This window comes from Aquila chrysaetos (assembly GCF_900496995.4).
Source record: "Aquila chrysaetos chrysaetos chromosome W unlocalized genomic scaffold, bAquChr1.4 W_unloc_2, whole genome shotgun sequence".
Lineage (NCBI taxonomy): Eukaryota > Metazoa > Chordata > Aves > Accipitriformes > Accipitridae > Aquila > Aquila chrysaetos.
Genome location: NW_024470322.1, coordinates 569296 through 857653, shown reverse-complemented (window position 1 = coordinate 857653; position 288358 = coordinate 569296). Strand labels below are relative to the sequence as shown.

Sequence of the window (288358 nt, the reverse complement as noted above, 5' to 3'; positions counted from 1 at the left end):
GGGGTTTTAACCGTTTGCTTTGCACAAGTTTCACATTCATGGATAACCTGCGCGATAGTGTTCATGGTCAAGTCCACCTCTCGATCACGAGCCTATCTATATGTTGCATCTCTTCTTTGATGGCCTGAGGTATTATGGGCCCAGTGAGCCATAAATAGCTCACTCTTATTTTATCAGTCCAGGTCTACTTGAGCCACTTCAGTCTTGGTAGTTTGATCCACCTGTTGGTTATTTTGATGTTCTTCAGTGGCTCGACTCTTGGGTACGTGAGCATCTACATGACGTACTTTTACAACCAGATTCTCTAGCCAGGACACAATATCTTGCCACAGTGCAGCAGCCCAAATTGGTTTACCTCTGCGCTGCCAGTTGCTCTGCTTCCATTGCTGTAGCCACCCCCACAGGGCATTTGTCACCATCCATGAGTCAGTATAGAGATAGGGCACTGGCTAATTTTCTCTTTCAGCAATGTCTAACGCTAGCTGGATGGTTTTCACTTCTGTAAACTGACTCGATTCACTTTCTCCTTCAGTAGTTTCTGCGACTTGTCGTATAGGATTCCATACAGCAGCCTTCCACCTCCGATGCTTTCCCACAATGTGACAGGATCCGTCAGTGAACAGGGCATATTGCGCCTCATTTTCTGGCCATTTATTATACAGTGGGGCTTCTTCAGCACGTGTCACCTCCTCCTCTGGCGACATTTTAAAATCTTTGTCTTCTGGCCAGTCCATGATCACTTCTAAAATTCCTGGGCGACTGGGGTTTCCTATGCGAGCCCGTTGTGTGATCAGTGTGACCCACTTACTCCATGTGGTATCAGTCATGTGATGTGTAGAGGAGACCCTCCCTTTGAACATTCAGCCCAGCACTGGTAGTCAGGGTGTTAAGAGGAGTTGTGTTTCAGTACTAACTACTTCCAAGGTAGCTCGAACTCTTTCATATGTTGTCCATATCTCTTTTTCAGTTGGAGTATAGCGAGCCTCGGATCCTTGATATTCTCGACTCAAAAACCCCAGGGGTTGGCCTCGGGTTTCTCTAGGTGTTTTCTGTCATTCATTCTTAGTTAGGTTTACTTCAGATTCCAATACAGTTAACTCTTGGGATCCCCCTGTCACACCAGAAATACAAATGGGTTCTGCCCCTTTATAACTTGATGGCATTAGGGTACACTGTGCACCGGTATCTACTAGAGCCTTATACTCTTGTGGGTCTAACGTGTCAGGCCATCGAATCCACACAGTCCAATAGACCCGGTTATCCCTTTCCTCCACCTGGCTGGAGGCAGGGTCTCTCTAATTCTAGTGAGAGTATCCAGTATTCCCTTCTCGTAAAATTGGCTCAGAAGTCCCTTCAAGAGGATCAGAAATAAGATCAGCCCTTCTACTCTGTTTGGAAACTGGAGCGGCATTTTTCCTGGTAGAATCCCCTTTTGTGGTGGTTTTTCCTCGCAGCTCACGTACCCGTGCATTTAGGACCGAGGTAGGTTTTCCATCCCATTTCCTCATGTCCTCTCCATGATCACATAGGTAAAACCACAGGGCACCTCGCGGTGTGTACCTTCTATATTGTCTCTCTTGGGCAGAGGAGCGTTCACTCTTCATAGCTGAGATATTGGTCCTTACAAGTGGGGAATAGGACATATTCTTTTTGAATTGTTGGAAATCCTCAGACAGCTTCTCCACAGTCGAAATGCAGGCTTGTAGGGAGGAGGAGAGATTTTCTTCGTATTGACGGAGTTGGTGAGTCACTTCATCCACCATCGGTGTCTCTTCATCTTTTTAGGTCATTATCGCCAGTGAGTTGGCATAGGACGATGGTGTGTTCCGTGCAAACTTCCGCCACATGGATCGTGTACATTGGACTTCATCTGGATCTTTGGGTAATTGTGGGTTGTTCGGGTCATAATGAATTGTCTCTAGCACAGCTAATTCCCTCAGATCTTGGATACCTTTTTCCATGGTGGTCCACTTGCCTGGTTGACATATAACATCTTCCTTAAAGGGGTACCTTTCCTTCACACTTGACAGGAGTCACCTCCAGAGGCTGATGGTTTGTGTTCCTTTTTCAATTGTCTTGTCAATGCCACCTTCCCTGGCAAGCGATCCCAGCTGCTTGGCTTCCCTACCTTCTAATTCCAAGCTATTAGTCCCATTGTCCCAGCATCAGAGGAGTCAGGTGATAATATGCTCACCTATACAGCGGCTGAAATCCTTTCGCATATCTCGCAGCTCACTCAAGGATAGGGACGGGGTTATTACCTCTGGTTCTGCCTCTTCTTCTTCCTGTTCCTGTGATAACCCTGGCTCATCTTCGTCCTTCGCTAAGCGAACTGATTTTTTTGTATATTTCTTCTTCTGTATGGGGGCAACTGATACTGGTGCAGGTTGATCCACTGGTTCAGTTGCAGTACCACTCGCCAAGTTTTGGATAACCGTAGTGTCTGTCACTGAGGTTTGGGTAGCCACAGTGCTCGTTGCCAGGGCTGGAGGGGTCGCAGTGCCTGTCACCAAGGCCTGGGTGGCTGCAATGATCGTTGCCAGGGCTGGAGGGCCCGCGGCGCCTGTTGCCAAGGTTTGGGTGACCGCAGTGCTCATCGTTTTATTGTTAGGTCTAGAGACCTTCTCTTCCCCTTGAGGGTGCTGAGTGGTGTCAAACAGGGCTCGATAGGCATGGGCCAGGCCCCAGCACGTTGCAGTGATTTGTATCTCTCTGGAGCTGCCGGGGCAACAGCATACCTTTTCCAAATATTTTACTAGTTCTTCTGGATTCTGCACTTGTTCAGGGGTGAATTTCCAAAACATTGGAGGTGCCCACTTTTCTAGGTACTTGCCCATACTACCCCACACACCCTGCCACTCATAATTATCCAGCCTCGGGGCAGACCTCTGGGTGATCTTCTTAAACAGTTGTTTAACCTTAAACAAGAGCTGAACCACATTCAGAAGCATGCTAATTCCTAGCAGTAGGGCTAGGACCGTGCTGGTCTCAACATCCGAAGAGTATTCAAATTTTTCAAAATTCTCAAAACACCATTGTAACTGGACTGAAGGAGAAAGGAGAGGGGAAGAAAGGTATCCCACTCATAGACTGGTTTTCCAAGGAGGAAAGGTAAATGGTATAATTATTAATAGTTTCCCACAGATGGCTCCCGCAGTATAAAGGTGACAATGCTGAGTGCAAGTACTGGATTAATCCCACAGCCGACGACTTTATCATACCATAATTCAGTGTTATACAATACATCAAAGTGAAAACCTTAATCCACCTCCCACGGACGATAAGCAGCAGAAAAGGGACTACATACAGCAAGTGAGGTGATACATAACAGAACTTTAAAAACCAGAGCAACATCTCTAAGAATGCATAAATCAACATAATGACCAGCGACTATTAGACCAATATAATGAATGCTTGTAACAAATTTGTTTTAACAAGCTCTGGTCAGGTTTGTCGTTATCTCAACCCTTCATGCCCCACATTGGGTGCCAAAATGGACTGTCGTGCATTAACCCCAGCCAGCAACTAAGCACCACGCAGCTGCTCACTCACTTCCCCCCCACCCAGTGGGATGGGGGAGAAAATCGGGAAAAGAAGTAAAACCCGTGGGTTGAGATAAGAACGGTTTAATAGAACAGAAAAGAAGAAACTAATAATGATAATGGTAACACTAATAAAATGACAACAGTAATAATAAAAGGATTGGAATGTACAAATGATGCACAGTGCAATTGCTCACCACCCGCTGATCGACACTCAGTTAGTCCCTGAGCGGTGATTTCCCCCGCCCCCCCCCCCCCCAGTTTATATACTAGATGTGATGTCACATGGTATGGAATACCCCATTGGCCACTTTGGGTCAGGTGCCCTGGCTGTGTCCCCTCCCAACTTCTTGTGCCCCTCCAGCCTTCTTGCTGGCTGGGCATCAGAAGCTGAAAGATCCTTGACTTTAGACTAAACATTACTTAGCAACAACTGAAAACATCAGTGTTATCAACATTCTTCACATACTGAACTCAAGACATAGCACCGTACCAGCTACTAGGAAGACAGTTAACTCTATCCCAGCTGAAACTAGGACAATGCTACAGCCCGATATTTCCACACGTTCCCCTCCCTTTTTGAAGAGGCATTTGTAAACCACACATTCTGCAGATGGGGTTCATATGGGGGTGCTTTCTCAATACTAGAGGGAGTGGGTTCCTCACTTGAGGTCTTAGGGTTTTCCTGTATCTGGTAAATGTGAGAATAGTGTTCTAGCTGAGCATACCATTTTTCTAACTGTTTCCCGTTGGGCATCCCCCAGGGGAGGAGGCATATCTGCCGATACTGGTCAGAGAACTTTAAAAGGCCCCCTTAAAAGAATTGATTAATTCTGCACAATTTTTTCTGCTTCTTGAAGAGCAAGGCTTACTATGAAGAGCCCCTTTTCCCAGGTGGAGTACCGCTTTTCTGCGTCCTTAAAGCTTCGTGAATGGAACCCTATGGGGTGAGGGGGACCCTCCGGCCCGCTCTGCCACATATGTATGGATGCTCCATGTGTAGCAAATCCCCACTCAATTTGGAGTGAATCCTTTGGGTGGATAGGGCCTAGGGCCTGATATGCCCCTGCTTCAAAGATCAGTAACTTCAAGGCTTCCTCATGAGTAGGAGTCCAGTCCCAGATAGCCCTTTTCCAGGTTAGATCGTATAGCGGGCAGGCTATAATAGAAAAGTCTGGGACATGCTTTCTCCAGAACACCAGCAGGCCTAAAGCATGCTGTAACTCCTTTTTATTCTGGCGGAATTTTTACTTGTTCCAGGGTAGTTAAGACCTCAGATGGGATACATATCATCCCTCCTTTCCACCATATTCCTAGGAATTTTACTTCATGAGAAGGGAGTTGTATTTTTTCAATTGGAATTTGGAGACCCAAGTCTTCTAAATAGGTGATAATTGCAGTCTGAGTCTTCTCTACAGCTGTGGCATCTGACCCACAGATCAATACAACATCTATATACTGATATATCTTAACTTCTTCTGGAGTAATTTCAGTTAAAGCCTGGGCTAGGGCATGATGTACCAAAGTAGGTGAGTGCCGGTACCCTTGCGGTAGCCGGGTAAAGGTGTACTGGATCCCTTCCCATGTGAAGGCAAATCTGTTCTGATCATTCTCCTGCAAGGACACCATAAAGAACATGTCCTTCACATCAATAGTAGCTAAAATTGGATGGGCCTGTTCTTGTATGGTGGAGATTAGCTCAGCTATATTTGGCTCTGCCGCTGTTAAAGGGCCAGTGCTAGCATTTAGGTGCCTGTAATCTATGGTTAGTCACCACTTTCGATTTGGCTTCTGTACTGGCCACACAGGGGAATTGTATGGGGAGTGGGTCTGGATGATCACCCCTTGTTCTTGAAACTCTTTTATCACTGGGGTGATACCCTCCTTTGCTCCCGGGGTAGAGGATAAGGTTTCACATTTACAATTTTAGATGGGGGAAGCAGCGGCGCAATTTGCAGAAGCTTAATCAGAACAACCAGGGAGCCAAATTTCCACTCTCTCCCTTTAGAATCTATCCAGGCTTTCCCCTTTAATAGGTCTAACCCCAGGATATTGGTGGGAAGGACACCTATTATTATTGTGGTTACAGTGGGAGTGGTGTCCCCGGGCAACCAGCATTGCACTCGGGCTGTGGGTTGAGGTTTGGAATTTCTGAAAACATCAGTAACCCAAATACGCTTTTTGTCGGGTGCTATTCTGCTTCGGCTTGCTGTGTCACTGTTTAATGCTGACATCTGAGCCCCTGTGTCTACGAGAAAGGTAACTGGGGTTTTAAAGGGACCCAGGGGAAAAGTTACTAAAAGGTCCCCCTGGTGGTTTTGTGTGAGCTTTCTAATGTAAACCCACCGGCCATCCCTCAGCTCACTTACTGGGGGCAACAGAAGGGGTTTCCCGATTCTGGAGGATTACGGGCTTCCTCCAGCAGTGCTATAGGGGCAGCAATTTTTTGAGGCATTGGGATTGGGGGACTTTTTTCTGGAGATTTTTGCTTGTGGGTTTCCACATTTTACTAACAATTGTAAATTTGGAAGGGGCAAGCTATCCATTAGTTCTCAAGAGACTCCTTTATTTAACCCTTCCTTCCATAGCTGATTTCTCAATTCCCCGCCCCCCTCACTTTTACTCGGTAGATAGGACATCCTACCCTCTACTTCAGCTCTACGGACTCCCGTGGAGGCTTTCACATCCTTAACAATAAAGCCTACCCATCGGCCATAATTTATTAGCTCCTGAGCAATTTGTCCCCATGTAAGAGCGGCCCCTCTGCCAGGTCCGGCTGCCAAAATTGCTCTTAGCCGGTCCTGAATTTGTATCACATACACCTTTAAGGAGTCGGGAAGCCCTCTAATGAGGGGAGTCATTCTATCAGGGTTAGCAATTAATAAGATGGGAGAGGGTTGACGCACAACAAGATGTCTATCATGCATAAGTTGGAGACAAGCTACCTTTTGTATGCTCTCTGCAAGCTGACTCAGCCTGGAGGTAGGAATAGCGACCGGGTCTCCTCTTTCGATGGGGGTCTAATCCCCCGCCCAATATGCTGCTCACTGAGTCAAGGACCAGGGCTCCCGCCAGTCATCCACAGTCAGGAATACCCCCAGACCCCAATATCCCTGAGCTTCTTCCTCCGATAATTTTATTCTGTCTCCCCCAGTCAAAGAAACTCTCCAAACATATTCGGTTTTGGTTTCTCTAACTTGCCTGCTGTATTTTTCTTGCAATTTTGCTAACTCGGTCGCATTGTAGGGTATCTGTTTGACAATAATGTTTGGCTGATCATTTTCCCCCATCTCCCCCCCACTCAACCTCCGTTTTAATGAGAGATTGCATCTTCAGATTAGACATGGATTTAGCCTTAGCCTCTTCCATTTCTTTCCAGGGGTAATCGGGATCACTTTCTTGGCTGATAATATCAGCTTCTCTCGCAAAGCTAGAGAAACCTGATTCGCTATTTAAATCGTTTTCATACTCCGCTAGTTGCACCTTCAAGTCTCTTTCCCTAATATAAGCTTCCTGCAGGCTGTCTCAAAGGTTTTCCATAACCCTCTTTCCTTCTTTTACTGTTTCCTCAGCCTGTTGCTGTTTAGCACGTTCTACCTCTAATTCTACCTGCAGTTTTTTAACTAACTCTTGCAGGGATTCATTCGCTTCATGTTCTGTTTGCTTAATGGTATGTTTGTCCCTCTGGGCAGCTATTAGTGCAGCACCCAGAATACCACAATCACCTTGCCTTTACAGCCTTAAGATGGTTTTCTTTTGCCAAACTTTTTATTCGTCCTGCTATGACTGTCGGAGATTGCCAATTTTTCTCCGCCCAACTGTGTCCTGGTGGAGTGGGTGTTGTGGTTTAATCCCAGCCAGCAACTAAGCACCACGCAGCTGCTCACTCACTTCCCCCCCACCCAGTGGGATGGGGGAGAAAATCAGGGAAAAAAAAGTAAAACTCATGGGTTGAGATAAGAACAGTTTAATAGAACAGAAAAGAAGAAACTAATAATGATAATGATAACACTAATAAAATGACAACAGTAATAATAAAAGGATTGGAATATACAAGTGATGCACAATGCAATTGCTCACCACCCACCGACCGGCACCCAGTTAGTCCCTGAGAGGTGATCCCCCCCCCCCCCCCCCCCCCAGTTTATATACTAGATGGGATGTCACATGGTATGGAATACCCTGTTGGCCAGTTTGGGTCAGGTGCCCTGGCTGTGTCCTGTGCCAACTTCTTGTGCCCCTCCAGCCTTCTTGCTGGCTGGGCATCAGAAGCTGAAAAATCCTTGACATTAGACTAAACACTACTTAGCAACAACTGAAAACATCAGTGTTATCAACATTCTTCTCATACCAAACTCAAAAACATAGCACTGTACCAGCTACTAGGAAGACAATTAACTCTATCCCAGATGAAACCAGGACAAGTGGGGACATGATTTATATTCTTTTAACAAATCCAACAGCAGGGAGCAGTAAAGATCAGGCTTATCCCGGGCCGCCATGATCTTCTGCCAGAGAATTTGGCTTCAACCGAATGTCAGTTCTCCTTTCCTCAGCACTCTGGCTGGTATCTCTTTTTTTTTTTTTTTTTTTTTTCTTATTACAAACCCTCCTTGCTGCTTCAAACTATCCTGTCCGTGATGCCAATTGTATTGGGTCCAGCTGAGATGGAGTTAATTCTCCCCATAGCAGCCCTCATAGTGCTGTGCTCTGCATTGGTAGCTAGAAAGGTGTTGATAACACATCAGTGTTTTAGCTACTGCTGAGAAGTGCTTGCACGGCATCAAGGCTGTCTCTCCAACATTTTTGCCCCCCTCAACAGCAGGCTGGGGCTGGGCAAGATCTTGGGAGGGGACATAACCAGGACAGCTGACCTAAACTAACCAAACAGATATTCCATACCAGATGACGTCAGCTCAGCTATAAAAGCTAAGTAAAGGGAGACGGACGGGGGGCATTTTTGTCTTCTGGAGCAACCACTATGCATACTGAAGCCCTGCTTCCCAGGAAGTGGCTAGACATCGCCTGCTGATGGGAAGTAGAGAATAACATCATTTGTTTTTCTTTGCTTTCACGCATGACCTTTGCTTTCACTTTATTAAACTGTCCTTATCTGGACCCACAAGCCTTTTGTTATATTTTCTCCCCCCTGTCCAGCTGAGGAGGGGGAGTGATACAGCAGCTTTGGTGGGCACCTGGCACCCAGCCAGGGTCATAGAATCATAGAATCATAGAATCATTTAGGTTGGAAAAGACCTTCAAGATCATCGAGTCCAACCATTAGCCAAGCCCACTAAACCATGTCCTTAAGTACCCTGTCCACTCGCTTTTTGAATATCTCCAGGGATGGTGACTCAACCACTTCCCTGGTTACCCATTCCAATGTTTGACAACCCTCTCAGTAAAGAAATTTTTCCTAATACCTAACCTAAATCTCCCTTGCCTCAACTTGAGGCCATTTCCTCTTGTCCTATCTCCAGCCACCTGGCAGAAGAGACCAACATTCACCTCACTACAACCCCCTTTCAGGTAGTTGTAGAGAGTGATAAGGTCTCCCCTCAGCCTCCTCTTTTCTAGACTAAACAGCCCCAGTTCCCTCAGCCGCTTCTCATGAGACTTGCACTCCAGGCCCCTCACCAACTTAGTTGCCCTTCTCTGAACACACTCCAGCAACTCAATGTCCTTCCTGGAGTGAGGGGCCCAAAACTGAACACAGTACTCGAGGTGCAGCCTCACCAGTGCTGAGTACAGGGGAACAACCACCTCCCTGTTCCTGCTGGCCACACTATTTCTGATACAGGCTAGGATGCGATTGGCCTTCTTGGCCACCTGGGCACACTGCTGGCTCATGTTCAGCTGTCTGTCAACCAGCACACCCAGGTCTTTCTCTGCTGGGCAGCTTTCCAGCCACTCTTCCCCAAGCCTGTAGCGCTGCATGGGGTTGCCGTGACCGAAGTGCAGGACCCGGCACTTGGCCTTGTTGAACTTCATACGATTGGCCTCAGCCCATCGATCCAGCCTGTCCAGATCTCTTTGTAGAGCCTCCCTACCCTCAAGCAGATCGACCCTTCCCCCCACCTTGGTGTCATCTGCAAACTTGCTGAGGGTGCACTCAATCCCCTCATCCAAATCATCGATAAAGATATTAAACAGAACAGGGCCCAACACCGAGCCCTGGGGAACACCACTTGTGACCCGCCGCCAACTGGATTTCACCCCATTCACCACAACCCTCTGGGCTCGGCCATCCAGCCAGTTTTTCACCCAGTGAAGAGTGCACTTATCCAGGCCACAAGACGCCAGTTTCTCAGGGAGTATGCCATGAGAGACAGTGTCAAAGGCCTTGCTGAAGTCCAGGAAAATAACATCCACAGCCTTTCCCTCATCCACTAGGCGGGTCAACCCACAACTGGCAATCTTAGATGTTAGCAACACCAGGGGAGCTTGGTATGCTGATTCTGAGAAACAACACAGAGGGTGGAGTGGAGTGGAGACATCATGGCCAGGCTTTGTGATATCACTGCAGGGATGGGGAACTGGAACTACTGGAACAAGAATGGAAGGTCCCTGCATTGAATCCACTGAAGCAAGGAGGTGAAATAATGGTGGTTCTGTCAACGCTATTGTCTTACTTCTGATGTATATCATAAGTGCCCAGTTCTGGAGTAGTGACACATTAAATCATGTCCTCTGGGTGAACTTTGCTCATTATAATCTCATTATAATACCAAAACACACCTCCATCCCAAAAACTACCTGGCTCCGAGGTGTGACCACCCCTCACTGAGCATGCGCTCTGAATTTTCTCTAGCATATACCTTTTAAAAGCAAAGTGAGGGAACTTTATACCAATCATAGTAAAGGTATGTATGACGAGTCACTCAAGCTCCACCTAAAAAATAAGAAAATATAAAAGGGCTTAAGAGAGGAGGAATGTTAGGGAAGACACCATCATAGACAAGTGGGGAGGACATCGCTGACTTCTGGGATCAGTCGACGGGCTGAACCTCTCTTCCCCCCCTATAGGGATGCCTATTGGGTGAGATTCAAACACTCAGCTGTACCGAGTGCTTTCCCGGGAAACTTAGAAATCTTCAGAGCTCTTTTCTTCCATAATTTAATGTGCTTGTAGTTGACTGTATTATTATTTGCACGTGCTTTGCAGACAGTGTATTTATCACCAGCAATTCAAAAGAACCTGTACTGTTGCTTTAATAAACTGCACTGCTCATTAATCTAGTCGTGATAGTTCATTAACACAACCAAACTCCCTAAGTCTGGTAATTCTCCTGTGTTGAACGTGGCTAAGCCGAGAGAGCAGTACGCTATTAAGTGCATCCGTCATCGTGATAGTTCAGCATATTGAACGCGACCGGACTTATTGCATTGAATTGGACATCACTCAGAAATTAAACCTAGCCGCCCCCAGCCCCTCTGACATCTGAGGATAAGCTGGAATGCAAGGGGATTTATTTTCTGCCAAACTTCTTTACCCTTTAATGCAACAGTACTTGTTCCATACATCTGTGCATAGATATATTATCTATCTTGTTTGTATGTTGCTCTCCCTTTCTCCTTCCTTTTTCATAACCCCTACACCTCATCCCTTTAAGACATAAAACCGTTGACCAAGTCTGGGTCTAGGAGTGGATCTAGCTGCCCCTAGGCCCTTCTCTGAGGAGGAGTCTAGAAAGCAAGGGGGTCTGCTCTGAACCTCGTGACTCAACAGGAGGGATCTTATTCCCTGAACTGATGTATACGGTTACCACGGGTTACACGGTTTACTGAGGTAGTTCCATGCCAATTCCTGTTGTGAGACACCACGCCACCTACTGTTAACGCCTTCCAAGTTCAGTTTGCTTCTGCCATGAATAAAATGTTTAACTGATCATTTGGTGTTTTTTCACCTTAATTTAGCCGGAGGGAATTACAAATTCAGCATGACCCCTCCCTGGTCTGTCTAGCCTGGGTCGTGACAGTAGGTCGCTTACAGGTCAGTATTGCTGAAACTGAGCATTAAACATGCTTGGCTCACCCCTAAAATAATGAAATTTTTATATATAATAAGTAATTTGGAGTTTGGGGGGGAGGAGGTTTGAAACTTTGAAATTCACATGTTCAATGCTTTCTCTATGGCCAAAAAAAATTTAGCATTTTATTTCATAAGTGTTTAAGTGCATAAGCTCCAATTCATACATAATGACATGATTCTAGAATTTGGTGCTTTAAGGAAAACACAAACAAATATGGATCTTGATAATATTATGTCAGTGGCACCATAATTGTTTCTCTCTTTAGATGGGATTTTAACTGTGCCTTTTCACTGTTCTGAAAATGAAATTCTGTCTCTGAATAAAAATATTATCTGAGTCAGGCTCCTGAAGGACAGTAGAAAAAGTGTTGAGATGTGGGAGCACTGTAATGTAGCACTAGCAATGTGCACTTGAGAGATCGTCCCTGTTTGGAACCTTTTTCCAAAATTCCCCTGATATGAAATAGCTGCATTTACATTTATAGGAGATAAAGCTTAATAAATGACACTTATGGCACCCAGAAGAAATTTTACCTAATGGCTTTAACAGTCTGTAAGTGGAAGTTTTAACTTCCACTTTGTGAATGTGGAAGTGCATGTTTCAAGATAATTTTGCTTTTTTTTAAGGAAGAAGCAAGGGAGTTATTCCTTTTTTGTATTCTTAATCACCATTAGAAATAAAAGCAGTGTGTAAAGTTCTTTAAAAACATATTTGTGGTTCAGGAGCAAAAGTATCACTGACTCTTAGAGTATGAAATCAGTTCAGTCTTTTCTAATTCATTTCTGTTAGCTTGTGTCTAGTCATAAAACCATTACATTCTGTGCTTTGGAACAGAAAACCATTTCTTTCTATGATTGTAGAAATATTTGAAAAACTCCTCTTGAGCTATATGCCTGTTGCATCTAAGAGCCTTTTTAATTAAATGGCCTCTACATATTGCTTGTATTTCATATCTTTATATAAACTACTGAATATTACCACCCAATGTAGTAAACATCTGGAAGTGAAAATGAGACATCTGTGCTGGACATTTTAGCATTGTTGGCTTGAAAAACAAGAAATAGGAATGGTTTATTTATCATTTCATAAAGACTGTTTTCAAAGGATTAAATTCTATTCTCTTAAGTGTGATATTTGTGCAGCTATTCAACAAATAAGTATGGACTATAATATATGATAAATATTACATGTGGGCCAAAAGCTGAAGTCTCTGGGAGAAATGCTCATTCAATACAAGTCCCAAGAGTGGAATGCAGGATTTGTGTCTGCCATTGGTATAAGTGCTCATTTCTCCATGATGTATATTTTCAAGGAATACTTTTGCAGATATAGTGTGAAATGTAGCACACTTCTCCCTCCCTTACCTCTCCCCTCCAAACACATACTGAGACCATGAACACAGGCAGCTGTATATGTTTGATCTACACAAGTGAGTAGTCCCAGCAGGATGAAGCGACTCATACAGTGCAGAGACTGCTCCTGCTTTGCTCCAGTCAATGGGGGTCGGTTAGTGGCTTCAGAGGCAGCAGTGACAAATCCAGAGGCCATATTTTAACCTTTTGGCTTGTAATTTTGTTCAATATTAGACTGTGATGTTGCTGTCACTTCAGATTTTGTATTGTGTTATAGCAATAAAACATTAATAAGAACAATAAAAACACATCCAGCTCTCACATAGCGTATTTGATCAGTGGGTCTGCAAGGACTTTGCAAAAGGATTCAGCATTAGCCCTGTTTTACAGACAGAGGAGCTGAGGTGCAAAGAGGTGAAATGCCCAGCCTGAGCCACTGAGAGGAAAATCACTTCAGGACTAGTGCTGACCAAGTGGAGTGACAAACACTGTGTATGTCTTGTTACCGAAAAAGCTGGTCAAAGAAACTCTCTAAGACTCGATTTTGGAGTTTTAGAAAGCAGGCATTCTTTATTGCAGCGCTGGGTGCATGGGGGATCGCTCCACCTATCGTGCACACTGTTACCTACAGCAAGCAAAATTTCTATTATTCCAGTCATACATATTCATATTATCATTTACATAGTGTCCACCCTTTGGTCACACGCAGCGTGGGTCATCTCTTTCTCCTAGTGCCGTGGTTTCAGCCCAGCCGGTAACAAAGGACCACGCAGCCGCTCACTCACTCCTCCCGCCCCCCTCCGGTGGGATAGGGAGGAGACGGAGGAGAGAAAAGAAAAAACCTGGAACCTCGAGGGTTGAGATAAGGGCAGTTTACTGGGACAACACAAAAAAAAAAAAGAGAAGTTACAACAACAATGGTACTAATGAAAGAATATACAAAAACAGTGATGCACAGTGCAACTGCTCACCACCCAGGACCCGACGCTCCGCCACTTCCCCCACCGAAAGTCGAGAGCGCTCTCCCCAGCCTGCTCCCCATTTATACACTGAGCATGATGTCACATGGTATGGAATAGCTCCTTGGCTAGTTCAGGTCATCTGCCCCGGCTATGCGCCCCCCACACCTCCCAGGTTCCTGTAAAAATTAACTCTATCCCAGCTGAACCCAGGACATTATCCACCCCTTATTCTATACCATCTACATCATGCCCAGATCCTACATTTTCCAATCAACCACTACCACTTTCCTTGTCTTTTATATATATATATGTATATGGACACCCCCCCCACACACACACACACATACAAATAGTATTCCCTTAGTCGATGGGTTATCCCTCCAATGTGTCCATCAATTTTATTTAGTCCATGACTTTGGGGCTCCATCTGTTGTAACACTTCTTCAGGATAAGAGAGATGGTGTGAGGTGTTGGGTTGTTGCATGCTGCCTCTGGAACTTGTGGCTGGTACATTTGGTGCAACCCACGCCCTTGGCCTGCAGGTCGAAGATGTTGATCTTGAGGAAATTGCTGGGCGCCAGTTCAAGTTCTATCACTGTTGTACTTGGCTCAGTTTCAAAGCCCATCCTTCAGTCATTTGGGTAATTCTTACAGTAATACCCTTGATATGGCATATAGCCACTATAGATACAATGACATACATTGGCAGGTTATTTAGCAGTTAAATATCATATAGCCCAATTCACTGGCTATTCTCTCCCAAAATCAAATCTCCCTGAGGTACACATCGAACTTCCCCATCCTTCTGCATCACCCACCAGGTGTACCCAGGTCCCTGAGCAAAAACCACCCCTTGGATGGGTTTGTCTCTGCGTGAGGGAGGACTAACCCAGACTGTCTTTCCTAACATACTCCTCATGTGCACTACAGGGACTTTATCTCCTTCTGCAGTATGTGGAAGTCTTGGTTGGGCGGGGCCCGCCCGATTGGTGGATCCTCTAGTATTAACTAACCAGGTGGCTTTTGTTAAATGTGTATCCCAATGTTTGAAGGTCCCACCCCCCATTGTTTTCAATGTAGTCTTTAACAGTCCATTGTATCACTCAATTTTCCCAGAGGCTGGTGCATGATAGGGGATATGATACACCCACTCAATGCCATGCTCTTTGGCCCAGGTGTCTATGAGGTTGTTGCGGAAATGAGTCCCGTTGTCTGACTCGATTCTTTCTGGGGTGCCGTATCGCCATAAAACTTTCTCTTCAAGGCCCAGGATAGTGTTCTGGGCAGTGGCGTGGGACACAGGATATGTTTGCAGCCATCCGGTGGTTGCTTCCACCATTGTAAGCACATGGCACTTGCCTTGGCAGGTTCGTGGGAGTGTGATATAGTCAATCTGCCAGGCCTCCCCATGTTTATATTTCAGCCATCGCCCTCCATACCACAGGGGTTTTAGCCCCTTGGCCTGCTTAATTGCAGCACATGTTTCACATTCATGGATAACCTGTGCGATAGTGTCCATGGTCAAGTCCACCCCTCGATCGCAAGCCCATCTATATGTTGCATCTCTTCCCTGATGGCCCGAGGTATCATGGGCCCACTGAGCCATAAATAGCTCACCCTTATGTTGCCAGTCCAGGTCCACCTGAGACACTTCAATCTTGGCGGCCTGATCTGCCTGCTGGTTGTTTTGATGTTCTTCAGTGGCCCGACTCTTGAGTACATGAGCATCTACGTGACGCACTTTTACCACTAGCTTCTCTATCCGAACAGCAATATCTTGCCACAGTGCGGCAGCCCAAATGGGTTTACCTCTGCGCTGCCAATTGCTCTTCTTCCATTGCTGTAGCCACCCCCATAGGGCATTTGCCACCATCCATGAGTCAGTATAGAGATAGAGCACTGGCCACTTCTCTCTTTCAGCAATGTCTAACGCTAGCTGGATGGCTTTCACCTCTGCAAACTGACTCGATTCACCTTCTCCTACAGCAGTTTCTGCGACTAGTCGTGTAGGACTCCATACAGCAGCCTTCCACCTCCGATGCTTTCCCACAATGCAACAGGACCCATCAGTGAACAGGGCATATTGCCTCATTTTCTGGCAGCTTATTATACAGTTGGGCTTCTTCAGCCCATGTTACCTCCTCCTCTGGCGACATTCCAAAATCTTTGCCTTCTGGCCAGTCCATGATCACTTCCACAATTCCTGGGTGACTGGGGTTTCCTATGCGAGCCCATTGTGTGATCAGTGTGACCCACTTAGTCCATGTGGCATCAGTTGCATGATGTGTAGAGGAGACTTCCCCTTTGAACATCCAGCCCAGCACTGGCAGTCGGGGTGCTAAGAGGAGCTGTGTTTCAGTACCAACCACTTCTGAGGCAGCTCACACTCCTTCATATGCTGCCAATATCTCTTTTTCAGTTGGAGTATAGCGAGCCTCGGATCCTCTGTATCCCCGACTCCAAAACCCCAGGGGTCGGCCTCGGGTCTCCCCGGGTGCTTTCTGCCAGAGGCTCCAGGTAGGGCCATTCTCCCCAGCTGCAGTATAGAGCACATTTTTAACATCTTGTCCTGCCTGGACTGGCCCAAGGGCTACTGCATGAACAATCTCCCGCTTAATTTGTTCAAAAGCTTGTCGTTGCTCAGGCCCCCATTTAAAATCATTCTTCTTCCGGGTAACTTGGTAGAGAGGGCTTACAATTTGACTGTAATTTGGAATGTGCATTCTCCAAAAACCCACAACACCTAAGAAAGCCTGTGTTTCCTTTTTATTAGTCGGTGGAGACATAGCTGCTATTTTGTTGATCACATCCATTGGGATCTGACGATGCCCGTCTTGCCATTTTACTCCTAAGAACTGGATCTCCTGTGCAGGTCCCTTGACCTTACTTTCTTTTATGGCAAAACCAGCCTTCAAAAGGATTTGGATTATTTTCTTCCCTTTCTCAAAAACTTCTTCTGCTGTGTTGCCCCATACGATGATGTCATCAATGTATTGCAGGTGCTCTGGAGCTTCACCTTTTTCCAGTGCAGCCTGGATCAGTCCATGGCAAATAGTGGGGCTGTGTTTCCACCCCTGGGGCATTCAATTCCAGGTGTACTGGACGCCCCTCCAAATGAAAACAAACTGTGGCCTGCACTCCGCTGCCAAAGGAATGGAGAAAAACGCATTAGCAATGTCAATTGTGGCATACCACTTAGCTGCCTTTGATTCCAGTTCATATTGAAGCTCTAACATATCTGGCACAGCAGCGCTCAGCGGTGGTGTGACTTCATTCAGCCCACGATAATCTACTGTTAGTCTCCATTCCCCATTAGATTTCCGCACGGGCCATATGGGACTGTTAAAGGGTGAGTGAGTCTTGCTGATCACTCCTTGGCTCTCCAATTGGCAAATCAGCTTATGGATGGGGATCAGGGAGTCTCGGTTGGTGCGATATTGCCACCGGTGCACCATTGTGGTAGCAATTGGCACCTGTTGTTCTTCAACCTTCAGCAACCCCACAACCGAAGGGTCTTGAGAGAGACCAGGCAGGGTAGACAGCTGTTCAATCTCCTCCGTCTCCAATGCAGCTATACCAAAAGCCCAACGGTACCCTTCTGGGTCCTTGAAATACCCCCTCCTGAGATAATCTATACCAAGGATGCATGGAGCCTCTGGTGTGGGAGAATTTGTGGGAGAAATTGTGGGAGGACGAAGGAAACTGCACAAGGCACAACTGTTGATGTAAGTTTGCTAACTGCACAAAGGCACAATTATGAGCTTGCTGAAGAATGCACAAAAAGTAGAACAAGGTCGGGCGTACGTGACTGATAACAGGAGGGCGATGTGACTGAAGACAGAGTGCAAGACAGCATGCAGGTGGAGGAAACTATTGGCGTGATTAGAGGACTTTATCCAATTAGACTATTGTTTAAGCGCGTGAACGGCACATGTTAACCAATCAACAAATGGCTTATGCGTGAGTAGATACTAGAAACATATATAACCGAGTGTTGTGCAGTTAATAAACGGAGAAATCGTTTGATCCACAGTATCTGTGTTGGTCCGTTTTCTCCCCAGGGCGAGTCCCTGGCGATGTGTCGCTTTCCCTAGATTGTCGCAGCGGAGAAAGTGCGACAAGTGGTGACCCCGACACGGACGCGGAGTGTGCGAGTGTTTTGCCTGGCCAGGCGATTGGAAGAGAGCCCTTGGGGTGATCCTGCCGGTGACGATGGCATCCATCGGAACAATTATTAAGGTATTAAAGGTGGTAGGCAGGGATGTGGACTGTGGAGTGCATACGGCTCCAGTCACGAGTCTCATCCAGTGGATGATACAACGGGCCTTCATAGTAAAGCCGGGAGAGATATTTGACGCATCGCGGCTGCGGGCTGCGCGCGAGGAGTTGGTGGAGGAGTGTTTGAGTGGAAAGAAAGCAGCTGCGGATAAGCTCGCAGCTCTTGGTTCAGTGTTGACCGTATTGAGGAAGGGGAGAGAGGCAAAGGCGGTTTGGATGGCGGCTACAGCGGTGTTGCGCGGAGAGGCGAGTAGAGGTGCTTGATTTGTTAGAAGTACAGGCTGACAAAGAGAGTAAAGGTGTTACCGGAGTCGGACGTGAGGAGATGTTGGGAAAACAAGTAGAGAGACTGGAAAGAGCGGAGGATGCTCCAGATGCCTTGGCGTTTCCAGTCTCTCGCGGGCAACCAGAGGATTCTTTTTTTGGGTATCCACCCCTTCCCCCGCCAGGATTGTTTTCACATGAGGCAGAGGAGCCCTCTAAGTATGTCCCGCCAGCAAGTAGTACGACCATGGGTCCTAGTGCACCTCCGCTGTCTATGAGGGAGGTAGATTCGGATGAAAAAGGACGTTGCATTAGAAAGAAATTGCAAGCAGAAGCAGTTCCATTGCCGGACTCGGATGAGGAGAGTCCACCGAATGCAAAACAGAATCAGATCACTGAGGTAACAGAGGTTTTGACGAAATTTAAAAATTTAGTGGCGACTATTGAACAGACAGTACAGCATGCTCAAAGCGTTGTAGATCGTGCGGCACAACCTCCGGTGTTTATGGATTGGAAGTTCATAGCAAAAAATTGTGTTCTAGAGGGTGTGGATTTCAAACCTTCAGATGAAGGGGGAGTATTAGCGTGTCCATTGTTAATCACTCAAGATGGACCTAGATGGCAACCATTAGATTACAAATTAGTAAAGGAATGGCAGACGAGCTGTAGAGATGATGGATTGAATGGCCCAAGGACGCAAGCTCTGTTAGATGTGATTTATGCTCAGCCGTTACCGCCCTTTGATTCGAGACAGCTGGCGCGTGCAGCACTTACGGCACCTTTGATGTGCCTCTGGGAGCAGGTGTTTAAAGAGGAAGCAGAAGCGGTTGTTTTGGACGCTCTTACTCCAGGACACGATTTAGTAGGGGTCTCTATGGCACAGTTAACGGGGACCGGAGATCATGCATCCCCTCAAAATCAGGCCGGTTTGCGAGGTCGGGTGATAACAGCTTCTTCAAAGTGTGCTAGAAATGCATTTATGAAGGTCAGTAAGTTTGAAAAGAAAAGAGTCCCATATACAGAGGTTATTCAGAGACTTAATGAACCATATCAGGATTTCTTAGAGTGCTTGCAAAAGGCGGTGGAGGTAGCAGACATACCGGACGAGGTTAAGCCAGTTCTTGCGAAAGAATTATCTCGTACACAAGCAAATGACCAGACAAGGCAATTGCCAGCAAAAGCTTCAGTAGCAGATATGATTAAACGGGTGTTAGAAGCAGAAGCTCAAACCGCAGCGGCACCTGTGGTTGCAGCAGTTACAGCTGTACTTCGCAATCGCACAAATAACAACCCGAGGAAAAACATCTGTTTTGGTTGTGGGGGAGGCGGTCACGTTAGAAGCCAGTGTCCTCCAGTGTCTAGAGCCAATCTGGGCAGGACGCCAAATTCAGACCAACAAAGGAGTTGTTTCCGCTGTGGGAAGTTAGGGCATCTTGCAAAGCAATGTCGCATGACACGGGCTGGGGAACATCAGGGAAACTACAGGGGCGGTCCCAGCATGGGGCGGGCAGGGCTGCCGGAGAACAATCCGTCCTGTCAAGCATATCCCGTAGAATGCCGAGAATCACCGACGATTGGACAGCAAAAGGACGAGCTCCTGCCCTGGAAGATCACAACCGACGGCCTTTAAGAACAACCACAGGGGTTTGGGTGGGCCAACCCACAACGATAACTTTGAAGGGAGGAGGATCAGGAGAGAATGTGGGTGGCATTCTAGTGGGCAATGGGGCTCATAAATGGGGGGTTGATATTATTCCGGGAATGTACAATGAAACAAATGACACGATACAAGCCACTATAGTTCCCCTCACTGAAATACCAATGTATATTCCAGAAGATACTTTTATGGCTCATTTAGTATTGGATATGTCAACATGTCCTATGATTGGATGTCTTTTACAACCAGTGGGCGAACAATGGGGACAGAGCATTCAAATTCGAGCCCTTTTAGACTCTGGGGCTGATGTCACTGTGATTCCCCAAGAAATTTGGCCCAAAATATGGCCCTTGGAAGAGATTAGTGTCTCCGTGACTGGGGTTGGTGGCAGTCAAGGTACCCGAAAAAGTATTTTACCCATCCAAATTCAAATATTGGGAGATAGAGATCATCACCCGTCAACTGTGATCAGACCATTTGTGTTAAAAGGGCTTCCTTTACCTCTGTTGGGACGAGATGCTATGCAAGGTCTATCGCTTCGCATAGTTTCTGATCCACAATTGAACACTGATCCCCATTTTTCGTAGGGGCCGCTGGCCAATTCCCGCCAGCCATAGCCATGAATTGGAAGACCCGACAGCCGGTGTGGGTTGACCAGTGGCCCCTTCCTCAGGAAAAATTGTCTCAAGTACAGATATTAGTACAACAAGAAGTAGAAAAAGGACATTTAGTCCCAACCACCAGTCCATGGAATTGCCCTGTGTTTGTCATCCAAAAGAAGTCAGGTGCCTGGCGCCTTTTGCATGATCTTAGGGCAGTCAATGCTGTTCTTGAAGACATGGGACCATTGCAACCAGGCCTGCCCTGGCCGTCCATGTTACCCCAAGACTGGCCAGTTGCTGTAATTGACATAAAAGATTGTTTCTTTTCTATTCCACTCCATCCAGAGGATCGACCCAGATTTGCGATGACGATCCCGACGATCAACAATCAAGAACCAGTACAGCGCTATCATTGGACGGTGTTACCACAGGGGATGAAAAATTCCCCAACTCTGTGTCAGTGGTTTGTTTCTCGCACGTTGCGTCACTTTCGAGATACACATCAAAATTGGGTTCTCTATCATTATATGGATGATATTTTGCTATGGGGGGAGGGAGACATTAACACAACCTTAAAACACTTGGTTCAAACTCTTAAGGAGCATGGTCTAGAAGTAGCACCTGAAAAAGTACAAACAACTGTTCCAGTGAAATATTTGGGAACACTCATTCAGAAACGAGCAGTCCAGCCTCAAAAACTACAAATTGAACACCAAGTGTCAACCTTACACGACCTACAGGTGTTGGTTGGTAACCTACAGTGGTTAAGACAATTCATTCCCATAACACACAAGGAGTTACAACCCTTGTTAGCAGATTTAGCAGGAACCCCAGATGCCGCGGCTCCTCGCACATTGACAGACACACAAAAGGCTGTGTTACAACAGATAACTACTAAACTAGCTCACAAGAGTCTCAGCCGTTATACCCCAGAAATCCCATTAGAATTCCATATAACTATGCAACGAGAAGGAGCAAACGGACTAATATATCAATTCATTGATTCACGGGTATGTCCTTTGTTATGGCTGTATACCAGTTATCCCAAACAAGCTGCACCACAATTTTTAGTAGCATTGGCAGATGCAATCTCTCGAGGACGACGACGAACGCAGCAGTTATCAGGAAGAGATCCTAAATTTATTTCAACATCTGTTAGTCCCCGTAATTCTGAACAGTTACTAATGTTTGATATGTGTTTACAAGCAGATTTTATGGGGCAAATTATCCCGGCTAGGGGTGACCCTCTCATTAAGAGTCTATTATCATCAACCTTCAAACCACAAACACCCATTTCAGAGAAACCCCTCCAAGGCCTCACTGTGTTTACAGATGCCTCTGGAACGACTCAACAGGCAGCTATAGCCTGGTTTTTGGACAATCAATGGCATACCAGAGCTTGGAAAAGCCAAGGTTCTGTACAAATTTTAGAATTACATGCTGTGTTAACTGCTTTAACGACTTGGCCTACCATCCCTCTAAATATTGTAACAGATAGCGAATATGTGTATAACTTAACACAACGATGTAAACAAAGTTTACCGGGGGGGACTGAACCTGCTCAAGAGCTGTTATCAATATTAGAGAAAAGACAAGAACTTGTATTTTTTGCACATATTAACAGTCACACACAAATACCGGGCACTGTAACGGGGGGAAATGCTCATGCAGACAAAGCAGCAGGAACCCTCATTCAGACAGTAGGTATCCCCATTTTACAACAAGCCAAACTTTCTCATGAATTTTTTCATCAAGGAGCAAGAGCTCTAGCAAAACAATTCCGACTACCCCTGTCTGATGCTCGAGCAGTGGTCGCTTCTTGTCCACGCTGTCGTCAAACTAACTCTTGGACATGGGGAATTAACCCCCGCGGTCTACTACTGAATCGAATTTGGCAAACAGACATCACAGTCTATGAACCTTTCAAACCCCGGAAGTATTTACACGTTACTATAGATACTTGCAGCGGCTATATTTGCCCTACTGCCGAAACTAAAAGTAACGCCACAGCCACCATACGACATCTTTGTCACGCCATCAGTGTCTTAGGGATTCCCCAAGAGATAAAAACAGATAATGGCCCCAATTATGTTAGTTCTCGAGTTCGCGAATTTCTGAATAAGTGGGGCATCTCACATATAACTGGAATACCCTACGATTCTACAGGACAAGCAATTGTTGAACGAGCCCATCAAACCCTAAAGACACAGTTAGACCGTCTTAGGGAGGGGGAGAAGGTACCTGTAAGCTATCAAAATGAACTGTTAGCCAAGGCCTGCCTGGTAATAAATCATATGCCACGAGGCAACTCAGATCCATCTCAGCATCACACCGCGGCACAGCGACATTTTTCTACCGCATTGCTATCTGACCGTACACTGGGAGCACCAGTTCGGTATCGAGATCCAATCACGATGGAATGGCAAGGGCCGGTACCCATTTTACAATGGGGGCGAGAATATGCCTGTGTCCAAACAGACTCAGGACCCAGATGGGTACCGGCCAAATGGATCCGACCAGATGTACAAGGAACCAATAAGGATTAACAGCCTACAAAGTGATACCCCCAAAACTGCGAGGAAGACTCTGTTCCAAAGGACAATTGAAAGCCTGGGCACCTACAGAAGCACAATTAATCAACGTGACACGTCGAGAAAAAGGAACTGTACAGGTAACGAAATTGGACAGCTCTTGTGACCCCAACGTCCGTTTACCCACTGATTTTTTATACTTGACACTCTCATCAGTTACTCCAAGTAGGACCTTGGATAAACAGAATGAATATTCAAGCTTTAGCCTGTTTGGTTTTAAAACAAGGAAACGCCACTGCTCGAGCCATCGACGCATTAACAGCGCTTCAGGAAACGACAACAAATCAATTACAAGCACTACTTCCACCCATAGATTTTCTACTGGCTCAATTTGAGGTACGATGCAAACAAAACAACACCCTTTTTCCAGAATTTTGTTGTTTAGGCTTTACAAACAACACCGAGACACTGAAAACCATCAGACAACAAGCCGAGATCATTCGACAACTCCAAGATGCTGTAAAAAGTGATAGGGATTTCAGGTATTCCTGAGGATTGGTTTGGCTGGTTGAAAAAATGGGGTTTCTCCATCATTGGAAGTCTGTGTATTTTGGCTGTTGCCTGTATGATCATTCCTTGTGCTTTGGCGCTTTTGAACAGTATGTTAGATAGAATAGTTAAACAAACTATGCACACTTATGTATTATACTCACCTATTGCGAGCAAGACTGTTTAGATGAGCTTAGGGAGGGGGAATTGTGGGAGAATTTGTGGGAGAAATTGTGGGAGGACGAAGGCAACTGCACAAGGCACAACTGTTGTTGTAAGTTTACTAACTGCACAAAGGCACAATTATTATGAGCTTGCTGAAGAATGCACAAAAAGTAGAACAAGGTGTGGCAGTACATCCCGCCCCCCCCCCACATCCTGCCAGCAGGAAACGAAACCTCTCCAGGAAGGGAGAAGGGGAAGGAAACCCTGGAGGCTGCAGGTTGAAATTTGAACTGGCCAATTGAGATGCGCCAGGTACACGGAGGTGACCCTCCTGGCCAATAGAATTAAATGACCACAGGTCAGATTCGACAGGGGTATAAACGGGGTCCCGCCGGAGGACACATTGGCAGTCCTCCCCGGAGCAGCGGGCCTGCAGTCGGGGACTCCCCCTCAGGCCGGGGCACCGCCCGAGGTAACTCCTCGAGGGAGAGAGCCCTCAGCTTTTAGATGAGTGATACGCACATTTTGAGCCGTCACTTTAAATCTTGGGGATTCTTAAGTCGGCCGTGTAGTATTAATTCTTTTTACATCATTGAGCCTGTGATTTTATAAAATGTTACCGGACTTCTAACTAACTTTTGCTGAAGAATAAATCTGAGCTTTAACACTTGTTGGATTTGGTTAGTTGTGCATCCGTAACACAAGGTCGGGCGTACATGACTGATAACAGGAGGGCGATGTGACTGAAGACAGAGTGCAAGACAGCATGCAGGCGGAGGAAACTATTGGCGTGATTAGAAGACTTTATCCAATTAGACTATTGTTTAAGCGCGTGAACGGCACATGTTAACCAATCAACAAATGGCTTATGCGTGAGTAGATACTAGAAACATATATAACCGAGTGTTGCGCAGTTAATAAACAGAGAAATCGTTTGATCCACAGTATCTGTGTTGGTCCGTTTTCTCCCCAGGGAGAGTCCCTGGCGATGTGTCATTTTCCCTAGATTGTCGCAGCGGAGAAAATGCGACAATAGTAAGAACAAAGGCTGGCACAGAAGGAACGGTGGGCTGGGAGGGTTTTATTGCACTCAACTGTTTTCCTTTAGAATCACAGAATCATTTACGTTGGAAAAGACCTTTAAGATCATTGAGTCTAACCATTAGGGTCAGTGCTGAGCTAATAATGGCATATAAAACATTAGCTTGATAACTGCCTACAACTGAGGAGAGTGTTACTGCAGTGTAAGACGACGCTAATGCCACAAGAGTGGTTAAGAACAAAGTCAGTAATTTAAAGGCAAAAAAAAAAGCATGCAGTTCAAAGGTGTGTTGTTCACATTATTTAAATATAAATATTTTCACTAGTAATTTGAAAATTTCCATACTCTTCATTACGGTATGTTAATAACTGTATTTGTCAAAGTAAGAGATCTGTATGCAGTTCCAGGGCTATGATCTTATTGGGATCACGGAGATTTGGTGGGACAGCTCGCATGACTGGAGTGTTGCAATGGAGGGATACAGGCTCTTTAGGAAAGACAGAGGGGGAAGACGAGGAGATGCAGTTGCCCTTTATATGAGATTGTAGCTGGAGAGCATGGAGCTCTGACTGGGGATGTATGATGAGCCAACTAAGAGATTCTGGGTAAGGATGAAAGAGCAGACCAATATGGGTGACATTGTAGGAGGTGTCTGCTATAGGCTGCCTGACCAGGAAGAACAACTGGATGAGGCCCTCTACAGACAGATAGGAGCAGCCTCACATTCACAGGCTCTTGTCCTCATGGGGAACTTCAAACACCCTGACATCTGCTGGAGAGTCAACACAGAAGGGCATAAGCAATCTGGGAGGTTCCTGGACTGCATCAATGACAACTTCCTGATCCAAGTGATAGAGGAGCTGACAAGGAGAGGGGCTCTGCTGGACCTCATACTCACCAACAAGGAGAGGCTCATTAGGGATATGAAGTTGTCGTGGTTTAACCCCAGTCAGCAACTAAGCACCACGCAGCCGCTCACTCACTTCCCCCCCACCCAGTGGGATGGGGGAGAGAATCAGGAAAAGAAGTAAAACTCGTGGGTTGAGATAAGAATGGTTTAATAGAAGAGAAAAGAAGAAACTAATAATGATAATGATAACACTAATAAAATTACAATAGTAATAATAAAAGGATTAGAATATATAAATGATGCACAATGCAATTGCTCACCACCCGCCAATCGACGCCCAGTTAGTCCCTGAGCGGCAATCCCCCCGCCCCCACTCCCCCCAGTTTATACACTAGATGTGACGTCACATGGTATGGAATACCCTGTTGGCCACTTTGGGTCAGCTGCCCTGGCTCTGTCCCCTCCCAACTTCTTGTGCCCCTCCAGCTTTCTCGCTGGCTGGGCATGAGAAGCTGAAAAATCCTTGACTTTAGACTAAACATTACTTAGCAACAACTGAAAACATCAGTGTTATCAACATTCTTCTCATACCTAACTCAAAAACATAGCACTGTACCAGCTACTAGGAAGACCATTGACTCTATCCCAGATGAAACCAGGACAGAAGTTTAAAGGCAGCCTTGGCTGCAGTGACCATGAGATGGTGGAGTTCAGGATCCTGAGGGGAAGGCAAAAAGTAAGCTTGCAACCTTGGACTTCAGGAGAGATTTTGGCCTCTTCAAAGATCTGCTTGGAAGTGTCCCATGGGAAAAAGCCCTGGAGGGAAGGGGGGCCAAGAATGCTGACTGATATTCAATGATCACCTCCTCCAAGCTCGAGTGGTCCATCCCAACGAGTAGGAAGTCAGGCAAAAATGCCAGGAGGCCTGCATGGATGAACAAGGAGCTCCTGGTAAAACTCAAACACAGAAAGGAAGCATACAGAGGGTGGAAGCAAGGACAGGTAACCTGGGAGGAATATAGAGGTGTTGTCTGAGCGTGCAGGGATGAGGTTAGGAAAGCTAAATCCCAAATGGAATTTAATCTGGCCAGGGATGTCAATGGCAACAAGAATGGCTTCTATAAGTACATAGACAACAAATGGAAGACTAGGGAAAATGTGGGACCATTGCTGAATGAGACAGGGGACCTGGTGACACAGGACATGGAAAAGGCTGAGGTACTGAATGCCACCTTTGCCTCAGTCTTTACTAGCATGACTGACCTTCAGGAATCCCAGGCCCCAGAGACCAGGGGGAAGGACTGGAGCAAGGAAGATGTATTCTTGGTGGAAGAGGATCAGGTCAGAGAATACTTAAGCAAACTGGACATAGATAAGTCCATGGGCCCTGAAGGGATGCACCCACAAGTGCTGAGGGAGCCAGCCAATGTCATTGCAAGACCAGTCTCCATAAACTTTGAACAATCAGGGCAATTTGGAGAGGTGCCTGAGAACTGGAGGAAAGAAAGTGTCCCTCCTATCTTCAAGAATGGCAAGAGGGAGGACCCAGGGAACTGCAGGCCGATCAGCCTCACCTCAGTCCCCGGGAAGGTGATGGAACAGCTAAACCTGGGAACCATTTCCAGGTACATAAAGGTGAATAAAGTCATCACGAATATTCAGCATGGATCAACCAAGAGGAAGTCATGCTTGACCAACGTGAAAACATTCTATGATGAAATGACTGGCCTGGTAGACAAGGGGAGAGCAGTGGATATTGTCTACCCTGACTTCAGTAAAGCTTTCTTCTCCCCTAAGACCCTCATGGAGAAGCTGTTGTTGTATAGGCTAGATGAGCAGACAGTGAGGTGTACTGAAAACTGGCTGAACAGCTTGGCCCAGAGGGTGGTGATCAGAGGCATGGAGTCTAGTTGGAAGCCAGTAACTAGCGGTGTACCCAAGGGGTCAATCCTAGGTTCAGTTCTGTTCAACATCTTCATTAATGATCTGGAGGATGGGGCAGAGTATCCCCTCAGCAACTTTGAAGATTACACAAAACTGGGAGGAGTGGCTGATATGCCAGAGGGTTGTGCTGCCATCTAGAGGGACCTTGACAGGCTGCACAAATGGGCTGACAGGAACCTCATGAAGTTAAACAAGAAGTGCAAAGTCCTGTCCCTGGGGAGGAACAACCCCATGCACCAGTATACAGAATCATAGAATCATAGAAACATTTAGGATGGAAAAGACCTTTAAGATTGTCGTGGTCGAGACGGACAAACGACAAGTACGCATTCTTATAGTACAAGCAAAGAAGGGATTTTTTTTATTACTTACAAGCCAGCAAATTTATACCTATTATATTTGTTTCCTTGTACATATGTCTGTCCCTTATTGGTCAGAAAGTTGTCAGAAGTTGTTTTTCTCACCCCTCATTGGGTGGCTTTTTTCAGGTTCCTTATCACAACTGCAAACAGTCAACATACTCCTTAAACTTAGTTTCCCAGGCATGCTTCTCATCCTTTCTTGTTCTCTCACGGGAACACTGCAATCTTGTCAAGGTCAATATCCTCCCCAGGCCCCTCGGTCCAGCCAAGGTCCTCCACATAAGATCATCGAGTCCAACCATAAATGTAACACTACCAAGTACTACCAAGTCCACCACTAAACCATGTCCCTAAGCATCACGTCTACACATCTTTTTGAATACCTCCAGGGATGGTGACTCAACCACTTCCCTGGGCAGCCTGTTCCAATGCTTGACAACCCTTTCGGTGAAGACATTTTTCCTAATATCCAGTCTAAACCTCACCTGGCGCAACTTGAGGCCATTTCCTCTCATCCTATCAATTGTTACTTGGGAAAAGAGACCGACACCCACCTCGCTACAACCTCCTTTCAGGTAGTTGCAGAGAGCGATAAGGTCTCCCCTCAGCCTCCTTTTCACCAGACTAAACAAATCCAGTTCCCTTAGCCACTCCTCATAAGACTTGTTCTCTACACCCTTCACCAGCTTCGCTGCTATTCTCTGGACGTGCACCAGCACCTCAATGTCTTTCTTGTAGTGAGGGGCCCAAAATGGAACACAGTATTCGAGGTGCGGCCTCACCACTGCCGAGTACCGGGGGATGATCACTTCCCTAGTCCTGCTGACCACACTATTTCTGATACAGGCCAGGATGCCGTTGGCCTTGGCCACCTGGGCACACTGCTGGCTCATATTCAGCCAGCTGTCAACCAACACCAGATCCTTTTCTGCCAGGCAGCTTTCCAGCCACTCTTCCCCAAGCCTGTAGCATTGCATGGGGTTGTTGTGACCCAAGTGCAGGAACCAGCACATAGCCTTGTTGAATCTCATACGATTGGCCTCGGCCCATCGATGCAGCCTGTCCAGATCCCTCTGTAGAGCCTTCCTACCCTCAAGCAGATCAACACTCCCGCCCAACTTGGTGTCATCGGCAAACTTACTGAGGGTGCACTCTATCCCCTCATCCAGGTAATTGATAAAGATATTAAGCAGAACTGTCCCCAATACTGAGCCCTGGGTAACACCACTTGTGACTGGCCACCAACTGGACTTAACTCCATTCACCACAGCTCTTTGGGCCCAGCCATCCAGCCAGTTTTTATCCAGCGAACAGTAGACCCGTCCAAGCCATGAGCAGCCAGTTTCTCCAGGAGAATGCTGTGGGAAACGGTGTCAAAGGCTTTACTAAAGTCCAGGTAAACAATATCCACAGCCTTTCCCTCATCCACTAAGCGGGTCATCTTGTCATAGAAGGAAATCTGGTTAGTCAAGCAACACCTATTTTCACAAACCCATGCTGGCTGGGCCTGATCCCCTGCTTGTCCTGTACATGCCATGTGATGGCACTCAAGATGAGCTGCTCCATAACCTTCCCCGGCACTGAGGTCAGGCTGACAGGCCTGTAGTTCCCGAGATCCCCCTTTGGGCCCTTCTCGTAGATGGGCATCATCACATTTGCTAACCTCCAGTCATCTGGGACCTCCCCGGTTAGCCAGGACTGCTGATAAATGATGGAAAGTGGCTTGGTGGGCACTTCCGCCAGCTCCCTCAGCATCCTTGGGTGGATCCCATATGGTCCCATGCACTTCTGTGTATCTAAGAAGTGGTGTAGCAGGTTGCTAACCATTTCCTCTTGGATTATTGGGGCTTCATTCTGCTCCCTGTCCCTGTCTTCCAGCTCAGGGGGCTGGGTACCCCAAGAACAATTTGTCTTTAATATTAAAGACTGAGGCAAAGAAGGCATTAAGTACCTCAGCCTTTTCCTCATCCTTTGTCACTATGTTTCCCCTCTCATCCAATAAAGGATGGAGATTCTCCTTTGCCTTCCTTTTGTTGCTAATGTATTTTTATAAACATTTTTTATTGTCTTTTACAGCAGTAGCCAGATTAAGTTGGGCTAGTTGGGCTTTGGCCCTTCTAATTTTCTCCCTGCATAACCTCACAACATCTTTGAAGGCTTCCTGAGTTGCCTGCCCCTTCTTCCAAAGGTCATAAACTCTCTTTTTTTTCCTGAGTTCCAGCCAAAGCTCTCTGTTCAGCCAGGCCGTTCTTCCCCGCTGGCTTGTCTTTCAGCAGGTATGCTGGGGGCCGCCCAGCTGGAAGGCAGCTTGGCAGAAAGGGACCTAAGGGTCTGTATTGGCCTTGTGTGGAAAGGTTTTGGTAGCAGGGGGTTTACAGGGGTGGCTTCTGTGAGAAGCTGCTGGAAGCTTCCCCTGTGTCCGACAGAGCCAATACCAGCCGGCTCTAAGACAGACCCGCCACCGGCCAAGGCCGAGCCAATCAGCAATAGTGGTAGCGCCTCTGTGATAACATTTTTAAGAAGGAAAAAAGTTGCGGGACAGACAGAAACGGCAGCCGGAGAGAAGAGTGAGAACATGTATGAGAAACAACCCTGCAGACACCAAGGTCAGTGAAGAAGGAGGGGGAGGAGATGCTCCAGGCGCCAGAGCAGAGATTCCCCTGCAGCCCATGGTGAAGACCATGGTGAGGCAGGCTGTCCCCCTGCAGCCCATGGAGGTCCACGGTGGAGCAGATATCCACCTGCAGTCCGTGGAGGACCCCACGCTGCAGCAGGTGGGTGCCCAAAGGAGGCTGTGACACTGTGGGAAGACCACGCTGGAGCAGGTTCCTGGCAGGACCTGCGGATCTGTGGAGAGAGGAGCCCACAGAGCAGGTTTTCTGGCAGGACTTGTGACCCCATGGGGGACCCACGCTGGAGCAGTGTGCTCCTGAAGGACTGCACGCCATGGAAGGGACCCATGCTGGAGCAGTTTGTGAAGAACTGCAGCCTGTGGGAAGGACCCACGTTGGAGAAGTTCATGGAGGACTGTCTCCTGTGGGAGGGACCCCACGCTGGAGCAGGGGAAGAGTGTGATGAGTCCTGCCCCTGAGGAGGATGAAGCGGCAGAGACAACGTGTGATGAACTGACTGTAACCCCCATTCCCCATCCACCTGCACCGCTGGGGGGGTAGGTAGAGAATCCGGGAGTGAAGTTGTGCCCGGGAAGAAGGGAGGGGTGGGGAGAAGGTGTTTTGAGATTTGGTTTTATTTCTCATTACCCTACTCTGGTTGATTTGTAATAAATTGAGTTAATTTTCCCCAAGCTGAATCTGTTTTGCCCGTGACGGTAATTGGTGAGTGATGTCTCCCTGTCCTTATCTCGACCCACAAGCCTTTTGTTATATTTTCTCTCCCCTGTCCGGCTGAGGAGGGGGAGTGATAGAACGGCTTTGGTGGGCAGCTGACATCTAGCCAGGGTCAACCCACCACAGGGTCCTGGTGGACACCAATTTGAACATGAGCCAGCAACATGCCTTTGCAGCAAAGGTAGCTAATGTTATCCTGGGCTGCATTAAGAGGAGTGTTACCAGCACGTTGAGGGAGGTGATCCTTCCCCTCTACTCAGCACTGGTGAGGCCACACCTGGAATGCCATGTCCAGTTCTGGGCTCCCCAGTACAAGAGAGACATGGACATACTAGGGAGTGTCCAACAAATGGCTATGAAGGGACTGGAGCATTTCTCCTATAAGGAAAGGCTGAGAAAGCTGGGACTGTTTAGCCTAGAGAAGAGAAGGCTCTGGGGAGCATCTCATCAATGTATATAAACACCTGAAGGGAGAAGAGAAGGTGCAAAGAGGATGGAGCCAGGCTCTTTTCAGTGGTGCCCAGTGACAGGACAAGAAGCAATGGGCACTGTAAGGGTGACTGAACACTGAAACAGGTTGCCCAGAGAGGTGGTGGAGTCTCCATCCTTGGAGATATTCAAAAGCCATCTGGACATGGTCCTGGGCAATTGGCTGTAGGTGGCCCTGCTTGAGCGGGGGGGGGGGGGGGGTGTCTAGATGAACTCCAGAGGTCCTTTCCATCCTCAGCCATTCTGTGATTTTATGGTTCTATGATTCTATGTGTATTTGTTAGAACAGCCCAGCTTAAAATCTACTACCTGTCAATGCTATGGTGGCAAAACTGTTTTATTTAACTGAAAGCTCCCTGTTTCATGGTTTTATATCTAACTTTTATCTCTTCAGCATGAATGTAGTATTGGTATAGAATTATATTTAAGCCTTATCTCCTAGATTATACACTTATGTGGAGGAAATTATCTTGTGGCTCTTCCAGATGTTTGTAGTGATAATCTCCCCCCTCCCCCCTTTTTAAAATTTTAAAATAAATAATCTCTAACCTAACTTAAAGAAAAAAAAAAAAGTGTAGACTGGAAAAGTTTGAGGTGAAGAAACTGCAAATCTCTGCCTGTCTTTGGATACTTTAGGGCACATGGACACACTAGCACAACCTACCTAGTGGTTTATTGAGGCATTTGACAGGTTGCTGAAAATGGTATCTGCCCTTAAAAGCAGAAACTTCTGTGCTCTTATTTTAAGGCATGAAGGATTTCACATGAGCCTAACATATTAAAGTACATTTTATGTTATGTTTCCCAGGTCACCTCTTTTGGCAAACTGTCTAAAAAAAATCACCAGAACTGGTTAGAAATTTATTGTTTACTAGCACTTGCACAGATATAATAGTTTCTTTTTCTTTTTTCTCTCTTCCCAAATGTCGTGGTTTAACCCCAGCCAGCAACTAAGCACCACACAGCTGCTCACTCACTTCCCCCCCACCCAGTGGGATGGGGGAGAGAATCAGGAAAAGAAGTAAAACTTGTGGGTTGAGATAAGAACGGTTTAATAGAACAGAAAAGAAGAAACTAATAATGATAATGGTAACACTAATAAAATTACAATAGTAGTAATAATAAAAGGATTGGAATATACAAGTGATTGGCACAATGCAATTGCTCACCACCCACCGACCGACACCCAGTTATTCCCCGAGCAGCGATCCCCCTGCCCCAACTCCCCCCAGTTTATATACCAGATGTGACATCACATGGTATGGAATACCCTGTTGGCCAGTTTGGGTCAGCTGCCCTGGCTCTGTCCCCTCCCAACTTCTTGTGCCCCTCCAGCCTTCTTGCTGGCTGGGCATGAGAAGCTGAAAAATCCTTGACTTTAGACTAAACATTACTTAGCAACAACTGAAAACATCAGTGTTATCAACATTCTTCTCATACCTAACTCAAAAACATAGCACCGTACCAGCTACTAGGAAGACCATTGACTCTATCCCAGCTGAAACCAGGACAGTATCCACCCCTTATTCTAAACCACTGACGTCATGCTCAGTTCCCATACCTTTAGTTACATCCTGGTCAATCATCATCACCTTTTCCGTCCCTTTGAGACATATAAACAATGATATATAGAGATATGTATATATGTATACACACACAGAGATATCATTCCTTTAGTTTATGGATCATGTTCATAAAATGTTCGTTGAGTTCATTTAGTTCCCGACTCTGGGCTCCATCTGTCATACCAGTCTTTCTGGGCAGGAGGGATGGTGCAAAGTCCTCTCAGTCGGTAGAGTAGAATTGGGCTTCAGTGTGGTGTGACGAGTAGGTGACATTTGACGCAGCAGGAGGATGGTGTGCACCATTGGATTGTTGTATGTTGGAGTCAGTTCTGGTTCCATCACTACTGCGCTTTGCTCAGTTTTATCACAGTTCTTTCTTGCTTGATCTAAGTGATTCTTACTGTAGTACTATGGATATAGCATATAAAAATTAGAGTAATGATAGCATACAGTAGCAGGGTTATATAGCAACTAATATCATACAGGTTAATTCTGGCTATTCTCACCTAAAATCAAATCCCCTTGAGGCACACATCGGACTTCCCCATCTTTTCGCATCACCCACCAAGTGCACCCAGGCCCTTGAGCAAAAGCAATCCCACAAATGGGTTTGCCTTTGCCTGAGGCAGGAGTAACCTAGACTGTCTTCCCCAACATATTTTTTATGTGCACTATAGGGACTTTATCCTCTTCTACAGTATGTAAAAATTTTGACTGGGTAGGGTCACTCTGATTGGCAGATCTTCTGGTGTTGACTAACTAGGTGGCTTTTGCTAAATGTGTATCCCAATGTTTGAAAGTTCCACCCCCCCATTGTTTTCAATGTAGTCTTTAACAGTCCATTGTATCGCTCAATTTTCCCAGAGGCTGGTGCATGACAGGGGATGTGATACACCCAGTCAATGCGGTGTTCCTTGGCCCAGGTTTCTATGAGGTTGTTTTGGTCTGATTCAATTCTTTCTTGGGTGCCGTGCCACCACAGAACTCACTTTTCAAGGCCTGGGATGTGTTTTTGGGTGGTGGTATGGGTTACAGGGTATGTTTCCAACCTTCTGGTGGTCATCTCCACCATGGTAAGCATGTGACACATAGCTTGATGGGTTTGTGGCAGTGTGATATAATCAGTCTACCAGGCCTCCCCAGATTGATATTGCAGCCACCAGCCTCTATACCAGAGAGCTTTTATCTGCTTGGCTTACTTGATTATGGTGCATATTTCACATTCATGGATAATCTGTGCAATGGCTTCAGTAGTAAGGGCCAACCCTCAATCATGAGCCCATCTGTATGTTGCATCTCTTATGCAGGGCAGAAGCAATCCAGGAGGTTCTTGGAGAACTTTGATGACAACTTCCTAACCCAAGTGACAGAGGACCCAATGAGGAGAGGGGCTCTGTTGAACCTCCCACTCACAAACAAGGAGGGACTCATTGGTATATAGTCAAAGGTAACCTTGACTTCAGTGACCATGAGATGTTGGAGTTGAGGATCCTGAGAGGAGGGAGCAGGGTAAAAAGCAGGCTCACAACCCTGGACTTCAGGAGAGCAGACTTTGGCATCTTCAGGGATCTGCTTCGAAAAGTCCCATAGGATAAGGCCCTGGAGTGAAGGGGGGGCCCAAGAAAGCTGGTTAATACTAAAGGATCACCTCCTCCAAGCTCAAGAGAGGTCCATCCCAATGAGCAATAAGTAAGGCAAAAATGCCAGGAGGCCCACATGGATGAACAAGGAGCTCCTGGCAATACTCAAACACAACCAGCTGGAGGGTTAGACCAGATAACCACTAGAGGTCCCTTCCAATCTCAACCATTCTGTGACTCTGTGATTTTGTGATCTCTCCTTAGATGTCTTGATGTTACATGGGCCCACCTATGGATATCTCATCCTTATTGTTCCCAGTCCAGGTCTACCTGCTCATTGTTTCCATGTTCTTTGGTGCCATGGTGCTTAAGCATGTGAGCATCTACATGATGCCTCGTACACTGCTAGCATCTCTTTTTTAGTCATGGTATAGCAGGCCTCAGACCCTTTGATACCCCCAGCTTCAAAATGCTAGAGGTCAACCTTGGGTCTCTCCTGGCACTTTCTGCCACAGTCTTCAGGTGAGGCCATGCTACCTGGCTGTGGTGTAGAGCACATTTCTTGCATCTGGTCCTGTCTAGACTGGACCAAGGGCTACCGCACAAATTATTTCCTGTTTGATCTGTTCAAAGGCTTGTGACTGCTCAGAGCCCCACTCAACATAGTTCTTCTTTCAGGTCACTTGATAGAGAGAACTCACAAGCTGTAACCCGAAATATGCATGCTCTAGAAACCCACAAGGCCTAGGAAAGCTTGGGATTCTTTTCTGTTAGCTGGTGGGGACATGGCTGTTATCTTATTGATCACATCCATTGGGATGTGACAAAGCCCATCTTGCTATTTTATTCCCAAGAACTGTATCTCTCGTCCAGGTCCTTTGACTTTGTTTTGTTTTATAGCAAAACCAGCTTTCAGAAGGGTTTGGATTATTCTTTTCCATTTCTCAAATACTTTCTCTGCCATGTTGCCCCACACGATGCTGTCAATATATTGCAGATGTGCAGGGGATTCACCCTGTTCCAGTGCAGTCTGTATCAGTCTATGACAAATCATAAGGCTGTGCTTCCATCCCTGGGGCAATCAGTTCCTGGTTTACTGGATAATCCTCCACATGAGAGCAAGCTGTGGCCTGCACACTGCTGCCAAAGGGACAGAGAAAAATGCAATGGCAATATCAGTTGTGGCATAACAGTCAGCTTCTTTTGACTCCAGTTCATCTTGGAGTGCTAGCATGTTCGATACTGGAGTACTCAGCAGTGGTACTGAGGGTACACTCTGCTCCATCCTCTAGATCATTAATGATGTTAAACAGGATTGGACCCAGTATTGACCCTGGTTTACACCGAGGGGTGACTCCTACAGGCCCACTGGTACCCTTTTCAATCCCTGAAGTGCCTTCTTTTGAGATAGCCGTTGTCAAGGATACACGCGAAATCCGGACTGGTCACAATAGGATGCTTTTGTGACTTGCTCCCTGTTAGATTCACCTCATCTTCCAACACAGACAACTGTTCTGTAACTCCAAAAATCCAGATGTGTTTTTCCCCCTAATATACATATGGCATTAGGGTACAGTGTGCACAGTTGTGTGGAATGATTGCTGGAGGTGACTTCTTATTGATATGTCCCCCTCTTAAGGGAAGGTAAACCTCCAGAGTGGAATGCGATGGATATACATGAAATCTGTTCCATAATAATTCCCTAAGCAACATAACCTGCAACCTTAGATGTTAGCAACACCAGGGCAGCTTGGTATGCTGAGGCTAAGAGAAACAACATGGAGGGTGGAGCGGAGTGGAGACATCGCGGCCAGGCTCTATGATATCACTGCAGGGATAGGGAACTGAAACTACTGGAACAATAATGGAAGGTCCCTGCATTGAATCCACTGAAGCAAGGAGGTGAAACAAGGGGGTTCTGTCAATGCTATTGCCTTACTTCTGATGTATATCAGAAGTGCCCAGTTCTGGAGTAGTGACACGCTAAATAATGGTCTCTGGGTGAACTTTGCTCATTATAATCTCATTATAATACCAAAACACATCTCCATCCCAAAAGCTACCCACCTTCAGTGGGTACCACCCCTCAGTGAGCATGCACTCTGAATTTTCTCTAGTATATACCTTTAAAAGCAAAGCGAGGAGATTTTATACCAATCATAGTAAAGGTATGTATGACTAGAGTCACTCAAGCTCCACCTAAAAAAAAAGAAAATATAAAAGGGCTTAAGAGAGGAGGAATATTAGGGAAGACACCATCATAGACAAGTGGGGAGGACATCGCTGACTTCTGGGATCAGTCGACGGGCTGAACTTCTCTTCCCCCCCATAGGGACACCTATTGGGTAAGATTCGAACCCTCGGTTATACCGAGTGCTTCCCAGGAAACTTAGAAATCTCTATAGAGTTTTTCCATAACTTAGTGTGCTTGTAGTCGACCATATTATTATTTGCATGTGCTTTGCAGACAGTGTATTTATCACCAGCACTCCAAAAGAATCTGTACTTCTGTTGCTTTAATAAACTGTACTATTCATTAAAATCTAGCCATGATAGTTCATCGAACGCGACCAAACTCCTTAAGTCTGGCCATGATAGTTCATTGAACACGACTAAATTGAAAGTACAGTACACTATTAGTGCATCTGTAATCATGGTAGTTCAATATATTGAACATGACTGGACTTATAGTGCTGAATTGGACATCACTCAGAATCTAAGCCTAGTCGCCCCCAGCCCCTCTGATATCTGAGGACAAGCTGGAATGCAAGGGGGTTTATTTTCTGCCAAACTTCTTTACGCTTTAATGCAACAAGTTGTCCAGTAAAGCCTTATATTTCCTTGGGTCTGATGTGCCAGGCCATCAAATCCATACAGTTCAGTAAACCCAGTTTTGCCTTTTGTCTGCCTGGCCAGAGGCAGGACACCCTATTCTTGATCATAGCATTCATTACCTGCTTCCTGTAAAGAGAAACCTGAAGTCTCTCCAACATGGTACCAGGAGTGGAATTTAAAAATAAAAGAACATATGTCCATGGATCAGTATCAGAAGGAGGAGAGGAATTCTAAGCCTTATACTGTGTCTAGTGAAATGCTTCAAGGCAACTGGAGCAGTAATCTTCATGGAAGACCCTTTTTGGACACAGTTTTTCCTGCAATTCATGTACATAGGATTCCAGTTCTAAGGTAGGTGCACCATCCCAGTAGTTGTGAAGATAAAACCAAAAGGTGGCACGTGGATTACGCTAACAGTTCCCTTCCTTTTGAGCAGGAAAAGGCCAAGTCCAAAGGGAACTCCAGATAGACTAGAGGCTGGCCTGCAGGAGCAAGCAGTGAATGAAATTCTTCGCATTCTCTTCCAGTTAAAAGAATTGGAAAGACGGTATGTCCACAGGTGAGATGCAGGCATGCAGGGTAAGTGGGGATAAGAAAGGAAGATATTCTTGGAAAAGCTGGAGGTGGAAGACAGTTTATCTACATGTGGTGCTGTCGTAGTTTAACCCCAGCCAGCAACTAAGCACCAGATAGCTGCTCGCTCACTCCCCCCCTCAACGGGATGGGGGGAAGAGAATTGGAAGGGTAAAAGTGAGAAAACTCATGGGTTGAGATAAGAACAGTTTAATAATTGAAATAAAATAGTAAGAAGAAGAAGAAGAAGAAAAAGAAGAAGTTGTAATGAAAAGGAAAATAACAGAAAGAAATAAAACCCAAGAAAGACAAGTGATGCAAATGAAAACAATTGCTCACCACCAACCAACCAATGCCCAGCCAGTCTTCAAGCTGCAGCCCCCCCGCCAGCCTCCCCCCCTAGTTTTATTGCTGAGCATGATGGTATGGAATATACCTTTGGTCTGTTGGGGTCAGCTGTCCCAGCTGTGTCCCCTCCCAACTTCTTGTGCACCCCCAGCTTACTCGCTGGTGGGGTGGTATGAGGAGTAGAAAAGGCCTTGACTCTGTGTAAGCACTGCTCAGCAATAACTAAAACATCCCTGTGTTATCAACACTGTTTCCAGCACAAATCCAAAACATAGCCCCATAATAGCTACTATGAAGAAAATTAACTCTATCCCAGCCAAAACCAGCACATTCTCCACCCCTTATTCCATGCCATTTACGTCATGCTCAGGTCTCACACTATCCAATACATCCTCATTAACCACCACCCCCACTTGCCATCCTTTGATATAATAGACAGATATCATTCCCTTAGTCTATGGACCACCCCTGTGAAACATCTGTAAAATGTCCACAAAATGTCCATTGAGTTCATTTAGTCCATGACTTTGGGCTCCATCTGCTATGGTGGTCACTCAGGACAGGAGAGGTGGTGTCTTTCATGGAGTTATTGGGCACCAAAGCCAACTCCGGTCAGATTACTGCTGCACTCACACTGCTTCTTGAAAGGCTTGTCCTCCACTGGTTCAGGTGGTTCCTGCTATAGTAATTCCTAGAACATGCAACTCAAATAATGGGTTACAATTTAAAGGTATATCCATTACAATCTCCACCCCTGGTCCCTTTGGGCCAGGTTATAGGGTTTAACATTGCAATTAACTCCTCCCCTTGCTCCTAGCCTGGCTACCAACAAGGAGTTCTTCCTATAGGAATTCCCATAACATGCAACTCAAATCATGGATTATTTTCACCCAGGATTAAATCACCTTGAGGTACACACTGCAGTCCCCCATCCTTCTGCATTACCCACCAAGTGCACCCAGGTCCTTGAGCAAAAACAATCCCACAAATAGGTTTAAGCTTTTCTAAGAAAGGAATAACCCAAACTATTTTTCCCAAGAAGTTCCTTATATGTACCATGGGGACTTTATCTCCTTCCATGGTGTGCAGGGGTTTTGATTGGGCAGGGCCAGGTCGACTAGCAGTTCCTCTAGTGTTAACTAGCCAAGTGGCTTCTGCTAAATGTGTATCCCAATGTTTGAAGGTTCCACCCCCCATTGCTCTCAGTATATTTTTTAACAGTCCAACTTTCCCAGAGGCTGGTGCATGATAGGGGATTTGATACACCCACTCAATGCCATGCTCTTTCGCCCAGGTGTCTATGAGGTTATTTTGGAAATGAGTCCCGCTGTCTGATTCAATTCTTTCAGGGGTGCCGTGTCATCATAAGACTTGCTTTTCAAGGCCCAGGATAGTGTTCCAGGCGGTGGCATGGGGCATGGGATATGTTTCCAGCCATCCGGTGGTTGCTTCCACCATTGCAAGCACATGGCGCTTGCCTTGGAGAGTTCGTGGTGGTGTGATATAATCAATCTGCCAGGCTTCCCCATACTGAGACTTCAGCCATCGTCCTCTATACCAAAAAGGCTTTAGCTGCTTAGCTGCTTTGATTATAGCACATGTTTAACATTCATGGATAACCCGTGTGTCATGGTTTAAGCCCAGCCAGTAACAAAGCACCATGAAGCCGCTCGCTCACTCCTCCCCCCGGCCCTGGCCACAGTGGGATGAGGAGAAAATATAAAGGCAGGCTCGTGGGTCGAGACAAGGACAGGGAGGGATCACTCACCAATTATGGTCACGGGCAAAAGACAGGCTCAACTTGGGGAAGAAACAAAATCAATTTAATTTACTACAAATCAAAACAAAACAAGGATAATGAGAAGTAAAACCAAACCTTAGAACACCTTCCCCCCACCCCTCCTTCCTTCCTGGGCTCAACTCCACTCCCGGTTCTCTCTACCTCCTCCCCCCGGCGGCGCAGGGGAACAGGGAATGGGGGTTGGGGTCAGCTCGCCTCACATTGTCTCTGCCGCTCCTTCCTCCTCAGGGGGAGGACTCCTCACTCTTCCCCTGCTCCACCGTGGGGTCCTTCCCACAGGAGACAGTCCTTCACAAACTTCTCTGGCATGGGTCCTTTCCGTGGGTTGCAGATCTTCAGGCACAGGCTGCTCCAGTGCAGGCTTTCCCATGGAGTCATGGCCATCTTCAGGGGCATCCACCTGCTCCAGCATGGGGTCCTCCATGGGCTGCAGGTGGGCATCTGCTCCACTGTTCACCTCCATGGGCTGCAGGGGGACAGCCTGCCGTCTCACCATGGGCTGCAGGGGCATCACCCCCTCCGGCGCACCTCCTACTCCTCCTTCTTCACTGACCTTGGTATCTGCATAGGTGTTTCTCTCACATTCCAATCTCCTCCCCTGCTGCAGGTTCCCCTTCTTAAATATGTTATCACAGAGGTGCTACCACTGTCGCTGACTGGGTCGGCCTTGGCCAGAGGCGGGTCCGACTTGGAGCCAGGGAAGCTTCTAACAGCTTCTCACAGGAGCCACCCCTGCAGCCCCTCCCCCACTACCAAAACCCCGCCAGAAAAACCCCAAACACTGTGCAATGGCATCAGTAGTCAAGTCCACCCCTCGATCACAAGCCCATTTGTATCTTGCATCCCTTCCTAAATGTCCTGATGTGTCATGGTCCCATCAAGCTATAAATAATTCACCCTTATGTTGCCAGTCCAGATCCACCTGAGACACTTCAATTCTAGCAGCCTGGTCCACCTGCTCATTGTTTCAATGTTCTTCAGTGGCACGACTCTTGGGTATGTGAGCATCTATGTGACATACTTTTACAACCAGGTTCTCTACCTGGCAATATATCTTGCCATAATTCAGCAGCCCAAATGGGTTTACCTCTGCGTTGCCAGTTGCTCTGCTTCCATTGCTGTAACCACCCCCACAGGGCATTTGCCACCATCCATGAGTCAGTATAGAGATAGAGCACTGGCCACTTTTCGCTTTCAGCAATGTCTAATGCTAGCTGGATGGCTTTCACCTCTGCAAACTGACTCAATTCACCTTCTCCTTCAGCAGTTTCTGTGACTTGTTGTGTAGGACTCCATACAGCAGCTTTCCACCTGTCCTAGTTTCAGCTGGGATAGAGTTAACTGTCTTCCTAGTAGCTGGTACGGTGCTATGTTTTGAGTTCAGTATGTGAAGAATGTTGATAACACACTGATGTTTTCAGTTGTTGCTAAGTAGTGTTTAGTCTAATGTCAAGGATTTTTCAGCTTCTCATGCCCAGCCAGCGAGAAAGCTGGAGGGGCACAAGAAGTTGGCACAGGACACAGCCAGGGCACCTGACCCAAAGTGGCCAACAGGGTATTCCATACCATGTGACGTCCCATCTAGTATAGGAACTGGGAAGTGGGGGCGGGGAATCGCCGCTGGGGGACTAGCTGGGTGTCGGTCGGTGGGTGGTGAGCAATTGCACTGTGCATCATTTGTACATTCCAATCCTTTCATTATTGCTGTTGTCATTTTATTAGTGTTATCATTATCATTATTAGTTTCTTCTTTTCTGTTCTATTAAACTGTTCTTATCTCAACCCGTGGGTTTTGCTTCTTTTTTTCCCCGATTTTCTCCCCATCCCACTGGGTGGGGGGGGGAGTGAGTGAGCGGCTGCGTGGTGCTTAGTTGCTGGCTGGGGTTAAACCACGACACCACCTTTGATGTTTTCCCACAATGTGACAGGATCCATCTGTAAACAGGGCATATTGCTTTTCATTTTCTGGTAATTTATTATACAGAGGGGCCTTTTCAGCACATCACCTCCTCTGGCAACAGTCTGAAGTTTCAGCCTTCTGGCCAGTCCTTGATCAATTCTAAAATTCCTGGGCAACTGGGGTTTCCCATTTGAGCCTGTTGCGTTATCAGTGTGACCCACTTACTCCATGTGGCATCAGTTGCATGATGCGTAGAGGGGACCCTCCTTTTGAACATCCAAACCAGCACAGGCAATCGAAGTGCCAAAAGGAGCTGTGCTTCTTCGGTACCAACTACTTCTGAAGCAGCTCAAATTCCTTCATATGCTGCTAATATTTCTTTTTCAGCTAGAGTTTAACGGGCTTCAGATCCCCTATATCCCCTGCTCCAAAACCCTGGAGGTTGGCCTCAAGTTTCTCCAGGCGCTTTCTGCCAGAGGCTCCAGGTGGGGCCGTTATCCCTAGCTGAGGTGTAAAGCACGTTTTTCACATCTTGTCCTGTCCTGACTGGCCCAAGGGCTACAGCACAAACTACCTCCCGTTTAATTTGTTCAAAGGCTTGCTGCTGCTCAGGGCCCTGTTCAAAGTCACTCTTCTTCCAGGTCACTCGACAGAGAGACCTTATGATCAGATTATAACCTGGAATATGCATTCTTGAAAAAGCCATGACACCTAAGAAAGCCTGTGTTTCTTTTTATTAGTTGGTGGAGACATAGCTGTTATTTTATTGATCACATCCATTGGGATATGACAACACCCATCTTGCCATTTTATTCCTAAAAACTGGATTTCCTGTGCAGGTCCTTTGACTTTACTTTGTTTTATGGCAAAACCAGCTTTCAAAAGAATCTGGATTATTCTTCTCCCCTTCTCAAATGCTTCTTCTGCTGTGTTGGCCCACAGAATGATGTCATCAATGTATTACAGGTGTTTGGGAGCTTCACCTTGTTCCAGTGCAGTCTGGATTAGTCCATGGCAAATGGTAGGGCTGTGTTTCCACCCCTGGGGCAGTCAATTCCAGGTGTACTGGATGCCCCTCCAAGTGAAAGCAAACTGTGGCCTGCACTCCACTGCCCAAGGGATTGAGAAAAATGTATTAGCGATATCAATTGTGGCATACCATTTGTCTGCCTTTGACTCCAGTTCGTATTGCAGTTCTAGCCGTCCGGCACAGCAGCACTCAGCAGCGGTGTGACTTCATTCAGGACTCGATAGTCCACTGTTAGCCTCCACTCTCTGTTAGATTTTTGCACTGGCCATATGGGACTTTTAAAAGGTGAGTGAGTCTTACTGATCACTCATTGACTCTCCAGTCACCAGATCAACTTATGGATGGGAACCAGGGAGTCTCAATTGGTGCAATATTGCTGCTGGTGCACTGTCATGGCACCTGTTATTCTTTAACCCAGTGCAACCCCACCACAGAGATCCTCTGAGAGACCAGGCAAGCTAGACAGCTGTTTAATCTTCTCCAACTCAAGGCAGCTATACCAGAAGCCCACTGGTACCCTTTTGGGTCTTTGAAGTACCCTCTCCTTAGATAGTCTATGCCAAGGATACATGGAGCCTCCGGACCAGTCACAATAGGGTGCTTTTGCCACTCATTCCCAGTTAGGCTTACATCGGCCTCCAACACAGACAGTTCTAGGGATCCTCCCGTCACTCCAGAAATACAGATGGATTCTGCCCCTTTGTGCAGCCATTGTGCAGCAGGATAGATATGACTTAGTCGCCATCACAGAAACATGGTGGGATGACTCCCATGACTGGAGTGCTGCAATGGATGGCTATAAGCTATTCAGAAGGGATAGGCAAGGAAGGAGAGGTGGTGGGGTGGCTGTCTATGTTAGGGAGTGTTTCGATTGTACAGAGCTCCACGATTGTGATAATAAGGTCGAGTGCTTATGGTTAAAGATGAGGGGGAAGGCCAACAAGGCAGATATCATGCTGGGAGTCTGTTATAGACCACCCAACCAGGCTGAAGAGGCAGATGAAACATTCTACAAGCGGCTGGCAGTAGTCTCACAATCGTGTGCCCTTGTTCTCATGGGGGACTTCAACTTTCTGGGTGTCTGCTGGAAATACAACACGGCAGAGAGCAAACAGCCTAGGAGGTTCCTGGGGTGTGTGGAAGTTAACTTCCTGACACAGCTGGTAGGTGAGCCTACCAGGGGAGGAGCCTCACTAGACCTACTGTTTACAAACAGGGAAGGACTGGTGGGAGATGTGGTGGTCGGAGGCAGTCTTGGGCTTAGCGACCATGAAATGATAGAATTCTCAATTTTTGGTGAGGCAAGGAAGGGGGTCAGCAAAACCACCACTATGGACTTCCGGAGGGCAAACTTTGGCCTTTTCAGGACATTGGTCGAGAGAGTCCCTTGGGAGACAGTCCTGAAGGGCAAAGGGGTCCAGGAAGGCTGGACATTCTTCAAGAAGGAAGTCTTAAAGGCTCAGGACAAGGCTATTCCCATGCTCGCAAGACGAACCACCAAGGAAGACGACTGGCCTGGCTGAACAGGGAGCTTTTGCTAGGACTCCAGAAAAAAAAGAGAGGTTATGACCTTTGGAAGAAGGGGCAGGCAACTCGGGAAGAGTACAGGGATCTTGTTAGGTCATGCAGAGAGGAAATTAGAAAGGCAAAAGCTCAGCTAGAACTCAATCTGGCTGCTATTGTAAGGGACAACAAAAAATGTTTTTACAAATATGTTAACAATAAAAAAAGAGCCAAGGAGAATGTCTATCCTTTAATGGATACAGAAGGGAATATTGCCACCAGAGATGAGGAAAAGGCTGAGGTACTTAATGCCTTCTTTGCCTCAGTCTTTAATAGTGAGACCAGTTATCCTCAGGGTACTCAGCCCCCTGAGCTGAAAGGCAGGGATGGAGAGCAGAATATACCCTCCATAATCCAGGAGGAAATAGTGACCTACTACGCCATCTGGACATTCACAAATCTATGGGACCCGATGGGATCCATCCAAGAGTACTGAGGGAGCTGGCGGAGGTGCTTGCCAAGCCACTCTCCATCACTGTGACGGTCTGACAAATTATAGTCAATGTCTCAAACATTCATTAAAGAACTTTGGTGGAGAAAACGGCCTCTGTAAAAACGCTGGAGTTTTGTGAACAGGACAATGTGGCTGGAGGAGAGGGCCCCACGGAGGGTGGGACTGCACTTCTCCAAAGCCGCAATTCCTTATCTTAAGTGACCAGGAGAAGGAGCACAGCATATGCGCCTGGAGGAGGAAGCCCCATGGAGGATGGGACTGTGCTTCTATCTTAAGTGGTCATGCCAGCAGGAAAAGAGAGGCAACTCCGCAATGAACCCCCCCCGCAAAGCTCACCGACCCATCCCAGAGAACCCCGGGAATGGGAACTGCGCATGTTGAGACCATCGACTAACACACTATAAAAGAAGGGAGAACGAGTTCTCAGCACGCGCCCTCTGGAACTGGATCTCTACGCTGGCTGGACCAACGCTGGACCCAGGACTGGTGAAACCCTTTTCTTCTCTCTTTCTTTCTTTCTCTCTTTCTCTCTCTCCCTCTTTTCCTTCTCTCTTTTCCACAGTCCCTACACCTCATCCTTTTAAACATAAACCATTGACCAAGTCTGAGACTAGGAGTGGATCTAGCGGCCCCTGGGCTCCTCTTTGAGAAGGAGTCCAGAAAGCAAGGGGGTCTGCTCTGAACCTCGTGACTCAACGGGAGGGCTCTCCTTCTGATACATTTCATGTTCCTTTTTCCATTTCTTTTTCTACACCTCCCTTCTCTTCTCAAACAGTGGCTTAACGACATGTTGCAAGGTTCATATTGATAAGTTCACTTGTACTTGGGCAAGGTTAGCTAGGTTGAATAAATGTTGATTGTTGTTTGAACTCCCCTGGTGTCATTTCACCTTAATTCTGACAAAGGAAATCCACGAACCTGAGTCGCTCCAACTTTGGGACGCGACAATCACTTATCAGCAGTCCTGGTCAACAGGGGAGGTCCCAGATGACTGGAGGCTTACCAATGTGATGCCCATTTACAAGAAGGGTCGGAGGGAGGATCCAGGGAACTACAGGCCTGTCAGCCTGACCTCAGTACCAGGGAAGATTATGGAATGGTTCATCTTGAGTGCGCTCACATGGCATGTGCAGGACAACCAGGGGGTCAGGCCCAGCCAGCATGGGTTCATGAAAGGCAGGTCCTGCTTGACCAACCTGATCTCCTTCTATGACAAGGTGACCCGCCTAGTGGATGAGGAGAAGGCTGTGGATGTTGTTTACCTGGACTTCAGTAAGGCCGTTGACACTGTCTCTCATGGCATACTCCTTGAGAAGGTGGTGGCCCATAGCTTAGACAGGTGTACTCTTTGCTGGGTAAAAAACTGGCTGGATGGCTGATTGTGGTGAATGGAGTTAAATCCAGTTGGTGGCGGGTCACAAGTGGTGTTCCCCAGGGCTCAGTATTGGGGCCAGTTCTGTTTAATATCTTTATCAATGATCTGGACAAGGGGATTGAGTGCACCCTCAGTAAGTCTGCCAACGATACCAAGTTGGGAGGGAGGGTTGATCTGCTCGAGGGTAGGAAGGCTCTACAGAGAGATCTGGACAGGCTGGATCAATGGGCCGAGGCCAATTGTATGAAGTTCAACAAGGCCAAGTGCCGGGTCCTGCACTCGGGTCACAACAATCCCATGCAGCGCCACAGGCTTGGGGAAGAGTGGCTGGAAAGCTGCCTGGCAGAAAAAGACTTTGGGGTGCTGGTTGACAGCCGGCTGAATATGAGCCAGCAGTGTGCCCAGGTAGCCAAGAAGGCCAATAGCATCCTGGCCTGTATCAGAAATAGTGTGGCCAGCAGGAGCAGGGAAGTGATTGTTCCCCTGTATTCGGCACTGGTGAGGCCGCACCTTGAGTACTGTGTTTTGGGCCCCTCACTACAGGAAAGACATTGAGGTGCTGGAGCGTGTCCAGAGAAGGGCAACCAAGTTGGTGAGGGGCCTGGAGCACAAGTCTCATGAGGAGTGGCTAAGGGAACTGGGAGGCTGAGGGAACTTTAGTCTGGCGAAAAGGAGGCTGAGGGGAGACATCGCTCTCTACAACTACCTGAAAGGAGGTTGTAGTGAGGTGGGTGCTGGTCTCTTCTGTCAGGTGGCTGGTGATAGGACGAGAGGAAATGGCCTCAAGTTGCGGCAGGGGAGGTTTAGATTGGATATTAGGAAAAATTTTTTTACTGAAAGGGTTGTCAGGTATTGGAACAGGCTGCCCAGAGAAGTGGTTGAGTCACCATCCCTGGAGGTATTCAAAAAGTGCATAGACAAGGCACTTCAGGACATGGTTTAGTGGGCATGGTTGACTGTTGGACTCGATGATCTTGAAGGTCTTTTCCAACCTAAATGATTCTATGATTCTATAATCTGATGGTATTAAGGTACACTATGCACCAGTGTCCACCAGAGCTTTATACTCCCGTGGGGATGATGTTCCAGGCTATTGAATCCACACAGTCCAGTAAACCCGGTTGTCCCTTTCCTCCACCTGGCCGAAGGCAGGGCCCCTCTATTCCTGGTCGGAGTCTTCATTACTTGATTTTTGTAACTGCAAACCAGAAGTCCTTTCATCAGGGTCAAAAGTATGATTAGCCCTTCTACTCTGCCCAACAGACATTGGAGCAGTGATTTTCCTGGATGGATGTTTTTTGGCTGTTGTTTTTCCTTGCAGTTCCTGTACCTGAGCTTCTAGTCTCCAGGTAGGTTCACCATCCCACTTCCTCATGTCCTCCCCCTGGTCACGCAGGAAGAATCACAGGCTTGCACGTGGTGTGCACCACCGGTACCCTTTCCCTTGAACAGAAAAAGGCTGACTCTTAATAGCCAAGGCCTTGTTTGGAGCGTGTGAGAAAGACCTACCCTTCTTGGCTTGCTCAGATATATTTTGGGTCAGTCTGTCCACAGCCAAGACACATGCCCACATGGAAGAAGTGAGATTATCTTCGTATTCTCAGAGTTGTCTGGCCAGTCCATCTATAGTTGGTGCCTCCATGTCTGTCCAGATCATTATCACTAGGGTATTGGCATATGACATCAGTGCATTTCGTACAAACTTTCGCCACATGAACCAGATTTCATCCAGGTGTCTGGATGCCTGGTCGTTATCCAGGTTGTTATAGATCACCTCCACCACAGCTAATTCCCTCAGATACTGGATACCTCCCTCAATGTTGGTCCATTTGCTTCGGGAATTTGCAAGTTCTTCCTTGAGGGGATACCTGTCCTTCACACTTGACAGGAGTTGCCGCCAAAGACTGAGGACTCCTGCCTTTTTTCCAATCCCTTTGTCAATGGCCTTATCCTTAGCAAGGGATCCTAGCTGCCGGGCTTCCTTACCCTCTAATTCCTGACTACTGGCCCCAATATCCCAGCATTGGAGTAACCAGCTGAGACTTAGCTCACCTGGTTGACAGCTAAAATCTTTTCGCATATCTTGCAGCTCACTTAGGGATAAGGTTCAGGTGGTTTCTGTCTGATTTATGATTTCAGTCTCTTCCTCCTCCTGGTCGTGCGACTGCTCTGCTGCAGAACAGGCTGCCTCTTCCAATTCTTTCTCCTGCTCCCTCTTAGGAGAAGCTTCTTCATCCCTTACTAAATGAGCTGACTTCCGCTTCCATTGTTTCTTTTTAGTTATAGGGGCAACTGATATAGTGTCTGGATATCGTGGTTTAACCCCAGCCAGCAACTAAGCACCACGCAGCCACTCTATCATTCCCCCTCCTCAGCTGGACAGGGGAGACAAAATATAACAAAAGGCTCATGGGTCAAGATAAGGACAGGGAGAGATCACTCAACCAATTACCGTCACGGGCAAAACAGACTCAACTTGGGGAAAATTAACTTAATTTATTGCCAATCATTTGCCAATCATTGCCAATTTATTGGCCAGGGCCCAGCACAGTGTGGTAAGTTGTACCTCTTTGGAACAGCCACGGCATTATTTTTTTTCAAACATTCTATCACGTAATCAGGATCCTGTAGTTGTTCGGGAGTGAAGTTCCAAGCCACTGAAGGTGAGAATTTCTCTAGATACCTACTCATATTCTCCCACATGCCGTGCCACCCATGACCATACTTTTGCGGAACCTGGGTCATATTCCTAAATTGTTTGTTAGCCTTAGACAAAATCGAAGCAATAATCCTAACAAATACCAATAGAAGTATTTTAACTACCCAAGGATGTTAAAGATACTGAGAAGTTATTGTAACGAGGGAGAAAACATCACAGAAGAAGGTAGCGAAGGTGCCATTCTGCATTTTCTCCACAAAAAACCTCTCAGAGGAAGAAGTATAATTGTTAATTGTCTCCATGTGATGGTACCCAAAGTACAGTAATGGCTTCAGTACAGAGCCCAAATACCAGATTAAGCTCAAGGTCAGTGTTTTAATAACAAATAACCCAGGCAAAACAGCACTAATCACTACAGAGCACAGCAAACTGAAAAAGCCAACACCCATCTTTAACAGTGTCCTGGTTTCAGCCCAGCCGGTATCAAAGCACCACGCAGCCGCTCCCTCACTCCTCCCCGCCCCTCTCCGGTGGGATGGGGAGGAGAATCAGAAAGCAGAAAAGAAAAAAAACCAGGAACCTCATGGGTTGAGATAAGGACAATTTACTGGGACAACACAAAAAAAGAAGTTACAGCAACAACAACGGTACTAATAAAAGAATATACAAAACGAGTGATGCACAGTGCAACTGCTCACCACCCGGAACCTGACGCTCCGCCACTTCCCCCACCGAAAGCCGAAGAGCTCCCCCCCAGCCCGCTCCTCATTTATATACTGAGCATGATGTCACATAGTATGGACTAGCTCCTTGGCTAGTTCAGGTCAGCTGTCCCATCTGTGCCCCCTCCCAGGTTCCTGTGAAAATTAACTCTATCCCAGCTGAACCCAGGACAAACAGGTACAGCAAAAAAAAGAGCTTGGTGCAGATCAGATAAACTAATATCAAGAACAGATGAATCAATGTCGTGACCTGCAACTGTTAACAGATATAAAACCCTTCTAAAATGCAGGGAAAGTACTACCTTGTGACCTTATTTAATGCCAAAGCCAATGTAAGGCAGGTATGTGGAGCATAGGGTTGAAGCAGACCTGTGCCCTTGCATGATGAAAACATGTGAGATGCAAAAAACTGAAAGGATACACAAAACGAGCTTATTTTCCTGCAAGTTGGTTTTGTTCCCTGTTCTGCCACACTCAGCTCTCTCCTAGTCCCTAACAATTAAACTGAAGGGTACGCACTTCACTTCAGTGTTGCTTCTTTATTAAGGTATTCAGATGCTTATGCAGTGCAATCTTCTTGGTGGCGTGGCCACAGGCAATGGGCAACCTGGAAAAATGTATTAAAGTAAAATCAGTGCTACCCATGATTCTCTGTTGAATTTGATCCCTCATCTGTCTGAGGGGAGTATGAAGCTCTGCAGCTCTTAGGGGTCATAATGCAGTACCTTTGAGAACAAAGGTGACCTAAGGAAGAGGCGGAGCCTTACAAAATGAAGTTATTTGTGTATGACCAAATCCCTGAGATTTTTGTATGCCAGCTCTGGCTGTCCAAGCATTGGGAGGACCAGGTATAAAGGATTTCAGATTGCAGCCACTCTACCCAAGGAGACACCACAGGCTTTCACCCACAGAGCAAGTCTGACATACAAAATCTGTGGGATCCTTGTGAGTTGTTGAAGTTAAAAAAAATCCCTTAGTGTGGAAGAGCAGTTCTGAGTACACAGCCAGCAGTGCTTATAGATGTAAATAAGGGCAGATTGATTAGGAAAAACATTATCGCTAGGAATGTAGCACCCAGGTATCAGCTATGAGACAAACTGGGGGCAGCCACAGCTCTGACCACCCAAGTGGAGACTTTTACACTGACATTTCTTCCTTAAGGAAAAAAGCAAAAAACAAAACCAAGGTGTGGTGAGCTGACCCACCCCCTTGCCATGTACACTGAATAAAAAAGGCCAATTAAATCCCTGCAGTAATTCATTTCTTGCGTATGCTAAAAAAAAAATAATCCCTCCAGACCACAGGGAGAAAGGGGAGATTAAGATAGCACTTGTTAAATTGAGTCTTCAGATTGAGTTTTGGAACCAAGAGCAAGAATTTCAGTGCACTGGTCTATTTTGTCAGCCTAGCAGGCAGGAGGCAGGCAGGGCATGTCTGAAGGCTCATAGCACTTGAAGACACAGTCTTCTACAGTTTTGGAGGCTGAGCCAAAATACCTGTCCACCAGTCCCTTCATTCCCCATCTCTCAGCCCTGCCACCCCATCAGACCTGGTCAGGTTGAATGGGAACAGGAACAATGGCACATTGGTTCCTAATGAGAAGCACAGTTATTTTCCCAAGCTGAAATTTGAATAGGAGGTGGTTGACTGCACCTTAGGTGTTTTCCAACTGAAACCAGCCTCTGGCTCCCTTTAGGTTTCTTTCTCTCATGTTTGTTTATGTACATGTGCGTGCTGCTCCCAGCAGTTTTCCTGGAGACAGCTCAATAAGGAGCACAAGGCCTGGCCTTCAAAGATGCAGATTTCCCTTGCAATCAAAAGACTACAGGGAAGTATGGGAAAAAGTGGGGGGAAGTAGGGAGAGAAAAGGAAAGAGGATCCCCCACTGGTGACAGTGACCCTGGAAAAACCCTGTCAATGGGTGCCAGTATGTAATTTCACAAAAAGACTCTCTCTGCACTGGTGGTGAGGTGCATAGGCCGCTCCTACCACTGGGGCTTTGTGGCTCGCAGCCCTGCCGGGGGAGCCCGCTGCCGGTGCACCTCTGCAAAACAGCCCCCCAGCCCCCACACCCCCCCCCCCCCCCCCCCCCCCGAGAGAGAGGATGGCGCTGGCAATGCCCCGGGGCTCGGGGGCTTTGTACACGGCCGCAGCCTCGGGCGTTTGACGGATTGGATGGAAAGGTGCCCGGTGCCCGCGGGCTTGGCGGTCCCGGCGTGGTACGGGACACAGTACCGGGAGAGACCTCCGAGCACGTCCCACGGCCGCCCCGGCAGCTCCGGCAATGCTGCCCGCAGCGCAGAAAGAGAAGAGGCAGCACCCCTCCGCGCCGCCCGGCGAGGTTGTTCCAGGCCCTTGCTCGCACGTTGAGTCTGATCCCATCTCGTCCCGTTCCCCCCTCCCTCGACTTTTTTTTTTTTTTTTAATGAACACACACCGGGCGCGCCTTAAAGCCGCACTCCTTCGCTGCCGCGCAGCAATTCCCCTTCTCGGAGGCAGCTTCCAAAGAACCTCCTCGGGCCAGGCGCGGAGCCGCGGAGGGCGAGATTTTCTCTGTCCTCCGCGCGAGTGCGCTGGGATGTCTGCCCGGGCCGGAGCAGGGCGCGACGGGGCGCGGAGTGGAGCGTCCTCTGTGCTGTCCCCGCTTCCCACGGCTCCTCCGCAGTGAGCCGCGCTGGGGGCCAGTGCGCGCAGATCCGAGGCTGGACGAGAATGCGCGCAGTTGTAACGGCAGCAATAAATGGCTGATTCACAATGAACAGAGATGGGGAGGAACAGTGCCAAAAAAGTAAACAATCATGTATAGTTTAAGAAGTGTTTAGCGTGGCCAGGCAGGCTGCGTTTCATTAATTTTTACACTAAAACATATTAAAATTGGCTATCCTCCGGTTTCAGTTTTAAAGAATGAGCCCTAAGTTGAAACAGGCTAGCTACTGTGAGGTTTTAAATCCCTCAAGTTGTTGCAAATATTTTGATAAAGAAATTAAAATTTGATTATATAAAAGAGTTTGGTTTGATTAAGAAGTAGAAAATTGTAAAGCATAGGTATGGGAGTGTTAAGTTTGAAATGTAGTCATAGGAACTTAGGAACTTTAGAAAATGTACTACGTGTAACCATACGAATTCAAGTATTGTCTAAAATCAGTTAACCACAGAAACTTTGACAAAGATTTGTTGATTTGTAGTGTTTTGTTTTAAGAAACTAAGGAAACCGTTATGGACACCAGTTTGCTGCTTGGAAACCCCTTACCCTTCCCACCTCCCTCTAATTATCGAGGATTCTAATCAGTAGAGTTAAATGAGATTAACCAACGATTGTTTTAACACAAGAATATTAATAAGATGGTGTGACTGAAGGACCAATTATTAGAAAGGTTAAATTTAAGAATAGACATAGTATGCATTTTTATGTAAACTAATATAGATGATGGTGAGAATCATACTGCACAGAATCACCTAAGAGAGGTCAAGAAGCGGACAAGCGAGGAAGACTATGGAAGACCACCAGAGGGCTTCTGAAGACCACCAGAGACCTTCACTGCGCCTGCGTGAAGAGACATTTACATATGCTAATGATTTATCGGAAAGTTAATGATTATGTATAACATTTTCCAGAAATTTAGTGAATATGTATAACAGGTGTGTATTTAACCTGCACAGTTAGACTAGACAGGTGCACACGATAGGTGGAGCGATCCCCTGTGTGCCCAGCGCTGCAATAAAGGAGTGCCTGCTTCTTAACTTCTCATTGCTGTTAAGGAGTTTTATTCCGGATTTCGGTAACAAAGTCATAAGCTTCCACTGTGTTTTTCTAAGTGGACAGGTTGTTTATATTGCAAGGAACTAAGTCACCTCTTTAGTTAAAAAATAAAGTCAGAGTGAGAAAAATCTGGCACTTCCTACCGCAGTATTCACGACCCTGTCATTATTTCTGCAAGCCTGGAAATTCAGCTTGGACCTCCCAGTATTTGTTGCAGCTTGAGGCCAAGGTATCCCTAAATGGATTTTCTTTTAAGGGCTTTAGAAATTGTTTAATGCTGCTTTCCTCCCGTTTCCCCCCTCTTTTTTAAAAGAAAAAAAAAATCTATATATGGATCGCGAGAAAGTTCTGGGCATGTATTTGTCTAAAAGCATCCCGAACGAAAAAAAGTCTTGAAAAGAAAATGAAGAAAGGAGGGGAGACATTCCTTAATGGAAGTATTGCATGCAAAGAAGGATGGATCTCTTTAAGGCTCCCCCTGAAGCTGGCGATGCACACACAAGGGTTGCTTGCCTGGGTGGTCTCTCTACTTTGATGAGCTGTTGCTAAGCAGCTAAAAATAGTCGCGTTTGCTGAGTAATTTCTACCCTCCTCCAGACAATCCGCCTGGTAGAAACCTAAGCCATCTGACAGCCCCAGGGGTGGGCTTTCAGCTCTTTTTTTCCTCCCTTTCTCTCTCTCCCTTCCGCTTCCACCCCTCCTCTTTATCCAAATGGAGAGAGTCCTTTTTTTTCTTCTTCACCTCATCTTTTGAGCTGAGGGGCTCCAGCTCAGTCCTGCCGCACACACGCCGGGGAAGAGCGGCAGGCAGCCGCCCGCCCGTCGCCGCGGGGCAGAGCGCGGAGCCTCGCCGGCCCCGCGGCTCGCGGGTAGCACCCCGGAGCTGAGGCAGTATGGTGCAGCGCGGCGAGACAGCGCAGCAGCTGCCGCAGCCCGTCGTGCCGCTGCTGTGCCGCCGCCACTGAGCGCCGCCGCGGACAGCGGCTTCCCGGAGGCAGCGGCGGCAGGAGGAAGCGTTTTCAACGGGAGCGGAGGAAAGCGCGGCGGCAACCGGGACGGGGGGGGGGCAGGAGTCGCGCCTGCCCACCCACCCTCCCTGGGTGTGGGGAGCAGCCGCCAGCACCTCGGGGACCGCACGCGATGTGGCAATGGGAGGCGCGGGGTGCGACTCGGCAGGAGCGGCCGCGGCGGCAGCCACCGCCCAACGCTCCGCGTGAAGCGGCCACGCAGCGGCGGCAGCAGCAGCAGCAGCAGCAGCAGCCCGCGGTCTGCAGCGCCGCCGGCCCCCCGCGGGCCCTTCCGCGCTCCGCGGGCCACTACCGGGCTTCGGGCCCCGCAGCAGCGGCGGCAGCAGTAGAACCAAAGGCAACTCCCTCACCCCGCCGGCAGCGGCGGCAACATGGCCTCAGCCGTTAACGAGTTGGAGCCGGAGGCGAGCAGCGGTGCGGGGGGCGGTGGCGGCCACCCCGCCCGGGCGGCGAGGAGCGATAGCGGGAGGCGGCGAAGGACCGGAGGGAACAAGCGCGCCGCGGCGCCCGACCGGGAGTATCTGCAGCGACCAAGCTATTACGATGCGGCTTTCGCCTTGGAGCAGATCTCAAAGGTGCATTCAATCTCTCAGACTTTTTTCAGAGATATAGATACGTGCTAGCACTCTTATTATGGGGGAGGGGTTTTCTCGTGGGGGGTGGAAGGAGGACATGGAAATGAAACAGCCACCAATAAAATGCTGGGAAAAAGAGAGGGACGTCTGTGACTTTAGTGCGGGAGAGAGCGCTCTCCTTCCCTTCCTTCTTGCATATGCTTTCCCTGGTGCGTGTTTGTGCTGCGGAGCGCTCCTCTAGTTAAATTTCCTGGAGGCAGTTTCACCTCCCTCCCGACCTCCCCCGGGTAGTTTGTGGCCCGCTCTCGCTTTTCCTCCGCTTCCTTTGCTTCTCTCTATTCCTTTGTAGCACTCTGCAACTTCATTAACACCGGTCTCTAACCGGAAAAGGGGAGAAAATGAGCGGCTGCTTTCTTGGCAAAAAGTTGTGCTTTTGCGAAGTTCTCCACCGAGTGCCGAAAACGCGACTACCCTCAGAGAGGGGTTCTCATAGCAGAGAAAGTTTGTAACGTTTAACCCAGTGTTCGGAGGAAAAGTGAAACTTGTAAATAAATTACTACCTTAAATCTTCTGAGCCGGTCGTACTGAATCCCCCCGGTTCACTGGCTTTATTGTTAGCGTGGAAACGCCGGAGGTGCAGGAACGCGCTGGAAGCCCGACTCGGGGAGGGGAAGGGGAACGGTCCCAACTGCTAACGTCTGCGAACCAAAGAATGTTCAAAATAAACAACCTCGAGAGACAATGCCTTTCTGCAAAGAGCATTTCATTTCATGGAGCAGATTTCTAGACTTTGTAAAAAGGGGAAAGGCAAAAAAAATCCATGTGGCTGCCCTCTTCCGTTCACAAATATTGTCGTAATTTACAGATGGTTGCTCTGCTTCCTAATTAAGATCGCACAGTGTCTCCAAACTCTATGAAATTAATTTCTTATGATCTTACAGCACTGCTCACCACGTGGATCATGCATTTACTACAAAGTTGTGCTAAGGGCTGGGAATGGGAGAAATGGCAACAAATTCCTACAAAGTAGTTTTCCTTCACCATCAATATCCCCACCACTCCCTGCCATCAGCCCTTTAGAGGTCTAATGAGAACAGGAAAGGGGCCTTTTTTTTTCTTGACATGCCTGTTGAGATTCATTGACATAGGTTATTTCTCCCCTAGAGCCATGAATCTTGCCAGCATGAATGAGTGTGTTGCAACCTGAACTGGTAGGGGTGACTTGAGTGCAAGACAGTATGGGCAGCTTAGGCAGGGAGCAGGCACACATACACAGTCTTGTTTATACGGATTTCAAGCAGTGATGGAATCCCAAACCTGTGTGGTGGTTTAGCAATAGAATGGTTACCAGCAGGTATGCATCTTGGCCTACAGGAATATTTAATGGTGGTTGCAAGCTGCTCAGCTGAGCCATGGGGTGAAGGCCCTTCACGAAGGACAGCATTACTGTCCTTACTCCAAGGGACACTGTGAGGATATGAGCATTTATGTATAAATAACTGTTCTGCTTCTGTTAGTGCTTGGAGGGGGGCTTTCCCCATATGCCCTCTTGGAATAAGTGTGCCTTGCCTTTGTCAGTGTCTGCCCCAGCCTTTTAACTACTAACCTTTCCTTGCCTTGTAGGGGAAAGCTACTGGAAGAAAAGCACCACTGTGGCTGAGAGCAAAGTTTCAGAGACTGTTATTTAAACTGGGCTGTTACATTCAAAAAAACTGTGGAAAGTTTTTGGTTGTTGGCCTTCTCATATTTGTGGCTTTTGCTGTAGGATTAAGGGCAGCAAATCTTGAAACCAACGTGGAGGAGCTGTGGGTGGAAGGTAAGTCCAAGATCCCCTTTTTTCTGATGCCATCCCTCCCCACATTGCCCCTTCCACCTCAGAAGCTGGATAAAAAGAGCTTGAGACTCTGAGTGTGTGCATGCACGTGTGTGTGTCTATACATATGTATATAATAGACCTTCTTCAGGCTGAGGAGGGCCTGCTGACTGTTTGGGGGCTGGGCTGGCAGCCAGGGGAACCCTACAAAGTGCTGGCTGTGCCCAGCGCTGTGGTGTTTTGCAGGGCTCTGTGAGGCTGGTGAACACGAGAGAGTGTGTATAGGTTGGGAAGGGGTGGGCAGCAGGGCACGTGGCTCCAGGCGGCGCGTACCACTTCACCACCCATGGAGGGCTGCAGGACAGTGGGCTGTGCACTCTGGGTGAGTGCCTGGCCTTGTTGCGCCCAGCCATATTGCTTGTCCACACTCCAACCCCTTTCTCCAGACAGGAGGGCTGCTGGCAGCGGTGTCTTTCTGGCCCCACTGCCAGAGACGGGAGGCTGCACTGCAAGGAGGCCTCCCCTTCACCATTTTGGGAGTGCATGTGCTCGTGGCAGGCCATGAGGAGCATGGCCTAGAGGGGTGTGTGCCTGTGTGTGGTCCTGGGTTTTTTTGACAGCTTTCAACTGTGGGGGAAAAACATTTGTTTCAAGGTTAAAAAAAAAAAAAAAAAAAGACTGCTGAAGTGAAGCCTGGCCTGGCCAGCCCAGAGGCTGTGGCTGGGCAGCTGGGTATGGGGTGGCCGTGGGCACTGCCCTAGACCAGAGGGGAATATGTCCTCCAAAACCAGCCAAAACACTCACCCATGTTGCCTTTGTGTTGGTAAGCACCAGCGTAGGAAGGTTGCTTTGGTAAAGGAGAAAAAATTGTATTGGGAGGCTAGGGGTTTGTGTGCTTCCTTTAGAAATAGCCCCACCCCAGCATGCAGGCAGGGGAATGTGGAGTGGCTGCTTCCCTTGAGGGCCTGGACGCAGTCAGCATCACAGCCCTCCTGCCCAGGGGCCTACTCAGGGTTGCTCTAGTCTGAGGCATCTACTCCAGGTTGTAATTTTTTCTTTTCAGGGAGAAAATATTATTTACTTAGCATCAGATTCCCCCTTTAGCTGTGTTGATGTAAAACCAGACTGACTTTGTTGACAGTGGTAGTTACTCTGGATTTATGTCAAAGTAGCTTACAGCAGAATTTGGCTTATAAAAGTTAATACAGAAAACTGCATAAGTAATCATTAGTAAATACCTCTGTGTGTGTGTTGAGAATTTAGTGCTAAGTGCAAACAAAGTTACCAGCTATCGTAAAGATGGTCTGTCTTGCCTGGCTAGCTCAGCCTGTAGCACATAGGACTCTTAATCTCAGGGTTGTGGGTTCAAGCCCCATGTTGGGTGCCAAAAAGGACTGGTGGGTTGACCCTGACTGGAGGCCAGGTGCTCACCAAAGCCACTCTATCACTCCCCCTCCTCAACTGGACAGGGGAGAGAAAATATAACAAAAGGCTCATTTAATAAAGCAAAAGCAAAGATCACGTGCGAAAGCAAAGGAAAACAAAAGATTTTATTCTCTACTTCCCATCAGCAGGCGATGTCTGGCCACTTCCTGGGAAGCAGGGCTTCAGTACTCATAGCGGTTGCTCCAGAAGACAGATGTAAATAACGAATTCCCCCATTTCCTCCTCCCTTTACTTAGCTTTTATTGCTGAGCTGACTTCATATGGTATGGAATATCCCTTTCGTCAGTTTGGGTCAGCTGCCCTGGCTATGTCCCCTCCCGAGATCTTGCCCACTCCCAGCCTGCCAGTGAGGGGGTGGGAAATGTTGGAGAGACAGCCTTGATGCTGTGCCAGCACTGCTCAGCAGTAGCCAAAACACTGGTGTGTTATCAACACCTTTCTAGCTACCAATACAGAGCACAGTGCTATGAGGGCTGCTATGGGGAGAATTAACTCCATCTCAGCCAGACCCAATACACATGTGGATGAGTTATAGCATATAGGACCAGATTTTATCTTTGCAGATGACAGCCATATTGGTGTCAGGATGAAGTTCATGGATCATTTAGTGAGTATTGTTCTTTCTATTTTGAAAAATAATGTGCTACTAATTGAACTTTTTTGGTACATGTAGTTGAGGAGCCCAAAATACAATTAAATCAGCCCCCACAGCCCAGAAAAATAGAGCAGGCACTGCAGGATCCCACCCATAGGCAGAGATGTACATTCAGAATCTGTTCTGGTCATTAGGTGCTGTGCACCTTAATTACTAATGCAAACAGTTGTGAACATTTTTTTTTCCTTGACATTTTTTTCTTAATTCCTTGTGAGATTGTTGTGGCAAAGTTTCTTTTGTCAATTTTTGCTATTACTTTTTTGTCTCTGCCTTTTTATACGTGTTTGTTAAATAATGTTTGATTACAGTCCCATCTAGCACTCGTCCCTGAGGTTTATTATCCTGATATTACTGGGGTTCACTTACTAGGAAGGGTAGTCCCATCTTATGCCACCTGCTTCTCCGGACAGTTTAATAAAAGAAACTGCTTGCTGACAACACCTGTGTGACTGGCCCAGCAGTAAAAATGCAGTTCTCAAGGAAAAATCACAGAATCACAGAATGGTTAAGGTTGGAAGGGATCTCTGCAGGTCATATGGTCCAACCACCCCTGCTCAAGCAGGGCCACCTAGAGCTGGTTGCCCATGACCATGTCCAGATGACTTTTGAATATCTCCAAGAAGGGAGATTCCACAAACTCTCTGGGCAACCTGTTCCAGTGCTCAGTCACCCTCACAGTGAAAACAGGTTTTCTTTATGTTCAGACAGAACCTCCTGTGTTTCCGTTTGTGCCCATTGCCTCTTCTCCTGTCACTGGGCACCACTGAAGAGAGCCTGGCTCTGTCGTCTTTGCACCCTCTCTTCAGGTATTTATATACATTGATGAGATCCCCTCCTGAGCCTTCTCTTCTCCAGGCTAAACAGTCCCATCTCTCTCGGTCTTTCCTCATATGTGAGATGCTCCAGTCAGTCCCTTAATCATCTTCATGGCCCTTTGCTGAACTCTCTCCAGTATGTCCATGTCTCTTGTACTGGGGAGCCCAGAACTGGACACAGTACTCCAGGTGTGGCCTCACCAGTGCTGAATAAAGAGGAAGGGTTGCCTCCATTGACCTGCAATTGGAACCTGCTGTGTACAACACAGGGCAATCCATGATCTCCTACAGAGGTCACCCCTGCAGCACACCCCACCACCCCCCTCACCAAACCCCTGCCAATTATTTTGATGCAGCTATTACATTCTAAATCACTGATAGGTCTCTGTCAAGTTCCATCTTGACAGATATCCACATCACTGCTCAGGGTTGATGCTCATTGCTGAAAAGCTCATGCATCAAAAGAATAACTTAAGTATTTAAAATTCCTCTTTCATCTTTAAGAGTTTTAACTCAGTGAAACTCTAGTTTAGTCTAGAACAGTGCGACTGTTTTTCAGTCACTGAGAAGGTAAAGGGTGAAACCTGAACTCATTGAAAGCAGTGGCAGAACTTGGAATTACTTTAGTGTAGCCAGGCTTTCACCCAGCATTTGTACAAAACTGTACCAGACTAATACATGACAAGTGCCCCCACTCTGCCTATTATGGGAAGGGCAAGAGGAGGATCTTGTTCTGTAGGACTGGCACCCCCCCCAAGTTGTAAGAACACGGTTCCTTTTGCCTTTCAAACTTCAGAGGAGTTGAATTTACTCGAGGCTCCAGAAAATTAATCTTCATTATTATTTCCAAACTTATCACGCTGTGGCTAATGTCTGTGCCACAATGTGCACTATAAATCCGTGTTTGGAAGGGTCTGTTTCCTTTTCTGTTGGAACAGAACATGTATGCTTAGACAGGGCACTGCCTTGGTTGCACCATTCCTTTCTTCCTCTCTCCTGAGCTTTGAGTGAATGCCTGCACCCTGGGGATTTTGCTGGTTATGAACAGATTGAGATGGGCATTTTTGTAGTACCAGAGAGCTTGGAGATTTTGGTGCATAAATCCAGGAGTGAAACAGAACAGTTGAAAGCCACATTACTTTCTTGTTCCCTATGCCACTGCTGTTGAGCAGGAACAGAGGGAATGTAGGTAAGCAGTAGGGCTGGCTCAGCAGTAGGGCAGGCTGCTGCTGGAGTTGTGGCACCATGTGGAGATATTGATGAGTGGTTTGAGGCCTGCTAGTTCCTATTACTTGTTAAGTGGACTCTTTTGTAGAGAATAGGCCTTCCTTTCTCATTATTCCTCAGCAAACACTGGGTTCAGACAAGAGTGAACTCTAAAAGCCATGGACACTCAAACTTGCTTTTAACAGAGAATGCATTAAGGAAAACTCCTCATCCGGACTCCATCTATTTTCATGATTTATTTTTTCTGTGGGAAGGGATGGTCCAACAACTGTTACTAAATAGTATTTGTGGTGGCTCCTCAGAAAGGTAGTAATATGCAGAGTGTATGCACGTGTCCTGGTTTCGGCTGGGATAGAGTTAATTTTCTTTCTAGTAGCTGGTACAGTGCTATGTTTTTGAGTTTCGTATGCGAAGAATGTTGATAACTGATGTTTTCAGTTGTTGCCAAGTAATGTTTAGTCTAAAGTCAAGGATCTTTCAGCTTCTCATGCCCAGCCAGCAAGAAGGCTGGAGGGGCACAAGAAGTTGGGAGGGGACACAGCCAGGACAGCTGACCCAAAGTGGTCAATGGGGTATTCCATACCATGTGACATCATGCCTAGTATATTAACTGGGGGGCGGATCACCACTCGGGACCTAACTGGGCATCGGTCAGCGAGTGGTGAGCAATTGCATTGTTCATCACTTGTTTTGTATATTCCAATTCTTTTATTATTATTGTCATTTTATCATTGTTGTTATTATCATTATTAGTTTATTCTTTTCTGTTCTATTAAACTGTTCTTATCTCAACCCACGAGTTTTACTTTTTTTTTCCCCCGATTCTCTCCCCCATCCCACTGGGTGGGGGGAAGTGAGTGAGCAGCTGTGTGGTGCTTAGTTGCTGGCTGGGGTTAAACCACAACAGCATGTAACAGTTTTTGACCGCTCAACAAATTTAAAGGATATTACATGCAAGTGAATGTTTCAGTTATGTATAACTGTTAGGAGGCTCCAAAATATGACAGCTTCCAGGTGTATAAACTGACTGATTGCTTTGTTTAGATTATGCTCCACAGCAGATGCTTAAATTAGTGCTGGCTGGACAAAGCTATGGGAGATTTGTCTGGTTTCCACAATGCCATGTTTATATTTCATTTGGATTTCTCCTTCAAAGATGACCTCCCTATGACCTGTTGGAATTGTGTCACTGGGATGCTAATTTTACCGTGTCTGTGACTGCTTTCCTTTTGGTGTCTAATGGAATATGTTCTCATCTTGATACTCATGGATTTTTATGCATGACTCTCGTTAACATAACAGTGAATTATGCACTTCAACCTATGAGCAGTCAGGTAAAACTGTGCTTGCAAAGTTTTCTGCCCCACAGCTAGCTATTTAAGAATATTCTGATTGGTTAAAATACTATTTTGGTTATAGACCTTGCAGTACTGTTCTTTGTCAGGCTTTTTCCCCTGTGTATAGAATTAAGTTCAGTCTTCCAGCCTTTGCACAGTGTTTTTTCTCTCCAAAGATGATGATGTGGCTATACATGGTCCTAGCTGTTCTTTTTGGAGTTCAGTAGGAGCTAAAGTGCAGAATTTTACTGAGCAGTTCATTATTCTTTGTCTACCCCATGTGTCTACCCTACAGTTGTATATATTTTCTTAATCTTCCTTATTTATCTTCAGTATGCCTTTGCTTCTCTTCATTTCTCTAATCACTCCAGTTTTGTACTATGTAGGAAGTCTTTCCCTATTTGTGATTGTTAGTAACTATCTGGGAAAACTTGAAGAAGCCAGTAAAACTCCTTAATGGCTAAGTGACAGTTCTACAGTAAGGAGTGTAGTCTCCTGTCAGAGTTTAGAAAGATATAGATACACAACATCCGCTATTACTGGTAGAAACTATGAGTTTCTACTGTTGATGCTTTACTGAGGGAGCAGATTTCTGAGATGGTGCCTCACAAGAGAAAACTCAGTGCTATGGAGTATGATTTGGAGTCTCCATCCTTGGAGATATTAAAAACCTGACTGGACACAGTCCTGGACAACCCACTCTAGCTGATCCTGCTTGAGCAGGGGCGTTGGACTAGATGATCTCACGAGGTCCCTTCCAACCTAAATGATTCTGTGATTTCTGTGTACTGAAAATGCATAGTATCTTATAATAGCCACTTTATTTCTCTGCCCATGAATCAAGAGGGAGAACAGGAAAATGTTTGGCTCCTGTTTTGCATGATCTGTGCTATTTATTTTTCTATTTACAGTATGCTAAATATGAACAATGAATGCCAGATGTTCATCCTTGTTGTTCATCCAGTGATGTTGGCTTGTAATTTGACCCATTGTGTATTGTAGGGTCTTACTAGGAATAGGTGGAATGGAATTACAAGGAATAACTTTGAATTCAGAATTTAAAAAAAAAAATTCTTATTCTTCTTAGCTGTATAAACTTATTTTTTTTCTTTAACAGGAAGGTTTAATAACCATAAATACAATTTACTTGCCTTTTTTTTTCCTGTTATTTTTATTCAGCATCACCTCAGTTGCTGTAAACATCCTGAATTTGCAAAAATAGCAGTTTTCTGAGGTAAAAAGCCCTTTATAGAAACTGCTGACCATATATATATTTTCATGTATGGGAAGATTTTAATTTTGTTGTTTAGAATTAATGTCTTGGCTTTAACTTCTGCATGGTTTAGTGGGCATGGATGATGGTTGGACTCGATGATCTTGAAGGTCTTTTCCAACCTAAATGATTCTATGATTTTATGAGAGGAAATGGCCTCAAGTTGCGCCAGGGGAGGTTTAGATTGGATATTAGGAAAAATTTCTTTACTGAAAGGGTTGTCAGGCATTGGAACAGGCTGCCCAGGGAAGTGGTTGAGTCACCATCCCTGGAGGTATTAAAAAAGCACGTAGACAAGGCACTTCAGAACATGGTTTAGTGGGCATGGTTGATGGTTGGACTCGATCTTAAAAGTCTTTTCCAACCTAAACGATTCTATGATTCTATGATTGTGTATTTTGAAAACTTAGTTGTTGCAGTCCTTGAGCAAAATATGAAGTAAGGGAATGAGGAAAAACATAACCTGACTCCTTGTATGAAGATGCTGTTCCTTTAGAGAATTGTACAGAACTTCATTCCAGCTTCAAATATGCAAGTCTTTGTTGTATATTTGAAACATCTGTATATTGCTCATGCGCAAGAAAAAGCTGATATTTTAAGGCACATGTGCATTGTTGTGCACCCATATACCTGAAGCTGGAACTGAGCCCTTGAACTATAATATGGTCTTCATTTATTAACAATAAGATAGATTAAAAGAAACAGCCTTCTCTTGTTTGCTAGTCCAATGCATTTCTACTTTTCAGTCAGTAACTGAAAGCTAAGTGCAACAAAGTAGAAATGAGCACTGTTAAGTCAACTTGTATGATTCCACTCACCCCCCAGAATCATTACTTACGGGCTTCTGGCCTCTAGCTCAGGAATCCTGCCCAAAAGTGCCAGATGTCAAGTATTGCAATGTAGTGTTCTGTGCCATGAGATCAAGGTGGTCCATCTATTTAAAAAAAAAAAAGGGGAAAATCCACACACTGAAATAGGCACAGTAGCTGTAGTGTTATTTGTGTGTTTGGCTGCACAGCCAGTATTTTGGAGCTGAAAGAGTGAAAATAAATTAGTGCTTTGAACTGGCAGATAATAATAACTGAAACAGATGCTAGAAATCAAGATATGGCTTGGCTGAGTCTGCTTAATTTAGTGAAACAGGGTTATAATATGTAAATTATTAGAGAAAAGTAAAGACCTTGGATGTGTGCAGAGTGGAAAGGGGTTATAGGAAGTTATTTGTATGTGATAAATTATATTTAAATAGCTACAGGAATGTAATCCCAATGCAGATCTGAGTGTAGTCTCCTTAGTGAGATAGCCAGAATAAAATAAGCTTTAGGAACTCATTTAACCTCTCCCTTCCTGCTGACACTAAACTATCATAATATAAAAAACCCACCCATTGCAACTTTACATTTTTCTTTGTAAGTTACCTTTTCTATAATGGCAAAAAGAGTACAGTTATTTAAAAGAGATATTTTCCTGTACTAGTTTTCCTGGAGGGTGTTTCTTGTGCGTTTCTCTTGTTTGATTGTCCACTTGGGCCTGACTGTGATTTCATTTACATTGGTCTTATTCTACTGACTTCTTGAGGGGAAGTTATTCCTCATACTCAGAAAAGAAGCCCTTGCTATTTAGAAACTGATGCTGTTTAAATGGTAAATAATAGAAAATATGATATTCTAGTGCAAGTTATTAAGACCATGAATAAAAATAAAATTAAAATGTGTTTATTATGGCTTTCAACTGTAGATAAAAGCTAGCAACTCGAGAGAATTGTGATCAGGCCTAAATATCTAGCTAGCTAGCTCTTTCTAGAGATTTGGGGAAATAGGATGACCTTTTTTATTCCTTTTTTTTTTTTTAAATAAGCTACAGTTTCACATAGCTGGCAAAAGAAATCTTTCCCCCTTTTTGTTTCCCATACCAATTGATTTATCATTTTGCTTGCAAGCAGACTTAGAATGTTAGGGCAGGAACACACTCATTTTTTTTCTCGGAACCTTTTTGTTGAGGACAGAAACCAGTTGACTTGAATAAATTTTTCTGTGGTCTGAATGAAGCCAGCAGCGTGGAAAAATCTTGCCATTCAGATCCATCTGAATGTACATTTCAGCCACACAGTAAGCTGTATTGGTAGGCAGTGGACTGCTAAACACAACCATTTTTCGCAGCAGAGCGTTAGACAGGTGATTAGCATAATTAGCACAGAGTAGGCTATACATATGGTAATGTTAAGCGTGTAAATGCTAGCTCCAGTGTAAAATTTATGTCAGGGGTCGACAGAGCTGTGTGAAAGTATTGTGTTACAGCTGCAGGTCAAAGCCTCCATTGCTTTACCTCCTTTTCTCATGTTGGTGAATGTGTTAAACCGAAGAGAAAGACAGGCAGAAATATAACAGATAAGGCTTTTCACAGAACTGGACTGTTCAATCAAGAGGGACTGCTCTTAAAAAAAAAAAAAAAGAAAAGAAAAAAAGCCCCAAAACTACACACACATGCAAAACAAAAGTTCCCCTCTTTCACTATAGATTTTGTTTTGCATCATGCAGGCTACAAATGTGTTGCTGTCTTTGCATGATGCCCTTATGATGGGGGGAGGGGTATCTTTGGGGAGAAAGGTAAGAGTTTGGTAATTGTGCTTTAAGGAACAAAAACAAACAAAAAATTGAATTCTGCTTCTCCTTTCTGCATTCCAACCCACAACTTATTTTTTTGTCTCTGTTACTTATTGCACTTAGGGTCTAAGAATTAAATAGCCTTGAAGGTAACAGCATTATATGTAATAAAATCTCAAAAGTGCAACAATCTTCAAGTTGCATGACTGGTTTTAGAATAAGTGCTAAAAGTTCCTCTGTGGTTTTGTGTGTGGGTTGCTACACTTATTCCCCAGGTTCCTCCTAAACCACTAAATTTTTTATAAATTTAAAATTACTAATAAAGATTTCTTGTTTTAAAGTAATACAGCTTTGAAGTGTACACATCTTTTTAAACAGCTGATGGGGAAATCTGTAAATTTCTTTGTTGCCATAAACTGTTCATTCATATATTTCACATTTGCAACTTTTTTCTTTTGTATTGTTTTGTAGTCGGCTATAAGGAGTGGTGGTGTTGACAGAATATAGTTCCCACCACACTGACCTTGTGATGAAACTTCTTCACAGCCACAGGGAGTCCTTCTGAATCAACCCCTAATCCAGCTAATCCTGATCGCAACAAAATCATGAAAGTGGTTCCTGGTGATGTGTGTTTCCCTGCACAGATGTGGAGAGAAGGAAGCGTTAGAAATAAATCAATCCAGAGTGATGTTCTTCACAGGCTGGGGGAGCCTGTGTGTGAAGCTGGGGGCTTCCATTGTGTTCTGCCCCATGCGGCTTCAAGTGGAAAGACAATGAAAGGAGGGCTCACTGTATAATGGTGAAAATAGTGCTCAGTGCTGAGAGGTGATGTCAACTGCACAGAAAATGAGAGAAGGGAGCTGGGGTTAATGTTATGCAACAAGCTGAATGCACTGATAGAGACCATATATTGCAAGCACTGACACTGTCTTTATGTGGTTTTTAGGAAGTCTTAACTAATTGTACAGAAATCGGTTTAATAAAATCTCTGGTATTTTATGTATACTTGCTACAGCAGGGGCATTTTTCCTCCTATTTCTAGAGATTCTAATAATTTTGGGTTTAAAGGGAGAATAGATAATTTTTGCAATGTGGTAGGATTGGTAGTGAAGTAAAATTATCTGAATGATCAGGCTAGCCAAAAGCAGAAAGTAAAGATTGTTTTGTGGGGTTTGTTCATTCATTCATTTGTTTAACTTTCTTTTCCAGTTCTTTGTGTTTTAGAACTTAGACATATGGTCACACTCTCAGTATATCTGACAGGAATCTCTAATTACATTCATACACAAAGTCAAATGTGCTCTTTACTGCTTGGTGTGAATAGCAATCAAACTAAGAGAAATGGGCCTCTTGACAGATGCAGCACTGTCTTGGGAGCTGGTGGCCAGTAAGAAATATTGAGATGGGGGAGCGTGACAGGCAGCAGGTTCAGTGCTGGGGGGAGCAGTGACCTGACTGCGTCCAACAGTGAGAGCAGTTTTGCTTCAGTGCAAAGCCATTCAGAAGGAAGCTGCTTAGGCAACAACGGATGGTACAGCAAGCAGCTAGTAGGGAATACTTGGAAGAAACTGCACCCTGTTTCATAACATGTTCATTCCTTTCATTTTTCTATATGTTAGTTTTGCTGTCTCCTAAAAGCATCATTTTGGAAATGGTATCCCCTAAAAGGTTCTGGATAAAGAATTTGTCTTGACTGTTTTCTGTTCCGTTAAAAATTGGTATTCAGATTTTGTGCTACTCCATATACAGATTAAATTTGTGCCATCCCAGGAGTACAGATGAAAAGGCTTAAAAATGCTGCTTTCAATCACACAGGAAAACAATTACATATTTGAGGAAAGGGCACTGAGAGGTTAAATGAAAAGTTGGATCTCAGGGAAAACTGACATCTATGGAACAACACAACAGATTGTTTTTAATGTATTACTTAGCAGAAGCTCTTAGTCAAGTTAAAGTAAGTTAAAACAATTATATTCAGATGTTTTAAAATCATTGGGTTTAGACCTTGAAACCCATTACATACTCTGCTCAGCAGAACTCCTGGAAACTTTAGAGCACAGAAGCTGGTGAAAGGTCTAGAGAACAAATCTTATGAGAAGAGGCTGAGGGAACTGGGGTTGTTTAGCCTGGAGAAAAGGAGGCTGAGGGGAGACCTTATAGCTCTCTACAACTACCTGAAAGGGGGTTGTAGTGAGGTGGGTGTCGGTCTCTTCTCCGAAGTAACAAGTGATAGGACAAGAAGAAATGGCCTCAAGTAGTGCCAGGGGAGGTTTAGATTAGATATTAGGAAAAATGTCTTCACCGAAAGGGTTGTCAAGCATTGGAACAGGCTGCCCAGGGAAGTGATTGAGTCACCACCCCTGGAGGTATTTAAAAGACATGTAGATGTGGTGCTTAGGGACATGGTTTAGTGGTGGACTTGGCAGTGTTATTTTGCAGTTATTATTTTCATTATTAGTTTTTTCCTTTCTGTTCTATTAAACTGTTCTTATCTCAACCCAAGAGTTTTACCTTTTTTTTCCTGATTCTCTCCCCCGTCCCACTGGGTGGGGGGGAAGTGAGCGAGCAGCTGCATGGTGCTTAGTTGCTGGCTGGGGTTAAACCACAACAGCAGCCCAGAAAGCCAATCATATCCTGGTCTGCATCAAAAGAAGCGTGGCCAGTGGGTTGAGTGAGGTGATTCTTCCCCTCTACTCTGCTCTCGTGACACCCCCACCTGGAGTACTGCATCCAGCTCTGGGGCCCCCAGTACAAGAAAGACATGGACCTGTTAGAGCGGGTCCAGAGGAGGACGATGAAAATGGTCAGAGGGCTGGAACGCCTCTCCTCTGAAGAAAGGCTGAGAGAGTTGGGGTTGTTCAGCCTGGAAAAGAGAAGGCTCCAGGGAGACCTTATTGTGGCCTTTCAATATATAAAGGGGGCTTATAAGAAAGATGGAAAGAGACTTTTTACCAGAGCCTGTAGCGATAAGACAAGGGGCAGTGGTTTTAAACTGAGAGTAGGTTTGGATTGGACATAAGGAAGAAATGCTTTATGATGAGGGTGGTGAGACACTGGAACAGGTTGCCCAGAGAAGTAGTAGATGTGGATGCCCCGTCATTGGAAGTGATGATGGTCAAGGTCAGGTTGGAATGGGCTTTGAGCAACCTGATCTAGTGAAAGATATCCCTGCCCCTGCAGGGGGGTTGGAACTAGATGATCTTTAAAGGTCCCTTCCGACCCAAACCATTCTATGATTCTATGATTGGTGTGCAAATGTATACTAGAGGCGAACAGTTTTGGTTTTCTGAGTGCTTCTCACTTAAGATGCATGAAAGCATTTTATTGTGTGGTGACTGGGTGTCATGATTTAACCCTTGTAGGCAGCTGTGCTGGTTTTGGCTGGGATAGAGTTAATTTTCTTCATAGTAGATAGTATGGGGCTATGTTATGGATTTGTGATGAAAACAGTGTTTATAATACAAAGATGTTTTTGTTATTGCTGAGCAGTGCTTACACAGAGTCAAGGCCTTTTCTGCTTCTCACACCACCCCACCAGCAAGCAGGCTGGGGGTGGGCAAGAAGATGGGAGGGGACACAGCCAGGACAGCTGACCCCAACTGACCAAAGGGATATTCCATACCACATGACGTCATGCTCAGCATATAAAGCTGGGGGAAGAAGAAGGAAGGGGGGACTTTTGGAGTTACGGTGTTTTGTCTTCCCAAGTAACCCTTACACTTTATGGAGCCCTGCTCTCCTGGAGGTGGCTGAACACCTGCCTGCCAATGGGAAGTGGTGAATGAATTCCTTGTTTTGCTTTGCTTGCATGCGTGGCTTTTGCGTTACTTATTAAACTGTCTTTATTTCAACCCATGAGTTTTCTCACTTTTACCCTTCTGATTGTCTCCCCCATCCCACTGTGAGGGAGGTGAGTGAGCAGCTGTGTGGTGCTTGGTTGCTGGCTGGGGTTAAACCACACCAGCAGCTAAGCACCACACAGCTGCTCGCTCACTCCTCCCAAGCAGGATGGGGTGGAGAATCGGAAGGGTAAAAGTGAGAAAACTCGTGTCTTGAGATAAAGACAGTTTAATAATTTAAAAAAAAGAAGAAAAAAACCCCCAACAACAGAGAGGGGAAAAAACCCCCAAAACCAAGAAAAACAAGTGATGCAAATGAAAACAATTGCTCACCACCAACCGACCGATGCCCAGCCAGTCCCCAAACAGCAGCAGCCCTGGCCAACCTCCACCCCCCCCAGTTTTATTGCTGATCATGATGGCACATGGTATGGAATATCCCTTTGGTCAGTTGGGGTCAGCTGTCCTGGCTGTGTCCCATCCCAACTTCTTGTGCACCCCCAGCCTACTCGCTGTGGGGTGGTGCGAGAAGCAGAAAAGGCATTAATGCTGTATAAGCACTGCTCAGCAATAACTAAAACATCCCTGTTTTATCAACACTGTTTTGGTCAAAAATCCAAAATATAGCCCTATACAATCTACTATGAAGAAATTTAACTCTATCCTGACCAAAACCAGTACATTCTCCACCCCTTATTACATGTTATTTACATTATGCTCAGGTCCTGCACTATCCAATACATCCTCATTAATCAACTCCCCCCTTCCTATCCTTTGATATATACACAGATATCGTTCCCTTAGTCTTTGGACCACTCCTGTAAAATGTCCGTAAAATTTTCATAAATGTCTGTTGAGTTTGTTTAGTCTACGACTTTGGGCTCCATCTGTTATGGCGGTCACTCAGGACAGGAGAGGTGGTGTGTTGCGTGGAGTTATTGGGCACCAAAGCCAACTCAGATCGGGTCACTGCTGCACTTGCACTGCTTCTTGTGAGGCTTGTCCTAACCAAAACCAGTATACTGGGACACTGGGACTGTGACTCAAGTGCTTGGTAACAGGATATAGAGCTTTCACCTTAAGTTCATGGGTTCAGGTCTACCTCAAGTTAAGGATGACTAAAACTTCTTACTGCCTGACAGCTGTTCATTGCTCTTGGGGAAGAAGATGTCATTGTCCTCAGATAGATCTTAGCAACATGGTGTCCATATTGACATCATTACCACTCTCTGCAGGTTCCTGAGAAGGATGAAGTACTTTAACCAGCTTCCATTTAAGTCAGTGAGGAAGTTCAGGAGGAGCAGCAATGTGCTTAATGGTACAGGAGACCAACTTGCTCAAGTCGCATCTCCTGTGTTCTGGCAAAGAACTAAGAGAGGAGCCTGTGGTTATCCAGGGAGGGGGATGACACACACATGAATGACACATGGACACACAAGACTTCCCTCTTCTCTGGAAAAGCCACTCAGGGGCTTTTAACAGGAACTAACATTCAGCAAAAAAGATATCTTGTCCAACCTCCCTCCTCAAGCAGGGTCACCTAGAGCCGGTTGCTCAGGACTATGTCTAGACAGCTTTTGACTATCTCCAAGGATGGAGATTCCACAACCACTCTGGGCAACCTGTTCCAGTGCTCAGTCACCCTCGTGACTCAAACATTGTCATAGTCTTCTCCCAGGCTGGTGATTTAGATGTAAAGAAAGGGGAGAGAGAGAAAAGGGGAGAGAGAGAGAGAAACACTTAGTGGACAGAAGATGGAGAGAAGAGAGGGAAGAGATGGCATGGGTAATCATACAGTGAACAATTGTAAGGCCAAGCATTAAGAACAAAAATCCACATAACAACATGAGTCCAATGCTAACAAACAATTTTCCCCACCCCGTGAGTCCCAAGGACGTTAGGAGGGAGGTCAGCAACGATCCTCCGTTAAGTCAGTCTCTTGGTTGCATCGCTTGGAAAAGTTCTCCAGTCTTGTCTGTAACTTCTCTCATCTTCTTTCACGCTTCTTCTGAGGAGGTAGTTGCATTGTGTGTGGTGAGACAGCATTCTCTGTTGGTGAGATTTAACATCCCATATACCCCATGTTCTTTTTAACAACAACATCACAAGATTCAAGGTTTCCTCCTTAGGGAAGGAGATAAATCTTTAAATCATCAGAGGAAGGGGGTTTTTTTTGAGCCATGAAAGATCCCCCGGAAGCATTCCAGGAGCAATTTGGTCACAAGATTGGTGATATATAGATTAATGAGGCCAAATTGAATTCCGTTGTACAAACACCTGGATTGGTGTCATTCCAGAGGTACATAAAACCTTGAATCAAATTCCAAGCTAAATCTGGAGAATCTTTTCCCTGTCCTCCAGTGGAAAGGATCAGGATGAGGGAAAAGGCTCCCCAAAGCATCTTTCCCTATAATAACAGACAAAAATTACAAGTAACAATAAACTGATAACACAAATAACAATTAATGTAGTTAGGACTAACACAGGTCCCTTGCCGTCTTTCTCTGTTTCTCTTTGTTTCTACAAAGTGCAAATATAAAACATACATAGATTAAAACGAGGGTATTATCCATTGCATGTGGATTCGGTGGTCTTTTCCATGTGCATCAGTTGCTATCCACGCATACAAGTTCAAAGGGGTTTTAAGGGTCAGAGGCACCTCTCCCACTGTTGGGATGTCCACCAGAACAGGTTGTCCTGGGTAGTATAAGGGTTTTACCGGGTCTTTTGTTTCCCTTTCCCCCAGGAGTAGGGAGGGGGGTTTGGGGCAAAATGTGGTGAACTTGGGACATCCATTTACTCCCCAGCGACTGTTCACCTTCGCTATGGCATCAGGGAGCCATGCAGGCTATCCGGAATCATGGGGCCTAAGGACACGCTTTAGCAGCCCGTTTGTCCTCTCCACTATCCCATTAGCTTGGGGATAGTAGGGGGTGTGAAATACCCACTGTCGTGGTTTAACCCCAGCCAGCAACTAAGCACCACACAGTCGCTCACTCACTCCCCCCCCACCCAGTGGGATGGGGGAGAAAATCAGGAAAAGAAGTAAAACTTGTGGGTTGAGATAAGAACGGTTTAATAGAACAGAAAAGGAGAAACTAATAATGATAATGATAACACTAATAAAATTACAACAGTAATGATAAAAGGATTGGAATGTACAAATGATGCGCAGTGCTATTGCTCACCACCCGCCGACCAACACCCAGCTAGTCCCCGAGCGGCGATCCCCCGCCCCCACTCCCCCCAGTTCCTATACTAGATGGGACGTCACATGGTATGGAATACCCCATTGGCCAGTTTGGGTCAGCTGCCCTGGCTGTGTCCCCTCCCAACTTCTTGTGCCCCTGCAGCTTTCTCGCTGGCTGGGCATGAGAAGCTGAAAAATCCTTGACATTAGTCTAAACATTACTTAGCAACAACTGAAAACATCAGTGTTATCAACATTCTTCGCATACTGAACTCAAAACAGCACTGTACCAGCTACTAGGAAGACAATTAACTCTGTCCCAGCTGAAACCAGAACACCCACTGTATTCCTTCGCCCTTTACCCATTCCTGCACCACCCCAGCAGTAAAGTGGCTACCATTGTCTCATTGGATCGACTGGGGTTTAGGCAGTTAACTGAACCATAGCTTTAAATCCTTTCACCATATTGTCCCTAGTCGCTCTTGCAACCGCTGCCGCTTGGGTAAGTCTCGACACCACTTCCACCCTGACAAGAACATATTGCTTCCTGTCCAACTTCTTGAAGGGTCCTATATAATCAATTTGCCAAGTCTCCCAGACTCCCTTCCCATCTCGTAGGTGGAGAGGGGGTTCTTGTAAGGGATGTTTTTCTAACCGTGTACAGCACTGACTATAAGCAGAAATGATCGTATTAGGCAGAAATGATCGTATTACACAGTTCCCGGGTAACAGGCCAACCTCTGCCACCAGCTTCTTTGAAAAGATCTTTAACCCCTGAATGACCACGCTTCACATGTAACCACTCTAACAGGTGTCCCCAATTTTCTTCTTTGGCTCCTGCCACCATCATAGCTAAGTGAGTTAGCGAGTCAACCCGATTATTCCAGATGTGTGCTGGGTGATTCCCCCCTTGGTGTGTGGCTACCCATCCTACCAAGAAAGTTCCCTGTTTGGCGATACTCAAAATCTCCTATTTTTCTCTTTGCCACATGGGTACCTGGTTAACCTCCCACTGATTCTCTTCCCAGAAGGGGAGCCACTCAGTGCACCCTTTAAACATCGCATATGAATCCATATAAATGAGTACTGGTTCTCTGTTTTCAGCTTCTCTTTTTACCACACTCCAAAACGCTATCAGTTCCCCTACCTGGGCACTTCCCTTACCTACTGTCACGATTTGGTCCCCTGAGTTAACATGCAGGGCTACCGCTCGCTACTTCCAGATCTTTCCCTCTCTTTTGGAAGATGCGTCAGTGAACCACACTTTTTTTTTTTTTTAGATGAGACTTGAATGGAGGGGCAGGTTTTATATATGAGGGAGGAAGTTCTTGAGTTAATTGGGTGTCAGGCAGTTCTAGTATTTGGAGTGTTTTAGGCACTCCATCTTCTATTTGGCATGTGTGACAATAATGATCTAGCTATGCTTGCCATTTCCTTACGGTTTCTCGTTGTGCAACTCCTACAGGGGGTGGGGTTCCCGCCAATATTGGTTTTAAAACCTTAAAGGGCCCTCTCAAGATAATTGGTTGTTGCCGTATGATCTTTTCCGCCTCTTGCAAAGCTAGGTTGACCACAAAGAGGCCCTTTTCCCAAAGTGAGTATTGTTTCTCTGCATCTTTAAAGCTACATGAATAGAATCTGATAGGCCGAGTCGGGCCTTTGGGTCCATGCTGCCACATATGTATTGATAACCCCTGGATTGCAAAACCCCATTCAATGCAGAGTGGGTCTGTTGGATGAATTGGCCTCAAGGCCTGGTACACCCCAGCTTCAAAAATTAGCAGTTTTAAGGCTTCTTCATGGACTAGGGTCCAATCCCAAGAGACCCTTTTGCATGTTAGATCGTACAGGGGTCGGGCTATGATAGAGAAGTCGGGGATGTGTTTCTTCCAAAACACCAGCAGGCCTAAGGCATGTTGGAGTTCTTTATTTGCAGGCATTTTCACTAGTTCAAGGGTGGTCAAGGTTTCGGGGGGAATGCACACTGTCCCACCCCTCCACCAGATACCCAAGAACTTCACTTTGGAAGATGGGAGTTGTATTTTTGTTTGGAATTTGGAGTCCTAATTTTTCTAGGTGAGCAATTATCTCTGGGTCTGTCCCACTACCTTGGTATCAGGGCTGCCAATTAGTACATCATCAATACACTGGTGTATCTTAACCCCTTCTGCGGGAGTGATTTTGGTGAGCTCTTGAGCCAATGCATAATGAACAATTGTCGGTGAGTGCTGATATCCCTGGGGGAGACGTGTAAAAATGAATTGCATCCCTTCCCAAGTAAAAGCAAAGCGGTCCCTATCCGCTTCCTGCAAAGGGACCATAAAGAACATATCTTTTACATTGATGGTGGCTAGGATCTGGTGGGCTTGTTCTTGTATTGTTGCAATCAGCTCGGCCATGTTAGGCACTGCAGCTGTTAAGGGACCTGTATTAGCATTCAAGCACCGATAGTCGATTGTTAACTGCCATTTTCCGTTTGGTTTGCAGACTGGCCACACCAGAGAATTGTAAGGTGAGTGGGTTGGGACAATTACTCCCTGTTCCCGTAGCTCAGTTATTACAGGGGTAATTCCGTCTCTCGCCCCTAATGGCAAGGCATTAGGTTTCACACTGACTATTTTTGAAGGTGGAAGTGCAGGCGCCAACTGCAAAAGCCTCACCGAAACCACAGGGAGTCCAAACTTCCATTCCCTCCCCTTGGAGTCTATCCACGCTCTCCCTTTCAATAAGTTGAGCCCCAAAATGTTTGTTGGTAGCGGTCCCAATATCATTATAGTTTCTGTCGCAGTCTCATCTCCTGGCAACCAGCACTTGACCCAGGCAGTTGCCTGGGGCTGAGAGTTTCCAAAAACATCTGTTATCCAAATTTGTTTCTTGTCAGCAACTATGCCATTATGGTTGGCAACATCCGTTTGGAATGCTGACACCTGAGCACCCATATCTACCAGAAGTGTGACTGGGGTCTTAAAGGGGTCTAGGGGAAAGGTAATTAACAGGTCCCCTTTATTGCTTTCTGTGAGCCTTCTCAAATGGACCCACTGGCTGTCTCCCAGCTCACTTGTTGGGGATGGTGGAAGGGGGTTTCCCAATGGGGGGACGTCTTAATCAATTCAGCCTCCCGAGGAGCAGACAGGGCCACGTCCCTGGGTTCCCGGGATGGGGGAGAAAGGTCCCCTTTGATTTTGTCCCAGCCTTTCACCAGACCTTCCAGGTTGGGAGTGGGCAGCCCGTCCATCACCTCCCTGGGGATTCCCTTTGAGATACCCTCCATCCACAGTGGATATCTTTTATTGTCAACAGGCCGTGTTGGCTTCGTTGGGGGGGGTGGTCAAGAATTGTACGAGGGCTTAGGTTTTTTTTCCCCATTCCCTTCCACCCTCCTAAGGTCCGCTTTGGATTTTGTTTCTCCCTGACCAGTGAATCCCATCCATCTCCCATAATTAATCAATTCCTGTGCTACTTCTCTCCATGTCATCTCTGGGGGGCCTCCCCTTCTTCAGGGTCGGGGTGCTCTTAAGCGATCTTGTAATTGCACCGCATACAATTTCAAGGCATCAGGCAGTCCCCTTATAAGAGGATGCAACCTTTCAGAGTCTGTCACGTATTGCATGGGGAAGGACTGTTGCAGAACCAGGAATCAATCATGCATCAGCTGGAGACGCGCAGCCTTTTGTACACTCTCCAAAAGGTGATCTGCCGTAGGTGTTTTAATCGAGAAGGGGTTTCCCCTCTCCATAGGGTCCAATCCACCTGCCCAATATGCTACTCTTTGGGTCAGGGACCATGGCTCTCTATTGTCATTTGTAGTTAGGAAAACTCCCAGACCCCAATATCCTCTTGCCTTGTCCTCGCTTAGGAGGATACGGTCACCCCCAGCAAGGGATACTCTCCACACATACTCAGTTTCTGTTTCTCGGGGTCCCCAGGAATATTTTTCCTGAATTTTAGCCAAATCGGTGGGGGAATAGGGGACGATGCGGGTGGTAACTTGTTGGGCTCCTCCTTGACCACCATCCACAGTCTCAGTCTTAATCAAAGGCCGCATTGTGGCTTCCCCCGTCCCAAGAGGAAATATTTCCCTTATCTGTCCTAGGTTTTTCAAAAGAGTATGGTTTTGATTCTTTTTTCCCCATCAGAGTCTGCACCCACATTTTCTACAGTGATCTGGGAGCAAGTTTCATCTAATTGCTCCCTTAATACTCTTTCCTGCTCCAAAGCCTCCATCAGAGTGGTATGTAGTCTCTGGTTAGTCACTTGCTCGGTGGTGAGTTGATCAGAGACACTTCTTGTCTCATTTTCCAAATGTTCCTGCAAAGCTTTCACTAAATCTTGAAGGGATTTTATCATCTTCCCTTCTGCTTGCTGGTCCACATTTGCCCCATTGTGCTGCCACCAGAGTGGCTCCTAAACCCACACAAACCAATGTTATACCAAGGGGAAAGAGCTGGACACTGCAGACCTCTAATCTCTCCAGGAGAGACATAGAGTCTATGGTCGGATCTCCCGGGGGGGCATAATGGGCACACAATTATAGGTATCAGATCCCTTTATTAGTTCTCTGAGGACTATCTGCCTTGTGTATGACTCCTCTCAGTGAGGCGCCACAGCAGAGACCTGATTGCAATGATTGCTTTAGCAACACCGAGGGAATCCTGCCGACTACACCAACAGTGTCACGACCCGGACTGGACAGACCAGGGAGTCTGGACAGACCAGGGAGTTGTGTTGAATTCAGAATTCCCTCGGGTTAAATTAAGGTGAAACAACACCAAATGATCAGTTAAACATTTTATTCATGACAGAAGTAGTCAGAACATGGGAGGTGTAACAGTAGGTGGAGTGGTCTCTCACAACAGGAATTAGCATGAAACTACCTCAGTAAACTGTGTAACCTGTGGTAACCATATACATCAATTCAGGGAACAAGGGGATCCCTCCTGTTGAGTCATGAGGTTCAGAGTGGGCCCCCTTGCTTTCTGGACTCCTTCTCAGAGAGGAGCCTAGGGGTGGCTAGATCCACTCCTAGTCCCAGACTTGGTTTTATGTCTTAAAGGGATGAGGTGTAAGGATTATGGAAAAGGAAAGAGAACAAGACAGAGAAAAAGGAAAACAGAAAGATTTCACCGGTCCTGGGTCCAGTGTTGGTCTAAAGGTCCAGTTCCGAATGGCTTGCGCACCTGGGGCTTCAGCTTGTGTCCTTTTATTATCCTTGCCCCTCCTTCAGGCAGGCACTCAAACTCATTAGGCTAATTAGGTGTCCTGCGGTTTGTGCTTTCAGAACCTTCAGGAAATGGGTTGGTGCGCTTGGGGGTCGTCTGGGGAGTAACTCCTCCTTCCCTCCTTCCCTGTAGACGTGACCATTGTTTGATCTTTGGCCATGCATGATGAGCTGCCCCGCTCAACATATCAGAACAGCATATCAGAACACCAAGCACGCCCTCCCCATCCTGTTGCTGATGTCCTGTGCTGATCGGCTTCATTTCACCTGTGGTTCCTTGTTATGCAGATTTCGTCATTATGCAGAAGTTGCCCCACCACAATGTTTGAGACATTAACTCTTTCAGTCCCTCACACCCTCACAGTGGAAAAGTGTATCCTTATGTCCAGATGGAAACTGTTGCCGAAATCCGGAATAAAACTCCTTAACAGCAATGAGAAGTTAAGAAGCAGGCACTCCTTTATTGCAGCGCTGGGCACACAGGGGATCGCTCCACCTATCGTGTGCACCTGTCTAGTCTAACTGTGCAGGTTAAATACACACCTGTTATACATATTCACTAAATTTCTGGAAAATGTTATACATAATCATTAACTTTCCGATAAATCATTAGCATATGTAAATGTCTCTTCACGCAGGCGCAGTGAAGGTCTCTGGTGGTCTTCAGAAGCCCTCTGGTGGTCTTCCATAGTCTTCCTCGCTTGTCCGCTTCTTGACCTCTCTTAGGTGATTCTGTGCAGTATGATTCTCACCATCATCTATATTAGTTTACATAAAAATGCATACTATATCTATTCTTAAATTTAACCTTTCTAATAATTGGTCCTTCAGTCACACCATCTTATTAATATTCTTGTGTTAAAACAATCGTTGGTTAATCTCATTTAACTCTACTGATTAGAATCCTCGATAATTAGAGGGAGGTGGGAAGGGTAAGGGGTTTCCAAGCAGCAAACTGGTGTCCATAACGGTTTCCTTAGTTTCTTAAAACAAAACACTACAAATCAACAAATCTTTGTCAAAGTTTCTGTGGTTAACTGATTTTAGACAATACTTGAATTCGTATGGTTACACGTAGTACATTTTCTAAAGTTCCTAAGTTCCTATGACTACATTTCAAACTTAACACTTCCATACCTATGCTTCACAATTTTCTGCTTCTTAATCAAACCAAACTCTTTTATGTGATTAAATTTTTATTTCTTTATCAGAATATTTGCAACAAAACTCCTATGTATGGAACCCCCTGTGTTTCCTTTTGTGCCCATTGCCTCTTCTCCTGTCACTAGGTACCACTGAAAAGAGCCTGGCTCCGTCTTCTTTGCACCCTCTCTTCAGGTATTCATATACATTGATGAGATCCCCCCTGAGCCTTCTCTTCTCCAGGCTAAACAGTCCCAGCTCTCTCAGCCTTTCCTCATATATGAAGTGCTCTAGTCCCTTAATCATCTTTGCAGCCCTGCGCTGGATTCTCTCCGAGTAGCTCTATATCTCTCTTGTACTGGGGGGCCCAGAACTGTACATGGCATTCCAGGTGTGGCCTCACCAGTGCTGAGTAGAGGGGAAGGATCACCTCCCTCAACCTGCTGGCAATACTTTGCCTAATGTAGCCCAGGATACCATTAGCCGCCTTTGCTGCAAGGACACATTCCTGGCTCATGTTCAACTTGGTGTCCACCAGGACCCCCAGGTCCTTTTCTGCCAAGCTCCTTTCCAGCTGGGTGGCCCCCAGCATATATTGGTGCATGGGGTTGTTCCTCTCCAGGTGCAGGACTTGGCACTTCCCCTTTGTCGAACTGCATGAGGCTCCTGCCTGCCCATTTCTCCAGCCTGTTGAAGTCCCTCTGGATGGCAACACAAGTCTCTGGCCTATCAGCCACTCCTTCCAGTTTTGTGTCATCAGCAAACTTGCTGAGGGTACGCTCTGCCCCATCATCCAGATCATTAATGAAGATGTTGAACAGGACTGGACCCAGTATTGTGAGAGACTGAAAGAGTTAATGTCTCAAACATTGTGGTGGGGCAAGTTCTGCTTAAGGACGAACTCTGCATGACAACGAACTCTGCCTAGCAAGGAACCACAGGTGAAAAGAAGCCCATCAGCACCCATCAACAACAGGAGGGGGAGGGCATGCCAGAGGGTGCACAGCTCCCTGTTCTGTTGTGCTCTTCTGATATGCTGAGCAGGGAAATTCACCATGCCGTTTTGATATGATGTTACATGCTGAGCAGGACAGCTCACCATGCATGGTGAAAGATCACGTCTGCAGGGAAGGGGAAGTTACTCCCCAAACAACCCCCAAGCCCAAAGGCTCACAAACTGATCATGACACCTAATTAGCCTAATGAATTCGAGTGCCTGCCAGAAGGAGGGGCAAGGATGATAAAAAGACACAAGCTGAAGTCCCAGGTGCACAAGCCCATGGGAACTGGACCCCTGGCTGAGTGGACCCCTCGGCTGACTGAACCACCGCTGGACCCAGGACCGGTGATATCTTTCTCTCTTCCTTTTTCTCCTCCCATCTTGTTCTCTCTTTCTTTTTCCTTTTCCACAATCCCTACACCTCATCCCTTGAGACATAAACTGTTGACCAAGTCTGGGACTAAAGAGTGGATCCAGCTGCCCCTAGGCTCTTCTCTGAGAAGGAGACTAGAAAGCAAGGGGGTCTGCTCTGAACCTCGTGACTCAACAGGAGGGATCCCCTTATTCCCTGAATTGATGTATATGTGGTTACCACGGGTTACATGGGTCACTGAGGTTTTTCCATGCCAATTCCTGTTGTGAAAAATCACACCACCTGCTGTTATGCCTCCCATGTTCAGTTTGCTTCTGTCATGAATAAAATGTTTAACTGATCGTTTGGTTTCGTTTCACCTTAATTTAGCCCGAGGGAATTCGGAACTCAACTCGACTCCCTGGTCTGTCCGGTCCGGATCGTGACAAGTATATTGACCCCTGGGGTACACTGCTAGTTACTGGCCTCCAACTAGACTTTGTGGCACTGATCACCACCCTCTGGGCCCGGCCATTTGGCCATTTTCCAACCCACCTTAATGTCTGCTCATCCAGCCCATACTTCATCAGCTTCTCTATGACAATCTTATGGGAGACAGTGTCGAAGGCCTTTCTCAAGTCAAGGTAGACAATATCTCCACTTGTCTACCAAGCCAGTCATTTCATTGTAGAAGGTTATCAGGGTGGTCAAGCATGACTTCCACTTTGTGAATCCATGCTGACTACTCCTGATAACTTTCTTGTATGTCTAGTTTGCTTAAGTATTCTCTGACCTGATTCTCTTCCACCACGGGTAAGTATTCCTTGCCCCACACTTTTCCCCTGGTATCTGGGATTCTTGAAGGCTTGTCTTGCTAGTAAACACTGAAGCAAAGGAGGCATTTGTTACCTCAGCCTTTTTCATGTCCTGTGTCACCTGGTCCCCTGCCTCATTCAGCAGCAGGCCCACAATTTCCCTACTCTTCTTTTTGTTATCTGTGTACTTATAGAAGCCCTTCTTGTTGTCTTTGACATCCCTCAGCAGATTCAGTTCCAGGTAGTCTTTGAATTTCCTAACTTCATCTCTGGATGCTTGGACAGTGTTCTGTGTTCCTCCCAAGTTACCTGTCCCTGCTTCCACCCTTTGTATGCTTTCTTTTTGTTTGAGTGTTGCCAGGAGTTCCTTGTCTATCCATGCAGGCCTCCTGGCATTTTTGCCTGATTTCCTCTTTGTTGAGATGGACTGCTCTTGAGCTTGGAGGAGGTGATCCTTCATTATTAACCAGCTTTCTTAGGTCCCTCTCCCCTTCAGGGTCTTATCCCATGGGACTCTACCAAGTAGATCCCTGAACAGGCCAAAGTCTGCTCTCCTGATGTCCAAGGTTGTGATCTTGCTTTTTGCTCTTCTCCCTCCCCTCAGGATCCTAAACTCCACCATCTCATGGTTGCTGCAGCCAAGGCTGCCTTCAACCTTCATATCCCTAATGAGCCTCTCCTTATTGGTGAGTATGAGGTCCAGCAGAGCCCCCTCTCCTTGTCAGCTCCTCTGTCACTTGGATCAGGAAGTTGTTGTCGATGCAGTCCAGGAACCTCCTGGTTTGCTTATGCCCTTCTGTGTTGTCCCTCCAGCAGATGTCAGGGTGGTTGAAGTCCCCCATGAGGACCAGGGTCTGTGAATGTGAGGCTGCTTCTGGCTGTGTGTATGTATCTCAAGATCATAGCCCTGCAACTGCACACAGATTTCTAACTCCTCGTGTTCCCCATGTGTCACGACCCGGGCTGGACAGACCAGAGAGGGATTGTGGTGAGTTTGGAATTCCCTCGGGCTAAATTAAGGTGAAACGACACTGTATTGGGTTTGTGTGGCAAGGTTTTTGGTAGCAGGGGGGGTTACAGGGGTGGCTTCTGTGAAAAGCTGCTGGAAGTTTCCCCTGTGTCCAACAGAGCCAATACCAACCGGCTCTAAGACGGACCCGCCACCGGCCAAGGCCGAGCCAATCAGCGATAGTGGTACCGCCTCTGTGATAACATTTTTAAGAAGGAAAAAAAGTTGCGGGACAGACAAAAACGGCAGCCGGAGAGAAGAGTGAGAACATGTAAGAGAAACAACCCTGCAGACACCAAGGTCAGTGAAGAAGGAGGGGGAGGAGGTGCTCCACGTGCCAGAGCAGAGATTCCCCTGCAGCCCATGGTGAAGACCATGGTGAGGCAGGCTGTCCCCCTGCAGCCCATGGAGGTCCACGGTGGAGCAGATATCCACCTGCAGTCCGTGGAGGACCCCACGCCAGAGCAGGTGGGTGCCCGAAGGAGGCTGTGACCCCATGGGAAGCCCGTGCTGGAGCAGGCTCCTGGCAGGACCTGCGGATCTGTGGAGAGAGGAGCCCGTGGAGCAGGTTTTCTGGCAGGACTTGTGACCCTGTGGGGGACCCACGCTGGAGCAGTGTGCTCCTGAAGGACTGCACGCCATGGAAGGGACCCATGCTGGAGCAGTTTGTGAAGAACTGCAGCCCGTGGGAAGGACCCACGTTGGAGAAGTTCGTGGAGAACTGTCTCCCGTGGGTGGGACCCCACGCTGGATCAGGGGAAGAGTGTGATGAGTCCTCCCCCTGAGGAGGATGAAGCGGCAGAAAATAACGTGTGATGAACTGACCGTAAACCCCATTCCCCATCCCCCTGCACCGCTGGGGTGGGGTAGGTAGAGAATCCGGGAGTGAAGTTGTGCCCGGGAAGAAGGGAGGGGTGGAGGGAAGGTGTTTTGAGATTTGGTTTTATTTCTCATTACCCTACTCTGGTTGATTGGCAATAAATTGAGTTAATTTTCCCCAAGTGGAGTCTGTTTTGCCCGTGATGGTAATTGGTGAGTGATCTCTCCCTGTCCTTATCTCGACCCATGAGCCCTTTGTTATATTTTCTCTCCCCTGTCCAGCTGAGGAGGGGGAGTGATAGAATGGCTTTGGTGGGCACCTGGCATTCAGCGTCTTTTATAGCCCGGTTCCTGCCTTTTCTCATGTCAATCACACTCCTCTTGGTCTTCTGCACACCGCCCGTAAGTACTTATGTAACTCTCAATCTTGTGTGCAGGCGCCATTGGGGGGTGGTGGTTGCGAAGGGTTCCTCCAGCGGTCTTGAGCCCTTTCCTCAAATAAACTTTATATGACCTTTGGCCATATATGGTGAGCTGCCCTGCTCAGCATATCAGAACACGGAACACGGAACTGTGCACCCTCCAGCATGCCCTCCCTGCCCTGTTGCTAACTGGCTTCTCAGCTGCTCTGCACTGTTCGTTGTTATGCAGAACTTGCCCCACCACAATGTTTGAGACATTAACTCTTTCAGTCTCTCACACCATGCTGCATGAATTGGTGTATATGTACTTCAGAGAGGCACCCCTCTCTGAAGCAATCATTTGTTTTGATAATAAACAATTGGTCACTTTCAGCAGATAGGAATTCTGCCCTTTGTCTTGCATGGTTTGATCTGTTGGTTCAAGTCTTAGTTAAATTCAAAAGTGAAGTGTGAGTGGAATGGGAGAGAGTATAGTAGTGTGAGTAGATGTTTATGGTTGACTCCAAAGTCCTCATCCAATTGGGTCTTTATTGCCTTGGGCAGCATTTAAACAAAAGAAAGAGAAAGCGACATTTTGTGTTCTGAAGTACTTGCAATATGAAGGACTGCAAAAGCAAGCTTTTGTTCCAAGACATATAGATTAGAATATATGTGCTCCCCTATCCCTACTGCTTTGTCCCTGTAAGACAAAGCAAAATTTATTAGCATATCATAGAGTACTGGCTGGTGGAGAAAAACAGCAGTGGACATGAACATCAGCCTCATGAATGAAATTGGAATTTTATAAATCATAGAATCATAGAATATCCTGAGTTGGAAGGGACCCATGAGGATCATTGTATCCGACTCCTAACTCCACCCAGGGCAACCTAAATGTTAAACCGTATATCTAAGAGCATTGTCCAAACGCTTGTTTGAGGAGATTGAAGTAGACGGACACCTGTAATCTTGAGAGCAGACAACAGACGACACTTTATTGCTAAAACACACACATACTTATAGTCACATATTCTGCAAAGTCACTGTACATGCGCACAAGCATAAAATATGATTGGTTATATCAACACTGTACACGCGCATAAACATAGGACATAATTGGTTATACCAATTAAAACATGCGAAACTTGTCTCAGTCTAATTGGTCAAGATAAACTGCCGAATTGAGGTTCTTTGTGCCAAGTTCCCTTTATCGTGGAATGCGCACCTGTGTTCTTCTAATTGGCATCTTTCTTTTTTTGTCATCTTGTTTATTCTGTTCAAGGTCTTCTAAAGGCGTCTGGAATGCTCTTGCGACCGATGTTAGCTAAATATGTGTCCACACTTGTTGAACACCAGCAGGCTTGGGGCCATGACCACTTCCCTGGGGAGCTTGTTCCAGTGCTTGACCACCCTCTCAGTGAAGAACTTTTTCCTAATATCCAATCTGAACTTCCCCGATGCAGCTTTAAGCCATTCCCTTGCATCCTATCACTGGACACTAGAGAGAAGAGATCAGCACCTCCCTCTCCGCTCCCCCTCATGAGGAAGTTGTAGACAGCAATGAGCTCACCCCTCAGTCTCCTCTTCTCTAAGCTGAACAAACCTATCCTCAGCTGCTCCTCATAAGTCATGCCCTCTAGTCCTTTCACCATCTTTGTTGCCCTCCTTTGGACACATTCTAATATTTTTATATCCTTATATTGTGGAGCCCAAAACTGCACACAGTACTCGAGGTGAAGCCACACCAGTGCTGAACATAGTGGGACAATCACTTCTTTCAACACAGCAGCAGTACAACAAATCTGATATATGGGTTTGTGAAGTAACTTTCAATCTAGAATGATCATTTGATATGGAGTATGCTATTTGATTTGAATTTGCATTTAGTTGTGATTAACGTGCATATACTCAAACACTTGAGGCAAAGTCTAAGTGGTTTTAGGGTTTAATTATTGATATAAATTAACAGTAGCTTTTTTGTTACCACGCATATGCAGTCTTATTTATTGTATATCCTGTCACTGTAATAAGAGGGATGTTAATAAGTTATAAGGGGAATCTTGGTATGGAATTTATACTTTGCTTTTTATTTTTTGTTACTGTGAGCTGATCATTGTTACATGATGTGAAGGAGGTAGTGCCACATATGACAGGCTGAGAAAATGGTTGGAGTGTGTTGTAGAAATACTTATTTCTTCAAAGAATTCTTGAACTAAAAATTAAGTGATGCTTTGTGCCAGAATGACTATAATTGTTGAGGGATTCTGACAGCTTTATCCATGCTGGGGCCTAGCTTCTTGCCTGATGGTCCCATTAGCCCCAGGGGGGTTACAGGTAGAGTGAGGGTCCAACTGATTGAAAAAGTATGTCCTAGGCTCGTTCAGACTTGAGAATGTCATCTCTCACACTGCCGACTGGTTACAGATCAGTCTTCCATTACGTGGTCTAAGAGAGAGATTTACATGTATAGTTTCTGTTCCCACTGTTGCAGAACTGAACTTTGACAGAAATTCAGATCACCAGTGCCAAGGTGACTAGAACTGAAGAAAATGTAACAAATTAGACCAGGTCTGTAGCTTGGACCTAGCAGAGTAATAAAGTTAATAAATTGTAAGGGATGGAAACAATATATTGGTGGTGTTCTCCTCCTCATCTGGATGCGGTCTTGATTCAGCTAATGGGCTGAATTAATTGAACCCTCTCCCACATGTATTTTCTAGAGAGACTATAGGGGAGGTTATGTAAAGTATATATACTCTAGCTGAATGCTTTTTTGTAAGTGGGAAGATAATTTTCCATTATGTAATTTTCTCTGGCAAGGCAAGTTGAATATGGCTCCCTCTAGAGCCTGTCTCCTTTGCAGTCTCTCTCTGCCTTTTTCTTTTTTTTAAATCCATGTTTTGATATGGAGCACACCTGCTCAGCTCATGTGGGTTTAGAAACGGATGTTGTGTATGAATTATCCCCTGCATCACACCATGTTATGCAGGTACTGGACCACTAGGGCAAATTGTTTGTAGATGGTCCTTTCTGCTACACTCTGTTGCACTCAGGACTGCACCTCTTCATGTGAATTTAATATTTTTTCACTTTATATAAGGCTGAAAGAAGTACTCATGCTCACTTACTCTTTCCCTCTTCCCCTTTTTTAACTGAAGAGAAACATCCCCCTTCTGCCTTTGCCAAATTATTTAGAAGAGTGTAAATTGAAGCCATTTATCTTGAAATGTGCTACTGGAGCAGACTGTTTATACAAGTGAAAGAAATTGTAACATGAGAGTATTTGGTCTGGTCTGCAAGGAAAAGGTTTTGGTTTTTTTATATATACGGAATATTGGTTCTAATACAGAAAAAAACATGTTGTTTAAGAGGCTCCAATTTGCACATCAGTGTTTTTGTGCAGTAGGGGCAATGGCATTTTTTTAATGGGGAATATGTTTTTTGTTACACTGTTACTAAAATAAATTTGATACTAGATTAAGAGCTACGCTGTAATCAATTTGAGGTAGAATATTCCATGCACATGGTAAAGATTTTCTGACCAGAGAGTGCTCATCATGTGAATCCAGAATAAGCTGTTATTAGCTAAAACAAAGCTATTAATATTTATCCATCAGTTGGTGGACGAGTGAGTCGGGAATTAAATTACACACGGCAGAAGATTGGAGAAGAGGCTATGTTTAACCCCCAGCTCATGATTCAGACTCCACAGGAAGATGGTGCTAATGTACTAACAATAGAAGCATTCAGACAGCACCTTGACTCTGCACTTCAGGCCAGCAGAGTAGATGTTTATATGTACAACAGGTAAGGAGAAAAGCAAAAGTTTTCTTGATCATCTGTAACAGCTAGAAAGTGGACAGATGTTTCCTTGCATATATTTTTAATGGATAGCACTTCAGAACCTTTCCCTTAGAACTGTGTTTTGATTTGAATGTCACTAATTACTGATGCTTGAAATTGTGGCATGATAGCAGTGACTAGTTGACTTAACAAATAAAATGGTATAAGAGGTGTTGGATGAGATTCTGAAAATGTACCCTTATGAGCAGTGCTAACAGTGTCCAGCATTTTTCTTGGTAAAGGAATGATAACTGTGCTCTTAAAAATAGGACTTTATTGATGGGATTCCTAACAATGAAAAGCCTTCCAGTAATTTGGGTTTAAAGGGGAAAATGCAAATGGAAGAGAAATGGCAGTGGGTGGAATTACTGGGCTATTTAATAACATAGACGCAATCATAGTAGAGTTGGCCTTCAGAGTGTCTGTGTATACATACTGAGGGTTGGGAGTTGTCCGAAAAGCAGGAGTTAAGAGTTGTCCAACAATAAAAATACTAAAGGTGCACCTTAACAAGGCACCAGCTTTGGGCTAGTGAGATCTCTCCATGACAAGTGGTTCCTCCAGGGTTACTACTTACATGATTTCAGCACATCTAACTGATGCCTAAATGAACTAATACCTAGACTCCAATTATCTTTTACCCAGCTCCTGCCTTGTCTAAGGTGCTATAAGCCACTACAGTGGAAATTGTAATACAGCTGAACAAGGAAAACAGAAATTCTAATGGTTTCTTTTCTCCTACATGCACGAGTCAGAGCTAGTCTGAGCCTGAAGCTGACTTCTCTCTTGTGTCACTGAGTGCTATCTTAAGTCACAAGTGGTCTCATTTATATAAAGCCACATTTCTGTCCCTTTTAGTTGTGTCAACTAGCCTATTAATCCAAAAGTAGCTCCATTATTTTTAATTTACAGAGACTGTTTAGCATAAATGAAATAAATATTTTTAGTTTTGTCTTTCTCAGTGATTCACTACTTGAGGCCACCATGTCTATGTGAGTTGCAATTTTAATGTATGTTACATTTTAAAAATAAATTTTCAGTAATTGTGAAAGAAAAAAATACTCGTTCTTTATATTTATTACAGACAATGGAAATTGGAACACTTATGTTATAAATCAGGAGAACTCATCACAGAAGCAGGTTACATGGACCAGGTAGGTATAACAGGCATTTGGTTATAACCATTTTATAGTCTCATGATTCAGCTTGTGTTGTTTAGATTATATTGTAGTCTAACTGTGTTTTTTTTCCCCTTTCTGACTTTGACAGATCATAGAATATCTTTATCCTTGTTTAATTATCACTCCTTTGGACTGCTTCTGGGAGGGAGCAAAGCTACAGTCAGGAACTGCCTATCTATTGTAAGCATGCTGGTTTTATAACTTTCCAGTCTGTCTGATTTTAATAGCAAAATGATGCATGATTTTGAGTTGCATCCCATTGCTTATTCAGATTCTGGTTTAACAAAAAAAAAAAATAATTGTAATCTCTTTGCAGAAAATGCACATGGATTTTTTATTTAATTGAACAAAGATTTTTCTGTTTCTAAAAGATTATTTGTATGCATCAATTTAAGTCCTGTGTCATTACTTTTCTTGTTCTGCTAGCATGCAAAAGGAAATATAAATTCTGAATTCAAGCTTTTTTGGAAATAAACTTTTTTTTTTTTTTTATCCCCCCCAAACTACAAAAACATTGGCTGGGAATTAATTTTATTTCTAAGAAAATGTAGGTGTCTTGGGTAAAAACTCAAGTCTTCCTAAAGAATAAAACTAAAATCCTTTGCTTATGAGATCATTAAAGAAACCAAATATATCCTTTATGGGTGGTTTCTCATAATTTGCAAGTGTGATATTATATGCCCTGGATCATTCAAAGAGTTAATTGTTAATCTGTGCAGACATTTTCTGTTAATTATGCAAGAGTTAGCATTTGAGTTAGTTATTGTTTCTGTCCTGGTTTGCATATGTCTCTGAAAGCAATTTGCAATGGCTATCTCCTAATGTTTAGTGTACAGTTTTAGGTGGGGAAATAAGGGGGGTTGCATTTTCTGGTTGGGAGATTGCAAATAAAGAATTAAGCCTGGTTAAGCAGATACAGTGTGGTTTGAATCACAAAATAAGGCAGCTAAAAGCCTTTGTAGTTTGTCAACATCACAAATTCAAAAGTGAGGGGTGGGAGACGTGACAGTGATAGCGATGACAGCCATGGTAGCAGGAAAGCTTGATGGTTGATAGTCAAGCAGCCAGGGCATTTGCAGGAGCACAGAATTGTTACAGATAAATAAAGGTCAGCTATATTGATTGATTACATTTGCAAGATGATTATTAGACTAGCAAGAAGTAATCTAATACTATGTGAAAGGATTTCTTTCCTCAGCCTTCCCTTCTTTCCCTCTCCCCTCCCTCCAAATTCTTTGAAGCAGCAGTTGGTTGCTTTTTTGTTATTTAGGTGCTTGATGGTTTGTTTTACTTGGTTTGTAAATGAAAGTATTTTTAACATGTGAATATTCCCTTTCATACAGTAAATTGGTATGTAAGTACTGACTATTTTTGTTAAAACCACCACAGGGCTACAAGAAAAGTATACATAAACAAATATAATTAAAACATGCATTTCATTTTATGAAACAACCTTACCAGAAAGGGTTGTAGCTTGTAACAGAAAACAACTTCATCATTTGTGCAAATACAAATTTAAAAATTATGTTTCAGTACTTATTTTGTCTTTTTTTGTAATTTTTCCCTGATTTCTTTTACAGAGGGAAACCTCCTTTGCAGTGGATCAACTTTGACCCCTTAGAATTCTTAGAAGAGTTAAAGAAAATAAACTACCAAGTGGAGAGCTGGGAAGAAATGCTGAATAAAGCAGAGGTTGGTCATGGTTATATGGATCGACCTTGTCTGAATCCTGCTGATCCTGATTGCCCAATCACAGCTCCCAACAAAAATTCCACCGAAGTAAGTTTGCTTGTCTTTGTATAGATCTTTTCAAGGGAGGCTCTGTATGTGTGGTGAGAGAAAAGGGTACCATTCCCTTCCAAGTAATATATATTTTATGTTCTTCAGTGATTTCATTATTTGGTTCCTATTATATACCATTAGCCCAGAGTCACTAACTTTCCCTCAGCCTGTGATGCAATATTAATCACACATATTTAGAGTGAGATTACAGTTCTCAGCTACTGTCTGGGTGTGGCAATGTGGTGGCACACCATTTCAGCAGGCAACATGCCTCAGGCAGATGCAGTCACTCCTGGAATACGCAGTCACTCCTGGAATACGGCTGCCTTTCTACACTGACACCGTGCAGCAAGGTCTTCCTTCAAGTAGGGCCAGTTTTGTTGACCCAACTTTATATATCCCTTTCTCAGTCACACTAGGCTTTGGAGAAGTTGCTGTTTGGTGAACAAGTATCGGGCTAGTTTGTCTACTCCATTTGTTGAACACATTTCTCTTTGTAGACTTCCTAGATGATCTTCAATATCTGTTATTTCAGTATACTAGGTGTTGATTTAGGATATGAGTTTGTCTGAAGTTGTGCAACTGATGAATTGCTTCTTTAAAACTTTTTTCTAGCCTCTTGATGTGGCTCTTGTTTTGAGCGGTGGATGCTATGGACTGTCAAGAAAATACATGCATTGGCAGGAGGAATTGATTATAGGTGGTACAGTCAAGAATAGTTCTGGTAAACTTGTCAGGTAAGCAAACAAATGTTTACAGAAAATTTTAAAATTTTTCTTTGTTAGGGTTTGGGTTTTTTTTTGGCAGGGGGCCAGACCATGCAAAATCAACTGCCTTTCAGAATCTGTGAGTGATGCGTATTATGAACCCTGGTCTAGGAGGACATCCCTGATGAGGACAGAATTTAAGAGTGATTAGACAGTTGTTTAAATTTAAGGAGGTATCATTGCTGCCTGCTTCTAATCTAAAAATGACAGTGTACATTGCTCAGAAATATTTTTTTTCCTGGCAACTTTGTTGTTTAGAGTGTATGTATAAAGCATTGAACAGTATTTAAAACACTGAACAACTTTGATTGTGTTTTTGAAATAAGATCAAAGGAAAAAAGGGGGAAAAATAACTTTGGTAATGTGCCCACTCATTTGACTTTTCTCAGAATTCCAAAATCTCCATTGAACTGTTTGTTTAGGGTCAATACAGAGAAAAGTATATTCTTTATATCACTGTATCTTGAATACTTTTTTGACTGACAAAATAAAACCCTTTGTTTCAGACTTCTTGAAGAAGTCATGGAACACTTGACTTTGGGGGATAAACCCCTTGAAATAGAACTGTGTTAAAAAAATAGGACATATAAAAACATTATTTAGATGTATACACTGAATCCAAATTTATATTAAACTAAAAGAAGTATAATTCTTGCATATTTAACACAGATAATTTTTAGTAGAACTTTTGATATGGATTTTGATGTTTTTTACATTGACACTAAATATTGAAGTTTAATTTCTTACTAATTTTGATTTATTCTGAAAAAGTGCACAGATGTGTCTTCTAACAAATAGCCAAAGACTTTATTCTTGGTGAAAAATAAAATAGTTCCTTAAGCTTCTAAAATTGTTAGGATACAGTTAGATACTGTGGAAATTTACAATGGATAATTATTGCCTTTTGTGTATTCTTTGCTGCTTGTCAGGTGTCAGGAGTTTAGTCTGGCATTTCTCTCCAAGGGATGAAAAAGACCGAGGTCTTCAAATGACAAATTGCCAACAGCATTTGCAAGATCTCATAGGAATAACTGTTCCTGTGTTCTCCTCATAGCAATCTGTCTGTCAGTCGTGATCTCTATAACTGATTTGTAGGGTCACATTCTTTGCTCCTGAAACTGATCCTATTGAAAATAATGGCAAAACTCTCACTAACTTCAGTGAAAACAGACTTAGCCTCAATACTGTATAGACCAGTACAGCTGCACCAGATGCATAGTAGAATAATTATACTCTGTTCAATTTTAATGTCAACATGTGGCCTATAAAATCAAGAACTCATGCAAGCTCCTATTAGGCTCTCATTTGAGCCTTTATGCAGTGAAAAATCATTTCCTGAAAATGCTTATTTTATGCCTCTTTCTCCTCTCTCTTCTCTCCCTGTTACAGTGCCCAGGCTTTGCAAACCATGTTTCAGTTAATGACTCCTAAGCAAATGTATGAGCACTTCAAGGGGTATGAATATGTTTCACATATCAACTGGAGTGAGGATAAGGCAGCAGCAATTCTGGAAGCCTGGCAGCGGATGTATGTTAAGGTAAAATTGAAAATAGCCTAGATGTCTTACTATAAAGTTTTACTAAGATCCACTGCCTTTAGTCGTGGCTTTTTATAGTATTTTCTCAAGGAAGATGCTTAAACTAGAACTGAGTGTTGTCTCCTGGTTTTAAAGTTATCCTTGTCCTGTAACAGACTATTTAAAAAGGCTGATTTCTTCTTTTTTTTAATTAAGAAACTGCTTACTTATTCACATATGAGAAGCCATGAAGGTTTTACTGTTTGCTGGACCTTGGATTAAAGGCAAAACTCATACAACAGCAAATCAATGGCAGAGTTATGGAAAGAAGAAACCTCCTTTACATTTCAGGAGTTAAGTTAAATGTTTTAAATGATCTGTGAATGCAGTGGCCTTTCCTTAAGGATGCAAATTCTTGTTTGATAATCAGTATCTTGCAGGAAATAATTACCAAAAATATTTATTTCATGTAGCATCAGTGAAATCTCTTGTATAGGATGTGTGGTTTAACAGGAACATTAAGGCAAAAGTAGCTGATTTCAGATATGTGCTGTAGAAGATTATAATGGGCTTTTTTTTAGCCACACTAAGTTTTATTTTTCTTTCCATAGGTTGTTCATCAAAGCGTTGCACAAAACTCTACTCAGAAGGTGCTTTCCTTTACTACAACTACCCTGGATGACATTCTAAAGTCATTTTCTGATGTCAGTGTTATCAGAGTAGCTAGTGGCTACTTACTAATGGTAAGAAAATAAATTCTATTTATTTAATTGACTCCAGTAGTATAGCAGGGCTCAAATGGCTGCCTTGTTACCAGTCAACAGTCCAGAACATTTTCAGAATACTTAAAATAAAAATTGCAGTTTGTAAACATCTGCCTCAGGGTTGTGACCTATTCCTCTATGTAATATCTCTGATGTGTCTGTTCTGTTTAAAAACGCTTGTAAGTTGTATATGTTGTTGGGGGGAGATAGCTGATAGAGAAGGATCCATTCTAATCCAATCCCTGCTCTGCTTTCAGCTTACCTATGCCTGTTTAACAATGCTGCGGTGGGACTGTGCCAAGTCTCAGGGTGCTGTGGGGCTGGCAGGAGTCGTCTTGGTTGCTCTCTCAGTGGCTGCAGGATTGGGTCTGTGCTCATTGATTGGAATTTCCTTTAATGCTGCCACAACTCAGGTATGAAGGAGCCACAAGTCTGCTGCTAAATTACAAGAACTTTGTTAGTAAATGAACGCATCTCAATCAATCTTTGAGAAAAAACAAAAGCTGAGGAAGTATTTTGATTTTTAGATTTTTACTTGTGTCTTTCTCCTATCTAGTAGCTTGCGCTGTGAGAATTAAGAGAACATGCTGCCAAACAATTTTAAAGAAAAAGGCAGATATCCTGCAGTTTGTTTAATTAGGTAGATTCTAGGATATTTGTTTTTCTGTGTCCCAATATGAGTGCAAGCATCCAGTTGTATACAAGAAGCTGCAAGTTTTGTCCTTACATCTGAATATATCAGGATGTTCAACACCTGAAAATATTTTGAAAATAACGTGAAATATTATCTGATATTCTTTGCCTACCAAAAACTTGAATTACTTTTAGTGAGGTTTTGTACCTGTAAATGGTATACTGCAAGTTCTTCAGCAGTCTTTCAGAATGAAAGTTAATAGCTGTATTGCATCCTATTGATTTTCATTTTATCCTTGGATTTGTGTTCAGAGTTTAGTGTAAAGGTTATTTTGATTAGCCATTTAATGACTAGCTGCATGGTAGATCATAAGAATAATATAAAAATGTTCTTGGTTTTTTGCTTGTTTTGTTTCTCCCCCAAGGTTTTGCCTTTTCTTGCTCTTGGAGTTGGTGTAGATGATATATTCCTTCTGGTACATGCATTTAGTGAAACAGGGCAGAATAAGAGAATTCCATTTGAGGTAATGACAAAATGGGGAGTTGGGGGAAAATAAAAGAATAAAATAAAAGAAAAAGCCTCATATAGGGAAATATATGATTCCTAGAATTAGTTAGTAATGATTTTTTAAAAAAGCTTTTGTTCTAGAGATCTTTGTCCTAGGGCCTGGTTTTCTTTCCTTTTATTTATAATTAACCACGACATTCACATTATTCACATTATGAAATCTAAGATCCTCCTCACCTTTATAATCTTTTCCTTTTATTGACCTTTTTATTCTTAGTCCAAAGTTTCATATCCAAAGTACAAATCATTTAAAAGCAATATATATTTGCCAGTTTTGTTTTGTACAAGCAATGTCTTCCATGTACTCTTTCCAGCTGGTTCGGCATGCAGGCACTATAAAGTCATTGTGCTATAACCTCCATATGCTTCAAAATAACCTACTGCGTTGGGAAAGGGTCCTGTGTTTGATTCTCTCTGGTTTTTTTGTGTGGTTCCTGGGGTTTCTGGGGTTTTTTTCTTACATGCTTCTTCAAGACATAATGCATGCTTATTTTGTCTGAAAAATGTTGAGAAAACCAAGTGACTGCACTGATACAAAATACATCCTACTTAATAACTGATGTATTTGATATAATGTCAGTACCCATTTAGCTTTGACTTTTGAAGCCATTGTCAGCTTTGATAATGTTTGCTACCCTCAAAAAATGTAAGCACTTCATGTGTCATCTGCTTTTCTCCTGGACAGTGTACTTAGTATATTGTTTACTCTAACATATTCTCAAATGCACACTTGTATTCAGAATTTCCTTGTAATAGTTTTCACTGTTACTATGTTATATCTGTAGGATGACCCCTTCATTTGCAGGACATCACCTTATTCACGACTTGTACGATACGTCATTTGTTTTGCAGGACAGAACAGGTGAATGTTTGAAGCGAACAGGAGCAAGCATAGCCCTTACATCTATCAGCAATGTTACTGCTTTCTTTATGGCTGCCTTAATCCCTATTCCTGCTTTACGAGCATTTTCACTCCAAGTAAGTTTTTATGTTGTTTTGTTAGCTCTTGTAGATGGTGTCATCATGGAAAGCGAATGATAATAACTGTTAGTGGTAGTGTTAAAGTCCATGTTCAGTGCTTCTGCAGTTCACTGAACCAATATGTGATCACTGTTTACCATAGTTCTTGGTGATAACCAACTGCTTTCTCCCCTTGATTCTGCTCCTTCTGTTTCTCACACCTTGAGTCTCTCATATCCTGTTGGTGGGTAAAAGAATATCCTACCCCATCCCAACTAGGTTGAGTGCAAAAACCAAGTATGCAACTAAGCAGAAACAAGTCTCCAGCAACATTTGAATTCTTAAGGCAGTCTAGACCAGTAGACTGTACTCTAGTTTACACCATCACATTCCTAAGTAGGAATATAATCCTTTCATTGAGGTTTGTCCAATTTGCTGCTATTACAAACCATAACCAAAGTGCAATGACAGCAGCGAGAATGCATTTGCCACATTAATTATTACAGCAGCAGTTTGTACTGACTTGTTCCCAATGTAATTTTAGCAAAATGTTGGAGAAAACATCGAGAATTTTGTGTTCTGTTCTGTTTTGAGAGAAAATGTGAATTTTCTGTGCTGAAGCATGTATTGCTTTCTCTCCCTTTCTCTCTTTGTCTTCTCTTTTTTTTTTTTTTTTGATAATATACCTTCAGGAAGATGAAATATTAAGGATGCTGAAGAAAGCTTCTTTTGAATGCAAGGGCTCTGAAGAAAGCTCTGGGAAGTTCTCCTCTGACAGGTTTTTAACACACAAGCGATTTATAGCATTGGCTGACCTTGGTGCAGAGCAGGCAAAGTACTTTTACAGTAGCTATTTTTCCTCTGTTATAGAATGACATTCTCTTTGAGCCCCTGACCTACCCAGAGGAAGCAAGGGCTGCATTTTTTCTTAATACCTGAGGCAATTATTGCTGTTTTCAGCAATGTAAGCATGCCTGCATTAAGCTATTAAATGGTAAAGTGTTCATGATTGCAGATACATGACCAACATTAGTAACTTGTTTACAATTTTCTTCTCAATAGGCAATTTGGTAGTGAATAACAGAGAAAGTAAAGGAGAATATAGGCACTGGTTTGCTGCATAGTTGAGCAGATATCTGTGTCATCTTAAACTAGAGCTTTAGTCCTAAATAGTTAACAGTATTTAGTTCTGCTGACTTGCCAAAACCTAGATCTCTCTTCTTGCAGGGGATATGACAGTGAATTGTTTTATATTATGGCAAAGACCAATTTGAGTGTGTGAAATATTTCTGAAGTGTAACACTTCTTTTGGAAGAAGTGATTTATGTCATCTAAATCTCAGGGTACCCAGTCTGCTGAGCTGGAAGACAGAGACAGGGAGCAGAATGAAGCCCTCATAATCTAAGGGAAAATGGTTAGCAACCTGCTACACCACTTCTTAGTCCATGGGGCTGGATGGGATCCACCCAAGGGTGCTGAGGGAGCTGGTGGAAGTGCTCACCAAGCCACTTTCCATCATTTATCAGCAGTCCTGGCTAACCGGGGAGGTCCCAGTTGACTGGAGGTTAGCAAATGTGATGATGCCCATCTACAAGAAGGGCTGCAAGGAGGATCTGGGGAACTACAGGCCTGTCAGTATGACCTTGGTGCCAGGGAAGGTTATGGAGCAGCTCATCTTGAGTGACATTACATAGCACGTAGAGGATAACAAGGTGATCAGGCCCAGTCAGCATGGGTTTGTGAAAGGCAGGTCTTGCTTGACTAACCTGATCTCTTTCTATGACAAGATGATCTGCTTGAGGGTAGGAAGGCTTTACAGAGGGATCTGGACAGGCTGCATTGATGGGCTGAGGCCAATCATATGAGATTCAACAAGGCTAAGTGCCAGGTCCTGCACTTGGATCACAACAACTCCATGCAGCGCTACAGGCTTGGGGAAGAGTGGCTGGAAAGTTGCCCCGCGGAAAAGGACCTGGGGGTGTTGGTCGATAGCTGGCTGAATATGAGCCAGCAGTGTGCCCAGGTGGCCAAGAAGGCCAAGAGCATCCTGGTTTGTATCAGAAATAGCGTGGCCAGCAGGACTAGGGAAGTGATCGTCCCCCTGTACTCGGCATTGGTGAGGCCACACCTTGAATACTGTGTTCCATTTTGGGCCCCTCACTACAAGAAAGACACTGAGGTGCTGGAGCGTGTCCAAAGAAGAGCAACAAAGCTGGTGAAGGGTCTGGAGCACAAGTCTTATGAGGAGCGGCTGAGGGAACTGGGGTTGTTTAGTCTGGAGAAAAGGAGGCTGAGGGGAGACCTTATCGCTCTCTACAACTACCTGAAAGGAGGTTGTAGTGAGGTGGGTGTCGGTCTCTTTTCCCAAGTAACAAGTGATAGGACAAGAAGAAATGGCCTCAAGTTGCACCAGGTGAGGTTTAGATTGGATATTAGGAAAAATGTCTTCACCGAAAGGGTTGTCAAGCATTGGAACAGGCTGCCCAGGGAAGTGGTTGAGTCACCAACCCTGGAGGTATTTAAAAGACATGTAGATATGTGTCTTGGGTTCAGCTGAGATGATAGAGTTAATTTTCACAAGAAGCTGGGAGGGGGCACAGCCAGGACAGCTGACCCAAAGTAGCCAAGGGTACCCCACAAAGAATTGAGTCAGACAACGGGACTCATTTCCAAAACAACCTCATAGACACCTGGGCCAAAGAGCATGGCATTGTGTGGGTGCATCCCATCCATATCATGCACCAGCCACCAGGAAAACTGAACAACAGAATGGACTGCTAAAAACTACACTGACAGTATTGGAGGGTGGAACCTTCAAACACTGGGATACACATTTAGCAAAAGCCACCTGGTTAGTCAACACCAGAGGATCTGCCAATTGGGGTGGTCCTGCCCAGTCAGAACTTTTACGTACTGTAGAAGGGGATAAAGTCCTTGTAGTGCACTGTCGTGGTTTAACCCCAGCCAGCAACTAAGCACCACGCAGCCGCTCACTCACTCCCCCCCCACCCAGTGGGATGGGGGAGAAAATCGGAAAAAAAGAAGCAAAACCCACGGGTTGAGATAAGAACAGTTTAATAGAACAGAAAAGAAGAAACGAATAATGATAATGATGACACTAATAAAATGACAACAGCAATAATGAAAGGATTGGAATGTACAAATGATGCGCAGTGCAATTGCTCACCACCCACCGACCGACACCCAGCTAGTCCCCCAGCGGCGATTCCCCGCCCCCACTTCCCAGTTCCTATACTAGATGGGACGTCACATGGTATGGAATACCCTGTTGGTCACTTTGGGTCAGGTGCCTTGGCTGCGTCCTGTGCTAACTTCTTGTGCCCCTCCAGCTTTCTCACTGGCTGGGCATGAGAAGCTGAAAAATCCTTGACATGAGTCTAAACACTACTAGCAGCAACTGAAAACATCAGTGTTATCAACATTCTTCTCATACTGAACTCAAAACATAGCACCGTACCAGCTACTAGGAAGACAGTTAACTCTATCCCAGCTGAAACTAGGACATGCACATAAAAAATATGTTAGGGAAGACAGTCTGGGTTACTCCTGCCTTGGGCAAATGCAAACCCACTGTGGGACTGCTTTTGCTCAAGGACCTGGGTGCACTTGGTGGGTGATGCAGAAGGATGGGGAAGTCTGATGTGTGCCTCCAGGGGACTGGATTTTAGGTGAGAATAGCCAATGAATCAAATTGTATGATGTTAGTTGCTATATAACCCTGCCACTGTATGTCATCATACTATAGTTGTTATATGCCATATTAATGTGTCGTGGTTTAAACCCAGCCAGCAACTAAGCACCACGCAGCCCGCTTACTCACTTCCCCCCACCCAGTGGGATGGGGGAGAGAATCTGGAAAAAAAAGTAGAACTCGTGGGTTGAGATAAGAACAGTTTAATAGAACAGAAAGGAAGAAACTAATAATAATAACAATAATAAAATGACAATAGCAATAATAAAAGGATTGGAATACACAAAACAAGTGATGAACAATGCAATTGCTCACCACTTGCTGACCGACGCCCAGTTAGTTCCCTAGCAGCGATCCACCCCCACCCCCACTCCCCCCATTTTATATACTAGGCATGATGTCACATGGTATGGAATACCCCCTGTTGGCCACTTTGGGTCAGTTGCCCTGGCTGTGTCCCCTCCCGACTTCTTGTGCCCCTCCAGCCTTCTTGCTGGCTGGGCATGAGAAGCTGAAAAATCCTTGACTTTAGACTAAACATTACTTAGCAACAACTGAAAACATCAGTGTGTTATCAACATTCTTCTCATACTAAATCCAAGACATAGCACTATACCAGCTGTTAGAAAGAAAATTAACTCTATCCCAGCTGAAACCAGGACAGCCATATCAGTGGTATTACAGTAAGAATCACCCAAATCACTGAAGGATGGACTTTGATGAAACTGAGCAAAGTACAGCAGTGATGGAACTTTGTGGTGGGTTGACCCTGGCTGGGCGCCAGGTGCCCACCAAAGCCTCTCTATCACTCCCCTTCCTCAACTGGACAGGGGAGAGAAAATATAATGAAAGGTTCGTGGGTCAAGATAAGGACAGTTTAATAAAGCAAAAGCAAAGATCACGTGCGAAAGCAAAGGAAAACAAAAGATTTTATTCTCTACTTCCCATCAGCAGGCGATGTCTGGCCACTTCCTGGGAAGCAGGGCTTCAGTACTCATAGCAGTTGCTCCAGAAGACCCCTTTTCCATTTCCCTTTACTTAGCTTTTATAGCTGAGCTGATGTCATATGGTATGGAATATCTGTTTGGGTCAGCTGCTATGTCCCCTCCCAAGATCCTGCCCACCCCCAGCCTGCTGGTGAGGGGGTGGGAAATGTTGGAGAGACAGCCTTGATGCTGTGCAAGCACTGCTCAGCAGTAGCCAAAACACTGGTGTGTTATCAACACCTTTCTAGCTACCATCACAGAGCACAGCACTATGAGGGCTGCTATGGGGAGAATTAACTCCATCTCAGCCAGACCCAATAAAAACCTGAACTGGCTTCAGCAACTGGCGCCCAGCAACTCCTCAAGACCAATGTCTTCAACCTGCAGACCGTGGGCGTGGCCCACGCCAAATGCACCAGCCACGAGCTCCGGATGCAGCATGCAACAATCCAATGCCACACACCATCTCTCCTACCCTGACAGACTGTTACAACAGATGGAGCCCCAAAGTCATGGATTAAATGAACTCAACGGACACGTTAGAGGGATGGCCCATAGACTAAGGGAATGATATCTCTGCGTGCGTATATATATCAAACACAGGGAAAGTGGTGGTGATTAATTGGAAAGTGTAGGATCTAGGCATGACGTAGATGGTTGTATTGGGTTTGTGTGGCAAGGTTTTGGTAGCGGGGTGTGGGTAACAGGGGTGGCTTCTGTGAGAAGATGCCAAAAGCTTCCCCTGTGTCTGACAGAGCCAATACTAGCCGGCTCTAAGACAGACTTGCCACCGGTCAAGGCCGAGCCAATCAGTGATAGTGGTAGCGCCTCTGTGATAACATACCTAAGAAGGAAAAAAAGTTGCATCAGACACAGAAATGGCAGCCGGAGAGAGGAGTGAGAACATGTAAGAGAAACAACCCTGCAGACACCAAGGTCAGTGAAGAAGGAGGGGGAGGAGGTGCTCCACGTGCCAGAGCAGAGATTCCCCTGCAGCCCATGGTGAAGACCATGGTGAGGCAGGCTGTCCCCCTGCAGCCCATGGAGGTCCACGGTGGAGCAGATATCCACCTGCAGTCCGTGGAGGACCCCACGCCAGAGCAGGTGGGTGCCCGAAGGAGGCTGTGACCCCATGGGAAGCCCGTGCTGGAGCAGGCTCCTGGCAGGACCTGCGGATCTGTGGAGAGAGGAGCCCGTGGAGCAGGTTTTCTGGCAGGACTTGTGACCCTGTGGGGGACCCACGCTGGAGCAGTGTGCTCCTGAAGGACTGCACGCCATGGAAGGGACCCATGCTGGAGCAGTTTGTGAAGAACTGCAGCCCGTGGGAAGGACCCACGTTGGAGAAGTTTGTGGAAGACTGTCTCCTGTGGGAGGGACCCCACGCTGGATCAGGGGAAGAGTGTGATGAGTCCTGCCCCTGAGGAGGATGAAGCAGCAGAAATAACGTGTGATGAACTGACCATAAACCCCATTCCCCATCCCCCTGCACCGCTGGGGGGGTAGGTAGAGAATCCGGGAGTGAAGTTGTGCCCGGGAAGAAGGGAGGGGTGGAGGGAAGGTGTTTTGAGATTTGGTTTTATTTCTCATTACCCTACTCTGGTTGATTGGCAATAAATTAAGTTAATTTTCCCCAAGTGGAGTCTGTTTTGCCCGTGACGGTAATTGGTTGAGTGATCTCTCCCTGTCCTTATCTCGACCCATGAGCCCTTTGTTATATTTTCTCTCCCCTGTCCAGCTGAGGAGGGGGGAGTGATAGAATGGCTTTGGTGGGCACCTGGCGTCCAGCCAGGGTCAACCTACCACAGTGGTATAGAATAAGGGGTGGATAATGTCCTGGGTTTGGCTAGGATAGAGTTAATTTTTACAAGAAGCTGGGAGGGGACACAGCCAGGACAGCTGACCCAACTAGCCAAGGGAATATTCGGTACCATATGATGTCATGCTCAGTATATAACTGGGGAGCTGGCCAGGGGGAGGAGGGATCATGGCTCGGGAAAGGGCTGAGCGTCAGGTTCCAGGTGGTGAGCAATTGCATTGTGCATCACTTGCTTTATACATTCTTTTATTAGTATTATTCTTATTATTACTTCTTCTGTTCTTGTGTTGTCCTATTAAACTGTCCTTTTTTTGCCTTTTTCTTCCGATTGTCCTCCCCATCCGACAGGTGAGGGGGAGGAGTGAGCAAGCAGCTGCATGTTGCTTAGTTGCCAGCTGGGCTTAAACCACGACAATGTGGCATTTAGGGACATGGTTTAGTGGTGGACTTGGTAGTGTTAAGTTAATGGTTAGACTCAATGATCTTAAGGGTCTTTTCCAATCTAAATAATTCTATGATACTATGACTCTATTCTATAATCTGTGGCCCAAACTCAAACATCTAACATATCTTAAGCAGCAAAAAGGATACTGGAGATCTTCACTAGGAATCAGAATAGAGGTCCTATTTTCCCATTGTCTGACTTTGCAGTGACCATGCTTTATAGAAGCTACTTAAGCCTAAATGCCACTCTCCTAATAAGAACTCAACAGAGATGGGTCATTTTATCCTAGTCACGCTGCTGTGCTGCTTTCTTTGATCAAATTTTGCTCACCCTGTTCTCACTTCTCACATCAGAACATGGTAGGTTGCCTTTGGAATATCTGTGGAGACAACAGCTGTAATTGTTACTGCAATTTGAATATAAATTAAATTTATCTTTTTTTAAAATCTTTTTTTTTGCCTGCTGCCATGTCTTATGACTTGCTGTAAACTGAATCAGCAGAAGTTCAGAAAAGGAAGTCCATGTTGTCAAATGCATGGTGCTTTCAAAAAGTAAAACAAAAGACAAAGTTTCAGATGAAATTTCAACATATCCATGTATGAACATGTTGATATTATTCAGAATGACATCATGATCAAAGTTATTTTTAAGGCGGTGATTAATATGTAATCTATGTGTAGGTACATTTGGGTGTCCAGAAATGAATGTTTGAGTGGCTCAATCTTTTCTCAGATGCATCTGTAATCTGTCTTTCCTCACACATAGTAAACCCTTATATGTATATAAGAGATGGAAAACTGTGCAAAAAGGCCAACCAGAGACCTGTACTGAGAATTTATTGGTACTAGAGCAATCTGTGTATATGTTATGAACCACTGAAATTACAGCCCTTATTGTTGGAAATAACATCTATTACTTGCATTGTCAAGCTTTACTAGGTATAATCAAAACCAGTTAATGCATTTAATCATAGCATTCAGAATCAGATAACCATGGCAGATTTTGGTGGGTGGTCTGTATATATGGATTTCTTTATTCACAGTCTTCTTCCTCCCTCTCCCTCTTACTCAGGCTTGTTTAAACAAGAATTCCTTGTTGTCCTGGTTTCAGCTGGGATAGAGTTAATTGTCTTCCTAGTAGCTGGTACAGTGCTATGTTTTTGAGTTAGGTATGAGAAGAATGTTGATAACACTGATGTTTTCAGTTGTTGCTAAGTAGTGTTTAGTCTAAAGTCAAGGATTTTTCAGCTTCTCATGCCCAGCCAGCAAGAAGGCTGGAGGGGCACAAGAAGTTGGGAGGGGACAGAGCCAGGGCAGCTGACCCCAACTGGCCAAAGGGGTATTCCATACCATGTGATGTCACATCTGGTATATAAACTGGGGGGAGTGGGGGCAGGGGGATCGCCGCTCGGGGAATAACTGGGTGTCGGTCGGTGGGTGGTGAGCAATTGCATTGTGCCAATCACTTGTATATTCCAATCCTTTTATTAGTGTTATCATTTTCATTATTAGTTTCTTCTTTTCTGTTCTATTAAACCATTCTTATCTCAACCCACAAGTTTTACTTTTTTTCCGATTCTCTCCCCCATCCCACTGGGTGGGGGGGAAGTGAGTGAGCGGCTGCGTGGTGCTTAGTTGCTGGCTGGGGTTAAACCACGACACTTGTCATCTTTGATAGCTTTCTAGCAAAACTTAGAAAGCAATGAAATAGTGCAGTTTACTTTTCACAGATGCTGCCTTCTCATCTGGATAGTGAACTTTTAACAGATAGGCTTAAAAAAAGGATTGTTCTTGACCTTATTTTGCTCTTCATTTGCTTTCCTTAAGATATTGCAAAGTTTCCATAACTGTTGAGGACCAGTATCTGTAAAATAACCTAGCTGCTAGGGAGAATAAATGGTTTCCTGACTAGCCTTGCATGTGGAAGCCCAACTTTTACTTAGAAACTAATGTTTTGCATATCAGTGCTTTCTTTTTTCAGCTTCTGTTCTGTCAGCTAATGCAGTTCATTGATACCTGTGAGTTGTTCAGTTACTTTATGGAACTTAAACACTGCAAGTTTGTTGCTGTCATAGGAATTTGCTAGGGTTAACTCAGCAAAGTGGGTTAGCTCTTGCTGAGTTTAAAAATCACCATTTTCCATTTCTTTAAGTGAGTTGTTTGGGTTTTTTAATTAATTCACTTATGGGGATAAGGACTGTTTTAGCTTTTTAGCTGTTTGCATTTTTTTATCATTTGCTGATCTTATTAGCCCCTTATTTAAGGGGCTTTAGGTTTTGAGATGCTGAATGTATCCCAAGTACTCAGTTGCAAGAATCACCTGTAAGAGAGTGTTCAGGACTTTGAAGGAGTAGGTCCTGAGTTTTCAGATGTGTTGCATTTCTTAAAATCAGGGGGGGTGTCTAAGAAATCCCCTGAAAGTTTTTGAAGTTTGCTGTAGGAATGTCTTAAATATAGCATTTTCTTTTGAGTATAAATGAAGGAGGCATGGCAGAGTATAAGTACCACTGGGCTGAATTCTTTCTTCAGACAGAATATTTGGACACCTTTATGGAATAAATTCTGCCCTGGAAAGAGAAGACATAGCTTCATAAAAATTCACCTAACTTCTTGCTTGCACCAGAAATTTCCTCCCCCAACAGCAGAGGAATGGTATAGACTCACTAATGAATAAGGGTGGAACTTTGCCCAATAAGTTTTAGCAGTAACTTTTTTTTCCTCACAGTAGGAATGATAACTTTTTTTCCTAAATATAAAAGTGATTACCAGGTGGTGGTGGTAGGTTTGGGGGGAGAAAGAATATAAATTTTTAAGCTCACTCATTATCTTACTCTGCTGAAGCAGTTTGTCCCCTTCATCTTACCCAAGTCTTTTAGCTTTCCCTGCTTCTGATATGAGAATTTAACAAGCAAAAATAAAGCCTAAGGAGAAGAGGTGGGGAAAATCTGAGTCTGTATGTTGTCAGGAGGGAGCTGCAGATAGGCAGCGTAGGGTGGAAGTTTCCCTGACAGACCTCCTCATCTGTTCAGCATCTCTGGCTATACAGCACACCCATTCTCCTTGAGTGGGCTGCCAGGAATGGCAAATAGCAGCACATACCTTTGTCAGGGCCCCAGTCTATCATCCTGGCTCACTTCTTCCTTGCTGCCTTCAGCACAGACTGTCATTCTTCTGTTTCAGTTAACAGTTGCAGCAACAGCGTTAATATTTTAGGCTGTGTATTATTAAAAAATGCAAAATCAGAGCATGTTTCTTAATGTCTGCTTAATGGATTTTTTTACTTTTCTCTGATGTTCTTATTTCACTGAACTCCTTCAGTTAACACCTTTGAGTAAGCCCCATGTTTTTTCCCACTCTAATACTAATCTTACCTCTATTGATTTCAAGGAAAAGGCCTGAGGTCCTTTCCTCTCCTATTTGACCATTCCTCTCTGAAAGGGTGAAAGCAGATGCCCTGCCTGTTCCCAAAAATCCTCTGCTTGCTCTTGGCTCAGCTGCTGCTAGCAGATTGCCTGTACATTGGGAGATCTACTACCACAGACTTTTGTTGGTGCTTTTCTAATCAGTCACCATTACAGACTGCAGATATTGCCAAGATTAAGATCACATTTCTTCATATGTTCCCATTCCCAGCCACCAGACTTCTAAATAGTATTGGGGAGGGAAGGTGGTGGCTGATGCATCAGGTCAGACATAGTCACTCCTCAACAGTTCTTCCTTCCCCCCTTGCTAATCTGAATCTCAAACCACTTCTCCTTCCCTTGTCTCACTCGCTTCCAAGTGCCCCTGGAGTTGGGGATGTACAGCAGGAACTGAAAGGCACGCTGCACCTTATCAGTTCATGGGGTTTTTTTTGATGAGACAACAAATTCGAATTGATATATGAACAATATTTTCTGTATTTAATTGTGAAAACTGTGAAATGTTATGTCCTTGAGATGTTGGGGTGGAGGGTGAGTGAGAGAAAGTATATTATAAATGGGAAGTGTGGTGTTAAACTATAGGAATCTATCGAAATACAAGTCAGGATAGAGAGGCTTGTTTAGAAATATTTGACTTGCAGGATCAGTACATCACTACCAGTATGGCACAATGGAAAATCTAGTTGCTCTAAAAAGAGATGCCATGTTAATAGGTAAATTTACTATGTGTTGCTGGGATACTTTCGATTCTCCTTTAAAAATCAAATGTAAATATAACTAATGGCATCTCTGCCATGCATTTAAGTATTAGGTTTTGGGTTTAGCAGCATTTGGGATTCAAGGTCACTGGGGTCTATAAAGAACTGATAAGGCAGGAAGTGTTTATAGAAGCGAGCAGAAGTAGAGGACTTCAGTTAGTTTTTCAGGCATGCTGAGAGGTATAAGAATTCTTAGGCCAGGTCTCAGCTGATTTTTCCAAATCTCAGCAATTCATAGCTGATCCTTGATGGAAGCTCTTGGTTAGACACAATTAATTACTCATGATTTATGGGTGATTCAATTTTCAGTGGTTTAGCAGCAATAAGAGGGTGGTTGTATGAACTAGGTGCAACAAACACCTTGCTTGCAACAATAGCTGTTTGTTTTCCTGACAGATTCAGTCTGTTCTAGAGAGGATCAAAAGGAAATCACTTAATTTTAAAGTCTTGTCTATGACCTTACATACCTTTCTGTGTCGATATTCATAAATCATGAAATGGTCATGGGATCTTTTCTCTCAAAGATTAAAGTAATGATTAAATGCTAATTAGGCTTTAAACACTAGATAAACTCTATTTTAGTAGTTATGTCTCCAGCCAATCAGCAGGACTTTAAGGAGGCTGGAGACAACAAAAGAGAAACATCAGTAAGAACCACTTTTGTGTACAATATATTTATGATTGAAATAACTATACAGTGTTTACATACATAACTGATTCTGTCATTCTCAGAAAAGTAAAAGCAAGAACTAGTCTTTTTATTATAATTTACAGCTTCAGAACCCTAAAAATCATTCAGTAGATTACTATGATTTTCACAGATAAGAGACACAAAAATACAAAATTGCATTATTTAGGGTCACATAAGTTGAGCATTTTTAAAACATGAATTTTGGATGTCTCATCTTTTGAGTTGCCAATTTTAAGGGCTGATTTTCAACATCAAAAGCAGCCATTGATCTGTGTTGGAAAAAGGATGGCTCATTTACATCAGGTCAGGCACTTAATTTGTGTAATCCAATTTTAGACCTTTTTTTGACCGTTTGAACCCAAATGGTGTTTACTTCAGAAGTTACAGGTGGAGGCACTTGATAATTTATATGCTTACCTCAGCCTGAAACTGGGCTACTATAGATGCCTACTGATTATATAATGAGTAAAATATAAGGGTTTCCTCTTTTTTTATCTGTTGATGGCTCAACTATTTTTTCCCAGGTTTTTTGGGGAAAACAAAAAAATTCTTCAATGACTTATCCTTATCTCTACTATTCTACTACTATCTTCCAAATCCATCTGTGCCCAAGTTTTCCCTTTGTAAGGCTAGTGATCTTAGCTATGTTTTATTGCAAATAAATACCATTAACAATGAATGATAGATGTTGCACCACATATGTTTATAGAGATTCTCTGGGAATCTCTGTGTAGGAAACAGTTATGGTTTGAAGTGGGGGGTTGTTTTTCTTTAAATAACGATCATTTTGCAAATTAACTTAACCATTCTTGTTCCAGTTTACAACTCATTTTGGTAGACTGGCTCATTAATCAAGTTCTGTCAAGACACAAGCAGGAGAGTTCAACAGATAATCCCAAAATGTCACTCTTTTTTTTGCTGGACTTTAAGTACATCAAATGCATAGTGTTTTACTAAATAGAGCAGTTTCATTAAAATTTAATTAAACCTTTATTTCATTACTGATTTAATAATGTGCTTTAATGTTATTGTGGTACTTAAATTACTTCAGATCCCTTAAATGTGAGAACTTCAGTCCTAGTTCCAGGTTTACTTTTGCTTCCATCTTTTTGTACTGTGAGACTCTAAATAGGGCAGAATCTCATATAAAAGTGTAATTTATTGATGAGACTGTTTTTTCCACTTTAAAAATCTTGGTGCCACCACATCTCTAGGTATAGAGATATTAAAATAATATGAAGGTTAATATTAAAAGAAATTAACTACAGTAGGCCTACCATAATGAAACTGGGATGTAAAAATATACCCCCCAGTTCCCTCAGGGGGAAGCTTGAAAGGGTCTGATGAGTAAACATGATAAATAGGTGGATGGGTGAGAACTGAAAGGAGGCTTTATGCTTTGTAAAGCCAATGCCCTAAATGAAGCTTAGGAATGACTTCACTTCTCTTATGATTTATCTCTAGGCAGCAGTTGTGGTGGTATTCAACTTTGCTATGGTTTTGCTGATTTTTCCTGCTATCCTGAGCATGGACCTTTATCGTCGGGAAGACAGGAGACTGGATATATTCTGCTGTTTTACAAGGTGAGAATGTGTGATAGAATTACAGTATATGAGGTGCATCCTTTTTGTGATCACCAATCAGTGCTACTACCCCTTGTCAGGAGTGGGAGCTCTTCTTTGCAGCAGGACAGCAGGAGGGTCAGTATGTTATTGTCATGGTTTTATTGCTGAATTACATTTGCTACCTTGTTTTTTTTATCTGACTGAGGGGAAAAGTTAAAAGGCATTTCACACACACACATGCACACACTTTTTCCTTTTTTCATATGTACATCCATTTTAGCCATTGGAGGACAACTTTCTGGAAGCATGTAAAAGCCATGCTTTAGTAATATCTGTATTTTTAGAATTTTATGGGGTACTGCAGTGTGTCCAGTGCTGGTATTGGGTAACCTTGGAAGACTTGATTCCAGTCTCTTATGGAAGACTGTAAATAACTTGGGTACTCAGAAGCCTTACTTATACTTAATCACTATGTGCTAATTTTTATGCTTTTTATGCCTTGAAATGTAAATGCATAAAAATAATGCAAAAACTATAAAATTACTTCCATTTAGCCCAGTTTTTCATAGGACTATGAGGAATTCAGAATGATCAGTACCATTACAAGATAGTGATTGATAAACTTTCTGTTATGGCTCCAATAATAATTTAGAATGATAGTATGCACACTCTTACCTAATACACATCCAGCTCTGAGGGTAGGGGCAGGCTAGGAGGAAGCTACTGTCATGAGCGGAGCCACCACTTAGAGATAAAGCATATTTTCTACATTAGTTTTTGCTTTTGCCTGCAATGAAAAGGATAAGCTGCATTTCTATACATGTACTCTCACATGCATGTCATAACCAGGATGTAGAGAAACCCCCTTGTGTCCTCTTAGCCTTTCACACCCACGTAGGAGCAGACACAGTTTGACCTTTTTAACTTCCATGCCAAAGAAAGAAGGTGCTTTCCTAAATTTGTTTTTGAGGGAGTCATTAGAACAGGGAGTTGATCACAAGCCAGGACTCCTGCTTTTTGTTTCTGATTCAGCCATAGTTTCACTGGATGGTCTAATGTGCTTGAATTTTGGAACCCTGATTCTCAGAAGTACAGGGCAGTCAGACCTTCCTTTTATTCCCCCATCTAAAGTTGTACCAAATGTGAATCAGAATTTGGGCCCATGTACATATGAAGAAATTCAGTTAATAAGAGTTTGCTTTGTTTAGGTAGGCAACATTTTCTTCCTTTTTGTAGGATTTTTCCACTTGGTGAAAAATCTCTGATACTGTTTTCTATCAGCAATTTGTTTTTATTTACAGAAGGAGGCTTGTTTATGACTTTTTTTTAATAAACTAGGTATCCATTATGTTCTTGCATAGACTACAATGAAGGGAATGCTTCAAAAAAATGCTTCTGTAATTTTGTCTCCTCATGTTGCCCGTCCTTCCTGGGAATTAATCCTTGTATATTTTTACATGCATTTACATTTTGATCTTCTAAATAGTTTAATTATCAGCATGGTTGTGTAGATGTAAACTCACACACACATATCATGCATTCAGACTGTGTGAAACTACCTTGTTATTGACCTGATTAGCATGTGTAATTAATAGAGTGATGTGAGTGGATGCCAGTGTCTTTAGACAAATGCTGGTTCCTTCTCTCTTGGGCACAAGAAACATGTGCAGAAACAGGCTCAGAGGCCTACACTTTAAACCATGTCTAAGAAATATTTCCTAAAAGTGCAGAAGGAAATCCTCATGAAAACATTATGCTTAATTAACATAAACAATTTAATAGTAGTAGAAGCAGTCTCAGATGGAAGCAGATTATCCTATCTAGCCTGATTAAAATAAAGACCTATCTAAATGTGAACAGATGTTTTTCTCTTCTCTTGCAGTCCGTGTGCCACTAGAGTGATTCAGATTGATCCTCGAGCATATGTGGAAAACAGTGATAATACTTGCTACAGTCTTCCACCCTCATACAGCAGTCACAGTTTTGCGCATGAAACTCAGATTACAATGCAGTCTACAGTGCAGTTGCGCACAGAATATGATCCTCATGCACAGGTGTACTACACCACAGCAGAGCCTTGCTCAGCAATATCTGTGCAGCCAGTAACAGTGACGCAAGATAATCATCTCAGCTGCCAGAGCCCAGAAAGCACAAGCTCGGCAAGAGATTTGCTTTCCCAATTCTCAGACTCCAGTATGCATTGCTTTGAGCCACCCTGTACTAAATGGACACTCTCTTCTTTTTCAGAAAAGCATTATGCTCCATTCCTGCTAAAACCAAAAGCTAAGGTAATCAGAAAACTATTTACCTGTTTTTCAAAAATAGACTTCTGCCTTGCCCAGTAGGAAAATTATCCTGACAATAGTATTAAATATCAGGAATAAATAGAATTATTTTGGAATTACAATTCTTAATAATTTTACACCTAATTTCATACTTTAAAAGTTTTATCTTGATAGTGTTGTAGTGACATACTTTTCAAATGTAAGTTATGAGTGAGGTTTTGGTGACTTTCAGTAACCTAAGCTCATGAACAGTGAAACTAAATCTACTTTTTAACTTCATCACCATATAAATTTCCTGTTCATGATCTAGAGCCCCTTCACTAAAACACAAATTAGTTTGGCCTTGTAGTGTGTGTGTGCATAAATATATAAAAGCTTAAAAGTATAGTGATGGGTATTAATTTTGAACCTGGTTCTGTGTGCCATTATGAGTTATTAATTTCTTTAGGAACATAAAACCAAATGCATTTCCATTTTCTGTTGCAGATTGTGGTTATTTTTCTTTTTCTGGGTTTACTTGGGCTCAGCCTTTATGGAACTACCCGTGCTAGAGATGGACTGAATCTCACAGACATTGTACCACGAGAAACCCAGGAATATGACTTTATTGCAGCACAGTTCAAGTATTTCTCTTTTTACAACATGTATATAGTGACACAGAAAGCAGACTATCCCAATGTCCAGCACTTACTTTATGAACTTCACAAAAGTTTCAGTAATGTGACATACGTTTTGTTGGAAGAGGATAAGCAGCTTCCCAAAATGTGGTTGCACTACTTTCGAGACTGGCTGCAAGGTAAGAGAGAATTGCATGAACTTTTCTTTTTAATTCTACAGTAGCAAGCAATTATTCACTGTAGTAATGCTCTCCTCTCCCAATACGGTCACATGGTTTAAAGCGTACTAGCAGGAGGGAAAATGCCTAGGTTCTGATCCAAACTCAGACATCAATTTGCTGTTTCTCCAACAGTTCACTTAAATTCTTTGTGGCTAAGTTTACTCCCCAATAAAGCAGTTTTGGAGCTTTAAAAGATTATATCCATGAAAGGTCATCTCACGTCATTAATTTCTAAGTGGCTAATGAGGAATTCTGCTTTATAATTAATGGACAAATATGGCCCAGTTTCTTGGGAAGATAAATGTTTGCTGAGTGTTTTGAGAACAGTCACTCGCCAAGGCGATCAGCTCCAGTACAGGCGTGTTCCGCAGTGGAGCAGGGGATCGCAGCATACAGGGGGGGTCTCCTGAGCCGGGGAAACCCCAGGAGAGTGTGAAGACCCGCCAGGAGCCGGTAGCTCTCAGGAGAGAGAGCGGCTGACGAGGCATGGGCAGGGCCAGGAGTAACGACGGCCACCCTCCACTCCCACAAAAGGCAGCCCTAGGGAGTGCTAGCGACTAGGACAGGCAAACAGGGTGTGGTGCGGCAGTTTACGCGAGAGGGCCCCTCTTCAAAGGAGGGACATTCCACTGGCCGAGCGGAGAAGCTTGAAGTCCACATAACCCAGCAACCGGGCACCGTTCTGTGACCATCTGCGCAGGTCATGGGCACTCATCCTACCTGACCCTCAAGGCAGAATGGTGGGCACTCGCCTGAGAGCAAAGGCTGCAGCTCCGGCTAGGGGGTCTGCACCATCTACCCCAGTGGTGGCCGATGCCTCTACCCAGACAGAGCTGCTGAAGGGAGAGGCTGCAGTGCAGACCTCAGACTGCAGGAAGTGCCTAGACCTTTCTCCTGGGGCAAGGACAGGCAGCAGACCTGCCTGCAAAAGGTGTGCCCAGGTGGAGGACCTCCTGCAGCAGGAGGGTGAGCTGCAGGAGGTGGTGAGAAGGCTGTGTAGCATCAGGGAGGCTGAGAATGAGTTAGATAGCTGGTTCCAAGTGCAGTCTGCAGTGGACCCACAGCCAAACAGCCAAAAACTCACCCACCAGCACACACGGAAGGGAGGGGGGCCAAGAATGCAGAAGAATGGAAGCTTGCAATGGCAAGGACCTACAGGAGGAAGAGACTTCCACCGAAGCCTAAGGTGCCCTTGCAGAACCACTTCACCACTCTGCAGACTGAAGAGGAAAGACCCGTCACATCAGGAGAGACGCTGGAGCTGAGTAAGGCAGCCCGATCTCCTCCCCGTATAACAAGCAGCACAACTAAGAAAAGGTGATAGCAGTAGGTGACTCTCTCCTGACAGGTACAGAGGCACCCATCTGCCAACCTGATGTGCTCTCTAGAGAGGTGTGCTGCTTACAGGGGGCTCATATCAGGGACATCACCGAGAGACTACGAAGCCTTGTACAGTCCACTGACTATTATCCGCTGCTGTTGTTTCACATGGGCACCAGTGATACATCCAGGAGCAGTCTGAGGAGTATCAAGAAGGATTACAGAGCCCTGGGAGCGGTGGTAAGGGACTCTGGAGTGCAGGTAGTTTTTTCCTCAATCCTCCTGGTCAAAGGGAAGGGGTTTGAAAGGGCCAGTCGAATCTGGTGAATCAACAAATGGTTATAGGACTGGTGCCACAGCCAGGAGTTTGGCTGCTTAGACCATGGCACTCGCTTTGAGAAACCTGATCTACTGGGGGCTGATGGGGTCCATCTGTCAGAGAAGGGGAAGAGCATCTTTGGTCATAGGCTTGCCAAGCTGGTGAAGAAGGCTTTAAAGTTGCTGGGGGAGGGGAACCTCAATCCATCCCACTCCTACCAGTTTGATGCCAGTGCCAGCAATAGATGCCCAGAGCCTGGAGAGGGATCACAGGTCATCAGGAGAGCACCTGAAGAGCAGCACAAAGGAATCCCAGCCACTCCAGCCAGTAAGTCAGCTTCATTGGGGGCCCAACTTAAATGCCTCTATGCAAATGCACATAGCATGGGGAATAAACAAGAAGAGTTAGAGACGTGCGCATGCTTGCAGGGCTATGATCTTATTGGCATCATGGAGATGTGGTGGGATGGCTCCTATGACTGGAGTGTTGGAATGGAAGGATACAGGCTCTTTAGGAAGGATAGGCAGGGGAGATGAGGAGGGGGTGTCACCCTCTATGTCAATGACCAGCTGGAGTGCATGGAGCCCTGCCTGGGGATGGATGAGGAGCTGACTGAGAGCCTATGGGTCAGGATTAAAGGGAGGGCAGGGACAGGTGACATTATAGTGGGGGTCTGCTACAGACCACCTGACCAGGAAGACCGAGCAGATGAGGCCCTCTATAGAGAGATAGGAGCAGCCTCACATTCACAAGCTCTCGCCCTCATGGGGGACTTCAAGCACCCCAATATCTGTTGGAGGGACAACATGGCAGGGCATAAGCAATCCAGGAGGTTCCGGAATGCGTTGATGACAACTTCCTTCTCCAAGTGATGGAGGAACCAATGAGGAGAGGTGCTATGCTGGACCTTGTTCTCACCAACAAGGAGGGGCTGGTGAGGAATGTGAAGCTCAAGGCCAGCCTTGGCTGCAGTGACCATGAAATGGTGGAGTTCAGAATCCTTAGGGCATTGAGGAGGGCACACAGCAAGCTCACTACCCTGGACTTCAGGAGAGCAGACTTTGGCTTCTTCAGGTATCTGCTTGGTAGAGTACCATGGGATAAAGCCCTGCGGGGAAGAGGGGCCCAAGAAAGCTGGTTAATATTCAAGGATCACCTCCTCCAAGCTCAGGAGCGATGCATCCCAACAAAGAGGAAATCAGGCAAAAACGCCAGGAGGCCTGCATGGATGAACAAGGAGCTCCTGGACAAACTCAAACGCAAAAAGGAAGCCTACAGAGGGTGGAAGCAAGGACAGGTAGCCTGGGAGGAATACAGAGAAATTGTCTGAGCAGCCAGGGATCAGGTTAAGAAGGCTAAAGCCCTGATAAAATTAAATCTGTCCAGGGATGTCAAGGGTAACAAGAAAAGCTTCTATAGGTACATTGGTGATAAAAGGAAGACTAGGGAAAATGTGGGCCTGCTGCTCCAGAAGGAAATGGGAGACCTGGTTACCCAGGACATAGAGAAGGCTGAGGTAGGTACTCAAGACTTTTTTGCCTCAGTCTTCACCAGCAAGTGCTCCAGCCACACCACCCAAGTCGCAGAAGGCAAAGGCAGGGACTGGGAGAATGAAGAACTGCCCACCATAGGAGATCAGGTTTGAGACCATCTAAGGAACCTGAAGGTGCACAAATCCATGGGACCTGATGAGATGCATCTGTGGGTCCTGTATTGGGTCTGGCTGAGATGGAGTTAATAGTCCCCATAGCAGCCCTCATAGAGCTGTGCTCTGCATTAGTAGCTAGAGAGGTGTTGATAACACACCAGTGTTTTGGCTACTGCTGAGCAGCGCTGGCACAGCATCAAGGCTGTCTCCCCAACATTTTTGCCCCCCCCCTCAATGGCAGGCTGGGGCAGGGCAAGATCTTGGGAGGGGACATAACCAGGACAGCTGACCTAAACTAACCAAACAGATATTCCATACCATATGACGTCAGCCCAGATATAAAAGCTAAGTAAAGGGAGACGGAAGGGGGAGGCATTTTTGTCTTCCGGAGCAACCACTACGCGTACTGAAGCCCTGCTTCCCAGGAAGTGGCTAGACATCGCCTGCTGATGGGAAGTAGAGAATAATATCATTTGTTTTTCTTTGCTTTCACGTGCGACCTTTGCTTTCACTTTATTAAACTGTCCTTATCTTGACCCATGAGCCTTTTGTTATATTTTCTCCCCCCTGTCCAGCTGAGAAGGGGGAGTGATAGAGCGGCTTTGGTGGGCACCTGGCACCCAGCCAGGGTCAACCCACCACAGGTCCTCAGGGAACTGGCGGATGAAGTTGCTAAGCCACTCTCCATCATATTTGAGAAGTTGTGGCAGTCCAGGGAAGTTCCCACTGACTGGAAAAGGGGAAACATAACCCCCATTTTTAAAAAGGGAAAAAAAGAAGACCAGGGGAACTATAGGCCAGTCAGTCTCAACTCTGTGCCCAGCAAGATCATGGAGCGGATCCTCCTGGAAACTATGCTAAAGACACATGGAAAATAAGGAGGTGATTGGTGACAGCCAACATGGCTTCACTAAGGGCAAATCGTGCCTGACAAATTTGGTGGCCTTCTACGACGGGGTTACAGCATTGGTGGATAAGAGAAGAGCAACTGATGTCATCTACCTGGACTTATCGCTGTCTACAACTACCTGAAAGGGGGTTGTAGTGAGGTGAATGTTGGTCTCTTCTGTCAGGTGGCTGGAGATAGGACGAGAGGAAATGGCCTCAAGTTGAGGCAAGGGAGATTTAGGTTAGGTATTAGGAAAAATTTTTTTAATGAGAGGGTTGTCAAACATTGGAATAGGCTGCCCAGGGAAGTGGTTGAGTCACCATCCCTGGAGATATTCAAAAAGTGAGTGGACAGGGTACTTCAGGACATGGTTTAGTGGCTTGGTTAAATGTTGGACTCGATGATCTTGAAGGTCTTTTCCAACCTAAATGATTCTATGATTCTATGACTCTATGACTTGTGCAAAGCATTTGACGCTGTCCCGCACAACATCCTTGTCTCTAAATTGGAGAGACATGGATTTGACGAGTGGACCACTTGGTGGATAAGGAATTGGCTGGATGATCACACTCAAAGAGTTGCGGTCAGTGGCTCAATGTCCAAGTGGAAACCAGTAATGAGTGGTGTTCCTCAAGGGTCCATACTGGGACCTATACTATTCAATATCTTCATCAAAGATGTAGACAGTGGGATCAAGTGCACCCTCAGCAAGTTTGCTGATGACACCAAGCTGTGTGGTGCAGTCAACACTGGAGGGAAGGGATGCCATCCAGAGGGACCTTGACAGGCTTGAGAGGTGAGCCCATGCAAACCTCATGAAGTTCAACAAGGCCAAGTGCAAGGTCCTGCACCTGGGTCAGGGCAATCCCAAGCACAAATACAGGCTGGGCGATGAGTGGATTGAGAGCAGCCCTGGGGAGAAGTACTTGGGGGTGTTGGTTGACAAGAAGCTCAACATGACCTGGCAATGTGCACTCAGCCCAGAAAGCCAATCATATCCTGGGCTGCATCAAAAGAAGCATGACCAGCAGGCTGAGGGAGGTGATTCTCCCCCTCTACTCCACTCTGGTGAGACCCCACCTGGAGTACGGTGTTCAGCTCGGGGGTCCCCAACATAAGAAGGACATGGAACTGTTGGAGTGGGTCCCGAGGAGGGCCACGAAGATGATCAGAGGGCTGGAGAACCTCTCCTATGAAGACAGGCTTAGAGAGTTGGTGGTGTTCAGCCTGGAGAAGAGAAGGCTCCAGGGCCTACAAGAAAGCCAGAGAGGGACTTTTTACAAAGGCATGTAGTGACAGGACAAGGGGTAATGGCTTTAAACTGAAAGAGGGTATATTTAGTTGAGACATAAGGAAGAAGTTCTTCACTGTGAGGGTGGTGAGGCACTGGAACAGGTTGCCCAGAGAGGTTGTGGCTGCCCCATCCCTGGAAGTGTTCAAGGCCAGGTTGGATGGGGCTTTGAGCAACCTGGTCTAGTGGAAGGTGTCCCTGCCCATGGCAGGGGGGTTGGAACTAGATGATCCTTAAGGTCCCTTCCAACCCAAACCATTCTATGTTTCTATGAAAAGCCCCAGTCCAGCAATGTATTTTGGCACAGGCTTAACTTTAAGCACGTGAGTGATCCTGTTGGGTTCAGCTGGGACTGCTGGCATAAAGAAAAAGTTCAGTGGAGCTTAGGCATTTTATTGGATTGGGAGATGACTACACATTCTAGACTTCCAGTCAAGTGTCCTCACTCTTTCTATGGTGCTACTTTTTCTGTGCTGAACTGTAACTGGGAGGGGGGTGTGTTATGGGTTTGTGTGGCCCGGGATTTTTTTGGTAGTGGGGGAGGGGCCGCAGGGGTGGCTCCTGTGAAAAGCTGCTAGAAGCTCCCCTGGCTCCAAGTCGGACCCGCCTCTAGCCCAGGCCAACCCAATCAGTGACAGTGGTAGCGCCTCTGGGATAACATATTTAAGAAGGGGAACCTGCAGTGCGTAGGGGGATTGGAATGTGAGAGGAACACCTGTGCAGATACTGAGGTCAGTGAAGAAGGAGGGGTGCCTGAGGAGGTTGATGCCCCTGCAGCCTGTGGAGGTGAATGGCGGAGCGGAGGCCCCTGAAGATGGCTGTGACTCCGTGGGAAAGCCCGTGCTGGAGCAGTTTGTGACTGAAGATCGGCCCGCGGAAAGGACCCACGCCAGGGAAGTTCGGGAAGAACTGCAGCCCACGGAAAGGACTCATGTTGGAGAAATTCATGAAGGACTGTCTTCTGTGGGAGGGACCCCACAGTGGAGCAGGGGACGAGTGAGGAGTCCTCCCCCTGAGGAGGAAGGAGCGGTCGAGACAATGTGTGGCAAGGTGACCCCAACCCCCATTCCCTGTTCCCCTGCGCCGCCGGGGGAAGGAGGTAGAGAGAACCGGGAGTGGAGTTGAGCCCAGGAAGGAGGGAGGGGTGGGGGGAAGGTGTTCTAAGGTTTGGTTTTACTTCTCATTATCCTTGTTTTGATTTGATTTGTAGTAAATTAAATTGATTTTGTTTCTTCCCCAAGTTGAGCCTGTCTTTTGCCCGTGACCATAATTGGTGAGTGATCCCTCCCAGTCCTTATCTCGACCCACGAGCCTGCCTTTATATTTTCTCCTCATCCCACCGTGGCCAAGGTGGGGGGAGTGAGCGAGCGGCTGCATGGTGCTTTGTTACCGGCTGGGCTTAAACCACGACTGGGTGTTATAGGTAGTATGATGATAATTTTAATAAGCCCACTTTAATAAAGGCATGATATTATAATTATTCATGTTGAGGCAAATAATTCTTTTGTATTTAAAATAAATAGTAATGTTACACCTCAGTAAATTTAACAGTTTTCTCATGAGCAAACACATCCTGCCGAGAAATACTTCTGTTCTGCCTCTGTCTCTCTGTTGGAAGAATCTTCAGGAAGCTTTTGCAAACAGAAAAATAAAGTGTGATGACCTACTGAGACTAAGTTTTAACCTTAACTGTTTAGAGATGGCCAATGTAGCCAATGACTCAGAAAACATGCATATTACTGTCAGTATTTGGAGTGCCTTCAGCCTAATGCACCTCTTTTTTCAGAGGCTCACTTGTATTTTGCTTCCTGGTATCAAATCATGTTAACATTTTCTATTATCTGAAAAAGCAACAGAAGATAGTTAACATTAAGCATTTGTTTAAACTGGAAGTGTTGACATTATTTTTGTGACTGACAATGTAAATGAGGTAGCTTAAATTCTCTGATGGCTTTTAATTAGGCTTGGTTTTGCAAAGGATAATCTTATCTTGTGTTTTGTGGTGCCAGCTGTTCACATGAGTCAGTAGGAATTCCTTCCTCATCCCCATTCCAGCATCCAACGTACTTTTGGAGGATTTTACATTCTTCTATATAACATTTTAAAAATTGCCTTAGTTTGTATAATTTCTCTGCAGAAAGGAGTCAACAAGTTACTTTTTCTGCCCAGAAACTGAAGGGTTTTTAAAATCATTGGTGTGAACAGTTTATAATAAAAATATTGTTTTCTTTTAAATCAGTTACTCTGCTGCTAATTTCGAAGTGTTATAGGGAATTTTTATTACGGAAATTTTGAAATATTTCAGAAAGTAAGCACAACTGATAGTGGTTTCTTGGTATTCTTTCTGCAGACTTTCAGTTTCAGCAGTGTACAAGGCCAGTAATAAAATTACCCGAAGTGTAAAGTGGTTAAGCCAGCTGAGAAATAAAGATATGAGAGAGAGCTGGATTTGAGGGATGATCGAATTTGTAAGAACTGTAGCTTACATTGGAGGGGGGAAAAGAAGTGAAAGAGCTAAGTTTCCATGCACTGTAGTAATGTAAAATGTAACTTGCAACCACAAATTGGTAATGTTGCATGCAAATGCATATATTTGGTATTGTGTGTCTGCTTAGCCCTGTGTCAGGAGTTTGATATTAGTCTAACAGTTCTGCCTTCAAATATTGTCTAGCATAGCAACTTGTCTGCTCCTCTTAAGCTGCCCTTTGAAGGGCTCTCCTTTTTTCCTACATTCTTCTTCAACAGCCTCCTCTTAACTCCCAAAGTGATCTTTTATATGACTATTATGATAGCACAAATGCTTTCACATAACCACTTTCTAAGAGACTGAAATGGAGTTAGAGCTGTATTTGCAAAGGATGGATTTATATTTCTGCACTTCACAGAATGGTTGAGATTGGAAGGGACCTCTGGAAGTCATCTGATCCAACCACCCCTGCTCAACCTCAAGCCAGTTGCCCAGGACCATGTCCAGATGGCTTTTAAATATCTCCAAGAAGGGAGTCTCCACAACCTCTCTGGGCAACCTGTTCCAGTGCTCTGTCACCCTCACAGGAAAAATGTTTTTCTTTATGTTCAGACAGAACCTCCTGTGTTTCCGGTTGTGCCCATTGCCTCTTCTCCTGTCACTAGGTACCACTGAAAAGAGCCTGGCTCCGTCTTCTTTGCACCCTCTCTTCAGGTATTCATATACATTGATGAGATCCCCCCTGAGCCTTCTCTTCTCCAGGCTAAACAGTCCCAGCTCTCTCAGCCTTTCCTCATATATGAAGTGCTCTAGTCCCTTAATCATCTTTGCAGCCCTGCGCTGGATTCTCTCCGAGTAGCTCTATATCTCTCTTGTACTGGGGGGCCCAGAACTGTACATGGCATTCCAGGTGTGGCCTCACCAGTGCTGAGTAGAGGGGAAGGATCACCTCCCTCAACCTGCTGGCAATACTTTGCCTAATGTAGCCCAGGATACCATTAGCCGCCTTTGCTGCAAGGACACATTCCTGGCTCATGTTCAACTTGGTGTCCACCAGGACCCCCAGGTCCTTTTCTGCCAAGCTCCTTTCCAGCTGGGTGGCCCCCAGCATATATTGGTGCATGGGGTTGTTCCTCTCCAGGTGCAGGACTTGGCACTTCCCCTTTGTCGAACTGCATGAGGCTCCTGCCTGCCCATTTCTCCAGCCTGTTGAAGTCCCTCTGGATGGCAACACAAGTCTCTGGCCTATCAGCCACTCCTTCCAGTTTTGTGTCATCAGCAAACTTGCTGAGGGTACGCTCTGCCCCATCATCCAGATCATTAATGAAGATGTTGAACAGGACTGGACCCAGTATATTGACCCCTGGGGTACATTGCTAGTTACTGGCCTCCAACTAGACTTTGTGGCACTGATCACCACCCTCTGGGCCCGGCCATTTGGCTGGTTTCCAACCCACCTTACTGTCTGCTCATCCAGCCCATACTTCATCAGCTTCTCTATGACAATCTTATGGGAGACAGTGTCGAAGGCCTTTCTCAAGTCAAGGTAGATAATATCTCCACTTGTCTACCAAGCCAGTCATTTCATTGTAGGTTATCAGGGTGGTCAAGCATGACTTCCACTTTGTGAAGCCATGCTGACTGCTCCCGATTACCTTCTTGTCCTTCACATGCCTGGAATGGTTCCCAGGATTAGCTGTTCCATCACTTTCCCAGGTGAGGCTGACTGGTCTGTACTTCCTTGGGTCTTCCTTCTTGCCTTTCTTGAAGATAGGAGTGACATTTGCTTTCCTCCAGTCCTCAGGCACTCCTCCCAATCTCCATGATCATTCGAAGATAATAGAGTGACCTCACACTTCCAAAATAATATTTTCCCCACTCCAAGGGCACCAACAAACAGCATTTTCTTAAAGGGGACTTTGAAGTCCCTTCAATGATGTCAGAATATCTACTGTTAAATTATCATCCTTCTGGGCAGGTGCTGAAGGGCTGCACAGGTTTGGCAGGCTTATTTCATCGCTTTGTTCTCAACCTGTTGGCTTTACAAGTGGATACGATTTTGTACGATGACCTGGGAGGCAGTTTTCTAAGGGAGGAGGGAAAAATTTATAAATCGGAATGAATACTCAGGCCCTGAGATGGTGTCAGTAAGATTGTGTTTTCTCTTCCAACACTCTTATCTCCTTACAGCTGTGGCTAACCTATCTTATCTGTAATGATGTTCACTACAGCTCCTCAGTGCAGCTGTGAGGTGGGTTGGTGATTTCTTCCACCACCACCCTGCCCAGAGCCTTTTCCCTCCCTTCCATGAACATGGAGTTTGTGATCTGTTCTCAGAGAACCTTGTACTGGGCTGTGGCTTCCTGTTCTAAATCTGATCCAAATTTGTGCTGTGAAGTATTCTCTCCCCTTTAAAGGGAGGCAAAGAAGAAAATAACAGTTAAGAGTGAATAGCTGTTGGCTGTGATCTTTACATGTGCTGGCAACAGATCCTATGACTTGTATTAGGTACACAATTTGAACACATGGAACAAACTGAGCACTCACACTGTGCTCAAGAAGCAACTGAGTTGCTGTTTGAAGTTGAAAGTTTGAGTGTGGTGGGTTTTTTTCCCCTTGTAGTCGAATTTCTGGTTGTATCATAGAAATTATTGCCTCAGTGCTTTGCAGTAGCCCCAGACAATTAATGAGTGGGGTGTGTCCCCTTCTGTGGTTGAATGTGTGTCGTGGTTTAACCCCAGCCAGCAGCTAAGCACCCCGCAGCCGCTCACTCACTCCCCCCCACCCAGTGGGATGGGGGAGAAAATCGGGAAAAAGAAGCAAAACCCACGGGTTGAGATAAGAACAGTTTAATAGAACAGAAAAGAAGAAACGAATAATGATAATGATGACACTAATAAAATGACAACAGCAATAATAAAAGGATTGGAATGTACAAATGACGCGCAGTGCAATTGCTCACCACCCGCCGACCGGCACCCAGCTAGTCCCCGAGCGGCGATTCCCCGCCCCCACTTCCCAGTTCCTATACTGGATGGGACGTCATATGGTATGGAATACCCTGTTGGTCAGTTTGGGTCAGGTGCCTTGGCTGTGTCCTGTGCCAACTTCTTGTGCCCCTCCAGCTTTCTTGCTGGCTGGGCATGAGAAGCTGAAAAATCCTTGACATTAGTCTAAACACTACTAGCAGCAACTGAAAACATCGGTGTTATCAACATTCTTCTCATACTGAACTCAAAACATAGCACCGTACCAGCTACTAGGAAGACAGTTAACTCTATTCCAGCTGAAACTAGGACAATGTGCTTGGCCAGGATTTTGGTGAGGGAGGGGGGAATATGGAGACCGTATTTCTCTTCTGAGTAATGGACTAAATCTCTCCCTGGTTTTAACTCCACGGTAGCCAGTGAGGTTAAATCAGGGCTGAACTCAGCCCCTTCTGTGTTGGCACCATCTATGTCAGGGTGAGACTTCAGCTTTGTTTTGAGGAGGGTGTATATGTGTAGTGGGTTGACCCTGGCTAGGTGCCAGGTGCCCACCAAAGCCGCTCTATCACTCCCCCTTCTCAGCTGGACAGGGGGGAGAAAATATAACAAAAGGCTCGTGGGTCAAGATAAGGACAGTTTAATAAAGTGAAAGCAAAGGTCGCAAGCGAAAGCAAAGAAAAACAAATGATGTTATTCTCTACTTCCCATCAGCAGGCGATGTCTAGCCACTTCCCAGGAAGCAGGGCTTCAGTACGCGTAGTGGTTGCTCCGGAAGACAAAAATGCCCCCCGTCCGTCTCCCTTTACTTAGCTTTTATATCTGGGCTGACGTCATATGGTATGGAATATCTGTTTGGTTAGTTTAGGTCAGCTGTCCTGGTTATGTCCCCTCCCAAGATCTTGCCCTGCCCCAGCCTGCCATTGAGGGGGGGGGCAAAAATGTTGGGGAGACAGCCTTGATGCTGTGCCAGTGCTGCTCAGCAGTAGCCAAAACACTGGTGTGTTATCAACACCTCTCTAGCTACTAATGCAGAGCACAGCACTATGAGGGCTGCTATGGGGACTATTAACTCCATCTCAGCCAGACCCAATACAGTATGAAAGAGTAATTTTCGTGGTTTAACCCCAGCCGGCAACTAAGCACCACACAGCCACTCAGTCACTCCCCCCTGGTGCGATGGGGGAGAGGATCAGAAGGGTAAAAGTGAGAAAACTCATGGGTTGAGATAAAGACAGTTTAATAGGTAAAGCAAAAGCCATGTGTGCAAGCAAAGCAAAACAAGGAATTCATTCACTACTTCCCATTGGCAGGCAGGTGTTCAGCCATCTCCAGGAGAGCAGGGCTCCATAATGTGTAACGGTTACTTGGGAAGACAAATGCCATCACTCTGAACAGACCCCCTTCCTTCTTCTTCCCCCAGCCTTTTATTGCTGAGCATGACATCATATGGTATGGAATATCCCTTTGGTCTGTTGGGGTCAGCTGTCCCAGCTGTGTCCCCTCCCAACTTCTTGTGCACCCCCAGCCTATTTGCTGGTGGAGTGGTATGAGGAGCAGAAAAGGCCTTGACTCTGTAAGCACTGCTCAGCAATAATGAAAACATCTCTGTATTATCAACACTGTTTTCATCGCAAATCCAAAACATAGCCCCATACTATTTACTATGAAGAAAATTAACTATCCCAGCCACAACCAGCACAGTTGAGTGGGGTGACTCTGGAACTGTAGTTCATGAAGAAAAATGCTTTTTATTCTAGACAACTTTGACTCTTCCCTGCATAAGTGTACAAGCAGAGTGCTAGGTTGCACTCTCACATCCAGCCTTGTGCTGAGGCAGTGATGACGCTATGCGAACTCAGGAATGGCTCTGAGAAGGCCAGTGGACCTGAGAGTCCTAATCCCATCCCCACTCTCCCTTTTGCCTTGAGAGGAAACTCATTATTCCAGTGCAGATTCCATCTCCCTTTTGCTAGCTCACTTTTGCTTGTCAGCAATGTGGGAAGAGTCTTGAGGCTTTTCCCTTGCACCTTCTTGCTTCTCCTGCCTTTCTTTGGAGGAAGTACTGGACATGCAACTGGTAATTTTACCTTCCCACACACTGACCATGAGGTGGGGAGCCCAAATTTAGGAGGCAGCAGATGGATAATTTTCTTCCTGCTTCAGCTATAGATAGTCACAGTTTATATTAAAAATATTCATTATTATTGTTTCTTCCTACTGAAATTTGTTTCAAAGATCGATTTCTAATCTGCTTGTTCTATCTATCTTCCTCACACCTTCCTCAACTCTTTAGGACTTCAGCATGCTTTTGACAGTGACTGGGAAGCTGGGAAAATCACTTACAACAATTATGAAAATGGATCCGACGATGCTGTTCTGGCTTACAAACTCTTGGTGCAAACAGGCAACCGAGCAAAGCCCATTGACATCAGCCAGGTACTGTATCAGAGTCTATATTGGTTTATACAGGAATGCACAATCCGTCAGGAGTTGGGGGAGATGCAAGGAGCATGCCATAGCCTCTTTTTTTATCTTGATGAATTGAAGTTCCTGAGTTGTACCTAATTGCATAGCCTCGCTGACTTTGCTTGAGCTACATGTTAGCTGCATAGTCTGTCCTGTGTTGAGAAGTATTTAAAATCAACACCAGGAATGCCTGTCTGGTGATTATTGGCTGGCGTGCGTTAAATGTTGTTCCTGTCTCATATACACACACATGCAGTTTCCACTGCAATTGGTGTGGAAGATGCTACTCTGCATCCAAAGGTAGATGGAGCCTGGTTCTATGCCCGACACAGCCAGTGTTAGCCTTGTTGCCCTAAGTGGCATCGTTCCTGATTTGAATCAGATTTGTTTATAGGGATGATCTTTGCTCAGCCTTCTGCTGTGGCTTTGTATCTAGCATTTGCAATTATTTGGTTAGTTCCTACCAATTTATTCAAAATACACATTTTAAAGAAAGATGTTTATGAATGATAGTGAATGGAAGGGGACTGAAATAACTATATGCTGTACAATATTATTGTACTGTCATTACTAAATATAGATATACTGTAGTAGAACTGAGAATGACAGTTGGTTGAGCTGCCTAAATAAAATACATCTGAGCTTCTTTCATAAGGTTATCACAGCATATGACTGCATTTGCTGCTTTTTATTATCACATAGGTACGTGAAACACTGGGTTTGACTCCTTATGCCAAAATTTGATTTTAAACTTCTTAAGAAAAAATTCTGCAGTAACCTAGCTTCTCCTCTCCTAGAATCATCACTGACTCTCTCTGCTTTCAGGCAGAAAATAGTCTCTCTAGTGAGCTTCTCGGCAGATCTGCTTATTTTCTTTTTTTGCTGGCATTAAAGGTGACAGATTTACGAATTACATTGTTCAGTTACTATGGTGTATAAAACTGTTTTAGGGGGGTTTCGAGGATTCCCGAGAAGGCGAACACACACACACTGACTATAAGGGGAAAAAGTAAGCATTTATTAACTACAGATGTGCGTTATGCTAAGGGTATCTTGTAAAGCAAATTAACATACCAACCCGAGGACTGTGAGGAAGATGGACCATCTGTACATTCTTGTGCCGTCTTGCGCTGTGAGCTCAGCCCAGCAATCAGTAGGTGCCAGCTTTACGTGGGCGTCCCCACGGAGGCAACGGTGGCCTCGCCATACACCAGCCCAATGCTCTTTGGAAAAATCCCGGTATTTATACATTTGCAGAGGAACAGGTTTCGGCACATGTGGCCAGCGGGTGCCAAAACACACCTCGATTGTAACATAGGGAGCCTATGACACATGCGCTTGCTGGCCAGGCGTGCTGCACGAGCCATAGCCACCCTGTCTATTGGTTCATGGGCTTTGTACATGCAGCATATTGTCATCATCCAGCAGTCATGCGCCAATCATGCACACAGCTGTGCTGTGCAACAGCCTGCCGCCCGTCCTCCCCCAGTATTGCTCAGCTCTCTTATCTCTGTGGTCAGCATTCCAAGCAACAGGCAACAAACCATCCATTTTCTGTGCTGACTGCGTTTTCCTTGGCTACCTACCTCTCCCCCAGTGTTCATCCATGGACCAAAATCCCATCTTTTAACCCATCCGTATACATGCCACCGCGTGGTCCGTGGATGGAACACGACAATATTCTACCATTTGTATGACATGTTGTTGTAGCAGAGTATCCATCATTTGTCGTATTAATTGAATAATACAGGGGACAAAACACATGATACATAAAAATACAAGACATACAAGAGCAAAACCTAAGATGAGTTGTCGTAGCCATGGCCACCCCCATGTCCACCCTGCAAAGAGGGTTCCAACCTGTCTATATGACAAGTTGGTGACTTAGCCTTTGTAGCTCCTGTATTTGTGCATGAACAGATGTGGAGTGGTCGCTCAAGTTCATGCAACAGAGTCCATCAAAGTCTTGGCAGCCATGCCCATGAGCAAGTAATAGAAAGTCAATTGCAGCTCTGTTCTGTAAGGTTGCGTGTCTAATACTATCTACATCTAATAGTAAATAAGATAATTCTACACCAATCTGCATTCAGGGACCCCTGAATTTGTGATTCCCAGGGTGGCCATAAGGGTGAATGCCCGATCCGTGGAAACCAGGCATTCCAATCCGTCGAGTCTATGGCCTGCTGCACGGGGGTCTCCGTCAATAGGTTCTTAAACTTCATCGATGCCGGCGGAACCCCTATTAAACATGTGGAAAAGGAATTGTTCGGTGTTGCTGTATTGAGGCATAAGGAATCTTGTCCGGTCACGTTAGCCAGGGTCATCCAGACATTTTCTTTGGGTTGCAGCAGTATCCACGACTACGTCCATCTGTGAACACAAGAGGGGAGGGGAAACATAGCCCATACCCTACTCCCATCGTGTTAGGTGTTGTGCTGGCACACACCGCCATACAGATTCTCCCTGCACCACAATAGTTACAGCTTGCGAGTCATCAGTGGCTATAACTTCAGCCACAACTGGTTGTCCTAACAGGGGCTGATACCATACCCGCGCCCCAGCGAACCACCGCGTGGTCTCTGTAGTTGGTGGTGCATTCAGGACATGATATACCAAAACCCATGGGGCAGTAGGTAGGATCATTGCCTGCGAGGAGGTGTTTTTGATTCCAAATATGAGTGGTCTTTTTTCAGATTCCTGAGTTGGATTCAGTAACACTAGGGCCTGGGCCAAGAGCCCTGGAGTCAAACACAATAAACGTAGACAACTGCCAGAGGCTGGATACAGCGTGACATCGGTGCGGAACCACCGTGTCTCTTGGCTAGCCATGGTTATATCTGTAGTGCTTTGCACGGCGTATCCGCCGCCTTGGGATGTAGCTGTGAAGGCTGTCCCTTGTGTGACAGATATACCTGGATTTGCAACCTTTGTGGTTCTGATTTGCCCTTGCTTCATGTGTAGGATGGGGGTCGAGCTCTGGCCAATAATACGGTTATTCAAGATGCGTACTGCTTCAGTTAGATGGTCTACTCACCCAGTGAACGTACCACCCCTCAAGCGCTTCAGCTGCTCTTTCAATAATCCATTAGTGCGCTCTACTAATCCCGCCCCCTGGGGGTGGTAAGGAAGATGCTATGTCCACGTAACTCCTCGGTCACTGGCCCACTGTGCTACTCTGGTGTTTTTGAAATGCGTCCCATTGTCAGATTGGATCTCTACAGGGGTACCATAATAGAGCTCTATCATTTCTAAGCATTTAATTGTGGTATGTGCATTACTATAGTGGCTGGGAACTGCTACTACTAGTCCCGAATATGTGTCCACAGCTACGCAGATATAGCTCTGTCGCCTATGTTCCCACAAAGGTCCAATATAGTCAATCTGCCATACTTCACCCCCAGTTGTGCCCCGCCGTATGCGCCCTACTGGTTGATCTAAAAAAGGATGTCTTTTTAGCAGTTGGCAAGTTTCACATTGAGCAATACATGTTTGTACATCTTTTACTGAAAGTTGTACACCCTGGGCCTTGGCCCATGCTATGGTGGCATCCCTTCCTCCATGACCAGCCTTCTCATGGGCCCACCGTGCTAATGCGGCGTTACTCTGTTCCTCTAGCTTTACTGATTGAATCTTTGCAAGGGCATCGGCTTGTGCATTCCCCAAATGTGTTTCAGATTGTTCTTTTGTGTGTGCGTCCACATGAAATACACGGACGTCCCTGTCCTGGAGGAGAGCCCAAATACGCTCCCAGTAAGGACGGCCCCACACATCTTTAGTCCCGATTTGCCACTGGTCAGCATGCCATTTTGGCAACCAATGTACAAGTCCCTGGGCTACAGCCCAAGAGTCAGTGTAGAGATAACAGATGTGATTGGGTGGGGTGGCGTCAATAGCTTGCCAAACTGCTATTAACTCTGCAAGCTGAGCGCTGCCCGTTTCCCCCTCAGTACTGAGAGTTGTTCTAGTAGCGGGGTTGTAGGCGATGGCCCGCCAGTGTCCTGTTGCAGAGCAGCTGCCATCAGTGAACCAGGCAAACTCTTTCTGTTCCTTTGTAAGCTCTTCATATGGTACACCCCACAAACCCAGTTGATAATTCACCACATCAGTAGCTGTTTTCCCTTCCTCAAATACCCCATTGCTCACTGCTTCATGGAGTTGGTGTGTACCCCTTGGACCTGGTTTGGCTCTCTCCTGCAGGTACCACCGCATTTTGATAATTGTGGCTTCCTGTGTGTGGCCGATCTTATGTGTTGTGGATGGAGTGATTGCCCAGGCTATCACCAGTGTCTCGGTCCGTACTAGGACATCGTGCCCAAGGGTCCTGGCTTCAGTGTGGAGCAGGGCCCAATATACAGCAACTAGTTGTTTTTCAAATACAGTATACCGCAATTCAGCCCCGGTAAGCCGGTGGGACCAAAACCCCAAAGGCCGTCTGCGACCATCCTGTAGTTGCCACAAGCTCCAGAGAGCCACATCACGCTCTAGCGAGACGTGTAGCTCCACAGGCCCATCTTGGATAGGGTGAAGTTCCAAATATTCCTGGACTATGTGTTTTGCTTGTTCAAAGGCCTCCTGCTGTGCGTGTTCCCATTGGAAATGGGCCTCCTTTCGGGTTATGACATATAAGGGCTTCAATACAATGGCCAGGCGGGGAAGATACGACCGCCAAAAGCCAAGTGTCCCCAAAAATTGTTGTACCTGTTTCTGGGTGGTCAGCCATGGCCATTCCTGTATAGTTTTCAACACAGGTTCAGGGATCTGCTGTTTTCCTTGATGCCACATAATACCTAAGTATTTCACAATGTCTGAGGGTCCCTGAACTTTCTTGAAGTTTACCGCCCACCCATCCTGTTTCAATTTGTCTAGGACATGGTCGAGTTGTTGTTGTACTTGCTCTTGGGATGGTCCCTGGATTAAAATGTCATCAATATATTGTACTATTTGGGTCTCAGGTTCCCAGCTGACCTGTTGCAGGGTCTTGTGAATGGCTTGGTGACAGAAGGTTGGGCTGTGTAGGTACCCCTGGGGTAATCTGGTAAAAGTATACTGGGTCCCACCCCAGGTAAAAGTGAACTGCTCTTGAGAAGCTGGAGGAATGGGGACAGTGAAAAAGGCATTGGCTATATCAATTACAGCGTACCAGGTGCCTGGGTGCGCCTAGATCTGATGTACCAATTCAGCTACTTCAGGAACAGCAGCGGTTATTGGTGGAGATACCTTATTTACACCCCTATAATCTACAGTCATCCTCCAGCTCCCGTCCGGTTTTTTTTACTGGCCAGATGGGGGTGTTGAATGGGGAGTGCGTGTAATGCACCATGCCCGCTTGAAGCAGGTCTTGTATTGTTTGCTCAATTTCAGCCTTCCCTCCCGGTATTCGGTATTGTTTTAGGTGTACCACTGTGTAAGCCACAGGTATATTTGCTTCATCAGGAATTTTCCCTACTTGCAAGGCCCGAATGTGCAGTCGCTGTGCTGCACCAAAAGCCCATAAACCATCGGGCAACTCCAAGGTCTGGCCCCGGAGTATGTCCATACCGATAATATATTCTCCAATCTGGGCTATCATAATCCTATAAGACCTGGGGGCCATTCCCCAATTTGCAATGTTACGTGCGTTAGGCGTCCGATAACTGGTTGGTCCCCTAAGCCCCATACGGGGCTTGTCTCCCCTTTATGTTTGGCTGGATTGCCGTGTATAATTGTGACCTCCGCCCCGGTGTCCACTAGAGCCCGCACTGACTGTTTGTTTGTAGGAGACCACCAAATTGTACAGGCTACAAAGGGACGCGGGTCATGCCGCTGTACACGGCAACTCAGACCCAGGCCTTGGTCTGACCCTCATTTGGCTTTCGGGTGAAACTGGGCCACGGTCTTGTCTAGTTCCTTCCAAGGGTACTGTGGGATTTCCGGACGATGCTCAAAACCAGAATGAGACATGGGAGCGAAACCCGGGGTCTCGCTTTGAATCTTGTGAACTTGATTCTTGTTCCCCTGTTGGGCTAAACAGCGCAGCACTGATAGGGGCTGCCCGTCTATCTCTGTTTTGGGGACGCCCTGTTCCAGTAATTGTTTAAACAAGCGGCTGCGCTCTCCTGGCGGCCCTGGTTCAGGGCGCAGTTCTTTCATTGGTTGGGGTCGGGGAGTACTATTCTCCGTTGTCATGATGCCTGGGAGGTCTCCCATCTGACCTAGCTTTTCAATTACCTGAGATATGGGGTTCCCCTGCTCCGCCATAAAAAGGGGAATCAAATATGGTCTCCAACCTGCTGGACAGCCCTCAAGGAGCAGGTTATGACTCCTAGGGAGGAGTGGCTGGTCAAGATAAAGGCTGGGATCTCCCATACCCACTGCTAACTTCATACCCTCTGCCTTCAGGAGGACGATAGCCTGCTGTAAAGTAGCCCAACTTTTTGCACCCATTGGCCACACCCCGTCATTTGTATGTCGATCCCCGAGTCCTTCGGCTATTATGGCAACTAGGGGGTGGTTTATACCCGGAGTCATCCGCCGCAAAGCTGAATGAACATATGGGTCTGTTGTAAGTCCCAAGAATTTACTAGCGTCTACACTATCTATCAACACTGTATCCCCTCCTTCTTCCATAAGCCGTACCAGCCAATGCTGTGGCTTTTCCCCTGGTTTTTGGCTATATTTTGTTAAGAGGTTTTTAATGTCCTCAGGAGAATAATCTTCCATCTGGTCCTGTCAGACAAATGCGCCATTGGGATCCTGCACCGCTTTTCGCTTTACTATGGGAGCGGCTCGCTTCCCTGACTCAGGCACTGCAGAGGTCGGGGGTGTTGCCTCCTCCCCCTCCGTCTCGGTGGAATCATCGTCACCACTTTCCCATATATTACCGTCCCATGTCTCGGGATCCCACCCGGGGTCAGTTACAATTGCTCGGACGTGATGGCCACCCTTCGGCTTTCGGGAGCCCTTTTGCCTCCGGCTTGCTGCTCGCACTGCAAAACGGGTAGCGAGATTGGCACATTTCTGCACCAACTCCTCCCGTTGTTTTGTTTCACTAAGGAGGGCTTGTTGTTGTAAGATTGTAGTCGCCTTGAGCTCCCACAACTGATGCTCCAGCTGCTCAACTTTTGCCTCCAACTCCTGTGTTCGCCCCCATTGTACTTTATAAGTACATAGGAGGGCACCCCCCATCCGCCCAGCATGCTTAAGGCGGTCCTTCCCCTTCGTATGTGATGTTTCTACGAACCCCTCCCAGTATTTTAAAACCTCCATAGGGGATTTATTAGTCCATGGTTCTGGGCATACCCAAGTACAGGCTTTCCACTTGTCCCAAAGGGTATTCCAGGGTTCCAGGGTCCAACCTGGTCTCTCAACTGGGGGTGCCGACCCACTGGTACCCGTCCCAGATTTCCAGAGCATTTTTAGAGCCATTATATCGAGTAAGCAAAAACCTCTTTCCTATATCTTACTCACACAAAACGAAGAAGGAAAGGGAAAAAAAAAAACAAAACCTACTCCACCGTGTGTCAAAAGTCCTGTACACCTGCAACAGATACAAAAGAACTCTAAAAATTTATTCAGCAGTAAATCGATGGGTAAGATGTGCCGCCCACCCCAACCACAATCTATATAACAGAACATGAACAACTCCTACACAAGTGGCAAGGACTCCGTCCCACGGTAGACCTTGTTATCAGATTCCTCTCTAATCCTTCATGTGGAGAGCCTCCCATTAACCCCCTCCACAACCGAGTGGCGTACGGACGGATAGCTACTGGCTCCACTATCCGTGTCCCACCCACTTGTGTCTGTGTGCCTCCTTCTTTACGGGAATCCCATCCTCATCGCCAATTATGTTTTAGGGTGGTTTCGAGGATTCCCGAGAAGGCGAACACACACACACTGACTATAAGGGGAAAAAGCAAGCATTTATTAACTACAGATGTGTGTTATGCTAAGGGTATCTTGTAAAGCAAATTAACATACCGACCCGAGGACTGTAAGGAAGATGGACCATCTGTACATTCTTGTGCCGTCTTGCGCTGTGAGCTCAGCCCAGCAATCAGTAGGTGCCAGCTTTACGTGGGCGTCCCCACGGAGGCAACGGTGGCCTCGCCATACACCAGCCCAATGCTCTTCGGAAAAATCCCAGTATTTATACATTTGCGGAGGAACGGGTTTCAGCACACGTGGACAGCAGGTGCCAAAACACACCTCGATTTTAACATAGGGAGCCTATGATGCATGCGCTTGCTGGCCAGGCGTGCTGCACGAGCCATAGCCACCCTGTCTATTGGTTCATGGGCTTTGTACATGCAGCATATTGTCATCATCCAGCAGTCATGCGCCAATCATGCACACAGCTGTGCTGTGCAACAGCCTGCCGCCCGTCCTCCCCCAGTATTGCTCAGCTCTCTTATCTCTGTGGTCAGCATTCCAAGCAACAGGCAACAAACCATCCATTTTCTGTGCTGACTGCGTTTTCCTTGGCTACCTACCTCTCCCCCAGTGTTCATCCATGGACCAAAATCCCATCTTTTAACCCATCCGTATACAAAAACACACTGCTATATGGCAACATACAGCATGCTGTCAGGTTTGAATGATGCTTCAGCTATGAATTTAGCAAAGGTAGGGAGCCAAGGAGAAAACCTTTAGTGAGATTTTGTTTAGCAGTGTGTACCACATACACTGCAGAACAAATGTGATTGGACTACAGCCGCTGATACAATTTCCTGTGCCTGGGAGGAAGAAAAGTGTGGTGCACCCACAAGGGCTGAGTGCTGTGCTATGCAATTCCAAAGACAGCTTGAAGACATACAGTTGTTGCACATCCTGTGGATCCTGCAGATCCTTGGAATCTAGTTTTTGGAGAGGGGGGGGTTGCTTTTTTTTTTTTAACTGCTGTCACTGTTGCTCTTCATTTCATTAAAAAGACCTGAAACTTGAGCCAAGCCAGAATTTTAAATAAACAAAGCAAAACAAAAAAAAAAACCAGTAATACTTTTAATCCACAGAGTCCTCTGTCAGAGATCTAGCTGTGCAGTATTTGGCTGCAGAACCCTAGAAGCGTACCACAGCTGTTTACCCCACAGACACATTTGCCAACAGTAACCCAAATAACACAGTGCACTTTGGTTTTTTTGGCACTGGGCATTTTCTGAAATATATAGGTCATAAGAGACAAATGTTAGAAAAATTTATACAGATGTTGTTTTATTTTTATAGCTTTCCTTCATTTACTGGGTGGCATTTCCTTCAATGTTAACAACAGAGGTTAACTGCACACAGGCATGTATAGGGACTCTTGCTAAGTTTTTTCCCCTTTCTTTAAAATATGTTTCTCCAATTTGGTTGGTTTTCACCCCCAGCTACAGATAGTCTTTTGGAATTCAGATTTAATTGGTTCAGTCTATTCTGGAACCATCTGCTGATTTAGTGGTTGTTATAAATATTATATAAATATTAGTTTATAAATAACCACTTTCCACTGTCACTGTAGTTATTTAGATTTTTCTTTATTGTAAAACAATAGTGTCCTGGTTTCAGCTGGGATAGGGTTAATTGTCTTCCTAGTAGCTGGTACGGTGCTATGTTTTGAGTTCAGTATGCGAAGAATGTTGATAACACTGATGTTTTCAGTTGTTGCTAAGTAGTGTTTAGTCTAAAGTCAAGGATTTTTCAGCTTTTCATGCCCAGCCAGCGAGAAAGCTGGAGGGGCACAAGAAGTTGGCACAGGACACAGCCAGGGCACCTGACCCAAAATGGCCAACAGGGTATTCCATACCATGTGACATCACATCTAGTATATAAACTGGGGGGAGTGGGGGCGGGGGATCGCTGCTCGGGGACTAGCTGGGTGTTGATCGGCGGGTGGTGAGCAATTGCACTGCGCAGCATTTGTACATTCCAATCCTTTCATTATTGCTGTTGTCATTTTATTAGTGTTACCATTATCATTATTAGTTTCTTTTCTGTTCTATTAAACCGTTCTTATCTCAACCCACGAGTTTTACTTCTTTTCCCGATTTTCTCCCCCATCCCACTGGGTGGGGGGGGAGTGAGTGAGCGGCTGCGTGGTGCTTAGTTGCTGGCTGGGGTTAAACCACGACAAATAGTTTGCTGGTAAGTCACTTCAAGTGAAAGTTCATGCTGTTTGTCTTTTTCTTTCCCCCCTCCTATATGTGTGCGTCGCATCTCTAGGCTTTTTGTCATAAGCTTTGCAGCAAGAGCCCTGAAAGCAAAACTCATTCTGAATGCCTTCTAATCTTTCCATTTTGCAGTTGACTAAACAGCGTTTGGTGGATGCAGATGGAATCATTAACCCAAATGCTTTCTACGTCTACCTGACAGCCTGGGTTAGCAATGACCCTGTGGCCTACGCTGCCTCACAAGCCAACATCCGGCCTCACCGCCCAGAATGGGTCCATGACAAAGCAGACTATATGCCAGAAACAAGGCTGAGAAGTAAGTAACATTTCATCTTAATGTCTTACAGTTTATATAGGTGCTCTCACTCCTTCCTTCAAGACCTAGTATCTGTATAGTTGGGTGATGCTATATAGGGCTCAGAAGCATAAACAGAACAATATATTGTGCTACTCTGTAGCCTCAGGAGACAAATGCAGTTGTGGAATCTAGTGTAATGTGGCACCACTGAAGGGTTTTATCATGTTGAAAAATGAGTTTTATAACAGTTTCTAGCAAAGCTCTAAAAACTTATAATAAGCATTGCTTTTTAATATCATCTGATAGTTCCATATGTGAGAGAAACCTGGAGATTGCATGAAATTCCTGAATTTCATCACTGAGATTACATCATGTTTATCCTCAATTTTTAATATGTAAGGAAATTTTATCAAGTTAGCTCATATGTATAAGCTACCAACACCGATATGGTACAAGAGCTATTTAGGGGAGCAGTCTGTGTGAGTGGGTGTTCTCCTGTCCCTCCCACTCTGTGCTGTTCACTGTTTTGCATCCTGAGCAGTAATGCTGGTTTGCCTTGCTTTGCTTCAGCTTTGAATTTATTGGGAGGATTGCTTGTTGGACACCAGGGGGGAATGGGAGAGGACATGTGGGGGAGGACTGGCGCTCTTGAAAATGTGCTTAGGTAACAAGCTAGCTGTGCTTCAGTGTATCCGAACCCTAGGGCAGGTATTCAGTAGAAGGCTGGTGAAGATTAAATACATATATTGAACTATATCTGTAGTTGTTAAATTATATAGAATGGTTTGGGGACTTGATAACAGGCCGTGTTCATCTCAAATATAGTAATCTCCTGTATTTAGTGTTTTTAAAGTGTCAGTTGTTCCAAAGATGCAAAATTTAAATTTAACACCTTTAAGCATATTGCTATAGAGAACAAGTGTCTTGTTAATCATGCTCTCTGTGTATCTCCTTCTTCCCAAACACATTAAAACATTGCTATCCTTTTCCTAGTTCCAGCAGCTGAGCCCATAGAATATGCTCAGTTTCCTTTCTACCTCAATGGATTGCGTGAAACTTCTGACTTTGTGGAAGCTATCAAGAAAGTGAGAGCTATCTGTAATAACTATGCTGGCCTGGGGGTCGCCAGCTACCCAAATGGTTACCCATTTCTATTTTGGGAGCAGTATATTGGGCTTCGTCACTGGCTCCTCTTATCCATTAGTGTGGTTTTGGCTTGCACGTTTCTGGTGTGTGCCCTCTTCCTCCTGAACCCTTGGACGTCTGGCATCATTGTAAGTTTATTATAAGGGTCTTTGTTGAAGTCAAATTGCTTTCAGCATAGCTCTTGCTGTAGTCAGGAAGGTTTTGTTTATGTCTGGTTCTCTAATGGAGTATGTATATTGCATCATTCATTATATATTTATTCAACTTGAGGGGGTAGAGTTCATGCTAAAGGTACAAACCTTAATAACCTTAATCCTTTGGCCACCTTTTTGCAGCTTTAAAGGTTTCTTATAAGGTTACGTGAACTTTTGCCCTTGTTCAGATGCACATTATCATAAGAAATACACAGAGGAAAATTAGGAACGTTATTAAATATTAAAGTTATTTCTATTTAGTTTTTCCTTCCTCCTATATATCAGACTTATTTTTCAAGGCAGTTGCTTGTGACTTACTTGCCTGTAAATTTGCCCACTGATTTCTGAATGCAGTCTTTCTGAAAATACTGACATGCTTAGGTTGTACAGTACACACTGAGAAAAGCGTGTAACTGGGCTATTGAGGAGAAAGAGTTATAAAATTATAAATTGAAGAGAATACTCCTCCATGCTTTCTGCAAGGCACCATAAGCGTCATAGTAAACATTCAAGTTAAATTGGATGATGATGTTCCTATGTTTAAATTCCATAAACTGTTGTATGGTTTATAAAATGTGTATGGTTTTATAAATGTTGCATGGTTTAGAAAAGTGTAAAACAGTTACTAGTTTTTGTAATATATGTTTATATGGCAAGTATATTAAAAGGTAAATGTTTAGTCTAGAATATTTTTCATAGCACTTAATCAAGCAATTTTATGTTATTTTTCTTGATTCATTAGCTTATAAAATCATTTATTACAGTGCATACTTTTTTCCCTTGGAAAGGTGGTTTATTTTCAGAGTCCGCCATTGCTTTTATAAGTTTGTCTCTTTTTTTCCTGCTTGGCTTTAGAAACTTCGAAGTTGATTCCACAGATTTCCTCCCCTCCCTTATTTTTTACATGAAAGAAAAATAAAAGCTTTCCTTTGGATTTAACTATTTGCATTGTCCATGTCAATCCCTCCAAGTATCTTTAAAGCTCGAAGGCCCTCTGTAACCCGAGACTCATCAGCTATTTATGACATTCACTTTCTTCTGGGCTTTAAACCTACTCTGGAGTCATCCTTACTTACATTTGGAGTACTACAAAAAGAATTCCAATGCAGTTATTTGAAAGTTAGTTTTTCTAGAAGGATTGTCAGAGAAACAGGTGAAAAAGAGAAAATTTATCTTCCAGTGGGTATCCATGAGAAGGAAGAAAAAAATTATTTTTCAAATCACATTGATAAATTGTTATCAATAGAAAAGCGATGCTTGATCTTTTAACTGGTTCTTGGGATAATAATTTAAACTAACTCCTTAGAGGGTCATTGCCATTGAGCACAATGTAACAAGGAAAAATGGCTTGTCTTTGGGGATAAGACGAGGACTGATCTGAGGGATATGTTTTATAGTCCCCATGTTGTTTTGAAATATCCTTCCTTTTCATTTGTCTAGACTATGAGAAGTTACTAACGGCTGTTTGAAATCATCTAGGTGGTGGTGCTGGCTCTGATGACTGTGGAGCTGTTTGGCATAATGGGTCTAATTGGAATAAAGCTGAGTGCAGTGCCTGTGGTTATCCTGGTTGCTTCTGTTGGCATTGGTGTGGAATTCACTGTTCATATTGCTTTGGTATGTAAAACTAGAAAGCATTTTCAAAGTATTTTAAAATAAAATGGTGACTGTTAATATTCCAAATCCTTACTTAGCCTCCTAAGTCAGTGACATGATTTTCAGAAGAGTATCAGTCATAAACCTCGCACAAAGTTTTGTGTGCCATTTGAATTTTCATGGTAGAGTACATCTGATCTGATGAAATAGTTCCTAACTATTGAGTCAGTCTCCTAGAAGATAAGAGGGAATACATAACAGTATTTTAGTGTTTAATAATGCTTTTTGAAGACTGTGATTAAGATCATGGGTAAATGTGGTATCTGGTTGTGTGAGCTATACAAATACATAGACAAAGAAGAGCTCTTAATATTCACTATTTTAGGCCACACTCTCCCACTCATTATCTGCAGCCTCACTGTTGTTGACTCTCAGTGCTATGTAGCTGTTTATGCCCTCTTGTATGTAAAATCTGTATCTTGTGGTAAAGAAACATTTCAAGGGAGATATTCAAAATCATATAATGTCATTTAATCTCTCTGGACCACTAAAATTTAAATTATTTGAATTATTCTTTCAAAACCCATCAGCTATTGATAATGGGCTCAAATGTGCAATCTGTAGGGAAAGAGTTTTCCAATGTAATAAAGAGAAGCAGAGAGGAAAAAAATGTTTGAATGTTTTATATAAACATTTTCAACATTTTCAAAGTTAGGTGTCCAAATCTAGAGTGCACCTAATCATCCAGCTTAGTCAACCTGATGTACAGAAGTGCAGGGAAATGACAGTTTTCTTGCAAGAGAGCAGTTGTGGATGCTCATTATGCATTTATTTGGTGACCAAGACTAGAGTAAAGGGCTATTTTTCTGTGTTCACATTTGACAGTGGCAGTGCTGATCTATGCAATGTTAAGGATAAGCTTAGACAAAGACCTGATTTCTATTTTCTGCCAATTAAGCAATTTTAATACTAAGTTGGAGTTCTCAGATATTTTCTTAGAAATTGGGGAATTTCAGAATTTAAATGTTTATATACTACAAATGAAAAGCTACCCATGTTTTAAAACATTTTCCATTTACCTGTTCTTAGTAGTGTTATATCTCAGAACTCTCAACATTACATACAGAAAGGTCTCTTCACACACTCGGCATAAATCATTTTCCTGTAAGACTATTCTAATCCATTTTTCAGAAGAACTGTATTAAAATGTAAGAATGGGTGAATCTGGTCAATATAATATCATCTCAGGAAAAAGATGTTTGTAGCCGACTATAATCTCTAGTATATTAGTACCATAGCAATCAAAAAAGAAATGAAAGGAGGGGACTAGAAAATGGGGCGAGAGATGGAGAGAAATTGGATGGGGATTTAATAGACCTTTTAGACTCAACAGGAGGACTGGTAGACTACTGAGAGGATCTGGTGACAGTGAAAGGAGCTGACAACAAAAGGGGATCCTAGCACACTGGAGATGGCCAAATATTGGGAACATAAAATCATAGAATGGTTTTGGTTGTAAGGGACCTTTAAAGATCATCTAGTTCCAACCCCCCTGCCATGGGCAGGGACATCTTTCACTAGATCAGGTTGCTCAAAGCCCATTCCAACCTGACCTTGACCATCATCACTTCCAATGACGGGGCATCCACATCATCTTCTCTGGGCAACCTGTTCCAGTGTCTCACCACCCTCATCGTAAAGCAATTCTTCCTTATGTCCAATACAAATCTACCCTCTTTCACTTTAAAGCCATTACCCCTTGTCCTGTCACTATAGGCCTTAATAAAAAGTCTCTCTCCATCTTTAATATAAGCCCCTTTTATATATTGAATGGCTGCAATAAGATCTTCCCAGAGCCTTCTCTTCTCCAGGCTGAACAACCCCAACTCTCTCAGCCTTTCTTCAGAGGAGAGGTGTTCCAGCCCTCTGACCATTTTCGTGGTCCTCCTCTAGACAGGTTCATGTCTGTCTTGCACTGGAGACCCAAGAATGGGACTCAGTACTCCAGGAGGGGTCTCATGAGAGCAGAGAAGAGGGGGAGAATCACCTCACTCGACCCGCTAGCCAAACTTCTTTTGATGCAGCCCAGGATATGACTGCCTTTCTGGGCTGCAACAAAAAAAAAAGCTAAATTAGTTTCACAAAGAGATCCCAGTTTAGCTGTTTTAATTAAAAGTGCCAATGCAGTGTGGGAAAAAACAATCAAAACAACAGAGAAAAAAACATACCAGGTCTTAAGTGTCATTCATTAGAGTCCTGGATCCAACAGAAAGTCATTGATATTTAATAAATAAAAATATAAGATTTTTTTTTTCATCCTTCCATTTGATTTTTCTCACTTACTATTAACTTCTTTCCTGCCATTAAAATAAGGTGACACAGGATACTGCTTTGAATGCTATAAGGACACAGCTGAGCTGTGGCTTACCAACAAAAAACTAGATTATTTAGCTTCTAATGCCACTCATAGTTAACAGTATCAATATCAAAATAAGGCATATGCTCACCGAATTTCTATAACCACCAGCACCTCCCAATATCCAGCACCTTTTGAAGTGAAAGAAGAATGGTTATAGCATTTGCACTTACTTGGCACTGTTTATGAAAAATATCAAAACACTTTTGCAAACAGTAATTAAGCCTCACAACTCTCCTGGGAGGTAGGTAAGTACAGTTATACCCATTTTACAGATTGAGAAACTGAGGTACAGGGCAATTACGTGACTTGACCAAAATCACATGTACCAAGTCATTAATAGAGCAGGAAACTGAACCACACTCCTGAACTCTGACTTCCTGTCTTCTCTTCTATTTTATCTTGGCCCTTTGATGATGGTAGTCTATGGTACGTGTTGGTAAACACCAATGCGGTTTTCACTAGTGCCTACTAACAGGGAAAGCCAGACTCACACCAGCATCAGTGGGTTCATAAGCCCATTAAGGGTTAGCATACAGTAAAAGAGAAACTACAGTACACTGGGAACATACGCACACTGACATGCACGCTTCCAGATGCACACATCAATACACACAGCAAAACAAAACCTGCACACAGCTAAACCTATTTAAGTCTCCAAGATTAACATGCTTTTCTTCATATCTGCTTATTTTAAAAAAATATCACGCATAGCGTGTTTGAAAGTTAACAGTAACATTTCATACTACCACAGGGTTGTGATATGCAAATTTAAAATATTTTAAACAAGCATGTACCTTTACAGAAAAAATCCTATTACATAAGCAATATTTGCATAGAATTATACAAGTAAATCATACAATATTTAAGCAGCAGCAATTTATGCTGAAATTTAGAACTAGATTAAGTTTACTTGTGGCAAAGAGATGAATATACAATAAGTACAGAGCAAAACCAAAATTGTCCCCACTCTACTAACTAGAGGCAAATGACTCCAGATTATACTACTTTACAATGTTCTTTTGTATATTACATATGTGTACATCTTTAAATATTTATAGAAATATTTAACAAAATAATACAATAAGTTACAGTAACAGTGAATTGTTGTCCTGATGCAGCATGTCCTTTTCCACAACTTTGAGCAGCTCTTCAAGCAGTTCTGGAAATAGAGTTTTCCATCTTTGGCCTCTTCGTTGCTTCAGTTATTACCCTTTATAAATACAGAGGAAAAAAATACAAACATTAATTAAAGTTCAAGAGAAAGAAACAAATCAAGCTAATCCAACACTCATTTCATGATTCTTGTGGTTACAGTTAGCAGTCAGGCAATGTCAGACTCTTTTTCCATCAGTCATGGACTTCTTGGTAAAGAAATCCTGATGCCAATTAAAAAAATGGGGATGCCTGGATTCCTGAATGCTACAAATTCAGTCAAAACCAATGGACACTTCAAAGAGAAAAAAGCTGTATCTGATACTGGACACAGTTAAGATTCTCATATTAGCCTGCTGTTCAGCTTGGAAAATCTGAGCCCAAACATTTCCTTATTCTGAGGATACTATTACTTACTATATTCCTAGACTTTGAGTGTAAATGCATTCAGGTTTATTTGCACTTTGAGATGTTTGGAGAGAAGTTTTATAAATCAGAAGGTGATTTTTATCAGGAATCATCAAAAAATTTCCATCAAAATCCTGCACATATATGTGTGTGTATGTGCATGTGTGTGTGTAAAATATTTCCGCAACCAAAATAAAATGGCTTGCTTTGGTCAAACTAGTGTCTGCCACTGAAAAGCTGTGAAAAGCAGAGCAATAAAATAGGGACCAAGAGCTAAGTAAGGATTTAACACTTCTGGGTTTTTTCCCCAAAATGAGGGGAAAAAAAGGAGTTAAAATAATTAAATTGGTTTTCAACCACAAGCCCCAAAAAGCTTTAGGGGTAAAAAACTCAATTTATTCCTCCCCTTCAAAGCATTCCCCATAAAATTAATGGATTTTTTTTCAAGAAAATAAACAGCTTTAGTCTTCCCCAAACATCTAAAATATCCCATCTGTTCTGAACAGCACTACATCCTGTAACTTTCTATTGCTAGCCTAAGGAGAGATAACGATTTAAGTTTCAAAACGTACAAATTCTTGGATGAACCAGCAGAATATTATTTCACAGGAACATATTAAATGCCCTGTTAAGTCATCTTTGACCTATATGAATCTGATAGCCACTGCAACTGCCCCTGGCAAAACAGAGTGCTTGGCCCAGGGACTCCTCCAATCTGGGAGCTTGCTGGGCAGATCTCCGAATACAGCGCCACATCCCCAAAGCGCAGGGGACACCCCACAATGCAACACCGCACTAGGCAAGGTGGAACTTTCCCATCTCTCTCACTCAGCCCATCTCTCAGAGGGATTTAGTCCTCACTATGGACTTCAAATTCTTTTGATGAATATTATTTGAAAAAGGACAATTCTTGAAGTAACTGGCAATTTTACACTTTCACTGTCATTGCTGTGTGATGTTTTAGAAGATAGCCTGATTCAGTGATCAGAGCACAGGGAAACAACTGAAAGTTCACTTTCCTAAGGTTTAGGGTCTTGACTATACTTTTCACCTGGCCTATATCCCTCAAGATCATGAATTCCACCAGGGCATGATCACTGCAGCCCAGGCTACCTACCAATCTTGACCTCTCCAATAAGTTCCTCTGCGTTGGTGAGCAACAGGCCCAGTAATGCATCTCCTCTGGTTGGGCTTTCTATCACCTGGATTAGGAAGTTATCCTCAATGCACTCCAAGAGTCTCCTAGACTGCTTGCAGCTTGCTGTGCCACTTTTCCAGTGGATGTCAGGGTGGTTGAAGACCCCCAGCAGGATCAGAGCCTGCGAGCGTGATGCTTCCTGTAGTTGAAGCAAGAACGCTTCATCAACATCCACCCCTTGATAAGGTGGACTGTAGTAAACACCAGCCACGAGGTTTCCTTTGTTGGCTTGGTCTCTGATTTTCACCCATAAGCTCTCAACCTGTGCACTGCTGTTTTTCAAAGACAGCTTTGTGCAATCAATCCATTTTTTTTTTACATAGAGGGCAACCCCCCGCCCACCCTCCCTTCCTTGCCTGGCCCTCCTGAACAGTTTATAGCTATTGATTGCAGTGCTCCAATCATGTGATTCATCCCACCAAGTTTCAGTGATAGCGATCAGATCATAGCTTTCCAGCTGCACAGCGGCTTCCAGCTCCTCCTGTTTGTTACTCATGCTGTGTGCATTGGTATAGCGACACTTCAGTTGGACTGTCGACTGTCTCACCTTTTTGGCGGAACCTTTTTGGAGGGTTGGGGGGCATTCCTCACTACTCCGGTAGGTGCGCTCATCCACTCTGTGTTGCTTATGAGTACACAAGTGTCACGGCTTTGGACCCCACCCCCCCAAGTTCCTTAGTTTAAAGTGCGATTCACTAAGTCAGCCAATCTGCCAGCAAAGATTCTCCTTCCTCTTCTAGATAGGTGGATCCCATCTCTCCCTAATAGGCTGTATTCATCAATAAACATCCCGTGATCATGGAAGCCAAAGCCGTGGCGATGACACCAGCCACAAAGCCAGGTGTTGATCTGCATGATGCGTTGACTTCTATCCCTGACTTGCAAGACAGAGGAGAAGATCACTTGGGCCCCTGTCCCCTTCACTTGTGCCCCCAGGGCTCTGAAGTCCTGCTTGATCTTGCCCAGGTTATGCTTTACCGTGTCATTGGTGCCCACATGGAAAAGAAGTAGGGGATAGTAGTCTATGCTTTTAACCAGTTGTGGCAGTCTCTCTGTGACAACCTGGATCTTGGCTCCTGGCAAGCAGCAAACTTCCCTTGACTGTATATCAGGCCAGCTGATGGGTGTGCCTCGGTGCCTCTCAGCAGAGAGTCATCTACTACTAGCACTTGCCACTTCCTTTTGCAGTTTTTAGTGTGTGCAACTGGTGCAGTTTCTCCCTGTGAGTCTTGTTCGTTGGCTTCACCCACTGCCAAGACTTCGTATATGTTGCTGGTTGGTACATACGAGGAAATGGGGGGGGGGGGGGGGGGAAGTGATATCCTGTTGCCACGAGTCACCAGAGACCATGGTGTCTCCTTCTCCAAGGTGCTGTCTGTTCGCTGTTGACACTCTTTGTCTGGTAGTCCTTGGAGGTCAGTGCCACGGGGCCTTAGTATTTCTTTTTGCAAAGTCTCAAATAATACTCTATTTCTTGTTCCCCCTCCCTAATACAGCGTAACCTGCTGACTTCCTCCTGCAGCTCCTCCACCCGCTGCCTGAGTGACTCCACCAGAGCGCACCTTGCACAGGTGGAGCTTGCACCCTCCTCCACCCAGGAGTGTGGGGTACAGACTTTACAGCCCTCCACCTGGACAGCAGATTCCCTGATAGGATGCTCTGTCTGGGTGGCTGCCTCCACTTGTCCTAGGCTAGCCTGGCTAGGTAGATGGTTCCCGGCTGCTGCAGAGTGCAGCCCTCGCCGGGTCTCTGCCACCATGCTTCCAACGATCCCAAAGCACTGTCTGACAAGCCCTTCTAATTCCCTGGAGACCTCAAGCTGTTGGGTAGGGTTGCACAGCCAACAGCTAGCTGGGGTGACCGCTGGGGCCGTAGCCAAAGCCTGCGGGTAAGCAGAGCAGGCAGCAGCCTGACAACTGGTAGAGTGTGCCGCCCTTCTCACACGCCCTTCCACGCAAACTTCCGCACTGCTCCTCTCAGATGATGGTCCCTGTTTGCACGCCCTGTTTGCAGTGCTCCTGGTCGCTGGAGCTCCCTAGGGGCTGGTTATATGCGGCTTCCCAAGGTTTGAACTGGCCACAGGGACAGCCCGCGGGGACTGGCCTCGGGGACATGTCATAGATGAGGTACAGAGTTGGGCATATATATCGTGCTGCTAGCTAGTATGCTATATAGTTGGGCATAGTATAGTGCTGCTAGGTTTGAAGTAGAAAAAGTTGCACACACATTCATCTTGAGTGGAATAGGAATGTAAAAAAAGCAGCACACAACTTAGTAGTGTTACTTTATAATGGTCCTGTTGAATACGCTGGCAACTTTCCATCAGTTGAGTGCTTACTGTGTATAATATCTCATAGTGTGGATCCTCAGACCTGTGAGGAGAAATGCGCTGTATCGGTGGACGCTTCTGTGTAAAGTGACAGAAAGACTTGATCCTCTAGTAAATGCTACCGTGGACGTGACTGTGTGCGTGAGCAAAAGTTGCAAGTCCTTGGTCTGTTCCAAGTGTATTCAGGAAAAGCTGAATCAGTATTGGCTAGTTTTACAGCAAACTTCCCATGACAGTCATGGAAGCTATGCCCTCGTGAGAGTGACAAGAATAGCCCTATAATTTTTACACCTGAAGTGCTTTTACTATAAAATGAAATCTTTGCGTGTGGAAACAAGCAAACCGAGAAAAAAATGAAAAGCCTACTGGTGCAGGCATGCATTGTTTCCAAAATTATTACTATGGCTCTGACTCTGTAATCAATGCTTACTCTGGTCATGTGACTTCAGCAGCGGCTATATGGTATGACTGCAGGATCAGACCTTGTCTTGAAGTCTAGCCAGCTATAGAGATACTTTAATGGACTGTAAATTGAAGTAATTAACTGGTGAAAAACTGCATACTAAGAGAGAAGCTGTTTGAAAGGCTGTACGTCTCTCTCTAATGAAATGGATTTCATTGTTTTACAGGCATTTTTAACTGCTGTAGGAGACAAGAACCATAGGGCTGTCCTTGCATTGGAACATATGTTTGCACCAGTGTTGGATGGAGCTGTGTCCACTCTGTTTGGAGTGTTAATGCTCGCAGGATCGGAGTTTGATTTTATTGTCAGGTAAAGCATTTGTGTGTCTTGACTTTTTTTTTTTTTTTTTTTTAATAAAAATAAGTATGCTTTTAACATTTAGACATTTCAGTGTATCTGTCATTTTATTACTACATATGGTGTGTCAAGCATGCTTACGTCATGGTCCTGTTTTCCCTATGTTTTATTAACTCCTTGTCACATGCTAGACATAGTAGTATTTTCATTGCTGGTATTAAAATCTGTTCCAGGAAAATCTGACTCCCAGCATGAAAGGAAACAAAAATGGCCCTCTTCAGCAAAGTTTGCTAATTCTGGAATTAAGTCAGTTTGAAGCAGCTAGTATTGTCCAATATTAGCTGGATTTTACCTTTAACCTTCCAGATATAGGTCTTCCAGATCTTTCATATGCACAACAATTTGCCTGGAAAGGACACATGGAGCTACAAACATGCTGCAATTACACTGCAACTGATGCTCTCTGGGCCTTCTCTTGCTATCTTTATATGAGGTTTACAGCAATTTATAAATGGGTGAGGAAAAAAAAAGCCCTGTTTGGGAGCTAGGGAACCATAAGTATGAACACAGAACTTCATATTAAAATTTTATAAAGCAAAGTCCGAAGGCTCTTCTGTTTAGAACTACAGGCACATTTTGTTGTGGATTTAATTAAGAATGTGAATTTGTCAAGTATGAGAGGAGAGCAAGTTTTTCTTTTGAGGGGAATTTGAGAAGTACAATGAAACAGATCCTAATCCATTCCAAACAACCTCTGGAGCTCTGCAAAATCGCTAATCTTGGAAGTAACACAGGTCCTTTGTGGCAAACTGCAGCACGAAAAAAAAATAATAATCCTAGCCCTAAAACAGACCTGAGGTAGAACTGGGCCAAATAAAAATGCTCTGAAAGATGACTTAACTGCTTAGGCAAACATAAACTGGATAGGCAATCAGACTTAGCTGACATCCATTTGACAACAACAACAAAATGTCGGAGGCAGGAACTGAGAGAATGATTGCTAAATCTCGTCAGGATTTTTTGTTTATGTATGTATGTAAGAGATTTGCAGAAAGCAGGGAGTAGGAGGTTTACACTTAGGTCTAAATACATTACCTACATGGGGATTTTTACTATACAGATATTGCATGCCCTGAAATAGAACTTGTATTTTTTTTCAGGTCAGTATATTTTATTTTATTTTATTGGTGGTGAAGAAATAAGGTAGAATTATTCTTTTAGGACCTGATCTTGTAAGGGATGGAACACACTGACATATAGGCTGCTCATAGATTTAGCCTAAATTTACAGGGGTATATTTGCTGTGCTACTTTCCTACTTAACAGACAAAAGATTTGGCAAGCATATTTTTGTATCGTGGCAAATGGAAGACTGTAGCAGCCCTTCATTCAAAATTTGGAGCGGATAGTCTCTTAGTATATAAAATGAGCATTTCAACTTTTCAGCTTCTTTTATTTTACTTTTTTGCCCATCAGTTTCTTGTTTTCTAGCACAATCTGACATTAGTTCACCTTGTTTAAAAAATAAAATAATAAAATAAAATAAACTATCAGAGCCTGAGCATTGTTATAGTGGGTGAAGATGACCCCAAACTTCCAGAAAGGGATAGATTAGTCCAACGGTGTGGAATAATAAGTAAATTAACAGACATCATATACACCAAGTGGTCAGAGCTATAATCTTCTTGTTTATCCTAATGTTAGATGGATGAGATGCAAATGTTTTAATGCCTGTTGTCGATCTCTGTCCCAGTATAAAGTTCTGGTGGTTTATCTTAGTGGAGTAGATTGGTTCACCGATTTTTGCTAATGCAGATCAGGAATTCCAAAATGTTTACAGTAGCAGGATATTTGTAGTTTTACAGGAGCCTGATATATTTGATCAGATGTAAAAACATGGAGGCAGTAAAGTTTGTTGCCAGCTAATGTCAGCAGAGCCATTAGTGGCAAACTTGCCCTCAGTTCTTCTCCTACCCCTTCTCCTCCACGAATTTACCCAAGGCTGAGTTCTTGAAATCATTAGATATAATGCAGCCTTAAATTTAGTTTGAGCTCCAGCTGTGCTGAATACCAACTAGCAAGGCTTTCCTTTTACTGACAGGTTTACCTTGGTATTCATGAAGGATCCCAGACCTTAGCCCTCAGTGGTGGGAAAGGACAAACACTTGTGCACTTTCCTCTTCTTCCATAATATTTCAGCCTTTATGCTTGAATTGGCTGATGCAAAACAACAGTATTCAGAGGTGTTAAATTGTTCAACAAAAGATTAGCCTGCAATGCAATTCTGCTATTGTGCAGTGCTATTACTCAGTAGGATGCTGAAACTTACTATAGAATGGGCAGCATTTTCTTTGCAGAAAGATGGTTCCTGTGTTGTAAAAAGGCTGCAATTTGAGCTATTTAGTAAAACCGTAACTCACAGAATTCTAGGTGGAAAGTTGTGATTAATGAACGGCAAGGGAAAGCCTTACCTTACGCTGGAGATTCAATTAGAGATTCCACTGTAAGAAGCAGAAGTATTTCACGCTGGATTAGCTGCTGGGGGATGTGGAATTCTTTCCCTTCTCGGCTAAATTATTTAACTTCTACATCCTTTACTTCATTTGTTTGCTTCTGCTGGGTTTTTTGCTAATGGAGGCCCCTTTTCATTGTATATGTGCTTTGAATTCATTCAGCCATTCACTGCACATTCCATATTTTTCTATGTGTGTAACACATTCATAAATAACATTATGAGCTGCCAGAGTCTGGAAAATTAACAAATTTAATTTCCTTCCTTTCTTTTATCAACTAATACTCTGGGTTGTGTGATGTACATTCTCTAATCCAAAGGGTAAAAAAACAAACCCAAAGAACCCTATACATAAAGTGATATAATTATTTAGTATAATATTAGTAATATTTGAGATGTAATTTAGTATATGTATTTTTTAATATTTTTAGCAGTAGTATGTAATCCTTTATTTCTAACAATATTTGTGCCTCTTCTCTTCCCCCTCCCACCCCCTTAAACCCTACTTCAGGTATTTTTTTGCTGTTTTGGCAATCTTAACCATTTTGGGAGTTCTCAATGGATTGGTGCTGCTTCCTGTTCTTCTTTCACTCTTTGGACCATACCCTGAGGTCAGTAAAACTAATGGTGAACAGAAGAAATGATAATATTATTTCTCCCCCTGCAACCAACCCCCTTCTCTAGAAGCTCTTTATTTTTTAAATTCTCTTGGATTTTTTAAATTTTTACTTTAAGTTTCTTGCCCTAGTTTTAATTTAAATCTTTATTAAATGTTATGTTTGTTTATTTATTTGATATTCTTCTACTTTCTTATAGTTTTAAAGTATGTTTTTTAATAAGTATTGTTTTAGAGGCTGGAATCAACAAGCTAGATACAAGTGTAGGTATTAGGTAATCTTTTAAAAGCAGAATGTCATATGCAAATATAAAACCAGGCTTTTCCCTAAGACTTTGCAAAAGACAGTTCCTTTTGTACACACACCTTCTCCTTTCCTACCGCACTGCCTCTGTTGCTTTCCTCAAAATATTTAACTCAGACCACCAAGGAGGCCTGTGTGGACTAACATTATACCAGTGGTGGTCCACAGACCACACCCTGATAACCATGGCCAGAAGTTTGCCAAAAGGTGCCTCCCACCCCCCAGTCCAGTCATCCCTCCCTGTGGTACCCTCTTGGTTCAAGCAAAAATCTTGGTGGGTGGAAGGCTCCACCTGGATGTTGAGGACTTTACAGTATAAAACCCAAGTCCAGCAAAAAAGGATTCATAGCTATCAAATTTGTATTTGTTTATTTATTACCTACACTTCAATTAACACAATTATTGTGTTATGTATGGATATCTTTATCATGCATTATTAGAATCAGTAATGCTATGCTGCATGTTTATATATATGTATGTGTGCATGTGTGTGCATAGAAATAAAACACAAGGTATGTATACAGTGCTAGTAATATTTGAGATGTATTTATTTTGGGTCTTAGTATTTGTGGTGGGTTAACTTTGGCTAACAGCCAAATGCCCACTCACCTGCTCACTCACTCCCCCTCCTCAGTGGGACAAGGGATAAAAAAGCTCATGGGTCGAGATAAAGACAGGGAGATTGCTTACCGATTACTGTTTTGGGCAAAACAGACTCAACTTGGGAAAAATTAATTTAATTTATTGCCAATTACAATAGATTTAGGTAGTGAGAAACAAAACCAAACATTAAAACTACACCTTTCCTCCCCCCTTTCCCATGCCCAACTTCACTCATTCACTCCAGACTCCTCTATCCCCACCCAAGCAGCACAGGGGAAGATGGGAGATGGGGATTACCATCAGTACATAGTGGTTTCTCTCTGCTGCTTCTCCCCTCTCACACTTTTCCCCTGCTCTGGTGTGGGCTCTCCCACAGGCTGCAGTACTTCAGGAAAAAAATAACTGCTCCAGCATAGGTCTTCCATAGGCTGCAATGAATATCTGCTCTGGTGCCATGGAGCACCTCCTCTTCCTTCTCTGACCTTGGTGTTCCCTCTGCTGTTTTCCTCTCTGTCTGGCGATTTCTGCCCTTTCTTAAATATTTTTTCACAGAGGCGCCACCAGCTTCACTGATTGGCTTGGCTGTGGCCTGCAGTGGGGCTGTTGTGGAGCTGGCTGGAATTGGCTCTGTCCAGCACAGGGCAGCCCCTCACCTCTTCCCACAGAGGCCACCCCTGAAGACCCCCCCCTCCTGCTACCAAAGCCTTGCCACATACATCCAATACAGTGTTAATAAAACAGTTTTGACAAAAGTACATAATCTCTTATATACCTAGCAGTATACATGGCCTGTCCCTTATTCAAATATATATGTATGTATGTGCGTATATTGCAATTATGTGTGTCCATCTCTCTTTGCAACCAGCCACTGAACCATACTATACATACACATTTGAGATGATTTATGAAATCACGCTGAGGGGGGAGGCAAGTCCAGGAATTATTTGTATATTTATAAGTGTAAGCATGTTCATGTACATATATGCACTTGCTGAGACAATGATACATAGAGGGATATGTATAATCCTATTTGCATACATCTCCAGAAATGGAGATCATGTCGCTTTTTCTTTCATGCATTTTTTCAGTGTAATACAGTGTTGATCAGAAAACTAGTGTTAAGGTTCTCATGGCATGGAAAGGTGTATTTGGCTAAAGAATATTTCTACCAAGTGCTAATAATAATAAGGGTAATGCTAATTGAATGATACTGAATGCTTGTAATTATAATTATCATTGTCATTATCAGGTTTCTCCAGCCAGTGGACGAAACAGATTACCTACTCCATCTTCTGAGCCACCCCTTAGCATCGTGAGGTTTGCACTGCCACCCGGGCACACAAATAATGGGTCAGATTCCTCTGATTCTAAGTACAGCTCTCAAACTTCAGTGTCAGGCATCAGTGAAGAGCTCCATCAGTATGAGGCTACTCAAGGCTCTGGGGCACCAGTCCATCAAGTAATAGTGGAAGCCACTGAAAATCCTGTCTTTGCAAGATCCACTGTAAGTAGCTCACATATTGACTGGAGGGAGGGCAAGAATATTTTTTTGTTTGGTTGGGTTTTTTTAAATTTAAATCTATTTCTGTGGGAAGGCTGTAATATTTCTTTCATGTTTCTGGCTGATTATGCTTTGTGACTGCCAAAATTTGGAGCACTTGTAGACAGGACGTGAAGGCTTTCCTTTAGAATCAAGTTGGGGGTAAAATTATGGTACCAAAGCTGAGGTCTTCAGCATGTGTAATTGCTGTTATATCATATTAGCACCAGCCACAAGAGAGAGCTCTCAGTCTAGTCAATGACTGTTCTGGGTGACCTCCAGGAAAGAAAGTGGGGAGAGGTTTAAAAGATCCAAACCTCTTCCACACAGCTCCCTGTGGGCCACCATCTCATATACCTCTTCTCTGGACAGCTCACTTGGGGAGAAAGATTGATAGAGCCCAGAAAAAATGAAGTTTCAGAGTTGTATCAAATCTTGGGTCTGTTCCATCTTGCTACTGGGTTGGCATAACTGCGATTTCAAAGGAAAGTGAAAAAGCTCCATCTCCTGCTCCCCATGATGCTGCATGCTGAGCTGCAATGTGGATCTCTTTTTGTTCAGCAGAGGCCTAAAAATAGGTACAAGCACAGCCACATTTGAAGTTGGTCACGGTTTATTGACTGATGTGGCTGCTGTGCTTCACACTTTTTAAAGAAATCCAGAAACAGATTCCTACAGTCTGTACAAACTACCCCACTAACATCCTGTGTATGTACCCTGGGTGGAGCCTTTTCCAAATGCCTGCAATTCTGCTTTTTGAACCAGTTAAGATCAAGTGCTTGCTATCCACCCCTTTGAAAAGATGGAGCAGTATGTAGGAAGTGCATATATTTTCAGCTGTAGTCCTGTGTTTATCTGAAGTTATGCTTTCCAGGTTTTACCAACTTCAGACAAAAAATGTCTGGAAAAAATCAACAGTTCTAAGACTCCAGAACACTACCTTTATAGAGTTAGAACCAGGACAATACCATTATAAATGTTGTTCCTGGGATAAAATATAAAAGAGTGTAGTATTTGTTTGCCTTGCTTTGTCAGAGGCATAACCATGTGTCTCCCTTTCAGGTGGTTCAGCCAGAGACAAGGTATCAGTCGAATCCCAGATTGCAATCAAATCCAGAGGCTGGCACTCAGCAGGCATGGCATCAGGGCAGACAACCAAAATGGGAAACAACAGAAGGGCTGTGGCCACGTCCTTACTGTCCTTGCAGGGACACTTTTGAAATTTCTGCTGAATGGCATTCAGGACCTAGCAATAGGGGTTGCTTGGGCCACAAGGCTCATTCTCATAACATGAGAAGCCCAGTGTTTGGTGCCATGAGTGCCTCAGGACCAGCCTACTGCCAGCCTATCACTACTGTGACTGCCTCAGCTTCAGTGACTGTTGCTGTCCACTCTGTCGTGCACAACCACAACTCTTGGGGAGGGAGCTTTCTGTCCTACAAGGGATACTATGAAGCTGATCATGGGCCATTTGAGGACCCCCACATGCCTTTTGATGTGTGGTATGAAAGAAGAAATTCTAAAGTAGAAGTTATAAAACTGCAATATGTTGAATGTGAAGAAAGGATACCTGGCAGCAACTCAGAATAAGGTAGATCTGTCTCCTGTAGCCAGTAGATTTGCCTGTCTTGGAAGATAAGAATTCTCTGAAGTACCTTTCCTTCAGGTAGGTTTACTTCTTAGTCCCTGATCATCTGGAATCTTCTGACCATGAATATAGTACGTTTTGTACTAGAAGTCAGGTTGGATAAGATAGTGCTTTCCAATGCTAAGGAGTTACAATGATCCAAACATAAACTACTCCAAGAGCCTTGCAAAGTGGGTGAGTACATATTATGATCCCAATTTACCAGAAGAGGAGATGTTATGTAGCCCATTCAAAGCTATGTGATTGCATTTCCTGTTGATAGATAATAGAATCACAGAATCACAGAATGGTTTGGATTGGAAAGGACCTTTAAAGATCATCTAGTTCCAACCCCCCTGCCATGGGCAGGAACATCTTTCACTAGATCAGGTTGCTCAAAGCCCCATCCAACCTGACCTTGAACACTTCCAGGGATGGGGCATCCACAACTTCTCTGGGCAACCTGTTCCAGTGTCTCACCACCCTCATCGTAAAGCATTTCTTCCTTATGTCCAATCCAAATCTACCCTCTTTCAGTTTAAAACCGTTGCCCCTTGTCCTGTCACTACAGGCCTTGATAAAAAGTCTCTCTCCGTCTTCATTATAAGCCCCCTTTATATATTGAAAGGCCGCAATAAGGTCTTCCCGGAGCCTTCTCTTCTCCAGGCTGAACACCACCAACTCTCTCAGCCTTTCTTCAGAGGAGAGGCGTTCCAGCCCTCTGACCATTTTCATGGTCCTCCTCTGGACCCGCTCTAACAGGTCCATGTCTTCCTTGTGCTGGGGACTCCAGCAGAGCTGCTCTCAATCCCTTCATCCCCCAGCCTGTATTGATACCAGGAATTGCCCTGATCCAGGTGCAGGACCTTGCACTTGGCCTTGTTGAACTTCATGAGGTTCACATGGGCCCACCTCTCAAGCCTGTCAAGGTCCCTCTGGATGGCATCCCTTCCCTACAGTGTGTTGACCGCACCACACAGCTTGGTGTCATCAGCAAACTTGCTGAGGGTGCACTCAATCCCACTGTCTATGTCATGAATAAAGATATCAAACAGTACTGGTCCCAGTACAGACCCTTGAGGGACACCGCTTGTTACTAACCTCCATTTGGACATTGAGCCATTGACTGTAACTCTTTCGATGCAGCCATCCAGCCAATTCCTTACTGATCGAACAGTCCATCCATCAAACCCATATCTCTCCAAGTTAGTGCCAAGGATCTTTTGGGGGACCATGTCAAAGGCCTTATAAAAGTCAAGAGAGATGACATAAGTTGCTCTTCCCTTGTACACCAAGGCAGTCACTCCATCATAGAAGGCCACCAGATTAGTCAGGCACGATTTGCCCTTCGTGAAGCCATATTGGCTTTCTCGAATTACCTCCCTGTCATCCATATGCCTTGACATAGCTTCCAGCTAGCAACATAGCTGGCAGCAAACTTTACTGCTTCCATCTTTCGATATCTGATCAAATATATCAGCCCATATCCCCCAGCAGCTAATCCAGCGTGAAATACTTCTGCTTCTTACAGTGGAATCTCTAATTGAATCTCCAGCGTAAGGTAAGGCTTTCCCTTGCCGTTCATTAATCACAACTTTCCACCTAGAATTCTGTGAGTTACGGTTTTACTAAATAGCTCAAATTGCAGCCTTTTTACAACACAGGAACCATCTTTCTGCAAAGAAAATGCTGCCCATTCTATAGTAAGTTTCAGCATCCTACTGAGTAATAGCACTGCACAATAGCAGAATTGCATTGCAGGCTAATCTTTTGTTGAACAATTTAACACCTCTGAATACTGTTGTTTTGCATCAGCCAATTCAAGCATAAAGGCTGAAATATTATGGAAGAAGAGGAAAGTGCACAAGTGTTTGTCCTTTCCCACCACTGAGGGCTAAGGTCTGGGATCCTTCATGAATACCAAGGTAAACCTGTCAGTAAAAGGAAAGCCTTGCTAGTTGGTATTCAGCACAGCTGGAGCTCAAACTAAATTTAAGGCTGCATTATATCTAATGATTTCAAGAACTCAGCCTTGGGTAAATTCGTGGAGGAGAAGGGGTAGGAGAAGAACTGAGGGCAAGTTTGCCACTAATGGCTCTGCTGACATTAGCTGGCAACAAACTTTACTGCCTCCATGTTTTTACATCTGATCAAATATATCAGGCTCCTGTAAAACTACAAATATCCTGCTACTGTAAACATTTTGGAATTCCTGATCTGCATTAGCAAAAATCGGTGAACCAATCTACTCCACTAAGATAAACCACCAGAACTTTATACTGGGACAGAGATCGACAACAGGCATTAAAACATTTGCATCTCATCCATCTAACATTAGGATAAACAAGAAGATTATAGCTCTGACCACTTGGTGTATATGATGTCTGTTAATTTACTTATTATTCCACACCGTTGGACTAATCTATCCCTTTCTGGAAGTTTGGGGTCATCTTCACCCACTATAACAATGCTCAGGCTCTGATAGTTTATTTTATTTTATTATTTTATTTTTTAAACAAGGTGAACTAATGTCAGATTGTGCTAGAAAACAAGAAACTGATGGGCAAAAAAGTAAAATAAAAGAAGCTGAAAAGTTGAAATGCTCATTTTATATACTAAGAGACTATCCGCTCCAAATTTTGAATGAAGGGCTGCTACAGTCTTCCATTTGCCACGATACAAAAATATGCTTGCCAAATCTTTTGTCTGTTAAGTAGGAAAGTAGCACAGCAAATATACCCCTGTAAATTTAGGCTAAATCTATGAGCAGCCTATATGTCAGTGTGTTCCATCCCTTACAAGATCAGGTCCTAAAAGAATAATTCTACCTTATTTCTTCACCACCAATAAAATAAAATAAAATATACTGACCTGAAAAAAAATACAAGTTCTATTTCAGGGCATGCAATATCTGTATAGTAAAAATCCCCATGTAGGTAATGTATTTAGACCTAAGTGTAAACCTCCTACTCCCTGCTTTCTGCAAATCTCTTACATACATACATAAACAAAAAATCCTGACGAGATTTAGCAATCATTCTCTCAGTTCCTGCCTCCGACATTTTGTTGTTGTTGTCAAATGGATGTCAGCTAAGTCTGATTGCCTATCCAGTTTATGTTTGCCTAAGCAGTTAAGTCATCTTTCAGAGCATTTTTATTTGGCCCAGTTCTACCTCAGGTCTGTTTTAGGGCTAGGATTATTATTTTTTTTTCGTGCTGCAGTTTGCCACAAAGGACCTGTGTTACTTCCAAGATTAGCGATTTTGCAGAGCTCCAGAGGTTGTTTGGAATGGATTAGGATCTGTTTCATTGTACTTCTCAAATTCCCCTCAAAAGAAAAACTTGCTCTCCTCTCATACTTGACAAATTCACATTCTTAATTAAATCCACAACAAAATGTGCCTGTAGTTCTAAACAGAAGAGCCTTCGGACTTTGCTTTATAAAATTTTAATATGAAGTTCTGTGTTCATACTTATGGTTCCCTAGCTCCCAAACAGGGCTTTTTTTTCCTCACCCATTTATAAATTGCTGTAAACCTCATATAAAGATAGCAAGAGAAGGCCCAGAGAGCATCAGTTGCAGTGTAATTGCAGCATGTTTGTAGCTCCATGTGTCCTTTCCAGGCAAATTGTTGTGCATATGAAAGATCTGGAAGACCTATATCTGGAAGGTTAAAGGTAAAATCCAGCTAATATTGGACAATACTAGCTGCTTCAAACTGACTTAATTCCAGAATTAGCAAACTTTGCTGAAGAGGGCCATTTTTGTTTCCTTTCATGCTGGGAGTCAGATTTTCCTGGAACAGATTTTAATACCAGCAATGAAAATACTACTATGTCTAGCATGTGACAAGGAGTTAATAAAACATAGGGAAAACAGGACCATGACGTAAGCATGCTTGACACACCATATGTAGTAATAAAATGACAGATACACTGAAATGTCTAAATGTTAAAAGCATACTTATTTTTATTAAAAAAAAAAAAAAAAAAAAGTCAAGACACACAAATGCTTTACCTGACAATAAAATCAAACTCCGATCCTGCGAGCATTAACACTCCAAACAGAGTGGACACAGCTCCATCCAACACTGGTGCAAACATATGTTCCAATGCAAGGACAGCCCTATGGTTCTTGTCTCCTACAGCAGTTAAAAATGCCTGTAAAACAATGAAATCCATTTCATTAGAGAGAGACGTACAGCCTTTCAAACAGCTTCTCTCTTAGTATGCAGTTTTTCACCAGTTAATTACTTCAATTTACAGTCCATTAAAGTATCTCTATAGCTGGCTAGACTTCAAGACAAGGTCTGATCCTGCAGTCATACCATATAGCCGCTGCTGAAGTCACATGACCAGAGTAAGCATTGATTACAGAGTCAGAGCCATAGTAATAATTTTGGAAACAATGCATGCCTGCACCAGTAGGCTTTTCATTTTTTTCTCGGTTTGCTTGTTTCCACACGCAAAGATTTCATTTTATAGTAAAAGCACTTCAGGTGTAAAAATTATAGGGCTATTCTTGTCACTCTCACGAGGGCATAGCTTCCATGACTGTCATGGGAAGTTTGCTGTAAAACTAGCCAATACTGATTCAGCTTTTCCTGAATACACTTGGAACAGACCAAGGACTTGCAACTTTTGCTCACGCACACAGTCACGTCCACGGTAGCATTTACTAGAGGATCAAGTCTTTCTGTCACTTTACACAGAAGCGTCCACCGATACAGCGCATTTCTCCTCACAGGTCTGAGGATCCACACTATGAGATATTATACACAGTAAGCACTCAACTGATGGAAAGTTGCCAGCGTATTCAACAGGACCATTATAAAGTAACACTACTAAGTTGTGTGCTGCTTTTTTTACATTCCTATTCCACTCAAGATGAATGTGTGTGCAACTTTTTCTACTTCAAACCTAGCAGCACTATACTATGCCCAACTATATAGCATACTAGCTAGCAGCACGATATATATGCCCAACTCTGTACCTCATCTATGACATGTCCCCGAGGCCAGTCCCCGCGGGCTGTCCCTGTGGCCAGTTCAAACCTTGGGAAGCCGCATATAACCAGCCCCTAGGGAGCTCCAGCGACCAGGAGCACTGCAAACAGGGCGTGCAAACAGGGACCATCATCTGAGAGGAGCAGTGCGGAAGTTTGCGTGGAAGGGCGTGTGAGAAGGGCGGCACACTCTACCAGTTGTCAGGCTGCTGCCTGCTCTGCTTACCCGCAGGCTTTGGCTACGGCCCCAGCGGTCACCCCAGCTAGCTGTTGGCTGTGCAACCCTACCCAACAGCTTGAGGTCTCCAGGGAATTAGAAGGGCTTGTCAGACAGTGCTTTGGGATCGTTGGAAGCATGGTGGCAGAGACCCGGCGAGGGCTGCACTCTGCAGCAGCCGGGAACCATCTACCTAGCCAGGCTAGCCTAGGACAAGTGGAGGCAGCCACCCAGACAGAGCATCCTATCAGGGAATCTGCTGTCCAGGTGGAGGGCTGTAAAGTCTGTACCCCACACTCCTGGGTGGAGGAGGGTGCAAGCTCCACCTGTGCAAGGTGCGCTCTGGTGGAGTCACTCAGGCAGCGGGTGGAGGAGCTGCAGGAGGAAGTCAGCAGGTTACGCTGTATTAGGGAGGGGGAACAAGAAATAGAGTATTATTTGAGACTTTGCAAAAAGAAATACTAAGGCCCCGTGGCACTGACCTCCAAGGACTACCAGACAAAGAGTGTCAACAGCGAACAGACAGCACCTTGGAGAAGGAGACACCATGGTCTCTGGTGACTCGTGGCAACAGGATATCACTTCCCCCCCCCCCCCCCCCCATTTCCTCGTATGTACCAACCAGCAACATATACGAAGTCTTGGCAGTGGGTGAAGCCAACGAACAAGACTCACAGGGAGAAACTGCACCAGTTGCACACACTAAAAACTGCAAAAGGAAGTGGCAAGTGCTAGTAGTAGATGACTCTCTGCTGAGAGGCACCGAGGCACACCCATCAGCTGGCCTGATATACAGTCAAGGGAAGTTTGCTGCTTGCCAGGAGCCAAGATCCAGGTTGTCACAGAGAGACTGCCACAACTGGTTAAAAGCATAGACTACTATCCCCTACTTCTTTTCCATGTGGGCACCAATGACACGGTAAAGCATAACCTGGGCAAGATCAAGCAGGACTTCAGAGCCCTGGGGGCACAAGTGAAGGGGACAGGGGCCCAAGTGATCTTCTCCTCTGTCTTGCAAGTCAGGGATAGAAGTCAACGCATCATGCAGATCAACACCTGGCTTTGTGGCTGGTGTCATCGCCACGGCTTTGGCTTCCATGATCACGGGATGTTCATTGATGAATACAGCCTATTAGGGAGAGATGGGATCCACCTATCTAGAAGAGGAAGGAGAATCTTTGCTGGCAGATTGGCTGACTTAGTGAATCGCACTTTAAACTAAGGAACTTGGGGGGTGGGGTCCAAAGCCGTGACACTTGTGTACTCATAAGCAACACAGAGTGGATGAGCGCACCTACCGGAGTAGTGAGGAATGCCCCCCAACCCTCCAAAAAGGTTCCGCCAAAAAGGTGAGACAGTCGACAGTCCAACTGAAGTGTCGCTATACCAATGCACACAGCATGAGTAACAAACAGGAGGAGCTGGAAGCCGCTGTGCAGCTGGAAAGCTATGATCTGATCGCTATCACTGAAACTTGGTGGGATGAATCACATGATTGGAGCACTGCAATCAATAGCTATAAACTGTTCAGGAGGGCCAGGCAAGGAAGGGAGGGTGGGCGGGGGGTTGCCCTCTATGTAAAAAAAAAATGGATTGATTGCACAAAGCTGTCTTTGAAAAACAGCAGTGCACAGGTTGAGAGCTTATGGGTGAAAATCAGAGACCAAGCCAACAAAGGAAACCTCGTGGCTGGTGTTTACTACAGTCCACCTTATCAAGGGGTGGATGTTGATGAAGCGTTCTTGCTTCAACTACAGGAAGCATCACGCTCGCAGGCTCTGATCCTGCTGGGGGTCTTCAACCACCCTGACATCCACTGGAAAAGTGGCACAGCAAGCTGCAAGCAGTCTAGGAGACTCTTGGAGTGCATTGAGGATAACTTCCTAATCCAGGTGATAGAAAGCCCAACCAGAGGAGATGCATTACTGGGCCTGTTGCTCACCAACGCAGAGGAACTTATTGGAGAGGTCAAGATTGGTAGGTAGCCTGGGCTGCAGTGATCATGCCCTGGTGGAATTCATGATCTTGAGGGATATAGGCCAGGTGAAAAGTATAGTCAAGACCCTAAACCTTAGGAAAGTGAACTTTCAGTTGTTTCCCTGTGCTCTGATCACTGAATCAGGCTATCTTCTAAAACATCACACAGCAATGACAGTGAAAGTGTAAAATTGCCAGTTACTTCAAGAATTGTCCTTTTTCAAATAATATTCATCAAAAGAATTTGAAGTCCATAGTGAGGACTAAATCCCTCTGAGAGATGGGCTGAGTGAGAGAGATGGGAAAGTTCCACCTTGCCTAGTGCGGTGTTGCATTGTGGGGTGTCCCCTGCGCTTTGGGGATGTGGCGCTGTATTCGGAGATCTGCCCAGCAAGCTCCCAGATTGGAGGAGTCCCTGGGCCAAGCACTCTGTTTTGCCAGGGGCAGTTGCAGTGGCTATCAGATTCATATAGGTCAAAGATGACTTAACAGGGCATTTAATATGTTCCTGTGAAATAATATTCTGCTGGTTCATCCAAGAATTTGTACGTTTTGAAACTTAAATCGTTATCTCTCCTTAGGCTAGCAATAGAAAGTTACAGGATGTAGTGCTGTTCAGAACAGATGGGATATTTTAGATGTTTGGGGAAGACTAAAGCTGTTTATTTTCTTGAAAAAAAATCCATTAATTTTATGGGGAATGCTTTGAAGGGGAGGAATAAATTGAGTTTTTTACCCCTAAAGCTTTTTGGGGCTTGTGGTTGAAAACCAATTTAATTATTTTAACTCCTTTTTTTCCCCTCATTTTGGGGAAAAAACCCAGAAGTGTTAAATCCTTACTTAGCTCTTGGTCCCTATTTTATTGCTCTGCTTTTCACAGCTTTTCAGTGGCAGACACTAGTTTGACCAAAGCAAGCCATTTTATTTTGGTTGCGGAAATATTTTACACACACACATGCACATACACACACATATATGTGCAGGATTTTGATGGAAATTTTTTGATGATTCCTGATAAAAATCACCTTCTGATTTATAAAACTTCTCTCCAAACATCTCAAAGTGCAAATAAACCTGAATGCATTTACACTCAAAGTCTAGGAATATAGTAAGTAATAGTATCCTCAGAATAAGGAAATGTTTGGGCTCAGATTTTCCAAGCTGAACAGCAGGCTAATATGAGAATCTTAACTGTGTCCAGTATCAGATACAGCTTTTTTCTCTTTGAAGTGTCCATTGGTTTTGACTGAATTTGTAGCATTCAGGAATCCAGGCATCCCCATTTTTTTAATTGGCATCAGGATTTCTTTACCAAGAAGTCCATGACTGATGGAAAAAGAGTCTGACATTGCCTGACTGCTAACTGTAACCACAAGAATCATGAAATGAGTGTTGGATTAGCTTGATTTGTTTCTTTCTCTTGAACTTTAATTAATGTTTGTATTTTTTTCCTCTGTATTTATAAAGGGTAATAACTGAAGCAACGAAGAGGCCAAAGATGGAAAACTCTATTTCCAGAACTGCTTGAAGAGCTGCTCAAAGTTGTGGAAAAGGACATGCTGCATCAGGACAACAATTCACTGTTACTGTAACTTATTGTATTATTTTGTTAAATATTTCTATAAATATTTAAAGATGTACACATATGTAATATACAAAAGAACATTGTAAAGTAGTATAATCTGGAGTCATTTGCCTCTAGTTAGTAGAGTGGGGACAATTTTGGTTTTGCTCTGTACTTATTGTATATTCATCTCTTTGCCACAAGTAAACTTAATCTAGTTCTAAATTTCAGCATAAATTGCTGCTGCTTAAATATTGTATGATTTACTTGTATAATTCTATGCAAATATTGCTTATGTAATAGGATTTTTTCTGTAAAGGTACATGCTTGTTTAAAATATTTTAAATTTGCATATCACAACCCTGTGGTAGTATGAAATGTTACTGTTAACTTTCAAACACGCTATGCGTGATATTTTTTAAAATAAGCAGATATGAAGAAAAGCATGTTAATCTTGGAGACTTAAATAGGTTTAGCTGTGTGCAGGTTTTGTTTTGCTGTGTGTATTGATGTGTGCATCTGGAAGCGTGCATGTCAGTGTGCGTATGTTCCCAGTGTACTGTAGTTTCTCTTTTACTGTATGCTAACCCTTAATGGGCTTATGAACCCACTGATGCTGGTGTGAGTCTGGCTTTCCCTGTTAGTAGGCACTAGTGAAAACCGCATTGGTGTTTACCAACACGTACCATAGACTACCATCATCAAAGGGCCAAGATAAAATAGAAGAGAAGACAGGAAGTCAGAGTTCAGGAGTGTGGTTCAGTTTCCTGCTCTATTAATGACTTGGTACATGTGATTTTGGTCAAGTCACGTAATTGCCCTGTACCTCAGTTTCTCAATCTGTAAAATGGGTATAACTGTACTTACCTACCTCCCAGGAGAGTTGTGAGGCTTAATTACTGTTTGCAAAAGTGTTTTGATATTTTTCATAAACAGTGCCAAGTAAGTGCAAATGCTATAACCATTCTTCTTCAAAAGGTGCTGGATATTGGGAGGTGCTGGTGGTTATAGAAATTCGGTGAGCATATGCCTTATTTTGATATTGATACTGTTAACTATGAGTGGCATTAGAAGCTAAATAATCTAGTTTTTTGTTGGTAAGCCACAGCTCAGCTGTGTCCTTATAGCATTCAAAGCAGTATCCTGTGTCACCTTATTTTAATGGCAGGAAAGAAGTTAATAGTAAGTGAGAAAAATCAAATGGAAGGATGAAAAAAAAAATCTTATATTTTTATTTATTAAATATCAATGACTTTCTGTTGGATCCAGGACTCTAATGAATGACACTTAAGACCTGGTATGTTTTTTTCTCTGTTGTTTTGATTGTTTTTTCCCACACTGCATTGGCACTTTTAATTAAAACAGCTAAACTGGGATCTCTTTGTGAAACTAATTTAGCTTTTTTTGTTATTTTTAAACTAAAGACGGATTGCTACAGGTGAAGGACCTGGAAAAATGTTACTATCTCTGTGTCCTGGTTGAAACCAAACCCTAAAAATGGAGTACCTTAATTTAAAATGCTAGAACAAAATTTGTCATTCTCTTCACCTTTCTCCATCTTTTTTTCTGCACTTCTCCAAGCTGTTTTGTAGAGCAGGTAGATGATCAAATATGTATTCAGAGCCAAACACACACAACCAACATTCGATTTTTAAACACAGTGATGATGGGGCTTTTCTTTAAATACAATACCTAAACAGGAGATGCATATTCTTTGATGGGAAGGTGTATTTCTCCAGTGGCTTCAGGGAGTCTATCTTAGCACACAGACCTTCCCAGCACAGTGAATGGGGATAACTAGAATGCACAAATTTTCACGCCTTTTTCGCTTACTTGAAAACACTTTGAGGCACTTGTTTACAGATCCTCAACGTGAACACTTGAGACAGTGAGAGCCTGACATTGTTCCTGTGATACATAAGCTACTGTTTCGATGCACACTAGGGGATAATGTTGTAATTGCCTACTGGTCCAGTTCACTGTCTAACATGAAAACTCTTAATGACAAAAAGATGAGGGGCCCCAATTTAGTACTAGCAGCATAGTGACCTCAGGTCATAAAAACCCTGCAACAAAACTGTGTGATACTAATTGGAAGCTACCTTCGACTGCCAAGTGTGTGTGCTCCTGTGTCAGAGGTTGGCAGAGCTCCCACTCACACCGCTGGTGCAGCCCACAGGCATGTGCTCCATTTCTCCATCCTCTTCCTCTGAGGTGATAACAGGACAGAAGGGGTCAAGGAAGAGCTGTGATGTCTCCTATCTGCCCCTGCTCAATTCCTTGTTCTGTATATGTGCAGGTGCCCTGTCTATTGCTTCACACTTCGATAGTCACATTGGCAAAGGGAGAACTCCATGGCTGGCAACATTTATTTTGGTTTGGTTTGGGTTTTTTTAAAACCTTTTTTAATTGTGGGTGAAATTTATATTTTTGTATCATAAGAGTGTTTTCTTACAGTATTTGTCATGCCAGTTTATACCAAACAAAATGCAGGGATTTTATTTCTATTGGAAACACTATTACAGCTATGTTTTTCCTTTTTAATGTATTTTTATTTGTATAGAGTGCTTACTAATGTTAAATAGGAAAGAGTATATAGCACATTAAAGAATCATCATAGCTCTTAGCATAAGGAGTTAAAAGGAAAAAATATTCAAACTGGTTCTCATCACCTGTCTATTGTGGTAGCAGTGGGTTTGTGTCATTTCATGTCATTATGCCATAAAATTTATTTATGTGAAAATTTATTTTTTTAGTCATTAAGTCTTTTGACAGAAGTATATTTTTAAAGAGTTTATATGCAATGATGATAGCATTATGTTTTAGACCACTGCTGAAATGTGATTATGGTGCATACTTTTCCTTGAAAACCCCATGGCAGAAAAGAACGTGTTAAACAGCATTAAGAGAGAAAGAGAGTGTGAATATTCATACAGTTCTGGACTGTGTTTTAGTTACTATTTGTGATCTAGTGTGGTTCTCATTTTAAACCTTGAAAGGAAATTGTACAAACTCTCTAAATATTAATGTTCAAACAGTGATAGAAGTTCTAACATGAATAAAAATGCTATAACTTATTGGTTATGGATTTTGTTGTTTATAGAATGCTTTTTTAATGTACTGGTCAACTATGCAGTTACAATCATGCAATTATACTGATTGCTATGGAGGAGTGTGAGAGACTGAAAGAGTTAATGTTTGAGACATTGTGGTGGGGCAAGTTCTGCATAACAACAAACCCTGCAGAGCAACAAACCACAGGTGAAAAGAAGCTGATCAGCACAGAACATCAGCAACAGGACATCAGCAACAGGGTGGGGAGGACATGCTGGAGGGTGCACAGCTCCATGTTCTGATATGCTGAGCAGGGCAGCTCACCATGCATGGCCAAAGATCAAACACTGGTCATGCCTGCAGGGAAGGAGGAGTTACTCCCCAAACGACCCCCAAGCCCACTGACCCATTTCCTGAAGGTTCTGAAAGCACAAACCGCACATGACACCTAATTAGCCTAATGAGTTCGAGTGCCCGCCCGAAGGAGGGGCAAGGAGATGATAAAAGGACACAAACTGAAGCCCCAGGCACATGCGCCCACCGGAACTGGACCCCTAGGCTGACTGAACCAACGCTGGACCCAGGAATGGTGAAATCTTTATCTTTTCTTTTCCTTTTTCTCTCTCTGTCTCGCTCTCTCTCTCCTTTTCCATAATCCCTACACCTCATCCCTTTAAGACATAAAACCGTTGACCAAGTCTGGGACTAGGAGTGGATCTAGCCGCCCCTAGGCTCTTCTCTGAGAAGGAGTCTAGAAAGCAAGGGGGTCCACTCTGAACCTCGTGACTCAACGGGAGGGCTCTCCTTATTGTCTTCCCTGAATTGATGTATATGGTTACCACGGGTTACACGGTTTACTGAGGTAGTTCCATGCCAATTCCTGTTGAGAGAAACCGCGCCACCTACTGTTACACGTTCCAAGATCAGTTTGCTTCTGTCATGAATAAAATGTTTAACTGATCGTTTGGTGTTGTTTCACCTTAATTTAGCCCGAGGGAATTCAGAACTCAACTCGACTCCCTGGTCTGTCCAGTACAGGTTGTGACAAGTAGCAATCATCCTTCAGGGTGCATGCTATATTATTGGTAAGTCTGCTACATGCTGTAGTCAAATAGTTGTATCATATGTCAGTTTGTACTTTCATAGTCGGAGTTGAGCCTAAATCCAACTTGAAACATAAAGTCTTATTTCTTTGATAGCATATGTCCATACATTTCATATGGTTTGTTCAAATTTTTATGGTTTTAATATTTTGTACCTTCTATGAAAACTGGTTTGCTGCTAGATAACTGCATAAGTGAGGTTTGATAAATGATCATATATTAACATAATGGTTGAAACAATAGACAAAGGGTAGACGGGGAGATAATTACAAAAGTGTAGTCAAGTGATTAACTAGTAATTATTCATAAGTTTTGCAGTTCTTTGCTCTTATGACTAGATGTTCCTGTACGCTAGATGAGAACAATGTTGAGGCTGACCACGTGTGATTGAAACTGCGTTAAGCTTCAAGATCAAAGAACAAGGACAAGAATAAAGACTTCAAGGACAGCCAACAAGAACTTCAAATGGGTCAGTGGTCGCAAAAGCAGCCCTTCGACTCAAATGGATCCTTCATTGCACATGATCGGATGTAGGCAGTACTAAGATAATCAGTTGCAATCATTTTTATGTATATGTATACTAATCTGATTAATATGCAATTAGTTATTCTATATAACCTGTTTGTGCTAAAGCTGTGGTATGCACGCTAGGTGGAACTATCCCCTATGCATCCAGCGCTGCAATAAAGAATGCCTGCTTTCTAAAACTCCAAAACGAGTCTTAGAGAGTATCTTCGACTGGCTTTTTGGTATCACTTAGTTCAGCAAACTCAACCCCAAATCTGGAATCTCCAGAATTTGGAGCATAAATTTGAGATTTTTGTAAGACTGATATATGAAGCAAATTCTAAAATCATAGATAAATTGTAAAATGTAGGTGCTTGTCTGTTGATTCTGTTGCCCTTTTTATGTCTCTGGGGGATAGGTTTAGGGCTGGATTATACATTTCATTCACTTTCTAGATGAAGCATTTTTTGTAAACATTTAGCACTTGGGTAAGGCAGTTAATCATACAGGTTACTTCTGCTTAGAGGTGAGTAGAAATTTTTTGCCTGGTTCCTTCTCTGTGGTTGTTCCTTAAATTGGATTAGAGAAATAGTCTATTTGTTCCTACTGTGTGGGGAAAAAAAAATAAATCTGACTGCTAAAACTATAGAGTCTAAGAAGGGAGGGTCTTGACAAAACCTCTTCCAGGAAATGTGCTAGCAACTGCAAGCTAGACATGCAGTTCCTCCATGTTTGGGAAAGAAGAGGGACTATTGCAGGTACCAGTGTTTTAAGTAGCAACACTTCTATCAGAAGTCACTTGTATCATAAAACCCTGTGTAGCTTGTGGTATGCAAAGATACTGTGCTAAGCATCCACCAAAGTGCCATAGAGCCAGCAATCCTTAGCTTTATCCTATATCCCTTACGTAAATTTATCATGAATCTTATAAACTTCTCATAAACCAAAAGCTCAAGCATGTCTTGGGGTAATTCAACCTCTACTTTTCATGGTCAGATGAAATACAAATATATATTTTTATTTTACATTTTCTGGAAGTTTAACCATAAAAGAGTTACAGTTAAAGGACTTGAACTGCAATACTCTTGCATTTATTTTTGCTACTCAAATTACTCTCCTTCAGATCCATAAGACTAGTGGCAAGAAGTGCTGCTTTGAATCAGATTGCAGATTTGGCTTTGGTGGGTTACAGTCCATGAGAAGAACACTCGGTGTTGTGTGGATTGTCTGGCTCATAGTTCACAAACGAGTTTCACCATGTCTAGTGCACACAGGCGACTCATGAGGGGTTACAAAAGCGACCCAGCCTTGGATTCCCTTGAGGCCCTGTCTCTCTACAGAGACGACTCACGACTCACAGGGAGCTGTGTAGACAGCTTAGCCCTGGGTTGTCTGATAAACCCTAAACTAAACAGGGCAGTGGCTGTGCCATTCAAAGAACCAAAACCTGAACTGAGCCTTGAAATCCCTTAACAAATAGCATGCCCTGAGTCTCAATCCATCCACTATTCAGTTGCCTGAGGAAGCAAGGTAAAAAAAAAAACCCAAAACCTGGACGGTTTCAGCCTCAGTTTCAAATGACAACCTTGTGTATTCAAACAATCACAGTCCCATGGGGAACCAACCCTTGACGCTCAGAGTTGCCTATTGGGCAGGGGGACTAGATTCTAGAGAACGAGGTGAACCTCTGACTATTAAAATGGCTGGATTATCTAGGCTGGCTGAATCAGTGCAAAAGGCTACCTGTATACAAGCTATGTACAAGCGCGGGGAGCAGGGTATTCCCCTTGCTGCTCCAGTTGATCCGGTCCACCTTAAACCGTTAATTAGAGGTCTCCCTGATGTCTTGAAAATTTATGTGCAAAACCTAAAAGAAAGAATTATACAGGCAATTGATCATAATACTTGCAACCCCAACCAGCAACAACGGACTGTTTTAACATGGGGGGAATTATTACAAGAAATAGTGATTTATGGTAGAGAGATGGGCTGGTTAGAGGAAGGTTCAGTTTCACAGCGCCGAGTCCAACAGGCACGATTTTTTGAGGAGACTAACTCCCGTCCCCCTCGACAAATGTATTCTCGTTTTGACTCTCAGTGCAATGAACTATGGAAAAAGGCATTAGCATTAGGAATACCCCGCTCAATGTTACATGGGCAGTCTACAGAAAATATTCGTACAGTGATAAACCTGGTGGAGCAGCCTATTAGTAAGGCTATGGGATGTGCTGATATTGCCAAAATGCAGGAGAGTAAACCCTCTGCTCCTGCCAACCCTTACTCAAGCTTAAGGAAGGATTTGATTGATCTAAAAAACTAGGAAGCGCAGGGGGAATTTCAGGCCGACTCACTCGTGTACTATCCAGCTTAGAATGGCCTAACCAGCATATTGATCCACATATTATTTTAGCCACTGGCCCCAGATGAATACCTGTAAATTTTCTAAGTGATACTGGAGCCCAAATAAGTGTTATCACTGAAAAAACAGCTAAAGGTTTAGGATTGACCCCTACTCGGAAAAAAATAAATATAATAGGAGTAACTGGAGTCCCTGAAACCAGACCAATTAGTATAATATGTTTTTGGCTTCCAGGGGAAAATCGAATGACTAAGATAAAGGTAGTCATTGGTCCGTATCGAAATAATATACTAGGATTTGATGTCCTAGCAAACAAAGTCTGGAAACTGCCTGATGGGACAGTGTGGAGCTTTGGAGCCCCACCGTGTGAAGTTCGGGTGCTTGAAGCAGCCATTAAGTTACCCCCTTCCAGAGTAACGAACATTAATCAATATCCTTTACCGGCTGCTGCTAAAGCAGGGCTCAGAGAGGTGATCAAAGACTTGGAGAATCGTGGCATTATAACTAGAGTACACTCGCCCTGTAATTCTCCAGTATGGCCAGTACGTAAACCCGACGGCAGATGGCGACTGACGGTTGACTACAGGAGGCTTAATAGTAATACAATGCCACTCACACCTGCTGTTCCTAACATTGCTGACCTAGTCACCCAAATCCAAGCAAAACATCACACATGGATGTCCACATTGGACGTTAAGGATATATTTTTTATGATTCCTCTTCAAGAGGAGGATAAACCTCAATTTGCGTTCACTTGGGAAGGTACTGACTGGATCTTCCATACTCCTTATTACCCTCAGGCAAATGGAATAGTGGAACGAATTAATGGACTAATCAAAAGATCTGCAAGGGTCCATGCATCAAATTGGGACTTGAGATTGTCTGAGGCAGTATATACTGTTAATAACAGATGGGGTGAAAATGGAAACACAAAAATTAAGGCGTTCTGTCCTACTGGAGATTTAATCTCTAAGGAACCACATGAAGTTGGCAAATTCCCCACACAATTGCATTCTGGCCAACCTGTAATGGTCAAGCTACCTCAAATTGGAGTTGTACCCCTGATACTGATCAACCCAAGGGGGCCGTATGCATGGGAAGCAAAAGATAGCTCCAATCACATACATCGGATAAGTAGCAGGTGGATTATACCAGATTTCTAACCAATTTATTGTCGAGCGTGTATACGTTCGAGCAGCTCTCTTCTCTTTAAATTATAGGGCTGTTCCAGCTGAAGAAGGATAAGGGACAACTGGGAAGACACGGGGTGGAGACCTCACAGACGTCGATCCGAACTGATGTGAACTGTACCTTAGAGGAATTGACAAGCTACACAGACCTGGAGCATGGATCACGAGTTTTGATCTTTTGATTTTCGTATGTTTGTTTTGGTAGGCATATTTGTTTGTTAATCTAAGTTTTAATAGTGCTATACTATGGCTGTAACTGTAAGGTTTTTTGTAATAATTGTTGTTAGTCCTATAATAACCATAGGCATAAGTAAACAATCTAGGATATGGAATAGACAGCCTCGGGCTTTTGAGCAATACATTGATGGTTCCCCAATTGTGAATCACACCAAACAAGACAATGTGATCTATAAGATGATACAAGGTTTTGCTTGCATGCTTAACTTTTCTCATGTGACTACCTGTTTGCCTTTACCACATACCCCCACTCAGGGGATCCCCATAACAGCTCACCCCGTGGATATAGGTAAGAATTTAGATTGGCTCTGGAATCAAAATAAGTCTACCATTTGGGGTGAATTTGAATGGAAGTGGCCATTTAACAATACATTAAATCGAACTTCTGTTTGGAGCCTAAATTGTTCCTATGCCCCACTTTGTCAGGACAATAAGACTTAGGATGTAGGGGCAAACAGCCCCAATCCTCCCAACAGCCATGTTCCAAACACCCTTGGGCAGATACACGGTATGGGGATGAGCCATATTGGGGAAAACGCTTAGTCCTGAGGTATGTGGAACCAGTAAACACCCAGTGGTGCTTTGAGTTTCCTTCAACACCTGGTAATTCATGTATGTGGTTCAATGTGATGGAAGGACCACCTGCTAATTGTTTATGGTCTCAAGCCCATGAGGAGAGAAAAGATGACAGGAAGGAGTGCTATCCCTGGCAGTCTCGACAAAGGTTATCAACACAACCCAATGTGAAAAAAAACCCACCCCTGTGGAATTGTACAAATATTATAAATTGTACCACTGGTGGGGATCTAGAAAATAGTTGGTTGTGGTTAATTCCTCCATTACAGCATTTAATCAGTGCTGCCTGCTTGTGTCAAAATTACACCAGGCCATATCCCCCAGCAATGGGATGTAATACTAGCATAAGCTATATAGACTTAAAATATTCTGAGAAATCCTCCTGTCGCATTCCTCGAACCATGGGTAATTGTGACGACTCACCTATATATGCTCCGTGTCAGTTAACTTGGATATGCTCAGATGGGACTATTGCAGATATGTTAAGACCTATACATCTTGGTCTGCAGCGTACTTTGGGAGTACCGTCATTATGTCCTTCTTATTACTCTGAGAAATTTATCTCTCAAGGACTGTGGCATCCCCGTACCAAACAAAGTACAGACAACACCGATTGGACTGTATCCCAGAAATTAGCAGTGTGGGCCGAAGGATTCTTTGGCCTAGGAATAGGTCACCTTAAAACTAGAATTGTGCTGTCCAATTTAACTGCACAAGTGGAAGCTTCAGCAGATCTCACTAAAGACAATTTTGAATTGCTCAATACACAAGTACAAACTGCCTCGAAAGTTGCACTTCAAAATCGACTTGCACTGGATATGATATTACTCAAAGAACAAGGGGTGTGCGGATACTTGAAAGCAAACCATGAACAAGAAGAATGTTGTGTCACAATTCCTAATGTGTCACTACCTCTTCGGGAAAACCTCCAGAAGATGAAGAAGATAGTCGAAGTTACTCATGAACTGCAGGACCAAATGAAGGACACCTGGTTGGGAAATATTTTTGGTAGGATAGGATGGGTATTTTCTGGATGGATTGTTAACTTGTTACAAACACTGATTGTTATTATAATTTCTATTATTGTAGTATGCATTGCCGTTAGTTGTGTAAAAAGAATGATTGTAAAATCTCTCTCTCAGGTAACGGCTCACCCAGAAATTGAGGAATACGTAACTCTACTAAAACACGCAGACGAAACTTATACCAATACACCGGTCAATGATGACATACATGTGGTTGAATTATGACTCAGGTCACAGGGTGGATTGTCCAGCTCATAGTTCACAAACAAGTTTCACCATGTCTAGCGCACACAGGGGACTCATGAGGGGTTACAAAAGCGACCCAGCCTTGGATTCCCTTGAGGCCCTGTCTCTCTACAGAGACGACTCACGACTCACAGGGAGCTGTGTAGACAGCTTAGCCCTGGGTTGTCTGATAAGCCCTAAACTAAACAGGGCAGTGGCTGTGCCATTCAAAGAACCAAAACCTGAACTGAGCCTTGAAATCCCTTAACAAATAGCATGCCCTGAGTCTCAATCCATCCACTATTCAGTTGCCTGAGGAAGCAAGGTAAAAAAAAAACAACCCCAAAACCTGGACGGTTTCAGCCTCAGTTTCAAATGACAACCTTGTGTATTCAAACAATCACAGGCCAACAAAGGAAAGATAAGGGAAAACTCCACTCAGATCTACATAATCCATTTAGGCATATATCATAATCCACTCAGACATAGTCATACACACCATTCCACAAGTCAGGGGATAAAAACTCTAAGATTCAGGTTGGAAATGGGGGAGTCACTTCTCCAACTATACAGTTAGCTTGTGAAGGAGACCCTTCCCCCCCTTGATCAGGACGCCGGTCGAGGTAACTTCCCTGGGATTGAGAGCCCTTACCTGCAGGGGTAAGTGAATATTGTTTATGCTTGAAGTTTGTAAACACGTGTGTGCTTGTGGTTGTCTGTGAATCGCTTGTGGTTGTAATAATGTACTACTCTTGCCTTAAAAAATTGCAATAGTGCATTCCTCCATTGTATCTGTAAAACCTGCAATAGTGGCATGTTAAGTCTGTGAGTGAAGTTCAAGTCATTTGCCTGAACCTTGCAGTTAAGTCCTTTTCCGTCACAAGTGTCTATTAAAATCATGCGTAAGCTGAAAACGCTGACTTTGCCTTTGGTGTCCAAACCATTCATGGGAACAGCTCCATTCACTAGACTGGAAACCATATGAATAAATCAATGCATTCCTCCATTCAGAACATAGGCTTTTTCTTTCAAAATTCCATTTTACATAGCTATTTATCTTACATTGTTTGTCATGTAAGTTTGTGGAAGTTAACTTCTTGTCACAAGTACTCTGTGAGCCAACTAGGAAAGATGCCCTCCTAGACTTGTTGCTTGTGAATAGAGAATGACTCATGGGAGATGTGATGGTAGGTGGCTGTCTTGGCCACAGTGATCATGAAATGGTTGAGTTTAAAATTTTCAGTGTAATGAGAAAAAAGGACAGCAGAGTTGCTACCCTAGATTTCAAGAGAGCAAACTTTAAGCTATTCAGGGAGCTACCTAGCAGTGTCCCCTGGGAATCTGCTTTTGAGGACTTAAGGGTCCACGAGTGCTGGTCAGTTTTTAAGAACCACCTTGTAAAAGCACAGGAGCAGGCAATCCCATTGTGTCAAAAGCCAAGCAAGGGGGGCAGAAGACCAGCTTGGCTGAACAGAGAACTCTTTGAACTCAAGAGGAAAAAGAAATGATATGATCTCTGGAAGCAAGGTCAGGCTTCACAGGAAGATTACAGAGCTGTGATTCATATATGCAGGGAGAAGACACAAAAGGCCAAAGATCAACTAGCGTTGAAACTGGCCAGTGTTGTGTCAGACAAGAAGAAAGGCTTTTTTAAGTATGTTAATAGCAAGAGGAGGCCGAAAGAAAACATTGGACCAATACTTGTTGAAGATGGTCACCTGACTAATAGGGATGAAGAAAAAGCAGAGGCATTCAATGCTTTTTTTGCCTCAGTCTTTAATAATACTGATAGACCTTGGGCTGCCTGGTCCCCTGAGTCGGAGGATCACGAGTGTGGGAACAGTGACTTTCCATTTGTGGACACTGAAATTGTAAGGGACCAGCTGTATCAGCTGAATGTTCATAAGTCCATGGGGCCTGATGGGATTCATCCGAGTACTGAGGGAGCTAGCGGATGTTATGGCAGGACCTCTCTCAATCATCTACCAAAGGTCTTGGGAGTCTGGGGAGGTCCCCTGGGCGAGGAAGGGGAGGATACTGCCACAGGCCTGCACTCTGCTGCCAAAGTTCTCTAGATACCTGCCTATATTCTTCCACATACCATGCTACCCATGATTATCCAGCCTCGGGGCAGATCTCTGGGTGATATTCTTAAACAGTTGTTTAACCTTAAACAAGACAAGGACCGCATTCAGGAGACATAGCAATAGGAACATGCTGGTTTGAACATCCCAAGGATATTCAAAATTCTCAAGAGCTATTGTAATTTGCCTGGAGGAGAAGGGGAAGGTGAAGGGAGGTGTGTCCCTCATGGATTGGCTCTCCAAGGAGAAAAGGTAAAAGGTGTAATTGTTAATAGTTTCTGATAGATGGCTCCTGAAGTACAGAGGTGATGGCAATGCTGAGTACAAATACCAGCTTAGTTTCATGACCAGCAATTCTATCGTATCATAAGCCAGTGTTACCAAGCACAACAACATTGATAACGCTAGCCCAGTTCCAGCAGGTGATAAACAGCACAACAGGGAGCATATCCTGCAAGTAAGTTATTACATAACACAACTTTAAGAACAAGTGCACCAACTTTAAGAGCGAATAAATCAACATTGTGACCCACGACTATTGAACTAATTTAATGAATGCTTATAACAAATTAGTTCTAATGCATTCCAGTCAGATTTGCCGTTATCACAACCTGTTGTGCCCCACGTTGGGCACCAAAAAGGACTGTCGTGGTTTAACCCCAGCCGGCAATTAAGCACCATGCAGTCACTTGCTCACTCCCCCACCCAGTGGGATGGGGGAGAGAATCGGGGGAAAAAAAAAAAAAGTAAAATTCATGGATTGAGATAAAGACAGTTTAATAGGACAGAAAAGGAAGGGAAAATAATAATAATAATAATAATAATAGTATATACAAAACAAGTGATGCACAATACAATTGCTTACCAACCGCTGACCAATGCCCAGCCAATCCCAGAGCCACAGTGCCCCCCGGCCAACTCCCCCCAGTTTATATACTAGGCATGACATCATATGGTATGGAATACCCCTTTGGCTTGTTTGGGTCAGTTGTCCTGGCTGCGTCCCCTCCCAGTTTCTTGTGCACTCCAAGCCTCCACTGGCAGGGCAGTATGAAATGCTGAAAAATCCTTGACTTAGTATAAACACTGCTTAGTAACAACTAAAACATCAGTGTGTTATCAACATTATTCTCATCCTAAATCCAAAACACAGCTACTAAGAAGAAAATTAACTTTATTCCAGTCGAAACCAGGACAGTTGGGCGCCAGCACTGGCTTGGTTTGGGTCATCGTTGCACTTGTACAGTTTCTTGGAAAACTCACTCTTCTTCGGTTCAAGTCATTCCTGCTACATTACTTCCTACAACATACAACTCACATCACAGATTATTTTCCCCCCAGGGTTAAATCTCCTTGAGGCACACACTGGGTCTCCCCATCCTTCCACATTACCCACCAAGTACACCCAGGTCCTTGATTGAAAACAGTCCCATGAATGGGTTTGCTTTTTCCCAAGGGAGGAGCAATCCACACCGCCTTCCCCAGCCACTTCCTTACGTGCATGCATTACAGGGACCTTATCTCTTTCCACAGTATGTAGTGGTTTTGTTTGGGCAGAACCAGGGCGGTTAGCAGGGTGTTAACCAGCCAAGTGGCTTCTGCTAAATTTATATCCCAATGCTTCCATGCCCTGTTGCCCAACGCTCTCAACATAGTCTTTAACAGTCCATTATATCTCTCAGTCTTTCCAGAGGCTTGTGGGTGATAGGGGATGTGATACACCCACTCAATGCCATGTTTCTTGGCCCAGGAGCTTATGAGGTTATTTCAGAAATGAGGCCCATTGTCTGATTCAGTTCATTGTGGGGTACCATGTCACCACAAAATTTGCCTTTCAAGGCCTAAGATGGTGTTTCGGGCAGTGGCATGGTTTACAGGATATGTTTCTAGCCAACCAGTAGTTGCTTCCACCATCGTGAGTATGTAGCGCTTGCCTTGGTGTGTTCGTGGCAGTGGTCCAATGTAGTCAATTTGCTAGGTCTTGCCATATCGAAAACCCAGCCACTGCCCTCTGTTCCAGGGAGACTTTACACTTGTGGTTTGCTTGATTGCAGCACATGCTTCACATTCATGAGTGACCTGTGTGATGGCCTCCATGGTCAGGTCCACCCCTCAATCACGAGCCCATCTATATGTTGCATCTCTCCCTAGATGTCCCGATGCTTCGTGGGCCCATCGAGCTACAAATAGCTCACCCTTATGCTCTGTGTACAGAGAACTTGAGATTTTGCAGAACAGGAATATAATGGTCCGTGGGTGGAACCGTCAAGCAGCCAAGGAATTTGGAGAATCTGACCTTTTAGAGCTAACACAGCGGGAACCGCAACCAAGCACCTGATCGGCCTTGCAACATCTTTGTTATCTGCAAGGCACCTGATCAGCCCATGAAGAACGGGGTACTGCTAGCCACTGGTCTGGCGCGTGCACAGCAGCCCTGGACCAATGGGAGATATGAATGTGGTGCGTGCAGAATGCCTGGCCAGCGGGCGCATGCTCTGAGAGCACCTTGTGTTGCAAAACAAAGTTGGCAAGTGGGACATGTTTCGACACGTTGGCCCCATGTGTCGAAACCATGCCTCTGCAGATGCATAAATACCGGGAGCTTTCCAAAGAGCGATGGGCAGGTGTACGGCAAGGTCACCGTTGCCTCCGTGGGGACACCCATGTAAAGCTGGCACCTACCAATCGCTGAGCTCACGACACAAGCATGTTTGGGTGGTCTGTCTTCCTCACACTCCTCGGGTCGGTATGTTTTGTTTTCTTTATTGCTATTTAGGACCTATTAGAGCAATGCAGGCTTGTAGTTAATAAAAAGCACTTTTTTGGCTTTAGACTTTGTGTGTGTGTGTCTACCTTCCAGGGAATCCTCGAAACCAACCTAGTACACGCTCCCAGTCCAGGTCCACCTGAGCTACTTCTATTTTGGCAGCCTTGTCTACCTGTTCATTATTTCGATGTTCTTCAGTGGCACGGCTTTTGGGCATGTGAGCATCTACATGATGTACCTTTAGAGCCATGTGTTCTACCCGGGCAGCAGTGTCCTGCCACAATGCAGCAGCCCAGATGGGTTTACCCCTGCGCTGCCAATTGGTCTTCTTCCACTGCTGTAGCCACCCCCACAAGGCATTAGCCACCATCCAGGAGTCAGTATAGAGATGGAGTACTGGCCACTTTTCTCGTTCAGAAATCCCTAGGGCCACCTGAATGGCTTTCACTTCTGCAAACTGACTTGACTCACCTTCTCCTTCAGTGGCCTCAACGACTTGTCATGTGGGACTCCACACAGCAGCTTTCTACTTCTGATGGTTTCCTACCACACAACAGGATCCATCAGTAAACAAAGCATAACGCCTTTCATCTTCTGATAACTCATTATATGGTAGTGCCTCTTGGGCACAAGCCACCTCCTCAGGCAATGCTCCAAAATCTCTGCCTTCTGGCCAGTCCATGATCTCTTCCAGGATTCCTGGGCGGTTGGATTTCCCCAGTCTAGCTCATTGCATGATCAATGCTATCCACTTACTCCATGTAGCGCTGGTTGCGTGATGTCTAGAGGGGATGTTTCCTTTGAACATCCGGTGTAGCGCGGGCAATCATGGTGCCAAGAGGAGATATGCTTCTGTACCAACAACTTCTGAAGGAGCTCAACCCCCCTCATATGCTGCTAATATCTCTTTTTCAGTTGGGTTGTAGTGGGCTTCTGATCCTCGATACCCCCGGCTCCAAAACCCTAATGGTCGACCTTGGGTTTCTCCTGGTGTTTTCTGCCAGAGGCTCCAGGTGAGACCATGCTCCCTGGCTGCAGTGTAGAGAACATTTTGCACATCTGGTCCTGTCCGGACAGGCCCAAGAGCTACTGCACGAGCTATTTCCTGTCTGATCTGCTCAAAGGCTTGTTGTTGCTCAAGGCCCCACTCAAAATATTTATTTCGGGTTACTTGATAGAAAGGGCTCACAAGCTGACTATAACCTGGAATATGCATTCTCCAGAACCCCACAAGGCCTAGGAAAGCTTGTGTTTCTTTCTGGTGGAGACATAGTTGCTGTCTTGTTGACCACATCCATAGGTACATGATGGCGTCCATTCTGCCATTTTATTCCCAAGAACTGAATCCTCTGTGCAGGTTCCTTGATCTTGCTTTTTTTTTTTTGGTGAAAACCAGCTTTCAGAAGAATCTGAATTACTCTTTTTCCCTTCTCAAACACTTCTTCTGCCTTGTTGCCGCACACAATGATGTCATCTATGTATTGTAGATGTTCAGGGGCATCACCCTGTTCCAGTGCAGTCTGGATTAGTCCGTGACAAATGGTAGGGCTGTGCTTCCACCCCTGGGGCAGTCGATTCCAGGTGTATTGGACTCCTCTCCACGTGAAAGCAAACTGTGGCCTGCACTCTGCTGCCAAAGGAATGGAGAAAAATGCATTGGCAATATCAATTGTAGCATACCACGTGGCTGCCTGTCCTGGGTTCAGCTGGGATAGAGTTAATTTTTACAGGAACCTGGGAGGTGGGGGGGCATAGCCAGGGCAGCTGACCTGAACTAGCCAAGGAGCTATTCCATACCATGTGACATCATGCTCTGTATATAAATGGGGAGCGGGCGGGGGGAGTTCTCTCGACTTTCGGTGGGGGAAGTGGCAGAGAGTCGGGTTCCGGGTGGTGAGCAGTTGCACTGTGCATCAATCTTTTTGCATATTCTTTCATTAGTACCGTTGTTGTTGTAACTTCTCTTTTTTTTTTTTGTGTTGTCCCAGTAAACTGCCCTTATCTCAACCCTCGAGGTTCCAGGTTTTTTTTCTTTTCTCTCCTCCGTCTCCCCCCTATCCCACCGGAGGGGGGCGGGAGGAGTGAGCGAGCGGCTGCGTGGTCCTTTGTTACCGGCTGGGCTGAAACCACGACAGTCCTTTTTGGCGACCAAGGTGGTGCACGAAGGGTTGAGATAACGACAGATCTGGCCAGAGCGTGTTGAAACAAATTTGTCATACGCATTTCTTATATTAGATAAATAGATGTTAGTCACAGTGTTGGTTCATTTGTTTACATGGTGGCGTTTTGTAAGTCCTTATATGCTCTATGTATTGCCTGTAGTTACGTTTCTCACCTCTGGGAGAGGGATTGGGATTATCATTTTGCTGTACTGGGCAATGTCGACTTGTGAAATGGTTACATTACTGGTCATGAGGTTAAGCTGGTATCTGTATGAGGCAGTGATATCATTTCCATACTTTGGGCACCTTCTACCGGATTTTATTGGTAATTACAGCCAATCCATGGGGAAGTCGGGGGGGGGGATACTTCCCCCCATCTGTTCGCTCCCCTTCTCTCCTTCCAACTAATTACAACAGCTTTTGAGAATTTTGAATATACTTGGGATGCGCAAGCCAGTGTGCTGTTAGTGCTATGCCTCCTGAATATGTTTCAGGTCTTGTTTAGGGCTACAAAAAGGCTCTTTAAGAGTACCACCCAGAGATCTGCCCCAAAGCTGGATATTCATGGGTGGCACGGCATGTGGGAGGATATGGGCAGGTATCTAGAGAACTTCTCACCTCCAGTGGCTTGGAAGTTCACTCCTGAACAGCTACAGAACCCTCATGAAGTGGTAGAATATTTGAAAGGAAAATGCTGTGGCTATTCCAGAGACGCACAACTCACTGCACTGTGCTGGGCCCTGGCCAGTATCTACCAAACAGTGCTTGATATTAGGCAGCACCCTCAGGGGGAAAAGGGGGAAAAGATGGAAAATGGCAACAGGCACCATGGCTACCCCAACCCCGGTGACAGATACTGCAGCTAAACCAGAGACCCAACCTGTGCCAGTATCAGTTGCCCCTATACAGAAGAAGAAACACACAAAGAAATCAGTTCACTTAGTGAGGGATGAAGGTGAACCAGGGTCATCAGGAGAACAGGAGGAAGAGGCAGAACCCAAAATAATCACCCGATCTCTATCCCTGAGTGAGTTGCGTGACATGCAAAAAGATTTTAGCCGCCACCCAGGTGAGCACATTGTTACCTGGCTGCTCCGATGCTGGGATAATGGGGCTAGTAGTGTGGAATTGGAGGGTAAGGAAGCCAAGCAGCTGGGATCTCTGTCTAAGGAAGGGGGCATCGACAAGGCGATTGGGAGAAAAACACAAGTCCTCAGCCTCTGGAGGCGACTTCTGTCAGGTGTAAAGGAAAGATACCCCTTCAAGGATGATGTTACATGTCACCAAGGCAAGTGAACCACCATGGAGAGAGGTATCCAGTACCTGAGGGAATTAGCTGTGCTCGAGGCGATTTATAATGATCCGGAAAATGCGCAGTCACCCACAGATCCAGATGAAGTCCAATGCACACAACCGATGTGGCGGAAGTTTCTACGAAGTGCACCACCAACCTATGCCAACTCATTGGCAATAATGTCCTGGAAAGAAGGCAATGGACAAACGGTGGACGAATTGGCTGTCCAACTCCGGCAATGCGAAGGAAGTCTCTCTTCCTCCCTACGGGCCTGTGTCTCGGCTGTAGAGGAATTGTCCCAGGAGTTCCAGCAATTCAAAGTGGATATGTCCTCCTCCCCACCTGTACAGGCCCGCATCGCAGCTATTGGGAGTAAGCATTCCTCTGCCCAAGAGAGAGGAGAGAGAAAGTACACACGACGGGCTAACCTGTGGTTTTACCTGCGTGACCATGGAGAGGACATGAGGAAGTGGGATGGAAAACCTACCTCAGTCCTGGATGCACGGGTACGGGAGTTGCAAGAAAAAGCAATCAGAAAAGAGGATTCTTCTTGGGAAACTGCTGCTCCAGTTTCCCGTGAGCAGTCCCCCAGACGCAGTAGATGGGCTGATCTCATTTCTGATCCTCTTGAAGGGACTTCTGATTCACGTGTGCGAAAAGTGAGTAATGGATACTCTAACCAGGATTAGAGGGGCCCTGCCTCCAGCCAGGTGGAGGAAAGGGACAACCGAGTCTACTGGACAGTGTGGATTCGATGGCCTGGCACATCAGACCCACAGGAATATAAGGCTTTGGTGGACACTGGTGCACAATGTACCCTAATGCCATCAAGTTATAAAGGGGCAGAACCCATTTCTATCTCTGGTGTGACAGGGGGATCCCAAGAGCTAACCGTATTGGAAGCTGAAATGAGTCTAACTGGGAATGAGTGGCATAAACACCCCATTGCAACTGGCCCAGAGTGTCGCACTTTCTCCGCTGCGACAATCTAGGGAAAACGACACATCGCCAGGGACTCGCCCTGGGGAGAAAACGGACCAACACAGATACTGTGGATCAAACGATTTCTCCCTTTATTAACTGCGCAACACTCGGTTATATATGTTTCTAGTATCTACTCACCCATAAGCCATTTGTTGATTGGTTAACATGTGCCATTCACACGCTTAAACAATAGTCTAATTGGATAAAGTCCTCTAATCACATGAATAGTTTCCTCCATCTGCATGCTGTCTTGCACTCTGTCTTCAGTCACATCGCCCTCCTGTTATCAGTCACGTACGCCCGACCTTGTTCTACTTTTTGTGCATTCTTCAGCAAGCTCATAATAATTGTGCCTTTGTGCAGTTAGCAAACTTACATCAACAGTTGTGCCTTGTGCAGTTTCCTTCGTCCTCCCACAATTTCTCCCACAAATTCTCCCACAGCTAAGTTAGGTAACAGTGCAAGTCATCCAGTGTACTTGTCAGCAAAGGGGAAGATGCATATCTTAGCCCCTGTATGTCCCTATGTGTGTAATGTCAGATCTGGTGCCAGGCAGTACCCCAATATAAATCTTAATGAGTTAATTACTATTAATTCACACCTATAAAGTTAGCTTCACAGTCAATGTATTTTTAAGTAAGATTCACTTTATCCCCTGGGGTGGGGTGGGGGCAGGCAGGCAGGCAGGGAGGCTGAGGCTGAGGCTGAGGCTGCTGATGTTCTGATTTGTTTCACCTTTCCAGCAGCTGAGCTAGAGACAATATTTCCTCTGTTGCCTCTTCTCTGTGGGTGGGCAGGTTATACAGCACTAGATCCAGTCACTTTAAATATAATAATTTATTTTTAAGGCTGAATACCACAAAGTTATGCAAACATCATAGAATAAAACTGAAGGTCTTGCATATAAAATTTCATGAGAGCTGAAAATCTGACCTAAGTGTTTATTGAGTTCCTTTACGTCCATACTTCTGTCTAACCAAAATCCTACCATACAATAGTCTCTAAATCAGCTCTTCCCTGGCCTGATTTCTTCAGACTTGGCAAACTTAATTGTAATAGAATTCTTTTTGCTTTATTATATTGACAGAAGAAGAGAATTTGTTATTATATTCATGCTGTCTTCTGTCTGTTAAAAAAATTAGGCATTGGAACAGCTCAATAATGGTATGCCACTTAGTAACTGTGGCTTGGGACAGTTCTCCAAAACCTATTTCAGATTATGGCAATCCACACATATTTAAGGAAATCATGAAAAGGACTGCCACATGAGAACCTGTTGTAGTGTCATCTTTATCACTTTCCTATCAATTGCATTTTCTTTCATGACTCTCCATGACAGTTTAGCTCTGATTCTTCAGAAGTTCTAAGAGTAGGCACCTCCTTCCAGACTGCTTTGGGAGCAGTGGGTCCTCACCACCTCCAAAACATACCAGAAACCCTTCTCTCTTTTGTACTAACTGTATTTCAAAACAGAGAGAGAGGAACATATTGTGGTAATTTTGGTTCTTACCTGTTATAAAACTGTGGTTGTGGTGTTACCGAAAAGCTCGGAATGAAGAACTTATCAACACCAATTTAGTGTAGATAAGCAGACACTTCTTTATTGACGGCCGGGTGCACGGGCGAGTCCTCTCACGAACCACGCACACTTGTCTCCAAAACAATACACCTTATATTAAGACTTATCGATACATATTCATTAGATTTTTGGGAAATCATTAGCATACGTGAATATCTTTTACGCAGGCGTAGTGAAGGTCTCTCCGAGGCGTGGTAAGTCTTGGAGGCGGGTAGCTTTTGACCAGGAGGTGTGTTTTGGTATTATAATGAAGCAAAGTTCGTCTAGAGTTCATGATTTCTTCATCGATGTTATGGCAACAGGTGCAATCCATCCTTTTTGACAGTAGCTATGCGGTTATCTCTAACGGCTCTAGCCAGGTACCTTCCAGGAGCCTTGTACCGCACATTCTGTCCTTAGGGATCGGCCGCTGCGTTTCAAACAGGCCGTTGTCAGGTAACGTACTGAACGACTCTTACACCACCCCGTTGTCAAGTATTTCTTTATCCTGTTCTCTAAGTTCTAAATGTTCCTACTAGATGATTTTAGCCAATATCTCCGGCCTTGGTACGGGGCTATACAGGGGATTTTGCAGCAGACACTGGTTGGTGGTTAAATATATAAAATACAACATACATATGATTTTGCTGAAATATTAAAACTAAATATGATTAATTCTAACTAATAACAAATCAGTGACAAATCAGTAACAGTGGCATTAGAGTCTCTTGATGCTAAAATGTAAATTATATTGCTAAAAAAATACACAAACTTTTAGCACTGACCTTTGCTGTTTGGTGTAGAGCAATTGCTTTTCTCAGGATCACATTCATCCCACAGCTGATTCTGGCATTACTTGATATTGGTAAGAGAATCAGCTAGCTTAACAGACTTTAGTCTTACTATTTTCCTAGACTAGACTAGACTAGACTATTTCAGTTGGAAGGGACCTACAACTGAAATGGGGAGCCAAGGGAACCTTAGTAGATATAGTAGATATATGGATGTAGATAAGAACTGTTTAATAATTATCTAGCTTATAATGAAGTTAAAGAAATTTCAATAGAGGTAGACGTGGCTCAAGAGGATGAGAAGTGGTGCTTAACGTTTGCATTGTTGGCCCAAGAGGATGAGAAGTAATGCTTAATGTTTGCATTGTTGGCCCAAGGGGATGAGAAGTGATGCTTAATGTTTGCATTGTTGAGGCTGGCTGGGGCAGGAGATAGTCCCTGATAAGAAGCAGCAGTCGACCCCAAAAACCAGCCAAGACCGGCCTTGTGACTTTTGGAACTAATTTTAATATGAAGCGGGGATAGATCATGCCTATGTATAGGCGTATTGCGAAACTCCATGTATATGTAATAGTTGACTGTATAAATTTGAAGCGAACTGCCGCGTCGGGCGCGCACGACTTTGGTGGGACTACCCCCCGTGCTGCCCAGCGCTGAATAAACATACCTACTTTACAATCTCACTGATTGTGGAGTCTGTTTCCGCACGTCACAACGATCATCTAGTCCAACTGCCTGACCGTTTCAGGGCTGACCAAAAGTTAAAGCATGTTATTAAGAGCATTGTCCAAATGCCTCTTAAACACTGACAGGCATGGGGCGTTGACCAACTCTTTAGGAAGCCTGTTCCAGTGTTTGACCACCCTCTCAGTAAAGAAATGCTTCCTAATGTCAAGTCTAAACCTCTGCTGATGCAGCTTTGAACTATTCCCATGTGCCCTATCACTGGACATCAGGGAGAAGAGATCAGCACCTGATACAGGGAAATAACTATTTGCCTTTTGACCACTTAAATATTTAATAATTCTGTTGGCCTTGTTTGTTCTTTCGAGGCTTGCTTGCCGGGGCCTGGCGCCTGTGGCGTCTGTCAAGGGTTAAGCTTATCAGGGACTGGTATTTGTCAAGGACTGACATGCCAAACAAAGGGAGTGATAACAGGACCTGCAATGTTAGTCTTATCACACAACTTGTTAGGACTTGTTAAAAACCGCTGAAATCACCAAGTAAGAAGAGAGCATGCATGAATGACTAAAGTTCATTTAGAGGACAGAAGAAGAAGAGGAAGATAAGACCCCTGAAGAAGTAAACAACCACCAGAGACAAATCTGAGCCTGCGCAAGATGACATAAACATTTTAGAACTGCTGACACAAGCTTTTGAACTAACCCCGCCCCAACTTATACATATGTATATTTTGTATTGTGTAACCCTATGAATATGTATGCTTTGGTGTAATAAATATCTGGCTGCTTGCTGAGACAGTGTGCAAGCTTTGAGGAGAAATCCCCTTGCACCCAGCACCGAAATAAACATGCCTGCTTTATAACTCACTGTCCGAGTTGTAAAGTTTGATACGCGCGTCACAACTCCCTCTCCACTTCCCCTCCTCAGGAAGCTGTAGAGAGCAATGAGGTCACCCCTCAGCCTCCTTTTCTCCAAAGTAGACAAACCCAGTGTACTTAGCTGCTCCTCATAGGACATGCCTTCCAGCCCTTTCACCAGCTTTGTTCCCCTCCTCTGGACACATTCAAGGACCTTCACATCCCTCTTAAACTGTGGGGCCCAGAACTGAACACAGTATTCAAGGTGAGGCTGCACCAATTCTGAATACAGCAGGATAATCACCTCTTTTGACTGGCTGGTTATACTGTGTTTGATGCACCCCAGGATGCAGTTTGCCCTCTTGGCTGCCAGGGCACACTGCTGACTCATATTGAGCCTATTGTCAACCAGCACCCCCAGATCCCTTTCTGCAGAGCTGTCCTCCAGCCACTCCTCTCCCAAGTTATACTTGTGCCTGGCATTACTCCATCCTAGGTGCAGAATCTGGCATTTGGACTTGTTAAATTTGATCCCATTAATCATTGCCCAATGCTCCAGTCTATCTAGATCCTTCTGCAAGGCCTTTTGTCCCTCAAGAGCGTGAGTCAACAGCACCTCCCAGTTTGGTATCATCAGCAAACTTGCTAATGGTGCATTCAACTCCTGCATCCAGATTGTTGATAAATATATTGGACAGAACTGCCCCCAGAATTGAACCCTGAGGAACATCGCTAGTGACCGGTCGCCAACCAGCTGTAGCCCCATTCACTACAACCCTTTGAGCCCTGCTGTTCAGCCAGTTCTTCATCCAGCGCACCGTAAACCTGCTCATCCCACAGTTGGAGAACTTGTCCAGGAGGATGCTGTGAGGCACACTATCAAAAGACTCACTAAAATCCAGAAAAACTACATCCACTGCCTTCTCTTCATCCACTAGGTGGGTGACCTTATCGTAGAAGGATATCAAATTAGTTAAACAAGACTTTTCCTTTGTGAACCCATGTTGACTGTGCCTGATGATTGCATTATTCTTTAAATGCCTTTCAATAGTACCCAGTATGACCTTCTCCATAATTTTTCCAGGTATTGAGGTTAGACTAATAGGTCTGTAGTTCCCTGGGCCTTCCCTCACGCCCTTCTTGTAAATTAGAATAACATTGGCAGTCTTCCAGTCAGCAGGAACCTCCCTAGACTCCCAAGACCTTTGGCAGATGATTGAGAGAGGTCCTGCCGTAACATCCTCTAGCTCCTTCAGTACTCTGGGATGAATCCCATCAGGCCCCATGGACTTATGAACATTCAGCTGATACAGCTGGTCCCTTACAATTTCAGTGTCCACAAATGGAAAGTCACTGTTCCCACACTCATGGTTCTCTGACTCAGGGGACCAGGCAGCCCAAGGTCTATCAGTATTATTAAAGACTGAGGCAAAAAAAAAGCATTGAATGCCTCTGCTTTTTCTTCATCCCTATTAGTCAGATGACCATCTTCAACAAGTATCTGTCCAATGTTTTCTTTAGACCTCCTTTTGCTATTAACATACTTAAAGAGATGACTGCTTCCTAATTCCCAGTCCTTCCTCCCATGTCTCAAGTGGGGAACCCTTGCGTTCCTGTGATTTGACTGATGAAAATGGAGGCCAGTGCTAGGGAAGTAGAGATGGTATGTATAGAAACCGTAAAAGTCAATAGAAGGACTTGCTTGTTTTGTTCTTGCAGTCATCTTTTTAAGAGGACACTTGCATTTTACACTAGGGAACAAGAAAAGGGAATAGTACCCTTCAGACTTAAAATTGAGTAAATTGGAATGAAATTTTAATTGGTCATGCTTGGAACTTAAATGGGGTGAGTTTTAGGAATACCAAGAAATGCAGAATTGATTGAGGACTGCTAATATTCTATGATTTTTAGTTTTGTTGTATTTGCAAGAGTTTACTGTAAGCAGGGGGGGGTGGTCATAACTCAGCGTAGTGGGTTGACCCTGGCCAGCAACTAAGCACCCACCCAGCCACTTGCTCACTCCCCCCTCCCCCAGAAGGACAGGGGACAAGAATAGGAAGAGCAGAAGCAAGAGAAAAACTCATGGGTTGAAATGGGGGGAAGAATCAGAAAAGCAGGAGCCAAATAACAGATTAGGCTGAAGGCCAGTGCTTTTATCATAGCTCTCCCAGGCAAAGGAAAACAAAGTGATAAACATCACAGCAAAAGCTGAAAGCAGCCATTAACAAGCTCTGGAGTTTAATGTACAGCAAGAGAGGGAGCACACCATGGAGCAGGTGCGAGAACAAATAAACCAGTATTGCAAGCAAACAAGTCAACATCTTGACCAGCAACAGCAAGTAACAATTACAAAGTAAGTATAAAGGTATAACTAGTATAAATTCAGTCTAGCACACTCCAATCAAATCTGTCATCATCTCAAACCCCTTTGAGCCCCACACTGGATGCCACAAAGGACTATGATGGGTTGACTCTGGCCAGCAACTAAGCACCCACCCACCTGCTCAGTCACATTCCTGCCCCCCCCCCCCCCCCCCCCGCAGGACAGGGGAGACAGTAGGAAGAGAAAAAGCAAGAAAAACTCATGGGTTAAAATAAAGACAGTTTAATAGGTGATGGAAAGAGAAAAAAACCCAAGTGATGCAAAGGCAATCACTCACCATGTCCCAGAAGTAGACTGATGCTGTGGTGGGTTGACCTTGGCTAGGTACCAGGTGCCCATGAAGCCGCTCTATCACTCCCCCTCCTCAACTGGACAGGGGAGAGAAAATACGATGAAAGGCTCGTGGGTCGAGATAAGGACAGGGATTACTCAGCAATTACTGTCATGGGCAAAACAGAATCAGCTTGGGGAAATTAATTTAATTTATTGCCAATTAACAATGGAGTAGGATAATGAGAAATAAGAACAAATCTAAAACCGCCTTCCACTCCACCCCTCCCTTCTTCCTGGGCTCAACTTCACTCCTGGCTTCTCTACCTCCTCCCCCTGAGCAGCGCAGGGGGACGGGGATGGGAGTTGCGGTCAGTTCATCACACGTCTCTGTTGCTCCTTCCTCCTCATGCTCTTCCCCTGCTCCAGCGTGGGGTCCCTCCCATGGGAGACAGTCCTCCATTACATTCTTCCTTCCCACAGGCTGCAATTCTTCACGAACTACTCCAGCATGGGTTCTTTCTATGGGGTGCAGTCCTTCAGGAACAGACTGCTCCAGCATGGGTCCTCTGTGGGGCCACAAGTCCTGCCAGCAAACCTGCTCCAGCACAGGCTCTTCACAGGGTCACATCCACCTGCTCCAGCATGGGGTCCTCCATGGGCTGCATGTGGAACAAGAACTAAATCCACAGAAGTAAACTGTTTTCCAAGTTTCAACTCACTTTGCTGTAGACACCCACATCCATAATGTAGCCTCTCAAAACCATACCCAGCTGTTGCTTCTCCCTGGAGACACTGAACATTTCACCATCTTCCTTGGAAATCCAGCTCTGTTACAGGGCACTTCTCATAGCACCAAGCAGCTCCATGCTTGGCCCAAACCTTCAAGGTTAACAAATTAAACATTTCCTTACTTCTCTCATTTGCAGGGTGAGTTAACCAAACAGAACAGAAAAACATTTGCTGCCCTTCTCTATCTCATGGTCCAGCAGGGACAGCACTCACCCAAGGGGTGAGCAATCGAGTATGATTTCTATGTCTGTTCAAGGTCTCAAACTGTGTCTTCAATGAGAATATTCCAATAACCAGTCTATCAAGTATTGAGAGGGGGTCTCTTCATATCTCCTGATGAAGCTGTCTTTTTCTCCCATGTAAATATTAAAATATTTATTGATCCTAAAGGACAAGGTCAGAGGATCTTAGGTGCCTAAATTTCTAAGTATTTTCAATAAGAACCCAGGCACCCGGCTTGCACAGTGCCAAAGTCAGCTCTTATAAAATACTATCTTTTGTGGATGCAATCATAATACCTACATGGAAAACAGAACAGTAGTTCTCAGTATGAATGTATTCATGTGGTTTTACTTCTTCACATACTAATGCAGTATACGTCTGCCTTACTGTACTGGATCTGGCTAGGATGGAGTTAACTTTCCCCATAGCAGCCCTCATAGTGCTGTGCTTTGCATTTGTGGCTAAAACAGTGTTGATAACACACCAATGTTTTAGCTACTGCTGAGCTGTGCTCCCACAGCATCAAGGCTGTCTCTCCAACCTCCTGACACCAAAGGCCAGTAGGCTGTGGGGTGGGCAAGATCTTGGGAGGGGACATAGCCGGGACAGCTAACCAAAACTGACCAAAGAGATATTCCATACCATATGACGTCTGCTCAGCAATAAAAGCTAAGAGAAAGGAGGAGGGGAGGGGGGCATTTGTTATTAAGGCATTTCTCTTCCTAAGCAACTGCTACATGTACTGAGGCCCTACTTCCCAGGAAGTGGCTGGACATTGCCTGCTGATGGGAAGTAGAGAAGAAATCTTTTTGTTTTCCTTTGTCTGTTATAGGGGACATAAAACCTGAACCATGGATAGTAGAAATTGTATCACAAAGGTAGATATTTTATAGGTTAAAAAAAAAAAAGTTCACTTTATTTAATATGCTTTTAGAGAGTGAGAATCACTTACCTGGAATAGAGTGTGCCGTGAATTAGAGAACAAGCTTTTGTGCTCAGTATGTGGGTGTATTGGGTTTGTGTGGAAAAGTTTTGGCAGTGGGGGGGGGCTGCAGGGGTGGCTTCTGTGAGAAGACACCAGAAGCTGCCTCCCCGTTGGACAGAGCCAGTTCCAGCCTGCTCCAAAAAAGATCTGCTGCTGGCCAAAGCTGAGCCAATCAGCAATGCTGTGGCGCCTCTGTGATAACGCATTTAAGAAAGGGTAAAAAAATGCTGCACAGCAGCTGTGAGAGAGAGGAGTGAGAACGTGTGAGAGAAACAACCCTGCAGTCACCAAGGTCATTGAAGAAAGAGGAGGAGGAGGTGCTCCAGGTGCTGGAGCAGAGATTCCCCTGCAGCCTGTAGAGAAGACCATGGTGACGCAGGTTGTCCCCCTGCAGTGTGGGAAGGACCAACGCTGGAGCAGGGGAAAAGTGTGAGGAGGAAGGAGCGGCAGAGACAAAGTGTTATGAACTGACTACAACTCCCATTCCCCATCCCCTGCTCCACTCGGGGGTGGAGGGAGGAGGTAGAAGAGTCAGGAGTGAAGTTGAGCCTGGGAAGAAGGGTGGTGGTGGTAAGGTGGTTTTAGTTTTGTCGTTTCTCACCATCCTATTTTTAATTGGCAATAAATTAAATTATTTTCCCCAAGTCAAGTCTATTTTGCTCTTTATGGTAATTGGTGAACAATCTCCTTGTCATGATCCATGAAAGCATGGAAAGTCCTCCCTCTTATAGCCCAGAAACTCAGACAACAATGCTATGCAGTAGGAGAATCCATCTCACAACACAATGACTTAGTGTTGGACATTACTGTTGCAGCACATGCAGTACCCATCACCACCTACTATTTGTGTTCTCTACAACTTGTTTACAAGTTGGCTGCTTAGGGATGATATCTTAGACCCATTCCTGAAAGGTTTGTTTTTTCCCTAATATTTCTTAAAGCTTCTGTCAAGTTTTTGTATGGAAGATATCAACACAAAACTAGTAAAGCCATTGGCACATGATAGAGAAATACAGTGGCTTGGCAGGTTTGGAAATACTCTTATGTAATGGTAGTAGGCATGGAAGGGAAAGAGAAATGTAGCGAAAATGCAGAGAAAGAAGCAAGGAAAACTGAATGAAACTTTAGAGTGGCCACTTTTAAAATGGAGCACAATGTGCAAATAAGAATAATATCTCTTCTAAAGGATAATATACTACAAAAAACCCCTTTCAATAACTTGGTTGCTGATTCAAGATTACACCCCCAGTTTTTATTGCTGAGCATGACATTATATGGCATGGAATATCTCTTCAGTCAAGTTGGGTCAACTGTCTGTATTGCTTTCTCTCCCCCTCTCCCTTTCTCTCCCTTTTATTCTTTCCCTCTCTTTCTATCTCTTTAACTGTCTCTTTCTTTCTCTCTCCCTCTCGCCCCTTCTCTCTCTTTTCCCATCTCCCTGTCTCTTTCCCTCTTGCTTTCTCTCCTCCTTTCTCTCATTTCGCTCCTTCTTTCTCTCTCCCTCCCCTTTCTGCCCATCTGTCCCTCTTTCTCTTTCACTCTCACTCTCCCTTTTCCTTTCTCTCTCCCACTCTCTCTCCTCTCCTTTTTCTCTCCCCTTCTCTCTTCTCCCTTTCCCTTTCTCTCTCTCCCTTTATCTTCCCCCCCATTTCTTCTATCCTGCTCTCTCCCTCCTCTCCCTCTTTTTCACTCTCTCCCCTTCTCCCTCCCTTTTCTCTCCTTTGTTCACTTGCTGCCTTGCTCGCTCCTCCACTCACTCCTCCGCTGCTCTGCTCACTCCTCCACTTGCTCACCCTTCCACTGCTTCACTGCTTGGCTTGCTGCTTTACTTGCTTGCTGCTTTGCTCCTTCACTCGCTGGTTCGTGTGCTTGCTCCTTTGCTCGCTCATTGTGTCACTCATTGCTTCCCTCACTCGCTCCTTCACTGCTCTGCTCAGCTGCTTTACTCGCTTGACCCTTTGCTACTTTGCTTGCTCCTCTGCTCGCTCACTCCTTCGCTTGCTCCTATGCTCCTTCACTATTTTGCTTGCTCCTCTGCTGCTTGGCTGACTTGCTCCTATGCTCCCTCACTCCTCCTCTGCTTCACTTGCTTGCTGCTTCACTCACTGCTTTGCTTGCTCACTCTGCTGCTTTGCTCTCTCCTTCACTGCTTTGCTTGCACCTTCATTTGCTCCCTTGCTCCTTCGCCGCTTCACTCGCTTGTTCCTTTGCTCGCTCCTTTGCTCGCTCCTTCACTCGCTGACTCCTTTGCTCACCCCTTCACTGTTTTGCTTGCTCCTTTGAAGCTTTTCTCGCTCGCTCCTTTGCTTGCTCCTCCACTCCTCCGCTCGCTCCTTCACTCCTCTGCTAGCTCCTTTTGCTTGCTCCTTTACTCCATCAATTGCTCAATCTTTCGTTCACTCCTTTGCTGTTTCACTCACTCCTTTGCTTGCTTGCTTTTTCATACCTCCACTCGCTCCGTTGCTCACTTATCCACATCTTTGCTCACCCCTTCGCTCGCTCCTCCACTGCTTCTCTGACTCAATCCTCCACTCCCTTGCTCCTTCACTGCTTCACTTGGTTGCTCCCTTGCTTGCTCCTCTGCTGCTTTGTGTGCCCCTCTATGCGCTCGCTCCACCTCTCACTGCGTTGCTCGCTCACTGCTTCACTGCTTTGCTTGCTCCTTTGCTGTGTCACCCGCTTGCTCCTTTGCTCACTCCTTTGCTGCTTTGCTGACTCACTACTTCAGTGCTCTGCTTGCTCGCTGCATCGCTCGCTCCTTTCCTTCCCTACTCCTGCATTCCTCTGCTGCTTCACTTGCTCACTCCTCCACTCCCTTGCCCCTCCACTGCTTTGCTCGCTCACTGCTTTGCTTGCTCTTCTGATGCTTCATGTGCCTGTTGCAAGGAGCCACCCAGAGACGTGAGCCGAGTAACAACTGGACACCGATACGGTTAAGGTTGTTCTCCCTTTATTGCCCAAATAGCGTGCTTATATACTTTATTAAGCTAAGCATCAGCTGTCCACGCGCCATAAGCTAAAACACCACTGGTTAATGTCTTCCTATCACGCTCCTGGCTCATCCTTCTGTTGGCTGCTCAAGCCTCTTCACGAGGCGTCCCACGGTTGCTTATCTCATTCTTCGGCATCCAGGAGTTGTTGGTCAGGCCCTTCTTATCTTCCTTTTCCCAGCGTACAAGGACACAGCATCCTTGTCCGTTTCAGCACTTTGTATGTTTATGCTTCGTTCCAGCTAAAGGCTGGATTTCTCACGCATCCTCGCTCAGCCAAGAAATCCCCAACATGTGCCCTCCTTTTCGCTTACTCTTCTCGCTGCATTGCTCACTCACAACTTCACTGCTTTGCATGCTCCTTCACCGCCGTTGTGGTTTCAGCCCAGCCAGTAACAAAAAGGACCACGCAGCCGCTCCCTCACTCCTCCCCACCCCTTTCTGGTGGGATGGGGAGGAGAATCAGAAAGCAGAAAAGAAAAAAAATGGAACCTCGTGGGTTGAGATAAGGACAATTTACTGGGACAACACAAAAAAAAAGAAGTTACAGCAACAACAATGGTACTAATAAAAGAATATACAAAACGAGTGATGCACAGTGCAACTGCTCACCACCCGGAACCTGACGCTCCGCCACTTCCCCCACTGAAAGCCGAAGAGCTCCCCCCCAGCCTGCTCCCCATTTATATACAGAGCATGATGCCACATGGTATGGAATAGCTCCTTGGCTAGTTCAGGTCAGCTGCCCCTGCTGTGCCCCCTCCCAGGTTCCTCTGAAAATTAACTCTATCCCAGCTGAACCCAGGACATTATCCACCCCTTATTCTATACCATCTATATCATGCCCAGATCTTACATTTTCCAATTAATCACCACCACTTTCCTTGCCTTATATAAATATATATATACATATGTATATGGACACCCCCCCCAACACAAATAGCATTCCCTTAGTCTATGGGCCATCCCTCTAATGTGTCCATCAGTTTTATTTAGTCCATGACTATGGGGCTCCATCTGTTGTAACAGTCCTTCAGGATAGGAGAGATGGTGTGAGGTGTTGGATTGTTGCATGTTGCCTATGGAGCTTGCGGCTGGTACATTTGGTGCAACCCACACCCTTGGTCTGCAGGTTGAAGATGTTGATCTTGAGGAAATCGCTGGGCGCCAGTTCAAGTTCCATCACTGTTGCACTTGGCTTGGTTTCAAAGTCCATCCTTCAGTCATTTGGGTAATTCTTACTGTAATACCCTTGATATGGCATATAGCCACTATAGATACAATGACATACAGTGGCAGGCTATTTAGCAGTTAACATCATACAGCCCAATTCACTGGCTATTCTCTCCCAAAATCAAATCCCCTTGAGGCACACATCGGACTTCCACATCCTTCTGCATCACCCACCAAGTGCACCCAGGTCCTTGAGCAAAAGCAATCCCATGAATGGGTTTGTCTCTGCTTGAGGGAGGACTAACCCAGACTGTCTTCCCTAACATACTCTTCATGCGCACTACAGGGACTTTATCTCCTTCTACAGTATGTGGAAGTCTTGGTTGGGCAGGGCCAGCCCGATTGGCAGATCCTCTGGTGTTGACTCACCAGGTGGCTTTTGCTAAATGTGTATCCCAATGTTTGTAAGTCTCACCCTCCATTGCTCTTAGTGTAGTTTTCAGCAGTCCATTGTATCGTTCGATTTTTCTGTAGGCTGGTGAATGATAGGGGATGTCATATACCCACTCAATGCCATACTCTTTGGCCCAGGTGTCTATGAGGTTGTTTCGGAAATGAGTCCCGTTGTCTGACTCGATTCTTTCTGGGGTGCCGTGTCGCCACAAGACCTGCTTTTCAAGGCCCAGGATAGTGTTCTGGGCAGTGGCATGGGACACAGGATATGTTTGCAGCCATCCGGTGGTTGCTTCCACAATTGTAAGAACATGGCGCTTGCCTTGGCGGGTTCGTGGGAGTGTGATATAGTCAATTTGCCAGGCCTCCCCATATTTATATTTCAGCCATCACCCTCCATACCACAGGGGTTTTAGCCACTTGGCTAGCTTGACTGCAGCACAGGTTTCACATTCATGGATAACCTGCACGACAATGTCCACGGTCAAGTCCACCCCTCGATCACGAGCCCATCTATATGTTGCATCTCTTCCCATACGACCTGAGCTATGATGGGCCCACCTGAGACACTTCAGTCTTGGCAGCCTGCTCCACCTGTTGGTTGTTTTCATGTTCTTCAGTGGCCCGACTCTTGGGTACATGAGTATCTATGTGACATACTTTTACAACCAGGTTCTCTAGCTGGGACACAGTATCTTGCCACAGTGCAGCAGCCCGGATAGGTTTACCTCTGCGCTGCCAGCTGCTCTGCTTCCATTGCTGTAGCCACCCCCACAGGGCATTTGCCACCATCCGTGAGTCAGTATAGAGATAGAGCACTGGCTACTTTTTCAGCAGTATGTCTAATGCTAGCTGGATGGCTTTCACCTCTGCAAACTGACTCCATTCACCTTCTCCTTCAGCAGTTTCTGCAACTTGTCGTGTAGGACTCCATACAGCAGCCTTCCACTTCCGATGTTCTCCGACAATGTGACAGGACCCATCAGTGAACAGGGCATATTGCCTCTCATTTTCTGGCAGTTTATTATACAGTGGGGCCTCTTCAGCACGTGTCACCTCCTCCTCTGGTGACATTCCAAAATCTTTGCCTTCTGCCCAGTCCATGATCACTTCCAAAATTCCTGGTGTCGCGTCCCAAAGTTGGAGCAACTCAGGTTCATGACAGACAGTCACACCTGGGCGATCGGGGTTTCCTATGCAAGCTCATTGTGAGATCAGTGCGACCCACTTACTCCACGTGGCATCAGCTACATGATGTGTAGAGGAGACCCTCCCTTTGAACATCCAGCCCAGCACTGGCAGACGGGGTGCTAAGAGGAGCTGTGTTTCAGTACCAACCACTTCTGAGGCAGCTCGAACTCCTTCATATGCTGCCAATATCTCTTTTTCAGTTGGAGTATAGCGAGCCTCGGATCCTCTGTATCCCCGACTCCAAAACCCCAGGGGTCGGCCTCAGGTCTCCCCAGGTGCTTTCTGCCAGAGGCTCCAGGTAGGGCCATTGTCCCCAGCTGCAGTATAGAGCACATTTTTAACATCTTGTCCTGCCTGGACTGGCCCAAGGGCTACTGCATGAACAATCTCCCGTTTAATTTGTTCAAAGGCTTGTTGTTGCTCAGGGCCCCATTTAAAATCGTTCTATTTCCGGGTCACTTGATAGAGAGGGCTTACAATCAGACTGTAATTTGGAATATGCATTCTCCAAAAACCCACAACACCTAAGAAAGCCTGTGTTTCCTTTTTATCACTCGGTGGAGACATAGCTGCTCTTTTGTTGATCACATCCATTGGGATCTGACGACGTCCATCTTGCCATTTTATTCCTAAAAACTGCATCTCCCGTGCAGGTCCCTTGACCTTACTTTCTTTTATGGCAAAACCGGCTTTCAGAAGGATTTGGATTATTTTCTTCCCTTTCTCAAAGACTTCTTCTGCCGTGTTGCCCCATACGATGATGTCATCAATGTATTGCAGGTGTTCCGGAGCTTCACCTTTTTCCAGTGCAGCCTGGATCAGTCCATGGCAAATGGTGGGGCTGTGTTTCCACCCCTGGGGCAGTCGATTCCAAGTGTACTGGACACCCCTCCAAGTAAAGGCAAATTGTGGACGACACTGCTGCCAAAGAGATTGAGAAAAAACGCATTAGCAATGTTAATTGTGGCATAACACTTGGCTGCCTTTGACTCTAGTTCATATTGAAGTTCTAGAATATCTGGAACGGCAGCACTCAGCGGTGGCGTGACTTCATTCAGCCCACGATAATCTACTGTTAGTCTACATTCCCCATTAGACTTTCGCACTGGCCATCTGGGACTATTAAAGGGTGAGCGAGTCTTGCTGATAACTTCTTGGCTCTCCAGTTAGCGAATCAACTTGTGGATGGGAATCAGGGAGTCTCGGTTGGTGCGATATTGCCGCCGGTACACTGTCGTGGTAGCAATTGGCACCTGTTGTTCTTCAACCTTCAGCAACCCCACAATCGAAGGGTCCTCAGAGAGACCGGGCAAGGTCAACAGCTGTTCAATTTCCTCCATCTCCAAGGCAGCTATACCAAAGGCCCAATGGTACCCCTTTGGGTCCTTGAAATACCCCCTCCTGAGATAGTCTATGCCAAGGATGCACGTGGCCTCTGGACCAGTCACAATGGGGTGTTTCTGCCACTAATTCCGTTAGACTCACTTCAGCTTCCAATACAGTTAACTCTTGGGATCCCCCTGTCACACCAGAAATACAAATGGGTTCTGCCCCTTTATAACTTGATGGCATTAGAGTGCACTGTGCGCCGGTGTCTACTAGAGCCTTATATTCCTGTGGGTCTAACGTGCCAGGCCATCGAATCCACACTGTCCAGTAGACCTGGTTGTCCCTTTCCTCCACCTGGCTGGAGGCAGGGCCCCTCTAATCCTGGTTAGTGTATCCGTTACTTTTCACAATCGTGAATCAGAAGTCCCTTCAAGAGGATCAGAAAGAAGATCAGCCCTTGTACTCTGTCTGGGGGACTGCTCACGAGAAACTGGAGTGGCATTTTTCCAAGAAGAATCCTCTTTTCTGATTGCTTTTTCTTGCAACTCCCGTACCCGTGCATCTAGGACTGAGGTAGGTTCTCCATCCCACTTCCTCATGTCCTCTCCATGGTCACGCAGGTAAAACCACAGGTTAGCCCATCGTGTGTACTTTCTCTCTCCTCTCTCTTGGGTAGAGGAATGCTTACTCCTAATAGCTGCGATGCCGGCCTGTACAGGTGGGGAGGAGGACATATCCACTTTGAATTGCTGGAACTCCTGGGACAATTCCTGTACAGCCGAGACACAGGCCCATAGGGAGGAAGAGAGACTTCCTTCGTATTGCCGGAGTTGGACAGCTGCTTCGTCCACCGTTTGTCCATTGCCTTCTTTCCAGGACATTATTGCCAGTGAATGGGCATAGGTTGGTGGTGCACTTTGTAGAAACTTCTGCCACATGCGTTGTGTGCATTGGACTTCATCTGGATCTGTGGGTGACTGCCCATTTTCTGGATCGTTATAAATCACCTCCAGCACGGCTAATTCCCTCAGGTACTGGATACCTCTCTCCATGGTGGTCCACTTGCCTTGGTGACATGTAACTTCATCCTTGAAGGGGTATCTTTCCTTCACACCTGACAGAAGTCGCCTCCAGAGGCTGAGGACTTGTGTTTTTCTCCCAATCACCTTGTCAATTCCCCCTTCCCTAGAGAGGGATCCCAACTGCTTGGCTTCCCTACCCTCTAATCCCAAACTACTGGCCCCATTATCGCAGCATCGGAGCAGCCAGGTAACAATGTGCTCACCTGGGTGGTGGCCAAAATCTTTTCGCATTTCGAGTAACTCACCCAGGGATAGAGATCAGGTAATTATTTCAGGTTCTGCCTCTTCCTCCTGTTCTCGTGATGACCCTGGTTCACTTCCATCCCTCACTAAGCGAACTGATTTCTTTGTGTGTTTCTTCTTCTGTACAGGGGCAACTGATACTGGCACAGGTTGGTTCTCTGGTTTAGCTGCAGTGCCTGTCGCCGGGGTTGAGGTAGCCATGGTGCCTGTCGCTCTGTTTACCCTCTCTTCCCCCTGAGGGGGCTGCCTAATATCAAGCAGTGTTTGGTAGTGTCCTGGTTTCAGCTGGGATAGAGTTAACTGTCTTCCTAGTAGCTGGTACGGTGCTATGTTTTGAGTTCAGTATGAGAAGAATGTTGATAACACACTGATGTTTTCAGTTGTTGCTAAGTAGTGTTTAGACTGAAGTCAAGGATTTTTCAGCTTCTCATGCCCAGCCAGCGAGAAAGCTGGAGGGGCACAAGAAGTTGGCACAGGACACAGCCAGGGCAGCTGACCCAAACCAGCCAACAGGGTATTCCATACCATGTGATGTCCCATCTAGTATAGGAACTGGGAAGTGGGGGCGGGGGATTTGCCGCTCTGGGACTTGCTGGGTGCCGGTCGGCGGGTGGTGAGCAATTGCACTGCGCATCATTTGTACATTCCATTCCTTTTATTATTGCTGTTGTCATTTTATTAGTGTTACCATTATCATTATTAGTTTCTTCTTTTCTGTTCTATTAAACTGTTCTTATCTCAACCCACGAGTTTTACTTCTTTTCCCGATTTTCTCCCCCATCCCACTGGGTGGGGGGGAAGTGAGTGAGCGGCTGTGTGGTGCTTAGTTGCTGTCTGGGGTTAAACCACGACAGGTAGATACTGGCCAGGGCCCAGCACAGTGCGGTAAGTTGTGCATCACTGGAATAGCCACAGCATTTTCCTTTCAAATATTCTACCACTTCATGAGGGTTCTGTAGTTGTTCGGGAGTGAACTTCCAAGCCACTGGAGGTGAGAAGTTCTCACAGATACCTGCCCATATCCTCCCACATGCCGTGCCACCCATGAATATCCAGCTTTGGGGCAGATCTCTGGGTGGTACTCTTAAAGAGCCTTTTTGTAGCCCTAAACAAGACCTGAAACATATTCAGGAGACATAGCACTAACAGCATGCTGGCTTGTGCATCCCAAGGATATTCAAAATTCTCAAAAGATGTTGTAATTAGCCAGAAGGAGAAAAGGGACGTGAACAGATGGGGGGAAGTATCCCCCTGACTTCCCCATGGATTGGGTGCGATTACCAATAAAATCCGATAGAAGGTGCCCGAAGTATGGAAATGATATCACTGCTGCCTACAGATACCAGCTTAACCTCATGACCAGTGATGTAATCATTACATAAGTCGACATTGCCCAGTACAGCAAAATGATAATCCTGATCCCTCTCCCAGAGGCGATAAGCGCATCCACAGGCAATACATAGAGCATATAAGAACTTACACAACGCCACCATGTGAACAAATGAACCAACATTGTGACTAGCATCTCTTTATCTAATATAAGAAATGCGTATAACAAATTTGTTTCAACACGCTCTGGCCCGATTTGTCATTATCTCAACCCTTCATGCCCCACGTTGGGCACCAAAAAAGGACTGTTGTGCTTTCAGCCCAGCCGGTATCAAAGCACCACGCAGCCGCTCACTCACTCCTCCCGCCCCTCTCCGGTGGGATGGGGAGGAGAATCAGAAAGGAGAAAATTAAAAAAAATGGAACCTCGTGGGTTGAGATAAGGACAACTTACTGGGACAACACAAAAAAAGAAGTTACAGCAACAACAATGGTACTAATAAGAGAATATACAAAATGAGTGATGCACAGTGCAACTGCTCACCACCCGGAACCTGACGCTCCGCCACTTCCCCCACCGAAAGCCAAAGAGCTCCCCCCCAGCCCGCTCCTCATTTATATACTGAGCATGATGTCACATAGTATGGACTAGCTCCTTGGCTAGTTCAGGTCAGCTGTCCCATCTGTGCCCCCTCCCAGGTTCCTGTGAAAATTAACTCTATCCCAGCTGAACCCAGGACAGCCGCATCACTCGCTCGCCTCTTCACTCCCTCCTTCACTCCTTCGCTCACTATTTGGCTGCTTTGCTCACTTGCTGCATCACTGCTTCGCTCACTCCTTTGCTCACATGCTCCTCTGCTCCTCTGCTTGCTCACTGCTCCACTGCTCCTCTCACTCCTTCGCTCCTCCAATTGCTCCTGCTCTCCTTTGCTACTTTGCTCGCTCCTCCACTCTCTCCTCTGGTCCTTTGTTACTTTACTTATCCCTTTGCTCATTCCTCTGCTCCTTTGCTTGCTCGCTCCTCTCTTGGTTGGCTTGCTCACTCCTCCCCTCCCTTGTCCCTCCGCTGCTTTGCTCCCTTGCTCCTCCACTGCTTAATCTACTCAGTCCTTCACTTGCTTGGTCTTTTGCTGCTTTGCTCACTCGTGTGTGAGCCAGCATAGGCAGGATGCAGGAACAACCATAAAACCACAGATGAAATGCAAAGAATAAATTTATTTTCATTACCTTGCAACCCAGGGGATCCCCAAAGCAGCACCAGGGCAGAGGCACACAAGCGGGGACGCAGGCACTGCGGAGCTCGGTCCATGCTAGAGGATCGCCGAACCTGCTGTTTTTGCCTGTATATCAGGGATTCGCGCAGGCTTAGTTTACCACTATGCTTTGATCTTTCCCACAGCAGGGCAGGAATCTCAAGCATGTTTGATAGGGTGCCTCTAAGTCTATTACAGGCCTATCTAAACACAGATGTTCTACTTGTTCAGACACACAAGGCTAAACAACTAGTATGATATATGTGTTTTTCGACACCTGTCGTGTTTTAACCCCAGCCAGCAACTAAGCACCACGCAGCCGCTCACTCACTTCCCCCTCACCCAGTGGGATGGGGGAGAGAATTGGGAAAAGAAATAAAACTCGTGGGTTGAGATAAGAATGGTTTAATAGAACAGAAAAGAAGAAACTAATAATGATAATGATAATACTAATAAAATGACAACAGTAATAATAAAAGGATTGGAATGTACAAATGATGCGCAGTGCAATTGCTCACCACCCGCCGACCGGCACCCAGCAAGTCCCAGAGCAGCAAATCCCCCGCCCCCACTCCCCAGTTCCTATACTAGATGTGATGTCACATGGTATGGAATACCCTGTTGGCCACTTTGGGTCAGGTGCCCTGGCTGTGTCCCCTCCCAACTTCTTGTGCCCCTCCAGCCTTCTTGCTGGCTGGGCATCAGAAGCTGAAAAATCCTTGACTTTAGACTAAACATTACTTAGCAATGACTGAAAACATCAGTGTGTTATCAACATTCTTCTCATACCAAACTCAAAAACATAGCACTATACCAGCTACTAGGAAGACAATTAACTCTATCCCAGCTGCAAGTCACTTGAGCGTGTTTACAATCATCACCAATCTTCAGTTATTTTCCCACATGATACTGCTTCACTCTCTCATTCCTTTGCTCACATGCTCCTCTGCTGCTTTTCTCACTCATGCCCCTGCTGCTCTGCTCCTTTGCTTGCTCTCTCCTCTGCTGCTTCACTCCTCCACAGCTTTGCCTGCTTCACTGCTTCGCTTGCTTCTCCACTTAGTTGCTCCTCTGCTGCTTCACTCCTCCACTTGCTGCTTTGCTTGCTCCTTCGCTGCTTTGCTCCTCCATTCACTCCTTTGCTCCCTCTTTCCTTCCCTCATTTGCTCACATGCTCCTTCACTTGCTCCTCCGCACGCTTCTCTGCTCGTTTGCCCCTTCATGCACTCTTCCATTCCGTCTCTTGCTCTCTCACTCCTTCATTTACCCCTTCATTTGCTCACGCCTTCACTCACTTGCTCTGCTCCTTCCCTCCCTTGCTTGCTCCTTCTCTCACTCCTTCGCTCGCTCCTCCGCACACTCCTCTGCACGCTCCAATGCTCCCTTCCTCCCTCCTTCATTCACTGCTTCACTACCTCCTTTGCACCGTCCCTTGCTCGCTTCCTCCTTTGCTCTCTCCCTTCTTCACTCACTCCGTTGCCCATTTCCTCCTTTGCTCGCTCTGTCCCTTGCTCTTTCAGTCCTTCACATGCTTCTTCCTTCTCTTGCTTGTTCGGTCCCTATCTTGCTCACTCAGCTTGCTTCCTCCCTCCCTTGCTCATTCCTTCCACCCTTTGCAATCCCACAAATGCAATTCCTTCTCAGATACATGCACTATGAAGAAGTAATTTTTCTAAGATAATCCAAGCCCTAAACTCATAGCACAAATGTGAAAATTTTATTCACTTAAAGAGGAGGATGGGGGAAAAAAATTCAGTTCCCAACTTCTCATCTAATCCTTAGAGCAGGCAAAGTAAAATAGGCCCCATAGCTTTGCAGTGTAATGAATGTGTCCTGCAAACAGGCACTTTAACAAACCAATATCAAAAGGAAATTTTGAAAATTGAGTAGCTTGTCGTAGGATTGAGCTAACTAGACCACATACTCTGTATGCTCACTCTTCTTGGCTTTTCTTTTCCTCCCAGGAGCAAAGAATCAGTGGCAAAACTAAGGATTCATTAGTCTTTTCTAATTTTCTCTCTGCATGTTTCTCTGTACTCTTCTGCATAGTTCAAAGATGCACACCATATGTAATTTTGGCAGGTTACACTATCAACAACATAAACTAAACTTTCCTGTTACTGCTTTGGCTCTTTTATATATTCGAAATTTGAAGTAACACCTGTAACTGCCTACCCACACACATATGCTCTCACCGGTTTGGCAGCTGGAAATGCAATTTATTTTTTCAGCCTCAGAGTTGTCCTTTTGAATCCTCTTAACTGATGATTTATATTCCTGAGAAAGAGGAGAGGTGGCTGGGGTGGGGGGGGGTGGCTGGAGATCTGGTGGGATCTCACATTCCTAATGGATCCTCATCTGTTTGAAATTTTTCTTTCCTCCAAACCTGCTTTCAAAGCTGATGATAGTTTTTACCACCATCTTTATGTTAGATGAAGATTTTTATTATGAGTTTTGCAAGACACACCACACATTGTACTATATTTCAGAGGCACAATTCAGTGGCAGGAAACTTTCATTCACTCTCTCAGGTATGACATTTGAAAATTGATAGTTTCATTTTCATAAATATCAACTGCATCAATATCTACGTATTGGCTAGCATCTAGATGAAGTGTCCTGAAGGGATGCTACTGTCAGATAGCACTGAGCTCCCAAATTTAGGATCAGCTCCTTATAAAATAATTCCAGTGGTCTTATAATTTCATTTTAAGAAAAATATACAATATTGCCTATCGTTACCTGTATTTTGACAGTGCAATGGAAAATGTTATTATTGTGGCAAAGAGTGTTTAAATGATTTAATTTTTTCCTTGATCTTTGCAAAAGCAGACAGATTTATTAACAGCTGAAATAATTATTCCTTAACACAACAGCCAGGTTGCACCAGTGACTTTTCATTCTACATAGTCTGAGCTTCAAATGAGCATTCCTATCTTTTATTCCACAGTATATGCATACTTTAGCACATAAACTTGGTTTCACAAACATTTACACAAGTAAGATCATCAGGGATGCTGAATGAGTTCAGAAGGAGCAATGAAACAGCCATGTGTGTTACAACTGTGCTGACAGAGTATCAGTTTGGCAATCTGAAAAAATATCCTCACTAGCCAAAAGCCTATGGAATGCAAGCAGAATGGATTCATCATTCTTTCGAAAAGAATTCTAGAATGGGATTTATTGCATATGCCAAGGGTTTGTCAGGAGTCTGAGCAGAGAAGCTAACAGCTTAAATGAGCTTGCATTTTCGACCAAGAACTCCAGGATTTTTCATGGCATAAGTTATTTCTCAGGTACTGAATCATAACACTCCCTCTGACAATGCTGCAGGGCCAAAGAAAACATGGGCCAGATATAGAGTTGAAGCAGCAGGTATCTTTGATAGCAACCTTTTTAGCATTAAGGTTCAAATAAAGCTACCATTTCTGTTTCTTACAGTGTAATACTTTTTCTCAGTATTATATTTCATTTCCAAAGTTATGGTCAAAATTATGATAACCCTTCACATGTCAAAAATGGCTTCTACAAGCCTTATTCATTCTGCTTTTTACTTTAAGTACTGAGAAGAATTGCAGTTCCCTGGAAATAGGAGTAGCAGGACCAGAGCCTGATTGAATTCACTGAGCCCTCTCATGATCTGTGTTGGATATTGATTGTACAGGCAGCTCCATGCCAATAACTGCCACGATGGATAACATCCTTTTCCTCCCTAGATCCCACAGAACAAATATCTTAGTCCACCAACAACCCAGCAAACTGTAGCATGGTCATTCAGGAAACCCTAAACTAATAATGGGTTGGCTAATCAAAATTATTTTTTGTAAGGAGTTAATTGTCATTTTTAAGGAGAACTATGTAGAGGTCTAAATACTTTTAACAGAATACCAGACATTAGAGTTTTGTAATATTGGTAACTATCATACTTAATTCATTTTAATGGATTTTACTCCTTTTGATTTGTATTTCTGCAAAGCTCAAGCATTTGCACAACATACAAGGGGAGCTGGCAATGGGGAGAAGGACCTTGCGAGCCTTCTCTCTCCTTCCTCCACAAAACAGCTCTGATGATAGAGTGCTGTGGGTAAAGCTTGTGCAGCCACTGCCTCCATTTAGTAAGAGGCGTTTTATGATCAAGCTTTTAAAATAAATTTCTGTATTCTGCACTTCACTCAACTACAGATTGTGGGAAAAATGACATTATTTGAACCTGTAACTGCAAATGTGAGCCAGCAAGTCAGACAGTGTGTTCTTATAGCTGGTTTCTCATGTTTTCATTTATGCTGCCATTCTAGGGGGAGTAGCTCCTATATCATAATGCCATGTGAGGTAAGGAAATGTTTAACACAGCATGCGAACTCATTTAATTTGAAAAAAACAAAGGCTTTTAAAAATAAGTCTTAATTAAAAACATAAATACACTACTTATACTGCAACCAAATTCTTCCTTCTCCCCTGCCATTTTGGTATTGCATGTTCAGCGTGCTGGAGTGTTGGTGCTTTTCACAGCTTCCAGCAAGATGAATATGGCAGAAAAAGATGTTATCAGCTGCCTTTTTAACATTTTTACTGGACATATATGTTGAGTTTTGCTTTGCTGTGGTGCTGCTAGCTTTCAGAAATAGGGCTTCCTTCTGGCCCACTGCAGAACAAAGGCCTGCTCTGCTCCCAAAAATCTCACCGCACCCACAGTAATAGAAGACCTACTGGCACAACAGCAGTGTGGGACCAGAACTGAGTGGGTCCCAGCACCAGTACCCACAGCACTAGGCCCAAGCCCAACCCTGCAGCACCTCTGCCACCCTCACTGTCCCCACTTGAGGGCTGGCGGGGTGCTCTCGGTGCAGCCCAGTGGCTCTGGCCACACTCCCGTTTGCCCTCTGTCTCTGCAGCAGTAGCACCTTCCCCTCTTCCAAGCCACATGTAGAGGACAGCCACACACATGAAGGCACGCAGGCTGTGAGCGAGTAAGGACAGGGTATTGCTGGGATAAGGAGATCCTGTACCTCTGAGGATAGGAAAGGAAGAACCGATCCTAACCTCAAATACAGCCTCACATTGCAGCCTTCACCAAGAAATACTAAAGGGAAAAGTCCCATACCTTCAGCAAGATAAGACAGGCTTGGGTATATGTTCCAACTGACACCTTACCCAAAATATATAACAGTATTGTTACTGATTTGTCATTAATTTGTTATTAGTTAGAATTAATCATATTTAGTTTTAATATTTTAACAAAATCATATGTATGTTGTATTTTATATATTTAACCACCAACCAGTGTCTGCTGCAAAATCCCCTGTATAGCCCCGTATCAAGGCCGGAGAAATTGGCTAAATTCATCTAGTAGGAACATTTAGAACTTAAATAACAAGATAAAGAAATACCTGACAACGGGGTGGTGTAAGAGTTGTCAGTACGTTACCTGACAACGGCCTGTTTGGAACGCAGCGGCCGATCCCCAAAGATAGAATGTGCGGTACAAGGCTCCTGGAAGATACCTGGCTAGAGCCGTTAGAGATAACCACATAGCTACTGTCAAAAAGGATGGATTGCACCTGTTGCCATAACATCGATGAAGAAATCATAAACTCTAGACGAACTTTGCTTCATTATAATACCAAAACACACCTCCTGGTCAAAAGCTACCCGCCTCCAAGACTTACCACGCCTCGGAGAGACCTTCACTGCGCCTGCGTAAAGGACATTTACATATGCTAATGATTTCCCGGAAGTTTAATGAATATGTATAACTTTTCTTGGAAATCTAATTAATATGTATCAATAAGTCTTAATATAAGGTGTATTGTTTTAGTGACAGGTGTGCGTGGTTTGTGAGAGGACTCGCCCACGCACCCGGCCGTCAATAAAGAAGTGTCTGCTTATCTACACTAAATTGGTGTTGATAAGTTCTTCATTCCGAGCTTTTCGGTAACAGTATTACAGCAACTGTCTCTGTCAGTCACATATACAACTCCTTCCAAATTCCCTCTGACACCTTAACTAATACCTACCTACAATAATACTTCTGGTATGACCACAATTTTTTTTAAATTTTTTTTTCATCAACATCATGAATGATTCAAATATTACCCATAATTACTGTCTCCTCTGGCTGGGTATTCTAGAATTTGTATCCATGTAATGTTTGTATATATATTTCAACACACAAGCTATTTATACATGCATGTAAAAGCATGCTGGGCTTATAAAACCAAATGTTGTAGTCGGGAAAAAGCACATTAACACCCATACATCTGAAGCAGAAATCCAACTCTTCAGAGTTTGATGTCAAGCACACCAACTTATTACCATTTTTTTAAACTATAACTCCTGTTCAGAAAAAGTAAAGGTTGCTGCAAGTATCAACACAACAGCAAGCTATTCCCTTTGCTTATATCCTTCTCTCATTCCCTCTACTTCAATCTCCTCTCTCCAGTAACTAGAGAAAAAGAAGTGCCTTCCTTTTATCTCCAAACTCCCACAGTGACTGTGGTCCAAACATTTGTCATTTCCATGCAAAATTACTGACATAGATGGAATCAGGAGCTGAATATGAAAATGAGACACAAATTCCAGGCAATGAACAATGTGGCTGCCTAGCTCTTCCATGGTTTAGTCTACAGCCAGCGTATACGGCCTATACTCACATCCTTCCAATTTTACGTAGTTTAAAGCTTTGGTTCAAATTTTTAAAACACTTAAACATGAGATTTTGACTCTAAAGACAAGGACCTGTCACATCACTCTCATGCCCTTTTCCCTGCTCCCACCCTCAAATTATTAAGATAAAAATATCTTCATTTTATAAATGCAGAGCAAACAAACTCGCCAAGGCAAGCGCTATGTGCTTACAATGGTGGAAGCAACCACCAGATGGCTGGAAACATATCCTGTGTCCCATGCCACTGCCCAGAACACTATCCTGGGCCTTGAAAAGCAGGTCTTGTGGCAACACGGCACCCCAGAAAGAATTGAGTCAGACAACGGGACTCATTTCCAAAACAACCTCATAAACACCTGGGCCAAAGAGCATGGCATTGAGTGGGTGTATGACATCCCCTATCATGCACCAGCCTCTGGGAAAATCGAACGATACAATGGACTGCTAAAAACTACATTGAGAGCAATGGGGGGTGGGACCTTCAAACATTGGGATACACATTTAGCTGAAGCCACCTGGTTAGTCAACACCAGAGGATCTGCCAATTGGGGTGGCCCTGCCCAGTCAGAACGTTTATGTACTGTAGAAGGGGATAAAGTCCCTGTAGTGCACATAAAAAATATGTTGGGGAAGACAGTCTGGATTACTCCCGCCTCAGGCAAAGGTAAACCCATTTGTGGGATTGCTTTTGCTCAAGGGCCTGGGTGCACTTGGTGGGTGATGCGAAAAGATGGGGAAGTCCGATGTGTGCCTCAAGGGGATCTGATTTTAGGTGAGAATAGCCAGAATTAAACTGTATGATATTAGTTGCTATATAACCCTGCTACTGTATGTTATCATTACTATAATTGTTATATGCTATATCCATAGTACTATAGTAAGAATCACTTAGATCAAGCAAGAAAGAACTGTGATGAAACTGAGAGAAGCACAGTAGTGATGGAACCAGAACTGACTCCAGCATGCAACAATCCAACGGTGCACACCACCCTCCTGCTGCATTCAGTGTCACCCGCTCACCACACCGAAGCCCAATCCTGCTCTGCCGACTGAGAGGACTTTGCACCATCCCTCCTGCCCAGAAAGACTGGTATGACAGATGGAGCCCAGAGTCAGGAACTAAATGAACTCAACGAACATTTTATGAACATGACCCATAAACTAAAGGAATGATATCTCTGTGTGTGTATACATGTATATATAAAAAAAATCATTATACATATATATCAAAAGGACAGAAAAGGTGATGATGATTGACCAGGATGCAACTGAAGGTATGGGAACTGAGCATGACGTCAATGGTCTAGAATAAGGGGTGGATACTGTCCTGGTTTCAGCTGGGATAGAGTAAATTGTCTTCCTAGTAGCTGGTACGGTGCTATGTTTTGAGTTCAATATGCGAAGAATGTTGATGACACTGATGTTTTCAGTTGTTGCTAAGTAATGTTTAGTCTAAAGTCAAGGATTTTTCAGCTTCTCATGCCCAGCCAGCAAGAAGGCTGGAGGGGCACAAGAAGTTGGGAGGGGACACAGCCAGGGCAGCTGACCCAAAGTGGCCAACGGGGTATTCCATACCATGTGACGTCACATCTAGTATATAAACTGGGGCGAGTGGGGGCGGGGGGATCGCTGCTCGGGGACTAATGGGGCGTCAGTTGGCAGGTGGTGAGCAATTGCATTGTGTCAATCACTTGTATATTCCAATCCTTTTATTATTACTGTTGTCATTTTATTAGTATTATCATTATCATTATTAGTTTCTTCTTTTCTGCTCTATTAAACTGTTCTTATCTCAACCCACGAGTTTTATTTCTTTTCCTGATTTTCTCCCCCATCCCACTGGGTGGGGGGGAAGTGAGTGAGCGGCTGTGTGGTGCTTAGTTGCTGGCTGGGGTTAAACCACGACAATGAGTTTTCTCACTTTTACCCTTCCAATTCTCTTCCCCATCCCACTGTGGGGAGAGTGAGCGAGCAGCTGTGCAGGGCTTAGCTGCTTATGTGGGTTAAACGATGACAAGAGTGTACCCTCAGCAAGTTTGCTGATGACAAAACTGGGAGGAGTGGCTGATACACCAGAGGATTGTGCTGCCATCTAGAGGGACCTGGACAGGCTGGAAAAATGTGCAGGCAGGAACCTCATGAAGTTCAGCAAGGGGAACTGCAAAGTCCTGCCCCTGGAGAAGAATAACCCCATGCACCACTGCATGCTGGGGGCCAACCAGCTGGAAAGCAGATTGTCAGAAAAGGACCTGGGGGTCCTGGTGGACAACAATTTCAACATGAACCAGCAATGTGATCTTGCAGCAAAGAAGGCTAATAGCATCTTGGGCTGCATTAGACAAAGCACTGCCAGCAGGTTGAGGGAGGTGGTCCTTCCCCTCTACTCAGCACTGATGAGGCCACACCTGGAGCCCTGTGTCCAATTCTGGGCTCCCCAGTACAAGAGACATGGACATACTGGAGAGAGTCCTACAAAGGCCTATGAAGATGATTAAGAGACTGCAGCATCTCTCCTATGAGGAAAGGCTGAGAGAGCTGGGACTGTTTAGCCTAGAGGAGAGAAGGCTCAGGAGGGGATGGTATCATATCAATGTATATAAATACCTGAAGGGAGGGTGCAAAGAAAACAGAGCCAGGCTCTTTTCAGTGGTGCCCAGTGACAGGACAAATGGCAGTGGGCACAAAGTGAAACACAGGAAGTTCTGTCTGAACATAAGGAAACACTTTTTCACTGTGAGGGTGACCAAGCACTGGAGCAGGTTACCCAGAGAGGTTGTGAATTCTCCATCCTTGGAGATATTCAAAAGCCGTCTGGACATGGTCCTGGGCAATGGGCTTAGTTGTGGTTTAACCCCAGCCAGCAACTAAGCACCACACAGCCGCTCACTCACTTCCCCCCCCACCCAGTGGGATGGGGGAGAGAATCAGAAGGAAAAAGGTAAAACTCGTGGGTTGAGATAAAAACAGTTTAATAGAACAGAAAGGAAGAAACTAATAATGAAAATAATAACAATAATAAAATGACAATATTAATAATAAAAGAATCGGTATATACAAAATAAGTGATACACAATGCAATTGCTCACCACTCGCTGACCAATGCCCAGTTAGTTCCCAAGCAGCGATCCCCCCCAAGCCAACTCCTCCCAGTTTATATACTAGATGTGATGTCACATGGTATGCAATACCCCATTGGCCACTTTGGGTCAACTGCCCTGGCTGTGTCTCCTCCCGACTTCTTGTGCCCCTCCAGCCTTCTTGCTGGCTGGGCATGAGAAGCTGAAAAATCCTTGACTTTAGACTAAACATTACTTTTAGCAACAACTGAAAACATCAGTGTGTTATCAACATTCTTCTCATACTAAATCCAAAACATAACACTATACCAGCTACTAGAAAGAAACCTAACTCTATCCCAGCCAAAACCAGGACAGGGCTCTAGGTGGCCCTGCTTGAGCAGGGGGGTTGGACCAGATGACCTCCGGAGGTCCTTTCTCTTGGCTGGTACAAAGGAATCAAAACAAGACAGATAACCTGCTGCAAACTCTTCCCTCCTTTCTGAAGTAAGTTGTTGCCCTTAGGCTGGGAAGGCTGGACATGCATGTGATAACAAGCAGTGAGCAGTACAAAATACTGCTGTTGGTGATCTCAGCTGAATGATAACAAGCCTTCATGTCACTCTGTCAAGTGCAGACAGTGCCAGGTGCATGCAGTTTTAGAACATCAAGTGCATTGAACTATAAAGTTTAAAAAAAAAGATGTTTAATAAATGTAGATATAAATGCTTCAGCAAATGGGAACCAGGACATTCTATGCTGCATGTGTGAAGGACACAGGAAAAAAAAAGAGAAAAAATTTTTTTAAAAAATCAATAATGAGTTGTGGTGGATTATCCTTGGCCACCTGCCAGACACCCACCCAGCTGCTTTCTCCCCCTCCTCAACAGGACAAACTAAAACACCTTTCCCTCACCCTGTTTTCCCAGGTTCAACTTTACTCCTTCATTCCCAACTCTTCTACCTCCTCTCCCCGCTCCGAGCAGTGCAGGGGGGATGGGGAATGGGTGTGGGAGGGGTCACAATCAGTACATAACAGTTCCTCTCTGCTGCTCCTTCCTCCTCACACTTTTACCCTGATCCAATGTGGATCCTCTCCACAGGTTCCAGTCCTTCAGGAAAAGCCTGCTCCAGCATGGGCTCCTCCTATGGGCTGCAGTTCCTTCAGGGCATATCCACCTGCTCCAGCATGGGGTCCTCCACAGGCTGCTGTATGGATACCTGCTCTGGCATGGTCCTCTCCATGGGCTGCATGGAAATACCTGCTCCACCGTGATCTTCACCACAGGCTGCAGGGGAATCTCTGCTCTGGTTCCTGGAGTACCTCCTCCCACTCCTTTTTCTCTGGCCTTGGTGTTGGCACTGTTCACAACAACAACAAAAAATTCCCCCCACCGAAAATGATAATTTAAGGAAGGCTTTTATATTGTTACTGAGCTATGTTAGACAGGATTATAGATGACTGAATTGTAAAATCACGCAAAGACAAAACAGGCCCAAAACACCTTCATCTCATTTCTGATCAACCTGGCTCAAGAACTCTTTATGCAAGTTTTTCCCAGTTCATCCCCAGTGTTAGCTTCAATATGGTATTTCAGTGCCACTGTGTTACAGGATCAAAGTGTTCATAAAGAACATTCAGTTCCTTTAAAAAGGGGCAGATAGAAGGGGATGGTTCTTTACTAATTTCACCCCAACAGTAAAATCCACCAGGCAACCATCCCCTTTACTCCTCCCAACACATATAGCCGACAGGGTGAGATTATTCAAACCCTTTACTTTTTCCGCAGTAGTAGTACATAGTCTGGAGCATTATTGACATTGGAAGAGTACTCAGCACAACATATACATACTATACTTTATATTCCCTCTGATGCTAGAAGAAGGTCCATTAGTTATCTATAATATATACAGGGAAAGCCTTCCAGCTCCCAAGGGTGCACACAATCATTTCATGGACAATTTTTAAGTGCCAAACTTTGTTTAAAATCCAAAAAGCATACTTCATTGTGCACCACTCTCACATGTTGCTTAGCATATCCTTGCTAATACGTACCATAAGATTAATGTGAATGTAAATATTATTTGTCAAAAGTATGAAAACAAGTTCTTATTTCTTAACTTTCTGCTGTTGGATGGAACTCAGCTGACAACTTTACTTACACAAATCCCTGAATAAAAACTTCTGATATTGACAGAGTTTTCTTTTTTATTGGCCTGCTTGCAATTTTTTATGCCTTCATCTTTAATTATCAATTTCTGATGTTCAGTTACTGAAAATATTTGAACTCCAGTAAAACAAGTGGATGACTGTAACTGATTAATGTCTCCACAAATCAAATTTAGACATAAACATCTAAGCTAGAATCTTGGACTGTGTTTCTTTATCCATGGGTCATTACAAGAAAAATCCTCACTGCACATACTGGAGGTAGAGACATAAAAAATCCTTCCCTCAAGTACATGGGAGAATGTGAACTAACATTCCTTTTAAAGGACTGCATGTACCTGTGATCTGATGACTGGTAAAATGCTAATAGCAATGCAATGTTATCTTAGTTGTACTTCTCAAGGCCTGCTAAGCCCTTGGTTTCACCCTGTAAAATGAAATGGAGATTACGCTCCTTTTACTTAGGCCATAATTTTGTGGGAGTTTTTTAAAAAAAATATCTGAGATGATAACTCATGTACCTTTACATAACATTGCAAAGAAGAAAACAAGCATGAATGTGGAGAGAAAGGAAAAACCTGAGAAACCTAAGCTTGCAGCCTGATGCTCACAATTCACCGGCACAACGCTGCAACACCACAGCTATTGCTTTGATCTACTTCCCTAGTGTATTGGGTTTGTGTGGCAAGGTTTTGGTAGCGGGGGGTTACAGGGGTGGCTTCTGTGAGAAGCTGCTGGAAGCTTCCCCTATGTTCGACAGAGCCAATACCAGCTGGCTCTAAGACGGACACGCTGCTGGCCAAGGCCGAGCCAATCAGCGATAGTGGTAGCGCCTCTGTGATAACATACATAAGAAGGAAAAAAGTTGCAGGGCACACGGAAATGGCAGCTGGAGAGAGGAGTGAGAACATGTAAGAGAAACAACCCTGCAGACACCAAGGTCAGTGAAGAAGGAGGGGGAGGAAATGGTCCAGGCGCTGGAGCAGAGATTCCCCTACAGCCTGTGGTGAAGACCATGGTGAGGCAGGCTGTCCCCCTGCAGCCCATGGAGGTCCACGGTGGAGCAGATCTCCACCTGCAGTCCGTGGAGGACCCCACGCCAGAGCAGGTGGGTGCCCGAAGGAGTCTGTGACCCCGTGGGAAGCCCGCGCTGGAACAGGTTCCTGGCAGGACCTGCGGATCTGTGGAGAGAGGAGCCCACAGAGCAGGTTTTCTGGCAGGACTTGTGACCCCATGGGGGACCCATGCTGGAGCAGTGTGCTCCTGAAGGACTGCATGCCGTGGGAAGGACCCACGTTGGAGAAGTTCGTGGAGGACTGTCTCCTGTGGGAGGGACCCCATGCTGGAGCAGGGGAAGAGTGTGATGAGTCCTGCCCCTGAGGAGGATGAAGCAGCAGAGACAACGTGCGATGAACTGACTGTAAACCCCATTCCCCATCCCCCTGTGCCACTGGGCTGGGGTAGGTAGAGAATCTGGGAGTGAAACTGTGCCCGGGAAGAAGGGAGGGGTGGAGGGAAGGTGTTTTGAGATTTGGTTTTATTTCTCATTACCCTACTCTGGTTGATTGGCAATAAATTAAGTTAATTTTCCCCAAGTGGAGTCTGTTTTGCCCGTGACGGTAATTGGTTGAGTGATCTCTCCCTGTCCTTATCTCGACCCACAAGCCTTTTGTTATATTTTCTCTCCCCTGTCCAGCTGAGGGCAGGAGTGATAGAACGGCTTTGGTGGGCACCTGGCGTCCAGCCAGGGTCAACCCACCACACCTAGTTATACCTTTTCCCATTATAGAACTTCTGAAATGTCATTGCTATTCAGATGTGATTGAAATATATCCTAATAGCAATAATTAAAAAAGTTGGTTCAAGTATTAATTAAAAATAAGTAAAGCATTTGGAAACTCACAGCAACATTCCTTTCCAAGGGGAACAGACCTTCAGGAACAGACTGCTCCAGACTTTTCCCTCAGGGGATCACAGGTCTTGCCAGAAAACCTGCTCTTGCATGGGCTCCTCTCCATGGACTGCAGCTACCTTCAGGGCACATCCATGTGCTCCAGCACAGAGTCCTTCACCGACTGCAGGGGAATCTCTGCTGTGGCACCTTTAATACCTCCCCCCCCCCCTTCTTCACTGACCTTGGTGACTGCAGGGTGGTTTCTTGCACGTTTTCTCACTCCTCTCTCTTACAGCTGCTGTGCAGCATTATTTACTCTTTCTTACCTATGTTATCACAGAGGCGCCACCAGCTCTGCTGATTGGCTCAGCTTTGGCCAGCAGCAGGTCCATTTTGGAGCCATCTGAAATTGGCTGTGTCCAACATGGGGGCAGCTTCTGGTGTCTTCTCACAGAAGCCACCCCTGCAGCCCCCACCCCAAACAAAACCTTGCCACATAAACCTAACACAATGATACATTCTTCCCCAAGATCACTGGTTTTTTTTTTGCCCTTCTCCTCTCAGAAATACTCCACTGTGAGGGTGTGCTAGTCAGTCACACCTGTTTAGCCTAGAGAAGGGAAGCCCTGGGGGGGATCTTATAGAATCACAGAATGGTTTGTGTTGGAAGGAACCTTTAAAGATCATCAAGTCCAACTCCCCTGCCATGGGCAGAGACATCATTCACTATATCAGGTTGCTCAAAGTCCAGTCCAACCTAACCTTGAACACTTCCAGGAATGGGGCATCCACAACTTCTCTGGGCAACCTGTTCCAGTGTCTCACCACCCTCATCGTAAAAAATTTCTTCCTTATGTCCAATCTAAATCTACCCTCTTTCAGTTTAAGACTGTTGCTCCATGTCCTGTCCCTACAGGCCCTGGAAAAAACTCTCTCTCTGTCTTTCTTAGAAGCCCCCTTTATAAATTGAAAGGCTGCAATAAGGTCTCCCTGGAGCCTTCTCTTCTCCAACCCCAACTCTCTCAGCCTTTCCAGCCCTCTGATCATTTTCATGGCACTCCTCTGGACCCACTTTAACAAGTTCATGTCTGTCTTGTGCTGGGGACCCCAGAACTGGGCGCAGTACTCCAGGTGGGGTTTCACAAGAGCGGAGTAGAGGGGGAGAATTAACTTGCTGGCCATGATTCTTTTGATGCAGACCAGGATACAATTAGCTTTCTGGGCTGCAAGTGCACAATGCTGGCTCATGTCCAATTTTTCATCCACCAATATCCCCAAGTGCTTCTCTGCAGGGCTGCTCTAAAACCATTCATCCCCTATTCTGAATTAATACTGGTGATTGCCCTGACCCAGGTGCAGGACCTTGCACTTGGCCTTGTTGAACTTCATGAGGTTCCCATGGGCCTACTCCTTAAGGCTGTCCCTCTGGATGGCATCCCTTCCCTCAAGCGTATCAACTGCACTGCTCAGCTTGGTGTCATCTGCAAACTTGCTGAGGGTGCACTCAATCCCACTGTCTGTGTCGCTGATGAAGATATTAAACAGTATTGGTCCCAGTACGGACCCCTGAGGGACACCACTCATTATTGGTTTCCACTTGGACAGCCATTGGCTGCAACTCTTTGAATGCAGACGTTCAGCTGATTCCTTATCCATCGAATAGTCCATCTGTCCATTTCTTACCTCCAATTTAGAGGTAAGAATGTTGTGGGGGACCATATGAAAGACCTTACAGAAGTCAAGGTAGAGGACATCCATAGCTCTTCCCTTGTCCACTGATGCAGTCACTCCATTGTAGAATGCCACTAGATTAGTCAGGCACAATTTGCCCTTGGGGAAGCCATGTTGGCTTTCTCTAGTCACCTCCATGTCTTCCAATGTCTATACATATTTGAAGGGAGGGTGTAAAGAAGACAGAGCCAGGTTCTTTTCAGTGGTGTCCAGCAACAGGACAAGAGGCAATGGACACAAAGTGAAACACAGGAGGTTCCATCTGAACATAAGGAAACAGCACTGGAACAGGTTGCCCAGGGAGGTTGTGGAGTCTCCATCTTTGGAGGTATTCAAAAGTCATCTAGGACATGGTCCTGGGCAACCTGTTCTAGGTGGCCCTGCTTTAGCAGGGAGGTTGGACCAGATGACTGCCAGAAGTCCTTTCCAACCTCAACCATTCTGTGATTCTGTGAAGAGTGGCATTTTTACCTATTATATGAGAAATTGCTTGGTATTCTTACAGTGAACAAAGAAATGCAACACAACTAAGTGGCACATAAAAAAAATGTTCTAACAACACATTTTTAAAGGCATATTCTAGTGCAAAGACTCAGGAGGCATCCATCATTGCACAGAAAAGAAAGCATGGATATTATGTCTGTGGCACACTGTATATATATATATGAATATATTTACTATTTAGGTGCCCTGAATCCAAAACCTAATATTTTCAAGTTGAACCTAATATAGCCTGAAAAGAAAAAGCACAAAAGTCTGATGTTAAGCAAGTGCTTAACTGCTCTGTTTAATACACTTATTGGATGAACAAATAAATAATTCAAACAGAGTTTAGAGAGAAATTACACCAGCTGGCAGGAAACATCTATTTGAAATTTAGGGTTCAGGATGACCAGTCAGATGTTTGGTATATGCCACAAAGCTTTCCCCACTGTCCATCATCATGGGGCATCAAGAGAGTAATGTGGAGATAGTAAGGACATGAATTTAAGCTTTTGCAAACAAAAAGAAACCAGCTCTGCTTACTTTTAATATTCTCCAGAAAGACAAATGAAAAAAAAAAAGATATCTTATTATTTTAACACTATGTATTGGTTTGGCTGGAATGGAGTTAACTTTCCCTATAGCAGCCCTCATAGTGCTGTGCTTTGTATTTGTGGCTAAAACAGTGTTGATATAACACACCAATGTTTTGGCTACTGCTGAGCAGTGCTCCCATAGCTTCAAGGCCTCTCCAAACCCTCCCCACAAAGGCCAGTAGGCCGGGAGTGGGCAAGAAGTTGGGAGGGCACATAGCCAGGGCAGCTGACCCAAACTGACCAAAGGGATATTCCATACCATATGATGCCTGCTCAGCAATAAAAGCTAAGAGAAAGGAGGAGGGGGGGGGGGGATTGGGGGATTTGTTATTAAGGCATTTGTCTTCCAAAGCAACTGTTACACATACTGAGGCCCTGCTTCCCGGGAAGTGGCTGGACATTGCCTGCTGATGGGAAGTAGAGAATAATTATTTTTGTTTTCCCTTGCTTCCACGTGAGGCCTTTGCTTTTCTTTATTAAACTGCCTTTATCTTGACCCACGAGTTTTTAATTTTATTTTCTTCCTTGTCTGTTGTGAAACATTTTTAGCTAATGGTCACAAGAGCATTCCAGACGCCTTTAGAAGGCCTTGAACAGAATAAACAGAAGACAAAAATAAGAAAGATACCAATTAGAAAAACACAGGTGCGCATTCCACGATAAAGAGAACTTGGCACAAACAACCTCAACTCGGCAGTTTATCTTGACCAATTAGACTGAGACAAGTCTCGCATGTTTTAGTTAGTATAACCAATTATGTTTTATGTTTATGCGCGTGTACAGTGTTGATATAACCAATCATTAAGTGTAACTAGGCGCGTGGACAGTGCATGAATAATGTGTGTAACCAATAGTAAAATAGCTAAACGCATGTACAGATGTAACTAATGTATAAAATGATGTCTGATGCTCTAGTAAAGTGGACTTCACCTGATCACATTGGTCTGTGTGTGCTGTCCTGTGCCTCCGCACTTGTCCTGCTGGGGAGGGGGAGTGAGAGAGTGGCTTGGTGGGCACCTGGCAGCCACCAAGGTCAACCCACCACAGTCCTTTTTGGCACCCAACGTGGATCATGAGACAACAGCAGTTTTGAATTGAGTGTGCTATAGCCTATGGTAGTTATTAAGTGGCAAGCTTCTGTGTGGGTCACGGAGTTTGCTGGCTGCACTGCTTACCTCTTTTTTTTTTGCTGAGCTTGGGAACATGTTAATGCAAACAACAGCTATGCGCTTTGCCCTGGCATTGATGCCCTTACTGTGCTGGGGGAGCTGTCTTGTAGAGAGGATGAGGGAATACACCACCCTCTTCCCATCTGGGATTGATGTGGGTGAACCACAAGTTTATAATCTTGTTTTCTCACCCCGTCACACTGAGGAGGGGGAGCAAGAGAGCGGCTTGGTAGGCACCTAGCAGCCAGCCAAGGTCAACCCACTACACACTACATCAAATTTTTATCACATTTAGAAATTCTCTACTCCTGCCTCACTGTTCATGTCACCCTCCATTGTATCAATGTACTAAGCAAGTACAAAATGTGAAGGGGAAATTCAAATTGTAACCGCTCAGCAGTGGTAATTTGTGACTAAGGAATGATCTGGCATGGAGGGCAAGAATGCCCAACTGCAGAAGGGGTTAAACTGTCTGGAAGCAGGAATGCCAGAGACAGAGCAACTCCCTGTAAGGGAGTGAAGTTTCCCTTGGTGATGAGATAAGAAACAGCATGCAGCATTGCCTTGTAGCCATCCTGAAATGCAAGTGCTCAGGGACCACCTTTGGGCAGCAGAGCTGGGCTAGGAGATGGACCCAAGGCTGGGCTGAGGCCCCCATGCCGATGCTCACAGGATTGGTGTTGGTGCAAGTGTATTTAAGGAATTGGCTTGTGACACATCTTTGCAGATTCCTTGTAGAACCACTTATGCTGGTAGGACTCTGCCTAATGCATTGCCCATTAAATATTTTTAAAATGTATTTAAGCACAAATGTATGTTTAATTCGCCTCAAGTGGTACAATAAAAATTCCCCAACATGAGTGTGAGAGACTGAAGGAGTTAATGTCTCAAACATTGTGGTGGGGCAAGTTCTGCTTAACGACTAACTCTGCATAACAAAGAAATCTGCCTAGCAAGGAACCACAGGTGAAAAGAAGCCCATCAGCAACAGGAGGGGGAGGGTGTGCTGGAGGGTGCACAGCTCCCTGTTCTGTTGTGCTGTTCTGATATGCTGAACAGGGCAGCTCACCATGTATGGCAAAAGATCACCTCTGCAGGGAAGGGGAAGCTACTCCCCAAACGACCCCCAAGCCCACAGCCCAAAGGCTACCTAATTAGCCTAATGAGTTTGAGTGCCTGCCCGAAGGAGGGGCAAGGATGATAAAAGGACACAAACTGAAGCCCCATGCACACAAGCCCACTGGAACTGGACCCTTCAGCTGACTGGACCCCTCGGCTGACTGAACCAATGCTGGACCCAGTGATGTGCGGAAACAGACTCCACAATCAGTGAGATTGTAAAGTAGGTATGTTTATTCAGCGCTGGGCAGCACGGGGGGTAGTCCCACCAAAGTCGTGTGCGCCTGACTCGGCAGTTCGCTTCAAATTTATACAGTCAAGTGTTACATATACATGTAGTTTCGCAATACGCCTATACATAGGCATGATCTATGCCCGCTTCATATTAAAATTAGTTCCAAAAGTCACAAGGCCGGTCTTGGCTGGTTTTTGGGGTCGACTGCTGCTTCTTATCGGGGACTATCTCCTGCCCCAGCCAGCCTCAACAATGCAAACATTAAGCATCACTTCTCATCCCCTTGGGCCAACAATGCAAACGTTAAGCATCACTTCTCATCCCCTTGGGCCAACAATGCAAACGTTAAGCATCACTTCTCATCCTCTTGGGCCAACAATGCAAACGTTAAGCACCACTTCTCATCCTCTTGGGCAATGTCTACCTCTATTGAAATTTCTTTAACTTCATTATAAGCTAGATAATTATTAAACAGTTCTTATCTACATCCATATATCTACTATATCTACTAAGGTTCCTTTGACTCCCCCTTTCACCAGGACCAGTGAAATCTTTCTCTTCTCTCTCTCTCTCTCTGTCTTGTTTCTCTCTTTCCTTTTCTGTAATCCCTACACCTCATCCCTTTAGACATAAACCATTCACCAAGTCTGGGACTAGGAGTGGATCCAGCCGCCCCTAGGCTCCTGGCTGAGAAGGAGTCTAGAAAGCAAGGGGGTCCACTCAACCTTGTGACTCACCCAGAGGGCTCCCCTTATTGTCTTCCCTGAACTGATTCCCAAATAAGCAAGGCCTGTAGTATATGTTTGGTGATGTATGGTTAGCACATGTTACACAGTTTACTGACATAGTTTCATGCCAATTTTTGTTGTGAGCATACCAATTTTGGTGGTGAGCATGCCAATTCTTGTTGTGAGCAAATAAAAGTTTTGTGAGTTAAAGGATCCCTGGTGTCCTTTCACCTTAATCCTGACCTGGGAATCAGCAAACCTGAGTCACCATCCTGAGAAATTTGGACGTGACAATGAGCCATAGGAAATGCCTCTTTCACTGTCCTGTTACCAACAGAAGCCCCCCAGCCAGTGCTGCTTATGCAGATTGAACAAGCCCACACCCCGGTTCTCTGACAGTAAGTCCATGAAGATATTAAGGATTTTCTGTTAACTCTTAACCTGTAAAGATTCCAGTTAACAACTAAATGAGCACAGTGACATTTTCTTCCCTCTTAGTCTGACATAATTTATCATTAGTACCTAAATTATAACAAAGAGGAAAATAGATCTCTAGGATTTAAATGATTTGGTTTCCTTGAAAGACATTCTTTTATTATTAAAGTTCTATTCTTTGTGTCTGAAAAAAACCCTACATCTTACTGGCTCTAACTGAAATATTTTCTAATACCCAAGCCTGCCAACAAAATGGAGTTGTTCAAAATATTTAATATTTCAATTTTAGGACAACTACTAAAATGCCAATTTGAATGTTTATTGCACAGTGCAAGAACAGGTGCTGGGGGGGGGATACTTTAAAAAACAAAATAGGGAAGTGTACTAGTTTCAGCTGGGATAGAGTTAACTGTCTTCCTAGTAGCTGGTACGGTGCTATGTTTTGAGTTCAGTATGTGAAGAATGTTGATGACACTGATGTTTTCAGTTGTTGCTAAGTAGTGTTTAGACTAAGTAAGTCAAGGATTTTTCAGTTTCTCATGCCCAGCCAGCGAGAAAGCTGGAGGGGCACAAGAAGTTGGGAGGGGACACAGCCAGGGCACCTGACCCAAAGAGGCCAACAGGGTATTCCATACCATGTGACGTCCCATCTAGTATAGGAACTGGGAAGTGGGGGCGGGGGATTTGCCGCTCTGGGACTTGCTGGGTGCCGGTCGGCGGGTGGTGAGCAATTGCACTGCACATCATTTGTACATTCCAATCATTTCATTATTGCTGTTGTCATTTTATTAGTGTTATCATTATCATTATTAGTTTCTTCTTTTCTGTTCTATTAAACTGTTCTTATCTCAACCCGTGGGTTTTGCTTCTTTTTTTCCCGATTTTCTCCCCCATCCCACTGGGTGGGGGGGAAGTGAGTGAGCGGCTGCGTGGTGCTTAGTTGCTGGCTGGGGTTAAACCACGACAGTCCATTTTGGTGCCCAATGTGGGGCCCGAAGGGTTGAGATAACAACAAACCTGACCAGAGCTCGTTAAAACAAATTTGTTATAAGCATTCATTATATTGGTCTAATAGTCGCTGGTCATTATGTTGATTTATGTGTTCTTAGAGTTGTTGCTCTGGTTTTTAAAGTTCTGTTATGTATCACGTCGCTTGCTGTATGTAGTCCCTCTTCTGCTGCTTATCATCCGTGGGAGGTGGATTAAGGTTTTTGCTTTGATGTATTGTATAACACTGGTTTATGGTATGATAAAGTCATCAGTTGTGGGATTAATCCGGTATTTGCACTCAGCATTGTCACCTTTATACTGCGGGAGCCATTTGTGGGAAACTATTAATAATTATACCATTTACCTTTCCTCCTTGGAAAACCAGTCTATGAGTGGGATACCTTTCTTCCCCTCTCCTTTATCCTTCAGTCCAGTTACAATGGTGTTTGGGAATTTTGAAAAATTTGAATACTCTTGGGATGTTGAGACCAGCACGGTCCTAGCCCTACTGCTGGGAATTAGCATGCTCCTGAATGTGGTTCAGCTCTTGTTTAAGGTTAAACAACTATTTAAGAAGATCACCCAGAGGTCTGCCCCGAGGCTGGATAATTATGAGTGGCAGGGTGTGTGGGGTAGTATGGGCAAGTACCTAGAAAAGTGGGCACCTCCAGTGTTTTGGAAATTCACCCCTGAACAAGTGCAGAATCCAGAAGAACTAGTAAAATATTTGGAAAAGGTATGCTGTCACCCCGGCAGCTCCAGAGAGATACAAATCACTGCAACGTGCTGGGGCCTGGCCCATGCCTATCGAGCCCTGTTCGACACCACTCAGCACCCTCAAGGGGAAGAGAAGGTCTCTGGACCTAACAACAAAACGATGAGCACTGCGGTCACCCAAACCCCGGCAATGGGCGCTGCGGCCCCTCCAGTCCTGGCAACGAGAACTGTGGCTACCCAGACCTCAGCAACAGGCACTGCAGCCCCTCCAGCCGCGGCAACGAGCACAGCAGCTACCCAAACCTTGGCAACGGGCACTGCGGTCCCTCCAGCCCCAGCGACGAGAACTGCTGCTACCCAAACCTTGGCGAGAGACACTGCAGTTATCCAAAACCCGGCAAGCGATACTGCAACTGAACCAGCGGATCAACCTGCACCAGTATCAGTTGCCCCCGTACAGAAAAAGAAATATACAAAAAAATCAGCTCGCTTAGCAAAGGATGAAGGTGAACCAGGGTCATCACAGGAACAGGAGGAAGAGGCAGAACCAGAGGTAATAACCCAGTCCCTATCCTTGAGTGAGCTGCGGGATATGCAAAAAGATTTTGGCTGCCGTATAGGTGAGCATATTATCACCTGGCTCCTCCGATGCTGAGACAATGGGGCTAATAGCTTGGAATTAGAAGGTAGGGAAGCCAAGCAGCTGGGATCGCTTGCCAGGGAAGGTGGCATTGACAAGGCAATTGGAAAAGGGACACAAGCCATCAGCCTCTGGAGGCGACTCCTGTCAAGCGTGAAGGAAAGGTACCCCTTTAAGGAAGATGTTATATATCAATCAAGCAAGTGGACCACCCTGGAAAGAGGTATCCAATATCTGAGGGAATTAGTTGTGCTACAGACGATTCATTATGACCGGAAAACCCACAATTACCCAAAGATCCAGATGAAGTCCAATGCACACGACCCATGTGGCAGAAATTTGTACAGAACGCACCATCGTCCTATGCCAACTCACTGGCAATAATGACCTGGAAAGACAAAGAGGCACCGACAGTGGATGAAGTGACTAGCCAACTACGGCAATATGAAGAAAATCTCTCCTCCTCCCTACAAGCCTGCATTTCGGCTGTGGAGAAGCTGTCCGAGGATTTCCAGCAATTCAAAGAGGATATGTCCTATTGCCCACCTGTACGGACCAATGTCTCAGCTATTAGGAGCGAGCGTTCCTGTGCCTGAGAGAGACAGAATATAGAAGGTACACACCGCGAGGTGCCCTGTGGTTTTACCTATGTGATCATGGAGGGGACATGAGGAAATGGGATGGAAAACCTACCTCGGTCCTAAATGCACGGGTATGTGAGCTGCGAGGAAAATCCACCACAAAAGGGGATTCTCCCAGGAAAAATCCCGCTCCAGTTTCCAAACAGAGTAGAAGGGCTGATCTTATTTCTGATCCTCTTGAAGGGACTTCTGAGCCAATTTTACGAGAAGTGGGTAATGGATACTCTGACCAGAATTAGAGGGGCCCTGCCTCCAGCCAGGTGGAGGAAAGGGATAACCGGGTCTATTGGACTCTGTGGATTCGATGGCCTGGCACATTAGACCCACAGGAGTATAAGGCTCTAGTAGACACCGGCGCACAGTGTACTCTAATGCCATCAAGTTATAAAGGGGCAGAACCCATTTGTATTTCTGGTGTGACAGGGGGATCCCAAGAGTTAACTGTATTGGAAGCTGAAGTAAGCCTGACTGGGAATGAATGGCAGAAACACCCCATTGTGACTGGTCCGGAGGCTCCGTGCATCCTGGGCATAGACTATCTCAGGAGAGGGTATTTTAAGGACCCAAAGGGGTATCGATGGGCTTTTGGTATAGCTGCCTTGGAGACGGAGGGCACTGAACAGCTGTCTACCCTGCCTGGTCTCTCTCAAGACCCTTCGATTGTGGGGTTGCTGAAGGTTGAAGAACAACAAGTGCCAATTGCTACCACGACGGTGCACCGGCGGCAATATCGCACCATCCGAGACTCTCTGATTCCCATCCATAAGTTGATTCGCCAACTGGAGAGCCAAGGAGTGATCAGCAAAACTCACACACCCTTTAATAGTCCCATATGGCCAGTGCGAAAGTCTAATGGAGAGTGGAGACTAACAGTTGACTATCGTGGGGTGAATGAAGTTACGCCACTGCTGAGTGCTGCTGTTCCAGATATGCTAGAACTTCAATACGATCTAGAGTCAAAGGCAGCCAAGTGGTATGACACAATTGACATTGCTAATACCTTTTTCTCAATCCCTCTGGCAGCAGAGTGTCGTCCACAATTTGCCTTTACTTGGAGGGGTGTCCAGTACACTTGGAATCGACTGCCCCAGGGGTGGAAACACAGCCCCACCATTTGCCATGGACTAATCCAGACTGCACTGGAAAAAGGTGAAGCTCTGGAACACCTGCAATACATTGATGACATCATCGTATGGGGCAACACGGCAGAAGAAGTCTTTGAGAAAGGGAAGAAAATAATCCAAATCCTTCTGAAAGCCGGTTTTGCCATAAAAGAAAGTAAGGTCAAGGGACCGGCACAGGAGATCCAGTTTTTAGGAATAAAATGGCATATGGACGTCGTCAGATCCCAATGGATGTGAGTAGCTATGTCTCCACCGACTAAAAAAAGGAAACACAGGCTTTCTTAGGTGTTGTGGGTTTTTGGAGAATGCATATTCCAAATTACAGTCTGATTGTAAGCCCTCTCTATCAAGTGACCCGGAAATAGAACGATTTTAAATGGGGCCCTGAGCAACAGCAAGCCTTTGAACAAATTAAACGGGAGATTGTTCATGCAGTAGCCCTTGGGCCAGTCCGGGCAGGACAAGGTGTTAAAAATGTGCTCTATACTGCAGCTGGGGAGAATGGCCCTACCTGGCTGGAGCCTCTGGCAGAAAGCACCTGGGGAGACCCGAGGCCAACCCCTGGGGTTTTGGAGTCGGGGATACAGAGGATCTGAGGCTCGCTATACTCCAACTGAAAAAGAGATATTGGCAGCATATGAAGGAGTTTGAGCTGCCTCAGAAGTGGTTGGTACTGAAACACAGCTCCTCTTAGCACCCCGACTGCCAGTGCTGGGCTGGATGTTCAAAGGGAGGGTCTCCTCTACACATCACACGACTGATGCCACATGGAGTAAGTGGGTTGCACTGATCACACAACGAGCTCACATAGGAAACCCCAGTTGCCCAGGAATTTTGGAAGTGATCACAGACTGGCCAGAAGGCAAAGGTTTTGGAATGTCACCAGAGGAGGAGGTGACACGTGCTAAAGAGGCACCACTGCATAATAAACTGCCAGAAAATGAGAGGCAATATGCCCTGTTCACTGACGGGTCCTGCGGGAGCATAATCATGGACTCAACGACAGATCACTATGATCATAGCTGAAGACCCTTTACTAGAGCATCAGACATCATTTTATACATTGGTTACATCCGTACATGTGTTTAGCTATTTTACTATTGGTTACACACATTCACGCACTGTCCACGCACCTAGTTACACTTAATGATTGGTTATATCAACACTGTACACGCACATAAACATAAGACATAATTGGTTATACTAACTAAAACATGCGAAACTTGTCTCAGTCTAATTGGTCAAGATAAACTGCCGAGTTGAGGTTGTTTGTGCCAAGTTCCCTTTATCGTGGAATGCGCACCTGTGTTCTTCTAATTGATATCATTCTTATTTTTGTCTTCTTCTTTATTCTGTTCAAGGCCTTCTAAAGGCGTCTGGAATGCTCTTGTGACCGTTAGCTAAATATGTGTCCACAACAATGTTTAATTCAAAATTCCCTCGGGCTAAATTAAGGTGAAAGGATCAGTTAAAGATTTTATTCATGACAGAAGCAAACTGAACTGGGGAGGCGTGGTAGGCGGTGGCAGGGTTTCTCACAACAGGAATTGGCATAAGACTACTTCTGTAAACCGGGTAACCATATACATCAATTCAGGGAACAAGGAGATCCCTCCCGTCGAGTCACGAGGTTCAGAGCAGACCCCCTTGCTTTCCAGACTCCTCCTCAGAGAAGGGTCTAGGGGCAGCTAGATCCACTCTTTAGTTCCAGACTTGGTCAACAGTTTATGTCTTGAAACGGATGAGGTGTAGGGATTGTGGAAAAGGAAAGAGAGAAGAAGACAGAGAGAGAAAGGAAGAGAGAAAGATTTCACCGGTCCTGGGTCCAGGGTTGGTTCAGTCAGCCGAGGGGTCCAGTTCTGGTGAGTTTACGCACCCGGGGCTTCAGTTTGTGTCCTTTTATCATCCTTGCCCCTCCTTCAGGTGGGCACCCAAACTCGTCAGGTTAATGAGCAGTTTGTGAGCCTTTGGGCTTGGGGGTTGTTTGTGGAGTAACTTCTCCTTCCCTGCAGACATGGCCATTGTTTGATCTTTGTATCAGAAGAGCTTATCAGAACAGGGAGCTGCGCACCCTCCAGCACGCCCTCCCCCTCCTGTTGCTGATGTCTGAGTTGATGGGCTTTTCACCTTGGTTCCTTGCTGTGCAGGGTTTGTCTTTAAGCAGAACTTGCCCCACCACAATGTTTAAGACATTAACTCTTTCAGTTTCTCACAGATACCTGCCCACATCCTCCCACATGCCGTGCCACCCATGAACACCCAGCCTTGGGGCAGATTTCTGGGTGGTATTCTTAAAAAACCTTTTTTGTAGCTCTAAACAAGACCTGAAACATATTCAGGAGACATAGCACTGACAGCATGCTGGCTTGTGCATCCCAAGGATATTCAAAATTCTCAAAAGCTGTTGTAATTAGCCAGAAGGAGAAAAGGGACGTGAACGAAGTTTCCCCCCCGACTTCCCCATGGATTGGCTGTAATTACCAATAAAATCCGATAGAAGGTGCCCGAAGTATGGAAATGATATCACTGCTGCATACAGATAGCAGCTTAACCTCATGACCAGTGATGTAATCATTTCATAAGTCGACATTGCCCAGTACAGCAAAATGATAATCCTGATGCCTTTCCCGGAGGTGATAAACGTAATCGCAGGCAATACATAGAGCATATAAGAACTTACACAATGCCACTGTGTGAACAAATGAACCAACATTGTGACTAGCTTCTATTTAACTAATATAAGAAATGCATATAACAAATTTGTTTTAACACCCTCTGGCCAGATTTGTCATTATCTCAACCCTTCGTGCCCCACATTGGGCACCAAAAAAGGACTGTCGTGGTTTCAGCCCAGCCGGTATCAAAGGACCACGCAGCCGCTCCCTCACTCCTCCCCGCCCCCCTCCGGTGGGATGGGGAGGAGAATCAGAAAGCAGAAAAGAAAAAAAAAATGGAACCTCATGGGTTGAGATAAGGACAATTTACTGGGACAACACAAAAAAAAGAAGTTACAGCAACAACAACGGTACTAATAAAAGAATATACAAAACGAGTGATGCACAGTGCAACTGCTCACCACCCGGAACCTGACGCTCTGCCACTTCCCCCACCGAAAGCTGAAGAGCTCCCCCCCCAGCCCGCTCCCCATTTATATACAGAGCATGATGTCACATGGTATGGAATAGCTCCTTGGCTAGTTCAGGTCAGCTGCCCCATCTGTGCCCCCTCCCAGGTTCCTGTGAAAATTAACTCTATCCCAGCTGAACCCAGGACAGACATCAAAACAGATCTGGAGCTTAGAAACACTGCTTAAGAATCAAGCTCTGGAGATGAGGTTTTTCCAGTGCTTAATTCTAAATACATTGGTATTCAAAGCACACTTTCCACACCCTCTCTGACAGATATTCCCTACACGAAAAGGGGTTTGAGATAATACACACTAGACAAACCATAACATATTACATAGGGGAAAGAAACAGCCATAGAGTAGTATTATAGGCAGTATTGTAGCTTTCAGCCATGGAGCAAATGAACACAAACCATGAAAGAAAGTAGCTATTCTCACATGAGCTATTAAAACATACTCCAAATGACTCACGTGGTCCAAGCAGTGTGAAAAAATTTTAGTGCTGTATTTGCAATATGATCAGTATTAAAACTACACTTTTTCCTTCACATTTAGACCACATGCTCTTATTAGAAAAAACTTGCAAATGGTTCACCTACAATTAAGATCCATTTCTGGATGGCATCAACACTCACTGAGGCCGCATTTCAGAGTGGATCTGTTATGTTTTGTCATGTGAATTCAAGTAACCTGCTTAACAACCTTTGATCAGGATCTGTGCTGGAGTAGTGGGTTCAGCCCTATGTACTGTAGTGACCACAGTGCTATGACATTAAGATCAAAGTGTAGTATTAGAAGTAGTTTAATAATTGATTTATATATTTCATTTAAAAGACTGAAACAAGAAAATATTGCTGTCTTGCTACAGTTTTAGTCAGTAAGACAAAACTCTTCCCCAAAAATTTCACTCCCAAAAAAAGTAATGTTTCCTTCTAGTATCCCTTGCTTTAGTGAAACCAACTGAACAAAATAGGGACAGTGGTGATCAAGACAGTGTCACTGCAGTGAACACTTACGTAAAAATCAGAAATGCAGATTCTTCTCAATCTTCTGTTTGAGATGTCACGAGCTTGTATCATCCACCTCTGAGGAAAACATCCCAAAAACAATACAGTATTGTGGGTAGATACGTTATCAGTAGCTCCCCTTAACACTGCTACTGAGAACACTGTGGCGACTGAATCAAGCACTCAAGCTCTCTGTGCAAGATTCCCTTTATTTCACAGAAGGATCAAACTTACAATATGTTTCAACAAAGATCTAGAAAGAACTAACGGCATATAGCCAATACTGCCAACACAGGAGGGCATATCTGGCTCAGCTGGGATGTTTGCCAGTCCTCAGAACAGTTAAAGATAAAAACATTCCATAGACATACTCGTGACTGTCTTCAGCCACATCTTCCCAGGCCTACACAAGGCCATCCTCCAACCTGACCTTGTGAAACTAGTTCTTCAAAGGCTTGGCAAACATGCAGCACAACAAATTCTAACGGTCACTCTTGAAAACAAATGCCAGGTGTTCCGAGCTGCTCCCACAAACACTACTTCTTTGTTTTAGTTTAGGCACTTGAGGCCATGGGAAATGTCATCTTATCCTATCTGAAACCACCATGCCAGTGGATCAAAGTATCATTTTTATCACAAGTTTTCCCACTCATCATCATTTTTCCCCCCAAATCACCCTATCCAGTTGTCATGGTTTAACCCCAGCCAGCAGCTAAGCACCATGTAGCCGCTCACTCACTCCCCCCACAGTGGGATGGGGGAGAGAATCAGAAGGAAAAAGGTATTGACTCTATCCCAGCTGAAACCAGGACAACATAAGTTCTGTCTAAACTCACAAGTCCTAAACCAACATATTAAGCAAAATTTTGGCATTTTTTTCCACAGATTTCTGCTCTAAGCTTTAGTGCTCAAAACATTCCCTGACCATATTCTACTTGAGTAATAACATGCTGCTTCTCTAAATCCCTCCTATATATAGTATGAGCTGGATAGAGTTTTATTTATGCCCCAATTTAAAGGGTGGACATTGCTGACACATTTTACACATATCACAGTGATGCCATTTTGCTTTGCACATGCCAAATTCCACACAGAGGTGGCTGGGTGTCAATCACAGTTGAAGAGACTTCTGAAACATCATGTTTCTTATGAACATCAAAGACACTGAGATCTTGCAACTGGACTGTGAAGTTTCAATACACATCTGAAGCACTGCTTTAGGGTAAAATGAAGTGTTATTGTTGTCAAAGCGTGTCAGTTAACCTTCAGACCACAATACAGACTCTAAGTCACATTCTTGATCTTTATAAAAAGCAAATATAGAGTTAGCTTAGGTGCCCAAAAAAAAGCTGCCAGAGAAGGCAGAGAGTCCTGAAAGGAACTAAAAATAACAATGACTGTTCTTTACAGGAGGTATAAGGGGATAATGACACGACTGAAACTTCTAAGCACCACATTTTATTTCAAGATATTATGTGCCTGAGCTTAAGAGATAGTGTAAACCTTGAGTATATCTAAATATTTACCTGTCTTCCTGAAATTGTTCATTATCTGTATTAAAATGCTCAGGACAGAACTATTTCCTCCCACCCAAGTGCCAAAATCAATGTTACTTGGAACACTGATATAGCAGACACTTTTTAAATCACCTATCTATTAATAAACAAACAGGCATCAGTATTTTCTACTTTCTCTTCATCCTTAGGAAACCACTGTTTCACAGTGGAAAATTTTATGCTATATTGAGGTACTTTTTAGGCTCAATTCTACATTGCCTTCAATTTCTACCAACATGAGATTTAAGAACACACACAGATGCTCAGAATTTGAAGAAAATACAGTTATCTGAAAATGAGAGAGAAGTGTTGACACCATTGCTACTGCTGTCAGAGTGAGCACTACTCTCCAGTATACATTTGAGATACTGGTTATAAATATGTGTTGTGGGGGGAATTTAAAAATGAGAGAGAGAGAGGGGTTCGGATCGCTTAAAGAATCACCTCCAATTGTATTAGCAATAGAAAAATGATTTAATAGAAATTTGTATAAAAGTGTGACTTCACAGAATTCGATGGCAAGGTTCACTCTATTACTTAGTACATGGATGAAATGCACAAAGGAAAATTAAATTAGAATCAAACTAAACTTATGTATATAAGGACCAAAAATGTAATATAGGGTAAAAGGGAATGTTACAAAGAATTAATTTCTTGTGATTTGTGCAAAGATCGGGACTGTGGGAAAAGGTAAGGGAGACCCTCCTGTTGAATCACGAGGTTCAGAGAAGACCCCCTTGCTTTCTAAACTCCTGTCGGAGTCTAGGTGCAGCTGGATCAACTTCTAGTCCCAGACTTGGTCAATGATTTATATCTAAAGGGATTATGAGTATAATAGCAGCCTAAAATTCATACACAGTTGAATAAAAATCACGACAGGAATTTAAGTATCAATTTGAAAGTATTAACTTATGAAATATCTTGTAATATACTTGCTATAACTTACTTAATAACTTATAATATCCTTGCTATAACTTACTTATTATAGACTATTTAGGTTAGTACACGCACACTAAGACACTAAGAGACACTAAGAGAAATACACACTAAGACACTAAGAGAAATACATATAAGAGAATAAAAGAGAGTAAAAGAGAGAGAAAAAGAGGTATACCTGTTAAAAATTCCCCTCGAGGTCAGTGAAAATATTCACATCGAATGCTTCAGCATTTGTCTCAACGGGCGAAGTGTCGAGCCTCAAGGAGCGGAGAGAATCAGCCCAGGTTGCATCGGCTTTCAGTGACAGACCTCTGATTTTCGCAAACAGGAAAGTTTGCGAGCTCTGAGAGGCATCCCACTCAGAGGGAGATGCTGGTCACAGCCTGCTGCAGTCCAGGAGAGCTCAAAGGGCCTCACTTAGTACTGCTGTTTATAGGTTCAGGAGATGATTGACTTTTGTCATCAACAAATTGCTGGAATCCCAGCTGCACTGGAAAATTCTGAGACTGTTGGAGAATGACTCAAAACATAGATACGGGATGCTCCAAGATTGTCAGAGGAGGATTGTAATGTCTCAAGGTTGTTATGAGAAAGAACTGGCTGCAGGTTGTTATGAGAACTGGCTATCTCTACTCCCGTCCCCCCGCCTCTGCGAGGCAGCAGGAGTCCTTGAGACGCGCAGCATATCTCCCTGTCTTAGCTGTGTAAGAGTTCCTGGCACAGTCAAGGGTCGCTTAACTGCCCGACTCATTACACTTATGCTAAGGCCTAGAGAGCCTTCCTGAGTTTGTAAATCAGCCTGGAGAGGGGGAAAGAAATGCACCACCACAATATGGCATTGATTCAAACAAGCATGCTTAAGATCTAATAAACAGAACTCACTACAAAGGGTATGTAACATGAAAAAATCTTGAAAACACTAATATTTCATTTTTCCTTTTGAAATTCTACAGAAAAGGAGAAAGGACAACATTTATGAAAGGAGAGGTTGGTGTGAAGTGTAATGTTTTCATTGTGAAATTAAAAATAAATTCACATGAGGCAGATTCTTTCATAGCAGATGCATTAATTCTGGAAAAAAAAAGTTTCATCAGATCTGATCCATACAAATTTTCAGCACTGCTCATTAAAGCAGGAGTTATGAAGGGCACATACTTCTCAAAAGCAAACACACTGGCACAGTCTCTTTAAATCACAAACTATTGTCTGATGATAGTTTTCTACAGAACACCAAATAAAAAGTTATGTGCTATAATATGCATGCAACCAGTGGTTCTGTCTCACAAGCCACTTAAAGATCAAACTCTATTCTCAGGACCGTCACATAATCAGATTCAAGAGGAACTGAGTAAATATATCTGAATATTTAAAAATTTAGGATCAAGTTTGGTTTTCTTCTATGTTTTTTTTTTCCCAGACGCTATTTTACTTCATTCTTTCTGGCATGGAAAATATTGCTAAACTACAGTCAAAGCTGGAAAACATTTCAAAGCATGATGTATCATACTACTACATGCAACAGCTCTGTACAAAAGCACTAAGTATTACTAAGGTTCTCCCTGTACTCCTGCAGAGGCACTGTATTCCCTCATCTGCAAGAAAAGAAGTTATCTATAGCCTCCTTTTTTAGCTGATTTTAGAATGCTGAGCTTGGTCTTTAAAAGGAGTCGCCTTTATCAGCTGGAAGATAGTTGATGCTGTACTGTATTGGGTTTACAAGATTCTGGTAGTGTGTGTGTGTGGGGGGGGTGTTGCAGGGGTGGCTTCTGTGAGATGTCAGCAGCTGTCCCCATGTCAGACAGAATCAGTTTTAGCCGGCTCCAATACCAACCCGCCACTGGCCAAAGCTGAGCCAATCAACGATGTTGGTAGCGCCTCTGTGATAACATATTTAAGAAAGGGTAAAAAAAGCTGTGCAGCAGCTGTGTGAGAGAAGTGAGAATATGTGAGAGAAACAACTCTGCAGACACAAAAGTCAGTGAAGAAGGAGGGGGAGGAGGTGCTCCAGGTGCCAGAGCAGAGATTCCCCTGCATCCTGTGGTGAAGACCATGGTGACACAGGTTGTCCCTCTGCAGCCTATGGAGGAGCACGTCAGAGCAGATATCCACACTGCAACCTATGGAGGACCCCATGCTGGAGCAGGTAGATATGCCCTGAAGGAAGCTCTGACCCCGTGGAGAGCCTGTGCTGGAGCAGGCTCCTGGCAGGTCCTGTGGCCCATGGAGAGGAGCCCATGCAGGAGCAGTCCATTCCTGAAGGACTGCACCCTGTGGAAAGGACCCATGCTGGAGCAGTTCGTGAAGGACTGCACCCTGTGGAAAGGACCCATGCTGGAGCAGTTCGTGAAGAACTGCACCCTGTGGAAAGGACCCATGTTGGAGAAGTTCATGAAGGACTGCCTCCTGTGGGAGGGACCCCACGCTGCAGCAGGGGAAGAGCTGAGGAAGAAGGAGCAGCAGAGACAATGCATTATGAACTGACTACAACCCCCATTCCCTATTCCCCTGTGCCACTCAGGGGCAGAGGAGGTAGAAGTGTTGGGAGTAAAATTGAGCCTGGGAAGAAGGGAGGAGGGGGGGAAAGGGTTTTTTTTAGATCTGTTCTTATTTCTCATTATCCTACTCTCTTATTACTTGGCAATAAATTAAATTATTTCCCCCAAGTTGAGTCTGTTTTGCCCATGACAGTAATTGGTAAGTGATTTCCCTGTCCTTATATCAACCCACAAAATTTTCGTCATATTTTCTCCCCCTGCCCTGTTGAGGGGGAGCGATAGAGCAGTTTGGTGGGCACCTGGCGGCTAGCCAAGGTCAGCCCACCACATGTACATTGGGTGAAAAATAAGAACAAAGATCACCATCAATGTAGGACTTCTTGTCCCGGAAAGCAATAAAACATACTGCATTCAGAATCTGCCAGCTGATGTAACTACAGGGTGCTTCTGTGATCAATGTAAGGATTGGTTTAAAGCAGTTATCCTTCTCTCTTGTAATATGCACATAAAATGTGAAGAACATTAGGACACCTCTCCCACCTGGCCTCAAAGAAAATAAAAAGATACAGATGGTGACTGCAAGCCCCAAGTCTTTAAAAGCTTCTTTGTGCTTATCAGACCCCCAATGAATGAGTGGATTGAATAAGAACAGGCATAACATCCTTCTTCTGATCTTGTTCTTTTTCTTTCTGTTATTAGCTTTATGATTTTAATGATTCATACCATGGAAAACCAGAATGAAGCTTAGAGGAAACTGATCAAACCACTTCTTTCTCTGAGTTCTGTAAGGAAACTTAGAAGGAACATACATACTTGGAAAAAGAATGGTCTGTAAGCTCTAATACAGTTTCTGAAAGCTTGCTAACATGGAAAATACTGGGGAAAAGCAGAAAATGGAGACAACTCAAGTGGTCACTGATCCACTCTCCCTGACAGAATTGCAACAGTCTATGCTAACCAGAGATGAGCCTCTTAAAAATTCAGAGTAAAAACTTTCACTGATTTGATGCATGTAAGCACAGATCACTCATGTACACATGTAGCTTCTAACAAAATTAGAAAGAAATAGTATTTTCTTCCTCATCCTATCCTGATGATGCACATACAACACATTTAATTGAATACTAGACTATGTGGTAAGTAGTGTACCTAAACAAGTTAGTAGGAGTTTCCACCTGTGTTTTAAATTAGAGTGCAAGATAGTCTGAAAAACAGAACTGTCTAGTTAATAATAATATTCAAATACACAGTGTGGGAGAGGCCAAGCAGCATGCTTCTAATTTCTCTGATGATTCTCAGTCCCACTTCTGAGACAGTGTGTAGTTTAATAATGACTAGATGACATGGGTGGAGCTTGTCACTGATTCTGTCTAAAGGCATCCAGATTGAGTATAATTTAACTTGGGGTGACACCCAAACTCAAAAACTAAAAAAAAAAAACCAACCCCAAACAAAAAACCACCCACAAAATTCCTGATAGACCCTCCTCCATCTCACTTTTCTTAAAACTTCATTCACAAATAAAAGCTAAGAAATACACTACTAGAAGGTTTTACATTCCCTTCTGTGTTCTCAACAGTGTATTTCAAGAGTTTGCCCCAGATCCTAAACTAATCTAAGGACTTGATCAGAATCTGATGACTATCTGAAAGGTCTTCACATTTGTCCTATCATCAACTGCTCTGCCTGGTTGCATTATATTCTCCTACTTGAAGGTATGAAAAAGCATAACAATGTGGTCAGGAAGTCTTGTTCATGAAACACTCCGCAGCGAATGCAAGAGTACAAAGTTCCTAACATTACAACAAATAAAAATATCCTTTCCCCTTATAGAGCTTTACATGCTATAACTGGATACTATGCTAGGCACTGATGCAAAACAAGCAGTAGCAACAACAATAAGCAGCTTTGAGTGATCTGTAATATTCATCCTTTTTCAAAGTGTTTTATTTTTGTGCTCATGTATATCATTCCTTGAAAAGTACTACAAAGTATAGGAAAGGATGGGCACTGAGTTTATGAAGCTGGAAGATAAAGCCAGTAATGCATAGCCAAAAATAATCTTCAATCCTTTTAGGAGGTAAATGTCAATTAAAGACAGCATCTGTAAAATCTCAGAACAGCAACTATTAATACCACATTATCACAAGCCCAGCCCCTGCAGTTACCAAAAGAATTTCTTGGGAGCTTATCAGCTTTCTTCCTCTTCTCTTAGATCAGATGGGAATGTCCTTGAAGCAAATATATTGTTGTAGAAAACAATTAAGGAAAAGGGCAAAGGGAAAGAAAGAATGGCTTATGTAATTTAGATAAAACACTCTGTGTAAGTGACCTCGTGGCTGGCATAAAAGAGTATGCGATGGACTGAAGACTAAATTTTCAGATCTAACCTCTTCTCTGGTAGCAGTGCTGGAGAAGCATGAGGTAGGTCAGTGCTCGGACTTTAGCAGAAAGGAGGGGAAAACAGATATGGCATGAGGGTAACTTCTCAAATCAACTGAGGCATGAGTTACCAGCTATTCATAATTCTGTGCTTCAGAAAACCTTAAGGTTAAAAAATTCAGACTAGCCTGAAAATAGCCAACAATTCCAAAAGCCATAACATCATGCCTTGAAATCATATATTGGTGTGGTGGGTTGACCCTGGCTGGATGCCAGGTGCCCACCAAAGCCGTTCTATCACTCCCCCCTCCTCAGCCAGACAGGGGAGAGAAAATATAACAAAGGGCTCATGGGTCGAGATAAGGACAAGGAGAGATCACTCACCAATTACCGTCACGGGCAAAACAGACTCAACTTGGGGAAAATTAACTCAATTTATTACCAATCAACCAGAACAGGGTAATGAGAAATAAAACCAAATCTCAAAACACCTTCCCTCCACCCCTCCCTTCTTCCTGGGCACAACTTCACTCCCAGATTCTCTACCTACCCCCCCCAGTGGCGCAGGGGGGCAGGGAATGGGGTTTACAGTCAGTTCATCACATGTTATTTCTGCCGCTTCATCCTCTTCAGGGGCAGGACTCATCACACTCTTCCCCTGCTCCAGCGTGGGGTCCCTCCCACGGGAGACAGTCCTCCATGAACTTCTCCAACGTGGGTCCTTCCCACAGGCTGCAGTTCTTCACAAACTGCTCCAGCATGGGTCCCTTCCATGGCGTGCAGTCCTTCAGGAGCACACTGCTCCAGCGTGGGTCCCCCATGGGGTCACAAGTCCTGCCAGACAACCTGCTCCGTGGGCTCCTCTCTCCACAGATCCGCAGGTCCTGCCAGGAGCCTGCTCCAGCACGGGCTTCCCATGGGGTCACAGCCTCCTTTGGGCACCCACCTGCTCTGGCGTGGGGTCCTCCACGGGCTACAGGTGGAGATCTGCTCCACCGTGGACCTCCATGGGCTGCAGGGGGACAGCCTGCCTCACCATGGTCTTCACCATGGGCTGCAGGGGAATCTCTGCTCTGGCACGTGGAGCATCTCCTCCCCCTCCTTCTTCACTGACCTTGGTGTCTGCAGGGTTGTTTCTCTTACATGTTCTCACTCCTCTCTCCGGCTGCCATTTCTGTGTCTGATGCAACTTTTTTTCCTTCTTAGGTATGTTATCACAGAGGCGCTACCACTATCACTGATTGGCTCGGCCTTGACCGGTGGCAAGTCTGTCTTAGAGCCGGCTAGTATTGGCTCTGTCGGACACAGGGGAAGCTTTTGGCATCTTCTCACAGAAGCCACCCCTGTTACCCACACCCCGCTACCAAAACCTTGCCACACAAACCCAATACAATTGGACATATGCCATCCTCCTTGAAAAAATAGGAATGTGGAAAATTATTTGACAGTTGGTATTCAACAGCTCACAAGAAAAAATTGGAGCAAGCAGGGCAGAATAAGAATACTACTGAGCTAATGTAAACTTTTGTAATAGTAAGCAAAAACCTAATAATGCACAAATGGGATTCTACTACTTCAGAGAGAAAAGAATATGATTAATGCCAGTGAGCATAGGGGAAGTAGGTCCCTTTAGATTAATCTAATTTTATTCTGTAAGAGAGGAGTGAAATATCTCAGCAAACTGCCAGTGGGGAATGTTGGGGAATTTTTATTGTACCACTTGAGGCAAATTAAACACATGTTTGTGCTTAATTATTAAAAAAAAAATAATTAATGAACAATGCATTGGACAGTCCTACCACCATAAGCAGTTCTACAAAGAGTCTGCAAAGGTGCAGCAGGAGCAGATTCCTTATATACACTTGCACCAGCTCCAATCCTGTGAGCATCAGCATGGGGGCCTGTCGTGGTTTAACCCCAGCCAGCAACCAAGCACCACGCAGCCGCTCGCTCACTTCCCCCCACCCAGTGGGATGGGGGACAGAATCAGAAAAAAAGTAAAACTCGTGAGTTGACATAAGAACGGTTTAATAGGACAGAAAGGAAGAAACTAATAATGATAATAATAAGAATAATAAAATGACAGTAATAATAATAAAAGGATTGGAATATACAAGTGATGCACAATGCAATTGCTCACCACCTGCCGACTGACGCCCAGTTAGTTCCCAAGTGGCGATCTCCCCACCCCTACTCCCCCCAGTTTATATACTAGACATGACGTCACATGGTATGGAATACCCTGTTGGCCACTTTGGGTCAGCTGCCCTGGCTGTGTCCCCTCCCAACTTCTTGTGCCTTCTTGCTGGCTGGGCATGAGAAGCTGAAAAATCCTTGACTTTAGACTAAACATTACTTAGCCACAACTGAAAACATCAGTGTTATCAACATTCTTCTCGTACTGAACTCAAAACATAGCACTGTACCAGCTACTAGGAAGACAATTAGCTGTATCCTAGCTGAAACCAGGACAGGGTCTCAGCCCAGCCTTGTGTCCATCTCCTAGCCCAGCTCTGCTGCCCAAAGGTGGTCCCTGAGCACTTGCTTTTCAGGATGGCTACAAGACAATGCTGCATGCTGTTTCTTATCACCAGGGGAAACTTCACTCCCTTACAGGGAGTTGTTCTGTCTCTAGCATTCCTGCTTCCAGCCAGTTTAACCCCTTCTGCAGTTGGGCATTCTTGCCCTCCATGCCAGATCATTCCTTGGTCAGAGTTATTTGCACAGGGGATCTGCAAGGCCATATACACAACTACTTGCTCACGGGAAGGGAAGCCTCTCACAGCATTCTACACAGAGTCACCTACTTTACTGAGGCTCATCGTCCAACTAAGCACACAGAAGGTCCATAGTTGTCCCTCCACAACTTACACAACACAATACATTTTCTGAAGAAAACAGTGAAGTCTAGAGGAACACCTCCAGGACACCCAGGAAAGTTCTTTGTAAGTAAGAACCACCATGGCTAAAGCAAACATGAAGGCAGTGGAATTCAGAGACACTGTCTCAGCAGTAGTCATCAGGAGAAAACTTGCTAAAAGTCAGGAAAGGCAGATGAAACTGAGGAATTAAGAACAAAAAATGATTCATCTAAACTGTATTCTCCATCTCATAGAAACTCATCTAAAGATGGTTTAAATAAAGAATAGCATCTTTTGCAGACCACTGAGCAGAAACAGACTCCTAGAAACATGTATATCTGGTACACAGATGTCTGATCTTGTACATTTTTGCCCAAACCCAGGTTTCTTTTACACTTTTTACTTTTCATCATTTTGTCTCCGTTACAGCTGTGAAACACTAAGTACTGCTTTTATGAAAGCAGAGTACTGATCATATCTGTAAAGAACTATGAAAAGCGATTCAGAGTGACTAGGCACACCTATTCTTACAGTCATGATAATGTGATGTGGCCTGACAGATCATCCTCCCTGTTATCCTATACTAATCTCTCCAAAATGATGTTTCTAATATTGTCAAATGATGTGCTATTTCTCCACTGTGGAAGAGCATCCAAAAACTGATGGGTGCAGTCATTTTATCTATATATGCTATAGAGACCTCAGAAGAGTTTACACTACTTCCATCTAGCCACTGTAATTTGAAAGGTACAAACACTGAACCTACAGTTAGATTACTAGAGGAGTTCAGTCACTTTCTTGTTTATGCAATTGAACTTCAGAATATTTTCAAGAAAGAGGAAATTAATTAAAATGTCCAAATGTTACCTTTTTTTTTTAAACTGTTCCATGACCTTTTAAAACAGAAAATTGTAATGCCACTGCCAAGATACAGTGGTACAAACAATATAAATAGGTGAAATAAAACAATCACAAAATTATAGAGCTTCTCTATAAGTTGATGTAGAGCACCAAACTCTATATAGTTTTACCCCCAGTAGAGTGCCATTGCAGCTTCTACATTACACAAAGTTTATACCAGTCAACACTTTCATAAGAGGAAAATGTACATAGTCACATTTGCTTTAAATTAATATAGATTTATTGCAAGAATACAAGTGGCTTTTTGTTACATGGAATACTGCATTATAACTCACACCAAGCAATTCCTTTAATTTGATTATAAAGCACTGAATCACTGAAGCAAAATGTGACCAAAAAACCCAAAACAACACACATTTAATTCAAAACAGATGGCACTCCACCATCACAACTAATGGACAGACCTACCCAAGTCCTCACATTCAAACTCAAAAGTAAACTTAAAACCACAAAAAAAAAAATAAATTAAAAGGCCAGATTTTCAAACATTCATCTGGTGACTGCATTCCCATAAGTGTAAATGTGCACATACCACTTTTTAAAAAATCTGCACTAGTATCAGCTAAATCTGACCTCTTCAATCCTCCCATCTTTCTCCCCACTTGTAAAATGGCCAGTCCCTCCACTGGGGTATACTGAGTGGGTGTTAGTGTGGACATGAGCATCACATGCCTACGATGAACTTGCTTGAGGACTGAAACCCTACAAATAGCTCAACAATAAAGAAATATGCTGCCTAGATTTTAAACTGACCCAGTATTAAAATGTTTGACCAAAGAAAGAAAAAAGTGTTTGGGCTAAAAAAGCTGCTTTTACTCACTCTGCTTCACAGAACAGTGTGGACACATGTTTAGCTAACATCGGTCGCAAGAGCATTCCAGAGGCCTTTAGAAGACCTTGAACAGAATAAACAAGAAGACTAAAAAAGAAAGATGCCAATTAGAAGAACACAGGTGCGCATTCCACGATAAAGGGAACTTGGCACAAAGAACCTCAATTCGGCATTTTATCTTGACCAATTAGACTGAGACAAGTTTCGCGTGTTTTAATTGGTATAACCAATTATGTCCTATGTTTATGCGTGTGTACAGAGTTAGTATAACCAGTTATATCTTATGTTTATGCGCGTGTACAGTGTTGATATGACCAATCACATTTTGTGCTTGTGCGCGTGTGCAGTGACTTTGCAGAGTGTGTGACTATAAGTATGTGTGTGTTTTAGCAATAAAAGGTCGTCTGTTGTCTGCTCTCAAGATTACAGGCGTCCGTCTACTTCAATCTCCTCAAATGGTGACCCCGACGTGATAGTGAGCCGAGAAAACGCTGAAACTGCTGGAAGTGCGTCTGGAGGAGACTCTAGCCGAACGATCGTCTAGCCAGCTGGACTGAGCGGACAACTTTCTCCTGGGAGATCAATCACCCTGCTCATTTGGAAGTAAGGTGAGCGGCTAGAAGGATTAAAATGGGTGCCCAGATGTCTGTGGAAGAAGGGGCAATTGTACAAATGCTTTCGCATATCCTCTCCGTGAGAGGAGTTAAGTATGATTCAAATACTTTACGTATGATGCTGAAGTGGCTTAAGGACCATGGTGCCCCCACTTCGAATATAGAAGTCTTTGAAATTAAAAATTGGGAAGAAATGGGAAAAGTAATGTGGGACTTTATATCGCATGGGGACGTGAAGGCTCAGAAAATCTCCGCTACGTGGAGATTGGTGCTGAAAATGTTGAAAGCCCTTAAGGAAGAAAAGGAGGTGGCTACTGCTGTAAAAATTTCAATTGAAAATACCCCGGAAAAAGAGAAAAGTGTGTGTGGCGAGATGGTAAATAATTCGGACAGTGATGAGCAATTAAACACCGAGGGGAGATGTCATTAATGGAGGCAACGATCAATTTTTAAGTAACCTACCTCTCGAGCAGAGACCTATCCCCTCTGCATCTCCCTATGAGGCAGATACATCCCCAGGAGAAGCTATAAAAAAAGTGATGGAAGGACATAAATGATAAAATGTTAACTGAAGGTCTAAATCCTGTGGCTTTTCCAGTTACAGTCAGGCAGAATGCCCCAAACGTGTGGCAAACTTTCAATTGGGATTTAATAAAAGAAGAACAGAAAACAGTAATGGCTAATAGACTATCTGCTCTGTTTAGTCAGGCGTTATTGGAGAATATATTTTCTGGTCAAATTTTAACAGGCTTCACCTGATCACATTGGTCTGTGTGTGATGTCCTGAGCCTCCGCAACTAGTGCCCGAACAAGGGACCCTCAGATCGGTGTTGAATTTTTCGACGGGAGCCGACGGAGAGAGGGAGCGGAGAGGCCGGCCAAAATTATTCCTGCTGCCCCGGCAGGATGACCAGCTGAGCTGGAGAAGACAAGGAAGCGCGCGCAAGTGAATAGAAAAACGGAATCTCGCCCTAATCAGGTGAGCGGTCGGCGAAGGAGATGGGGTTGGACAAAGAGCAAGAAGCGGTCCTAAATCTCCTTCAACATATTCTCTCTAAGAGAGGCATAAAATATGATGAAGCTTGTTTAAAGCGGCTTTTACAATAAAGCAAGGACAGAAACCTTTTAATTAGTGTGGGTACAGCTTTTGAGCTTAGTACCTGGGAAGCTATCGGAACCTCCCTATGGGATGAAATTAGTAACGGGTCTAAAGAAGTTAAAAGTCTTGCAACTTTATGGAAGTAAATTAAGACAACTCTGCAAGAAATGAAAACAGATTGTAAAGCGTCTGCGTCTGCTTTTGCTGCTCTCTCTCCAATCACATGTGAAGGGGAAACACAGGGAGAAAAACATAATGCAGCGAGAGAAACTTTTGGCTTCTCCGGAGCTTGTCCGCCTGCTCCTGTGCCCTTGACTTCTGCTCCACTCCCTGGGACTGCTGATATTAATCAGCCATCTGACAGTTCCCAAGCCTCCCTAACCGTACGCTTAAAGGAAACCCTACAGAATCAGGAAGCGAGTAAAAATCTGCCTAGGAAAAAACAGCCCCCAGATATCACCGCTCAACATAAACAAATTATACCTAGCATATACCCTCCGTTGCCTTTGTTTACGCCCGGGTCGCCTCAAGAGCACGAAGAGGGGCCGGAGCTCACTTCGCAACAGTTGCAGTCAGTAATAGAAAAGCTGGCACAGCTGGAGGCTGCTGTGAAGCGAGAAAAACCTCCAGCCGTATCCTTTGATACACCCCTTTCCCCCCCACCGCCCCTTCCTCCTACCTCTGCCCCTTCCTTGTCCCAGAGAACCGATCCCCACCTTTTCAGAAACAATGGACCCCCGGAATAGATGGCGAGGAATTATTCACGATGCCTTAATTGAGGGAGAAATCATAGCAGTTCCCACAGCATTTCTGGTTATTGCTGGGGCTGGGGGTAGACCTAATCAATGGGTTCCATTTGATTGGAAAATCATAAAAGAAGCAAAGGTTGCAATTGCTCAGTATGGTTTAAAATTGCCTTTTACACAGGCAGTTTTGTCCCATACATTTTCTGGGTCAACCTTAACTCCACATGACTCGCAAATGCTTGCTAAAACCTTGTTGTTAACATGGAAATTTATTTATACTACGCTGGTGCATTTACAGCCGACAGAGAAATCATATCAATACAACCATCTCCTTCTCGCTACATTTAACCTGTTATGAATAACACACATAGGTGAAGAATGGATGATCCAAAAACCAAAACAGAATGTATGAGTAACTTTGACAAACATGATGCATCAAGAAGCTATATGTCTTTCTGTCGCTACCCCTGAAAACCCTTTTTCTACCTGTTTGGTGAGGTTACCTCTAGACACCTGGCCAGATCCAATACCTGAATTTTCCCTTTGTACTAACCCACAATCCTGTATCGATAATTGAGACGGTGTGTATACATACCTGCCTCAAGAAATGCAAGAACCTCAAGAGTTAGAGTTGTTAAGATCAGTCATCATGAATCCCTGTGTGATGTTTAATTACATCTATAACACCACTCGAAAGGGTCAGAATGTAAATGCTATTTTGCCTGTATATAGAAATGCTACAGCTTGGTGTAACTATATCTATTCCAGAATATCACACTCTTTTTTTTTTTATTCCAGCTGCTTTACCTATGGGGATACGAAACTTAACGAGAGGCCATGTAGCCTCGGACATCTTACGTTACTAACACCCGATATCAATATGATTCACAGTAAAAGGCTCACGATAACTGACACAGGGTTAAGTAGATGGCTAACAAGTTTTGGAATTACGAGATAGTTGAAAGATTTGCTTATGCATGGCTTAGTTATTTTAATTGTAATATTAACAGTTGTAATGATTGTACCACGTATCATAAAAATAGTTGAACGCATAATTGCAAAAGCGTTTCTTATAACTTGGCTTGCAAAAAAAAAAAAAAAAAAAAAAGGGAAAATTGTGGGAGATTTCATAGAAAATTGGTAAATAGGGGAACATTTCTTTGAACCTGATTATTTAAAGTTAGCATAAGTAAGCCGCAGTCAACATGAGTGGACCGGAGTACATGACAGCTACAGTATGAACAGACTTTGAACCACCAGAGAAACAACGGACATGAGGAACTTGGACAGTGGAACAATTAATAAACAAGGTAACAGAACTACAGAGGCAAGAAGGAGCTGCAAGAATTTTATCGCAATTAAGAAAGCTGTCATTTCGGCTTAGAGCATTTAGCTGCGGTATGGGGACTTAGGAGTTGGTTTGTATCTTTGTTAAAAATCGGGGTTTCTTTTATTCTTGTGTATTTTATTAGGTATAATGTTGCTTTTACTGTGTTTAATTAATTGTGTTCATAGATCTTGTAGGTCACCTTGGCCAACATAACAGGTCAAGATTCTCTGTGCCTTGCAACCGCATCACAAAGCCCATGAACCAATTAGACAGGATGGCTATGACTCGTGCAGCGCGCCTGGCCAACAAGCGCATGCGTCATAGACTCCCCATGTTGCAACCGAGGCGAATTTTGGCACCCACTGGCCACGTGTGCTGAAATCCGTTCCTCTGCAAATGTACAAATACCGGGATTTTCCGAAGAGCATCGGGTTGGTGTACAACAAGGCCATCGTTGCCTCTGTGGGGACGCCCACATAAAGCTGGCACCTACCGATTGCTGGGCTGAGTTCGCGGAACAAGACAACACAAGAATGTACGGATGGTCCATCTTCTTCACAGTCCTCGGAGGGACGTAGTCATGGATACCACCGCAAGCCAAAGAAAACATCTGGATGACCCTGGCTGACATGACCAGACAAGATTGCTTATGCCTCCGTACAGCAACACTAAGCAATCCCTTTTTCACAGGTTTAATAGGGGGTTCCACTGACATCAACAAAGTTTAAGAACTTATTGATGGAGACCCCTGTACAGCAGGTCATGGACTCAATGGATGGGAATGCCTGGTTTCCACGGATTGGGCATTCACCCTCATTGCCACCCCAGGAATCACTAATTCTGGGATCCCTGAATACAGATTGGTGTAGTATTATCTGATTTACTGTTACATGTATATAGTATTAAACACACAACCTTGCAAAATAGAGCTGCTCTTAAATCATGAGTTAAGATAGTTTTGATTTATCTCGTAGTGGGTTTTTTTGTATTTTAATTTGTGTGCCTTGTATGTTGCAATGTGTTTAGGAATTAATTGATGAATCAAGTAAGGCTGTGTTAATTGACAAAAAACAAAAAAGGGGGAATTGTGGACACATGTTTAGCTAACATCGGTCGCAAGAGCATTCCAGAGGCCTTTAGAAGACCTTGAACAGAATAAACAAGAAGACTAAAAAAGAAAGATGCCAATTAGAAGAACACAGGTGCGCATTCCACGATAAAGGGAACTTGGCACAAAGAACCTCAATTCGGCATTTTATCTTGACCAATTAGACTGAGACAAGTTTCGCGTGTTTTAATTGGTATAACCAATTATGTCCTATGTTTATGCGTGTGTACAGAGTTAGTATAACCAGTTATATCTTATGTTTATGCGCGTGTACAGTGTTGATATGACCAATCACATTTTGTGCTTGTGCGCGTGTGCAGTGACTTTGCAGAGTGTGTGACTATAAGTATGTGTGTGTTTTAGCAATAAAAGGTCGTCTGTTGTCTGCTCTCAAGATTACAGGCGTCCGTCTACTTCAATCTCCTCAGAACAGCATGCAATAACCTCTACCTTCTACTACTAAACATAGGCCCCTGTACAGACAAAAATGATAGGTGAAGAATGAGCTTCTTACCAAAAAGAACCCAGAATCTCTTGAATTGTGAACGAAACAGATGGCACAGGAAGAGACATGGTCCTTGCAGAGTACCAAGCGAGGACTTAAAAGGTATTTAAATGATACAGGATTAATCATCTTTTCTGGACATCTCCAGTAATAACTGAACACAAGGTTTAAATCCTTGAACTTTGTCTGCTGTATTACAAGGTCAAAAAAAGCCATACTATCAAATACAGCCTCCTGAAACCACAGCTTTTAAAACTCACTTCTTTTAAGAACACCTCTTTTAAACTACAAAAAGTTATAAATTAAACCAGTTATAAATCGACAATCATATTTCTTAAAACACAGCATTTCTTTTTACTTTTTTGGGGAAAAAGGGGAAAGCCAGATCACATATATACTGTGCCCTTTCTCCACATTTAAGAAACTGGTCAGCAAGTTGAGATGTTAGAGAAAGCTTCCCATTGTCTGAGAAGGATTCAAATCTTGACCAGACCTTGTTGTCAGTCCCATTCCACTAATAATGCTTAAATTTCCTTAAGAAGGCTATACTTCCCCTTGTACTGTATATTCTTCAGATTTCTTCCAGCATTCTGATTTCACTTACACATTTTGCCTTCTCAGGCAATAACTTCAAACTTTTACTTTTCCACTATAAATTGACATGAACCCAAAACTTGCCCTATAACTATTCAAAGGCATGTAAGCACACAAAAAATTGTCCTCCTAAGCAGATTGGGTGTGGTATTTGAATGTTTTGCATTCCTTCAGTTAGTTGAAAATTATATCTCTGCTTTTCAAAGGTTCAGTAAACAAAAGGCTTGGCAAAAAGACATGAAGAAATAAGCCAGCTATACCTATTTCAAATAGCTTATTTCAAGTATACTGTTAATATATATGTTGATATGCAAGAGAATTTGTGATGTTGGCAAATCAACATCCTCCTTCAAAAGGAAAGGAAGGGGGGTAAAAAGTAAGAAAAAACCAACAAAAACCCAAGAAGTAGGGCACTACCAAAACATGAGAACTTTGGAGTGAGCCAAAAATGAAGATCTACATGTATGGCTTCATTAACGTCAGTGAATGTATTGGGTTTATGTGGCAAGGTTTTGGTACCGGGGGGGGGGAGCTACAGGGGTAGCTTCTGTGAGAAGATGCCAGAATCTGCCCCATGTTGGACAGAACCACTTCTAGCTGGTCCAAGATGGACCTGTTGCTGGCCAAAGCTGAGCCAATCAGCAATGCTGGTGTTGCCTCTGTGATAACATGTGGACACATATTTAGCTAACGGTCGCAAGAGCATTCCAGAGGCCTTTAGAAGACCTTGAACAGAATAAACAAGAAGACAAAAAAAGAAAGATGCCAATTAGAAGAACACAGGTGCGCATTCCACGATAAAGGGAACTTGGCACAAAGAACCTCAATTCGGCATTTTATCTTGACCAATTAGAATGAGACAAGTTTCGCGTGTTTTAGTTGGTATAACCAATTATGTCCTATATTTATGTGCGTGTACAGAGTTAGTATAACCAATTATATCTTATGTTTATGTGCGTGTACAGTGTTGATATAACCAATCATATTTTATGCTTGTGCATGTGTACAGTGACTTTGCAGAATATGTGACTATAAGTATGTGTGTGTTTTAGCAATAAAGGGTCATCTGTCATCTGCTTTCAACTTTACAGGCATCCGTCTACTTCAATCTCCTCAATAACATATTTAAGAAGGGGGAAAAAAACCTACTTCGCAGAAACTGTGAGAGAGAGGAGTGAGAATATGTGAGAGAAACAACCCTTCAGGCACCAAAGTCAGTGAAGAAGGAGGGGGATGAGGTGCTCCAGGGTCCAGAGCACAGATTCCACTGCAGCCTGTGGTGAAGACTATGGTGAGGCAGGTTGACCCCTGTGCAGGTTTTGGCTGGGATAGAGTTAATTTTCTTCATAGTAGCTAGTATGGGGCTGTTTTGGATTTGTGCTGAAAACAGTGTTGATAATACAAAGATGTTTTTGTTATTGCTGAGCAGTGCTTACACAGAGTCAAGGCCTTTTCTGCTTCTCATGCTGCCCTGCCAGCGAGTAGGCATGGAGAGCACAAGAATTTGGGAGGGGACACAACTGGGACACCTGACCCCAACTGACCAAAGGGATATTCCAGACCATATGACATCATGCTCAGTATATAAAGCTGGGGGAAGAAGAAGGAAGTGGGGGGATGTTCAGAGTTATGGCATTTGTCTTCCCAAGTAACCGTTATGCGTGATGGAGTCCTGCTTTCCTGGAGATGGCTAAACACCTGCCTGCTGATGGGAAGTACTGAATGAATTTCTTGTTTTGCTTTGCTTGCCTGCACGGCTTTTGCTTTACCTATTAAACTGTCTTTATCTCAGCCCTAGAGTTTTCTCACTTTTACCCTTCTGATTCTCTCCCCCATCCCACTGTGAGGGAGGTGAGTGAGTGGCTGTGTGGGGCTTAGTTGCTGGCTGGGGTTAAACCATGACACCCCCTGCAGCCCATGGAGGACCACGCCAGAGCAGATATCCACCTTGCAGCCTGTGGAGGACCCCACACCACAGCAGGTGGATGTGCCCTGAAGGAAGCTATTACCCTGTGGAGAGCCCACACTAGAGCAGGCTCCTGGCAGGAACTGCAGCCTGTGGAGAGGAGCCCATGCAGGAGCAGGTTTTCTGGCAGGACCTGTTACCCCATGGAGGAACCACACTGGATCAGTCCATTCCTGAAGGACTGTACCCTGTGGAAATGACCTATGTTGGAGCAGTTCTCAAAGAACTGCAGCCCGTGGGAAGGACCTATGTTGGAGAACTTTGTGAAGGACTATATCCCATGGGAGGGACCCCATGCTGGAGCAGGGGAAGACTGTGAGGAGGAAGGAGTGACAGAGACAAATTGTTATGAACTGACTGCAACCCCCATTCCCCATCCCACTGCTCCACTCGGTGAGGGAGGAGGTAGAAGAGTCGGGAGTGAAGTTGATCCCAGGAATAAGGGAGGGTCGGGGGGAAGGTGTTTTTAGATCTGATCTTATTTCTCATTATCCTGCTGTTTGATTGGCAATAAATGAAATTAATTTCCCCAAGTCAAGTCTGTTTTGCCCGTGACAGTAATTGGTGAGTGATCTCCCTGTCCTTATCTTGACCCATGAGCTTTTTGTTGTATTTTCTTCCCCTGTTGTTTTGATGGAAGGCAAGTGATAGGGTGGCTTGGTGGGTACCTGGCGGCCAGCCAAGGTCAACACACCACAGTGAATCATCACAAAATTAAGACCCAAATCATTATGAAGTAACAGAATTTCATTTAAAACAAACAAACAAAACCAAATTACTGCACACCTGCAACTATGCAACTTTTCCACAGCATTGGTTTGGGGATATTTCTGAACCTCTATCAATATTATTATTTTTTTTATTTACCTAGGTACACTTATCTGGAAAATGACTTTATATAATATTGATTCATGGAAACTCCATGATTCAGGAGTTCTTAAGATAATACGAAATGGATTACTCAGAAGACAGTTAGCTGAACATTAAGAAAAAAATGTTTATTTACTGAGATATGCCATATTTGAAAAAGTCTCTTTCCTCCAAATGCTGAAAAAGGATAGCCTCATTTTATAGTGCTTTTAATATTTTTAAAGCCTTGATTCTTAAGCCCCCTTTATATGCAACTGTGCTGTCGTGGTTTAACCCCAACCAGCAACTAAGCACCACGCAGCCGCTCACTCACTTCCCCCCACCCAGTGGGATAGGGGAGAGAATCAGGAAATAAAAAAGTAAAACTCATGGGTTGAGATAAGTTTAATAGAACAGAATAGGACAGAAAGGAAGAAACTAATAATGATAACAACAATAATAAAATGACAATACTAATAAAAGGATTGGAATATACAAAACAAGTGATGCACAATGCAATTGCTCACCACCTGCCAACTGATGTCCAGTTACATCCTGAGCAGCGATCCCCACCCCAGGCCAACTCCCCCCAGTTTATATACTATATGTGACATCACATGGTATGGAATATCCCTTTGGCCAGTTTGGGTCAGCTGCCCTGGCTGTGTCCCCTCCCAATTTCTTGTGCCCCTGCAGCCTTCTTGCTGGCTGGGCATGACAAGCTGAAAAATCCTTGACTTAGTCTAAACGTTACTTAGCAACAACTGAAAACATCAGTGTGTTATCAACATTCTTCATATCAACATGTGGTGGGTTGACCCTGGCTGGGTGCCAGGTGCCCACCAAAGCCTCACTCCCCCTTCTTAGCTGGACAGGGGGGAGAAAATATAACAAAAGGCTCGTGGGTCAAGATAAGGACAGTTTAATAAAATGAAAGCAAAGGTCGCGCGTGAAAGCAAAGAAAAACAAATGATATTATTCTCTACTTCCCATCAGCAGGCGATGTCTGGCCACTTCCTGGGAAGCAGGGCTTCAGTACGCGTGGTGGTTGCTCCGGAAGACAAAAAAATGCCTTCCCTTCCACCTCCCTTTACTTAGCTTTTATATCTGAGCTGACGTCATATGGTATGGAATATCTGTTTGGTTAGTTTAGGTCAGCTGTCCTGGTTATGTCCCCTCCCAAGATCTTGCCCTGCCCCAGCCTGCCATTGAGGGAGGGGGCAAAAATGTTGGGGAGACAGCCTTGATGCTGTGCCAGCGCTGCTCAGCAGTAGCCAAAACACTGGTGTGTTATCAACACCTCTCTAGCTACTAATGCAGAGCACAGCTCTATGAGGGCTTCTATGGGGACTATTAACTCCATCTCAGCCAGACCCAATAAAATCTCCACCCCTTATTCCATACCATTTGCGTCATGCTCAGGTCCCACATAATTTAATACACATATCTTCTAACCATGCCATTGTATTTAATTCTCATTACTGAAATCCCTTCTTACCAACACTTACAACTGTAACTACATACTTAAACCACTTTTATACCCAACATACAGATTTATACATTCTTATTAATTACTATCCCCTGTCCTTTAAGAGATAGATATTCCATGGGCTTCTTCCACTCCTCCAGATGTTCACACACAGGTTATGACTTGGGCCCCATCCATCAAGATGAGTGGTCAGGGCAGGAGAAGCAGTATGTTCGATCGTTGGGCACCAACACCGGCTTGGTTTGGGTCACCGATGCACTTGTCTGGTTCCTTGCGAAGTTCACTCCTTTGCAGTTCAGGTCATTCCTGCTACATTACTTCCTACAACATACAACTCACATCACAGATTATTTTCCCTCAAGGTTAAATGTCCTTGAGGCACACATTGGGTCTCCCCATCCTTCCGCATTACCCACCAAGTACACCCAGGTCCCTGAGCAAAGACGATCCCACGAATGGGTTTGCCTTTTCCCATGGGAGGAGAAATCCACACTGCCTTCCCCAGCCACTTCCCCATATGCACTACGGGGACCTTATCTCCTCCCACAGTATGTAGGGGTTTTGTTTGGGCAGGACCAGGACGGTTAGCAGATCCTCTGGTGTTAACTAGCCAAGTGGCTTCTGCTAAATTTGTATCCCAATGCTTCCATGTCCCATTGCCTAGCGCTCTCAACATAGTCTTTAACAGTCCATTATATCTCTCAATTCTTCCAGATGCTTGCGGGTGATAGGGGATGTGGTACACCCACTCAATGCCATGTTTCTTTGCCCAGGAGCTTATGCGGTTATTTCGGAAATGAGTCCCCTTGTCTGATTCAGTTTATTGTGGGGTACCATGTCACAATAAAATTTGCCTTTCGAGGCCTAAGATGGTGTTTCGGGCAGTGGCATGGTTTACAGGGTATGTTTCTAGCCAACCAGTAGTTGCTTCCACCATCGTGAGTATGTAGCGCTTGCCTTGGCGTGTTCGTGGCAGTGGTCCAATGTAGTCAATTTGCCAGGCCTCGCCATATCGAAAACCCAGCCACCGCCCTCTGTTCCAGGGACACTTTACTCTGGTGGCTCGTTTGATTGCAGCACGTTTCACATTCATGAGTGACCTGTGTGATGGCTTCCATGGTCAGGTCCACCCCTCGATCACGAGCCCACCTATATGTTGCATCTCTCCCTAGATGTCCCGATGTCTCATGGGCCCATCGAGCTACAAATAGCTCACCCTTACGCTCCCAGTCCAGGTCCACCTGAGCTACTTCTATTTTGGCAGCCTTGTCTACCTGTTCATTATTTCGATGTTCTTCAGTGGCACGGCTTTTGGGCATGTGAGCATCTACATGACGTACCTTTAAAGTCATGTGTTCTACACGGGCAGCAATGTCCTGCCACAATGCTGCTGCCCAGATGGGTTTACCCCTGCGTTGCCAATTGGTCTTCTTCCATTGCTGTAGCCACCCCCATAGGGCATTAGCCACCATCCAAGAGTCGGTATAGAGGTAGAGTACCGGCCACTTTTCTCGTTCAGCAATGTCTAGGGCTAGTTGGATGGCTTTCACTTCTGCAAACTGACTTGACTCGCCTTCTCCTTCAGTGGCCTCAACGACTTGTCGTGTGGGACTCCACACAGCAGCTTTCCACTTTCGATGGTTCCCTACCACACGACAGGATCCATCAGTAAACAAAGCATAACGCCTTTCATCTTCTGATAACTCATTATATGGTAGTGCCTCTTGGGCACAAGCCACCTCCTCAGGCAATGCTCCAAAATCTCTGCCTTCTGGCCAGTCCATGATCTCTTCCAGGATTCCTGGGCGGTTGGATTTCCCCAGTCGAGCCCGTTGCGTAATCAATGCTATCCACTTACTCCATGTAGCGCTGGTTGCATGATGTCTAGAGGGGATGTTTCCTTTGAACATCCAGTGTAGCACAGGCAATCGTGGTGCCAAGAGGAGATACGCTTCTGTACCAACAACTTCGGAAGCGGCTCGAACCCCCTCGTATGCTGCTAGTATTTCTTTTTCAGTCGGGGTGTAGTGGGCTTCTGATCCTCGGTACCCCCGGCTCCAAAACCCTAATGGTCGACCTCGGGTTTCTCCTGGAGTTTTCTGCCAGAGGCTCCAGGTGAGACCATGCTCCCCAGCTGCAGTGTAGAGTACATTTTGTACATCTGGTCCTGTCCGGACAGGCCCAAGAGCTACTGCACGAGCTATTTCCTGTCTGATCTGCTCAAAGGCTTGTTGTTTTTCAGGGCCCCATTCAAAATAGTTCTTCTTTCAGGTTACTTGATAGAGAGGGCTCACAAGCTGACTATAACCTGGAATATGCATTCTCCAGAACCCCACAAGGCCTAGGAAAGCTTGTGTTTCCTTCTTGTTAGCTGGTGGAGACATAGTTGCTATCTTGTTGACCACATCCATAGGGACATGACGGCGTCCATGCTGCCATTTTATTCCCAAGAACTGAATCTCCTCTGCAGGTCCCTTGACCTTGCTTTTCTTTATGGCGAAACCAGCTTTCAGAAGAATCTGAATTATTCTTTTTCCCTTCTCAAACACTTCTTCTGCCTTGTTGCCCCACACGATGATGTCATCTATGTATTGTAAATGTTCAGGGGCATCACCTTGTTCCAGTGCCGTTTGGATTAGTCCGTGACAAATGGTAGGGCTGTGCTTCCACCCCTGGGGCAGTCGATTCCAGGTGTATTGGACACCTCTCCACGTGAAAGCAAACTGTGGCCTGCACTCTGCTGCCAAAGGAATGGAGAAAAATGCATTGGCAATATCAATTGTAGCATACCACGTGGCTGCCTTTGATGCCAGTTCATATTGGAGCTCTAACATGTCTGGTACAGCAGCACTCAGTGGCGGTGTCACTTCATTCAGGCCGCGATAATCTACTGTTAACCTCCACCCTCCATCAGACTTTTGCACTGGCCATATGGGACTATTAAAAGGTGAATGAGTCTTGCTGATGACTCCTTGGCTCTCTAGTTGATGAATCAGCTCATGGATGGGAGCCAGGGAGTCTCGCTTTGTGCAATATTGCCGGCGGTGCACCGTCCTGGTAGCGATTGGCACCTGCTGTTCTTCAACTCGCAGCAATCCCACAATGAAGGGATCTTCCGAGAGGCCAGGCAGGGTAGATAGCTGTTTGATCTTCTCTGTGTTTACAGTGGCTACACCAAAAGCCCATCGGTACCCCTTTGGGTCCTTGAAGTACCCTCTCTTGAGGTAGTCTATGCCAAGGATACAAGGGGCCTCTGGGCCGGTCACAATGAGGTGCTTTTCCCACTTGTCCCCTGTCAAGCTCACTTCAGCCTCCAATACAGTCAATTCTTGGCATCCCCCTGTCACTCCAGAGATCCAGATGGGTTCTGTGCCCCTGTACCCTGATGGCACCAGCGTACACTGTGCACCAGTGTCTACCAAAGCCTTATACTTCTGTGGGTCTGATGTGCCAGGCCATCGAATCCACACAGTCCAGTATATCCGGTCATCCCTTTCCTCCTCCTGGCTGAAGGCAGGGACCCTCTATTGCTGTTCCTCGTCAGAGTATTCACTGTCTGACCCTTGCGGTGCCAGACCAGAAGTCCCCTCACCAGAATCAAGGGAGGTGGTTTCAGTTCTTCTATGCCTGGAGGATCGCTGATTGCTTTCTTGGGCCTCTACAGCAACAACACTGACAGCCTTCTTCTTGGGTGACCCCTTCTTAACAGCTGTCTTCCCTCTCAGTTCACGTACGCGGGCTTCCAACTTAAAGGTGGGTTCACCATCCCACTTCCTCATGTCCTCCCCTTGGTCACACAGGAAGAACCAGAGCATACCACGTGGCATACGCCCTGGGCTCCCTTTCCCTCTGACCGGGGCAGGAGAGGACTGATTTCTTGGAGCATCCCTAACAGCCAAGGCACTGTCCTGTAGGGATGAGGAGACACAGAGATTTTCTTCAAAGTTTTGGAGCCAAGACGACGCTTTCTCCACAGGTGGTGTTTCCATATCTGGGCAATACATTGCTGCCAAGCTGTTAGAATACGACGCTGGGGCACCTTGAATCACCTTTCTCCACATGGCCCGTGTGCACAGGACATCCTCTGGATCTTTTGAGACTTCGTCCTCATCTAGATCACTGTAGATGACTTCCACCACTGCTAACTCTCTCAGGTACTGGATGCCTTCATCTGCGGTAGTCCACTTTTCTGAGGAATTCACAAGATCTTCCTTGAATGGATATCTTGCCCTCACACTTGAGAGGAGCCGGCTCCAGAGACTGCAAATTGCTGCTTCTTTTCCAATTCCTCTTTCAATTCTCCGGTTTCTAGCAAGGGATCCCAGCTGTTGGGCTTCCTTGCCTTCCAGTAGCTGACTGTCGGCCCCATTATCCCAGCATCGGAGCAGCCAGGCAGGGATCCGCTCACTTGGCTGGTGGCTGTAGTCTTTCCGCAAGTCCCGAAGTTCTGAGGACGTCAGGGACCGGGTAGTTTCCGCTTCCTGTTTAAGTTCCTTCACTCCTTCCTCCAATTTCTTTATTGAAGGACCAGGTTCTAAATTAAGGCTTTCCTCTTCTTCTTCTTCCCTTACTAATCGATGGTATGGACCTGTTGATCTCCTTATCCATTGTTTCCTTTTCACTACTGGGGCAATTACTGTGGTGGTTGTTGTTGTTTGGGTCCCTATCTCGAGCATGGTGTCCTCAGATGCAGTCTGGGTCCCTGCCTCAACCGTGGTCCTCTGAGAGTGTTGAACTATGGCTCGGTAGGCATAGGCCAGGCCCCAGTACAGTGCGAGAAGCTGCTGGTTTTCATTGGGATAGGCAAGGCACCCTTCTATCAGGTGGCGCGCCAGTTTGCCAGGGTTACTTGCCTGTTCAGGTGTAAAGTCCCAGATTATGGGAGGTGATAACCGTCCTAGGAATCTGCCCAAATCCTTCCATATACCCTGCCACCCAGGGACCGGTCGCTTGAGGGCACATTTCAGTATTGCCTCACCCAAAACTTGTCTTCTCTTATACCAGGATGAGACCAGATTCCACAATACCCATAATACACCACCAGTATTAATTATTAGTATTGAACAACTCACATAAGGGTGAACAAGGACCTCGGGAGCCTGCATAATAAAACCATTCACATCAATGCCCGGTAGGGAGAGGGAGATGTGTTCCCTCATCTCCTCCACAAGATAGCTTCCACAACACAGCAAAGCCATCAGTGCCAGGACAAAGCACATAGATATTATTTGTATTAGCATGTTCCCGAGTTCCTTCATTCTCCCCACAAGATAGCTCCCGCAGCACAAAAAAACCATCAGTGCCAAGGCAAAGCACACAGCCATTATTTGCATTACCATGTTCAAGATAGAGATAAGCAAGCAGCCAACAAGCTCCGTGACCTGCACAGGAGCTTGCCACTTAATAACTAGCTAAGGCACGCTTAATGCAAAACTGCCGTTGTCTTGTCCCTGTTCGGGCGCCAAAAAGGACTGTGGTGGGTTGACCCTGGCTGGGTGCCAGGTGCCCACCAAAGCCGCTCTATCACTCCCCCTTCTTAGCTGGACAGGGGGGAGAAAATATAACAAAAGGCTTGTGGGTCAAGATAAGGACAGTTTAATAAAATGAAAGCAAAGGTCGCGCGCGAAAGCAAAGAAAAACAAATGATATTATTCTCTACTTCCCATCAGCAGGCGATGTCTGGCCACTTCCTGGGAAGCAGGGCTTCAGTACGCGTGGTGGTTGCTCCGGAAGACAAAAATGCCTTCCCTTCCGCCTCCCTTTACTTAGCTTTTATATCTGAGCTGACGTCATATGGTATGGAATATCTGTTTGGTTAGTTTAGGTCAGCTGTCCTGGTTATGTCCCCTCCCAAGATCTTGCCCTGCCCCAGCCTGCCACTGAGGGAGGGGGCAAAAATGTTGGGGAGACAGCCTTGATGCTGTGCCAGTGCTGCTCAGCAGTAGCCAAAACACTGGTGTGTTATCAACACCTCTCTAGCTACTAATGCAGAGCACAGTTCTATGAGGGCTGCTATGGGGACTATTAACTCCATCTCAGCCAGACCCAATACATCATACTAAATCCAAAACATAGCACTATACCAGCTGCTAGAAAGAAAATTAGCTCTATCCCAGCTGAAACTAGGACATATGCTATCCCTATTTTCAGTAAGGTGGAAGATTTGCTATCAACTCTGTTACATTCACAGATTAGCTCCTTAAAACTTAAGGCAGTCTTCAGTCTGAAGAGATGGAAATTTTCACATTAACAAAAAACTACACAATATAGAAGATTGATTTCAGCTGACTGAATTTCACAACAATATAAATACAAAAATTGTATTTGCATATGGCATTAAAGAGCAGCTCTGCACACTCCAGCTTTCTGGAGTCAGCCTGACTGTCTTCATCTGCAATAGACAGGAACTGTGAACACAAATTGTTCTCTGTGCTGAAATGTCAGTGCTGTATAGTCCAGAATTCATGCTGCAGGCATGCTTGTTTGTCTATAGAGTCAAAGAAACTATCTTCTTATTAGTTTTACTTTAAATGGTGTGGCAGTACATCCCCCCCCTCCCATCCCACCAGCAGGAAACGAAACTTCTCCAGGAAGGGAGAAGGGGAAGGAAACCCTGGAGGCTGCAGGTTGAAATTTGAACTGGCCAATCGAGACGCGCCAGGTACACTGAGGTGACCCTCCTGGCCAATAGGGATTAAATGACCACAGGTCAGATTCGACAGGGGTATAAACAGGGGTCCTGCCGGAGGACACGTTGGCAGTCCTCCCCGGAGCAGCGGGTCTGCAGTCGGGGACTCCCCCTTGGGTCGGGGCACCGCCCGAGGTAACTCCTCGAGGGAGAGAGCCCTCAGCTTTTAGGTGAGTGATATGCGTATTTTGAGCCATCACTTTAAATCTTGGGGATTTTTAAGTCGGCCGTGTAGTATTAATTCTCTTTACATCATTGAGCCTGTGGTTTTATAAACTGTTACTGGAATTCTAACTAACTTTTGCTGAAGAATAAATTTGAGTTTTAACACCTGTTGGATTTGGTTAGTTGTGCATCCATAAAAAATGGTCAATGAGGAACATTTCCCATGATGCACTGAGTGCTTAATATTTCATTTTGGCTGACGCGCACAACCCATTTCCCAAACCTGTTGTTTTTATAAACAATTTGGTAAAACAAATTCAATAACACAGAATAAAGTCTCTGTACTCCAAACAAACCACATCCAAATTTAATATCAGAGAGAAAGAAATATTTTTAACATTACTAGCAAGAAGAAAATATACAGTTGTCATGGTTTAACCCCAGCCAGCAACTAAGCACCACGCAGCTGCTCACTCACTCCCCACCCCCCACCCAGTGGGATGGGGGAGAAAATTGGGAAAAGAAATAAAACTCGTGGGTTGAGATAAGAATGGTTTAATAGAATATAAAAAGAAGAAACTAATAATGATAACACTAATAAAATTACAACAGTAATAATAAAAGGATTGGAATATACAAATGATGCACAGTGCAATTACTCACCACCCACTGATCGATGCCCAGTTAATCCCCAGGTGGTGATCCCCCCACCCCCACTCCCCCCAGTTTATATATACTAGATGTGATGTCACATGGTATGGAATACCCCATTGGCCACTTTGGGTCAGCTGCCCTGGCTGTGTCCCCTTCCAACTTCTTGTGCCCCTCCAGCTTTCTCGCTGGCTGGGCATGAGAAGCTGAAAAATCCTTGACTTTAGACTAAACATTACTTAGCCACAACTGAAAACATCAGTGTTATCAACATTCTTCGCATACTGAACTCAAAACATAGCACTGTACCAGCTACTAGGAAGACAATTAACTCTATCCCAGCTGAAACCAGGACAGTGTCCACCCCTTATTCTATACCATTGACGTCATGTTCAGTTTTGGGCCCCTCATTACAGGAAAGACATTGAGTTGCTGGAGCGTGTTCAGAGAAGGGCAACCAAGTCAGTGAGGGGCCTGGAGCACAAGTCTTATGAGGAGCAGAAGAGGGAGCTGGGGCTGTTTACTTTAGAGAAGTGGAGGCTGAGGGGAGACCTTATCGCTCTCTACAACTACCTGAAAGGAGGTTGTAGTGAGGTGGGTGCTGGTCTCTTCTGTCAGGTGGCTGGAGATAGGATGAGAGGAAATGGCCTGAAGTTGCGGCAAGGGAGATTTAGGTTAGATATTAGGAAAAATTTCTTTACTGAGAGGGTTGTCACACATGGAATAGGCTGCCCAGGGAAGTGGTTGAGTCACCATCCCTGGAGGTATTCAAAAAGCGCGTAGACGGGGTACTCCAGAACATGGTTTAGTGGGCATGGATGATGGTTGGACTCAATGATCTTGAAGGTCTTTTCCAGCCTAAATGATTCTTTCATGCTCAGTTCCCATACCTTCAGTTACATCCTGGTCAATCATCATCACCTTTTCTGTCCTTTTGATATATATGTATAATGATTTTTTTTTATATATACATGTATACACACACAGAGATATCATTCCTTTAGTTTATGGGTCATGTTCATAAAATGTTCGTTGAGTTCATTTAGTTCCTGACTCTGGGCTCCATCTGTCATACCAGTCTTTCTGGGCAGGAGGGATGGTGCAAAGTCCTCTCAGTCGGCAGAGCAGGATTGGGCTTCGGTGTGGTGAGCGGGTGACACTAAATGCAGCAGGAGGGTGGTGTGCACCGTTGGATTGTTGCATGCTGGAGTCAGCTCTGGTTCCATCACTACTGTGCTTCTCTCAGTTTTATCACAGTTTTTCTTGCTTGATCTAAGTGATTCTGTAGTACTATGGATATAGCATATAACAATTATAGTAATGATAATATAGAGTAGCAGGGTTATATAGCAACTAATATCATACAGGTTAATTCTGGCTATTCTCACCTAAAATCAGATCCCCTTGAGGCACACATCGGACTTCCCCATCTTTTCGCATCACCCACCAAGTGCACTCAGGCCCTTGAGCAAAAGCAATCCCACGAATGGGTTTACCTTTGCCTGAGGCAGGAGTAACCCAGACTGTCTTCCCTAACATATTTTTTATGTGCACTACAGGGACTTTATCCCCTTCTACAGTACATAAACGTTCTGACTGGGCAGGGCCACCCCAATTGGCAGATCCTCTGGTGTTGACTAACCAGGTGGCTTTAGCTAAATGTGTATCCCAATGTTTGAAGGTTCCACCCCCCATTGCTCTCAATGTAGTCTTTAACAGTCCATTGTATCGCTCAATTTTCCCAGAGGCTGGTGCATGATAGGGGATATTATACACCCACTCAATGCCATGCTCTTTGGCCCAGGTGTCTATGAGGTTGTTTTGGAAATGAGTCCCATTGTCTGACTCAATTCTTTCTGGGGTGCCGTGTTGCCACAAGACCTGCTTTTCAAGGCCCAGGATAGTGTTCTGGGCAGTGGCATGGGGTACAGAATGTTTCCAGCCATCCGGTGGTTGCTTCCACCATTGTAAGCACATAGCGCTTGCCTTGGCGGGTTTGTGGGAGTGTGATATAGTCAATCTGCCAGGCCTCCCCATATTTATATTTCAGCCATTGCCCTCCATACCACAGGGGCTTTAACCGCTTGGCTTGCTTAATTGCAGCACATGTTTCACATTCATGGATAACCTGTGCGATGGTGTCCATGGTCAAGTCCACCCCTCGATCACGAGCCCATCTATATGTCGCATCTCTTCCCTGATGGCCTGAAGTATCATGGGCCCACTGGGCCATAAATAGCTCACCCTTATGTTGCCAGTCCAGGTCCACCTGAGCCACTTAAATCTTGGCAGCCTGATCCACCTGTTGGTTATTTTGATGTCCTTCAGTGGCCCGACTCTTGGGTACGTCAGCATCTACGTGACGTACTTTTACAACCAGATTCTCTAGCCGGGACGCAATATCTTGCCACAGTGCGGCAGCCCAGATGGGTTTACCTCTGCGCTGCCAGTTGCTCTGCTTCCATTGCTGTAACCACCCCCACAGGGCATTTGCCACCATCCATGAGTCAGTATAGAGATAGAGCACTGGCCACTTTTCTCTTTCAGCAATGTCTAATGCTAGCTGGATGGCTTTCACCTCTGCAAACTGACTCGATTAACCTTCTCCTTCAGCAGTTTCTGCAACTTGTCGTGTAGGACTCCATACAGCAGCCTTCCACCTCCGATGCTTTCCCACAATGTGACAGGATCCATCAGTGAACAGAGCATATTGCCTCTCATTTTCTGACAGTTTATTATACAGTCGTGCCTCTTTAGCACGTGTCACTTCCTCCTCTGGTGATGTTCCAAAATCTTTGCCTTCTGGCCAGCCCACGATCACTTCCACAATTCCTGGGCGACTGGGGTTTCCTATGCGAGCCCGTTGTGTGATCAGTGCGGCCCACTTACTCCACGTGGCATCAGTTGCATGATGTGTAGAGGAGACCCTCCCTTTGAACATCCAGCCCAGCACTGGCAGACGGGGTGCTAAGAGGAGCTGTGTTTTAGTACCAACCACTTCTGAGGCAGCTCGAACTCCTCCATATGCTGCCAATATCTCTTTTTCAGTTGGAGTATAGTGGGCCTTAGATCCTCTGTATCCCCGACTCCAAAACCCCAGGGGTCGGCCTCGGGTCTCCCCAGGTGCTTTCTGCCGGAGGCTCCAGGTAGGGCCATTCTCCCCAGCTGCAGTATAGAGCACATTTTTAACATCTTGTCCTGCCCGGACTGGTCCAAGGGCTACTGCATGAACAATCTCCCGTTTAATTTGTTCAAAGGCTTGTTGTTGCTCAGGGCCCCATTTAAAATCATTCTTCTTCCGGGTCACTTGATAGAGAGGGCTTACAATCAGACTGTAATTTGGAATATGCATTCTCCAAAAACCCACAACACCTAAGAAAGCCTGTGTTTCCTTTTTATCACTCGGTGGAGACATAGCTGCTCTTTTGTTGATCACATCCATTGGGATCTGACGACGTCCATCTTGCCATTTTATTCCTAAAAACTGCATCTCCCGTGCAGGTGCGTTGACCTTACTTTTATGGCAAAACCGGCTTTCAGAAGGATTTGGATTATCTTCTTCCCTTTCTCAAAGACTTCTTCTGCTGTGTTGCCCCATACAATGATGTCATCAATGTATTGCAGGTGTTCCGGAGCTTCACCTTTTTCCAGTGCAGTCTGGATTAGTCCATGGCAAATGGTGGGGCTGTGTTTCTACCGCTGGGGCAATCGATTCCAAGTGTACTGGATGCCCCTCCAAGTAAAGGCAAATTGAGGATGGCACTCTGCTGCCAGAGGGATTGAGAAAAACGGATTAGCAATGTCAATTGTGTCATACCACTTGGCTGCCTTTGACTCTAGATTGTATTGAAGTTCTAGCATATCTGGAATGGCAGCACTCAGCGGTGGCGTAACTTCATTCACCCCACGATGGTCAACTGTTAGTCTCCACTCTCCATTAGACTTTCGCACTGGCCATCTGGGACTATTAAAGGGTGAGCGAGTTTTGCTGATCACTCCTTGGCTCTCTTGTGGATGGGAATCAGAGAGTCTCGGTTGGTGCGATATTGCCGCCGGCGCACCGTCGTGGTAGCAATTGGCACTTGTTGTTCTTCAACCTTCAGCAACCCCACAGTCGAAGGGTCTTGAGAGAGACCAGGCAGGGTAGACAGCTGTTTAATTCCCTCCGTCTCCAAGGCAGCTATACCAAAGGCCCATCGATACCCCTTCGGGTCCTTGAAATACCCTCTCCTGAGATAGTCTATGCCCAGGATGCACGGAGCCTCCGGACCAGTCACAATGGGGTGTTTCTGCCATTCATTCCCAGTCAGGCTTACTTCAGCCTCCAAGACAGTTAACTCTTGGGATCCCCCTGTCACACCAGAAATACAGATGGGTTCTGCCCCTTTATAACTTGATGGCATTAGAGTACACTGTGCACCAGTGTCTACTAGAGCCTTATACTCCTGTGGGTCTAATGTGCCAGGCCATCGAATTCACACAGTCCAATAAACCCGGTTATCCCTTTCCTCTACCTGGCTGGAGGCAGGGCCCCTCTAATTCTGGTCAGAGTATCCATTACCCACTTCTCGTAAAATTGGCTCAGAAGTCCCTTCAAGAGGATCAGAAATAAGATCAGCCCTTCTACTCTGTTTGGAAACCGGAGCAGCATTTTTCCTGGGAGAATCCCCTTTTGTGGTGGTTTTTCCTCGCAACTCACGTACCCGTGCATTTAGGACTGAGGTAGGTTTTCCATCCCATTTCCTCATGTCATCTCCGTGGTCACATAGGTAAAACCACAGGGCACCTCGTGGTGTGTATCTTCTATATTCTCTCTCTCGGGCAGAAGAATGCTCACTCGTAATAGCTGAGTGTCGTGGTTTAACCCCAGCCAGCAACTAAGCACCACGCAGCTGCTCACTCACCCCAGTGGGATGGGGGAGAAATCGGGAAAAAGAAGTAAAACTTGTGGGTTGAGATAAGCACAGTTTAATAGAACAGAAAAGAAGAAACTAATAATGATAATGATAACACTAATAAAATGACAAAAGCAATAATAAATGGATTGGAATGTACAAATGCTGCGCAGTGCAATTGCTCACCACCCGCCGATCAACACCCAGCTAGTCACCGAGCGGCGATCCCCCACCCCCACTCCCCCCGGTTTATATACTAGATGTGACGTCACATGGTATGGAATACCCCCTTGGCCACTTTGGGTCAGCTGCCCTGGCTCTGTCCCCTCCCAACTTCTTGTGCCCCTCCAGCTTTCTTGCTGGCTGGGCATGAGAAGCTGAAAAATCCTTGACTTTAGTCTAAACATTACTTAGCAACAACTGAAAACATCAGTGTGTTATCAACATTCTTCTCATCCCTAACTCAAAACATAGCACTGTACCAGCTACTAGGAAGACAATTAACTCTATCCCAGCTGAAACCAGGACAACAGTTCCAATTATCACAACTCTGGGTAAAACAGCTTTTTAGAAAAAAGCTGTCACCATCAGAAAGGGAGCAGCATATGTGCTGTTCCATGGAGATACTTACTCATTTGTCTACACTATCCATAAATGGTAATCAACTCCTTCCAGAAGCTGCCATATTGGTGTGATCAAATTAAACAAGTTTTTACTCAGTCACGAGGCTTCTCACTGCTCTCTGATCTCAGCACAGAAGTTCAACTGCATAAATACCAGGCAACTGAAACTGCAGTTAACTAGACATCCTGTTTACTGTGAATTCTATTTTTGATACTTTTATTATAACAGGAACTCCTGGTTTAACCAGTTTACTTTTTGTTATGAGGTAATTAATCCTGCAGTTAGTTAATCCAAAAACACTTTATCAGAGATCCAAGTGTGCACAAATTCTACTTTTCATTTTGTGGGAGAATTTGTGGGAGAAATTGTGGGAGGATGAAGGAAACTGCACAAGGCACATCTGTTGTTGTAAGTTTGCTAACTGCACAAAAGCACAATTATTATGAGCTTGCTGAAGAATGCACAAAAAGTAGAACAAGGTCGGGCGTACGTGACTGATAACAGGAGGGCAACGTGACTGAAGACAGAGTGCAAGACAGCATGCAGGTGGAGGAAACTATTCGCGTGATTAGAGGACTTTATCCAATTAGACTATTGTTTAAGCGCGTGAACGGCACGTGTTAACCAATCAACAAATGGCTTATGCGTGAGTAGACACTAGAAACATATATAACCGAGTGTTGCGCAGTTAATAAAGGGAGAAATCGTTTGATCCACAGTATCTGTGTTGGTCCGTTTCCTCCCCAGGGCGAGTCCCTGGCGATGTGTCGTTTTCCCTAGATTGTCGCAGCGGAGAAAGTGCGACACATTTTCAATTCTAAGGATTTTTTTTCTCCATGTGCTTGACCTGCAATTCAGGAGCTTTCCAAATTGTTCTGAGAAGCAAATACACAGGTTTTCATAATGATTTCAAGAGGGTCTCTCTCTTAGCAAATATTAAAGCAGTGTAGCAAAAGATGACCATAACATAAGACATATATGGGAGAAAAGATACTAGAAAGAATACAAAACCTGAAACATTTAATGCAGAAATTTCCTAATAGGAAATTAGCAATTGGTTAGTAATGGATTTTCACCCTCATGACAGTCTTTTTGCAAAGGGAGGAAATAAAGAGATTGCTGAAACTCAAGTCTTCACTACAAGGTAATGAGGAGAATTAGGGTAGGGAACATGGGAAAAAACCCCAAACAATCTTGAAGATGGGATATGATGCAGGACAGGAAATGTAAATAGAAGGACTGCAATCAGTATGTGGTACTGTGGAGAGAGACTGACTTAATGATTGTATCACTCCACCTTTCATTTCCCCCAAAGCACACAGTGCTGCTAGGCCGAAAACCAACACTGGAATAGTCAAGAAGGAACAGTGAAGAAGACTCAAGTGTAGATGAGCCAGTGACTGTCAGAATTTTTACTATTCTTTAATCACACATAAACCTAAACTTGTCAAATATAGGGTTATCAAACCATTTCCAATGCTTAGCACTATTCTTGCTCAAAATAAAAATTAGTGGGGTGGTGATGGATCAGTTCCAAGTTTAATAGATGTTTCTGCCTGAAATAGCATGAAACTATTTCTTTCATTATTCTCATTCATAATGTAACTGTCACAGTCTGTTTGGATCTCTCAAATTACAGGACAATGTACTCTGTAAATTAAACTTTATTTTATGAGCTCATTGGGAAAGAAAACAAACATGAGCAGCCTCGTGGTGCTTTGTTGCCAGCTGGGCTTAAACCACAACACACGACAAACCAGGGCTCAATCCCCTTTGTATAGACTAGTCTAACATGTGAATTCACTAATTCATGAGGTTTCTAACAAGTTCTCTAATTCATAACTCACAAATCACTATTCATAACTTGTAACTCATGCACCTATGAGCAAAATAGTTACATAGCCGACAGCGAGAGCGCTCATCCTCCTGCATCACAGTGTGGGTGTCCCCTGTATCACACCAGAAAGCACGAAAGCCTCAGCAGTCCAGCATCTGTTCGATCTGCTTCAAAAACTTTTTGGGTAAGCTGATGTTTTTTACCTTCCAGCTTGGAAGTTTGGTCTATACCATTTCCATGAGTTAGAAGATTCTGAAAAAAACTGCCAGACAATCAATATGCAAGGATGATGGCTGCAGGAGACAGCAAGCTGCAGGTGACAGTGGCTGCATAATGATCTTTAGCCCATTCTGGCCACCATGCCCTGCCTATGTGTTGCCCTTGCTTTGACCTAATGGTGCTGCTCCCAGCATACATCAGGCCTTAGCATGAGCTGAGTGTTAGCCAAAATCTGAGCAGGAGTTGAGTGAACAGTCACATGTAACCCATAACACAGTCCAGAATGGCTCCAGCACACTGCCATAAAAATCACAGCAATATAGATATAAAGCAGGCCAAGGATGGGAAGTCCATTTGGCCATTACCACATTACAGAAGACATTTGCTAAAATATTTCAAACAAAACTGCCAGCAAGTCTGTACAGAAAAAAATAAAAACCATAAAAAACAGAGTCTGGTTGAAATACACAGAATCGTTATATGTAGTTATAGGTGTTTAGAAAAAGGGGGGAAGCTTTGCAAACACAGGAAACCTGGGGAGAGGGAGAAGTTGGGGGGGGCATGGTTTGTTTGCCTGTTTTTTAATTAAAGAAATATATATCTTCTTGGGAGAGTCCCTTCAAGTTGCTCCATAAATAAGAAGCTTTTGCATCCTGAATACATTTTTGACCTAACGAAGAAAACATACATAAAAATGATTTGCATCCCAGTTGCTTGTTCTGTCCATCATATGCTTCATAGAAACTTCAAGTAATTCTTGCCTTGTAACCATGCCTAATTTAATATGAAAGTCAAAATCTCAGCTTGAACCCTTAGGGGCACTCAGCTGGGTTACTGTTAAATCTCTGTCAGCACTGCAAAACACCCACCCAATCTACTCCTAACTAAGCCAAGATGGTAATAAATTCAATAAACTGGAAAAAAAGCCACTTGCACTATGCTAGTTTCTAGAATATAAAGAATATCTTTTGCAAGGGCATCTTTAGTTTGACATTCCCTCTGTACATCTCTTCATTCCCCTCCCCCATTTCCTAACATTAAAAGCAAACACAACATAATTAAGTAGCTGTTTTGGGTTTGTGTGGTGGGGTTTTTGGTAGCAGGGGAGGCTCCTGTGAGAAGCTGCTAGAAGCTTCCCCGGCTTCAAGTTGGACCCACCTCTAGCCAAGGGAGGGACCCCACACTGGAGCAGGGGAAGAGTGAGGAGTCCTCCCCCTAAGGAGGAAGGAGCGGCAGAGACAATGTGTGATGAACTGACTGCAACCCCCATTCCCTGTCCCCCTGTGCTGCTGGGGGTGGGAGGTAGAGAAAAGTGGGAGTGGAGTCGAGCTGGAAAGGAGGGAGGGGTAGGGGGAAGGTGTTCTAAGGTTTGGTTTTACTTCTCGTTATCCTTGTTTTGATTTGTTTGGTAGTAAATTAAATTGATTTTGTTTCTTTCCCAAGTTGAGCCTGTCTTTTGCCCGTGACCATAACTGGGGAGTGATCCCTCCCTGTCCTTATCTCAACCCACGAGCTTTTCTTTATATTTTCTTCTCATCCCACTGGGGCCAGGAAGGAGGAGTGAGCGAGCAGCTTCATGGTGCTTTGTTACCAGCTGGGCTTAAACCACGACAGTAGCAAAATTCTCCTTACTTATAACTTCAAGCTACTTTAGTTTATGTTCTTTTTTTGTTTTGTAATGTTTTGCAGGTGCTGTGGGTTAACCCCAGTAGGTAGCTAAACAGTACACAGCTGCTCACTCAATTCCCCCCCTGGGGGACAGGGGAAGAGGAAAGTGTTATGGGTTTGTGTGGCGTGGGGTTCTTTTGGTAGCGGGGGAGGGGGCTGCAGGGGTGGATCCTGTGAGAAGCTGCTAGAAGCTCCCCTGGCTCCAAGTCAGACCCGCCTCTGGCCCAGGCCACACCCAATTATTGACAGTGGTAGCACCTCTGGGATAACATATTTAAGAAGGGGAACCTGCAGTGAGTAGGGGGATTGGAATGTGAGAGGAACATCTATGCAGCTACTGAGATCGGTGAAGAAGGGGGGGAGGAGGGGCATCTGAGGAGGTTGATGCTCTTGCAGCCTGTGGTGAGACAGCAGGCTGTCCCCCTGCAGCCCATGAAGGTGGGCAGTGGAGCAGATGCCCCCAAAGATGGCTGTGACTCCATGGGAAAGCCCGCGCTGGAGCAGTGTGTGACTGAAGATCGGCCCACAAAAAGGGCCCACACCAGAGAAGTTTGTGAGGAAATGCAGCCTGTGGAAAGGACTCATGTTGGAGAAATTCATGAAGGACTGTCTTCTGTGGGAGGGACCCCACAGTGGAGCAGGGGATGAGTGAGGAGTCCTCCCCCTGAGGAGGAAGGAGAGGCAGAGACAATGTGTGGTGAGCTGACCCCATCCCCTGTTCCCCTGTGCCACCGGGGGGAGGAGGTAGAGAAAACTGGGAGTGGAGTTGAGCCGAGGGAGGGGTGGGGGGAAGGTGTTCTAAGGTTTGGTTTTACTTCCTAATATCCTTGTTTTGTTTTGATTTGTAGTAAATTAAACTGATTTTGTTTCTTCCCCAAGCTGAGCCTGTCTTGCCTGTGACCATAAGTGGTGAGTGATCCCTCCCAGTCCTTATCTTGACCCACGAGCCTGCCTTTATATTTTCTCCTCATCCCACTGTGGCTTGGGAGGAGTGAGTGGCTTCATGGTGCTTTGTTACCAGCTGGGCTTAAACCATGACAGTAGCTAAATTCTCCTTACTTGTAACTTCAAGTTTATGTACTTAAGAAATGATGTACTTAAGTCACCTTAAGAAGACCACAAAGGTCTTGTGAAATAAGATACCCTTTGTATAAACAAGGCATGCCTTGTTAACGACTGTGCCCCTGAAGAAGAACTAAAAGGCTGATAAGAAGGGAACATCCTACCCCAGGAGGCCTGAAAAGTTGAAGAATTGCTAATAGGCATGAAGTCAGTAAAGACTGTTGGTAACTGGAGGAAGGGTAAAGGCAGCAGGAAGAGATCATGACCACCACTCAGTTCCAGACCAAAAAGACTTGCCCCCCACTCTCCTTGAGCATGTGCTGTAGACTAAAAGAACACTGTACCTTTAATTCAAAGCAGGGAAACTTTAGCCCAATAGAAACTGTGGTAGATAAGCGACTACCAGTAACAGTTTTGGGGAAGAACTTTGGAAATTGAATATGTGTAACTGAACTGTATAAATTGCTTGTCCGTTTAGGCATGAGGTGTGCTAGCTTTGTGGATTACCACCTAGCCCCCATTTTTGTGCAAACATGAATTGGAATAAAATACCTCTGCTCTGTGTGTATATTGGCATTTTGCACACTGGGTAAATGACCCCACTTTTGGGACAACAAAGCTACTTTAGTTTATGTTCTTTTTTTGTTTTGGAATGTTTTGCAGGTGCTGTGGGTTAACCCCAGTAGGCAGCTAAGCAGCACACAGCTGCTCACTCAATTCCCCCCCCCAGTGGGACAGGGGAAGAGGAAAGGAAGAGTAAAAGCAAGAATAACTTGTGGGTTGAGCTAAAAATTGTTTAATAAGCCAAGGGGAAGTGGGGAAAAAAAGAGAAAGAAAACAAAACAAATGATACAAAGGCAACCACTCACCACCTCCCATAGGTAGACCAATGCCTAGCCATTTCCCAAGCAATAGATGGCTAACCTCCCTGAACACCACCACCCCCTCCCCCTCCCTGTTTTATTGCTGAGCATGTTATATGGCATGGAATATCTCTCTGATTAGTTTGGGTCAGCTGCCTGGCTGTGTCCCCTTCCCAACCTCTTGTTCACCCCCCAGTCTATTCACTGGGGGGCAGAGTGAGAAACAGAAAGCCTTGATTCTGTGCAAACACTGTTCAGCAGTAGCTAAAATGTTGGTGTGTTATCACCATTGTTTTGGTCACAAATCTAAAACACAGTATCATATGAGCTGCTATGAAGAAAATTAACTCTATCCCAGCCAGACCCAGCACAGCAGGCCAACAATGGGTCCAATTGTAGTATTCCCAATGGAGAACAGAAGCTTCCCCTGTAGAATATGCAGGCATTTGAATGGGGGGGTGTGTGTGTGCATGTGGTTCAACTTTCCTTCTACAATTCCTTTCCTACACCTACCCATATCTCCTCAGCCAAGATGCTAGTAGCAGTGAGCATTATAAACTTTCAAGGATGTTATTTGTGTTTATAACATTTCACAGTTTGATTACTTTCCATTTTGTTTATAAAAAATGCTAATGCAACTAGAATAATAATGATGAAAATGACAGTACATTGATTCAACTTTTCTCACTTTCCAGTTCTTCCTGTGTCACAAATAATGAGCTATTTTATTCTTTTTAAATCTGCAGGTGAATAATCTAGAGTTCATGTTTCTGTGTCCTTAATCAGGTTATCATAAACATTTAACAGATATACTTGCAATATTATGGCCAATTAAAACTCAAATACACATAATATTCTCCAAAAGTAACTCTTTTCCATAGCAGACTTGTTGAACCATGAGGGATTTTTATTTTGTCATGCAAAGACATTTTTACGTTTTATTCATTTGGCTCATTCTAAGGTTTGGGAGTAATAAAAACATTCAGATAAAGATGGCTCAGGAAGAGAGAAGCTGAAAAACACTAGCTTTCTATTGGTGAAAGGAATACAGTCAAACACTAGCTGTGATCTGCAAACATCAAGTTGTATTGCAGTTATATAAGATACTGAAAAGCTTATGTCTGGCACAAAGAACAATTAACATTTCTATCCCCTTATTCTAAACCATCAGTCATTGCTTTGACTCCAGCAACAAACAGCAACTCCCTGAACTCTCACAGTCACCGCATCTATCAATCTCAGTATGTTTCATAAATATCAACTTAGCTTTGCAAGGGACAAAACAAGTATATTTTTATGTCACAAAGATGCAGCACTCAAATCCTGCTTGCTCTCTCTACATAGCCTAGCTTATTTGTGTAGTAGAAGAAAGGATAACAAGTTTCAATAATTCTGTATCCTATGCATGTTTCAGATATCTCTGTAGAAGCTTCCCAAATCTTAACAGTGAAAATGGAATGAGGAGCAAAGGTAGTAGTTAGAGAAACACACTGTAATTTTTCTTGGTTGAAAAAGAGGGATACATCAACTAAAGCAGCAGTGCCATGACCTAGGTATAAAATGTATTCAGACCTATAGTTCACTTCTTCTGTTGAATGCTGAGATGGGAAATAAGTAGGATTTAAGAAAGAAGGGAACCAGAATTCCTGACTCCTAATTACACAGCCATCTTTCTGTCACAACAAATGTGATGTCATAAAGACAACAGATAATTACAGGGCAAGAAAACGATCAGTCTTTTAGACATGATCATCTCACTGGACTGCAAACAATCAAACCACCTATTGTGTTTGGTGTAGGCCCACAATGAGAAGAATCATGGATATATCAGGGAGTACTTTCTTCTGTATTCAAACAGTTCAATTATGACAATTCAATATAAATTGTTTTTGAGTACTTACATTTTTTGCTTTATTTTGGGTTCCTGTTTTTTAAAGTAAGCATATGGCACCATGGAAGACTAAATTATATTGCTTTTATGCCTAGCCAAGGGATTACTGTTACATGAGGAAATCAAGGGTGACTTAAAAATCTAAAATTAATTCCAAGAATGCTTCCTGTCTCAATACTCTGGACAAGAGAACACAAATGAAAAGATTTACTGTCTACATGTCATCTAGGTCATTGGTATTACATAATCTCCCTTTTAAAACGCACACTTCAAATTCCTATACGGGACACTCACAGGCTATAACTGATTAAAAACAAGTGCAAGATATGAAATGCACCCTGGAAGAACAAAATGGCTTGCTTGTTTTCAGAACTTTCTATGCCCCTGACAAACTGCACAGGAAACCATAAGAGAATTTGATGGTCTGGCCAGCTACCTTTAATTAAACTTAACCCTTTAAATATTTAATTATGTGCCACTTCATACTAGAAGGCTAGATCAATATGCAGGACACTCGCACAAGATATTTACCTCTGTATTTTTTTCTATCTTGCATAGTTGCAAAGCACCATGCCTCATTAGGATAAGTATACATGTACAGTAAATAATTATGTATACAATTATTCTTTTTCATAGATCCCAGCTCTTTACTACCTCCATCTCAGTAAGAGAGAAACAGACCTATCCCTCATATCTCTTTCTATGCTGTAACGTTCCACTGCAATAGAAATATTGATAAAATGTATCCTCCCATACTCAAGTTAATCTTTTCAGTTATATTGCTGTATGCACTGGGCCTTTCATAGTAGTCTTCTGAAGGAAGTTGCAGAACTAGCTTTCGTTCCCAGCTCTGCTACAGGTTAAAGATATCACTTTAGATAAACCACTCAACCTCCTGCCTAACCACCAACCTTAACTGCCTCATGGAAAATTGTGTGGCTTACTTAATTTGCATTTATAACACCTAGAGCCCTCAGATGAAGTGTTAGGAATGTTAGAACACCAAACTCAAACTTGAAACTTTCAGTTCATTTCCTTGCTCTGCCCAACTTTCTTAGGTACCTTCGGACAAGCTACCTAGCACCTCTGTGCCTTGGTTCCTCATCCATAAAACCAGGATAAATATTAAAATTCTCCATCCTTCAGCAGTAGCATCAGAAGAAATACATTATATTTTCTGAGGTATCTCACTCTATGGTAGTGAGGTCCTTAGATAAAAAAGGCACTTTGCAATCCTACAATGGAAGACACTTTGGAAATATATGGTTAGACTATAACTGCATCTTTATACTACTAGGTAATTTTGTGTTCTGAGAAGCCTGGAATCTTAACTACTTTAATACAACTCAATCCTGCAACTTAGAGCTGCCGTAAAATTAGGAGCAATGCACGTGGTACAGAAAAGCATTTTGTTACCATTTATGTTTCCTCCCTTGTGCTGATAAATGTGTGGTAGTTTTCCAAAGAGGAGAAAATGTTTAATACCCTGAAAAATATTACAGATGTTACAAAATAAGAGAGTATATTAAAACTGGGCAAAAAGTTTTAAAATACATACTCTGAACCTATAAATTCACGAGCCAAACTAGTCCCTTCAAGCAATCACTTCTCTTCAACACAAATGCTTGTGTAGCTTGTACTTCAGAAGACAAACTTGAAAAAATTTGTAAAATTTCAATTTCGTATTTGCTAATAAGCATTTTAAAACTTACGAGGCTTACTCAGAGTGAAGTTTGAGTGAGAATCTTTAGAAAACTTGCACTCAATTCTATCTTATGGGTTTCTCATACCATAAACTGGCATACGCTCAGAAGGGCACCTACTTTGGCTTTAATGGACAAAAGAGGGGAGGGGAAACTACAGGAGATGAAAGAAATTTTAAGAGCTTAAGATAAATGAATTCTACAATCATCTCTCCTCAAAAATTTCCTACCCCAAAATCCATATTGAATGGTTTTATCTATACTGCAAGATTTAAAAAATCACATCTCCCAATAAAAATCATTCCAGGCAATTAGAAGCAGCCAAATCTCCTCTTCAGTAAATGGTTGCTTGGAAAGAAGATCTTGAGGATGAATGATTAATGCCTGGTTCAGCAAAGCATTTAAACATTAAACATTTAAAGTAGCTTCATTGAATTCCTCAGAAGTACAGTCAAAACGCAGAGAAACTTCCTGATTTTTTCCTGGGCTATTTTTCTAAGAATTCTAAGGAGACTGTGACCTACTGAAAGATAATGTTATTCACCTGCTGCAACTGCAAGGCTGAGGCTGAAACACAAACAGACCTCCCATACACTGAAATAGCTGTCCAGACCTCAGGTTACATGGTGCTCCAGCATGTGGAAGTCCCCCTAGCACCTGAAGGCAGTGGTGGATGTCATAGCTGCAAGCGTGCCCAGGTAGAATTCTTCAAACAAGTGGCTATGTTACAAGAGGAGCTCAACAGGCAGCGCAGTATCCAGGAATGTGGGCAGGACATCGATATGTGGTACTGTGCGCTGTCCCAGCCGGAGCAACAGCCCTGCCTTAAGGCTACTCAAGGGGAAGATAAGCCTGAATTCAACTTTGAGCTGACTGGCACAAGTAACTCACGAGGTGAAGGAGACTAGACCCTTGTCTCTGCTTGGGGCAGAAGAACCTTCCCCTGAAGTGCCCCTGCATAACAGATATGACACTCTGGGGTTGGAGAATGAAGAGCACGTGAGTAATGAACAGGATCCAGGAGAAGCCAACCATGCAAAGTTGATCCAGCCACCCACCTGCATTAGAACCAGTGCCACTGGAAAACTATTAGTAATTGGAGATTCCTTACTGAGAGGCACTGAAGCACCCATCTGCTGTCCAGACAATTTCTCTAGAGAAGTGTCCTGGGTTCACCTGGGATAGAGTTAATTTTCACAGGAACCTGGGAGGGGGCACAGATGGGACAGCTGAACTGAACTAGCCAAGGAGCTATTCCATACCATGTGACATCATGCTCAGTATATAAATGGGGAGCGGGCTGGGGGTGCTCTCGGTTTTTGGTGGGGGAAGTGGCGGAGCGTCAGGTTCCGGGTGGTGAGCAGTTGCACTGTGCATCACTCGTTTTGTATATTCTTTTATTAGTACCGTTGTTGTTGCTGTAACTTCTCTTTTTGTGTTGTCCCAGTAAATTGTCCTTATCTCAACCCATGAGGTTCCATTTTTTTTTCTTTTCTCCTTTCTGATTCTCCTCCCCATCCCCCTGGAGGGGGGTGGGAGGAGTGAGAGAGCGGCTGTGTGGTCCTTTGATACCGGCTGGGCTGAAACCATGACAAGAAGTTTGCTGCCTACCAGGAGCTTGCATTTGTGATGTCACTGAGAGGCTGCCGAGCCTGATGAACCCTACAGATTATCATCCGCTCCTACTATTCCACATAGGGTCTAATGATACTGTGACAAGGCAACTTATAACCATCAAAAGAGACTATATGTCCCTTGGAACAATGTTAAAAGGATCAGGAGCACAGGTGGTGTTCTCCTCTGTCCTCCCAGTCACAAGAAGGGGTTCAGGAAGGAGATGAATTGAACAGGTGAATGCCTGGCTGCATGGCTGGTGCCATACTCAAGGTTTTGGCTTCAGTGATCATGGATCCACCTTGGAGAAGCCAGGTCTGTTGGGAGCTGATGGGATTCACCTGATCAAGTGGGGCAAGAGGGTCTTTGCCAACAAGCTGGCCAGACATATAAGGAGAGCTTTAAACTAGATTTAGCAGGGGAAGGGGATGGAGTTTTGAGCAACAGTGCATTGGGTTTGTGTGGTGGGGTTTTGGTAGAGGGGGAGGGGACTACAGGGGTGGCTCCTGTGAGAAGCTGCTAGAAGCTTCCCCAGCTCCAAGTTGGACCCGCCTCTGGCCAAGGCCAAGCCAATCAGTGGACAGTGGTAACACCTCTGGGATAACATATTTAAGAAGGAGAACCTACAGTGGGGAGAGGAGTGGGATGTGAGAGAAACACCTGTGCAAACACCAAGGTCAGTGAAGAAGGAGGGGGAAGAAGTGTGCTGAAGGAAGCAATTCCCCTGCAGCCCATGGAGGTTAATGGAGGAGTAGATACCCACCTGCAGCCTGTGGAGGACCCCATGCCAGAGCAGGTGGATGCCCCTGAAGAAGGCTGTAACTCCATGGGAAAGCCTGCTCTGGAGCAGTCTGTGCCTGAAGGACTATAGCCTGTGGAAAGGACCCATGCTGGAACAGCTTGTGAAAAACTGCAGCCCATGGGAAGGACTCATGTTGGAGAAGTTTGTGGAGGACTGTCTTCCTTGGGAGGGACCCCACACTGGAGCAGGGGAAGAGTGTGAGGAGTCCTCCCCCTGAGGAGAAAGGAGCGGCAGAGACAATGTGTGATGAACTGACTGCAACCCCCGTTCCCCCACCCCCTGCAATGCTCAGGGGAGGAGGCAGAGAAAAATAGGAGTGGAGTTGAGCCAAGGGAGGGGTGGGGGGAAGGTGTTTTAAGAGTTGGTTTTACTTCTTATTATCCTGTTTTGATATGATTGGTAAAAAATTAAATTGATTTTGTTTCTTCCCCAAGTTGAGTCTGTTTTTTGCCCATAACCATAATTGGTGAGTGATCCCTCCCTGTCCTCATGTCAACCCATGAGCTTTTCTTTATATTTTCTCTTCCCCATTCCACTGTGGGGGGGAGGAGTGAGCAAGCAGCCTCATGGTGCTTTGTTGCCAGCTGGGCTTAAACCATGGCAAACAGATAAGAGCCAGGAGCTGCTGATGTATTAGGAACCAACAGGGAAACACCTGTGAAATGCCTCAAAGGAATTAGGTCATGCTCCTCTAAAAAGGTGACATGGTCAATAGCCCAGCTGAAGTGCCTCTATGCCAATGCACACAGCATGGGTAACAAACAGGAGGAGCTGGAAGCCACTGTGCAGCTGGAAATCTATGGTCTAATTGTTACCACTGAAACATGGTGGGACAAATCGCATGACTGGAGTGCTGCAATTGATAAATTGATGGCTATAACCTGTTCAGGAGGGACAGGCAAGGAAGGGGGTGTTGGTGTTTGTTGCCCTCTATGTAAAAGAAGGGATTGACTGCACAGAGCTGTCTTTGAAAACCAGCAATGCACAGGTTGAGAGCTTATGGGTAACAATTAGGGGCCAAGCCAACAAAGGAAACTTCGTGGCTGGTGTTTACTACAGGCTGCTCAATCAAGGGGAGGAACTTGATGAAGCATTCTTACTTCAGCTACAGGAAGCATCATGCTCGCAGGTCCTGATCCTGCTGGGGGACTTCACTCACCCTGACATCTGCTGGAAAAGCAGCACAGCAAGCTGCAAGCAGTCCAGGAGAGTGCCCGACCAGAGGAGAAGCATTACTGGACCTGTTGCTCACCAACACAGATGAACTACTTAGAGATGTCAAGATTGGTGGCAGCTTAGGCTGCAGTGATCATGCCCTGTGTTATGGGTTTGTGTGGGGTGGGGTTCTTTTGGTAGCGGGGGAGGGGGCCACAGGGGTGGCTCTTGTGAGAAGCTGCTAGATGCTCCCCTGGCTCCAAGTTGGACCTGCCTCTGGCCCAGGCCAGACCCAATCATTGACAGTGGTAGCACCTCTGGGATAACATATTTAAGAAGAGGAACCTGCAGTGAATAGGGGGATTGGAATGTGAGAGGAACATCTATGCAGACTCTGAGGTCAGTGAAGAAGGAGGGGGAGGAGGGATGCCTGAGGAGGCTGATGCCTCTGCAGCCCATGAAGGTGAGCGGTGGAGCAGAGGCCCCTGAAGATGGCCATGACTCCATGGGAAAGCTTGCACTGGAGCAGTGTGTGACTGAAGATCGGTCCGCGGAAAGGACCCATGTCAGGGAAGTTTGTGAGGAAATGCAGCCCGTGGAAAGGACTCATGTTGGAGAAGTTCGTGAAGGACTGTCTCCTGTGGGAGGGACCCCATGATGGAGCAGGGGACGAGTGAGGAGTCCCTCCCCTGAGGAGGGTACACCCTGGTAGAATTCACAATCTTGAGGGATATGGGCCAGGTGAAGAGTAGAGTCAGGATGCTGAATTTTAGGAGGGCAATGTTCAGTTGTTTAAGGAATTTGTGGATGGGACCCTCTGGGAAACTGCCCTCAGGGATGAAGGAGCTGAACAGAGCTGGAAGCTCTTCAAGGACATTTTTCTTAGAGTGCAAGAGCTCTTGATTCCCATATGTAAGAAGTCAGGAAAGAAAGGCAGGAGATCAGTATGGCTGAGTAAGGACCTCCTGGTCAAACTAAAATGTAAGAAGGAAATGCACAGGCAGTGGAACCAGGGACATGTATCCTGGGAAGAATATAGGGACACTGCCTGGATGTGTAGGGATGGGATCAGGAAAGCTAAGGCACAGCTGGAGCTGAATTTGGCAAGGGGTGTGAAGAATAATAAGGCCTTCTACAGGTACATTGGCCAGAAAAGAAAGATTAAAGAAAATGCCCCTATGCCCTGGTTTCAGCTGGGATAGAGTTAATTGTCTTCCTAGTAGCTGGTACAGTGCTATGTCTTGAGTTAGGTATGAGAAGAATGTTGATAACACACTGATGTTTTCAGTTGTTGCTAAGTAGTGTTTAGACTAAGTTAAGGATTTTTCAGCTTCTGATGCCCGGCCAGCAAGAAGGCTGGAGGGGCACAAGAAGTTGGGAGGGGACACAGCCAAGGCAGCTGACCCAAAGTGGCCAATGGGGTATTGCATACCATGTGACGTCCCATCTAGTATATAAACTGGGGGGAATGGGGGTGGGGGAATCGCCGCTCGGGGACTAACTGGGCATCGATCAGCAGGTGGTGAGTAATTGCACTGTGCATCATTTGTATATTCCAATCCTTTTATTATTACTGTTGTCATTTTATTAGTGCTATCATTATCATTATTAGTTTCTTCTTTTCTGTTCTATTAAACCATTCTTATCTCAACCCACAAGTTTTATTTCTTTTCCTGATTTTCTCCCCCATCCCACTGGGTGGGGGGGAAAGTGAGTGAGCAGCTGCGTCGTGCTTAGTTGCTGGCTGGGGTTAAACTACGACACCCTACCCAATAAATTAGACAGGAGAACTGGTGACAACTGACATGGGGAAGGCTGAGGTTTGCAGCAACTATTTTGCCTTTAGTTTTCAATGGTAATCTCTCTTCCCACATCTCTCAAGCCTCTGAAACTCAAGGCAGGGACTGGGGGAATGAAGTCTCTCCCATTATAGGAGATCAGGTTTGAGACCACCTGAGGAACCTGAACATACACAAGTCCATGGGACTGATGAGATGCATCCCATGGTCCTGAGGAAATGGGCAGATGTAGTTGCCAAGCCACTCTCCATCATATTTGAAAAGTCATGGCAGTCAGGCAAAGTCCTCAGTGACTGGAGAAAAGGGAATATCGCACACATTTTTTAAAAGGGTAAAAAGGAGGACCCTGGGAACTATTGCAGTCTTTCAATACCTAAAGGGGGCTTATAAGGACGAGTGAAAAAGATATTTTTTTTTTTCCAGGGCCTGTAGTGACAGGACAAGGGGTAATGGTTTTAAACTAAAAGAGGGTAGATTTAGATTGGAAATAAGGAAGAAATTCTTTACAACAAGGGTGGTGAGGCACTGGAACAGGTTGCCCAGAGAAGTTGTAGATGCCCCATCCCTCAAAAGTCAGGTTGGATGGGGCTTTGAGCAACCTGATCTAGTGGAAGGTGTCCCTGCCCATGGCAGGGGGGTTGGACTAGATGATCCTTAAAGGTCCCTTCCAACCCAAATCATTTAATGAATTTAAACAAAGACAAGTCATCTATAGTTACTGCAAAACTAACACTGAGTTAGTCATCTTCCATTTGAAATAAATCAGATCTTGGGGATGGAAACATTTAATACCTTACCTTTACTTCATTTCCTTTTGCAGTATGGATGAGAGAACATAAACAAGGCACTCTTCAGCCTTCCAAGCTAAGCCCCAAGCTCCTCTTTTTTCTCAGGTATTTGTGTTGAAGTAGAGAAGGAAACCAACTGTGAGGCAAAGTCATTATTAAGTCTATATTTCAAAGACATGACATGTGTGAGTTTGTGGATGTTCACCACAGTCAGGACATGTGATCTGAAGAGTATGTAAAATACAGTTCATAAAAATAGTAAGTTCTGTAAGAAGCAAAGGTAATGAAATCCAATTTATTTATTTATTTAAGGAACTTATGTCTCATGACCAAACTGTCTAATAACCTCAAAGTATCAACAGAAAAGTTTCCTGTGGTTGGAACCATCATAACATCTTCCCCCTCCTATTAGCAGATATTTAATTTCCTATTAGGATTCTCAGAAATGACGGGGCTCACTTCTGCCTTGCCTTCAATGGAGCTGTCCCCAAGGGATCTCTCACAGGAACACAGCAGATTTAGAACACTCACAAATTTGACAGAAAATGTCCAGTGGGTGCCTAAATTAAAGGGAGAAAAGGAAGAAAGACACATATGGAACAACATAATTGCCAAGGCTTCTTTTCCATCAATAATTTTTTTTATAAAATTAAAAGCTTTTCTTGAGAATTGATTATTTACTAGAACACAGTTACAGTAGAGGAGGAAAACAACTTTTTTTACACCTTCTTTATTAAATAAATTGTCACTGGAAATCATTTGTGAATTAAAATTATGGAGAATTACAATAACAGTATCCTACGCTTCAAGAACACTTTTCAGATACGGAGACTGCTTGGGCAGACCTCACTGTAGGATATGAACTTAGCTTGAAAGTAAAAAGAGAGAAGGAAAATATTTTATTTTCACTTGGCCACAATAAAACTGCAGTCCCAATAAAATACTAGACAGACATTAGACAGCTCATCAGAATCAGTCGTCTTTCTACAGACCTGCAAATTTCCATGATAATGCTGAGATACTGTTGTCTAGCTTTAAATGCTGGTACAGGTCTCAAAACCTGAGAGCAAAGCATCTGAAGACAGAAATTAGACAACTGTGAGTAGTCACTCAATCCATGCCCACAAGAAAAGTATATGCCACATAGAGCAAATGAGCATATTACAACTTACACATCTTTAAAAATTTAATCCTGTCTTTAATTAAAACAACAATGAATGTATTTGCTTTTACTGTGAGCTCCTTTTGTACTCTAAAAGAGGGGTTGGGGGTGGTGGTGAAGGAATGCAGTATTATGAGTGGCATCAGTGACTACTTTTAGGAGAATAGCCATAAAAAATAGATTAAGAACTTCCAGAATCTTTTTAATTACTTTTGTAAAAGCTCTGGTCTTTGCCTTCTGTGCTCATATATTTCTTTAAAGGACAATATCCATTCTTATGAATATGTGCTTTTACAGTACAGTATCTAAACATAAACTAAAAAGATGAGAGACAGAATTAAAACAATAGTTAAGAATGGTCACCATAAAATTGTTAAGCCTATTTCTGACAATGTGTATTAAATGTAAGGGTGAAACAAAGCACATGTTTGAATCAGCAGACCATTAAGATTCCTTCAGAGTCATTACAGTCAGTCACATCAAGAATAAGTTGGGGACATTTAAATCAAGTGGATTATTTAACTGCGATGCATGAATGTAGATTCTCAAGTAATTAAAAAAAAAATCCATAGGAAGTTTTTGTAGAAGAAAAATTATGGAGTACTTGAATGCAGTGTACAGCTTTTTCCCAATGTAGTAAGATGCTCTGCTTTCCAAATGCCCTGAAAGTGACAACTTTCTGCTCCCAGAACTCACTACATTCCTGCTCAGAATTAATTAGGTAAACTAATTAATTAGGGGAGCCATTTGAGAAGTATTAAAAACCATTAAATGCTTTTTCTTTATTTTGGAAAGAACAAAATTGATCTTACATTTTCCATTTTCTGCTGTATTATAGACAAAAAGTACTTTTAAGCTAAGGTGCAAAAGAACACATTTCGACTACCAAAAAGAGAGCTTTATATCTAGAAACAACAATAGACCCAAACTTTAGTGGCATTAGTAGATCCCAGTAATGTAATTTCTTTTGTTACTGTAATGTGATAACATGCCCAAACACTACCTCATTAAAATGCCTCCAATGCGACTTATTGCCAAATAAAGTGTACTATCTGAAGAGTGGAATTCTTCCTACAAATTAAAAGAAACACCCCCCCCTCCCCACACACCCCCCAGATAAAACTGCCTTTTTCCTTTCCTGCACAAACCCTGTGTTTTACATTAAGGTGGCCTTAATCTTTCACTGCACAGGAAGGCGGGGGGGGTGGCTGCTGGCTTGAACTGCTATAATTAACAGTGATGTAATTACCTGTAAACTTTACACTATTTCAAAACATGGCCATGCTGGCCTGAGTTCTCCTAATTTAGAAATGAAAGGGAGCAAGTGCATTGTCATATGTGTGATGATAAGTTGCTTTCATTGACTTAAAAATGTGGCCACTCATTTTTACATATTTACACATAGACACAGTACTTCCTGTTCTATTAAATGTTTCTTTAGTCAATTTTGAGGCAGAACTATCCTAAAAAATAAAGTTCTTCAGAGCTGTACAATTATAGTTTCTGTGGGAGCAGCTCGGAACACCTGGCATTTGTTTTCAAGAGTGACTGTTAGAATTTGTTGTGCTGCATGTTTGCCAAGCCTTGAAGAACTAGTTTTACAAGGTCAGGTTGGAGGATGGCCTTGTGTAGGCCTGGGAAGATGTGGCTGAAGACAGTCACGAGTATGTCTATGGAATGTTTTTATCTTTAACTGTTCTGAGGACTGGCAAACATCCCAGCGGGGCCAGATATGCCCTCCTGTGTTAGTAGTATTGGCTGTGAGCCGTTAGTACTTTCTGGATCTTTGTTGAAACATATATAAGTTGGATTCTTTTGTGAAATAAAGGGAATCCTGCACAGAGAGCTTGAGCGCTTAATTGAGTCTCTGCAGATGGTGACCTCGACGTGATCGAGAGAAGAAGACGACGTGATAGAGAGAAGACGACGACGTGATCGAGAGAAGAAGCCGGCACGATTAAGAGAAGAAAACGACGTGATTGAGAAAAGAAGAGGTGATTCCTCTTCACTTCAGAGACCATGTAATCTAATGGGGAGAGTTCTGAAGAAGTGGCCACGACTCTGAGAAAATAGGTAACAGCAACCCCTGCGGAACGGGTGAGTTGCGAGATTGCGGTAGCATGGGGCAATCAGTTTCCCAGGAGCATAAGCTCTACTTAAACGTTTTGCAGCAGATTTTACGGGCCTCTGGGTGTAAAATAACAGAGGGACAAATTGCTTTGCTTTTAATGTGGGTAAAGGATAATATTAATTGGTTTCCCACAGAGGGAACTTTTGATAACGAGGTTTGGGAAAGAGTCGGGGAATATTTACAAACGCGAAAAACTTTGGCCTTTGGTGTATCAGAACATTTAATTATGACATGGAGATTTATTTATGCTGCGATGGTGCATTTAGAGCCGGCAGCAAAAATCATACCAATACAGCCTGATACTGCTTTTGAGGAGACAGTCTGTAAGCAGGCCGTTAATGAGCAGGATTCTGATTCTGATAATAATTCTTTTGTATCAGGCAGGGTGGACTCTGAAAAAGAGCCGGATTTATATCCCTCATTATCTCCACCACTGCCTGCACTAACAGCGTTAACACACCCACCCCGCCGGCAGGCAGGCAGGCAGGCAGCGGGCGGGCAGCACGGGCTCCGCGGGCTCGCCGACCCTCACCACCGCATACAGGTCCCCGCCGCCCCGCCGCTGCCTCCCGCCGCTTTCGCACCCCCTTCGCCGCCTGCCGCGGCTGCCGCACCTTCACCACCGCTGCCTCCCCGCCGCCTCTGTGGCCGCCGCAGCCGCCGCCGTGCCGCCGCCATCCCCCACCCACCCACCCCAATTGCCTGGTACTCCCTCTCCAGGGTTTGCTGAACTTAAAACGGAACCTGGCTTTGCTGCACTGCTTGTATCTCCTTCTCCTACTAATCCCTCTAACTCTATGCCTCTGTCTAATCCTGTGGCTCCTGCTTTACAGCAGTGCGGAGAAAACATTATAGTGCCTTCAGCTCCGCCCTTACCAGACTTTGATACTAAATGTGACAATTCACTTAATGATTTGGGAAAAAAATACACATAGCTTGATGCAACGCTGTCGAGAAAAAGCTCTACAGCAAGGTGATACCATGTTCACTTTTCCTGTTATATACAAACCCCATACTCCACCACAGCATGACGGTTTACCTTATGAAATGATAAAAGAATTACGGAAATCGATTCGTGAAAATCGGTTACACAATTCATTTACAATGGGACTAGTGGAAGCAATTGGAGGAACTTATACTATGACTCCTTGGGACTGGAAATTGCTTATGAAAACGGTGTTGACCTGCTCAGTATTCTGTATGGCAGTTAGAATATAATGATTTGTCAGTGGAACAAATTATGGAGAACTTGTCATCAGGGATAGCTATAGATCAAAACATGTTACAAGGAACAGGCCCTTACATTACACCTCAGGCACAAGCAGCTTTGCCAAAGCAAGTTTTCGATCAAGCTACTCGTATTGCACTCATGGCTATACGACGAGTACCTGAAACTGGGCAAAGTACCATTTCATTTGCCTCTATACGACAGGGCTCTCAGGAACCATATGTATCTTTTATTGATCGCCTTCAAGCTGCGATAACACGGCAGGTAGAAAATCAGGAAGCTGCAAAAGCATTATTATTTCAGTTGGCTTATGAGAATGCAAATTCAGACTGTCAGGCTGCACTGAAGTCAGTTAGAGGAAGAGCTACTGACATTGGGCAGTATATTAAGATATGTCAAAATATAGGGACAGAAACTCATAGAGCTAACATGTTAGCTGCTGCACTGTCACAGCAACTAAATGTTCATCAAGTTACTGTGAAATGTTTTGAGTGTGGAAAATCGGGACATATGGCTAAGCACTGTCCTAAACGACAAAAATCCAAATGTGATAAACCTGTAAATCACTTCTGCCCTCATTGTAGTAAAGGATATCATTGGGTGAATCAACACAAATCGAAATTTGACAAAGAAGGTGTAATCTCTTCCAGGGAAACTACAGGAGGGGCGCGAGACCCGGTGCCCCGCAAACCAACAGGGTCTGGAATTCGGTGGAGGCACCACTAACCGATGGGACTGCTACACAAACAGGCATCACACAAAAACCGTCTATGACCTCCAGCCCGCAACTACAGGGAGTGCCAGGATGGATTTGGCAACAGCAGCCGACCTCTCAATAAAAGAACAGAGAATTTATATTGTGGGGACTGCAATATTTGGACCTTTGCCTGATGGCATGTTAGGATTAATAATTGGACGATCTAGTGCTACGACACAGGGAATAATTGTATACCCTGGAGTTATTGATTCAGATTATCAAGGGGAAATTACAATCATGCTAGCTTCAATGCAAATTCCATGTACAATTCTGGCAAACACAAATATAGCTCAAATAATATTGCTTCCTTGTTGGGTACCTCAAAACATGCAAAATAATCGAGGCGACGGTAGCTTTGATAGCACCGGGGGTCCTTTTGTATTGTGGTCGCAGGAAATAACACAGCAACAGCCGATTTTAAAATTGCAAATTGGGGGTAGATGGTTTTTGGGATTGCTAGATACCGGAGCAGACGTTTCTATAATATCAAAAAA

At 44.6% G+C, this 288358-nt stretch overlaps 1 protein-coding gene across 8 annotated transcripts; it reads left to right on the top strand.

Moving 5' to 3' along the window:
• The first annotated feature begins 55046 nt into the window (after positions 1 to 55046).
• LOC121232936 (protein patched homolog 1-like) lies at positions 55047 to 167362 on the top strand. 8 transcript variants are annotated; one of them, XM_041121434.1, is made up of 26 exons: positions 55047 to 55737; positions 57361 to 57553; positions 88310 to 88499; positions 89620 to 89689; positions 89805 to 89896; positions 91297 to 91495; positions 92114 to 92235; positions 93655 to 93802; positions 94393 to 94524; positions 94803 to 94958; positions 95604 to 95702; positions 96599 to 96724; positions 110000 to 110118; positions 111983 to 112388; positions 112872 to 113181; positions 126438 to 126580; positions 136867 to 137050; positions 138026 to 138306; positions 139852 to 139989; positions 148104 to 148246; positions 151257 to 151356; positions 153518 to 153772; positions 154871 to 155474; positions 162415 to 162634; positions 164102 to 164222; positions 165177 to 167362. In XM_041121434.1, the coding sequence occupies exons 1-23, from the start codon at positions 55534 to 55536 to the stop codon at positions 155396 to 155398; spliced, it is 4338 nt and encodes a 1445-aa protein (XP_040977368.1). In that variant the 5' UTR covers positions 55047 to 55533; the 3' UTR covers positions 155399 to 155474; positions 162415 to 162634; positions 164102 to 164222; positions 165177 to 167362. The 8 variants fall into 8 exon arrangements, with proteins under 8 accessions (XP_040977368.1, XP_040977367.1, XP_040977369.1 ...); XM_041121433.1 differs by lacking the exon at positions 165177 to 167362 and having other exon boundaries at positions 164102 to 164599; XM_041121438.1 differs by lacking the exon at positions 165177 to 167362 and having other exon boundaries at positions 55051 to 55737; positions 154871 to 154890; positions 164102 to 164599.
• The last annotated feature ends 120996 nt before the right edge of the window (positions 167363 to 288358 follow it).

What these genes read in the sequence shown, in the direction of transcription:
- LOC121232936 (XM_041121434.1), top strand. Translation starts at nt 55,534, where the DNA reads ATGGCCTCAGCCGTTAACGAGTTGGAGCCGGAGGCGAGCAGCGGTGCG. An exon ending in TACGAGCATTTTCACTCCAA is followed by an intron (nt 96,725 to 109,999) that starts GTAAGTTTTTAT and finishes ATTTATCTCTAG; the next exon opens with GCAGCAGTTGTGGTGGTATT. An exon ending in TCACTGTTCATATTGCTTTG is followed by an intron (nt 139,990 to 148,103) that starts GTATGTAAAACT and finishes ATTGTTTTACAG; the next exon opens with GCATTTTTAACTGCTGTAGG.